Here is a 288358-nt window from a genome sequence, read left to right as displayed (position 1 = left end):
GCCATTCCAAAACGCCGCGCGGGATTATCCGCGTGGGTTAAGGCGCTGAAGTCATGAACTGTGCGGCTGGTCCCGGCGGAGGTTCGAGTCCTCCTTCGGGCATGGGTGTGTGTGTTTGTCCTTAGGATAATTTAGTTTATGTAGTGTGTAAGGTTAGGGACAGATGACCTTAGCAATTAAGTCCCATAAGATTTCACACACATTTGAACATTCCAAAAGGACTACACTACAATATGACCGTAACATTGTTCGACTAACTTTGATAGAAAGATGACAACAGCTGAAATGCAGGTAATGTTTACAGGCAGAGGGACACCACGAACTGGCAAAACAGATTACTAGATGCTGCGTTGCTATGCGTTTTTTACCTCTCGCACCATACCCCACCCCACAGAGACTTGCACGCTGTAGAGTCCAGAACTAAGCTGAACATTCACTGGCATTCTCTGGTATTTAGCGGTGAGTATTGCTTCTGTTTGTGGTGGTCAGGTGAAAGGCAACGACATTCCAAGCTCATTTCTGTTGTGTACTACTTCGTACACTATGATAAGGAGAGGTGGGGGTACAGAATGGTGATGCAGCTGCCGTCGTAGGAAAGCCGAACAGGAACAGAAATGATTAGTAAGTACGTAAATACTGTAAACTGTAGCTTTACTTGACTTGTAGCTCTCTCTAACTCTACGAAGACCCTTTACAAATGGACGTGTTGCAATGAAGTCCATCTAATACAACAGAAACAAGAGCATCATTGGGTGAGGCTCTCTTAAATAATGCATGAGTGACAGTGACTGGGCGGCAACTAGGCTGTGTCTCGGTGGCGACTAAGTTGCGACTGGGCTGCACGTAGATGCAAATGGGTTGTGTGGCCGCTACCGACCATCCTATATCGAGGCGTCAAAGGACGCTTGTTGTATGGAGTCGCTAGAGGCGTGACTCAGCGGGCATGATCTATTGGGTCCGCCGGATCCTGCACGCCCGCTGTGGGCGTCTAACTGAAACTTGCATTGCCGTTAAAAGCTGTGGAACGGCAATTGGTGGTATCTACCTATGGTAGCACAGTTCCTCTCAGACTCTTGGAATCTTGCTATATGCAGTTATTTAATGCAATAACAGGGCTGATTTGGTCAGAATATTAACAATGTTGGCATACTCTTCGTGACCTGATACTGAATGGCATATTCCAGCGGGACAATGGCATGCAAATTCCACCACAATTTCCCCACCACCGACAATCTGGCCTGCTGTTTTGTCACCCACTGAGCACGTCTTGGATGCGACGGGAAGACGTATAATTTCATATCAGCCTGCAGCCACTAATGTTCTTAACTGCCACATTATACGTATCTGGCGTGGCAAGAAAGTGACATTCAGAGGCTGTTAGCTTCCACACACCAAGGAACACGAGAGTTTATCCATGTTCGTCGCAGCCATACCCCTTGCTGATGCTGATGGATGTCACTTCGGAATGGAATCATAGTTTAATCATTTAATACATATTACGTTATCCTCTCCACAAAGCTTAACAAAAATCCGAAAGTTGCAACATGCTTCACACCCTCCATTTCCATTCTCTATTTATGATTTTTCTGTTTAGTATTTTAGTTCTTGATATTACGAGATGCGACAATAAAGTAATGAGACTGATTTTCTTTGCAAGATGTGGCAACCCTGCAGGCTTGCGTAGGCACAATACCTTTGACATTGGTCTATAAGGTGCTTCTAGTCCAAGCGGCACATCGATGGAACTGTTCAACCGTGAGTAATAAGTTAACACGTGTTTTTGTCTCTCGTCACTGAAATGGAACGGCATAATATTGCGCAACGGTACGCCATTTCTTTTTGTGTTAAATTGGGTGAAAACACGACGACAACTTACGGTAGGCTTCAAAAGGATTTTGGAGAAGAGGCTACGTCAAGAGCTCAAGTTTTTCGTTGGCAAAAAATGTTTAGTGAAGGCAGAACGAATGTTGAAGATGAAGACCTCACGGACGGATGTCAACTTGGCCAGGGTGCGTGAACTCGTACGATATGATCGAAGATTATCCGTGAAAATGATTGCAGAAGACCTTCACACCAATCGAGAAACGGTTCGTCTAATAACAACATTGCTGATAATTGGATTCTGCATCACTGTAATGCGACATTCCACACTGCTCTCTCAGTACAGCAATTTTTAACCTCAAAACAAATTTCAGTACTAACACAGCCACCTTATTCACCAGATATCGCTACGTGCGACTTTTTTCTATTTCCAAGAGTCAAAACGTCGGTCATGAGACACCATTTTCAAACAACACAAGATGTCCAAAAAGCTGTGACGAGGGTCTTGGAGGATATTACAGAAGATGAGTTCCAGAAATGTTACCATCAATGACAGAAGCGCTGGAAAAAGTGTGTGCAATCAGAAGGGGCTACTTCTGTGAAGGAGACAACACTAAATTTGACTAAAACGGTGAGCAACATTTTCTTTCTTTCACATCAGTCTCATTAATTTATTGTCGCACCTCGTATACTTAGTGTTTTCTAGCTTGAGCTTCGTCATCTTAAACATGGTGGCATTTTTACACTTCGATAGCTGTTATTGGTGACCCAGAAGGTTGTTGATTATAACGAGTGTCGCACAAGTGTTGCGCCAAACTTTGAGTGGTTCTGGAGGGTGTTTTGAGGAACAAACCGAGGATAGGAACCCGTGCTCGGACACTACAGAGAGTCGAATTTACAGACGACGTTGCCTAACAGTATGCCACCTTTTCGGCAGCAAACGTGAATTTTTACGCCGACGAACCGCAGGTGGAACGTCTCGCAATGTTGTTCGTTACTCAGTGATGGCGACTGATTGCCTCAATCGCCAGAGGAGAATATGGAGATAGCTGCGGTGTAGGAAGGTCTTATCTCTTATGAATACGATGCTCTATTTTCTTGGTGGATGAATATTTCGGACAGAGGTTTCCATTTGCAGTTTCGAGGTATTTGACGGTTCCAGGAGAGCAACAAACTGTGTGCAAAACCGTCTGTCACCAAGCTAACAGAGCATTGCATTCACAGGAGACAAGGCCTTTTTACATAGCAGCTATCTCCATCTTCTACACTGGCGATCATGGTGATCAGTCGCGGTCAGTGAATACCAACATTGCGAGACGTTCCATTTACGGTCGTCTGTGTTCAAAGTCACGTTTGGTGGCGAAAGGGTGCCCCAGTGGCCGGAACTGGCCCCTGTAACTTCGACGCTCTGTAACGTCGTTGTGTGACGTTTTTGGGTACGGGTTCCTATCATCGATTTGTTCCTGAAGGCACCCTCACAATCCTTACACGTTTGTCGCAACCTTTATGGGACACCCTGACTACAAGGTGCTTCACATAAGCTATCAGGTCAAATATTTCAAGAACCGTTTAAGATATCGTAAATCTGTTTTCACTCAGATTAATTGAAAGGGTGACCTCATTAAACGACGTTAATTCTCTTTTCATGTTAATTATAGAGATATCGGGTTCAACATCATGGAACTGTGGTAATTTCTGTTGTTAGTATCGTAGTTAGAAAAGAGACGAAATCAACGGCAGTCATTCTTCCAAACGCAGTTATTAGTTTTAGAGTAATTACAGTATTTAGAACTAAGGTTTCATCTGTTTTGAATACGAAACACGTTGGTGAGGTATGCGGAAGTTCGTGATTTCGTGTCGTTTGCTGCTTTACAAAACTAAAAATCTTATGTTAGATTTTTCGTTTAAACATAAGTAAATGCCTGTGGCAATGTGAGGAATTAAATTCTGAAGCATTCCTTAGAAAATTGTGAACTCGTGAGAGTTTTAGTTTTGAAATTCAGTGCTTACGAACTCTATTGGAACTCCATTAAGAGGAACATGCCATTATTGCAGCTAGGTTCAGCGATCGAAGTTTCAACTCAGTCAGAAAATGGCCTGTGTTTAGTATCTCTCAGTTTCCTAGTGCTCTATGTAATCCTTAGTATAACATACATTTTGCGTTGTTGTTGCAGTGCGGTATGGTTACTGAGTATAGCAATTGTAAGCGTATGTAAATTATGTGTAGGATGGCGTACCAATTCGGAAACTCCGTAGACCCTCTCGTATTTCTTGAGCTAATGACAGCTGACATTCGCAAATCAGGAGACATTATACCCCTCGTCAACGGGAGCTGTTCATGTGCGTTGACCCGCTTGTGTCACATATTATCTGCATGTCGGTATGCCGCATCCTGTCAATATATCGTGTGGCCCCTATTCAGCCGTAATGGCACACAGCAACCAGCAAATTCTGTCGTAGATTTGAGGTATACATATCGAATTGCGGAAATTAGATGAAAAAAGATTAGATGAAAAACCTTTACCTAGGAAGATAATTTATATTCATTAATTCCAGTGCCTCTATCAACGAACCGTAAACATCTTAGTATATGGTTCAAATGGCTCTGAGCACTATGCGACTTAACTTCTGAGGTCATCAGTCGCATAGAACTTAGACGTAATTAAACCTAACTAACCTAAGGACATCACACATATCCATGCCCGAGGTAGGATTCGAACCTGTGACCGTAGCGGTCGCTCGGTTCCAGACTGTAGCGCCTAGAACCGCACGGGCACTCCGGCCGGCTCTTAGTATACCACATACTTTTGGAAGAAGTGTTCAGTAGTTATCTTTATGAAGTTATTGGAACTTGAATAAGCATTACTATTCTATAAAAGTAAAAATTCCAGTTACAGCTGTTGCGTCTATTTGGCTATTGCATATGTGTAAATTTATGTTAATGTTTACAAGTGAAAGGTGGGTTTCGTGTGGAAAAACAGGATTCCGTCACACTAATGGAAGGACCGGAGCCCCACATACTTGCTACAGGATTCACTCCCCCTTAAATATAGTTTCCTTTATTGAATTATTGACAGTTTTCAACAGCTGCCACAATTTTAAAATTAATAGACGTAAGTAAGCAGACACTCCATATAACCCTTCACTGAAAAGGAGTTTAATTAGAAAAATATTCTAAGGGATGCCACGAGTTTAGATTACCAATAAAGAGTCATTATTCAAACAGCCCCAAATGACTTCTCAGTATACCTCAGCTTAAGAAAAATATTCTAACAGCTGTCATAACTTTTTTTTAAAACCAGTAAAAAAATTCAAGCAGATAGCCCATACGACTTCTTAGTATTCAAAAGTTTTCACAAGTTTAAGAGATCTATAATAACAGCTATCGAATTTCCAGAATGAGATTTTCACTCTGAAGCGGAGTGTGTGCTGATATGAGACTTCCCGGCAGATTAAAACTGTTTGCCGGACCGAGAATCGAACTCGGGACCTTTGCCTTACGCGGGCAGGTGTTCTACCATCTGAGCTACCCAAGCACAACTCACAGCTTCACTTCGGCCAGTACCTCGTCTCCTACCTTCCAAACTTTACAGAAGCTCTCCTGCGAACCTTGCAGAACTAGCACTCCTGAAAGAAAGGATATTGCGGAGACATGACACACAGTTTTAATCTGCCAGGAAGTTTCAGCTATAGCATTTTCTTTTGGTACAACAGTTATTAAATAGACAGCTCATTTGACTTCTTATTATTCACCAGTTTGAGAAAAAATATTCTAAAAGCTGTCACATTGTTTGAAATAGGGAAACAGTTATAAACTGGGGAGCTCAAACACTAAGTTTCTGTGTACCAGCTCATGCTATAATTGCGTTTCAAGAACGCCCGTATACTTGTGTACCAACCGTTTAAATCCAAAGAAAGGAAAAATCATAAACCGAGAAACACGTGAGAAATTACTTAACTTAAGAGGCAAGGACACTTCCTTTACTTCCATAGGGGCAAATCAGTTCCAGATCGCCTTTGCAATCACAACTCAATACAATGTACGGTACCCCTACTGACATATGCCTGGAGAACAGGCGATCGTAGTCCATGCATAGCAGGTTCATTGTCCACTCAAGACTCCAGTATCTCAACCCACCAGCTCACACTGTGGAGAGACACGTCAACCTTCGTCATCACCTCCGAAGGCAGCGTTTCATATTTACGCCAGAACACGCCGATCACTCCGTTCCAACTCCCTTCCCTCTTCCCACGAGCGAGCACCGATGGCGCCACCAGATGCTCTCCACACTGTCGAGGCAACGATGCCGAACCAGAGCAGAAAATCAATGAGATGGAGCCGCCACGGCTCAACAGCAAACTCCATGATTGGAGACTGGACGATGTCGTTCGAAACTAGTCAACATAAATAAAATTTTCGTACGCAACTGTGACAGAAATTGAAAAAGTGAAATTTAAAAACTAAAATCTATTACTTATGTCTGCGGTTGGTTGACTTCCTGTAGCACTGAACTAAACTTAAGTGCACTGTTTTGGCCGTAACATCCTCACCCGCGATTGATTTTGCCGGGGGATAAAACGCATTGTCGTGGGAAGCAATTTTACAGACATGCGATTTACTAGACGAATGTCTTACTAATGGAACGAGAACGATGTAATTGACGACCAGTGTTGCAAAAATGTGTAAGTAATCTAGTTTCGATCTCGTTGTTTGTGTGATTGTAGCCGGCTAGTTAAGGTGCTGGTTTCATGTGTATACTCGTTAAAAACATTTAGAATTATGATATTTCCTGTGATCTCCTCCTATGCGCGTTGATTTAGACATGCAGTAGCTATTTCCAACAGGCGATCGCTTACGACTAGACCCTGAACCTTCTTTGCAGCAGCGCTCTTTATGACTACTGTAATTATTATGCGGTCTGCATAAGTGTACACTACAAGATTTTCTTCCGGAGAAGAGATGGTGTTCGTGGTGCGAAATGGCGGTGTCACAGCTCACATTCGGGTCAGTGATGGTCCAGTCGTCGGCTGCCCCATCCAGATGTAGGGTTACCGTGGGTTTAAGGCGATCTCCGTGATGGGTCATTGGCAAGCGACACCACAGATTTCTTGCTCCATCGCTTTTGAAATGTCAAAGTGCTTGTCTTCGTTTTTATTGTGTAACGTAATGTTTGGAGGAGGAAGAGGAGGAGGAAGAGGAAAGTAATTCTTAACATCCCGTCGACAACGGCGTCATTGGAGACGGAACACAAGCTCGGATTAGGGAAATATGAAGAAAAAAATCGACCGTGCCTTTTCTAAGGAACCGTCCCGGCATTTGCCTGAAACGATTTAGGGAAATAACGGAAAACCTAAATCAGGATTGCCAGACGCCGGTTGCCGGTTTGATCCGTCGTCCTCCCGAATGCAAGTGTATTGTGCTAACCACTACGTCACCTCGCTCGGTCGTAGCGGTAACGTTTGAACTGAGCAAGTGAGTAGTATCATTAACAAAGCGAATCGTTTTATCCAGCATTTTTACTTAGGACTGCGCATGGATTCCAAATTCTACGCCGTAGAACAGTGAGCAAGTTCTACAGTAACTTTCTTCAGATATTTAAGCTATCTATGTACGCCTTCAGGACAAGTTTTCATTCCTTCCGTAGAGTAGTCTCTGTGGTTGCACCGAAACTCCAGGCATGTTACAAGCGTAATACTAGACCAGGTCTTGCTGACCATCGAGGAACGAGTCAGAACTCAGAGCTATACTACCCAAACGTCACAAATGCTCCTATGCTTAACTTACTAGATTATTACTCTAGGAATAAAGGATGCGACCTAGCCATAGCCTAGGAGCATTGTTTCTAGACTAAATCTTTCACGTACTGCTGGCTGCAAGTGTAAGGCCCACGAAAGGCAATGAAAATTCCGGGTCCGATTCCCTACCTGGCACACAGTTGTAATTGCAGAGGGAGCTATCGCCATTTTGGCGATTTCTTGTTGATCAACACCATTATTGGAAGGCACAGAAAAGTAAAATTAATTTTTAGGGTTCCGTGACTCAATCTGTAAAAAGAAAACCTTTATAGGTTGGCATTTCAGATTAAAACTTATGTCACATATTGAGCAGTATGGTCCCTTGGCGGAGTAAAAAATTTAAGCTCCTAAGTCAATGCAGTCAAAAGATATGGGCGTTTATTTCACATATTCGACACTCCCAAATACCCGCTGGTCAAGATCTGTAGAGTACTTCCCGTTGACGTAGAATCATGAAATTGGGCAGAAAGCGACGTCTCAAATTACGAGTAAGGGGAAAATTCCGAAACTTGTTAATCTATAATCGTTCTTGTTGTTGTGATCTTCAGGCCAAAGACTGGTTTTCTGTAGCTCTCTAAGCTACTCTAACCCTGTGCAAGCCTCTTCATCTCCGAGTAACTACTCCAACCTACATCCTTCTGAATCTGCTTAGTGTACTCATCTCTTGGCCTGCCTCTACGATTTTTACCCTTCACTCTTAACTCTAATACTAAATTGATGGTCTCTTGATGCTTCAATGTGTCCTACCAACCGATCCCTTCTTCTAGTCAAGTAGTGCCATAAGTTCCTCTTCTCTTCAATTCTACCGAGCGAGGTGGCGCAGTGGTTAGACACTGGACTCGCATTCGGGAGGACGACGGTTCAATCCCGCGTCCGTCCATCCTGATTTAGGTTTTCCGTGATTTCCCTAAATCGCTCCAGGCAAATGCCGGGATGGTTCCTTTCAAAGGGCACGGCTGACTTCCTTCCCCGTCCTTCCCTAACCCGATAAGACCGATGACCTCGCTGTCTGGTCTCCTTCCCCGACACAACCAACCAACCATCTTCAGTTCTATTCAGCACCTTCTCATTACTTACGTCATCTACCCATGTAATCTTCAGCATTCTTCTGTAGCACCCCGTTTCATAAGCTTCTATTCTCTTTTTGTCTAATCTGTTTATCGTCTGTATTTCACTTCCATACATGGTTACACTCCATACAAATACTTTAAGGAAGGACTTCCTGACACTTAAATCTATAACTGTGTGTTAACAAATTTCTCTTCTTCAGAAAAGCTTTCCTTGCCATTACCAGCTGCATTTTGTGTCCTCCCTACTGCGACCATCATCAGTTATTTTGCTACCCAAATAGCAAAACACATCTACTACTCTAAATGTCTCATTTTTAATCTAATTCCCTCAGCATCACCTCATTTAATTAGACTTCAATACAATATTCCTGTTTTGCTTTTGTTTATGTTCATCTTATAACCCCCTTTCAAGACACTCTCCATTCCGTTCATCTGTTCTTCCATTTCCATGTTCTTTGCAGTCTCTGATTGAATTACAATGTCACCGGTATTCCAGTCAACATTGTCAAAAGCCTTCTATAAGTCTACAAATGCTGTAAATGTAAGTTTACCTTACCTTAACCTACCTTCTAAGATAAGTCGTAGGTTGAGTATTGCCTCGCTTGTTCCTATATTTCTACAGACTCCAAACTGATCTTCCCCGAGGTCAGCTTCTACCAGTTTGTTCATTCGTCTGTAAAGAATTCATGGTAATAATTTGGAACCGTGACTTATGAAACTGATAGTTCGGTAATTTTCACACCTGTTAGCACCTGCTTTCTTTGGAATTGTAATTATTATATTCTTCTTGAAGTCTGAGGGTATTTCACCTATCTCATACATCTTGCTTACCAGATAGAAGAATTTTGTCATGGCTGGTTCTCCCAAGGCTATTATTTGTTCTAACGGAATTTTGTCTACAGCCGGGGCCTTGTCTTGATTTAAGCCTTTCAGTGCTCTGTCGAATTCTTCGCGAAGTATCGTATCTCTCATCTCATCTTCATCTACGACCTCTTCCATTTTTATAAACTGCGCTCAAGTACGTCGCCATTGTATAGACACTCTATATACTCCTTCCACCCTTCTGCTTTTCTTTCGTTGCTTAGGACTGGTTTCCATATAGTGGCTCTCTTTGTTCCAAAGGTCTCTTTAATTTTCCTGTAAGCGGAATCTATCTTACCCCTAGTGATAATGCTTCTGTATCCTTACATTTGTCCTTTGACCATTTCCGCTTAGCCATTTCTTGTCGACCTCATTTTTGAGTTGTTTGCATTCCTTTTCGCTAGCTTCATTAACTGCATTTTTATACTTTCTCCTTTATCAGTTAATTTCAATATCTCTTGTGTTACCCGGTGATTTCTACTAGCCCTCATAATTTTACCTACTTGATGCTCTACTGCCTTCACTATTTCATCTCTCAAAGCTACTCATTCTTCTTCTACTGTATTCCTTTCCCATATTCTTGTCAACCGTTCCCTAATGCTCCCTCTGAAACTCTCTGCAAGCCTACAGCCACTGGTTCTTTCAATATATCCCGGTCCCATCCCCTTAAATTCCTACATTTTGCAGTTTCTCCAGATTTAATCTACAGTTCATAAACAATAAATTTTGGTCAGAGTCCGCATCTGCCGCTGGAAATGTCTTACAATTTAAAAATTGGTTCCTAAATCTCTTTCTCTTCGTTGTATAATCAGTCTGAAGCCTTCCGGGATTTCTTGGTCTCTTCCACGTATACAACCCTATTTCGTGATTCTTAAACGAAGTGTTAGCGATGCTTAAGTTATGCTCTGTAAAAAATTAAACCAGGCGGCTTCCTCCTTCATTTCTAACCTCCAGTCCATTTTCACCTACTGCTTTTCCTTCTCTTCCTTTCTCTGCTACCGAATTCCAGTTCCCAATGACTGTTAAATTTTCATCTACAGAATGAAACAGACGGAAAAATAACAAAAAACATTTTTCGCGTAAGATAATTACAAAGTAATGATTTTCGAAAGTTTTCCGTCACCTGTTTTTTGAATCCTTGTTTCTTGGCAAATTTCATGATCCCAGGTCAACGGAAAGAACCGTGATGGTTTTGATGAATGGGTTTCCAGGTTTAAAAATATGTGATATAAATGGCCATATCATTTGAATGAATTGACTTTGAAGCTTAAATGTTTTATGCCACCAACGGTCCACGGATATTACTACGTGACACAAATTTGAACTTGTTACGCAAATCCCTTCAAGAGAAAATAAGGTCGTAACTGGCGCACAGACAAACAGACAGACGGATGAAAAATGACAGTTTTTTCGTGTTAGATAATTACAAGCAATTAGATTAGGAAATGGGACACTTAAGGTAATAAACGAGGTTTGCTATTTTGGCAGAAAAATAACTGATGATGGTCGAAGTAGGGTGGACTCAAAATGCAGCTAGTAATGGCAAGGAAAGCTTTTCTGAAGAACAGAAATTTGTTAACGTACAGTTACAGATGTAAGTGTCAGAAGCCCTTCCTTAAAGTGTTTGTATGGAGTGTAGCCATGTATGGAAGAGAAATACAGATGATAAACAGATTAGACAAGAAGAGAATAGAGGCTTATGACACGTGGTGCTACAGAAGAATGCCAAAGATTAGAATGGTAGATCACGTAACTAATGAGAAGGAACTGAAAAGAATTGGGGAGAAGAGGAACTGAAGGCACAACTTGACTAGAAGAAGGAATCGGTTGGTAGGACACATTGAGGCATCAAGGGATCATCAATTTAGTATTGGAGTTAAGAGTGAAGGGTAAAAAATCGTAGAGGGAGGCCAAGAGATGAATACACTAAGCAGATTCAGACGGATGTTGGTTGGAGTAGTTACTCGGAGATGAAGAGGCTTGCACAGGATAGAGTAAACTGGAGCGCTACAGCAAACGAGTCTTTGGTCTGAAGGTCACAACAACAACAGTTACATATTAACAAGTTTCGGAATTTTTCCCTTACTTGTTATTTCAGACGTCGTTTCTTGCCCAGTTTCATTATTCTACGTCAACGGGAAGTACTTTACAGATTTTGATCAGCGGGTATTTGCGAGTTTCGAATATTTGAAATAAATGCCCATATCTTTTGATTGCTTTGACTTACAAGTTTAAAATTTTTACACCGCCAAGGGACCATACTGCTCAATATGTGACATAAGTTTTAATCTGATATGCCAACCTATAAGGGTTTTCTTTTTACAGATTGAGTCACGGAACCCTAAAAATAAATTTGAATTTCTCTGTGCCTTCCAATAATCGCGTTGATCAACAAGAAACTGCCCAGATAACAATATCTGCATATCTTTTTAAAAAATCATATCATTAATAGCCCAAATTATTTAATATTTTTTAATATCTCCCAGTCCGGTCACCCAGGTGGTACTGTATTATGAAGAGTGGTTTCGATACGGTACGATGAGGAGATGTTTGTGGAGAGCGGATGGGGTATGTGATGATAGCATATTCTATATTTCGTTAGTATCTAAAAGATTTTTTCAGCACACAGCTCAAATCGTCCGAGTCGACCAAAATACACACATCAAAACAAGTTTTGCATCACTCCGGTTCCCAGAACTCCTGGAGATAGACGTTGACTGTGAATATTGTATCACAGACACAGTCCCTTTGACTGTTCAGAGATGTCACTAAACACGCCCAAAGATGTAAACAACCACGCATGCTTCAAATTGCTCTAAGCACTACGCGACTTAACATTAGAGGTCATCAGTGCCCTAGACTTAGAACTACTTAAACCTATCTAAGCTAAGGACATCACACACATCCATGCCCGAGGCAGGATTCGAATCTGCGACCGTAACATCTGCGCGATTCCGGATTGAAGCCCCTAGAACCGGTCGGCCACAGTGGCCGGTCAGCCACGCATGAGCAGTGCCAATTACACGGAGGGGGTCCGACAGCCTATCAGTTCCAGTCATTCCACCAGTAACGTGGTACACGGTTCATGTTGTCTGTAGTTCAACCATACCTAGACGGTCAATACCGCGGTTCGATCGTGTCCGCATTGTTACTTTGAGTCAGGAAGGGCTCTAAACAAGGGAAGTGTCCAGGCGTCTCGGAGTGAACCAAAGCAATGTTGTTCGGACATGGAGGAGGTACAGAGAGATAGGAACTGTCGATGACATGCCTCGCTCAGGCCGCCAAAGGGCTACTACTGCAGTGGATGACCGCTACCTACGGATATGGCTCGGAAGAACCCTAACTGCAACGCCACCTGTTCAATGATGCTTTTCGTGCAGCCACAGTACGTCGTGTTACGACTCAAACTGTGAGCAATAGGCTGCATGTTGCGCAACTTCGCTCCCATGTTACAGATGGGGCCAACAACATGCCGAATGGACAGCTCAGGATTGGCATCACGTTCTCTTCACCGATGAGTGTCGTATATGGCCAGAAAGTTCTCCAGGCATGAACCCTATCGAACATGCCTGGGATAGATTGAAAAGGGCTGTTTATGGACGACGTGACCCACCACTGATCTACGCCGAATCCCCATTCAGGAGTGGGACAGTCCGGACCAACAGTGCCCTGATGAACTTGTGGATAGTGTGCCACGACGAATACAGGCATGCATCAATGCAAGAGGACGTGCTACTGGGTATTAGAGGTACTGGTGTGTACAGGAATCTGGACCACCACCTGTGAAGGTCTCGCTGTATGGCGGTACGACATGCAATGTGTGGTTTTCGTGAGCAATAAAAAGGACGGAAATGATGATTATGTTGATCTCTATTCCAGTTTTCTGTACAGGTTCCGGAAGGCATTTACGCTCATGTAATTCTACGTGAGTTGCCCAGAAAGTAACTCACCGCATTTTTTTTTCTTCTACAGTTCCTTATTGAAGATAGTGACCTTTGCACACACAAAAGAATAGTGTTTTATCTACAAACCTATTTTTTCACGTAATCTCCATCCTGTTCCATGGTCTTCCTCCAGCACGAAACAAGGGCGTATGTGCCCTGTCGATACTAATCTTTATCATGGCATCTTTAAATGGGGGCTAGCTCGGGACTGTAGGGTGGATGGGGTAACCTGTCCAAAGCTGTTTTGTCATGTGTTCAGCAGTTCTATGACTTGTGTGGGGCAGAGCGTTATCGTGTAGCAGCAAAACATCTCCTGGGGTGCTGAGGCGCCAAGGTCCACGGAAGCTTGTCTTGAGTTTTGTTAATATTTTGACTTATGCTACTGAATCAATGGTACCGTCTCTAGGCATCACATCAATGTGAATCACACTTTCACAGCCTCAGAACACGGTTATTATGATTCCCAAATACCAAAACTCATTTACTACTTTAAGTGTCTCATTTTCTAATCTAATTCCCTTTAATTATATAACACACAAAAAATTGTCATTTTTCGTCCGTCTGACTGTTTTCTTTGTCTCCAGAATGAGATATTCACTCTGCAGCGGAGTGTGCGCTGATATGAAACTTCCTAGCAGATTAAAACTGTGCACCGGACCGAGACTCGAACTCGGGACCTTTGCCTTTCGCGGGCAAGCGCTCTACCAACTTTTTTTTTTTTTTTTGCATTTTTGTTTGTTGTTGATCGTTTTATGTGTTTGGTCGTTGCGGACGTCACATGACATCCGTTTAAGTTATTTGTTGATCCTTCCACTCAGTTTTTTTTTTTTTTATTACAGAGGCGAACCAGCTCTCTGACCGAACACGCTGAGATACCGTGCCGGCTATTTTATAATAAGGGGAACCAGCCCGCATTCGCCGAGGCAGATGGAAAACCGCCTAAAAACCATCCACAGAGTGGCCGGTCCACCGGACCTCGACACAAATCGGCCGGGTGGGTTCGTGCCGCGGACCGGCGCCCCTTCCCGCCCGGAAAGCCGTGCGGTAGACCGCACGGCCAACCGGGCGGGCCCAGCTAACTGAGCTACCCAAGCACGACTCGCGCCTCGTCCTCACAGCTTTACTTCTGCCAGTATCTCGTCTCCTACCTTCCAAACTTTACAGAAGCTCTCCTGCGAACCTTGCAGAACTAGCACTCCTGAAAGAATGGATATTGCGGAGACATGGCTTAGCCACAGCCTGGGGGATGTTTCCAGTTTTTTCTTTGTGCCTGTTACGACGCTATTTTCTCATGAACGGATCCGTGTATCAAGTTCAAATTTATGTCGCGTACTAATATCCGTGGCCGGTTGGTGCTGTAAGACATTTAAGCTTCGAAGTGAATTCAGTTAATAGATCTGGACATTTATATCACATATTTCGAAACTCGCAAACCCATTCACAAAATCTTCAGGGTACTCCCCGTTGACCTGGAATCACGAAATTTGCCAAGAAACAAGGTTTCACGGTCTAGGTAAAGGAAAACTTTCGAAACTCGTTAATTTGTAACTATCTAACGCTACAAATATTTTTTGTTATTTTTTCGTCTGTTTGCTTCTGTAGATGAAAATTTAATAATCATTGGGAAATGGAATTCGAACAGACAAAGGAAGAGACTGAAAAGTAGTAGGTAAATATGGACTGGGGGTAAGGAATGAAAGAGAAAGCCACGTGGTACAATTTTGTACAGAGTGTAACTTAATCATCGCTAACACTTCGTTTTGTACAGTCGGTGGGAAAGACAGAAGGTGATGGGGAGTAGTGGTTTCTTGTTGGTAGGGCAGTGGTTGCAAGAGAAAAAGGATGGGGATGGTTCAAATGGCTCTGAGCACTATGGGACTCAACTGCTGAGGTCATAAGTCCCCTAGAACTTAGAACTACTTAAACCTAACTAACCTAAGGACAACACACACATCCATGCCCGAAGCAGGATTCGAACCTGCGACCGTAGCGGTCGCGCGGTTCCAGACTGTAGCGCCAGAACCGCTCGGCCACCAGCGGCCGGCAATGGGGATGGATGGAGATGGAAAGGAGGGGGGTTGTAATGTGGACTGGGATGAGTTAAACTTCGTAGGAGGGATAAATACCGCGTCACATCTAATTATCTGGAAGAGGGAGTTGGTTGAAGTTGCATTGGGATAGGATATGGAGTATTTTAAGTACAGGTATCGGGGTGTGTGTTCGTGAAGGTGCGAAATCACACCACGTTTGGTGATCAGAGGGACGACAATGGTGTGATTGGAAACTGGCTTGTGAACAGTGTAGGATGTGCAGAAGATGGGGGTTTTGTTTTTTATTTGCAACATGCTCCATTATGACTTTGTGTGATTCTATATTTATAAACCGTGTGTGTGTGTGTGTGTGTGTGTGTGTGTGTGTGTGTGTGTGTGTGTGCGTGTGTGTGTGTGTGTGTGTTTAAGGAGTGTAGTATAATGTTTATGTTGTATTATGATGATGTAAGAAGGGTGAGGGTGAAACCAGTGACAGCACATAGCCTACTCCTTGCAAATAGCACCACACTTATCATCCACATCCGATGCATGGATCACCATCAGTAGTGTCACATGCCCTCACTTCATGAGACACTGTGGAGGGGTTTGGTATTCAAACCAGGACACGGCGCAAAGTCTGGTGATCAGGCGTTATATGCTATCACTTCTCATCCTCTTCCCGGCCAAATACCTAACAGTGAAAATTTTTTCCACCACAGGGATTCGAACTGGCTTTCTCCCAGACTGAGCGCCACCGCACAGAGTGCGTTCTGTTCGATGTGGGTGAATACGGGGTGACAATTTGTTGAGACAGTAGAGGACCCAGATGAGAAGGTAAACGGATGTGGAAAGCGAGATGGAGTGTATGGCCATACATGTCCTACTTGTTGGCTAAATTTTATTAATACTGCAGTACTGTTTACCTACCATCTACAATAAGCATTATAGTACTGAATATGATTTGAGTGACCCCAAGTACCTGTTCAGTAACTTTAGTTTTGATTATATTTCTACTTTAATTAGAATCTAATTCAATCCTTCCTAACAACTACAGGTTAACCAGTGCCATATTACCATTGTCTGTAACTTAAAATACTAGCGTCTTCCGTTGTGCTTCTGTCTTATCAGTGCAGCTATAAATGGTCATTAACCGGTTAGTGAATCTATTGGCACTGCCGATTAGTCGGCCCAGCTGTTTGGCATCCATGCCAATATGGTGTATGCATGATGCTACGCTGGCTCTATTACGTGTTATACCAGTTCTAAGGTATTCGTAATACTTTGTTGGTTATCTTTATAAGTCTGTCAGATCTCGTTTCCACTGTGGCTGTGAGCTGATTTCCGAAATTTTTACGTCTAGGTTCCCACAGTTCCATTTAGTTATTCTGACAACCAGATTTTTATCCCGGCGGTGTGTATGTGGTTGACATAGAGCTTTGGTAACTGGCGCCATGAATTTTGTTGGCAATCTTACGCAAGTATTGATTACGGTTTGAATTAAATTTTTGGCGCAGCTTAGAACCATGCCCTATAATGTTTATAGCAAGGGTGTCCAACCCAAAATGTTTATAGTGGGGGTGTCCAACCCATCATCAGATATTTTGCTCCCCAAGTAGCAAAACTCGTTTACTACTTTAAGCGTCTCATTTCGTAATCTAATTCCCTCAGCATCACCTGATGTAATTCTACTACATTTCATTATGGTTTTGTTGATGTTCATCTTATATCCTCCTTTCAAGACACTGTCCATTCCGTTTAGCTGCTCTTCCAGGTCCTTTGTTGTCACTGACAGAATTACAATGTCATCGGAGAACCTCAAAGTTTTTATTTCTTCTCCATGGATTTTAATTCCAACCCCGAATTTTTCTTTTGTTTCCTTTACTGCTTGCTCAATATACAGATTGAATAACATCGGGGATAGGCTACAACCCTGTCTTACTCGCTTCCCAACCACTGTTTCCCTTACATGCCCCTGGACTCTTATAACTGCCATCTGGATACCTTATCATGGCGAAAAGCGTTATTTTTAAATAAAAGTAAGTTTCCAGCTGTGACTGCTTTGTTTTCAGTATAACTCTAGTGTAGATGTAGATGTAGAAATCCCTCTTGTTGCATATTAAACTAGGAAGTAGGTATGAAGCTCATCCCTTCCTCTCAAGTATGAAAAGTGGTGTTCTTGAGCACATGAAATCTGACATTAAAGTCACTGCGTGGAGTAAATGGAGGAGAGAAAGTGTTGATCGAGAGAGACTTCAATAGAAACAAGAAACCAGGAGGTACCTCAGCATGAAGGTAAGAAACAGTGCCGCATTTGAAGCAGAGCTGATGTGGAGGCACAGAGACAAGTACTGTAAACAACACAATCGGCAACAAGAGTGGTTGTTGAGTTGTCGGCTAAATCGGCATTGTTCTATTCCTGCGGTTGCCTTTCACAAACGGAGGCCCTATCCAGCTAACGATGTAATCGGCGGCAGCATTGTGCCGTGCGGAACGCTTGACTCGAGGGACCGCGAGGCCCCTGCGCGAGTCGGCGTTAATGGATTTCTGTGGAGGGCGTCTGGAGAGCAGCATACTCGTCAAACCGCCAGGGAGGCGAGCTCACACACACACACACACACACACACACACACACACACACACACACCACAGACCACCCGCATGCTGATGGGAAACCCGCTGCAGTCCAATTCCCGGCGAGATTGTACTGCTGGAGTTCACGCTCGCAGCCATTCACACCATATCTTTCCTCACCCACTTCTCCCAACACACACACACACGCACACACACACACACACACGTACGCGCGTTCACTCCTCAGGAGGTTCTGCTTCGCTGATTACTCCAGTTGCGAACATATTTGATTAGCAAAGTTTGAAATGCTACACATGTTTGCTAGCTGCGAAATGGCACTGCTAACTGAATTGCCAAATTTGTACGCACGAAATATATTTACGAGTAAAGGCTGTGTACCCAGTTTAATAAAAATTTTACAGTACCATCACTATCCCCGACAGTGCTGCACAGTAAGTGAATGGTAACTTATAACATAGCGAAACGAAGACTATATGGTCGTTGGAGAGGGAGCTCAAGGTCAGAATGGACAAGGATAGTGCCGAGTCGTCTACGAAGATTAAAGTTCCACTTTCGACATATTTTTCGATTTAGGAAAACCACTGGATTAGCCATGGCTCCAAAATGCGAGTTTATCGACTTCAATGTTTTGCCAGCTCACTATTTTGAGGATGAACAGTGTCATTTATTTTCACTAGGATGGAATGTTCTCTGCGCCAGTGACAGTACTAACTACGAAGCGATTTGCTAAAGCGATGCAGCTCATGTTGACTATTTCTTCAGCAGCTAATTTGATGGCGATTTGTACTCCCGGTCAACGAGATCTGCGACAGGTGTAATACGATGATAAGTTTGAGACAGAGTGAACCCGATATACAGTCGCAGGGTAGTTTACTTGTAACTACATCTGGAAAACATTCAGTGCTATGGGGTTTCCTGCGGAACTGGTGTCTCACATGTGGTCGGTGTATTGTTTCGTTCGACCCTTCTTCCAGAATAATGAAATTCTTCCTCATTATTCTATCCTTGTGCGTAACATACGCTTAATAACTCTTTACCTTAGAGAAATTTTAGTCGTGATACTTCTCTCACAATAATAATGAGGCACGATAAGTTCATGGGCTACGTCGTCAATGATGCCATAAATTAAAATTTAAAAAAATTAAAACAAAGGAAAATAAGGTACTATATCTATGACTGTATTCACCATAAATATTCCTTTCACGACAGTACTTACTGTACCGTAAATATTCCTCTGACGAAAGTGTCATGAAATTCATGTAGTTCGTCACTTTGTGGTTGGTACCGTGTCAGTTACATCTGCGTTTGAATGACATCACTTTTTTTTCATTAAGATCTGAGAATTTGAGTCGTTTCATTATCTATTAATTTCATCATCATTCGATATCTGTGAGACTTGTATGGAGTCATTGTAAGCGCAGTTTTAGAATCTTTCATCCATCAAAGATATTGCCTTCATTTTCCTCCACACCAATGATGACATAAACTTTCAACTCTCGGCGAGTGATGTACCCTGTTATCTTCTTATTTTTTCTTTTACTGAAGAACCTTTAGAAGCCTTTAATTCTCCAACTTTTATTAATTAATAATTTTTCTTACCCATTTCCCGAACTATAATTTCATATGGCGAACTTATTTAAGCTGTAATCATTTCATAGGAACATAATACTTTGTGTATTGCTTGTGTTAAACATGGAACCTAGAAACGATGGAGAGGCTCCGTCTCGCCATAGCCCTCAGTGGTTCACAACCCCACAACAAGCCACAGCAATACACCCACCCCACCGCCGCCCCAAGCCGAATCCAGGGTTACTATGCGGTTGGGCCAAGGTGGACATGCCGCCTTCCCCTCCCCTCCCCCCCTCCCCCCATCCCCATGGAACGTCTCATACCAGACGAGTGTAAGCCAAATGTTTGCGTGGTAGAGTAAATATGGTGTACGCGCACATGGTGACAGTGTTTGCGCAGCAATCGCCGACATAGCGCAACTGAGGCGGAACAAGGAGAACCAGCCGGCATTCGCCGCGGTAGATGGAAAACCGCCTTAAGAACCATCCACAGGCTGACCGGCACACCGGGTCTCGACACTAATCCGTCGGGCGTATTCGTGCCGGGAACGGGCACGCATTCCCGCTCGGGAAGCAGCGCGTTAGATCGCGCGGCTAGCCAAGCGGGCAACATAGTAGGTTACTGTTCTTTATAATCGACCACCATTTGTTAGTTTTGTTGTCAGTATTGCTGCTGATGCCATAGGAGGTGCCCTCTCGAATATTCCTATTTTGTTTCAAATAGGAATCATTAATGTCGATTATTAAACTAATGGGCAAGCAGCTCATCCTCTGAATTCTTTGAGGGTAATTTTTAGAAATTAAATTATTCCTATGTTCTCTTTTATATCCACTTCCATACTGATAATATTTTTCTGCTATGTCCGTGGTTTAAGTTTGTCATTGTGGCAAGCTCATGACATATTAACGCTAAAATTCGTGTTAACTTTACACATTCTTCCAAATTTCAAGTCGCCGAAGTGTCGTCAACTCGAAAGACTTGCACCAGGCGAACGATCTACCCGATGGGAGGACCTAGCCACACGGCATTTCCATTTATTTTTAGTTGTGAAGTGGCAACGTGTTTCATTTCGAATGAAGAAGGCCTTACACTCAATGGGAATTTAAAAACAACTAAGACAAGGTTGTTGTACACTTTCTCGCACTTACAAAAAATATGACTTGCTGACTCACGCTGCTTTATCAGAAATATGTAAACAATATATTTTAAAATTTTATATTGAAACTAACGTTAGAGGACAAAGAAAGGGACAGGCTAAGTGTAAAATAGTACATATGTAGGAAGTATTTAAACGCTGTTTCTCTCATTTTTTGTTGATAATTACTATGTCATAGTCCTTGTTTCTTAACGTTCGTTCCCTTGAAGTGGATTACGAAATCGAAGCACAGTAGCAGACGTAGAAAAACATAACTAAGCCATAGGCAATGCTGGGGCCATCGGTACCGGCCGACTGCCGTATATCCTCTGCTAATGGCGTCCTTGGATGCGGTATGGAGGTGTGTGGGATCAGCACATCACTGACTCTGCCCTCGTCAATTTTCCTGACTTGCAGCCGCTATTACTCGGCCAAGTAGATCCTCAATTGACATCAGATGCTGACTACACCCTTTCCAGGCCTCACACCAAGGAAAAATCCCTGTCAGTACCGGCAATCGAACTTGAATGGCAGTCGACCATGCTCACTACTCGACTACGGAGGCTGACAAGATATACAATCTAGTGCATCAAAATTGCAACACGACGAAGGCATACTCCTGATTTCTCACGGTAACTGCTCCTTTCATGTCTCCTATTTCGTCTCCGGTAAAATCCCTAACGAACTTTTACTTTTCCTCTCCTTCAAGTACTCAACACAGTGGATCACGCTACACATAAGATTTTGCGTAAGATTTCGGCTGCGTCATTTCTTTTAATTGGTGATCTTAAGATCACCTTTTTGGAAGCGTATTTAAGCGCCTCGAAAATTACTGTTAATTCTACTATCATAATCTGGCTTTGTTCTTCAAAACTACATGAAATGATACGTTTCGTGAATTAAGTCGATTCTATTTTTTAAATTTGCTACTATTATCTAGGGCTTATACGCTAGTTAAATAATGAACTTTTGTTTTCTTATGACTAATGCCACATACAGAATCTTAGGCAACGTTTCCATAAGTAACAGTACGGCGTACTGCAGCAGAATGACGCCCTACTTAAAGAGGTTTGGAGGGAGTCACGTTCTTTTCCCTGCCTCGCTCACTTCTAGCGACTTAGATAAGATCCTCTCAGGGAGCTAGTCTGGCTACAGTCCAGATGGTACTCAGAGCGTGTCCAAGTTCTGCAGTTTCCAGAAACAGCAGTTCGCAACTCATTACCAACTGGCAACCACTTAAAGGTGCAGGAGCCCAGATTACAACCTATTATGCCACCGCAGACGGAGTTAACAACTCGTGCAAGACTCAGAGCTAGCAGTCATAAACCCAACTACCACTAGATACTGCAATTTATGTTTCTGTACTGCTATTTATAGGATGCGTGATTCTAAGTTCTGCAGCCCTGCCAAGTAGCTTCCACTATACGAGTTATGGCTATAAAATAAAGGGATTATTGCTGCAAATCGTTTTGTTTCAAAAATTCATTTAGTTATTGCCATCCTCAATATACTCACCACCTCTACCCCTACAACACTCCATGTGAATTTTCCATTGATGGAGAATGGTGTAAGTCCTCCTTTTTGTGGTCCTCCATGACGCGTCCCGCTTTTTCTTTCACTGCTTCGGTGGACTACAATCTTGTTCCTTTTAATGGAAATTTGACCTTGGGAAATAGATAAATGTCGCATGGCACTAGGTCAGGCGAATAAGGTGGGTGATCTAACACTGGGATGCTGATCTTTGCTATGAATCTCATAACAGCCAATGCGATACGAAGCCGTGCATTGTCTTGATGGAGAACCCATGACTTCATATACAATTCGAGTGATTTATTGTTTATTTTCTCACCGAACGTTGACTAATAGTTTGACTTTCAGGAACTCTGTGAATATACAAAATTACATAAATTAAAAAAAAAACAACCGTCGTCGCCTTGAATCTTAATTTGTGCTTTCGAGCTTTTTTCGCTCTCGGTGAAGTTGGGGCCCCTTCTGTACATGGATAAAGGCTTAGTTTCTGCATCATAAGTGAAAGTCCGAGATTTGTCACATCTTACCACTCTTTCCAATAAATTAGGATCATTTTAAATGGTATCCAAAGTGTTGTGAGGAACAGTTTAAGGAGCTTGTTTCTGTTCGATGGTGAGAAATTTTTTCATGACTAGTTTCGCACACACTTCTCTCAAGTTAAATCGGCTCCCCCCGTCGTAGGTTCGAGTACTCCCTCGGGCATGGACGTGTGTGTTGTCCTTAACGTAAGTTAGTTTAAGCCAGATTAAGTAGTCAGTAAGCTTAGGGACCGATGACCTCATCAGTTTGGTCCCATAACACCTTACCACAAATTTCCATTTCAAGTTAGATTGGTTATGAAAAATTTGCCTTAGGCGCTACTTATCAATTCCCGCAGTTTCAGCAATCGATCGAATACTCAACCAAGCGTCAGATCGAATCGTATTACATACTTTCCCGATATGTTCAACCTTTTTTTTATGTTCGAGGGCGTCTCAGACGTGAGTCACCTTCTTCTTCTCGAGATCTTGGAAGCTCTTGAACCACTCAAAAACCCGCCTGCGTGATAAACAATCTTCCCCATACACTTCTTTCATTAAAAGACAGATTTCAGCAGCAATTTTTACAACTTTAATGTGAAACTTCACGACAGGTCATTATTCTCTTTTAAACTTATCGTTCTTCCGGCAAAAAAATCTCTTTCACAAACGAAGTTCACGGCCACATTGATTTGACCACGGACATAAGAAATGCCACATTCGACTGAGAGATCTTCACGCTTCACAGCTATTGATCGTTCATCTTTGCCGCATGTGTACTTACTCTGTGACTGTATCAGTGCTGATATTTTATAGCCATACCTCGTATCTACAGATTCGAAGTATTTGCTTGTAGTATTTGCTAAAATTAATTATGTAGAATACGAATCTTTCTAGTAATTACAGTACATTAATGACATAATCCAAAATGAGCTTCGCAAGACTGATAGACGATGTTTTCTCTGGCGGTTGAAAATAGTACACTGAGATGACGAAAGTCATGGGACAGTGATATTCGCCTTGAAACGCGTACGTCTCATATGTACCAGCGATGGCGAGGCATGACAGAATCTCTGACCAGAGAGTTGTTTATTGTTGCTAGTCTGCGCTTGACCGCGCGAGAGTTCAGTTGCGTGCAGGGAGTCGCGAGTTGTAGTGGCGTGATGGACTCAGTTGCGAGTCGGAGTCATGTGTGAGGAGTCGGCGGGCGTCGACATGGGTCTCTGGTCACGATTCAGGACGAGGTATATTGTTATCAAAGGTAATGAAGCAGCATTGCGCACATCTGATAATGTAATGTATGTTAATTGTAATTAATGTGTTCAAGAAATGCCCCAATAATAATTTTGTTTTCAAAGCAATCTTTTTTAAGAAAAGAATCATTCCAATTGAAACAATATTTCCTATGCTTTTCATCCCAGAATCAATTTATCAGATTAGTTATTGCACAGGGCCTAAGGTCAGCGATGCTGCCCTATTGTTGTGGGTTTAATGATTAATGTTCATTTCTCAATTTTTGTGTCGAGTTTACATTGGGCGATTATTTTTCAATATTTTTGTAGCGAAGTTACAGTCACTTTTATTTCAGTTTAACGATGTTTTGTGGGAGCTCAACAACATTTGCCTCTATTCCCATTAACATGTAATTATTGTCATTTCAAATATTTTGCGGGGAGTTTACAACCTATACAGAAGGTGGCAGTATCGTGTACCTAAGTTATAAAAGAGCAGTGCACTGTCGGAGGTCACTTGGGCTCAGGTGCTTCATGTGGAAAGGTTTCTGACGTGATTATAGTCGCATGACGGGATTAACAGACTGAATGTGGAATGTAGTTGGAGCTGGACACATATTATATTTCATTTTGGAATCTTTAGGGAACTCAGTATTCCAATATCCACAAAGTCAAGAGTGTGCTGAGAACACCACATGTCAGGCATTACCTTTCGCTAAGGACAACACACTGGCCTAAGGCTTCACTTGACGACCGAGAGCAGTGGCGTTTGATTAGAGTTGTGGGTATCAATAAAGAAGCAACACTGCGCGGGGGACCGGAGATATTAATGTGGGGCGTGCGACAACGTATCCAATAGGTCAGAATGGCGAGATTTGGCGTTAATGGGCTATAGCAGCAGACGACCGAGGAAGTCAGTTCTCTAACCATGACATCGCCTGCAGAGCCATATCAGGGCTGCTGAACATATCAGCTGGACGATAGACGATTGGAAACCAGTGGACTGGTCAGATGTGTCCCCATTTCAGTTGGCAAGAGCTGATGGTAGGGTTCAAGTATGGCGCAGACCCCACGAAGCTCTGGAATCAGGTTGACAACAAGGAACTGTGCAAGCTAGAGGTGGGGCTATAATGGCGTGTGCTGTGTTTACATGGAGTGGGCTGGGTCCTCTCATCTAGCTGAACCGATCATTGAGTGGAAATGGCTATGTGCGGCTACTTGCAGACGGTTTGCAGCCATTCATGGACTTCATGTTCGTCAATAACTATGGAGTTTTTATGGATGACAGTGCGCCATCTTACCGGACCACCATTGCTCACAATTGTTTTGAAGAACATTCTGGAGAATTCGAGCGATTGATTTGGACACCCTGATCGCCCGACACGACTTCCATCGAAATATTATGAGACATAATCGAGAGGTGAATTCGTGCACAAAATCCTGTACTGGCAATAGTTTCAAAATTATGGACGGACTTTGAAGCACCTTGGCTCAGTATATCGCGGGCGACTTCCAATGACTTGCTGAGTCAACGCAAAGTCGAGTTGCTGCAGTAAGCCGCGCCAAAGGAGGTCAGACACAATATTAGGAGGTACCTCTACGACTTTTGTCACATCTATGTATACCGCTGGCCAATACAGTTGCAACACACCAGAAAAGAAAGCCCATAGCGAAATTTTTCTTTATTGTACATAGTCGCTATAGCAGTATCAAAGTATGAATAACATTATGAGTGATTTGGGGATATTCAAGGTGCAAAATGTAGTACACAGAGCCGCCAATGACTGTAACGTGGCTGGACATCGAGTCATACTGTGGTTGGATGACGAATATGGATAATTCCACGGTGCTACAACTCAGTGTCAAAGTTCATTAATCATACTGGCTGGCGAATTTCTGTGAGGCAGTCTCTTAGAAACCCATCACCAAATATTTTTAGCATCTGAGGGACGTGGAGAACATGCTGCCCAGGGACACAGTTGAGTACCCACTGCATCGAGTCAGATCAGGACAGGACGCGCAACATGCGGTCTTGCCTTACTTGTTGAAAGAAGTCCGTTAGCTCTCAACGGACACTCTGGGTGAGGTGAGTTCTGGTTTTGCCTCTTGTACGAAACTGTTTTCTCATGCCCAGGATAATACTGAATATTGAGAACGAGTGGTAGCTTCATGCTCACATAATTTCGGGATCAAGTGCACTGGTAACATTTTTTGGTACGATTACGGATCTGTTATTATTTGAAAAGGAATCCGGTCGTTCACAATTTCTACAAAGTCTAGCAGATTTCTATCCCTTGCAACAACATGTGATCTTTTAAGCTGCCAGGCTTATGGCAGTTCGGAAAGCTTACAGAACGATCAAGGGCTTAATGAGCAATCAACTTCTGATTAGGTTGAGATCTGACAAGGTTTTAATAAATTGGCGAATGCTTTGTTGCCGATATTAAGTGAGCACGAGTCATTGTCAATCGATATCGGTACTTCCATAAGAACCTTTCTTGCGGTTGACGGTGAGTTGGAGGAACAAGCTTCAGTAATGCAGTTATTACAGTCATTTATACTGCAAGCAATTTTGTCACTTATGAAAGGTCAATTGAACACGCTACTGGTCGACGCTGTTCGGAAATGGAATACCCTTTTAGATATTTATGAATTAATTCTTAAAGAAAGACTCGGAGTCCGCTAGTAAGAAAGTTTGGTTAATGAATGCTGTTTTAGGGTGCAAGGAGTACACGAGGATTATAGCCTGTACGTTGAAAATACTGGCATTTCCTGTGCTGTCTTAGATTTAGACTTACCTGAAGGCAGTGTGGTCCATTTGATTTTAAAAGAAATACGACAACAAGATTGCAGTGAAATCAGGTTCTTTCGCCGAATTACGTTTTGTGATTTCGACAACATGGAATTTTAGTCTTCTGAGTATGCGTGAAAATTTTTTGAGTTCTGACAGGCTAACTGCAAATAAATTTCCAATAGTCCAACAGTATGATGTGAAGTGGCAGTGCGAGAGGACATTGTTTCGTTGTCATCAAACCGGGCAACTAGACAGCGGCTGTGGACGGTCACACGAAAAACCATGACACCTGGGCCGGCAGGGCGTAGGAAACATAAGTGCTTTGTAATACATTAGCCTTTCAAATACACCAATCACCTTTTATTTGCGTAAGAATCAACTATGAACAGACGTGTGCCTCACTGCATTAAGGCTGTTCCATGTCCTTAACAGATAGTCGATACTACCATCTCTACCATAATGTGGGAGGCTTTGGCCCGATTACTCACGACAATAGTAACTGCACCGCCACAAATGGCAGTTCCTTTCCGGATCTTGAACAGTGTTTCATCAAAACTAAAAGTTGGACAGTTTTTTCGGCCATTAGATTGCTTGGTGGTTTGGAGCCTTACTGCCTTGATAATATTCGGCTGTTATATATTTAATAAAATCGAGTGCATTATTGATTTCGTAGAAAGAATGTGTTCTTTAACTTTAGACATGGCTCTTAAGTTCCCTTTTGTTATCATCAAGTTCGAAGTACGACTTATGCAGTTAGTGGGGGAAGAGGAAACTGTGGATTTCAACCATTGAAGTTCTTCCCACAGACAGCTGGTGTTTCAGGTGTTGTAGTAATTTCCTGAGATGCTGACATACCGGTTAAGCGTTACTAACCACAGCACTATCAGTGTGGACACTTATCTTACTGTAAAAAAGCAATACTCGTGACTCAACATACATTATTGACTGTACGACCCTCTACAGCGGAACAAACAGTTTGTATTATGAAACGTCCCCTTTGAACAATTATACATGACTGTGTTTAAACTGACACACAGTATTTTTAGCCCAACGCAATCTGACTTTCAAAAATCCCTACAAAAGAATGGCCCTGACTAACATTAACCTATACCTTTCACTAATCACTTACCTCACCAAAAATCTTCGTTACTCGAACTACTGCAATACAGCGAGCGCCACTACTGCCAGCTAAATAAAAGATTCAAACTACTCAAGGCACTAACTACTAATAGGCACAGTTAGCAAATGAAAGATTTTGATAGAGAACAAACAATGTATTTACCTCAATAGTGTTCAAAAGTCATAATGTATGTAGCAGTTCATGACATCCAGTCTTACAAATTTCAAAACTCCGCCATTTCTCTCCCCACATCCACCACTGCTGGCGGCTCACCTCCACCTGCGCAACGCTACGCGCTGTTCACATCCAGCTGCCGAACACTACAATGGCGGACAACAATGCAAACTAGCTACACACTGCACACAGCACAGCCAGTGATTTTCATACAGAGCGCTACGAGGCGTTACCAATAAGAAAACATAAACAGCCTACTAGCACAGCCAGTGATTTTCATACAGAGCGCTACGTAACGTTGCCAATAAGAAAACATAAACAGCCTACTTACATAGCCCCCATGCTCCCCACAAAAAAATTTACAAATTGTTTTGGGCAGTGGCCAATAATAGTTTGATAAAATTTTTCATAATTACTATAACAAAGATATGAAATTCACACACTTATTGATACAATGTTGGTCAAAAGCTAAAATTTTCTCACAGTCCATAAACACAGTCCTGATCATTCATCACAGTAAAATTGCAGTGTTTTTCCGAAAGTCTGAGCAGTAAAAGAAAATGCACACGAAAGTAGTGGATTTCCATGCAGTCTTGAAGAAGTAGTGTTGTCCTTCCAACGGAAAGACAGTGCTGACTCTCTACATGCAGACAAGTAATGGGTCACAACAGAGTAAACCCACATCAGAGTCATTCGAAGTTTTGAAGAAAATTGGTAGGTAGGTCATCACAGAGTAGACCCACTGTAGTCCTGGTAGAGATTACGGTATTGGTGGGCCACCAGAGGTGCAGACCCACTGTAGTCCTCGTAGAGATGGCCAGCAGCCATCTGTTGTGACTGTGCAGGTGCACAATCACCATTGAAGAGTCTTGTGGATAATATAGCCAGTCTATAACCACCACTTGTGCACTCACAAAGTGTTTGGAATTGTCCGTAGAACCAGCAATGCTGTTATCCAGTCCCTTGCTGAATAATTAACACACGTGCAAACACTAACAGTCCCCACTTCTCACATATTGTCCATACACTATGACCAACAGAAACATGTAAAGTGAAATCGAACTCACAAGTTAATAATATGATGAACTGGTGTCAATTACAATTTTATAACATAAGAATACAATTACAAAGGTACAAAATACATCATTAAAGAACATAACAATACAGATAACATTTGTAGTACAGGCTTTACAAAAGAATCGAAATAACATATACATCAGTGTTACAGGAATTATGACTTGAGTACATACATAAAAGATCAGAATAACTTTCGAAACATCAACTTCACACATGAGCATTAAAACAGAACAGAATAAATAATGTCTAAACATCTTTACAAAGAAAATAACATATTATCAGAAAAATTCTACAACATAACTCTTATTAGCTAAACACATTAAGACAGGAAAAACACAAATTCACATGGTGTAATAACACAAAAATACAGGACAGGGTTTGTTTTCAGTGTAACATTTGTTACTGCAGTCCAACCCAAAACTTCATTCCATAGATCTTTCGTCTTATTTCAACATTTGTTTCCACCAAAAAAATCCTATCCAAGCATGCTTTCTGTATTTATATGTTCACATATTTCTTACCTCATTATTTGTTTTCCATTATCTTACCTCATCATTTATTTCCAAGAAAATCCTACCTCAGCTTGTTGTCCCTAAACCCTACTTTTTTGTTCATGTCCTCTTTCAAAATACTTTTTTGGCCAAACCATTTTCTTATAGCTTCTCAATGCATTTCTTTCCATTCATTACAACTCGTTCTCTTATATAGCCTACCCCATCTTAAGCTAACTTAAATCCACTGAGCTCAGATGCTAAACTAAGGGATGAGGTAATGCAGTAGTGCAAAACAATTAACACAAACAGCAATGATAAAAAATGCAAATTCCCAAAGCTAGCAGCATAAATTAGCAAAGTAAATGTAATATTACAACTAATATAGGGCAATGTGCAGCAAACAAGAAAAATAAATCCGTAGTAAAACTGGCTTAACACAGTAATACAAAGTCAAATTCAGTAACATTATGCCTGGCAAACAGCAGCAGCAAATGCAATAACTTATATCTAAACATGACAATGCTCAAGCAGAAAAAATATTACAGTAAAAATGGCCATGTTTAATACCTATGTCACATCTTAACACTAGAGTGATTCATCACAAAAACTTACTCTGCAAGAAAGTTACCAAGTCATTAAAAAAATTATTTATGCAATTCCTGTGAAGGGAAATGTCTTTTTATTTTTTTGTGCTCTCTTTTCTAGGAAAGTACATCATAAACGTATTCTTTTACTGGGTCTGTAGACAGAAAATAGTGATATCAGTACATCTATTAAATTTTATAATAACCAATGCTGCAGTGCAGCTAGAAACTAGATATTAAAGAAAATGAGCAAATATGTACAAAGGAAGGCATGAAACATCATTCATTAGCCATATAGCATTTCATAAGGTAGTAAAAAAAATCTCTGAACTAGAAAGACAGTAGTCATAATCAGGTGTATAGACATAAAAATATTTCTCATCATTTCATTAGGCATTTCAGTAAATATCATAAATTATGAGCTCCACAGTGTTATCATATGTTTTCAAGTTTGAGCGTGTCGTATTTGCGATGCTTTCTACAAAGGAATGTCAACAGCAAGGTTAATGGCCCCCCCTTTTTTTTCACCTGTGCCTCTGAAAGGCACAAACTAATGGCTTTTTTGCAGGCAACTGTCACGCAGCTGGGTGCCCATGACGCATTACGTGCAGGTGGTCACTTAACTTTCTTACCGAAATATTTACGACACCAGTTTGCACTACAGTGACAGTCTCATATAAAAAGTTTCACAGGTTAAGAAACAAAATCCTATAAATATAACAGTGTCCAAAAAATTTTCGTCGGCATTGTAATACATTCACGCATTTACATACATTTCATAACTCTTAAAGTACGATTCTTGGTATCTTACAACCTTTTTCACAAACCAGAGTCCCTAACCACTACTCATTATTCCTTACCTTATTACACATATACATATTCGTCGCCACTTCTTCAATATTTCATCATAACAAATACATAGCATAATCAAATTCCTCATATAGCATGAGCTTATTGATCATAAACATACCTCAGCAGCATAATACACATCGTCGTCCTAAAAATAACATCATCACACCTCAGTCAAATCTCAAAAACGTCGTAGCTTTCTGCAATAATTTAAAAACCTACAAAAAAATTCTCTGCTCATTTCAATAGTGTCATCTACCTCAAACGTACTTTAAAAATCATGAACCCATACCAAATGCATAATTCAAATCCCTCATAGTATCACAATGGTTCCAAAAAAAATATGAACAGTTCACAAAGTAGAGACAAAATACAATTTCATAAGTGTGAAGTTATCCAACTGTGTAATTGCGTAAACATGTGTCACTGACGTAGTAAAATGAATGTTTGTTTCTCTGTCAAATAATCAGATAGCTGTGTAATTCTGTGTTAGAGAAATATGGTACTGATGTGTAAAGTTGTATAAGCAAATACCATATTAGCTAGGGCTCGTTGTGCTTGCCAAACACATGGTACACAAAGTAAGCGTGTACCCCCCCTGAGGATTAATGTAATTATACCTTCAGGTGTTACAGATTATTGCAATGGAATGAAATGTATCACGGAAAAACTTTGTATCACTGTACTTCAAATATCTTTAAAAATAAATGTTTTAAGTACAAAATTAATCACTCAAATGCGTGTCCTGTAGCGCTAAACTGTTCGTCTTGTTGTAAGATAATCTCTGTGGAAGTGTCGTAGTTATCGTCCTCCGAAAGCTAAGTTCTGCAGAAGTCAATGTACTTACCTCATGATAAACAAAAGTGAAATGCTTTGCGTATAGATATCTTAGTTATTACGCTTATTGCCGTGATGAAGAAAGTACTGTGCTGTGACGTATTGTTGTGCTACGGAAAAGGCTGTCTCCTTGTAGCTATACCACAAAAGTTACTACTAAAACATGTTTTACTTTCCAGAAGAATTCAGAAAAACTGTGCAGATATAAAACAGATACACCGCAAAAGCAACATTGTAAATTGTCACTCATTAGTAGCGTTGTGATAAAATCGTGTAGCTGTCACATAAACTAACCACTGTGTCATCTGGTATCTCACAGAATGTACTTTAAATCCTGAATGTATTTTCAAGTAAACCAAAATGTTGCATTAAAATTTCATTAGCAGTACTGGTAAATGTTCTAAGTATGTGAGCCTTATAGTTGTTACGTAATCGTGCAACTAACAAGCAAGAATGTACACACACAATAACACTGTGTCATCTGTTCACAATAACAATGCATTCGTAATTTCTGTTTAAATAAGTTATCTTGGTTCTTGACTGGATATTTAACTTCAAACATAGTTGCAAATTAACAGATTCTAAGTCTGACAAAGCATACTAGTAATGTAAAGTGAAAAGTTATAAGGCAAAGACAAAGTTAAAAAGCAGATTGTCTCTCAATAAACGGTTTTACATGTGATATGTGGTGCAATCTTTTACCCTTTCAACTTGAACGCAATTATCACGCGGTATACGTCGGTAAGGAATACTGGAATTTTTCTCAAGGTTAGCGACTATGTTATTTTCCTCAAGCCGAGCCGGCACACGTGGCTGCCTGCGCTGCGAGTCATAGTCTGTTTCTTTGTTGGCGCGCGTCGTTATTGGGATTTGGAGATCTAACTTCTACAAATTCACCTTGTCGAGAGGGCCTGCCCTGTCTGAAACCCGCCAGTTCTGATGAAATTCCGGTCTGTCGTTATGATTATACCGTCTGTCGTCATGTCGGTAGTTCCTGTAGTTTCTTTCTTGTCCGTTGAGTGGTGGAGAATTTCTCCCTGAATTATCACTGCACGGTGGACTGTTGCATCTAAAGTTATTCTGTCTCCTGCAATAATAATAGTTCTGGTTGTCATATTGTCCGTTTCTATGATTGTCTCTGTCATATTCATTACTACGGAAATACGATCTTTCTCTGTAACTATTACTCTGCCAGTGGTTGTCATACGGGGTGGTGTCTGTTTTGGTCACGATTTGTGTTGTGAGAATAGCTTTGTCATGTCCAGTTATTATTACTTTCATCACGGAATTGCGACGAATGTGACGTGTAATTGTTGTGTTCCTGTTTTCGCGTTCTGCGATTGTCAGTGTCAATTTCTAATTCTTGTAAGAGTCCCTGAAAAGCTTCAATGTCGTCTTTGCAACGTGCTGCCAAAATAATATGTCGTAAATATTCAGGTAATTTGATTAAACAAATGCAGATGAGTTCTGAGGGGCTGTATGGGTTTGAAAGATACTGATTCTTATGTAACATGTCTTCGAAATATTTGACAAGACTAGAAAATTCCGATTGTTCGAAATGTTTCATCATTATGATGCTATGTTTTACTCGGTCTTGTGTAGCTTGAGACCAATATGCTGAGAGGAAGGCATAATAAAATTATCCTTCACTGTGACAATCGTGAATGACCGATTGCATTCTCACAGCTTGTTCATTCTCTAAGTAGCCACACATAAATTCTAATCTGTGCTCTAATGACCAGTTGGGAGGAAAACAATGAGAGAATTGGTGGAGCCACGCTTGTGGATGAATGTCGTTGCCAGAATTCTTAAATGTTTTAAATTTACGTGTAGCAATGAACAACTTATAGTCAAAATCATCATGTCGGCGAGTCGCATATCGGTCATTGTTACGTCGTTTCGGCTGTTCCATTTCAAAATTCGGTGCACCTTGCCAATTTCTTTCATAATTTCCGAAATGCGCTGTGTTATCATTTAGTGGTTGTTCCGTATTTCTATGCCCCTGTCCCGTATTGGGCCGCGAGTGTCCTCTGAAATACGTAATTCTTGTATTACCTGTGTCAGCTGATCTTGTACTTCCCGGATTTCTCTTTTGTATTGCGTATAAATTTGATTCTGATTTTGTTTTAATTTCTTAATTTGTTCATACTCTTCTGTGTCAGTGATGGCTACAGGTCTTGTGTCACTCAGATCATCATCTACCTTTGCAGATAAGTTAGTGAACTGATCCGAAAGTTCGGCTACTTTCTCCGATAGTGTTCTTATTTCCTCAGTGTGTTTTTCTGAACCAAGTTTCAGAGTGTCCATTTGTGTTGAAGTCGTATCTACAGTGTCCATTAAGTTTTCATGAGTTTTTGCAAGTTGCGTAACCAAATCGGTAGATGCACCTGAGTCAATTTTAGCTTGTAACGTGTTGTGATTTTCATGAACAATAGTTTGCAGTTCTTTTATGGCTGATCGTGATTCTGTAATGCATTTCCATGACGCGAAAAAATAGGTTGGAAATGCTCACAAAATTGTGGTTTTACGTCATTACAGACTTCTTGACATTTCGATTCAATTTTATGTAACTCAGTAGTTAAATCTTCACGTGTTTGTTCAAGTGTGGTGTCTAACTTTTGAAGCTTTTGTCCCATTTGTTTCTGATTTTGTTCAAGCGTTGTGTCTAACTTTCGTAGCCTTTGTCCCATTTGTTGCATTAACTGTAATAACAATGCACTGGTGTCTGAAACATGTTCCTCAGTGCTTTTCGGCAGTGAAGTTGCACCGGCAACATTCGCATTTTGACAAGCAGAAAATATGTCTTGACTTATGTGAGAAAACGGTGAGGACCCAAAACCTGAATCTGCAGTATTTGCAAGATTGTGACCTGTCATTTCGGAATCCTGAGGCGAGCTGTTGCCGACCGATCCATCGATAATGCTTCCCTGTTCACTAATTGCTTCACTGTCTACACCATTATTTGACGCCCGCTCCATTTCCCTATGCACAGTTACCGAATTACTACTTTTAATGTCTGTTAATTCATTACACAGTGGTGCTAGTAAGCTACGCTCGTCGGCACTATTATTTCTGAGTTAACTTTGGTGCCTAGTGTTACGTTTTTCACACGCCATTATTGTCACAATATTTCACACGATAACACAGAAAAGCACAATTTGAAGAGCAAAAATAAGAGAACACATTAACATAGCACTGAAAATACTATCTAGTTAATTGCACGCGCAGCTGCGAAATACATGGTGCAAATCTACATGCATGCCACAACTGTTTTACTGTACAACAGTGAAAGATTGCAACTACAAAGGAGATTCACTCTACAATTACGCGCTAGCAATAAGCAAAAGCTACACTAATTACACAAACGACAAGGAAAATATCAGAAAATTCCAGTGAGGTATCCTCGGCTAAGGGTCGACATATGAAACGTCCCCTTAGAAATCATGACTGTGTTTAAACTGACACACAGTATTTTTAGCGCAACGCAATATGACTTTCAAAAATCCCTACAAAAGAATGGCCCTGATTAACATTAACCTATACCTTTCACTAATCACTTACCTCACCAAAAATCTTCGTTACTCGAACTACTGCAATACAGCGAGCGCCACTACTGACAGCTAAATAAAAGATTCAAACTACTGAAGGCACTAACTACTAATAGGCATAGTTAGCAAATGAAAGATTTTGATAGGGAACAAACAATGTATTTACCTCAATAGTCTTCAAAAGTCATAATGTATATAGCAGTTCATGACATACAGTCTTACAAATTTCAAAACTCCGCCATTTCTCTCCCCACATCCACCAATGCTGGCGGCTCACCTCCAACTGCGCAATGGTACGCGCTGTTCCCATCCAGCTGCCCAACACTACAATGGCGGACAACAATGCAAACTTGCCACACACTGCACACAGCACAGCCAGCGATTTTCATACAGAGTGCTACGTAACGTTGCCAATAAGAAAACATAAACAGCCTACTTACAGTATGTCTCCTCGGGCGCTAATCGAGTGCGACTGCAGAAATCCTGTTTGCCGTTGAGTGGTCCTTCAGAAACTGTCATTTTCATATCCACACGACAGTCGTGGGATCCTATCAGACTCGTGCATAAATATCGCAGAACAATAAACTGCAGACTTCAAAGGCCACGATCCTGCCGCTGACTAATTTCTTACGTGTGCTGGGAGGCGTTTATCGTTCTTTATGGAGGATAAGGCGATATTCTCACAAACAGCCACATTAAAATGTTGTTTATGAATGAGAAGCCAACGACATAATTTTTCCTTATATAGACACTGTACATAGCAAATTACACCGACGGAAAAATATAACAACTACAGGAAGAGTTGTGCTACGTAAACGATAGTTTGTAAGCGTGTTTCTACTCTACATCTGTAAGATGATGTCTATTCAAATTTCACGCCAGTTCCTTAAGAGTGGCGCTAGTAGCGCCGCTATGACGATGTAAACCAGGTTTCCTTTAAATACAGGGTGTACATTAAGTCTGGGAACACTTTCAATTATTTATTGCACAAGAACTAAACATTGTACTGACGTCATACATATTGCATTTTGAAGAGAATGTCTGAAAGTTATTTCTGCAAACATTCGGTATGCGAACCATGAGTGACCCGGCAGACGTCAGTACGATAATCGAATTCTTGTCATACCCATCCCAGGATGGCATCGTCGACTGTGGCAGTCGCTTCCCGTATTCTCTTCCGGAGCCAGTGGTAAACGACCTTCCTTGTTGGTGGAGTCTTACCGTACTTGGTTCTAATCATCCGTTGAACAGCTGTAGCACATTTGTTTTTGTCGAACTGTAACACACAGAAAGCTCGCTCCGCACCTGAACTCGCCAAGTTGACGACTAGCGCTGACTGTAGGCAAATTACCAAACTGCGCTGTAGTGGTATACATGAAAAAAACTTCCAGGGTTTCTGTTCAAAATGACATATGCATGGTATCTGTACAATGTTACGTTCTTGTGCAATAAATAATTGAAAGCGTTCCTGGACTTCATGTACACCTTGTACACGCTCTCACGATCGTGAGTGTTAGTTACCTTTGCGACTGGAAGTGGTAACACTTATTTTGTAAAGAACACCACCTTTTCTTGTTGAAGTTTAATTTATTTTTCGCAGAGGCGTTTCGTCTTTTTTAAGGCATCTTCAGTGGGATCTAGAACGATACAGTTCTGTAATTTTTAGACTGTCGAACAGATCACGTCACGTTTTTTAATGTAAATAAGTAATTACTTAGAGTTTTTTGGCATCTGTGTTTACTTTCAGTTTGTTGGCATCTGTGTTTCCTCTCATCTGGTCCGGAGGTCGCACTACCACTTTCTTTCCGAAACATAAACACAATTTTATACTCCAAACTTATTCTTTCAGACTGTTCACCATGTTTCTCCTACTTCTCTGTGGTGTACTGTTTGACAATCTAACAATAACAAAACTGTATCGTTTTAGATCTCACTGAAGATACCTTAGAGTAATAAAAAGGCGAAACGCATCTGGAAAAAATAAATTAGGTTTCACCAAAAACGGCGTTTTTATTTACAAAGCAAGTATTCTTGTGCATGTTGCGGAGGATGGCCGCACATACAAATTTGAAGTGTTAAGTTGCTATTAGTCAAGAATTCCTCTAATTGACCAAGACTCCAATGTCGGCATCTCACATAGTCTGAACGAAGTCGTGTGACAGGGTACGCGAAGACGGATGTTCCTTCAGTAATACTGCAGAAAATCTTGGTAGGAATGTACCCGTTGTACGTCACTGCTGGCAGTGGTGACAAGAATGTACAGTCGCAACAATACCTTGCTGCGGATGGTCACGTTGCACTACCGAGAGGGAAGACTAGTGTGTTCGGTGTATGATTCTGGCCCATCTTACTGGATCTGCAGTTGCACTTGGCACCAAAGTGACACAACGAACTGCTGCAAATCGGTTGCTTCAAGGACAGCCCTAATCCAGGTGCCCTGTAGCGTGCGTTCCACTAACCTAAAATCACCGCCATTTGCGAATTCAGTGGTGTCAAGCGAGAGCTCATTGGACGGAACGATGGAGGTCTCTTGTGTTTTCTGGTGAAAGCTGGATTTACCTCACTGCTAATGATGGCCGTGTGTTGGTTATTAGGAGGTCAGTTGATAGCCTGCAACCAACCTCTCTCCAAGCTAGACACACTGGACCTACACCTCGTATGATGGACTGGGGTGCGACTTCGTATGACAGCAGAAGCACTCTTGGGGTTATCCCACGCACCATGACTGCCAAATTGTCAGTCTGGTGATTCAACTTGTTGTGCTGCCATCCATAAATAGCATTAAATATGGTATTTTCGACAGGATAACGATCGCCCACATACCGCTGTTGTAACCCAACATGCTCTACAAAGTATCAATATGTTGCCTTCACCTGCTCTGAGGTCAGATCTGTATCCAATCGAACACACATCGGGCATCATTGGATGACAACTCCAATGTCATCCACAAACAGCACTAACCGTCGCTGTATCGACAGACCAAGTGCAACAGGCATGGAACTCCATCTCTCAAACTGACATCCGGAATCTACATAACACAATGCATGCGCATTTGCTTGTTTGCATTCATGTTTCTGGCGTTCACACCTTTTATTAAAGTACCAGCATTTCACATTTGCAATGGATTATATCGCGCTTTCATTAACCTGTGACCTTGCAATGTTAATCAGTTAAATATGTTATCTAGAGAAATGTATCATCAAAATTTCATTACTCTATATTAATTATTTTTTTGATTTTGCGGTTATTTTTAGTAAACGTACTTTGAATAGTTGTGCTGAAATGTTGCTCATTCGCGTATCCAAAAGCATGTTGTACGCTTCATGACAGTTTTATATTTGTTGCATTCCATCTTCATGGTGTAACAAGTTTAACAGAGAAGTACGTATATTGTACTTCGACCTGTTTACAGTATTCTAATAGTACATGTGACAAAGTGTCTGTAATCATTTCCCAAGCTTCTTTTAAATTTTTTTAAAGTGCGAAGACTTCTTGTAAACTACATAGTCGACTGCTAACAACATCTAGCGATCATTGTGTCAAGCAACTTAAAGAACTTCGTGGTCGCCAGTCTCCTCTTCACGTCGTTGCTGGCTGCATGTTTATACAATGTGTATTTCAAATGTTGCTTTTCTTGATCGTTGAAATGGTCGTCACCTGCAACACTACTCTCATATCCCACGTTATAGTAATGTGCTCATGATAATTGCGCTATAATACAAATACTGATTAAACTGTGTCGGTTACTAAGTTCTAACAGCGTAACGCCTTAGGTAAGACGATTCTTTTTACATATATATTCGATATATTCATTCTAGTGAATAGTCCTAACTTATTTAAGGATGTTCTCTCATTTCCACTGCCCCATCCTTACTTTAATGTACATTTTTCAGTTTTATGACCATGCTTCTACGTGACTGATTACGAACGAGGTGAAGTTATTTTACCAATACGTCCTGTATGGATCGGGTAATATTAAAAATGATTTTTAAGGATGTGTTGAGCCGTTATGGCAGTAACACAAATCAAGAACGTATCTTATAATTGTTTCTTCTTACATGCTTTTGATCTTCGCTATAATTTTATGGGCATTTTATATTTTGGACGTGTATGTTGATTCCTGTAAGCCATTGTGCGTCGCTGTATTCTGGTGTGCAATTTTACATCTCCTACTTGAAGACAGCTCATGTGTAGCGAAACTAGGAATCAGAATCAAAAGTTTATTTGCGATCTTGACTTCAAGGATTTTCATTTCTTGACACAAAAATTGTGAGTAATCGCTTGTCTCCAATGTAGACAATGTCAACAAATGTGAATCTTCAGGCTTTCCCGGCGGATATGTTGTAAACAGTCATCACGGGTTTGCCGCCGAACGACGTTTTGCAAATTCCACAATATTTACTCGGAGCAGATGCCCGACATCTTCAGGTGGTTAAACCTTACTGATGGCTAGGTGGCTAGGTATGGCTGACGGTATCCGCACGTCGACGCTCCTGTATATAGAATACGAGCGCAAAGAACGAGCAGGTGTCCGAAATCACGCATGCGCAATGATTTTCACATAAATAGCGCCTTACTCAACCGTCCTCTGCCGAAACTCGCAGAGCGGCCCTTCTGCTACTGCGCTGTATTCTGTATTTACTAACAGTGCTGCTTGACGTTACTCACTAAGAACGATACTAGACCAATGTTACGGCGGGTCTGTTGAGAGTTGGCACTACTCTCTTACGATTTAAAGGTTGGCTGCAACACGCATACACAAGCTCTGAAATCTAGGATATTGTTGTCGCACTTCGTAGCGCACGGATTTATTAGTGGCAGTTTGGAAGCCAGTGTAGGAGCCCGCCTCCTGTGGTGCGCACGTGTGTTGGGCGAGGGGTCGTCGCTGAGCTGCCGTACTGCCGTGTCCGCCAGCAGCGACACAGGATTTGGTATTGAGTTGATATTTTTTTATAATTTGTAGCGCGCTTATTAATTTAAAGAAAAGGGTTTGTGTATGTGCGTAGCAGCAGACGGTAATTTTGATAATGCCGACCGCTGTGGCAGTGCGGTTCTAGGCGCTGCAGTCCGGAACCACAGGACTGCTACAGTCGCAGGTTCAATCCTGCCTCGGGCATGGATGTGTGTGATGTCCTTAGGTTAGTTAGGTTTAAGTAGTTCTAAGTTCTAGGGGACTGATGACCTAAGATGTTGAGTCCCAAAGTGCTCAGAGCCATTTTTTTTTTTTTTTTTTTTTTTGGATAATGATAGGAGTTGAACTCTTAAGGGAAACCATTGTTAGGTGAATAGATCAAGTATTGATTTTTGTCATTGATTTCCTTTGTAATTGTCAGGGATTTGTTTAACTATGTACACTCCTGGAAATGGAAAAAAGAACACATTGACACCGGTGTGTCAGACCCACCATACTTGCTCCGGACACTGCGAGAGGGCTGTACAAGCAATGATCACACGCACGGCACAGCGGACACACCAGGAACCGCGGTGTTGGCCGTCGAATGGCGCTAGCTGCGCAGCATTTGTGCACCGCCGCCGTCAGTGTCAGCCAGTTTGCCGTGGCATACGGAGCTCCATCGCAGTCTTTAACAATGGTAGCATGCCGCGACAGCGTGGACGTGAACCGTATGTGCAGTTGACGGACTTTGAGCGAGGGCGTATAGTGGGCATGCGGGAGGCCGGGTGGACGTACCGCCGAATTGCTCAACACGTGGGGCGTGAGGTCTCCACAGTACATCGATGTTGTCGCCAGTGGTCGGCGGAAGGTGCACGTGCCCGTCGACCTGGGACCGGACCGCAGCGACCCACGGATGCACGCCAAGATCGTAGGATCCTACGTAGTGCCGTAGGGGACCGCACCGCCACTTCCCAGCAAATTAGGGACACTGTTGCTCCTGGGGTATCGGCGAGGACCATTCGCAACCGTCTCCATGAAGCTGGGCTACGGTCCCGCACACCGTTAGGCCATCTTCCGCTCACGCCCCGACATCGTGCAGCCCGCCTCCAGTGGTGTCGCGACAGGCGTGAATGGAGGGACGAATGGAGACGTGTCGTCTTCAGCGATGAGAGTCGCTTCTGCCTTGGTGCCAATGATGGTCGTATGCGTGTTTGGCGCCGTGCAGGTGAGCGCCACAATCAGGACTGCATACGACCGAGGCACACAGGGCCAACACCCGGCATCATGGTGTGGGGAGCGATCTCCTACACTGGCCGTACACCACCGGTGATCGTCGAGGGGACACTGAATAGTGCACGGTACATCCAAACCGTCATCGAACCCATCGTTCTACCATTCCTAGACCGGCAAGGGAACTTGCTGTTCCAACAGGACAATGCACGTCCGCATGTATCCCGTGCCACCCAACGTGCTCTAGAAGGTGTAAGTCAACTACCCTGGCCAGCAAGATCTCCGGATCTGTCCCCCATTGAGCATGTTTGGGACTGGATGAAGCGTCGTCTCACGCGGTCTGCACGTCCAGCACGAACGCTGGTCCAACTGAGGCGCCAGGTGGAAATGGCATGGCAAGCCGTTCCACAGGACTACATCCAGCATCTCTACGATCGTCTCCATGGGAGAATAGCAGCCTGCATTGCTGCGAAAGGTGGATATACACTGTACTAGTGCCGACATTGTGCATGCTCTGTTGCCTATGTGCCTGCGGTTCTGTCAGTGTGATCATGTGATGTATCTGACCCCAGGAATGTGTCAATAAAGTTTCCCCTTCCTGGGACAATGAATTCACGGTGTTCTTATTTCAATTTCCAGGAGTGTATTTAATTGACAAGTATTTCAGTCTGTCTCAAGAGTTTGAGTAATTTGTAATATTGCTTTAACGCCATTGGAGGCAGATTTACGTACGAAGCAATTGTTCAAAGAGCTTCTAGCGTTTTGTTAATTGAATGCGAAAGAATCGCTTTCAGAATATAGTTTTTGAAAAAAGGAATCACTTGTTTGGGTAATCATTTATTGAGTTTAGATTTGACCAAACTCTTTCTCTTGAATTATATGTAGTTGTAGTACGAGGTGCATTCAAGTTCTAAGGCCTCCGGTTTTTTTTCTCCGGACTGGAAAGAGATAGAAACATACGCATTGTTTTAAAATGAGGCCGCGTTCATTGTCAATACATCCCAGAGATGGCAGCACCGTACGGCAGATGGAATTTTACTGCCAGCGGCGAGAATGAGAACTGTTTTAAATACTTAAAATGGCGACGTTTTCCTTACTTGAACAGCGTGCAATCATTCGTTTTCTGAATTTGCGTGGTGTGAAACCAATTGAAATTCATCGACAGTTGAAGGAGGCATGTGATGATGGAGTTATGGATGTGTCGAAAGTGCATTCGTGGGTGCGACAGTTTAATGAAGGCAGAACATCGTGTGACAACAAACCGAAACAACCTCGGGCTCGCACAAGCCGGTCTGACGACATGGTCGAGAAAGTGGAGAGAATTGTTTTGGGGAATCGCCTAATGACTGTTGAAAGATCGCTTCCAGAGTTGGCATTTCTGTGGGTTCTGTGCACACAATCCTGCATGACTACCTGAAAATGCGAAAAGTTTCATCCAGGTGGGTGCCACGAATGCTGACGGACGACCACATGGCTGCCTGTGTGGCATGTTGCCAAGCAATGTTGACGCGCAACGACAGCATGAATGGGACTTTCTTTTCGTCGGTTGTGACACTGGATGAGACGTGGATGCTATTTTTCAATCCAGAAACAAAGCGCCAGTCAGCTCAATGGAAGCACACAGATTCACCGCCACCAAAAAAATTTCGGGTAACCGCCAGTGCTGAAAAAATGATGGTGTCCATGTTCTGGGACAGCGAGGGCGTAATCCTTACCCATTGCGTTCCAAAGGGCACTACGGTAACAGGTGCATCCTATGAAAATGTTTTGAAGAACAAATTCCTTCCTGCACTGCAACAAAAACGTCCGGGAAGGGCTGCGCATGTGCTGTTTCACCAAGACAACGCACCCGCACATCGAGCTAACGTTACGCAACAGTTTCTTCGTGATAACAACTTTGAAGTCATTCCTTATGCTCCCTACTCACCTGACCTGGCTCCTGGTGACTTTTGGCTTTTTCCAACAATGAAAGACACTCTCCGTGGCCGCACATTCACCAGCCGTGCTGCTATTGCCTCAGCGATTTTCCAGTGGTCAAAACAGACTCCTAAAGAAGCCTTCGCCGCTGCCATGGAATCATGGCGTCAGCGTTATGAAAAATGTGCACGTCTGCAGGGCGATTACGTCGAGCAGTAACGCCAGTTTCATCGATTTCGGGTGAGTAGTTAATTAGAAAAAAAATCTGAGGCCTTAGATCTTGAATGCACCTCGTAAGCAGCAGCAGCCGCAGCAACAGCAAGAGTCGCCATACAGAACGTGCATTGCACTCAGCATGAATAATAGTTTTTTTAATGTTTTTGTTAAATAATGGAATGCAGCAGATCAAGCAGTGGCAGCAGAAAGGCCAAGTAAGTTATTTGTTGCACACAAGACCAAATAAAATAAAATAAAGTTTAGGCGATCTCTGAATTAGTTCAAATGGTTCAAATGGCTCTGAGCACTATGGGACTCAACTGCTGTGGTCATCAGTCCCCTAGAACTTAGAACTACTTAAACCTAACGAACCTAAGGACATCACACACACCCATGCCCGAGGCACGATTCGAACCTGCGACCGTAGCAGCAGCGCGGCTCCGGACTGGAGCACCTAGAACCGCACGACCACCGCGGCCGGTTTCTGAATTAGTAAAGTTAACAAGAGTACAGGCACGAGATTTTCAGTAGAAAACACGAGATAAGAAGATGGAGCTCCCAACATTCACTGTTATCGAAAAATCTTGACTTTCTCCTCGTGATTTAATAGGAGCCATCGCAGGGTTTCAGGCTGTGCTCGGTTGAAATCACGCATCCCTATCAGCTGTGCGGATATTTATTGCTTTCTTATTAACACAATCCCAGAAAGATGATCCAAGGTATAAAACTTCCGTCGTTTCATAAATCATGCAATGTCCTGTATTCGGACAGTGTTCTGCAATTACCGACTTCTCTGGTTGTCATAGGCGTGTATGACGCTGATGTTTATCGCTGCGTTTTTGTACTGTGCGGGATGTCTGGACCATACACGCCGCCCCACAATGACAAGGAATCTTACTCACACTACATCTTCATCCTCAGCGCCGGCCGTGGCGGTGGTGTAACTCGCGCAAGTGGCGCCTGTGGTGCAGAAAATAATTTGTGATACTAAATCCTCTTCTTCTGCTTCTTTAGTTGACCATCCTCGATGGTGACCTTCTCACGAAGTGTAACGTGAAGTCATTTAAGAGTTCTGTTATCCCGTTAGTTAGAGCACTTGACCCTTACCACAGACAAATATTGTTAAACGTTGTTGGTAAGATTGTATGCAGAATTTGATTTGCAGGGGGTGGGGGAAAGTCCTAGCAATTTTGGGAAGAAGGAAAAACGTTTGGTGGGGAGGGGGTGGGGGGGAAGGGGGTAGGGCGGGATAAATATGGAACACAATTTCTTACAAAATAAATCTCAAAACTATATTTATGTGGCAGCATATATATGAATGCTACAGCTTGATAATAGGTACCATATAGCTCAATGAGAGAGGATAATTCATATGATATCTACAGATATTATTTTAGTATAAAGCACGGGAGAGATAGCAAATGTATGGAGCATGGGTAAGGACGTCCCAGCTTGGCAATATGTGGGCGGGCCATGCGGTCGCGATCCCTCCCCTTGCGATTTGGAACCTTCATGAAAGACATTAGTGGCCAACGATTTTGTTCGGTTAAAGAGGTGCACGTGAGGTACAATAACGATTCCATATCCAACTGCCGACATTTCTCCATGCAGGCATTGTCCTGTTGGGTCACAGTGGGGTAAATGTATCAACAGCTATGGAGATTACTTTTGAAACTGTAAACAGTTTAGTTGCTTCTTTCTTCTGTCCTTTTTTATTTGACTGCCACTTATATATAGTGTTAGGCTTTTGATTCAATATATTTTTCTAGCATTGTTAGCGAGCATTTTATCAGTTGACTAAGATACTAAAAGCATGTCTACAGCTTCATACACCACTACAAGACAGTCTTGATCTGCATGAATTAAGTACTCATACTCAGAGGAAAGAGAGAGTAGAAACGCAAGAAAGAGGATAAAAGAAGCAAGAGACAATAAAGGAAATAAGAAGTGCAATGAGGCGTGAAGGGAAAGTGAAGGATGGCATCAGACGATGAAATGAGGCGTTCCTTCCTCTTACTTTCCCTGATAACTATTACGGTAGTATTATAATTGGCAATTTCTAAATAAATGTCGATAATGTCTGGCATTGTACTACACTGATGGAAGTCAAAACCCTAAACGCCTTTGCGGATCGCTACCGAACGGATACTCCAGTATTTCGGTGTTTGTGGGAGCTGATGCTGAAAATTTCGTCCTCATTCGAGCTCGAGAAGAGCCATTCCTACAGATGAAGAATAGTGTGAGTACATGATGGCCAATGGGTGTTTCTAATAATACGGCACACCCAGAAGATACGGACAGGCACCTTCTCGCCACATGTCGGAATCTGTAAAAGGGCGAGTCATTGGCGTTAGGGACGCGTCGCACAGACAGTTGGCGGTAGCACAGTGACTGCAGTACCAGCGGTGACAAGATAGATTGAGGACAATACTTTGGCAAGAAGAGAAGGGACTGATTCTTCCGGAAGCAACTGACCATGAGAATATCGTAGTAGCATTCGACAGGCTCGACAGAATAAACGGGTGGGCAGCAGTTATATGCGGGCAGACGTTACTGACACAGCGCCACCACGATCCATCGGGAGTAAATTACTGGAAGCTAGGTTATCTCGAGTTGTAAAGCTCCGACAGCATACCACAGCCAACTGAGACTTGGATGCGACTTTGAATCGCATTCTGCAGTGTTCAGCGATAAAGGTCTCAGGAGGATGCGACTCTCGAGGAGCGCTCCTCGCCTTCTACTGGAAGCAAGGTGTGGGGAACCAATGAATATGAAAAGAACTGAGACGCCCTGCTAAACCCGCAGGACAGGACAGGTAGTTTAAGTTGTGGAAAGGGGCCAAAATAAGCGGTTGTCAGTTACACTCGAACATACAACATTTTATTTGATCAAACATTACAAGGGCCAAGAATTTAAAAAAAAATCACAGCTTTAGTTTTGGAACTTAACTAACCGCTGAATGCGCCGCACATTTTGATGCCTTAAGGGCAGGAACACTTTAATTTAAAAACGGCTGAAAGTCACTAACTTAAATCTGAACCAAAATCAGAAATTTAAAAGGCAAAACCTTATCTTAAAACAGTTCCTTAATTAGGCTGAAGGCGCAAAGAATCTGACGCTTTAAGAGCAAACAACTTAAATTCAAAATCGGCTGAAGGCCCAACACTTAAGACTCAACAACAATTTTAAAAATTCCAAAGGCTTTACACAAAACAGTTCAGAAATTAGCCTGAAGGCCCAAACCATCTGACGCCTTAAGGGAAAAACAACCTTAATCTAAAAATCGGCTAGAAACCATACAAGTATAAACAACAAGAACAAACAAGAAAAGGCAGTGCACCCAAGGGCGCTTAGAAGTTCCGAGGGTCGGCCTGGAATTCAAACACTAACGCTCTCTTAGGTGAGACAGGCAGTCGGCTCAACCATTGTCGATCCGACGACAATCCAACCGCCAGACAGTCAACGGACCCACCGACAAGCTAACCTCCACTCCACCTAACCAGCACACAACAGGGAGTTCAATTGAACAAGGTAGAATGTATTAGCACCTACAACTAATTATACATTGAACTGTCAAACTACACGCCATGCTGGACAGCGACAACACGATGAGGAAAATACACTGAATGAATTTCCGTCAATGGCCAGGGCAGGTAACTGGAACGTTAATGGCCACAAGGCAGAAGATTCCGCTGGTGCAATTCAATTGAAATAACCAAATACAGTTAAATTCCACCGGAGGGTGGCTAAAATTTTCCAACGTGAAAACACGGGTTGTTGCTCACGGGAATATCCCAACAGCCGACAACGAACTCCAAACGACACAATGTGAATAGTGGTGACTTGCTGGTAGATTAAGTCAAAACTCAGCTTTCATGTCCAGGACTGGTGAGCCATTAACCTCGTAACAATGGGAACAGCCACACACTGCGACACCGCATAGAGGCCGCCAGTAGGCCTGGCCAAACCACACGCCACAGAAATTTCATCGCTGCTCTACGCCAACCGACCAACCGCCCGCACACGGCCCAGCCGGAAACTATAAGCGCCAGGCCAAAGATTGTCCAAGGTGCGGATATCGATACACACCACTGTTGCCACCCGCGAAAAGACAGGATAACAGCATAATCGCGATAACAGCGGGAGACTAAACACAGAATAGCAACTAAGGCTTAATCCAACGGTTAGCATGAGCCGGCCGCGGATCAAGAACAATGGTTTCATAATTGTTGAATGGCAGCTGATCGATCGTCAGGATATAGAAATAACGGTAAATTCTGTGGACGTATTCTTCATGAGCAGGGTACCAAATGGTATATTACAGCAATGTAATGCAAGACTCGATATTGCAGTCCAGGTCACGAAATGCTACTTGTCCATTCCCCTGATATGTGGCCAGTTGAACCTGTCTGGGATGCGACGCAAGGACGTATCGTTCATATTAGCATCCAGCACGTCTTCATGATTCTTGAAAACATTATTGTAGGTATCAGCGATCAAAACATAATCTTGGCTATTAAATATAACTGTCTGAGTAGCAAGGGACTTTTATTAAAAGGCGACCAGTTTCGGTCATCACATGATCAGCTTCAGAGCTACAGCTGTAATACAAAACAGGATATAAATTAGAAGGATATGTTAAAGGAACTTAAAATTAGCTGTAAAATTACAAAACATAATATACCCACATTGACGGACAATGGCTGTCCATCAATATGGGTATATCTACGTTTTGTAATTTTATAGCTAATTTTAATTTATTTCAAGTTATAGTTCTAACTTATATCCTGTATTGTATTACAGCTTTGAAGCTGAACATGTGACGATCGAAACCGGTCGCCTTTTAATAATCGTGCCTTGCGATCTAGACTCTTGTAAATGATTTCAAAAACTGACACACATGTGTTTAAAGCACGGCAAGAAATTCCCCTAGATGTGGAATGACAAGAAGTTGCTCTCGATGACATTCGGAGACTACTTGATCCACACCCGGCACGAGTACAAGTGTGCACTCGTGTCTGTGGGGAGTGACACCTCAAACCGATATTAATAATACACATCAGACCACAGTGCGGTTGAAGTTCAATCATTATGAAGTACTCTGCAAAACCCGTTAATTATCGGGTTGCTTCTTCATATGTGAGTTGTTCGAAGCTTTCTTAAGGAATAGAATAAAGTACGTCTACCTCGAAGGGAGTGTTCATCAGAAACACGGGTATCGCCAGGAGTGCCCCTCCCGCCCCCCCCCCCCTCCCCCCTCTCTGCCAGCTGCTGTGAACGAGAGATCTTAGGCGCTTCAGTCCGGAATCGCGCAACTGCTACGGTGACACGTTGAATCCTGCCTCGGGCATGGATGTGTGTGATGTCCTTAGGTTAGTTAGGTTTAAGTAGTTCTAAGCCTAGGGCACCGATGACTTCAGATGTTAAGTCGCATTGTGCTTAGAACCATTTGAACCATTTCTTTCTTTCTTTTTTTTTTAGGAGTGCCCCAAGGAAATGTGACAGGGTCGCTCTTACTCTCTATACAGATAAGCCATCGGAAGGACAAGGTGAGCAGAAATCTGCGGCTGTTTCGTACTATGATGCACGGGAATGTGTCATTGTTGAGTAACTGTAGGAGGATACAACACGACTTAGAAATAATTTGCAGTTAGTGTGATGAGTGACAGCTTCTTCTAAATAGAAAAAGAAAAACGTACGTACCAGTAGGACAAAACGACCCCGTAACATCCTAATACAGCATTATTAGTGTGTTGCTTGACACACTCGAGTCGATTAATTATCTAGCTGTAACGTGGCAGAGCGTTATGGAACTAAACGAGCGCGAAAGCACGGTAGCAGAGAAGGCGAATGGTCGACTTCAGTTTATTGGGATAATTTCAGGGAACTGTGGATCTGTAAAGGAGACCGCATGTAGATCACTAGTGCGAGACATTTGAGGACTGCTCGCGTTGGGGATCCTCATCAGGTCTGATCAAAAGAAGACATTGATCTAATTCAAAGACGAGCTGACACGTAACTATTACTTCCTTTGCAAACTCAAACGGGAATCCCTGGAGAGAGGCTCGGTACGGAAGGATACTGCTGTCGCCAGCGCACTTTTCCAGTAAGGATGACGAAGATGGAAGCATATAGACGGTCCTTTCCTCTCGCCCCATAGACGGGTGGAACAGGAAAGGGAGTGACAGTTATGGTACAAGATACCCGCCATCATGCTCCATACGGTGACTTGCGGAGCATTCCTGTAGTTGCCTAAAACTTTCATTTTCGACCCTGTGTGTATTCCACAATACCGATTTTACTTATAGGAAGTAACAAAATACTGCTTGTCGGTTGGCTGCTCGCATAATTCCTTCTTTTTATTAGTATTCATCTGTCTTTCTCGATGAAGATATAAGAAAAGCTTTTCAAAGAACTTTGTCGTTTCCAAATTCACTCCGCGTGGGCGACTGTTATGCTAAGAAGCCTGCCCCGTTATGCCTGTATTCACATTTTCCGTAAGTGGACACACGCTTCGCGGGCCTGTACCCAGCAACTCAAGTCCCTTCTGTGTCTTTCAAAAGTCTTTATGTTCAACCAACCGTAGCGACCACTCCTACAGAATATGCAATAGAAAGAAAAAAAAATATTCCTACTCACGAACTGCGCCGCCCTTCTTCCAGTCAAGAACTTCTTAACAGCTGAGTGGCTGCGAATCGATACGGCTTCGTACGTCTTCTTGCAACGACCTACATCTCTGAGGCTGGAAGCCACCAGACCTCATATCCGCTACTGTCTACTCACCAGCTCTGCAACAAATCTCTTTCATTCGTTGCAACAGAATTCCTTAAGACTGCACTTATTTCAATGCGAAGATTTTAGTTCGTAACTCCTATAGCAACTGTCATTATGCATATTTATCGTAATGTCAGGGTAAAAAATTAATAACGTATGTTGCCACAGGCAATCAAATTAGAAGTTTATATACTTTTTATTTCCACAGAGACCGTCACAGTTTCGAACAATTACGCACTTTGTTCGTCTTTAAATCAACAATGTGAGCCTGGTTTACTATATCTGTGATTACTCAGTAAATGTCCCTCGCATTGCTAGATGCATTACCAAGCAACAGCTGCAGTGTTTTGGAACATTTACACTTCTTTTCCATTGTTATTGTCTCCTGCGAATCATTTCACCATCTGTATAGTACCATGAAGATTTAACCTTGTGCTGAAAGCCATTTTCATTTTCCCTCTAAGCTGTTACACGAAAACTGCAGTTACAGTATAGTACTACGTGATCTACGAGAAATCAACTCACTTCAGAAAATGTAACACAACAAACTGAACGACTGAAATGAAGCCCAATCTAGACGAAGACAGTTTACATCTCACGAGGTTCGTCGTGATCCTAAGATTTATCGGAAAACAAGAAGTAACGATAGTGAGGAACGGAGAGGAATTTAACATATTCACTTCCGCTATCCAGGACAACAGCTTTACTGAGAGTTGATTTGTGCTATCATCGAATTCGGATATCTAGCCAAAAATTTATTCACGATTAATGAATCCTAAAATGAAATACTACAGTTTTTGAAGATGATTAACAGTTCAATGCGTGTCCAACCACCTGAGTCATGTCTTTTATAATTTCTAAAACGGTCGCCGACGTTATTAAAAAAGTTGGTTTCTTCTCGTAGTTTCCGACTGCGTTTAGTATTCATCCATGAGTGTCCGCAGATACACTCCTGGAAATGGAAAAAAGAACACATTGACACCGGTGTGTCAGACCCACCATACTTGCTCCGGACACTGCGAGAGGGCTGTACAAGCAATGATCACACGCACGGCACAGCGGACACACCAGGAACCGCGGTGTTGGCCGTCGAATGGCGCTAGCTGCGCAGCATTTGTGCACCGCCGCCGTCAGTGTCAGAGAGTTTGCCGTGGCATACGGAGCTCCATCGCAGTCTTTAACACTGGTAGCATGCCGCGACAGCGTGGACGTGAACCGTATGTGCAGTTGACGGACTTTGAGCGAAGGCGTATAGTGGGCATGCGGGAGGCCGGGTGGACGTACCGCCGAATTGCTCAACACGTGGGGCGTGAGGTCTCCACAGTACTTCGATGTTGTCGCCAGTGGTCGGCGGAAGGTGCACGTGCCCGTCGACCTGGGACCGGACCGCAGCGACGCACGGATGCACACCGTTAGGCCGTCTTCCGCTCACGCCCCAACATCGTGCAGCCCGCCTTCAGTGGTGTCGCGACAGGCGTGAATGGAGAGACGAATGGAGACGTGTCGTCTTCAGCGATGAGAGTCGCTTCTGCCTTGGTGCCAATGATGGTCGTATGCGTGTTTGGCGCCGTGCAGGTGAGCGCCACAATCAGGACTGCATACGACCGAGGCACACAGGGCCAACACCCGGCATCATTGTGTGGGGAGCGATCTCCTACACTGGCCGTACACCACTGGTGATCGTCGAGGGGACACTGAATAGTGCACGGTACATCCAAACCGTCATCGAACCCATCGTTCTACCATTCCTAGACCGGCAAGGGAACTTGCTGTTCCAACAGGACATGCACGTCCGCATGTATCCCGTGCCACCCAACGTGCTCTAGAAGGTGTAAGTCAACTACCCTGGCCAGCAAGATCTCCGGATCTGTCCCCCATTGAGCATGTTTGGGACTGGATGAAGCGTCGTCTCACGCGGTCTGCACGTCCAGCACGAACGCTGGTCCAACTAAGGCGCCAGGTGGAAATGGCATGGCAAGCCGTTCCACAGGACTACATCCAGCATCTCTACGATCGTCTCCATGGGAGAATAGCAGCCTGCATTGCTGCGAAAGGTGGATATACACTGTACTAGTGCCGATATTGTGCATGCTCTGTTGCCTGTGTCTATGTGCCTGTGGTTCTGTCAGTGTGATCATGTGATGTATCTGACCCCAGGAATGTGTCAATAAAGTTTCCCCTTCCTGGGACAATGAATTCACGGTGTTCTTATTTCAATTTCCAGGAGTGTATGTTTCCAAGGGAGGGCAAGGTTCTAAATTACCATTTTCGATATACCTAACGCTGAGACGTTGAACATGTATCCTGCCTAAACAACTAAATTTGACAAGAAATATACAATGCGTAATGTACCGCAAAATATTGATAGATATCTTCTTCGTACTTTTAAAATAGACGGCTTTGGTACCACAACGGGAGCGTATGTCGTAGTATATGCAAAGTACTCTATGTCTTGATCGAGATCTTCTTCGTATTTTTAAAATAGACTGCTTTGGTATCACAATGGGAGCATATGTCGTAGTATATGCAAAGTACTTCTTTATATGTCTAATTAATATCAATATGGATGGAACCTGTTTGGTTGACCGATGTGAAATTAAACTGTCAATGAATAAATCCATTGCATTCAACGAGTTATCAAATAAAGCTAGAAAATAATTACAGAATTTGTTTAATCATACTCCCATTATTCTAGACTGAAAGTTAAATTAAAAATCAGAAAATTAGAAAAGTGAAACTGATTTTTAAAAAAATCCGGATGGGTATCATCAACAACGCCACGTTAACATTTCTTGGAATAGAGAAACAGGAAGTAGTGTTATTGATGGCATCTACGAGGGCACGCTGGAAAGTAGTGTCTCCAAATTTTTTAGGTGAAAACTCGTAAAGCTTTTTCAGCAAAACAAATATTAACATTCTATATTTTCATTCTTCAATTCTGCCGCTAGAGGTCACCGAAATGTAGCGTTTAACATGGCGGTAAGTAACGTAATGTCTATGCGTGAAATGCAGAATGCTGTAATGGAGTTTCAAAAATCGAAGAATTCGTCCACACTTTGAGCACCATCTCCATCAGCATGAGAATGGCAGACCAAACACGAGAGCTGCGACTTTTTCAACATTCTGACGACTTAGGGTCATCGATCATCCTTCATACAGTCCCGACTTGACCCCATGCGATTTTGATCTGTTTCCAAAACTCGAAGACCACCTTCGAGGACTTCACTTTGATAGTCATGAAGAGGTGCTAGCAAAGGTGAGGTTGTGGATCCGTCAACAAAGTCACTCTACTGTGACGAGATCAACGAACTGTTCTCTCTCTGGGAGAATTATATTCATCGCCAGGGTGTTTACGTTGAGGAATAAATATGTAGACAAGAAGAATAAAAATGTATAATGTTAATCACTAATCTTTTATTTAAAGAGTTTTAAATTTTTCTCATGGCATTACTTTTCTGCACGCCCTTTGTTTGCTTATAAATTTTCATATCTGTTCACATTAATGGATTTAATACAATACTTTCGTGAATTCTTTTTGTCTGCGTCGACTGATGTAATTAAGTGGAACGTGTAATAGTGTGCATAGTATACGTAAAAGTATAATGTTACAGATTTGAAGATGACAGTCAAAACCGGTCAATATAAAATACAGTGTGTTTATAAATGAATATCGGGGTTTTAACGCTTCATAATATTTATTATATTAAACTTACAGTTATAAATGATATGTCAAATGAAAGAGCAACTCAAACAGTTTTATGAAGAACCTTATAAATGTTCAATGTGAGCACCATTTGTCACACGGCACGCATCAGGTATATGGCCGAGTTCATTCCAAACGTTGATAAGTGTGTCTTCAGTGATTGTAGCAACAGCTATTCAAACCGGTTTCTTAATTCAGGGAGGTCTGCTGTAACGGAGACATGTACACACGTTCCTTGAAGAAGCTCCAAAGAAAAAAATCACATGGTGTTATGTCGGGTGAACGTGGAGGCCATGCAAAGCAAGCCCTGTCATTGGGCCCTTTGCGGCCTATCCAGCGCTCGGCTATAGACTTGATGTGTGCCGTGTGACAAATGGTGCTCACAGTGAACATTTATAAGGTTTTTGGTAAAACTGTTTGTGCTGCTCTTTCATTTGACATATCAGTTATAACTGTAAGTTTAATGTAATAAATATTATAAAGGGTTATAACCCCGATATTCATTTATAAACACCCTGTAGTTCTCAACGCGGTCATAGCTACAAAAAATTCTTTCAAGTACATACAAATCACTCCTTCTCAGTTATAACAATGAGGAATTTCAATCAAAACTAGTTTTGAAAGCTAGAATTTTTTAGGATGGTTAGGTAAAATATAGCCTAGGACGAACATGGGAAACCTCTCGGAGCCTCCGTGAAATTGGTCTGGAGAATTAGCTTTTACGACATCACCAAGGTAATCCTTGTCTCTCCAGTCTGTCACATTATCGTGTAGCAGGATAACTGGAACAAATAATGCGTAGCTCTCTCACACAATGTGATGTTGTGTTGCACTCACACTATTTGAGAAGGTCCCAAACCTGAAAAGTAGTTTTTTAGACCTGAATTTTTACACCCTTTGCCCTCTCTGCTAGCACAGAAAATGGTATTTCGTTTTTTCGACTGACGCATTTGGATCTTCAGATTAAGTATAGATGAACAAGCCTACAAAACAGGGTTGCTGTGTTCTTCGGATTGAACCACAATAATTAGGATGTCTTGTGAAAGTGATACAGAATCAGCAAGCCAACATACGAGTAGGTTTTCCTTATCCACAAGTAGTAAATTCCTGATATAATCCCACTGTGCAACAAGTGTGCCTTATGAGAATCGGGGATGGATGACTGGTACGTCTGTGGCTGCCATATTTACAACCACACCTGTTATACAGTGAAAAGCTTCGAAAGCGCTCTCAATATATTACACCTGAGATCAAAGACATACCGTAAGTGGCAATGTGTACAATTTACAGTCTTTAGGTACAAATATAGGTGAGAGCGAATAGGTGGAATTAATACACTGAAAGCCTCTAAGAGGGGGAGAAACTGAATGGTGACCCTACAAAAGAAGAAATGGGTCATTTGAAACACAAGAGGGGTCGTATATTAATTTCATGATTTGACAGAACACTGGAAACTTGCAATGAACCAAGGCAGACAGAATGAAAAAATTCTTTCGCAATTTATAAAATAGTTGGAGAAAGCGGTAACCCAATGATTATTCAATTTAATGTGTACATTCTACGAGACAGGAGACATACCATGTAAACCTCTGAAGAACATCCTCCACACAATCTCGAACTTATCGAAACATGATAAATTTCCGAGACCTGTCGCGCAATCAGCCTTTCAGCTATGCGCCGAAGTTACTGTCATAAGCAATATGACAAAAAGGGAAAAGGAAATTCAAGGTTTCTGATGACAATCATTGTGGCTTTCGAAAGATGAAGGCACTAGAGAGGCAGTTCTTCCAATGCGCTTCATAATGGAGGCAAGACACCATCATAGAAGCTGTCAGTATATGAAAATAGTTCAACAGTGCAAAATGTTGAAATTCTTAAGGAGATAGGCGTGAGCTATAAAGAAAGGCAGTTAATATACAATATTTAAGAACCAGGAAGGAACAATTAGATTGCGGGATCAACAGAAAAGTGCTTCTCTTATAAAGGGTATAAGAGAGGATGAGGTCAATCTCCCCTTATATTGAACCGTACATCGAAGAAGCAATGAACAGGAAAAAATAAAAGTTTTAGGAATGGGATTAACTTCGGGGTGATAGGATATCAATGACAAAGTTCATTGACGACTTTGCTGTCTTCTGCGAATGGCGTTACCTGCCATATGACATGATCAGTATAGTGAGCACAGAATATGTAAAGCGAAAAACAAAAGAAAGACGAAAGGAGTGAGGAATGGCAAGAAAGAAACAAGCATTTTTTGAGTCATCAGTCTCACTGGTTTGATGCGGCCCGCCACGAATTTCTCTCCTGTGCCAACCTCTTCACCTCAGAGTAGTACTTACAACCTACATCCTCAATTATTTGCTAGATATATTCCAGTCTCTGTCTTCCTCTACAGTGTGTACACTCTACATCTCCCACTAGAACCATGGTGGTTATTCCATGATGTCTTAACAAATGTCCTACCATTCTGTCCCGTCTTCTTGGCAGTGTTTTTGGTATATTTCTTTCCTAGATGATTCTGCGGTGGATCTCCTCATTCCTTATCTTATCAGTCCACCTAATTTTCAAAATTCTTCGGCAGCACCACATCTCCAATGCTTCGATTCTATTCTTTTCCGGTTTTCCCGCAGTCCATGTTTCACTAGCACTCAATGCTGTGATCCAAACGTATATTCTCAGAGGTTTCTTCCTCAAATTAAGGCTTGTGATACTAACTGCTTGCGAGAATTGGACGTTTGGACGTTGCGTGTTACGGACGCATCTCTCTGGAATAAGTAAGCAAAGATGTATATTGGAGGACTCTGTGTGAAGCGATTACGCTATTAAGCTCCAATGTGAATGTTTAGTAAGTCGATGGAACAATAAACAAATTCAAGATAATAATACGCATTCAAGGTGTGTATTTATCAATTTATAAAAGATTTGACATTTTTCAGATATCACTTGACGTATAACGATCGGTGGTGCAATGTGGAATGATAGTGCGAGCCTGCATCTTTTCACGGTCAATATTCTTCGAGAGAATATCAAAAAATTCAAATGGCTCTGAGCACTATGGGACTTAACGTCTGAGGTCATCAGTCCCCTAGACGTAGAACTACTTAAACCTAACTAACCTAAAGACATCACACACATTCATGCCCGAGGCAGGATTCGAACCTGCGACCGTAGCAGCAGCGCGGTTCCTGACTGAAGCTCTTAGACCCGCTCGGCCACAACGGCCGGTGAAAGAATATTTCAGAAGCAATAAACTTTTCGTTGATAAAAAAGTTAGTCACATCAATCCATACGCATCATACAACATAGCACCTAGTTGTGTCGAAAGATCTTCGTAGCGAGATAAACATTTTAGAGATGTGAGGAGGATCTGTTCCGAAGAGGAGTATCAGTGAGATCGACGCTACGGGACATATCTAGCTCTCCTGTGGTATTTAAAACCAAGACATATTCTTTGGCTTTTAAAAGACTGAATTTAAAACCTTAATAAAACCACTGGAAATCATAACTAAAAATACCAAAAATAAATAAGAATCAGAATTTTCTGAAACAAATTTTTTAAATTAATTAATTAATTAAAACAGTATAAAACATCAGGGATTATTTTACCGCCTAGGTGATCCCAAGTTCTGATGTATAGCGCATCGCTGTTCTCCTTTCTACTGCTTCTCATTACTTTCGTCTTTCTTCGATTTACTTTCAGTCCAAATTCTGTACTCATCAGACTGTTCATTCCATTCAGCAGATCCTATAGTTCTTTATTTTCCTTGAGGATAGCAATCTCATCAGCGAATCTTATCATTGGTATCATTCCACCTTGAATTTAAATTCCACTCCTGAACCTTCTTATTTCTGCAATTGCTTCTTCGATTTGAAGATTGAACAGTAGCAGCGAAAGACTACATCCTTGCCTTACACCTTTTAAGCCGAGCACCTCGTTCTTCATCTCCCACACTTATTGTTCCCCCTTAGTTGTTGTACATACTGTACATTACCCATCTTTACCTACATCTTACCCCAATTTTTACAGAATGTCTAACATCTTGCAGCATTTTACTTTTTTTATTGCCGGCCGCGGTGGCCGTGCGGTTCTAGGCGCTGCAGTCCGGAACCGCGGGACTGATACGGTCGCAGGTTCGAATCCTGCCTCGGGTATGGATGCGTGTGATGTCCTTAGGTTAGTTAGGTTTAAGTAGTTCTAAGTTCTAGGGGACTGATGACCTAAGATGTTAAGTCCCATAGTGCTCAGAGCCATTTGAACTTTTTTATTGTGGAACTCTTTTTCCCAGGTCGACAAAGCCTATGAACGAGTATTGGTTCTTCTTCAGTCATGCTTCCATTATTAACCGCAACGTCAGAATTGTTTCTCTGGTGGCTTGACCTTTCCTAAAGCCAAACTGATCTTCATTGAGCACCTCATTTTCTTTTCGATTATTCTTTGTATACTTCTTGATAGCAGCTTGGATGCATGGGTAGAAATTCATTCTGTTAACAAAAAAATTACGGGCTGATTGGAGACTAAATGAAGAAATTATGTTTGCCTTGGAAGCAAAATTACCCTTCGCAGGCGGCCTAGGTAACGGAAATTTATTTGCAGACGTAAAAGACAAGAGTAGAGGAGTTTGAGATGAGGTGCTGCAGAAGAATGTTGAATACTAAGTGAACACAGTAATACTTCGCCCATGTCGTACGTTAGTATGCCAGGTTAACCACTTTCACAAATAATACCGTAAAGATAGAAGACTGCTAACGACCGTACGATGTATCACGTGCCAATGTGTGTGAAAATACGTTGGAGAAAAGAATTATTGCAACACGAGGCAGTATCTGGAAGCACTTGGGGATGTAAGCGCTGTAACGGATATAAGCACAGATTTTTTATGTTGGTACCCTAATATGTTTCTCCTGATAAAGAAAACCAAAACGAGGATAATGGAATGTAGTCGAATTAAATCAGGCGATGCTGAGGGCATTAGATTAGGAAATGAGACACAAAGTAATAAATGAGTTTTGCCATTTGGGGGGCAAAATAAGAGTGATGGTCGGAGTAGAGAGGATATAAAATGTAGACTGGCTATAGCAAGGAAAGCATATCGGAAGAGAAATTTGTTAACATAGAAAGTAGATTTAAGTGTCAGGAAGTGTTTACGTGGAGTGTAGCCACGTATGGACGTGACACGTGGACGAAAAACAGTTTGGACCAGAAGAGAAAAGAAACTTTCGAAATGTGGAGCTGCAGAAGGATGCTGAAGATTATATGGGTAGATCACGTAACTAATGAGGAGATACTGAATAGATTTGGGGAGAAGAGGAATTGGGGGCACAACTTGACTAGAAGAATGGATCGGTTGGTAGGACATGTTCTAAGGCATCAAGTGCTGGAGGGAAGTGTGGTGCGTTATAATCGTAGACAGAGACCAAGAGATGAATATGATAAGCAGATTCAGAATGATGTAGGTTATTCGGAGGTGAAGGGGCTTCCACAGGATAGAGTAGCATGGAGAGTTGCATCAAACCAATCTCTGAATTGACTAAATGGTTCAAATGGCTCTGAGCACCGTGGGACTTAACATCTCAGGTCATCAGTGCCCTAGAACTTAGAACTACTTAAACCTAACTAACCTAAGGACATCACACACAGCCATGCCCGTGGCAGGATTCGAACCTGCGACCGCAGCGGTCGCGCGGTTCCAGACTGAAGCGCCTAGAACCGCTCGTCCACCAACGGCCGGCTCTCTGAACTGAAGACCGCAACAACAACAACCCTATTAAGCATACACGTCGTGTGTTGATTGTATTTTTGCTACATCGAACAGTCTTACCACAAATGTGTCACAATCTTCTCGACCTGAAGTTTTCTGCACAATTGTACTCTACCACTAAGTGGACTTAGCCTGTCACTACAGACTAAGAGTTTTGCGCCCATGCGTCCATATTTAAACACCTGACCAGCTGTCTAAGCGAAAATAGGCATTAATGGCTTGCTCTTGTCGTATATACTTGAATCTGCTTACCAACCTAAGAACATGCGACTTGTATTGGCTATAATTATTAGTGCGCAAACGACGTAAAAAATGGTTCAAATGGCTCTGAGCACAATGGGACTTAACATCTGAGGTCATCAGACCCCTAGAACTTAGAACTACTTAAACCTAACTAACTTAAGAGCGATACACACATCCATGACCGAGGCAGGATTCGAACCTGCGACCGTAGCGGTCGCGCTGTTCCAGACTGTAGCGCCTAGAACCGCTCGGTCACATCAGCCAGCCAAACGACGTAAATACTGATTGAATGTTGTTCAGTACATCGTCTGAATCACCAACAGATATTTTTGCCCTTATACCTGTCACACCCTGTGTAGTAGCTGGCCAAGTCTGCATGTGCATTGAGAGCAGGTGTACAATACTCTGGCCGCCGTGGAGCAACGAGACACCAAAAATGCTGTTAAGAAATTTTTGAAAAAAGATCTACCAGTAAGTCAGTGTTCTGTGTAACTGCATGGTTGGCGTAGTGTCAAATTTAGCACCACTCCAAGTGTATATTACGCTAAAATAGATGACTGTTGAAATATTTAAAGATAGACTATGTAGAACAGTTTTATTTGGTCGACCCATTTATCCCATGAAGAAACCATAATCTTCGAGAAAAGTTGAACTTAAGATTTGCGTATCGGAGAAGTGATTCTAACGCAGGCAGATGCAAACCTGGAGCTCAAGTATTAATGCCTCAAATTAGTACTACTTTGCGCATATCATTCGCCTGTGCCAAAAAGTTTAACAATTTCCTGAGTGCTCAGAATTGGCAGTGTTAGCAGAGAGGCAGTTCCAAATATCCCTACCAATCACGAATAATCTTTCAGCTTGCAGCGAAGTGTGCGCTGATATGGAATTTCTTGGCAGATAAATATCCCACCTCGATAGGCAGTGCGTGGATCTGCTCCTGTGAACTGCTTCTGTAAAATAGGCCGAGAGTGAATGACGAGCGTAGAAGCAGGAAGAGGTGAACTACTTCAGTACTGCAAATAAAGTTGTAGCACCTTTACTGGTGTACAAACAAATACAAACACATCACTTAACTTTTGGTACAGACGAGCACGTAGGTGCGAAACCGTCATGTATCGAAGCTGAGAGTTACTAGATGTTACAAAGGCAAATCTATAATGCCTAGCCGTCCCTACAAGTAGAAGCTAAGTTGCTAGGTCGTCTGCTCTTGATCTAATGGGCTGAATGTGGAGTGGTGCTCGTCCAGCTCCACAGCATCGGCTAGAGGGATCTGGGGTCGGCTTTGTTCATCCACTCTCGTAGTGCCAACCCACGAGAGCGCACCTACATTGTGGTATCTTAGCTACTGATACAACATCCCTCCCCTCTGAAACGGTGCACCGTCCTTGAGTAGGGCTTCCGACGGCGGGTGAAGAAACCCAGGGGCAGTGCAACTGAGAGGGCGGACAGCGCAACTGCTGGGGCGCGCTGCCCACCTGTGTCCCCGAATTTCTCGCGAGGGGGCGAGGAAAAAGCACCGTTGAAAACCATCCCACTGGGGCGCCGCCACTGGGTGTGCTCTCGGAGCAACGACCTCCATGGGCGACGACGGCGGCGGCGTGACGGCAGCCTCAGCGTCCATCGGTTCCGGCATCGTGGAGGAACACGGCGTCGGCGACGACGACGGCGGCGGTGGCGGCCGGAGGTGGGGCCGTGGCGGCGGCGAGAGACGCCAGCCCTGTGCAGGGGACAGGATCGGCAGCGGCGGCGGCGGCAGAAGCACCCGCGGACGAGGCGCGAGAGCCCCAGGCTCCGTCGACGGAGTCGTGGGCTGAGGCGGTGGAAGCTGCGATGCATCCAGTTCGGCCGGAAAAAAGCTAGCGGCGGAAGTCCGAGGGCTTCACAAATGGATCTGGTTCCGGTATCGCTTGAAAGTGCCGGAGGGACCAGAAATTAAAAATAAAGCACGGCCAAGCTGGCGAAGAATGCGCACCTGCTCCTAGCGCTGCCTGTAAGAAAAAAACGCGATAGAACACCAAATCATGCGGCGCCGAGCCAGAACGAGGCGAAGCAGCGGGAGCGCGCAGCAGCGGGTGCAATAACTGCAGGAGCGACCGATGGGCGCGGCCATGTAGCAATTCCGCTGGGGAATGGGTGCCTCGCGGCTGGGAGCGATAGGGAGCAAGGGAAGTCCATAGCGTGCGGCTCACGAGAGTGCGTGGCATGTAACTTGCTCATCTGCGACTTAAATGTATGCACAAAACTTTCAGCCTCACCGTTCGACTGGGGATGGAACGGGGCTGAGTTCAGATGGCGAAAGCCATTAGCAGCACATAACGCTTCGAACTCAGGGGACACAAATTGGGGGCAGTGTCGGAGACAACTTCAGGAAGGCCGTCAATATGTACTAGAAGACATAGGCACAACAAAAGGGAAGTTGCTGTATGCATCAATAGCTATCAACCAGCGGGTGCCCCAGAAAGGACCCACAAAATCAATATGAAAGCACTGCCAAGGCACAGTAGGAGTCGGCCACGAAAACAAGCGCTGGCGGGGAACACTTGATGTTCCGCGCAAGAGCGACAATTAGCAAGCTAATTCGCAATTTGTTCATCAATGCCGACCCACGTGCAGTGACGATGCGCTAATTGCTTCATCCGCACAATACCCCAATGACCAGCTTGCACTAATCGGAGGATTTTCGACGGAAACGAATGAGGTACAACCACACACGACTAATGATTATCAGTTCGTAACAATATAACACTGTGGTGTACAGACAAGTTGTGACTTTGCGCAAAGTAACGCCGAACAAGGGGATCACTAATCTGGGTAGCAGACGGAGGCCATTGACTACGAATATAACGCAAAACAATCTGCAAAGAAGCATCGGCGGCTGTCGCGGAAGCAATGCGACGAAAATCCACCGGCAAACAGTCAGCTAATTCCTTATCTTGCGAATCAATAAACATGCATGACATTTCAGAAGAATCAAACTCGTCGTCAGGACCGATAGGTCGACAAGACAAAGCCTCAGCATTGCCATGCTGGGCCATAGGCCGAAACAAAATTTCCTAACTGTAGTTAGACAAAAACAAAGACCAACGCTGCAACTTTTGTGCAGTACGGGCTGGAACTGGCTTTGACGGGTGAAACAACGACGTCAAAGGCTTATGGTCGGTGGCCAAATAGAACTTGCTACCATACAAAAACCATGAAACTTTGTCACTCCATATACAATAGCTAAAGCTTCTTTCTCGATTTGAGAATAGTTTTGGTGGGCAGAACTGAGAAACTTAGACGGAAAAGCGATCAGGCGATCGACAGAATTAATGCGGTGCGAGAGAACCGCTCCAATGCCGTGGGAAGATGCATCGACAACCAAAACAACTGGTTTGGAGGGATCGAAGTGAATCAAACAGCTTATCATTCAATAAAGCAGACTTGAGCTTGTGGAAAGCAGCGTCACATTCCGAAGACCAAACAAAAGGAACGTTCTTACGCCGAAGACGATGAAAAGGCGCTGCAATCTGCGCAGGATTTGGTATAAACCGAACATAATATGTAATTTTTCCCAACACAGACTGAAGTTCCTTCAAGATCCTGGGTGCTGGCAAGTCTCTAATCGCACGGAGATGTGACGGTGAGGGGTGGATACCCTGTCCGTTAATCATGTCCGAAATACTGAATCTCAGTTTGAAAATATTTGCACTTGTCTCTGTTACACTTCAGTCCTGCCCGCAAAAGTACAGTAAATGAGGCACGCCTATTCTGCAAATGTTCGTCAGGGGTTCGACCCGACACATCTATTTCGTCCAGATAATTTGAGTAACGAGGGACAGTGGCACACAACTGCTCCAAGTAAGAATGAAAAATAGCAGGAGCCGAAGCACAACCGAATAGAAGGCGGCGAAACTTGAACAAGCCAAGGTGGGTGTTGATCACAAAATAGCGCTGCGACTGTCCGTCAAGCGGAATTTGAAAGAATGCGTCCCGCATGTCAATCATGGAAAAGAATTTTGCCTCACCAAACTTATCAAAAATGTCTTCAGGACGCTATAAGGGAAACGTAGCGATCACTGTCTGGGGATGTACTGTAAACTTAAAGTCAACACACATACGTAGACGACCGTTTGGTTTTTTTCACACACACTACAGGCGAAGCCCATGGCGAAGCAGAGACAGGTTCAATGACACCACTGTCTTGCAAATGCCGAAGATCAGCAGCTACGGTGTCTAACAGTGCGTGCGGTACCGGGCGTGCGCGCCGGAAAATAGGCATCGCATTGTCTTTAACTACAACATGCGCTGCAAAGTCTGTGACACAACCAAGGCCATCAGAAAAGAGTTCAGCAAAATCATCGCATAGTGCGGCAACACTGTCTGCATGGTCACTAGCGTTGATGCAAAGTACATTGTCCTGAATTGCGAGGCCAAAATGTTCAAATGCGTTCATGCCAAAAATGTTCAGAGCATTACTAACGTGGAGCACATGAAAAGACACAGTTTTCGTCGTTGCACTATACGTGGCTTGCAAACTACACACGCCGAGCACTGCTATCTACTGTCCAGTAGATGCAGTCAGCGTGAAATGCGAACGACGAAGCGGGACCGAACCAAGCAAGTCATACGCCGGTCTGTTCGGTAAAGAAACAGACGCAACAGTATCCAGCTGCATGCGAACAGAACGTCAACAAATGTTCAAAGTCACAAAAAGTTTCCTCGCATTACGCTGAATGCGAAAGGAAGTGTCTGGCAAAACTTGATTCACATGATGAGCTGTAGAAGTACGTGAAGCAGAAGGCTGTGAATAAATGGCATTAACGTCCATAGGCTGATGTGAATCATGATCACGGCGGTTTCCGTTGCAGTGACAACCACGCCAGTCACGCGAACGGGAAACAGGCTGCAGATTAGAGCTTCTCTTACTGCACACAGCTTACACATGTCGTTTCTTATTACAAAAATAACACTTTGCTTGACGGGATGTGCAACTGTCCCATGGGTGGCCACGACAGCAGTTCGGACATGATTTCAGTTTCTGAGTAGGTGCCTGGTGGGAAACTTGTTTACTTGAGCGCGAGCGGCGCGGTACGGCTCGCTGTGCCGGCACAGAGCGGGAGGGCACGTGTTATGCCTCGCTAACAATACACACACCCGAGGTCACGTCGAACGCGCAAGTAGCCATATCTAACGTATTTTGTCTGTCCAGCAAGTCCACTACCTCCTGCAAAGACGGGTTTTTAAGCCTGAGGATTTGCTCGCGGATGCGGTGATCCGCCACATTCTGCGCAATAGCGTCTCTCATCATTATTTCCGCATATGAGCGTCCACAGGAGCAATTAAAGTCACAATCAGATGTTAGTTCTTGAAGGTCCGCTAACCAAGATTTATTGGACTGAGTAGGGCCACGCCGGAGACGAAAGAATTTGTAGAGTGCATCTACCACATTTACACTGTCACACAAGAGGGAATTCAAAGCGTCAGTCACTTCGTCGCAAGTATTAGTTTCTGGGCGGGTGGTGGGAAACAATTTCACGAGCAAAGGGGTAACACAACACCAGCGTTGGCAATGAAAAAGGCAAGCCGTTCTGCACCTGGTAAGTTGTATACTGCGAAGTATGCCTCGAGCTGGTTGATGTATTCTGGTCAGCGTTCAACATCCGGATTGAAGGCACGAAATGGCGGCGCCGTGGGCGTTGGCAGTGGTACAGGCGGCGGCATCGGAGGCGCCGTAGTAGCTGCGGTTTGTAGAGTGACCAGTCGATTTACAGCAGCAAGCAGCTGCATCATTTGCTGAGCCTGAAACCGTACAAGATCGGACAGTGAAGCCTGTGTCTCTGGCGAAGCCATGGTTTACACAAAATGTCATAGCGAAGGGTGGAAGCACTCATACACACAGTGACACGGAGCTATCACACAAAAATGAAGCAGTACCGAGCAAAAAAACCTAAGAGGAGAAAAAGAACGATCCTCGTCGCCACTTTTTTCTATCCCGCCTGGATAGGCGGCGCGTGGATCTGCTCCTGTGAACTGCTTCTGCAAAACAGGCCGAGAGTGAAGAACGCGAGTAGGAGCAGGGACAGGTGAAGTACTTCGGTACTGCAAGTAAAGTTCAAGCACCTGTACTGGTGTCTAAAGAGATACAAACACATTACGTTAACTTTTGGTACAGATGAGCACGTAGGTGCGAAGCCGTTCATGTATCGAAGCCAACAGTTAACTAGAAGTTGCAATGGCAAAGTCTGTAATGGCGTAGTGCCAACCCACGAGAGCGCACCTGCGTTGTGGCATCGTAGCTTTCGAAAAATGGCTCTGAGCACTATGGGAGTTAACAGCTATGGTCATCAGTCGCCTAGAACTGGGAACTACTTAAACCTAACTAACCGAAGGACATTACACAACACCAAGTCATCACGAGGCAGAGAAAATTCCTGACCCCGCCGGGAATCGAACCCGGGAACCCGGGCGCGGGAAGCGAGAACGCAACCGCACGACCACTACCTGCGGACTCGTAGCTTTCGATACCACACCTATGATCTTCGGCTTTCGCGAACAAATGGTCTACTAACATTATTTTTTAACATATCAGGTTGATTTATTTGTCACCACAGAGTACAAAATAGTGCCACCTACTTCAAAACTTTCAATAGTGCAAAACATACATACAAACTGTGTCGTGGCCAGAAAATAACTGATTACAGTATTAGTATTCAGTCATTCATACAGTATGCGTTTTGTCTTTGTGAATAATCACAATCGTCTCATGGCCCGTCAAGGCTTCGGGCTCCTCCTTGCGATAATGACCGTCGCCCAGGTGAAGATTCAATGCGGTGAAGGAGAATTCCCGTGCCGCGCGAAGAACAACTGTCAGCTTCTTTGCCAGTTGTCCTTCTGAGCTACAAATATAAAAATGTTTCCTCCGGGACGGATTCGAATCGCCAATCTTTGGATTTCTGCTTACAGAATCTCTACAGTTCACCTAAATTCTTCGAATGTTATTGTTCGAGTTTTAATTCCTTTCTACTTTGTCACTTTCGTTCGTAATTACTTTCAGTGTCACATGACCAGCGTGAGAGGGATGAAGTTTCAGGGTTCTTCTGAGGTTCAAATGGCTCTAAGCCCTATGGGGCTAACAGCTGAGGTCATCAGTCCCCTAGAACTTAGAACTACTTAAACCTAACTAACCTAAGGACAACACACACATCCATGCCCGAGACAGGATTCGAACCTGCGACCGTAGCGGTAGCACGGTTCCATACTGAAGCGCCTAGAACCGCTCGGCCACACAGGCCGGCTTCACGGCTACTGTAGCAGCTTCGGCGCCCACGAAGTCCCCACCGTACTTCTCCCTCAGCAGCTGTCCCCTACTTGTTACCATCACCCCTACACGTTCCACAACAATAACCTGAGCAGCTACTCGTTTCTTATTCTACACCCGACTTTTGGAAATGGATGTTTAGCATATGTCCAAGTTGTACTTTGTGATCTTTTAATGCGAGTGTAACAGTGTGCGAAAATAGTGTTTTTCGATATACGTTTGGAATTCGAGTAAATAGTCAACTCTTTTCTTGTTAATAATATAACTGACATAATTGCCGAAAATCCACATTCTGGCGTTGTTTTTCATGTAGGGATAAGCTACCTGATCTGGAACCAACAAGTCGGAGATTTCTGCATAATTACTATGACTTCGTTTCAGCAAAGCTGAGCTACCCGAGGACGAGTTACTGCGATTCCTCACAGCTTTACCCCCACCAGTGCCTCATCTTTTACCTGCCAAACATTACAGAACTTCTCCTGCATAACATGAAGTGCTAGCACTCCTTGAAGACAGGCGAAGGCCCTGGGTCCTAGTGCCGGACCGGCACGAGGTTGTTATTTGCCTGGAAGCTCCCTTTCTACGCTCACTTTTCAATATGAGCAACGCCACAACAATGAACATAAGAAATTAGGAAGTTGTGCGCAGAATCGACAAGGATAGGAATACCTGTCAAATACCGTCCAGAAGAGGGTACAGGTTGACAGAAAGTGTGTTAGGACACCACGGAATAACTCTCATGGTATTAGCAGCAATGGCAGAGGACGAAGGTTCTACGAGGAATTTACCAAACAATTAAATGAAACATTTCAAAGAAGACCATGTAGCAATCCAAATACTTCTGAGCGAACTGCATGCTATACAAATCTCAAATCATAATATCGACTAGAGAATTAACTACTTGTAGACATCTGCAGTAAGAAAGTGGTTTCTAGAAAATGTAGCTGAACATTCTGATACATAAGGTACGCTTATTTATCGATTTTCATTGGTTCCTTGATTTCACATAAGCAGCATTACGGTGTCGCTTAGGTCTTTCGGAGTTAATGTGAAATGATTTGGTGAACGAGCCTGCTCGCGAGCACAACTATCACAAGAGTCCAATTAACCTCTTGTCTTGAATTATAGAAATTTATAAGACTACCAATCATTTGCTGCTTCGACACAAAGCCCTCCACCAGATTCTCCAGCACGTAGAACATCGACTGGAACTACAGTCAAGCCATTATTCGTACTAACCTTTCCATTCAAGTAAACCTTGACAAGATACTCTTAATTCTGCGAAATAATTGTTTCCAGTTATCAGTTTCCTTAAATATGTGCAAAGAATTTATTAAGATTTAATTGATCAATTACAGAATAGTTAATCTGCAGCTAAATCGAAGGAGTAAAATGTCAAGAGATTTAAACTTAATTCAAAATAGTAAACAGATTCTCTTCATGATAGTATGAAATTAAATGACCTATCTGAGAGAACCATTTAATATAGTGTACTAACCAATGTTTAAAAATTTATTCCGTCACTTGATGGAGTCTGGGCATCCGCAGCATTGAAGTACCAGTACGTCGTACGTGATTCTAACTGTCCAGAGCTTCGCACAGGCAAGCACATCTCACAGCTACAGTCTTTACGCACCTGTGCCAGTTGATAGTTTCTTTCTGAAATATATGTAGTAGTTGTAATATTTAATTTTTTCCATTTTTAGCACTATATTCCGTTGTAGATTACAAACACTCCTGTCATTTAGCATTTTTTTCAGGAATTACACTTGCAGAAAATGAAGAGATTATATTAATCATGTACATATTAAGAATTTTGTCACAGTTCAGGACGTTGTTAATTATTGTTGGGATATTTCTATGTTATGGTCAAGACTACAACACAGTACAGAATGTTAAAAGAACAACAGTCAAACGTTCAACACATTAGTGAATCGGCTGAAGTGGAAGAGGCAACGGTTTCTACCCAGCGGATAGTTGGTCTCTTGTTGGGAAATTTGAAGTCAGTAGGGTTTTTAACATCTCAGCAGTCTAAAATATTTACTAAACTAGAGGAAATATCGACTAAGGTAGAGAATATTGCATCGGAGAAACTGAAATGTCGAAACCTCAGTGTTGTTGTTGTTGTGGTCTTCAGTCCTGAGACTGGTTTGATGCAGCTCTCCATGCTACTCTATCCTGTGCAAGCTTCTTCATCTCCCAGTACTTACTGCACCCTACATCCTTCGGAATCTGCTTATTGTATTCATCTCTTGGTCTCCCTCAGTCTGAGTATCTAATTAAGTCTCCACAACAGCTACAAAACACTTAGATGTCTCTGATAAGCTTACACAATTCCGGAAAACATAGTAATTGTTTTCCTCTCAATTAAAGCAGATAGACCAAGATATTCAAGACATTAGCAAGGGCCAGGAAAGTACAGAGATTACTGTGAACGAGCTTAGCGAAGTAGTTTCTAACCTGTCATCAAGTTGAAAAGAATAGTAAGAAGTTCGATGAACATGAAGCACAGTCTTCTAGGAAGACAGAAGGCTGCTTCATAAAGAAGGAACAACGTGTCATTTATCGTGTAGAGGAAGGAATAAAGGAAGCTACAACCAGTTTAGCATCAGATAAATTACCCTCCACCGAACAAGTCCATCTAGAAGTTACTGACATAAACGATCATTTAGGTGCTGATTTATCTCAGTGGATTACGAAGATGGCTCAAGTCAGTTGAGAAATTTTCGCTTGACGTAGAGGAAGTATGGGGAGCCATAAACAACGGTCCGACTGCAGCGCATGGGACGGATATACCTCAGACCTCGACCACCGGACCAGCCTATGGCAATACACAAGCATCCAATGCGTTTTGCGAAAGCAATCCAGAGTCGACCCAAGATGTCTTGTAACACAACAACTTACATACCACAACGTTAATGGAGGAAAAACTTCCTTAAACACATGCGATTATAACCGTTTTCTCCTCATAAAAATTCAGTTAATACAGTGCTTATAAGAGGTTTGCTGAGGGTCTGTACATACTCACGAAAGGTAAGTTATGTCTCAGGATAAATTCGACGAACTGGAGCTGTTTGCGCTACCGATATTATGGATTCCTGTTCGCAGTAAGATGAATTTGAAAGAGCGTTCCTGACTAAATATTGGTCTACAGGGGTTCGGGAAAGAAGTTTGTAACCCAGAGCCCTTTTCATTCAAGAGTGGTAACCTAAGAAGTTATTCTTAATAGTATATTAATAAAGCGAAATATTTGGATCAGCCCATAACTCACATGGACATGTTTGAAAGCAAAGTAGCACATTGAGACCAGAGATAAACTGATTCATGCATGTGAGGAAAGTCTTCATGTCCGTGTTAGACTCAACAGGCTCGGCACAAGTGAATGTCAAATCGCAAGTGGGAGAATACCACTTTAATGTGCATGGGTCTGACTCGTACAATGGTGGTGCACACAAAAATTATACACGCGATGTAAGTACTAATTATTCAATGCAGCAAGAACATAATCTAGGCTCTAATAACAATTATCGACAAAATGGTGATGGAAATGGTTTCCACCCAAACCATAATAAGGGAAAAGTATCAGAAAGAAGATGTAATCCAGTGCAAAATCCTAATCACAATACCCAGCTATGGCAATATGGGAATCAAAACCGCAGTTTGTTGAGAACCGTAACCATCTTGTAGTAACTGGCAACCGATTATTAGAGATGTGTCGGATGATGTAGTTCGCCATTGTGAACCACATTTGGGAAACTTAGATTGGCTATATCACACCTCGCAGAAACTTGGATTGACTATATCATACCTCGCAGAGATAGTCGAGAAAATGAATAAGGGTTATTGCCAGGAGGAAACTGTTTTCAGATGCAACGATGGTATGGATATTAAAGTGAAACCTTGAGCAGTTGTCAGCCCCTACATCAACAATCAGAATTGTGGTTGAAGATATCCTTCTCATAATGAATTTGGACTCAGGAGCATCTGTAAACACCATCTCAAATAATTTCTTCCAGCTGGTATTGCAAAGAAGTGACTTGACGACCCTCCTGGTACAGAATTGTAAAATACTAGGAGCATATGTACTCGATCTCGTTTTGTACTCACATAGACTCAATTAGAAAGGAAACTAGGAATTGGGGCTCTGAAACGCACACTATTATTGGTAAGTCTGTGCCTAGATAGTATCCTAGAGAAGGACAAAAATATCGACTTTTCAAAAGGAAAGCTGAATTTCAAGACTGATGGAGCAATAGTAATATTTGATTTAAGTCGGAAGGATGCAGGACATGGATAAAACTGCCATGGATCGAATATTCACATGATTATGAAAGGAGGCCACTCATCTCAGACGTATCACGCTGAGGGGAAAGATTCCTTAGGATTACTACACTTGTAACCTCCCCAGAGAAATTTGAAAGACAATATTTAAATGTTAACGAAAATTGAACCTAGTGTAACCTCCCAGCAAATAAAATAATTTATTGACAATGACAATTAAATGAGAACTAGCAATCTCAGCCATGTGTAAGCTCCCCACAAAAATGAGAGTCAATTCAATAAAAATGAAATCTCAGTGACAATGAAAACGCAAATTGACCGAAATGTCGATCTTAGGCCCTGTTCTCACCTCAGTAAAATTGCATCTGCTCTTATTTTTCGCCATAGCTTGGAGGAAATGCATCAAAAAAATTCTTTGAACTTAAGTAAATTTTTTCTTTGAGGAAATGCATGGGAAATTTTCTTTCAATAAAATGTTTGTTTTGTTAAAATGCTTGGTTTGAAAACAAAATTATTATTGGGGCGATTCTTGAACAAATTAATTACACTTAAGATGCATTACATTATCAGATGAGCGCAATGCTGCTTCATTACCTTATTTAAAAAATATACCTCGTCCTGAATCTTGAACAGAGCCCCATGTCGACGCCCGCCGACTCCTCACACACAACTGCGACTGTCTCTCGCGCGCTACTACACTGCCGACTCCCTACATGCAACTGAACTCTCTCACAACTGGACTGCAACTGCACCTCCCGACTCCCTACATGCAACTGAACTCTCGCGCGGTCAAGCGCAGACTAGCAACGATAAATAACTCTCTGGTCAGAGATTCTGTCATGCCTCGCCATCGCTGTACTAAATACATATGTGTTTCATAACCCTTCACTGGGATGGCAAAAATTTGGCAGCGATGGTGAGTCATTTGGACTTGCCATGAGCAACAAATTTTTTCTCAATTAATTAACTTTTACAATTTACAGAATATTCAGATGTAGTACATGAATTAAATGTGGTGCACATGCACCGAGTACAAAACATTTCAGACAATGACAGTGAGTACAGAACATATGACATAAGTGCATAGTTACTGACGTTCAGCACAAAACATATTAACACATGACATAAGTGTACATGCACTGAAAAACTTTTAGCATTTTCATAACAAATAAACGCAATGGTAAAAAATCATGTTGACAAGTGACATAAGTGCACATGCACTGCAGTTGAGAATATATCAGCAAATCACAAAATGTATTAATAAATGGCAAAAGTGCACACCTACTGTAGTAAAGAACATATCAGAAAACCACAAAATATATACGTAATGAGTACAAATGGCATAAAGTGCACACGCACTGAAAAACTCTCTAATATTTTTACGACAAACAAACCTAATGAGTACAAATCATATTGACAAATGACAAAAGTGCACACGCACTGTAGTACGCTCTAGTATTTTTCTGCAACAAGCAAACAAATCAAGGAGTGTAATAAAGTGCACATGCACTATAGAAATCTTTAGTAATTTCAGGATAACTGATCTTATTAACAAATGAAAGGAAGTGCACACGCACTGTATATGACTTTTTCATTTTACAAGAATTAGGGAAGGAATAGGAAGGATTGCATCATGGTTGTAGCACTTAGGTTGCACGCAGCTGCACTGAAAGTCCATATCTTTCCACAGAAATACAACACCAAGTGAGACAATTTGCAGTTCTTTTCCCAGAAGTATTTATCAGCGTATCCAAGACACTGAAATGTCGTAGTAATATCCCTGTCATCATTTTGGCAGTACATCAGGTACACCAAACAGTGGGACCATGTTAACGTCTTCATCGCTCACGGTGGTGGACAGCATGTCGTGTCAACACCACGCTCTTACAAGGCACACCAACGTAGAATTAGTGCAAAAACCAAATATAGTGCTCCATGATCGTGAGGATGGACAGGACAAATGGATATTGCAGTAATTCAGGGTAGTTAGCTCAGAAGGTGAAGGACATTAAGTCACATAGTAGTCTTCATTGAGAATAACAGTAGTAGTTTGCGGCATTCATAGCCCAGTTATCGAACATTTCTGTACCATGTATTTAGTATTACAGAATAATGTTCATAAAATTAACTGATTATAGCAATTATTGGCATTATGGGTAATCATATTACTATAAACAGTGGCAGTCCTTGGCCAGTTACAAAGCATATTTAGTATGGCAGAATAATGTTCATAAAATTAACTGATTATAGTGAACATTGGCATTATGGGTAATCATATTACTATAAACAGTGGCAGTCCTTGGCCAGTTACAAAGCATATTTAGTATGACAGAATAATGTTCATAAAATTAACTGATTATAGTGAACATTGGCAGTTATTGGCCAATTATAAACCATCAGAAGTCATCATTGAAAAGGAGAGTCAATTATTGGCATAGCATTAACATAATTCATTTAGTTAAACTAATTATTGGCATTCATTGGCCAGCTACAAAACATCAAAAGTCATCATTGAAAACAGGAGCTAATGAATGGCATAGTATTAACATAATTCATTTAGTTACACTAATTATTGGCACTCAGTGGCCAGTTACAATACATCAAAAGTCATCAATGAAAACAGGAGCTAATGAATGGTATAGTATTAACATAATTCATTTAGTTACACTAATTATTGGCACTCAGTGGCCTGCAAGTATTGAATAGTACAAAACATTGTTCGTCATTCAATATTATTCAGAACTCTCTTAAATGGGTAGCATTATTTGGAACTGGTGATACATACCCCTTTTTTTGTTAGCAATGCATTGCTTTGGGTAATTATAAGGGAAAGCAAGAAGAGAAAAAGAAAAAAAAATGCTTCTAGGTTGTTCCTGTAAATGAAAAATGTGTAACGTCATTCGTCATGAGTCAGCTGTAGCAAGGTTGTGACACAACTGGGTAAAAAGAAATGCAAGTACTAGTATAGGTTTAATAAGTAACAAGTTTAGTAAGTATCATGAAAGGTTTCTCCTGGAAAAAATACAAAAAGGAGTATTGAGCTGAAAGAAGAAACGCATACCATGCTGAAAAGTAGTGAACTTCGAATTAACAGGCAGTGAAATGTGTATAAAAAATATGTTCCATAGCTGTCCTTTCCAAAACCTTCAGTCATCATACCATACGATATAAAACATACTGTCAAAACAAACTGCAACAAATACTTAAATAACTACATAGCATCTATACATAAACTTCAACATCATCCTCATCTGTAAAGAAAAAACTTCATTATCCATCACTTCATTATCCATCACTTCATTATCCATATTATCATAACTTCATTATTATCATCACCTGTAAAGAAAAACTTCATTATCCATAGTAGCATATTCTTCATCATTACTCTTCATCAGCATTCATTATTATCTGCAAAAAATCACTTCATTACTCATTAAACAACTATTCCTTATCTCTAGCATATTTCATCACTAAAACTAAGATGTGTAGTTCTGTCTGACAGCCTTCATCAATCGCCTTGTATTCTGAAAGAAAAAATTAGTTAAGACTGCTATTCTACGATGTGTATAGTATATTCTTGTTAATGCTTGTTAATTCTGATCCATTTACTCTTCCTCATAAGGTTTTTGTATCTTCTTTCGTCTATTTCGTAGTTGAAATTCCCATTTCTGTTTAATTTATTTCCTTTACGCATCATTTCTTTCTGAAATTGATGAACAAAGATTAATGTCTTGCACTTAAATCATATACCCATTAAATAATGACTGGTTTATGGTGACATAATTAAGCATACAGCATAACATGACAGAAAAACGTAATATGTCAAAAGCATAGACAGTGTTCAAAGGCAAAAATGTACAGAGAATATCACAATGCAGCAGCAAAAAAAGAAAAATGTAAAACAGTCACGATGTTGAGATATCATAGGGCAAAAAAAATGTCAAAGTCAACTGGTGTGTGTTATACCTTAACTATTTCACAGTGCATACAACCAAAACATGAAAAACAATCGTACATACATAAGAAAGACAAAATGTGACGTTCGTTGTGTTCAACTTGTAAGTAGTGTAGTTAATAGAGGCGAGAATTAAAGACTTTAATGGAGAGAGAATTTGATAAAATTAATACGTCACTACATAGAATTACATAATTATTCATAAAATACGTAAGTTTGTCTGGAAAAATAAGCACGGTCTGATGTGTAACGACAAGAAGAGCGACCTGCTAACCTTACCTTGCCGGGCACTTGCCAAGAAAAGATACGATAGTCATCAATAATTACTCACATAAATATAATTGCATAAGTGGTCATAAAATGTGTAAGTTCATCTGGAAAATATGCACGGTCTGATGTGTAACGACAAGAAGAGCGACCTGCTAACCTTACCCTGCCGGGCACTTGCGAAGAAAAAATACGATAATCATCAGTAATTGTTCATGTGAATATAATTGCAGAAATGATCATAAAAATTAGTAAATAGTATTACAGTGTGATAAATCATAAAGTTTTCTGGGTCTCAGAGTTTCGACGTGTACAACATTGGGGTGAGGAATGCTGCGAATCCGATATGGACCTGCGTATAGAAGTTCAAATTTACTGCACTAACCTTTTATTTTGCTGGATAAATAGTGTGTACGTACTAATATCTTCTGTCCCACGTGAAAGTCTCGGCGTGTACAAACCTGTTTTTGCTGTCTTCTCCGGCGCTCTGCGGCACGTTTGATGTTGTTCAGCGCAATGTCAATTATTTCGTGGTGTCGTAATCGACGAGATGTAGGAAATGTTACTAATTCTTTAATTTTGTTAGGTGGTTCAGTATTTTTCAGTATAACAGATGGAGATAGCATAGTGGATTCATTTGGTATGGAATTAATTACATCTTGGAATGAGAATATGTGTGTGCCCCAATCAATATGTCTTTTGTGGCAGTATATTCTACACAGTTTACCAATTTCTTTCATTAATCGTTCACAAGGGTTCGAAGAAGCATGGTACCTAGATATATAGGTCGGAGAAATGTTTCTAGCTCGTAACATGCGTGTCCATATAGCAGAACGAAATTGTGATCCATTATCGGAAATTACTCACATCACATGCCCTACATGAAATAGAAAATGTTTTACAAATGCTTTCGAAACAGTTTTAGCAGTAGCTTTGCGTAACGGAGTGAAAGTAACAAATTTTGAAGTGAGTTCAACAGCGACAAAGATGTAGCAAAAACCTCTGTTAGTTCTCGGAATTGGACCAAAAATGTCTACTGCGGTCATATGTCTTAATTTAACAGGTACAATGGGATATAATGGAGGAATATGTGAAGTGGTGTCTGACTTAGCTTTCTTGCAAATGTTACATGACGCTAAAACTCGTCGTATACGTTTTTCCATGTTGGTAAAATAACAGTTCTGTCTCAGTATAAGAAAACATTTTCTGGCTCCGTAATGTGCATAACTTAAATGAGTATACCATATTAATTTGTTAACCAGTTCGTCAGGAATGCATAATAACAAATTGTTGCTGTCAGGATGAGAGCGGCGAAACAGAATGTCATTGCGTACAGTGTAATGGTTTCTAATCGTAACATTATTCTTATCTTGCCAAAGGTGTTTAATTTCTTTCCACACATTGTCTTTACTTTGCTCTTTTGCAATGTCCTGTAATGACGACGAAATAAAATTTTCAAATGCAACTTGCTGAAAGTACATAACGCTGAAATTTGCTTTGCAGAAGTTGGTTGCGATGTCATGCTGATTGTTGCTGAGAGAACGAGAAAGTGCGTCTGCTATAACATTTTGCGTGCCGGGAATGTGAACTATTGTAAAATTAAATTCCTGCAAATAAAGTTTCCATCTGCTTAATCTGTCGTGAGTGAATTTAGCCGAAAGTAAAAATTGTATCGCTCTGTGATCTGTGTAGACGGTGGTATGTCTGCCATAAAGAAAGTGCCTAAATCTCGTAAAAGCCCATACAACACATAATGTTTCCAGTTCTGTAACGGAATAATTTCGTTCAGCAGGTTATAGAATGCGACTTGCAAATGCTATGTTTTTAATTACTGTTGAGCCAACTTCTTCAATTTCCTGGAAAATATGTACGCCTAAAGCGGTGTTAGAACTGTCGGTGGCAATGGAAAAATTTCTAGTAAGATCTGGGTGCGATAAAAGTGGAGCATTCAACAAGGCTTCTTTCAGGTTCATGAATTCAGAATGTGATTGCTTATCCCATGACCAAATAGTGTTTTTACCTGTCAATTGGCATAATTTAGGTGTGTCTAAAGCAGAGTGATGAATAAATTTACGAAAAAAGTTAATTAAGCCCAAAAAGCTGCGTAATTGCTTCTTCGTTGTAGGAACAGTAATGTCACGTAGAGCTTGAAGTTTTTACGGATCAGGCGCAATGCCTTCTGCTGAAATTACGTGTCCAAGAAATTTTATGGAAGTTTTGCCAAAATACGATTTACTGAGATTAACTGTGAGTCCTTGTGCATGAAAAGTTTGTAACAGTCGTTCTAGAATCAGATTGTGTTCAGTCCAATTAGCTTCTGCTTATAAGAATGTCATCTACGTACGTCGTGATTCTGTCCTTAAGTTCTGTCGGAAGTATTGTGTTCAAACCGCGAATAAAAGCTGCAGAAGAAATAGTTAAGCCGAATGGTAATTTACAAAATTGATAACAGTCACCAAAACAAAGAAATGCTGTGTACTTTCCGCAGTTCGGATGAAGTTTAATTTGCCAAAATCCCGATTTCAAATCTAGTGTGGAATAAATAGCCGTACCATGAAATTTCTGTAGTAGTTCTTCTAGTGTCTGTGGTCGATCAGTTTCATTAATAATAATGTCATTAATGTGACGTGAATCAAGTACGAGGCGAAGTGAGCCATCTTTTTTCTTAACAATATGTAGCGGATTTATGGACGGACTAACTGCTGGTTCTATAATTCCTTGGTCAAGCATATCCTGCAATTCTTTCTTAACTTGTTCTCTATGGATATACGGAATGGGATAATGTTTAGCTTTAAATGTATCGTGCTGTTTGACTTGAAATTCATGCATAAATCCGGACATAGTACCAGGAATGTTGTCAAAAACTGGAGCTTGCTGTAAAAGAATTTTGTGTAATTGCGTTCGTTCTTCGTCTGTATTTGCACTGCTTTGTTTAACTTTATCAGAAATCATCTGTATTATGTCGTAGTCAGCTTCGTCTGGAGTGTTATAGTTATGTACGTACGTATCCGCGAACAATGTGGAATTACAGTCTATGTTACGTGTTGCGGAAATGACCTCTGTGCGGTTAATTGTTTGTTCTTCCGCAGATAATGAATGCTGAAACTCTAAAGCCAATTGCACATTTTCATCCTTCAACATTAAATAAGAATTTTGAAAATCAACCACTGCGTCGTGTTGTACGAGAAAATTAGTACCTAAAATAACGTCTGTTGTCAATAAAGGAACAATCCAAAGATTTGAGTGAAAAGTATGACCTGCAATACAAAATGATAAATGCGTCTTAATTTAACGTCTACTCCTTTACTCGATACTACTCCTTTTACTTTCGTTTTGCCTAAAGGTAATGTAGGATATGTATTCTCTTTGTTACACTCGTTAAAAGTTTCTTCATTTATTACTGACACAGGTGATCCGGAATCGATTACTGCTGAAAATTTCGATGAACCAATTTTAATTTCGATGACAGGATGTGAAATGGTTTTCTGAATAGCTGGTCTTTCCTGTAAAAGAGTGTCTCTGATATCGTCAAAAGTAATTACATTTTCGTGAACAATATTCTGCGTGTCGAAGGTAGTGCCTGTGTTACCGGAAGATGCGACCTGTACAGTATCTAGTCAGATTCTATCTGACGTGTTATTATTATCAGGAGGATGCTGTGGCATTTCTACTATTTGAACAGTTCTATTACTTCTTCCAGACGTGTTACGCTCTGGATGGTACCTACTGTCGGGTTCATTCACAAGAATATGTTGTTGTTGATGATTTTGCTGTTGGTAAGACCAACTGTTATTATATGTACGTTGATAATTGTGCTCATCGTTTTTACGTCTGTCATGATAGTCATTCCTATACGGTGCATTGCGATAGGAATTGAAGTACTGCGTTTTCTGTACGTAGTTGTTCCTTTGCTGCTGTGCGTTACTATTTGTTGTACCTGGGACTATACGTGCACGCGGCGAAACATTAAAGCCTGGTTGACCTTGTGCATTCCATTGTTGGTTAGGTATGCTAACCGGATGACTTTCATGCTGTTGCGGTGGAAAACGTCTATTGTTACTAAAATGTGGTTCCTGTTGCTGAAAATTTTGACGATATTGATAATTAGAATTTTGCTTGTTATTAAAGTTCTGTTGGTTGTCATTCCTAAAGCGTCTATTACTTTTACTATTGAAATTACGTGACTGATCGTAATTACTGTAAGTTTGTTGACCTTGGTTTTTATATGAAAAATTTTTGTTTACGAAGGAATAATCCGATTGCTGCACTTCTAAAAGCTGTAACAGATCTCTGAATGCCGAAATATTTTCCTTTTGTTGACCCGTTAGACGTGACACTCTTAATGATCATGGTAATTTAGAAATGCATGATTGTATAAGTGCAGATTCACTGTACGGTTCACTTAGGTACTGGTTTTGTTGGACCATATGCTCAAAAAATTGCGTAACACTGGAAAAATTTTAGTTCTCATAATTTGGTAAACTAATTAACTGATCTTTAATTCCGCACTGTGTCGTCTTCGACCAATACGCTGACAGAAAAGCATTCTGAAACTCTTCTACCGAATAACATTGCCTCGCGATCGGTCTCATACGAGTTGCCGGTTTGCCTTCCAAAAAACTGCAAATAAATTCAATTTTATGTGTAACGGGCCAAGTCGGTGGAAAAGCAAAGCTAAATTGTTGTGTCCAATCTAGCGGATGAATCTGTGTTCTGTCATTTTCAAACACTTTAAATTTTCTCACCGACAGAAAATGTTTGTAATCAAAATTATCGTCTCTGTGTGATGCAACAGGTTCATGGTTGTAAGAGAATCTATTGAACTGTGGTTGTTCGGAATCTAAATCCCGTACTCTCTGTAGATTACCCATATTATACGCGCTGCGTGAGTCTGACAAATGTTCACAAAGTGGCGTCTGTTGTGATATGTTATTAACTGAAATATTTTTCATCTCTGTTACTTCTTGTTGTAAACTTGACAATTTTCTACGCAACGTGTTATTAGATGAATCGATCTCATTAATTGTCTGCTGTAAATTTTGAAATTCAAGTGTTTGGTTAAATGAAACCGGTGCAGTATTGTCTGATTTATTGTCATTAGTACTTTCGATAAGATCAATACGACTGGCCAATTCATCATATTTTTCAGTCAGTATTTTTACCTGATCATCGGTTTTCGTGTCTGAGGCATTAATCTGTTTTTGCAATTTACGTGTAGTTTCGTTCAATTTTTTAACATCAGCTTTGACGACATCGGAATCCTGTGCTAGTTCTAATTGTTCGAGTCTGTCGGTCACTGTTTGAAAATCTGTTGTGTATGTGTCTGTTTTTAATTTAAGATCGGAAATTTCGTCACGTAATTCTGTGTTCGACTGTTTGATGGAATTAATTTCGTCGGACACTGTAGCAATATTGTTGTCTACGTATGTTTTTGCCTTCGCAAACAATTTACGTTTGTCTTCCTGTCTCTGTGCAGTGATTGTTTCCATTACCTGACGTTTTACTTTATTTTGATCCTGAATAAATTTGCGGAAACGCGTATCACTGTTTTGTATGTGGTGATTAAAACGCTCGTCAATCTGAGTGTTCTGTTGCTCGAATTTTGCGTCAATCTTTTCATCCATTGTGCGCGAAAGTTCTGCTGTCATTGCTTTAAACTCGTCACGTAATTGTGCAGCTTTTTCAGAGCATTGTTTAGCGACTGTACTAATTTCCGCTCTAAGTGTTTCTGTTGTGGCTGTTTGCATTTCCCTTAATTCTTGAGCAACAGATCTAATTTCTTCGCTATTTTTCTTTGAACAAGCCTCAATTTCCTCGTGTAACTGTTCCTTAGTGTCATGACACTGCGCTGCAACGGCTCTAATTTGTTCACTAAGCTGCCTAGAATTGTTGTCTAATTTTTCATTTAACTGTCTGGAATTGTTGTCTAATTTTTCACTCTGTTGTCTGACCTGTTCACTAAGTTGTCTGAAATTTTCTTTAAATTGTTTGTTATCTTCACTATTTTGTTTGTTTGATTCAAGAATTTGTAGCAATAATGCTATCGTTGGGTCAAGCCAAAACTAGCATTCCTATTCTCAGTGCTGTTTAATGCTGGATCTGGAATTGTCTCGCTTTCTATAACCATTTGGTTATTTTGAGATTTACAAAAAGGTTTGTCAGTCGAATGTACACTATCGGTCACTATTTCGGAATTAAATGGATCCGTCGTACTTTCAGTACCCTGTCCATTTTCATTAGAAAAATTTGTCTGTACGTTATTTGAATTTTCCAAACCAGGTGTGTTAAGCTGGGCAGCGCTCATTCCAACAGAACGCCCCGCGTCATCAATTGTCGTCAAATTAACAGAGGAGACAATTGAGTTCGTTTGTTCATGAGTAAGATAATAATCATCATTAGAGGTTGGAACGCACTGATTGTCGGTGAACGGAGGATTGTCATCATTACACTGCGTGTCACAATTACTATCGGTCACGTTGTTTAAGTCGGTAATTTCGTTCATAATACTTCGCGATACACTATTCACAGTCTTTCGCGGCATTTTTACAATAGTCAAAATTATTCACAAAACAAATAAGCACAATGCAAAAAGCAACACACAAATACAACAGAGCAACGAATTGCCGATGATCTGAGGAAAGAAAGTCATAAAATTAGTAAAAGCGTTGCGCCAAATGCTAATTATATTTAAGCAAATAAGAGCAGATATCTGACTGTTTCTTAGAAGATTCCCAAAGAAATACGATCCTGGCCGGATGTCACCAAGTGTAACCTCCCCAGAGAAATTTGAAAGACAATATTTTAATGTTAACGAGAATTGAACCTAGTGTAACCTCCCAGCAAATAAAATAATTTATTGACAATGACAATTAAATGAGAACTAGCAATCTCAGCCATGTGTAAGCCCCCCACAAAAATGAAAGTCAATTCAATAAAAATGAAATCTCAGTGACAATGAAAACGCAAATTGACCGAAATGTCGATCTTAGGCCCTGTTCTCACCTCAGTAAAATTGCATCTGCTCTTATTTTTCGCCATAGCTCGGAGAAAATGCATCGCAAAAATTCTTTGAACTTAAGTAAATTTTTTCTTTGAGGAAATGCATGGGAAATTTTCTTTCAATAAAATGTTTGTTTTGTTAAAATGCTTGGTTTGAAAACAAAATTATTATTGGGGCGATTCTTGAACAAATTAATTACACTTAAGATGCATTACATTATCAGATGAGCGCAATGCTGCTTCATTACCTTATTTAAAAAATATACCTCGTCCTGAATCTTGAACAGAGCCCCATGTCGACGCCCGCCGACTCCTCACACACAACTGCGACTGTCTCTCGCGCGCTACTACACTGCCGACTCCCTACATGCAACTGAACTCTCTCACAACTGGACTGCAACTGCACCTCCCGACTCCCTACATGCAACTGAACTCTCGCGCGGTCAAGCGCAGACTAGCAACGATAAATAACTCTCTGGTCAGAGATTCTGTCATGCCTCGCCATCGCTGTACTAAATACATACGCGTTTCACACTAACACAGCAAAAGTTGCAAGAATCAGAGCTTCTTACAGAGGAAAAAAAGGAGCAGAAAGAAGCGATTATCAACCGCTGTCAATATTGCCATAGTTTTCATTTTAAACCCCCTGGATAATGAAGCAGGCATTGGAGGAGGAGATAAAACAAATGATTAAATGGGACCTAATAGAACCATCAAGAAGCCCATACTGTAATCTGCTCCGTAAAGTTGCTAAACATGAATGAAAGGTCCGACTCTTCTTAGATCAAATGGCTCTGAACACTATGGGACTTAACATCTGAGGTCATGAGTCGCCTGGAACTTAGAACTACGTAAACCTAACTAACCTAAGGACATCACAAACATCCATGCCCGAGGCAGCATTCGAACCTGCGACCGTAGCAGTCGCGCGGTTCCAGACTGAAGCGCCTAGAACCGCTCGGCCACTGCGGTCGGCTTTCTTAGATCCACTAGACAGTACACACCCTGAGAATATAGACGAAATCATCCAGATTCCTGGGATTCAGGTATTTTATGAGCATTGATATGCGAGCTTTGTACTGGCGGGTCAAGATCAAGGAATATTCCAGGAAATACACAGCATCAATCTGTGTAGGACGAAGCTAAGCTTTCAAGGTTCTTCCATTCCGTCTTAACATTAACTCAGGTGTATATATTTCAGCACTGCATGTTGTAATTTGGTCTAAGCTAACGAATCTACTTAGGCCAACTGCCTTGCCGCGGTGTAACACCGGTTCCCGTCAGATCACCGAAGTTAAGCGCTGCCGGGCTGGGATAGCACTTGGATGGGTGACCATCCGGTCTGCTGAGCGCCGTTGGCATGCGGGGTTCACTCAGGCCTTGTGAGGCAAACTGAGGAGCTACTTGATTGAGAAGTAGCGGCTCCGGTCTCGGAAACTGACATACGGCCGGGAGAGCGGTGTGCTGACCACATGCCCCTCCATATCCGTATCCAGTGACGCCTGTGGGATGAGGTCGGTTCCGTTGGGCCTTCATGGCCTGTTCGGTAGGAGTTAAGGAATCAGCTTATCTTATTTGTCGATGATTTACTGACTGCGACAGACATACTGGAGGAACATATAATCATTATTTCACCGGTGCTCGGAAGGTCTAAGGCTGTTGGATTAAAAGCTAACTTTCAAAAATCGCACTTTGTGATAGAAACGACCGAGTTCTTTGGTCATCTTGTAAGCTCAAAGGGATTCCTGCCAGACGCAAATAAGGTCACCATAATTAAAAATTTTCATGTACCCAGGAATTAAAGCAACTCAAAGGTTTCTTGGCATTAGCATCGTTTTCCTGGAGACTTATTGAAGATAAGTCGATGCATTCGAAATCACTGTAGAGTTTGTTGCCGATAAACGAGCTGTGCCGATGGACGGATGACCAGCAAATCGCGTTCAGTGATATGAAGCGCCCTCATGTTCAGGCAAAGATATTATATCATCCGGATATGTCGCTTGAGTTTGGGTTATTGACTAATACGTAATCTGTCTGTTTAGGAGCACGTCTTTTCCACAAAAGTGTCATTAATGGTAAGGATACATTTTGTCAAAATTCGTTCGCTACCAGGGCAATACTCAGTTGCGAGACATCATATACTACCACAAAACTAGAAGCATTAGTGTAGATTTTGGCTTTTCGAAAATTTAATTACCATTTATCTGGCGCGAGAAAGAAAGCTTATAATACTCATCAATCCCTCAGCTTCATGGAAATTTGTAAATTAGTACATGCGATACTAGCCCACTGGGCTCTGATTTCGCAAGAATATGATATCCGAATTATATACTGCGCGTTAGTGGTAAGGAGAATATCATCACAGATGCTTTGTCCCACTTGAGAAAAAGTTTACGTCAGGAGAATGCTTCTGGAGGACATTCCAAAGCGTTTTAAATTCGGTTGCTGAAAGACCAGGTTCACCGGAAATATTACTAGGAGCTGATAAGATCTGTGTCTCAATTACAAGAGCTGGATTAACTATGGTCTTTGATATCACAAACGTTACTCCAGCAAAAACCATTTAACACCTGGAAACCTATCACAAACTTCTGAATCGTACGCTATTTCACAGACGAAATGCACAAACTCAGAACGGGTGCGATTGCGTACCCTCTTCATATGAAGAAAAATTAGTTTAGTGCACCTACTACGTGTGGGGCCATTTCGGCATTCTAAATTGTACCAATAAAATAGGAGCATACTGTTTTTACCCAAACCATCAGCGGGATGTGCAGCAGGTGCTGAAGGCGTGCGGTATTTCTCAGAAAACTAAGCCAAGTAATAGAGGTAGCAAGGCGTTCCTTCACTCAATAATACCTGACAAACCACTAGGCATAGCATCTGTCAAAAACTGCGACCCGTTGCCGAGCTCAAGCGAAAGTTGCAAGTACGTTGTGGAGTTTTTAAATATTTTTACAAAGTACGTTTAACTTTATTCCATCAAAGCAGCCACTAGTCCACCGATTATTAAACGTTCGCTCGATGATTACATACCTAGAGTGAGCAAACATCGAGCTAATCTATCTGACAATGCGTCGAATTTTACTTGTTTTAATCGGAAGAAAGATAAAAGAAAAACCAATATCAAATTGATATTAATGCCCCGGTACCATCCCAAAGGAAATCCCGTGGTTTGTGTTTTCTGGGAACTAAACAGGTACCCTGCACGCCAACTCACTCCAGCCAAACTGATTTTACCAGCAGCCAGAAAGAAGTGAATGGGTAAACTGGATTCCAAAACTACCTGTAGAAGAAAACTCGTGAGAGGAATGAGTGAGAACCGCCCTGTTTAACCTCAATGGAAGTGCTATAGTAGGGAGATATGAAAGGAAAAGAATGAGGATGCAACAGTTCCGAGTAGGACAAGAAGTCTTACTGAGAACGCACCCTGCTAATGAGAAAGAACAAAAAATGCCAATTACTGTATGTAGCACCTTTCGAGATTCGGACAATGTCCCAGCCGGGGTCATATCTCTACGGATCGAGAAAACGGGCTTTACCCACATCAAGGCCTGTAGAAATATTACTCCTAAGAAGAAACACATGAAGAATGAGATAAAGATGATGGATGACCTATTATCCCAAATGTGCGTACTTATATACGTACGTGTATATATTTGTGAAAAGAAATTGACTAGTTTCAGTGGATAATTACTGTGTTTCAAAACTATTAACATAATAATTTTTTGCTTTCTGTGTGTATCTCTATGTAAAAACTTTAGCTTTTTGTGTTGTTTGTATTTATGTGTAGTAGTCAAATTATTCAAGGAGGTGGATACTGCCTGTAGTTAGTCATGCTACAATACGTATATGGTGATTATCATTCACTTCTCGCTAGTAGCTATTCTAATAGGTTAAGGATTGTTTACTAAGTTCCAGTCTTATTTCCAATTTTTCCGATTTGCGTCATACAGCAATATCAAGGGAATTGATTAATTCATAATAAATGTTTTTAAACTTTCTTTAGTTAATTGTTAATTGAATTATTCGGGCAAATTTTCGTCACTAACTGGATTTGTAAATTTTTGCTAGTAATGTGGTTGTCCAAATGTAAATAAAGCATGGAGATTAAGTTGTGATGATGCAAATCCTGGTAGAGGTTGGTTAGGCTTCGTGGTTGTTAAATACGCTCTACAGCAAGGATAAATGGCCCGTTTGCCAGAATCAATTCTGAGTTCTAAACTAACTGGCACTTGGTGTGAAGCATTCAATATTTATAGAAATTTTGGCCTGAATTCTTTAAGATTCTGAAGTATTTTATTCCTTAATGTTTCAATAACTGTGTATATAAATTACAGACCATGAACTTCACAAGTTTCACTGCATGAAGGAATGTAATGCGACGCCTGAATGGTAATCAGCAGTGAACTTCCTGAGAAGCTGTTATGTCATAACCAAATATGAAAGTGACATTTTAAACACGTAAATTTACCGTCTATTAAATGTCTTTAGCGAATCCGCACGAACAGTGAGATAATCCAGTCGTTTGTGTGATACATGATCATCTTCGGCTCGTACAATAAATTTTTATTGCAGCCGAAAAGTGGACAAACTGTGACAACGAAAGTGTGGACTTTAAGGTGATGAAGTGATGATACTCAGGACAACCCAGAATAGTTCACGAGATCATCCCACGTTTTACTGCAGGATGAATAAAACTCTTTACGAAGATTTAATTCAATTCAACCTAAATTACTGAACGCTCATGTTCTCTCTGACTTACGTGAGTTTCGATACCTTATATGTTCACACGCGCGCCATTACTGAGAAGTTGGCAACTTGCGGGATTAATCCACCCAAACTATCTGTCCAATAATCATCCCCTGACCATCCACACCACTTCCACCCTAGAAGACATTTCAATCTGTGTTTCACAGTTGTTTTTATTGTTAAAATAATTAGTCAATTAAATACCCACGTTGTGGTAGTACCAATAAAGTCACCAGATCGCAGACCAATGAAAAGGTCGAACAGAACGCGAGTTATTCCGGACTGTGACGTAACTAATAGTTTCAAAATACCAGTTTCCTTAGACATATGCAAATAATTTATTAAGCTTTCATTAATCAGAGACAGACCACTTAATTTGCAGTCAACTCAAACCAACAATTAATTAGGATATTTATACTTAATTCGTAACACTAAATAGATTCTCTTTGTGATAATATATTGACTTCAGACTATACATTGACTAGTGTCTTTAATTTGTGCGTGATGAAGGCTATGTACCGAAACGTGCAATGTAGCTGCAACAAAATAAATTAAAAATATCATCTGGAAGAAAATCGGCTAAAGAATATACACTGACAGCAAAACAAGTCGTAACACCAAAAAATAATTACTCTAGAGTAATGAACTTTTGAGAATACATTTACCTATATAGCATATTTAAGTGATTAACATTGCTAGATCACAGGTTCATGTATGTGCGAGTTACGCCACATGCAGATGTGAATTGCTAGTATTTCAATAACTGGTGTAACCACCATAATGTTGAATACAAGTATGCAACTTTCGTGCATTGTATTCTACAGGTGCCCGATGTCAGTTTATGAGACGGAGTCTTTTGCACTTGGTCGGTCGGTACAGAACCGGTTAGTGCTGTTTGTGGACGACCCTGGAGTTGTCGTCCGATGATATCCCATATGCTCAATTGAAGATAGATATGCTGGTTGAGATGGGAAAGGCAACATGTCGACACTCTGTAGAGCATGTTGGGTTTCAAAAGAGGTATTTGGGCGAATGTTATCCTGTTGGAAAACACATCTTGAAATGCTGTTCATGAATGGCAGGACAACAATTTGAATCACCGGACTGACGTACAGTTTTGCAGTTGGGGTGCGTGGGATAATCATGCGAATGCTCCTGCTGTCAAATGAAATCGCAACCCAGACCGGAACTCTAGGTGTAGATCCATTGTGTCTAGCACGCAGACAGGTTGGTTGCAGGCACTCAAATGGCTTCCTCCTAAGCAACACATGGCCATCACTGGCACCGAGGCGGAAAAACAGCTTTCATCAGAAAACACAATAGACACCCACCTCGCACTCCAATGAGCTCTCGCTTGGCACCACTGAAGCCGCGGTGGTTTGGGGTTAGTGGAATGCACCCTACGGGGCTTGTGGCTCAGAACTGTCCTTGAAGTAACCGATTTGTAAGAGTTCGTTGTGTCACTGTGGTGCCAAATGCTGCTCAAATCGCTGCTGCAGATGCAGTACGATGCGCCAGAGCCGTACGCTGAACACGCTGGCCTTCCCTCTCGGTAGTGTCTTCTGGCAGCCGTACATTCTCGCGACCACCGCTGCCAGCAGTCCTGTACAGTGGCTACATTCCTGCTAAGACTGTCTGCAACATCGCACAGGGAACATTCGCACTATTACACGACCTCGTTCAGACTCAGTAAGTTATTGATAATGAAGGCTTTGTCGCCTTAAAGGCTATCCTGACTAACATCAAAGCAACACATCCAGCCTCAAACGTATCTAATACTCATGGCCGTCACAGTGTTTATTTCAAGCAAACATGATTTGCATCCTCATAGTGGCGCTACTAGTATCACTCTTATTCAAACGGAGCGAAATCTGAATAGTTACCATCTTTCAGATGTAGAAACGCGCTTTCGTTAATGTCGGACAATTCCTTCCGGGGTTTTCGTCAATGCATATGTGATTGCGGACTCATGCATGTACTTTATTTTCCTTCATTGGTAAGAGTCGTAGAAGTCCAAATTGCATCGTTACATTGGTGGTATTCCATGGTGTCTAGCACAATTCTGCGCCATAATCCCTTGGAAGAAATTATAAATCAAACGGTTGGACGAGCACACTAATCACTGAAAACTGTGTAATACTCCTACCACATTGTATGTAACCCTCGCCTTTGATGTAAGTCATGGCAGACAAACGACGTTTATGTCGCAGCGTCTGTATGGGATGAAAGAGGTCTGTTTGGAGACATGCCAGAATGACGAAAAGTGATTTATACAGGGCAAGTTACGTAGTTTATAGTCTCTGCGGATACAATCGAAACATCATACAAGATGAAATCTACTCTTAAGTTACAGTCATGGGTCAACCAAATTTTTTAAAAGATAATTACATTTCAATAACACCAGTAATAAATTCCTCCTCGCCACAATAATTATTTTGTAAGGCATTTACAAGAATAAAAGTATTTTTATATCATACTTTGTGTTCTTGTATTTTATTTGAGTGGAAATATGGGGAAACAGTGAGTCCTTTCGCACTACAAGCCCAGAAATAGACCCTCCAGCTAATGGCGATTCGGACGTGTTTCCTCAACACTTTCCGGATGTTATCTAGGTCGCCATGGTTATCGGCTCGCTCATAATTTTTGGGCTATTTGTACGAGTAAAACTATTATTATTCAGTCGAATCATTTTCCGTTGCTCTGGAAGATTTCGAGCCAGCTCAAGCCTCACGGTCGATGGAAATGGACGTATTAAATCGCAATGTAGAATATCCACTAGGCACCACTCAATTGTAAGCAACAAACTGTTGCTATCAGTTTATGGTAACACAAAATTCTCTTCTAAGCAGCAACAAAAATCTGTAAATATGGTTTTCCACTAAAATGTGATCAATCGTCTCATCAGATAAACGGTATTTATACCACAAATTGCATCAAACGTATTGTACTACTTCACTTGCTATACAACTAATGATAGTATTTCCGACTGCTGGATATCAGTTAAAAATGACGTGATCGTCTGAAACCGCTCATGGTAGCAGAATGATGCGATAGGAAAGGTATATCGTAGAAAGTGTGCTGTATGCCGTTGCAGAAAGAATGCCGGTGGGAAAGATTTGTAGAAAGGAAGCTAAAATCTCAACGTGGGCTTGCTTATGGAGCCCTGCTTCAAATTTTACTACATTCATGAAAAGTTTTAATGAGTTTCCCCTTTGCTTATAAGGTCGAAATCGATTTTGGCGTTTCCCCTATTACGTAAGTTAATTGCCATTGTAAACTCATTTCTAAATTTAGTCTTTTGTTTTCATGTTACATTCATTTAGTACGTTCCTTACAACTATTCTAATTATCGAATAAAAATTCTTCTTGTTATGTAAGGGAAAATCGGAAAATCGCCCGCAGTGTGAGGATTAAGTCTACTGACGCAGGAACGAGAGGACTGAAACTGAATGGCATACAGCCAGTTTCCTAGCGATATGGGGCAGATATATCGCAAAAGACCTAGGTAACATCTGCACGTGAAGCTGCAATTTTTTGATTAGACAAAGTAAACAGAAACTGGATTGTAGGTGACTGAAGGCGAGTAGTGGGGTACGGCGTCTCGATTTTGCCTCCTTTTAAGAGATATCATGAGTACACCGACGTCCCAATGCGGCATTGTGTGGAGGCAGCAGTTCAGGCTGGAGAGGGTGCTGTGATGTGGTGGGGCGTTTCTCGCGCAATGACGTGGGTCCACTCATCCAGGTCATCATCAACTGTATGGTTCAAATGGCTCTGAGCACTTTGGGACTTAACATCTAAGGTCATCAGTCCCCTAGAACGTAGAACTACTTAAACCAAACTAACCTAAGGACATCACACACATCCATGCCCGAGTCAGGATTCGAACTTGCGACCATAGCAGTCGCGCGGTTCCGGACTGAAAAGCCTAGAACCGCTCGGCCACCGCGGCCGGCATGAACTGTATGTTTATTTCAAAAATCTCAGTGACTGTGTTGTCGCCATTTCTGCTACACCTTCATGATGATTATGCTGTGGGGTGCTCCTCCTTCCAAGATGACAACAGCCGTGTTCACAAGGCTGCACGCGTATCTTCCTTGTTCGGTGGTTGTTGTTGTTGTTGTTGGTTGACTTGGGGGAGGGGACCAAACAGCGAGGTCATCGGTCCCACCGCATAAGAGAAGGTTGGGGAAGGAAATCGGCCGTGGCCTTTCAGGGGAACCATCCCAGCATTTGGCTGAAGCGATTTAGGGAAATCACGCGAAAACCTAAATCAGGATGACCGAACGCGTGTTTGAACAGTCGTCCCCTCTAATGCGAGTCCAGCGTGCTAACCACTGTGCCATCTCGCTCGGTCTTCTTGATCGAGGAACAATCTGGCACACTATCGTAACTCTAATTGCCTACTATGTTACCCTATTTCCTTCCTACAAAAAAAGTGTCTGCGACATTTGGCACAGTTGGTGAAACGTTTCTGCCAACATCCCTCTAATAACACGCCCACCTTTATGTAATACATAGTCCAATGACCGTAAAGTGATCACCAGCTACGTTCAACGTCCAAGTTCAATAACCACTAACACACCCAAGATGGCAGCACTAGCACTGGAGAATATATAAAGCGCGTCATGGGACACGGAAAACAAGGCAGTCGTTATAGTAATGCAGATACACAGTGATTTACCTGACGTCCAAAAGAGCATGATTTTGTCTTTCGGGTCAAAGGTGGAAGCATATAGAAACGGCTAAGTTCGTAAACTGTTCGCGTGCCACCGCAGTTGACGTAAACCAAGCGCGGTAAAATGGCACAATCCAAATACGGCACCGAAGCAACTTTAGTGCACCATGGGCAAGAGATGACAAGGGTGAACAACGGATGCAGAGATTTGTACAGGTGAACAGACGTGTAATTGTTGAACAGCTGAGAGCCCAATGACCGTTGCTCCTTATGGTCCTCCGCTGCAGGCTCCATCAGCATCATGAACCTGGTTCATGCACCCATTGTGACTGCTATTCAGCAATGACGAAGGCTAGAATTTGCACCCCAGTACCACAAATGGACGTCCACTGAGTGCGACGGTCGCCTTTTAAGACGAAGCACTGTTTATGCTTTATTCGATAGAAGCCGTTGGAGTGTACGGTGTCAAACGTCTAAAAACAAACACGCTGCAGCGATCTTCAGGAAGGCGAGGATAGGGTAGCATTCCTTTGAGAACCGTGAATGAAATGTCGAGTGACCAACACACCGCAACAATCCCGTAAGCACTGAGTAAAATTTAACGAATACCTGGCTGATGGGATATGGTCCCTTGCTATTCTGTAAGATGAATAATCGTCGACTGAGTTGCGTATAGAAAAATATAGGCAATACACGTGATATAGCTTCTCTTGCAAGGAGAGATACCTACATCGAACAACAAACTGTTCATTTCCAATAGACATCGCACTAATACCGCGTAACGACACCTTTAGGTATGAAAATGGGCTCCATGCGGTGGCGAAGAGAGTCCACATGCGCCGAGAAACCTTGTGCAGCTGGTCATGGCACTGAGTCGGCATGGCTTACATCCCTGTCGGTATCTTCCAGACTCCCACTGACTCTCTTTCTGCACGTCTCGCGACGATCCGTGTTGCAAAAGGTGGTTACTCAGGCTTTTGATAGGTGGCGACATTAATGTGACTGGACAGTGTATAAGCATTAATAGGTGGTATCAGCTGGATGGGACAGACCTTAGTTTTCTTGTTCGATGTGCGTATTCCTCTTTGCGAGAGAAGCTATATATAGAGTCACTTGTATGGCCTATGTTTTTCTACACGCAACTGAGTCGACGATTATTCATCTTACAGAATAGCAATGGACCATATCCCATCAGCCAGGTATTCGTTAAGTTTTATTCAGTGCTTACAGACTTGTTACGGTATGTAGGTAACACGACATTTCATTTACGGTTTTCAATGAAGACGACTTATTGCCGTAGAGCAGGGGCGGCCAGGGAGTGCCAGATTACACGCGTGATTGGGTGTGCAAATTGTGTGCAGCCAAGACCCGGCCTGTCCTAGCTTTACTCGTTCCTTCTCCGAAATACCCGGAACAAGGTGACATTTCTTTAGCATCAGGGTGTCGCATTTATCGGCCAGCAGGACTGTATTCAGTTCGGCACACTCATGATGTCAGCGCTGTTTCATCTTTCCTAATCCGCAGCTCGTGGTCGTGCGGTAGCGTTCTCGCTTCCCGCGCCGGGTTCCCGGGTTCGATTCCCGGGGGATCAGGGATTTTCTCTGCCTCGTCATGACTGGGTGTTGTGTGATGTCCTTAGGTTGGTTAGGTTTAAGTAGTTCTAAGTTCTAGGGAACTGATGACCATAGATGTTAAGTCCCATAGTGCTCAGAGCCATTTGAACCAATCATCTTTCCTATTTGTTTCTGGCGTGAAAGAGGTTGACATGTCCAGTGGCCGTTTGCACAGAAATACGCACTCTGGTGTCATATTGTAAGCAGCCTTTAAAACGATTGGGAATGACAGAACCGAGAACGAGAATTCTCAATATCTCTTTTTTTTGCGATATACAGTCGCATGATCAACGGTTACTGCAAATTTGCTGTGGAATGACACTGCAACACGATGCCGAAAGAATTTAAAGATTTTGTTGACGATGATAGAGCAAAAAATTACAACTATCGACTGACGGGATTCATTGTTCTGTACATCTAGAAAAACTTTGTGCTAAATTTTCTGCCATAGAGTGCGTTAATAATAAACGTTTTGAAGTGTGCACATTATTCTACTGTCAGCGGCAACGCTTTTCGATGCAACTGAACAACGAGCACGAAAACTTTATGTATTACTACGAAGTCCGTTGTTTAAATCAAGCGGCATGAATGAAACGATTTAAAACACGCAATTTTTGAATCTACAAAGGAAAAAGCAGTGCAGAAACGAAAATTAGATTGAATTGCATACCTTTCATTTTAAGGGGATTTTAAATGTACTCTGCTAGCGGTAAGACATTATGAGTAAGAAACAATTTTTTTTTTAATTTGATAGGGATTCATTGAAAGATAAAATCGCATTGTGTAAAGGGAAACTTCTGACAAAAACCACCGTACATTTCAGTATGCTCACTAGCGTTAAAGAATACATGGGGCTTTAAGAATTCATTGTAGGTGTGAAAGAATCACAACTTTCTAAACGTTTTGAGGACACAGCTAACCTTTCGTCTGTTTTAAATCTGTGTTCGAGACGGTTTGTCGTGTCACTTGAAAGCGTCCCTGGCCATGTGCAGATGAAATCGGTTGATCTACAGTACGATACCCGTTTAAAAGGCAAATTCTCTTACATCAAAACTACTCCGGCGGTCTACCTAGTTTTCTTCAGGAACGGTCACCACGAACCCGTAATGAGATTGCAAAGCTAATGACATATGAGTGTGAAAGGCTTTTTTCGATTATGAAACTAAATAAATCACGATTACGTGGAAACCTGAGTGCGAAAACCTGTGAATGTCAGAATACTCAGAGTTTGTACCAAATAAAAAGAATGTAATGTATTTAGCAGTCCGAAAATAATTTAATAATAGTGAAATTTAGTTTTCTTTGTCATCTCTTCTTGTTGCTAAATGTGAGATATGAAATCAAGCCGTATGTGACTGGAATGCCATTTAAATGTGGCGCGTTCGCTGTTTCCCCCTCTTCTCCCTCCTCGCTCTCATACTGTGTGCCGTGGCGGTGGGTGTAGTTACAGCCAGGCGAGGTGACTATGGCCCTCGTCCACGAGCACAGCTCGCATGTTGAATTCTTGGCCGTCACTGGGTGAGTGCCTGCCTTGTATCTAATGTTTCATATGATGTACCATTCGATGCCAATTACTGATGTTGCATATAAGATAAGTGTTATGCTGTGCACTCTTTCAGTACCCACACTGAGCGGGGTGGCGCAGTGGTTTGCACACTGGAGTCGCATTCGGGATGGCAAGGATTCGAAAGAGTGTCCAATCATCCACATTTAGGTTTTCTGTGATTTCGCTAAATCCATCCAGGCAAATGCCGGGATGGTTCCTTTAAAAGGACAGCATCGATTTCCTCCCCCCATCATTAAAACAACCAGAGCTTGTGCACCTATGACCGCATTGTCTATTAAACGTAAAAAATCCTAATCTTCTTTCTTTAAAAAAAACCACGAACTTAACATGTTGTAATGCAGATTTACTGTTCATGTAACATTTCTAGACTCACAGATCGATACGAGGACCATTCGGGAAGTAAGGTCCAAACGATCACGAAATGGAAACAACAGTGAAAATCCGATGCAACTTTGCACAGATGTGTTGGGCAGTGTCTCTAGTATGCCCGTCGATAACGTCATGGCGCTCTCTTCAGTTCTGAGCTGACAGTGAATACCTAGACGTACTAAGAAAAAAATTTCTCCATCGAAGTGAGAGATTTCGCCTGAAGCTATGCAGCCTACATTAACATTACTGTCACACGTTTCCTTCTTCATGACAATTCTTGCTCGCACTCTGCAGAGGCAATGAAAATGCTCCGGCAGCGTTTTCGATGGGATAATTTTTATTACAGGCCGTAATTGGATCCCACTGAGTTTAATTCCTGCTCACATGAATCGCTGGATAGCAAGACAACATTTCGGCACAGAGGACGAGCTGTAGACCAGCGCAGGGATTTGGCGGAAAGCACAGGCGGCTGCCTTCTATGACAACAGCACTAGAAAGCTGGTACAACGCTGCGATAAATGTATAACTCGAAGCGGCGACTATGTAGAGAAATAGCTGTAAGGTATATCTTGCTGTTTTTGATTTTCACAGTGGTTTCCTTATCGCGACCGATTGTTCCTTACTTTCCGTATAGCCCTCATACATCTTCACTAAATGAATTATTGGTTCTTAAAATTTATTTCTGAACGGTGAAATTACGGGTGTAATTTAATTAATTTGACTTGGTTTAATCGCAGATCATTAAAATTTACTAACATGTCCTTTTTGTGCCTCAGAAAGTGCAGAAACATTTAATATTAAACTTTGAACTCTGATGAGATTTACTTCATAGCGCAACAACCATTTTAATCTCTGATGAGACTCAGTTCATCGTGCAACAAACATTTTAATTCTTTTTGAGGACAGTGGAAAGTCTTGTCTTACCGAAACAATGACAATCAAAACCACATTGTTGAATCAAACTGAAGTGAGGACTACACCAGTCCGTTACTTTAAGATCGGTTCTAGTGTTCTGCTTTATTTTTTTCTTTTTTATGAATACTGTGTAATCCAGTGGATCGAGAGAGGGAGCAATGAAATCACAGTAGTAACGACGTGGCGCCACCGATTGGTTCCAGCTTCCAAGAAGTACACGTCGTAAAGCCTGAGAAAAAAATTCATCACTTTCTTTTTCATTGCTAGGAAATGTTCTTTAGTCGTGGAGATTGCGCGGAGTTTAAGGGTTTTCTGGCAATCGTCGTTTTGAAGAGAATTGAATCACAGCGATGCCTTTGCCGACGCAGACCGTGCGAAATTTACTGCCTGACCCGCTAGGAAAATAGCGAAAGCTCGCGACCGTATTTCAGAACTGTTGCTGGAGCTCATAAATATGTCTTATATAGCAGCGCCTGTGAATTGCTGTCTGAGATTGTGAAGGAGGCGGCTGGCTGTGTGAAAGCCACGGATGGGAACACTGCGAGAGCGCAGAATATTTTATTGGGAGGCCGACGTGGTGGAGAGCGAGAGGGAGAGAGAGAGAGAGAGAGAGAGAGAGAGAGAGAAAGGAGGGAAGGAAGAGAAGACAGTGCAGCGTGGTGTGGTGGGCGCCCTTTTGGATGATTTACGCGACGTCTCCCGGGGACTCCTGCAGAAGGTTGTGTTCTGCAATTCTTATACAGCCGCTGTGTCTTCTTGCCCTACTTGGTTCCTCAGCTTCCTCGTCTTCAAATGTTTTTAAATGCGCCCTAATAGGGAGAAGCAAATGAGGAACAAGTGATTCCTTTTTACATTGCGTGACACTTCTAAATTACTGTTGCCGACACAACTTCGTAGCTGCAAGCCCAAATCCATTGCGAATGCAGCATAATACGTCACTTATCGAGCAAGGTATCAACTTAACTCAACATGCACATAAGGAATTATACATTCAGTACATAGGCTTCATACTTATTACTACGGGAAAGCCGTCCACGAATTAAACACAGTGCCCATCCCCCTTTGGTTGGAAGTCCTACTGTCGAAAATGGGTATGACCTTCCAGATCCTCCCAGCTAGGATTCCCTCTATCCCACAACCTGTTTGCCCAGTATTTGGTTGAAAAGTCGCTGATCATACAGTGGGTAATTGTTCGAAAAACGTGCCCAACCCCTAAACTTAGGGAAATTAATCTAAAAAAGATCGCCACTAGCAAGTAGAATTCGTGTTCTGACGTTTCAGTTCGAGTTTTATTATCTATATAGAAAGTTCACCCATCCTGGGAATAGAGAATCTCGACAATTTTTGCCTGTTATCGCTACTGAAACTGGAAAGATATCTGCGTCGCGGATTTCAAGACTTTCGACAATTTGAAATTTGAAATTGGATAAAAAATGAAAGAAGAAATTTTTTCTGTGATATAATTGCTGTTAAAGAATTACAGGGCTCTTTTCTTTACTTGTACCGGAAATTTTGCTTCTTGCCAGATTTCATGATTCTAGATCAACAGGAAGTACCCTATACGTTTTAATAAGGGAGTTTGCTTGTATCAAAATAGATGATATAAATGATCGTCTTTCGATTACACTGACTGAGCAGATTTGCTTTTTTAAACGACCAAGAGACCATAGACCACAACATTTGACATAAATTTCAACTCGACACGTCTACTCGCTTCTGAGAAAAAAGGAGTCTTAACAAGCGGACTAACGGAGAGCCAGTAGAATGCAAAAACATCAATTTTTTAGTGTGAAATAATTAAAAATTAACAAGGTCGTATTTTCATCTCGCCTAGTTCCACGATTTTAGCTCAATGGGAAGTGCTCCACATGTTTTAATGACTAAGTTTGAATCAAAACTGCGCTGACTTAAAAGCTTACATCTGTTACGGCGCCAAGGGCCTATAGACCTCAGATTGTGACATAAATTTCACCTTGATATGTGTGCCAGTTCCTGAGGAAAATGGGTCTTGATATATTGACAGGCTGACAGACAGCCGGCCAACAAATGGAAGGAAAGAATCATGTGATAAAATTAGAAAAGCCCACTTTTCTCATTTTTACCTTTGGTTGTACTGCGAAACCGTGCTTCCTTCTAAAGGTCATGATTTTTTGTCAACGGGAAGTACCTTATACGTTTTGGGGACAGCAATCACTTGACAAAACTTCACTCGTGTTGATTGGTTGGTTAGTTTTGCTCGAACGAGCCAAATAGCAATGTCATCGGCCCCATTGATTGGGGAAGGAAGTCGGTCGTGCCCTTTCAAGGGAACCATCCCGGCATTTGCCTGCAGCGGTATAGGGAAACCGCGGAAAACCTAAGTCAGGACGTGGGTTTGAACTGCCGTCCTCCCGAATACGAGTCCAGCGTGCTAACCACTGCGCCCTCGCTCGGTTTCATTCGTGTAATTTTTCTGTGTTTTGTTCTGAAGCACCCGTTTATTGTTGAACGTGTGCTTCTGAATTTTTCTACTTTCTTGGCTCAACTTTTATCATAGTCATAAATGATATCACATTCCAAATATAATGACTAACTTGTTCTGCTAACGAGTTCTTAATCACTGTTTTTGTTCTTTCGGAGTCTTTTCCTATTAATCGTAGTTTCTAAGTGTCTTTGTGGATCAATCATGTTGTAGCCTTCGATTATTTTTCTTAAAAGGTAAACTCCTTCCTACATCTACATTTACATAGATACTCCACAGGCCATAGTACGGTGCGTGGTGGAGAGTATCCTCTACCACATCTAATCATTTCCTTTTCTCTTCCACTCGCAGATAGGGCGAGGGAAAAACGACTCTCTACATGCCTCTGTATGAGCCCTAATTCCTCGAATCTTATCTTTGTGGTCCTTACGTGCCATGTACGTTGGCAGCACTACAAGTGTTCGGCAATCAGCTTCAAATGCCGATTCTATCAATTTTCTCAATAGTGTTTCTCTAAAAGTACGTCACCTTCCCTCCAGGGTTTCACGTTTGGATTCCCGAAGCATCTCTGTAACGCTGACGGGTTGTTCGAACTAACCGGTAACAAATCTAGCAGCCCTTCTCTGAATTGCTTCTCCTTTACAGGCGAACCACGCTTTCCCAAAATCCTCCCAACAAACCGAAATCGACCGTTCGCCTTCCCTACCACAGTTCTAAATGTTCGTTCCAATTCATATCGCTTTGCACCGTTACGTCCAGATATTTAAAAGACTTGATTCTTTGAGGCAGGACACTAGTAATACTGTAACCGAACGTTACAGGTTTGCTTTTTCTAGTGATCTGCAGTAACGTACATTAGTCCACATTTAGAGCTTTTTGTAATGCATTGTCTCGGTTCATGGATTCCCCGTTAACATTGTGCCTCCGTAGAAAAATAAAACAAGCGTAGGTGAAATGCTACAGCCTTGACGGACCCTCTGTTTCGTTTGTGATGCAATATTGCAAATGTGAAAAGAATGTTATCTTGTTTCTCATTCACTTCCGTGGACAGTGTCACTAATTGTGATGGGTAAAAAAATAATTTTACATCACTTAATACTAGTCAGACTATAGTATCATCTCCTAAATGAAATTTCGTGGGAGGCCACGTCGGCCGACTGCAACCTCATAAACATTAACCTGAAAAAAAGCCCTGACCGTCATGAACGAAGGTAGACTTTACGTCGACACAGTTTTTTTTATGTCATCAACGTAGCGTTGTGGTGACACAGAAATTCAGAAAAGATATCCTTAATTTTCTGGACCCACCTTAGCTACGTGATATAAGCTAATTCGCAGTACATACATCTGAATACAGCGCCAGTGGAGTACTGAGAATAAAAAATCGTAGTTTTACAAGACCATTGTTTAACTGCTTCGACTTGCCGTATTTATCCCAGGTGAAAGACACATGACATTGTTTACGCTAAAAAGAGTTGGAAATGTAAAAGTACAACTACGTGAGCAAGATTTTTTTCAACGTCGCTCTACTCTCATCCTGGAGGAATGGCCGCGCGGAGAGGCCGCGTGGTTTGAGGCGCCATGCCACGGATTCCGCGGCCCCTCCCGCCGGAGGTTCGAGTCCTCCCTCGGGCATGGGTGTGTGTGTTATTGTTAGTTTAAGTTCGTTTAAGTAGTGTGTAAGTCTAGGGACCGATGATCTGAGATGTTTGATCCCTTAGGAATTCATACATTTGGACGAATGTATTCTCAGAATCGGCAAATCCCTTTTGCAGAAAACGTGCATTTATGTCACAGTACTATTGAATATCTGTGTTGATGGCATACAGAACTATTTCTTTGAAGTAGTCATTCAAAATATCTTTGACAACGTAAGACGTGTATATTTCTATTGTCTATTGTCAAACCACAATTTATGAATGATGTTTATATTTTATTAGTAGGATTAAGTAGGAATAATTATTATTTGTCATGTTGGAAATAATTTTGGTAGTAGGGAATGTCTGCACCAAATTTTTGTTGGCAGGAAAGAGCGCACATTGATATAATTTTCAAAAAGGACGGGAGAGACCGCGTATGGATACATTTTAAGAAAAGAGCGGGAAAGACCGCGTATTGATACATTTTGTAATAGTAGCAGGGACTGTATGCACCAGAAAGCATTGTTGGCAGGAGAGACCGCACTTTAGTGTTCGTAGGAAATCAGTAGTAAGCGAGATGTGAAGCGAGTCTGCAGCAGGTCTGAAGCGAGAGGTTGAGAGGAGCGGTGTGCCTGCCAGCCACTAGCTATGATTTAAAAGAGATTATAAACGGGTGTACAGAGACATCAGCTAACTATTATCATTAGAGGAGCTAATATTATTGAATTAATTTTTTGAGAAAGTCAAGACTACTGAAGGTATGTTCGCGCATTGCTAGTTGTAAGATTATTGTAAAAAGTAAGTCCCACTTGAACGTTTGTAAAATCATTTCATACAGATTATAATTAATTTTTGCCAGCAATATTGCATTACTGATTATAATCCATCTTAAAAACCATTAACGTAAAACTTCGCAAAATTTTATTGTTGTCAAGAAAAGGATTAACTATGAATTACGTAACTTCAGTCAAATTAATTAAAGAATAACGTCAGCTTTGCTATTAAAGAATAACGTCAGCTTGGTAATAAATACAGCCACTTATTATGACAGCCCACCAGCAGCTAATAGAGTATAGGAAAATGGAGTAGGAATATCCATGTCGCAGTTAGATGTAGCAGTCACATGGCGATCCAGTAACAGTAAAAAAGGTAAGGAACAGTTTTGGGTTATTGCAGGTAACGACTGAGGGCCACGACGACAACACATTCTATGTTTCGTCGAAATAATCAGAAAATAACATTTAATAAGCAGCATTTAAATTTATATGCGAAGATTGAGAAAGAGAATTAATTTCAAAGGGATGATTTCATTTGTTATTATTAAGCAAGAGGTAGAAATCCTAAGGGAAGGTTTCATAGGTTATTGTAGACGGGAAGGTTTAGAAACAAAAGAGATGTAGAGGAGACGGTTATTGCGTAACAAAAGAGATATAGAACAGACGGGAAGGTTTCACTTGAAGAGATATAGGGGAGACGGGAAGGTTTCAACAACCATACGTAGCTCTATACACGTACTGTCGAACACCCTCTACAACTTCTTTTAGATTGGCGTACATTGTTATCGGCAGTCGGAACCCTATGAATCACGTCAATGCGATTGTCGATTTGATTGTCGTCATTATAACCTAGAAGGAGCCTCTCAGCGTCCTACCTGATTACGAAGCTGACTGTTGAAGAGGAATGACCCGTGCGAGGCTTCCGTGTCCACATTGCACATCAAGGTGGTCCCAACTAAAAAAGAAGCGAATCAGAGCGTTCAGAAGTGATGTTACTGTAGGATGCAGAAAAATGAGTGGTCTCAGGACGACAAATCAATCAAGTCAAAGACGAATTTTTGGAATACATTGACTAGTAGAAGACTAGTGATAGTTGAACATATCAGAGAACAATTACTACGGTAGTAGATGGAGCTGTAGTGGATAGAAGCAGTAGTGGAAAACGGAGAATAGAACATGTGTTTGGGTGCTACTCCGAGCTGAAGCCGTTGACAGCGGAGAGGATGATGTGTTGGGCGTCTGAAACCTGTAAAAATCTACTGTCAGCCCACGTCCGTAGCACATCTCCATAATTGGAATGGCAGGTATAGCGGGAAGGTGTGTTGGAGATATTGCGAAAGCAACGGCAAAAGCATGCCAAATTTAAAAATATCCAAAATGTCCAATATTGGAGATGTTTTACTGAACCTCGACATGTAGAGCAGACTTCAATGTGAGCTCCTTTCAACAATTTCCACAGTGAAAGTCTGTCTCGAAATCTCGTAGAAAAGCTAAAGAGATTCTGGTCGCACCTAAAGCGTACCAGCGGCGAAACACAATCAGTACCTTAGCTGCACGATAGCAAACGTAACGTTACCGCTGACAGAGCCACTGATGTAGAATTAACAAACACGGTTTATAGAAATTTCTTCACAAAAGACGACGAAATAATTATTCCAGAATATGAATCAAGAACAGCTGCCAACATGTGTCACTTAAAAGTATATATCCTCGATAGAACAAAGTGAGGTAAATCACTAAATAAAGTCACGTCCTCCGGTTCAGATTGTGTAGCTGTCAGATTCCTTCCAGAGTATGCTGATACAATAGCTCCATATTTAGCAACGTATACAGCCGCTCGCTCGACGAGAGAGTCTTATCTAAGGACTAGAGAGTTGCACAAGTCACAGCAATACCAGAGAAAGGAAATAGGCGTAATTCGTTGAATTACAGACCCATATCGCTAACGGCTTTTGACAACGTTAACTGGAATACTCTCTTTCAAATTCTGAAGGTGGCAGGGGTAAAATACAGTGAGCGAAAGGCTATTTACAATTTGTACAGAAACCAGATGGCAGTTATAAGAGTCGAGGAGCATGAAGGGGAAGCAGTGTTTGGGAAAGGAGTGAGACAGGGTTGTAGCCTCTCCCCGATGTTATTCAATCTGTATATTGAGCAAGCAGTAAAGGAAACAAAAGAAAAATTCGGAGTAGGTATTAAAATCCATGGAGAAGAAATAAAAACTTTGAGGTTCGCCGATGACATTGTAATTCTGTCAGAGACAGCAAAGGACTTGGAAGAGCAGTTTAACGGAATGGACAGTGTCTTGAAAGGAGGATATAAGATGAACATCAACAAAAGCAAAACGAGGATAATGGAATGTAGTCAAATTAAATCAGGTGATGCTGAGGGGATTAGATTAGGAAATGAGACACTTAAAGTAGTAAAGGAGTTTTGCTATTTAGGGAGTAAAATAACTGATGATGGTCGAAGTAGAGAGGATATAAAATGTAGACTGGCAATGGCAAGGAAATCGTTTCTGAAGAAGAGAAATTTGTTAACATCGGGTATAGATTTAAGTGTCAGGAAGTCGTTTCTGAAAGTATTTGTATGGAGTGTAGCCATGTATGGAAGTGAAACATGGACGATAACCAGTTTGGACAAGAAGAGAATAGAAGCTTTAGAAATGTGGTGCTACAGAAGAATGGGTAGATCACGTAACTAATGAGGAGGTATTGAATAGGATTGGGGAGAAGGGAAGTTTGTGGCACAACTTGACTAGAAGAAGGGATCGGTTGGTAGGACATGTTTTGAGGCATCAAGGGATCACAAATTTAGCATTGGAGGGCAGCGTGGAGGGTAAAAAACGTAGAGGGAGACCAAGAGATCAATACACTAAGCAGATTCAGAAGGATGTAGGTTGCAGTAGGTACTGGGAGATGAAGAAGCTTGCACAGGATAGAGTAGCATGGAGAGCTGCATCAAACCAGTCTCAGGACTGAAGACCACAACAACATCGCTAACGGCGATTTGCAGCAGGGTTTTGGAACATATACTGTGTCCAAACATTACGAATTCCCTCAAAGAAAATGATTTATTGGCAGTCAGCACGGATTCAGAAAATATCGTTCTTGTGAAACCCTACTAGCTCTTTAGTCACATGGAGCAATGAATGCAGAGGATCTTGTAACACCACAGCTCTTATGCTGTATGGATTCATTTCTTTATTTAATGTTACATTGTTGATCTTTTGTAAATGTGTTTGAATCGATAACATAAAACTGTGTACTCTTTTCTTTGTCAAACTTTGATGTTATGATTTGATTGTATGCTGTGTAACATATCTCTCGTTTAAATGCTTTGACCCATTTGGAGGGAACAATACTTACTGTATATGATTGTAATTTTGTGTGAATAATTTTTGTAGAAGTGTCAATATGTGAAAATGTTCTGTTTTATTTAATACATTTGGTTGCTATTATGTAAACTGCTGATCCTCACTTAGGGCTCTTAGTTATTCTGTATGTAAGAGGTAGTGTGGTTCCCCTTGGGAACGGAACTGTGTAGCGCGCGCCAATTGTGGTTGGCCAAGGTGGAAAAGGTGGAACTGATAGTCAGTCGGGGACGAGCAGTCAGTCGGAGACGAGCCACTAGTCGGGAAGGAGCTACCAGTCTGTGCAATGTCAATGTAAAGGTGCATATCATGCTGATTCAGAGAGAGGCTTTTACTGCTTCTTTCCAATGCCTCGGATGGGTGGATAAATAGCTGGATCTATTCTGGAATTTGTATGAATCATCGCCATGAAGATACGATAAAGTCCGGCAATTCTACCTGTAATTCCACCTACCAACATGCAGTTGCCACCACATTGCGCAATCACTGTAACGTAATACTATATTGATGTACAGTGAAGGATCAGCCTAATGGATGTGTTAGTGTGCTGAAATATAAGGTAAATCATATCGGAATTTATTTACTTACCTTGATTTTACTCCTCATCATAACACCTCTCAGGGTCCTCTCCGTTTGAAGTAAAGTGATTACCGAGTGTCCTTACTGAAAGTACGTTGAAGCCTAGAGCTTTGTTAAATAATGCCTCTTGAACTTATTAGAAAGATAGTTAAAGCTAATGTGGTAACAGAGTGAGTTAAAGCAAATGTTATTTGTCCAATAATAATTTTCCTATTGAAACTGTTATTTAAAGTGCTGTTACCAACTTCAAACTTTAGGCTGAGTCTTATAAAGTAAATGATCACGTTGTTGTCTGTAGTAAATTCTAAAAAGGAGAGTCAGTTCCTTGCAATTTTGTCAACATTGTGTTTCGTTGTAGTAAAAGTGAGAAAGCTGCAGTTGTGAAACGTTACATTCTCATGTATGCGAAGTGTTTGTCTCTCTTGTGTGCATATTAACAGTATAAAGACCACTCAGTTTGTGTAAACCCTGAAAGTGATAGTGTTTTTCTGTACCTGTTATAATTTTGAAAATAGTTCCTGCTGCTCTAACTGTTAGTTTCAATCTTAAAACATATGGGAGTTAGAGTTCATTGCACTCGCGTGTGCTAAGTCTAGGTTGTGTCTGTTGTGTTGTCCATTATAGTTACTTATACCTACTTTCATAAACGAGAATGTTAATCTTTCTCTTGCCTAATTAGGCTGGCGACCGTTTCCCTTATTCTATAAACAGTATAGCTAGGCAAAATTTTGTTTGTCACTATTCCAATATTAACGTAATTCTGACTCTCATTTCCGATAAGCCACTTCCATTAGGAACAATACGGTCAACTTAACAAAATTCCTCTCAGAGGGTAACACTGCTCTGTTGCTTTGTGCCATAGTTACTTTTACAAAATTGTTTTATGTTACAACCTGCTTCTGGCATTGAGGTTATGGTACAATAGTTAGCAGAGAGGGAGTGTTATAATCTGTGGCTCATTCAATTTCCAGAAGACTTTTAACGCGGTTCCTCACAAACGACTTGTAATTAAATTGCGTACTTACGGAAAATCGTCTCAGTTGTCCTACTGAATGTGTTATTTCCCGTCACGAAAGTCATCGCGTCTAACGGAAGTGATGTCAGGGGTTCCCCACGGAAGTGTTGTAGACCCTTTGCTGTTCCTAATCTGTAGGAACGGCTTAGGGTACAACCTGAGCTGCCCTCTTCGACTGTTTCCACATGATGTCATTTACCGCCTCGTAAAGAGATTTAAAGCAATTGAAAAATGATTCAGACAAGATATATGTATGGTGTGTACAGAGTCAACTGACTGAATAATGAAAAGTGTGAGATCATCCAGATGAGTACTAAAGGAAATCCGCTAAATATCGGTTACACAATAAATGATACAAAGCTTAATGCTGTGCATGCAACTAAATACTGAGGGATTACCATTAGGAATAACTTAAGCTAGAACGATCACGTAGATAATGTTGTGGGGAAGCTAAACAAAGACCAATTTATTGGCAGAAGACTTAGAAGATGCAACAGGCCCTTCAAAGAGGCTGCTACACTACACTTGTCCGTCCTCTTCTGCAGTATTTCTGTGCGATGTGGTAACCGCATCAGATAGGTTTGTCGAAGGACATCGAAAAACTTCAAAGATAGGCAGCTTGATTTGTATTAGCGTCAAATATGGGAAAAATGCCACGAACATTATACGCGAGTTGGAGTGTCAACATTTAAAAAAGGCGTTTTTAGTTACAGCAGGATCTTTTCACCAAATTTCAGTCACCAAGTTTCTCCGCCGAATGCAATATGATTTTCTTGGCACTCATCTTTACCGCTAGAACTATCATTGTAATAACGTAAGAAAAATCACAGCTCGCGCAAAAATGTTTAAGTGTGGCTTTCCCCGCTCGCTGTTCGAGAGTGGAACGGTAGAGAAATAGCTTGAAAATGGTTCGATGAACCGTCTGCCAGGCTCTTAATTGCAAATTGCAGAGCAGTAATGTAGATGTAGACCAAGTTAATAATTTTACTATCCAGTTTACCACATTCATGTCCTTACCGTCTAGTGTCTTCTAGTTGGTGCAGTTACTGCACGACACTCGGTGTCACACATTGGACAACGGTGGTGGAAGCAAGTGGACTTCTGTAACGAACGCATGTTGGTATTAGCCGATAGTAATGCAGGTAAAGTAAATCTAACATGGATGGTCAAATAGACATCCAAATCAACATCTGCCGAATTAGAGATTTGTAGCTGAGGAGACATGCCATCTCGCTCCGTAGAAACTGAATTTATATCGGTATCCGGAAAGTTTGTATGACCATTGACCTCAGCAGTGATACAGTTGGGAGGTTTTGCTCTGCAGTTTATCAGGGAGTAAACATATTTTTCTCCTAAGCACGTTGGGTGGTACTGGCCTACAGAACTGCCAGCCATTAAAACCGGACACAGTGTTTCCAAAGTTTGTTTTCCCGTAGCAGTATCAGTATCAGTTGATGAAAAGTGAGACCGCGTCCTGAGAGGCGCGTTTCCGAAACAGTCAGACTGGCAGTGGAGGGTGTAATTAGTGCGGCCAGGCAGCGAGCAGCGAGTAGCGATTGGCAGTTATCGTTCCTTCTGCAAAGCCCAAACAAACGTAAACAAACCCACGCCTCTGAAAGAGCACCGCATTCACCCACAGCCGTCGGCGGAAAACAGTCGCGTGTCGGCAAACTGTGCGTTATTTCAGTGTTACTGCTGCGGTCTGGCTGTGAGCAGAGAGCGCAGGATTATTAACAGTATCCGATGTCGGGGCCTGGCAACCCCATTAGCGGGTTACTTTGTGTAAACTCCGCACCGGCCTGCGGAGCGCTCAAATCACTACAAGTGCAGTACTGCCACACGCTCCGTTACGAGTTTGGCACGACCGCATACAGAGAAGTGCAGCGTTAACTAACGATGCCAATTAATAACAGACACTCGCGTGGTCACCGGACGGGAAACGGATATTCAAATGACGCAACGAATTTGCCGTGTAGAGAAATCGGAATTTTCGTAGGAGTAACGTGGGACAAAAACTGAGCATGGAGTGCAATATGTGTGACATAATAGTTTACACGAAAAGAAAGGTAATGAAATGTAGTCGAATTAAAATAACTTGATCCTTGGGGAATTAGATTAGGGAATGAGGCAATAAGAGTAGTCGATGAGTTCTGGAATTTAATTATTTGTTAAATTTAGGAGTTAGGAAGTCGTTTCTGAAGGTATTTCTATGTAGTGTAGCCTTGTGTGGAACTGAAACGTGAACGAAAATCTGTGTAGACCAGAGAGGGAGTAGAGGATTTTGAAATGTGGTATTGCAGGATAATTATGAAAATAGCATGGGTAAACGGGATAACTAAAGAATGAAATGACTGAACATAAAAGAAATCTATGTTGCAACTTGACTAAAAGAGGTGGCTGGTTATTTGGCAACATCGCGAGCCATCAGAGAATGGTTATTTTGGTTATGGAAGGAAGAGTGTGTGCTTGTCAGGTGCGGAGGGGAGCGGGGGGTTTGAGAAGGAATCTGTAAAGGTCAGTAATCAGTAGCTATGCAGGGATGAAGAGTTTTGCTTTTCATAGACTAGCGTGAAGAGCTTCATCAACCCAGTCTTCGAACTTTGCGGTCTTTCCACATACAGAAATACTCTACGTATACAAAAGGTTACATTAAAAAGTTATATGTACATTTGCTTGAGCTGGCCGTGGTGGCCGAGCGGTTCTAGGCGCTACAATCCGGAACCGCGCGACTGCTACGGTCGCAGGTTCGAATCCTGCGACGGCATGGGTGTGTGTGATGTCCCTAGGTTAGTTAGGTTTAAGCAGTTCTAAGTTCTAGTAAGTTCTAGGGGACTGATGACCTCAGATGTTAAGTCCCATAGTCCTCAGAGTCATTTGAACCATTTGAACACTTGCTTAACTGCACATACCGACATACGCCATTCAGAATAATCTGTTACATGCACACTAACTAAAAGAAGAAATCCTCTGAGTTTAAAGTGTACAGTGTTTTTACATTTTTCACTATGTGAGCAGTTATGATAGATATTTATTGATCTCCAACATATGCAAACGAACTAAATTATGCAAATTTGCATGGAGAAGTGCACATGTCACTTGACACCAGATAAATTGAAGATAGGGACAACATTTTGTCCTGGCGATTGTGACTTTGATACCGTCAATCAAAATCGAGTATGTGGACTCACACCAGATACAAACGAGGTACTGGTCTCACGCTATAACCTACAACTCAAATTCTAATTTACAATTACAATCTTTAGTTCACATATTTCACACACAGGTACATAAAGACACACACAGAATTTTTAATTTTTCATCTTCCTGGTATTTACCATAAAATTAGTCTTCATCATTTCTCAGGCGGTAATGACCCCACACCAATGTATTTACCTTATGTGGAAGAATAAAATGTTATCAACCTGAGCAGGTAAATCTATTTTTTTTATTTTTTGTTCAATAGTTGAATCAACATGGCGCTCTGATTATATACTGCACGACTGTCTTAACTATGCAATCTCACACACAATGCCTATAATTACTAATGGAAGACTTTGTCTCACGAGCATATGTGTTAGCTCGTAGACTGACAAAATCTGTAAAAGATTCATCCTTCGAATCGTCTTTCATTAAGGCAACTTCGTTTCATTAGTGGACTGTTGTTTAAGGGGAAACTAGAAGTATCAAACCTTGTATCGATATTACACCTGCTACCCTCATAAGGATTTGTAATTTTAATGTGCTAATTTAAGCAATCAGTGTCTCTCTAGCACAGTGTTACATACTTTGCTAGAGTACTGTGAAATAAATATTCATAATAGAAGTCAATTAAGAATTCCTACTCTATAGGTTTTAACAAAAACTATATGAGCATTACACCAGGCCATTTCAGTGACAATAAAATTATCGTTGAAAATGACACATCTTTAGAATTTGGTTTGGCAGTTATGTAGCTGCTGTGTATCTCCGTTCTACATCTACATCTATATAGATATTCGGCAAGCCACCTTCCGGTGCGAGGCGGAGGGTAACCTCTACCACTTATAACACTCCCGTCTGCTGCTGCTACACCATAACCTCGAAGCTGGGAACAGGTTGTAAAATAAAACTATTTTGTTAAAGCAATTATGGTATAAAGCAACAGGGCAGTGTTGCCCTCTGAGAGGAATTTTGTTATGTTGACCGTGTTATACCTAACGGAGGTGGCTTATCGGAAATGAAAGTCAGAATTACGTAAATATTTGAACAGTAACAAACGAAATTTTGCCTATCTGCACTGTTTAATGGATAAAGAAAACGGTCGCCAGCCTAACTAGGCAAGAGAATGATTAACATTCTCGTTTAAGAAAATAGTTATTAGTAATTTTAACGAATAAACACAACCTATACTTTGTCACACGCGAGTGCAATGAACTCTGACGCATACATATGTTAACGTTAAGGTTGGAACAAACAGCTAGAGCAGCACAAACTATTTGTAAAATTATAATAGATGACGAAACACACTATTACTTTCAGGGCTTGTTCAAACTGAACGGTCTTTATGACATTACTATTAACATTCACTGCAGAATCATTAAGTGGATATAGGTTAAGTCTCTCTCTCAGTTAAATACTTTACTATTTAAAATGAAAGTTAATTGGAATCCACTAACAAGTTGCTTCTCACTATCATTTGAATAAAGAAATTATGGTTTTCATAATTAGTGGTCTTCCCATTACTTGATACCTAGCATTAACACAATAGACAAACTGTGGATCCAGTTATACGACTGATATGCACCTCCAATACACAAGAGAGACAACCATTTAGCAATCATGAACATATAACTTCCTACTATTGCAGTTTTCCACTTTTACTACAGCGAAACACAATGTTGACAAAATTGCAAGAAATTGACTCACCTTTCTGAATTTACTACAGATATCAAGGTTATCATTTGCTAAGCAAAACTTTATAAGCCTCAGTCTTAAGAACTTTTAATTTTGCAGTAGGCAACAACCCATTAATAAGCAGTTTTACTAGGAAAATTATTTTCAGCAAGCGTCATTAACTTTAACCCACTCTCTTGGCACATTAACTTTAACTTTCGTTTTACTAAGTTCAAGAGGCATCAATTAGCAAACTCTAGGCTTTAATTTCTTTCAGTAAGGACACTCGGAAATCGCTTTAGTTCAAACGGAGAGGAACCTGAGAGGTTTTATGATGAGGAAAAAATTAAGGTAGGTACATAAATTCGGGTATAAATTACCTTATATTTGTGCACACTAAAACATCCAGTAAGCTGATCCTTCACTGTACATTATTATAGTATTACGTTACAGTGATTAAGCAACGTGGTGGCAACTGCTTGTTGGTAGGTGGATTCGCAGACAGAATTGCTGGACTCTGTCAATTCTTGGTGGCGACGACAGATACAAATTCCAGAATAGTTCCAGCTATTTATCCATCCATCTGAGGCATTGGAAAGCGGCAGGAAAAGCCTCTCTCGGAACCAGCACGATATGCAACATTTACATGACAGTGCACAGTTTGGTAGCTCGTCCCCGGCTCGTAGCTCGTCCCCGACTGGTAGCTCGTCCCCGACTGGTAGCTCGTCCTGGACTGGTAGCTCGTCCCCGACTGACTATCTGTTCCACCTTTTCTACGGAGGCCAACCACAATTTGCGCGCGCTACACAGTTCCGTTCCCGAGGGGAACCACAACAACTTTTACATACACACTCACTAAGAACCCTAAGTGAGGATCAGCATTTTACATAACAGCAACCAAACACATTAAATAAAACAGAACATTTTCACATATTGACACTTCTACCAAAAGTTATTCACACGAAATTACAATCACATACAGTAAGTTTTGTTCCCTCCAAATGGGACAAAGCATTTAAATGACAGATACACTATTTTGCATTGAACCAAACCATGACATCAAAGTTTGTACAAAGAAAGGAGTATACAATTCTGTGTTATCTATTCAATGAAACACATTTACAGAAGCTCAATTATGTATCATTGAATAAAACAAAAGCCAAAATAAATCAGTAGAGTATTTGAGCTATGGTGTTACACATGCCCCATGTTTCGTTGAAGTTTTCTGTAAGGGATACTTCAAGGAAACATTTATAACACCTAAGTGGTGCTGGCTGCAAAAAAAAAAAAAAAATGTATCATCCAACTTCAGTTGGGAGAAAAAAAATACATATTACAAACATACAGTATATACACTAAGAAATTTCATACATTTCTTCCAAAACATTTTCAAAATAAGACATCTAAAGTAATTTTCATGCCCACACTATTTTAAGGATACTAATTTTCATCATTACACAACATATTTTTAAGCATGTTCATTTGATACACATACACTTCAAATAACAGACAACCAGTACACAAATATTCTGCATATTAGTAGAATAGGTATAGCCTTCAAACAAAAAAATAATTCACATATACAACAGCACAGAACATTCTAACTCAACAAAACAGAAATCTGTCTTTCAATATTTTCAAAGAATGTAAATATTCACCGTACATTTTGCAAGGTTCAGCAATTAATGAAATATTGAAAATTTCAGTTTGCATCCACATATGGACAAATACACTCCTGGAAATTGAAATAAGAACACCGTGAATTCATTGTCCCAGGAAGGGGAAACTTTATTGACACATTCCTGGGGTCAGATACATCACATGATCACACTGACAGAACCACAGGCACATAGACACAGGCAACAGAGCATGCACAATGTCGGCACTAGTACAGTGTATATCCACCTTTCGCACCAATGCAGGCTGCTATTCTCCCATGGAGACGATCGTAGAGATGCTGGATGTAGTCCTGTGGAACGGCTTGCCATGCCATTTCCACCTGGCGCCTCAGTTGGACCAGCGTTCGTGCTGGACGTGCAGACCGCGTGAGACGACGCTTCATCCAGTTCCAAACATACTCAATGGGGGACAGATCCGGAGATCTTGCTGGCCAGGGTAGTTGACTTACACCTTCTAGAGCACGTTGGGTGGCACGGGATACATGCGGACGTGTATTGTCCTGTTGGAACAGCAAGTTCCCTTGCCGGTCTAGGAATGGTAGAACGATGGGTTCGATGACGGTTTGGATGTACTGTGCACTATTCAGTGTCCCCTCGACGATCACCAGTGTTGTACGGCCAGTGTAGGAGATCGCTCCCCACACCATGATGCCGGGTGTTGGCCCTGTGTGCCTCGGTCGTATGCAGTCCTGATTGTGGTTCTCACCTGCACGGCTCCAAACACGCATACGACCATCATTGGCACCAAGGCAGAAGCGACTCTCATCGCTGAAGACGACACGTCTCCATTCGTCCCTCCATTCACGCCTGTCGCGACACCACTGGAGGCGGGCTGCACGATGTTGGGGCGTGAGCGGAAGACGGCCTAACGGTGTGCGAGACCGTAGCCCAGCTTCATGGAGACGGTTCCGAATGGTCCTCGCCGATACCCCAGGAGCAACAGTGTCCCTAATTTGCTGGGAAGTGGCGGTGCGGTCCCCTACGGCACTGCGTAGGATCCTACGGTCTTGGCGTGCATCCGTGCGTCGCTGCGGTCCGGTCCCAGGTCGACGGGCACGTGCACCTTCCGCCGACCACTGGCGACAACATCGATGTACTGTGGAGACCTCACGCCCCACGTGTTGAGCAATTCGGCGGTACGTCCACCCGGCCTCCCGCATGCCCACTATACGCCCTCGCTCAAAGTCCGTCAAATGCACATACGGTTCACGTCCACGCTGTCGCGGCATGCTGCCAGTGTTAAAGACTGCGATGGAGCTCCGTAGGCCACGGCAAACTGGCTGACACTGACGGCGGCGGTGCACAAATGCTGCGCAGCTAGCGCCATTCGACGGCCAACACCGCGGTTCCTGGTGTGTCCGCTGTGCCGTGCGTGTGATCATTGCTTGTACAGCCCTCTCGCAGTGTCCGGAGCAAGTATGGTGGGTCTGACACACCGGTGTCAATGTGTTCTTTTTTCCATTTCCAGGAGTGTATTTGCACAAACAGTTATGATGACCTTTCCCAACTGATTCTATAAATGCAAAGTAACTTTTCAAGGTTTTTTCAAAATAATTAACTTTAAAGCTGCTCTTCATTAAAAGCAGTCCAAAATATTTCTTTGCACATAAACACACTAACCTATTCAGAACCCGTCTTTAATCATCACTGCTGTATTTTTAAAGCAAGACAGTCCAAAACTTTAAGTTACATAGGAAAAACCACTCTCAAAACATCTATAACTATTTGAACAAGATTCTATATATATTTGATAATAACTTTTCACTGACTTCAGTAAGAATAGTCAATTCATAACACATTGACCAATAAACCTAACTTACTTCACTGCTTGCCTCAGCACTAGCAGTCCATGTTACACATTCTGCCCATTATTGGTTTGGCAGTCTTTATCTATAACATTTAGACACAAAAACACAATTTAGGTTAAGACCACTAAAATACACATTTTTAAATTAATGCACTGCCTCATCCTCTAGGTCTGACAGGTCGTGACCACTTACCAACCTCTTGCCCCATAATGGCAAGTCCTTTGGCTACTGTTCACTCAGCCATTTGGTAGCCCCCAACTTCAGGACCACAGTATTTTTATTCTTTTGTCTTGCTTTGCTGCCCAACAACATATTTTTTGAGCAGTTTATTGTCGTCATCTCCAGGTTTTTTCATCTTTATATCACATCTTTGGTAAAATTGCATTAATGGTAAAAAAACATGAAACCTGCAACTTTGAAACAGTAATTAGACACTGGTAATATTAAATTTTTCTTTACACCATGACAAAATCATTCAATATACACACCATTAATCAAGTAAATTTTAAATGACATTTTTGGTATAATGACAATGTTCAGGAGTTATTTGAGAGACCCAGATTCTCCCCATTTTCTTACTCAGTATCTAGTTTAATTATTTTTCCACACATTTAGGTCATCAGATATGTCAAGCTCAGAACAATAATTTTACGTCCTACTGCAAGTGATTTCTGCCAACTTTTTGTGGCACTAAACACATACATCTCACATCTACTTTCCAGACATTAGTCAGGTTTATCTCCTCAATTTTAAACACACACAAAGTTTTTCAACATCATAATTATCCCTATTTTCTAAAAAACATTTACATTCAGTCATATTATAGTATTCATTTGCCTTGTTTTCAGTATTCTTACCTTTTCTCATCCATATTTCTCTTTCCAATTACTTTGCCATTGCATTTTTCCTTTACAATACCCACTTTACTTTCATTATTCTCGGTCATTTTCTAGTGTACCCAATTTTAATTATTCATTTACTTGTCCACAAACAATGCACAGTATCTTACATCTACATCTACACTTTTTTGTTTACTCTGATAGAGAAGAAGGAAAGAAGATAGTAAAAGTTCTGAATGATGAAGAGGAAGGTTGGCAGCACGAAAAGAAATGGAAGTAGTGCTGACAATGACTCGGGTTCCTGGTGCTCGTCAGGCACCTGACAATGCAAAGAGTTCATGTTCCTTGCGGCTAAAAAACCCTCATCTGAGGACATGTACCTTTAAGTAAACAACATAGTGCAAACGTCAGCCCTTTCTGGTCTTTAAGTATATTAGAAATAAATTATTATCCGGTGGAGTTCTTTGCACTTTCAGTAAGTTACCATAAGCATCATTATTCATAAAGTTTTCAGGTTTGTCACACTATACGTCCCTATTTCATAATTAGGCTGGCAACAATAAGTATTCAATTGAAAATAAACAGCTCCTAAGCAAAGTCAAACAGCACACTACAATAAATAAACAACCTGCCCCAGGCCTCAAGGTCAACAAAACAATAATTAACTTTCAGGTAACACTCAGATACAATAATAATAAAGTCATGCATTATATTAAAATATATATACATACATCCTGCCCCCAGTCTCTTTATTAACAAGGCAGTCTTTTAGGGTTCATAAAACAGTCACTTAAGTCTGGTGGCTTTTTAGGCCTCCTCTCTTCTACATCTTTCACTATGCTATTCAGATCTTGCCAATGTTTTGTTCCATCAGGTGGCTTTTTAGTTTTTGGAATTTCAAAGTCTTTAGCAAGATACAACATCTCCTGTCCTGCTATTATTTTATCAGGTGGTTCTTTTTGTTCCTGTAATTCACACTCTTTCAAAACATTTGTTAAGGCTTGCCCCAGTATAGTATCATCTGGAGGTTCCTGTAAATTATGCCCCCGTATTACACTACTGAATAATTCATTCGGTTTTGGCCCAGTTCTACTTTCTGTATCTTGCTTTGGAAAAATGTCACTAATTTTTTCGTACTCTCTGTTAGTAAAAGTATATTCACTTTCGTTTACACCTGAAAATTCATCTTCACTGGAGTCATCACTACTCTCTTCCTCACCATCAAATTCACTTAAGTGCTCGACTTTTGGACAATAGGTGTAGTTAGTATATTCATTCTTATCTGTATCCATATGCCTTTCATCATCTGAACTGTCACTGATTTTATTTTCGTCATCAGATTCGAGCAGGAAAGCAACCTTTAAACAGTGGAGCAGTTCAACATTCGATGTTTCAGCAACTTCGTTTTTCGAATTATTTTCTACACAATGCATATCGTTTGGACACTCAGGCACTTCAGCTGTATCATTTTGAACGATTTCAGCCTTAACTTCATACTTAGCATAATCGTCATATATTTCGATAACCTTCATTTCATTTTCCCCTTTGTTATCATTCTCAGGTAATCGTGCGATATTCCTACTAGGCCCTTCTGCATTAGAAACACAAAACACCTTTCTATCAACAATAACTTCACCTGCACTGCTTATAATGTCATGTTTACTAACGTCCTCCCTTACATCACTTTCACCTATTATTAATTGTGCACACGTTTTTTGCGTGGCGTATTCTACCTCCCTTTCCTCTTTATTCATCATAACCTCCCCCACATCTACTTCTTTTACCTCATACACATCATTAACAGTACAAATATTCCCCTTTTCACTCGCCTTTTCTGTCTCCCTTTCATTCTTTAATAAAGTCTTTTCGCACGATTCCGATACTGGGTTATCCTTATCATATGACATATTAACTTTATTTCCATTTTTACATTCATCTACTACTGAAACCGGCCAACGGAAGTGTCCGATCCCGCCTCTTCTGTTTCTCTCTACGACAACCATCTTGTTCTGACGTCTGCCATTTGTGTGTGCTGCCAAGTGCAATGTACGGTGCTCCAGACAGCGCTGCCCCGAGCACAAACGGTCACGTGACTTCGCACTGGGCTCGCCACTACGCATCATTCCGCGCACGTCTTCTATAGGCGCGTCCTTAACCTTCCTGCCCTGTAGTTTACATCTTTCCTTCTCGAATCTATTATTTGACATCTTTTCTTTGGGCCCAAAACCGGTCTCCGCGTGAATCCGGCCCTTAACACACGCGGTTTTCAGTTTTCCATTTCGTCTCTATTTTGGAAATTCCGCCCCATGTATCCTCTGCCGGGCGTCGTATAATTTCCTCTACCTCTCGCACGACCTCTTTGAATCGTGTTTACACGAAATCTATCGTTTTCATGTCGTTCAGCTTGGTCATTACTTTCTCGCGAATAATTGTTGTTATTATGGGGACGGGACTCGCGATTTCTTCGCCAGTGATCTTCATCCTCTACCCTTTCCAGAAACACAGAAAAACTTCTATGGGTACTCTCAACATACCGTTTAGAATCTTCAGGCAGTTTCTGTCAAAGAATCCAAACTATCTCGGCTTCAGTCCTTCTTGCTTTCAAATGTATCAACTTCCTGTACCATGATTCACAAAACTCTTTCATGGTTTGCCTACCTCTGATATCATACAACCTGGCCATTAGAAACTCACGCCACAACTGGTCTTGTTTTTGTTCTGACCAGTATTCGTCAATAAATTTTTGTTTAAAGCTTTCAAAAAGACATCTGGTTTGTACCCAGATTCAACCCCCACCTCTTTGCTTCTCCCGTTAATGCGCTGATTACAACATTAATTTTTTCCTGGTCAGATAAATATTCAGGAAAGTTCCTTTCGCAGTTCTTTACAAAATCAAGGGGGTGCCATCCATTATGTCTCTCTGCAGGGTCGAATTTTTTCTCGCCCTCTAATATTTTACTGAAAGCAATCCTTTCTGTAAATTGTGTAGGTCCTGTTTGTATTTTTCTTTCCAAGTCATACATTTTGCCTTGGATTTGTGAAGTGTTATGGTCACACTTCTTTTCGCAATTAACAATCTGTTTGGTTCGCTCCCTACTTTTTTCTGTTACAGATTGTTTAATCTGTGCAAATTCCGCGTTACATTCTGTTTGTATTTCGGATTTAATACCGAATACATTTTAATCCACTTTAGTACAGACTAAGGGTTCTATTTGATCTTGAATTTTAATTACTTCAGTGTCAAATCTTTCGTTAATGTCATCAATCTGTCCTTGTATGTTGGCAATATTGCCATTGATGACAGTAATTTCGCTTTTAAGGTTTTTAATTTCATTACTCACAATGTCTACTTTTACATCAACCTTCTCAATCTGTTTTCGCATTCGGGAGGACGACGGTTTAATCCCGCGTCCGGCCATCCTGATTTAGGTTTTCCGTGATTTCCCTAAATCACTCCAGGCAAATGCCGGGATGGTTCCTCTGAAAGGGCACGGCCGACTTCCTTCCCAATCCTTCCCTAATCCGATGAGACCGATGACCACGCTGTCTGGTCTCTTTCCCCAAACCAACCAACCAACCAACCAATCTGTTTACTAATATCACTACCCTGTGTTGCAATTAGCTGTCTTTGTTCTACATTTTGTTGCCCCAGTGCTGTAATTTGTGCAGACAACATTTTTAACAATTCTATCATATCTGAGTTCTTTTACTTTTAGGTTCTGCTACATTTTCGTGTTCAAGTTCTACTGTCCTTTCAGTTTTTGGTGATTCAAACATATCCCGCGATTCATTAACATAACCACTGTCTTCCACAACATCATTCATGCTGTCTTGCTTAGTACGCGCGACACTCATAGATTCGATCTGTTTATTGACGTCTACGTGATAACGTACGTAATTTAACTCGCGCGTAATGCCATCTGTTGGTGTGCTGCCTGAACTGCTCTCGATTGCATTCTGTTCTCGCGTGTTTAGATTTATTTCTAGTTTCCTGTCCATTTTAGCTATAATTAAGTACTGATACCTTTAATTTTCAATTTAAACTGAACTTTCACTATCCGTTCTGTCAAATAATGTACAGGTTCGTGCCGCTGGACGTTTTATGTTCACTCTGCTTGTAAAATTATAACTACTTATAATTTTTTCTTGAACTGAACAACGTCCTGTCACGCGGCGCCACGTATAACACTCCCGTCTGCTACTGCTACACTATAACCTCGAAGCTGGGAACAGGTTGTAAAATAAAACTATTTTGTTAAAGCAATTATGGTATAAAGCAACAGGGCAGTGTTACCCTCTGACAGGAATTTTGTTATGTTGACCGTGTTATACCTAACGGAGGTGGCTTATCGGAAATGAAAGTCAGAATTACGTAAATATTTGAACAGTAACAAACGAAATTTTGCCTATCTGCACTGTTTAATGGATAAAGAAAACGGTCGCCAGCCTAACTAGGCAAGAGAATGATTAACATTCTCGTTTAAGAAAATAGTTATTAGTTATTTTAACGAATAAACACAACCTATCAAACGAAATTTTGCCTATCTGCACTGTTTAATGGATAAAGAAAACGGTCGCCAGCCTAACTAGGCAAGAGAATGATTAACATTCTCGTTTAAGAAAATAGTTATTAGTAATTTTAACGAATAAACACAACCTATACTTTGTCACACGCGAGTGCAATGAACTCTGACGCATACATATGTTAACGTTAAGGTTGGAACAAACAGCTAGAGCAGCACAAACTATTTGTAAAGTTATAATAGATGATGAAACACACTATTACTTTCAGGGCTTGTTCACACTGAATGGTCTTTATAACATTACTATTAACATTCACTGCAGAAACATTAAGTGGATATAGGTTAAGTCTCTCTCTCAGTTAAATACTTTACTATTTAAAATGAAAGTTAATTGGAATCCAATAACAGGTTGCTTCTCACAATCATTTGAATAAAGAAATTATGGTTTTCATAATTAGTGGTCTTCCCATTACTTGTTACCTAGCATTAACACAATAGACAAAGTGTGGATCCAGTTATACGACTGATATGCACCTCCAATACACAAGAGAGACAACCATTTAGCAATCATGAACATATAATTTCCTATTATTGCAGTTTTCCACTTTTACTAAAGCGAAACACAATGTTGACAAAATTGCAAAAAACTGACTCACCTTTCTGAATTTACTACAGATATCAAGGTGATCATTTGCTAAGCAAAACTTTATAAGCCTCAGTCTTAAGAACTTTTAATTTTGCAGTAGGCAACAACATATTAAAAGGCAGTTTTACTAGGAAAATTATTTTCAGCAAGCATCATTAACTTTAATAACCCACTCTCTTGCCACATTAACTTTAACTTTCTTTTTACTAAGTTCAAGAGGCATCAATTAGCAAACTCTAGGCTTTAATTTCTTTTAGTAAGGACACTCGGAAATCGCTTTAGTTCAAACGGAGAGGAACCTGAGAGGTTTTATGATGAGGAAAAAATTAAGGTAGGTACATAAATTCGGGTATAAATTACCTTATATTTGTGCACACTAAAACATCCAGTAAGCTGATCCTTCACTGTACATCATTATAGTATTACGTTACAGTGATTGCGCAACGTGGTGGCAACTGCTTGTTGGTAGATGGATTCGCAGACAGAATTGCTGGACTCTGTCATTTCTTGGTGGCGACGACAGATACAAATTCCAGAATAGTTCCAGCTATTTATCCACCCATCCGAGGCATTGGAAAGCGGCAGCAAAAGCCTCTTTCGGAACCAGCACGATATGCAACATTTACATGACAGTGCACAGTTTGGTAGCTCGTCCTGGACTGGTAGCTCGTCCCCGACTGACTATTAGTTCCACCTTTTCTACGTAGGCCAACCACAATTTGCGCGCGCTACACAGTTCCGTTCCCGAGGGGAACCACAACAACTTTTACATACACACTCACTAAGAACCCTAAGTGAGGATCAGCATTTTACATAACAGCAACCAAACACATTAAATAAAACAGAACATTTTCACATATTGACACTTCTACCAAAAGTTATTCACACGAAATTACAATCACATACAGTAAGTTTTGTTCCCTCCAAATGGGACAAAGCATTTAAATGACAGATACACTACTTTGCATTGAACCAAACCATGGCATCAAAGTTTGTACAAAGAAAGGAGTATACAATTCTGTGTTATCTATTCAATGAAACACATTTACAGAAGCTCAATTATGTAACATTGAATAAAACAAAAGCCAAAATAAATCAGTAGAGTATTAGAGCTATGGTGTTACACACTGTTTCTCATTTCCCCTCCTGTTCTATTACCAAATAGAGCGGGGGAAAAACGACTGTCTGTACACCTCCGCATGAGCCCTAATTTCTCGTATCTTGTCTTAGTGGCCCTTACGTGCGATGTATGTTTGTGGCAGCAGAATCGTTCAGCAATCAGCACCAAACGCCACTTCTGTAAATTTTCTCACTAGTGTTTCTCGAAAAGAACGTCGCCTTCGCTCCAGGGATTCACATTTGAGTTCCCGAAGTAGGTCTGTAACACTTACGTGTTGTTCGAACCAGTCAGTATCAAATCTAGCCGCCCACCTCTTAATTGCTTCGATGTCTTCCTTCAATCCGACCTGGTACGGATCCCAAACACTCCAGCAGTAGTCAAGAATAGGTCACACCATCGTCCTATGTGCGATCTCCTTTACAAGTGAACCACTCTTTCCTAAAAATTCTCCCAATAAACCGAAGTCGACCATTTGCCTTGTCTTACACAGTTTTTAACATACTCATTTCACCTCATATCGCTTTGCAGCGTTACGTCCCGATATTTAAACGAATTGACTTTGACAAGCAGGACATTAATAATACTGTACGGGTTTGTTCTTCCTACTGATCCAGATTCATTTACATTTTTTCACATTTAGGGCTACCTGTCACTCATCACACCAACAGGAAATTTTGTCTAAGACATCTTGTATCTTCCTGCAATCACTGAACTTCGACATCTTACCGTATACCACAGCATCATCCGCAAATAACCGCAGGTTGCTGCGCACCCTCTCCGCCAAGTCATTTCTGCATGTGGAGAACAACAGCACTCCTGTCACACTTCACTGGGGCACTCCTGTCGATACCCCTGTCTTTGATGAACACTCGTCGTCGAGAACAACATATCCGATTCTTTTATTTAAGAAGTGTTCGAGCCACTAACAAGTATTTGAACTTAATCATTATTCTCATACCTTCGTTAACAGCCTGCGATGGAGCACCGTGTGAAATGCTTTCCGGAAATGTGGAAATATGGAATCTGCCTGTTGCCCATCATCCATAAGTCTCAGTATATCATGTGAGAAAAGGGCAAGCTGAGTTTCGCACGAACGATGCTTCCTAAAACCCTGCTGAGTCATGGACATTAGCTTCTTAGTCTCCAGAAAGTTTATTATCTACGAACTGAGAACATGTTCAAGGATTCTGCAGCAGACGGGAGTTAATGGTCTGTAATTTTACGGGTCCATTCTTTTAACTTTCTTATACACTGGAGTGATCTGTCCTTTTTCCAGACGCTTGGGACTTTATGCTCGGCGAGAGATCCACAATAAATGCAAGCTAGGTAAGCCGTAGAATACTCTTTGTGAAATCGAATTGGGATTCCATCCGGACCTGGTGATTTATCTGTTTTCAAATCTTTCAGTTGTTTCTCTAGGACAGGTTTGCTTATTTCTGCGTCGTACATACGGGAGGCTGCCCAATGACATAATAATGGCCTGTTCTTACGGTTCTCCTGCGTAAACGATTCCTTGAAAATAAAATTAAAATTTCGGCTTTCGTTTTGCTATCTCCAGCTGCCATACCAGACTGTTTAACAAGGGACTAAATGGATGACTTAGGCCCGCTTAACGATATTACAGACGACCAGAATTTTCTCTTATTCTCTGCCAGACCTTTTGATAAGGTGTGACGCCGGTGTTGCAGTATGCTCCGCGCACAGATCTTTTCACAGGTGCACGGATCTCTACCAACCCTCGCTTGTCGTCATTTGTGCGTCCCCTTTGAACCTAGAGTATAACAACTTCTGCTTTCTTGGCATCCTCCGAATATCATTATTAAACCATGGTGGGTCTTTTCCAACCTTTATCCACTTACTAGGCACATAACTCTCCAGACCACGATTTACAGCCACGTGGGGTAGCCGCGTGGTCTAGGTGTCTTGCCACGATTCGCGTGGCTCCCCTCGTCGGAGATTCGAGTCCTCCCTTGGCCATGAGTGTGTGTGTTGTCCTTAGCGTAAGTTAGTTTAAGTTAGGTTACGTAGTGTGTAAGCCTAGGGACGGAAAACCTCAGCAGTTTGGTCCCATAGGAACTCATCATTAGCACGATTTAAAATGTGTTTAAAGTTTGTCCATAATTTCTCTCCATCCATCATACTGGAAATATGTAATGCCAATTCACTGTGTACGTGAAATGTTAATAACTGCTTATCTGTTCTATCTCGCAGAAAGACTCTCCTAGCCTTTTGGACTGATTTAATAACTTTCGTGATCATAGTTGCTAAAATGATGTCATGATCACTAATCCCGTTTCTATACTGACATTGTCGATAAGACTCGTTTTATTTGTGGCTACAAGGTCTAAGAGCTGCCGAGCTAGCTGCTCAAGACAGTGTTCAGGAAACATGTTCAAAATTACATCGCATGGCTGTCTGTCTGTACCGCCCCCCACCCCCTCCCTTTGAATCCATAGACATTCCATTCTACACTCGTCAGGTTAAAGTCGTCTCCAACCAGTACTGCATGATCTGGGTAAAGAGGCGCTATTGACTGTAGACTTACTTTGACCGACTCTTCATCTGTCACAGCGGAATCAGGTGGTCGGCAAAAAATTGCAGCAATTAACTTAGTGTCACCTACAATCATATTTTGCACATTTTACATTGTTTTCTTAAACATACTATTATTCATCTTTTTTAAACGCTTTTTGTCAAAATCATTGCCTGCAGAAATAGGTTTTGGGTATTAATCTAAAGGGACAGTTTAACCCATGGAGCTAGTCTAAGCGATACAATTCTATGAATGTTTTTAATTCCGGTTTACTTTCTTAACATTGTTTCCGATTTCTGTAGTGAATAATACGATTTTTTATCGCGAAAGGTCAAATTAACATCTCAAATTTTTTATTATCAGATAGTGGTGACTTTCGTTACGGACGTCAGTGCAAATCTGCAGAAAAATCGCGAATACTCAGGGTATTAGAGATACACTTCCAAAATGTATCCTACTTTGGAATATTTTGGTACATATCCTAATCATAAATTTTCGGGAGAGAACAATACCAAGTTGGAAACCAGAAGATACTGCAGCACTGCATAGCTGTAAAGTCTATTCACTGCGAAATGTACAAGATTCTCTAACTTGGTCTTCATAAATAGTCATTAATGTGTAGCTGACTATGGCATGACTGCAAAAACAAAGGACAGTATCACCTCTAACGCCTCTTTCAAACACTGGAGTTGTTCATTATTGGTATAAGCTACAGTTCTGCTGTAGTAAATAACAGAAGAGCATCCCATGCTAAGCAAGGTGACGTAATATAATGCACAATAAAAAATTCATATGTCTTAAGGAAGAGACTGCAAAAATTTTCGAACACATCAGCAACGAGTAGCATGTCAACTTTCAAATATAATTCGAAATGCTTTCCAAGTATTTCACACTTTGTTACATTCTATACATTGGAAGCTTTGAGGGACCTGGCTTCAGTTAATATTTTGCATGTTAATAGAGTTCTAACCATTGTATCGACGGTAAGTGACCTTCTAGTAAAAACAATTCATTGATTGCACACTCATGTGGAAAAGTTCCATTCTCGTTAACTAGAATTTGAGTTCCCTGATTTAAGATATGACTCACTGTGTTTCAATAAGCTTGTAAAGTTTTCTAACGAGTTAATAGATCAGGAATTTGTTTTGGAGTGCAGGTCTTGATGCAACGCTGCAATACGTTTCATAAAATATCAACATAATATTTATATTAGATGGCAGATTTTGAGTTCATTTCATTTAAGGTATGATGCACAGTTTTTGAATAGGCATGTTAAGTTATTTAAATCAGGAATTTATGTCCAAGTGCAAGTGTTGGTGCAACAATGCAATTCTTCATTTTCTTGCTAAACTCGGTAAATTTTGTGTACTCATTCTTGCCAAAGGGTAAGAGGGGTTTAAATGGCATGTAATCAACTAAATGTGGAGCTAATTTTTGTTTGTAATGAAAATCGCACAGAATCCTCACATACTACAAATGAATGGTGATGATCAGTAATGCCACTAAGTACTATACCTGAAGGGTATTTATGAAGTACAATTGGCATTTGTAGGTATTAACATCCTGTACCACTCATAGATTTACATGACTCTTGTGCTTTGTGATACGTATCAGTATACCCGAAAATTCTTTCTAATTTCCTTTGTCTTAACACCAGTCCATTCATAATCCTAATACAGGACACCATAGAGGTTTACATACACGTTTTCATTCTGCTTTTCCCAAAATTTGAAATTGCTTCAGCTCGATGGGAAACGGTATGTTGGGAAAGTTTAATTTGTTTCACATGGAAAATATTTAGACACACATTCTTCATGCCTGTTTACAGGATATAAAACTTTTAAAACTAACCACTAAGAACATGCATTGTCATACAGCTGAACGTTTATTAGTGTGGTTTCATTTGCTACTACTTTGGGAAGTTTTGTATATAATCCTTATTTTCATTTACATTAACACAGTCGAACCATTTCTTTAAATGTTCACCTGGAACCTCTTTCTTAAAAATCGTCAAGTTTCTCTAACAGTTTATAAATTACATCACTACTAATTTCGGATGGTATTAAACTTTCGTTCTTTCTACTGACATATATTTGTTTTTGTTTATCTGGCTTGGGAATAGCGAAAATCTGATTTTAAGAGGTTGGTTAATTACACGAAATCTGTTCTGAAAAACGTGAAAAATGGAACCCAAAAAACGTTTAGATTCTGTAAACCAAACTTGGTCACGTCTCTACACATTCGACTTCGTAATGCAGACTAAAAGCAACCCACTCAACATCATTGGTTGCTTCTAATTTAATGTATTTGGTTCTGGTTCACCCTTTATTACTAACTTCACACTACCTCAATGAAATCATGAGGTTAGCCTCAAAGCTGGCGTGGAGGCTGTCCCTTACGTTCAGCCTAACAAGAGACTTCTATGTTTGTGATTTTCTTCTTTGGTCAGGTGACAACCTCTGCAATCTCCCGATCACTACTTAATCGGAAGGGCACTAGATGACATCTGCTTGCAGACTCTCCCCTGCTCTGTCAGGTTACTGCATGACAGCTGTCTGCAGATTCTGTAGTGCTGAATAAAATGTATGTCTGAGTTATAGCAAAGGAGTTATTTTGGTTGCTTACATTGATGTGACAATGAATGGAACTCTGAAACGTGTATAACAAGTACCTGAGCAATGGACTGTCACCAACATGCCTAAGTAGAAACGTTTCTTGCGTGTAAGAAACGAGGATTACTACTGTAATCAACTACCCACTTTCAGCTACTTTCCAGGGGCTCACAACTACGGTACCAACTTAAAACAAACTCCTTAACATCACTATCCAAAGGCACAGGTATATTACGGTAAATAAGGGCCTCTTTGGATTTTCTGCAATGCAACGTTTAAGATTAAAAACGTGCAGTTGGGTCACACTGAAAGTAACTGAAAGTACGTTTTTGAAAGAATAGTGATCCTCGTTCCCTTCGTACATGGGAAATAATTGAAACTAGGTAGCTGAAATTACAGCAACCATAGTTTCTTATCTACATGAAACGATGTCTAAGGTAAAGTAAGTAGATGGATTTGGTTATATGTGTAGATATGACAAGGAATTCAGCTCAGAAACACATATAACAAAAGCTTCACCTGCAAACTGTGAATAATCTGCATAAGCAGAAATGTTTCAGGAAGAAGAAGAATCAGTAGCTTAAAGATGTCAGAAGTAGTGAAGGGAGTTCAACACCACTTTGTTTGTGTGTTCAATAAATTAAGGAGCAACATACATTCAGGGGCAAAATAGCCTCCTCCTCCCTATCCCCTCAACCTATTGTTATGCTAATTGTTTTATGACTCCCTAGGGATACCAATTGTTATGCTAATTATTTTATGACACCTTGAGGATAACCTGTCCTTCAGAGAAACCCCCATCCCTCCACCACTTCTGCTCCCAACACCTCTGGGAAAAGGGACACTTTTTTGTCACCTCCTCCACAGTCCACTGCATCTTTTCCCCATCCTAGGAAATCCTCCAGCTCTCTTCTCCCATCTTCCATTTCCCCCTCCCCTCTCCATCTGGAAAATTGTGGGAAAAAGACTCACTCTGTACCAATCTGATGATGTACATGAGGTACAGTCTTTAATTATCTATTTATTTTGCCAGGAAATGTGTTCTTGGTGGTGTTACCCTGATGTTAGATGGTCATAGTTACTCCCACCCACCCCCACACTTTTCGCCACCCCTCCCTCCAACCTCAAATTCTCCAATTGCACTTGTGTATATCTGCCTCCTAGTTCGAAGACCAATTGTTATAGTTCACAGTACCGCATCCAAACTGTGCTACAGCTACCCCCACCTATGCACCCACTGGCCCCTGACCCCACTTGTTAATTTGTGGGAAAAATGCTTGATTGGAAGGTACTGTCTTTATTTGTCCAATTGACGAGATAAGGGTATTGGATAGAGAGGCTACTGTCTTTATTTTTGGCAAGAAATATTTCCAATTGATGAGATGTTGGTGTTGGATTGAGAGGAGTTTAATAAATGTACTACCTGTAAGCATACAGCTGAGGACTGCGTCCATAGCTTCCCTTATGAGGAATGGAAGGTGGCGATGTTGTATGGGCATCGTGGGAATACTTTTCATCAAGTTGTATTAGACAGAAAGGAGTTTAATAAGTGTACTACCTGTTAGCATACAGCTGAGGACTGTCCATAGCCTACTACATCAGGAATGGAAAGAGCTGATATTGGATCAGTTCAGGGGGAATAATTTACAGCAAATAATAGTGATTGTGCTGCAACTGTTCATGTTTTTTGAAATGGTTGGTCAATCCACAGTGCAGGAGACAATGTCGCCCTGTTCTACTAACCCCAACTGAAGTAAACATATGTGCTCGCCTCAACTGAGGATGCTTGAAATGGGTTTTGCTCCCCTCTCCAGTAGAGTGTGTATATCTGTTCACCATGCTATGTACTCTAGTCCACACTACAACTCGAAATTAGCAGGAAACCTTCCTGCAGCTTCTCCCAGAAGAATTGACTCCTACTGATCTACAAGTGTATTGCTGCTAAGGATATTGTACACACACATGTAATACTTACATGGTAAAAAGGGACAGGACATCAAATTATCACTGAATCATAGAAAGACTAATACACTTTAGCACATGTGATCAAAATTGATGTTACACTGCTCTAATTACACATCGAAACTCTCATGAAAAAAAACATCTTTCATAAACAATGGGTCTTAATGTAACATACACCTACTGGTATTTAAGAAAAATCGGTGTAATAAAACAACTGCTGCAAAAATAGACCACAAAAGATCTCACCAGTTGAGAGTGGCGGCAGCTGCGTGTGTGTTCACCTTGATGTGCGGATGCAGACTAACGAGCAAATAACCAGACTTACCACCCCTCTTACCTCACTTCCTCCCCCTCTCTCTTCCTCCTGTAGGTAGGGAAACGGGTTTCACAGACCTATTCTAGGCTTTCACTGATGGTACACAAAGAGATCCATATGCTGGCAGTGATATACTGTTTCTGATCTGCAGCAGTCAGTCACAGATGGGCAAAACGTCAAGAACAGGATGCTTTCCACAAGTTGTTAAATATATTTCTTAGAAAAACTGACGCAATGGAACAACAGTGAAATACTTGACTATTTGTCATGACTGAAGTACCGAACAATCAACAGTCTACTGCTTTCAAACATCCTGTAGGTGCCAATACTGCCTGAAAGTCGTCCTCAGCTAAGAAAAAAATCATTCTCATATAGGAAACGTTCAGAAATAATACATCTCTAGTAAATGAGATACAAACGTATATTTATACTAATCGGCTCACAGTGCACAGATCAGCCTCCGACAAGTGACGTGAGTTTTTCGCACTCGCAAGCCTCCATCACTGCGTGTGTTTATAACCCATTGTTGCCCGTATTTATTCCATTTCTTCAGGTAAACTGTGTGAAGGTTGTCTGGCACAGGTTTCAGACGCTCCACTGTACAGAATAAAAGCTGTCCATGAAGGTGCATGTGTGCGTTTGTGTGTGTGTGTGTGTGTGTGTGTATGTGTGTGTGTGTGTGTGTGTGTGTGTGTGTGTGTGTGTTCATGTATACTATGGAAGGATGCGATTCCTGCTGTACAGATTGTGGAGAAACAGACGGTGGGCAGCTTCACACAGATCACTTGATCCTCATGGAGTAACCCACTGTGTGTCTGCCTACCGTGTTGCCATTCTTAGCAGGTTAACTACTGTAATGTCAGCTCATTTATTTAAGAAAAGTTACTGAATAAACACGAACATTCATTTGCTTTATGAAATATGAACATCATTTATTCTCCAGATCTGACTTCTATGTCTGCTGCAACAAAATATTATACTGACAGACCTCACCTCGCATTGAGCAAGGCATATAGTCTCACTCTTTTAAAACGAATAGTGTGACTGTGCAAATTGTGAATATAGCCCTAAAATCAATGAAATCTCCAGCTAAAAACGTATAGACGCACGCTCCATATGTGATTCTTATGCTTGCTGCCTCGAAATATTGTAATGACAGGCCTCACCTCATGTCATGTGAAGTGTGTAAACATACATTTTTTAAATGAATATTGAGATGGGATAACTACATATAGCGGATAAAGTATTAACATCAATGAACTCTCCAGCTAAACAAGTGTACGCTCATACTTGTGGTATGAACTTAGACTTGCTTCAATGCTTGTTGAAACAAGAGCATTGAATCTTTCAGTGAATATACTACAAAAAAGCATTTAACATAATCCAGCAGTCCTTAGACATACATTTAGCTAACAATTTACATACGATATGATGAGTAGAAGACTTCACCAATAACTTAATGCTGACAGAAGCAAATAACAACGTGATTATCAACACTGAGTGAACATTCCAGGACCAATAGATGTGTTTTTCCCATGAGTGATACCAATGTGTCCTATGAGGAGAGAGACGTAATCCTCTCCTAAGCAAGAAACTATTAAAAAAGAGCATCGAATATGTTACCCCTACATCCCACCCTCGGTTATACAGCAAGACAAAACACTGTAATAAAATCACACAACTATCAGAAAACAAAGAACCTTCTGCCAGAGCAAACCATGTGTCTTAACCTCAAAGTATGGATATGGACTAACCAGCTTATAACCAGTCTTACCTTCACCCCCCCCCCATACCTCCCCTCCCCCAATAGGTAGGGATACAGGTTTATAGGCCTGTTCTAGCTTGTCGCTGAGGGTACACAAACAGATCCATCCACTGCAGGTGCTCTGCGTTGGTCGGTGTTGCGCTGACAATGATTTACTGTTTCCAGTCTACAGCTCGACACTGCTGTAGGCAGTGATTCTGCTTTGCCAGGCGTGTTTTATCCGCCCGCTGGTGGTACACAGGGAGATCCATATGCTGGTGGTGCTCTACATTGGTCGGTGTTGACAATGATATACTGCAGAAATCAAACGTATTTCTACGAAATGCCAACAACTAGAACAACAGCGAATTACGTTACTGTTTTTTACGGAACGGCCTACAGCAAGCTACGGCCCTCGGCTATGTCTGACTGAGGGAAGAGGCAGCTCTCGCCAGAGGGGCGGTCGCTGTGACCAGTTGGGTGCAGTGACTGGACAGCCATTTAGACCGCCGTGAGCGGTCGCTGTTCAATACACTGGCCCCAAACCACCTCGCTGCCGCTGCGCGCTTCCAGCAGGCTCTCGTAGTCTGAGTTCGCAAGGTTAGTGTCTGTGAAAATCGTGTGAGGAAATTATCATGCATATGAGTAGTACATTCTTTTCAGACGCATAAATATCAATACAGAACAGCGGCTATCGCACTAATTATTCACAGAGTGGGGGAAAAACGCAATACTTTTTACATCCTCCAGCAAACTACACTTCGCAACCCACCCTCCTCATTATTTCGTAACGTCCAACTGAGTGAAACTAAGAACTCGATCTACGATACAGTTCTTGATGACATATGGACAAACGGCCGAGGTCGGAGTTCTATAACAATACTTTTTATGCAATTTTTCTCAATTTTATGTACTTTCCAGCACAAGAAATGCGTACAGTGTCGGTGGATTGCTGCAGAGAGGGCATGGAGGCCTTGCCTGGGAACACAGCACATAAAATAGCGTAATTGTGTTGTGTAACGACAGCCCTCTAACACCAAACGGTCAGAGTTGGATGGTACAAAGAGAAATAGTAGACCACTACCAGTAAGCGTCCGTAGCTCGCGGTCGTGCGGTAGCGTTCTCGCTTCCCACGCCCGGGTTCCCGGGTTCGATTCCCGGCGGGGTCAGGGATTTTCTCTGCCTCGTGATGACTGGGTGTTGTGTGATGTCCTTAGATTAGTTAGGTTTAAGTAGTTCTAAGTTCTGGGGGACTGATGAACATAGATGTTAAGTCCCATAGTGCTCAGAGCCATTTCAAACATTTGAACAGAATTGTTTCCTGACTCTGCTTCTGCACACACGCTCTCTGATGCAACTGTGTAGAACATTGAATTGTTTCCATACTTCGAGTTTCCACTACTTCCTTTCCATGCAGCAATCACTGTTTCTCATATAGCTACGAAACGACCGATACTATACTTTCAACTATATACAGCTACTGGCCATTAAAATTGCTACACCAAGAAGTAATGCAAATAATAAACGGGTATTCATTTGACAAATATATTATACTAGATCTGACATGTGATTACATTTTCACGCAATTTGGGTGTATAGATACTGAGAAATCAGTACCCAGAACAACCACCTCTGGCTGTAATAACAGCCTTGATACGCCAGGGCATTGAGTCAAACAGAGCTTGGATGGAGTGTACAGGTAAAGCTGCCGATGCAGCTTCAACACGATACCACAGTTCATCAAGAGTAGTGACTAGCGTATTGTGACGAGCCAGTTGCTCGGCCACCATTAACCAGACGTTTTCAATTGGTGAGAGATCTGGAGAATGTGCTGGCCACTGCAGCAGTTGAACATTTTCTTTATCCAGAAAGGCCCGTGCAGGACCTGCAACATACGGTCGTGCATTATCCTGCTGAAATGTAGGGTTTCGCAGGGATCGAATGAGGGGTAGAGCCACGGGTCGTAACACATCTGAAATGTAACGTCCACTGTTCGAAGTACCGCCAATGCGAACAGGAGGAGACCGAGACGTGTAACCAATGGCACCCCATACCATCACGCCGGGTGATACGCCAGTATGGCGATGACGAATACACGCTTCCAATGTGCGTTCACCGCGATGTCGCCAAACATGGATGCGACCATCATGATGCTGTAAATAGAATCTGGATTCATCCGAAAAAATGACGTTTTGCCATTCGTGCACCCAGGTTCGTCGTTGAGTACACCATCGCAGGCGCTCCTGTCTGTGATGCAGCGTCAAGGGTAACCGCAGCCATGGTCTCCGAGCTGATAGTCCATGCTGCTGAAAACGTCGTCGAACTGTTCGTGCAGATGGTTGTTGTCTTGCAAACGTCCCCATCTGTTGACTCAGGAATCGAGACGTGGCTGCACGATCCGCTACAGCAATGCGGATAAGATGACTGTCATCTCGGCTGCTAGTGATACGAGACCGTTGGGATCCAGCACGGCGTTCCGTATTACCTTCCTGAACCCAACGATTCCATATTCTGCTAACAGTCACTGGGTCTCCACCAACGCGAGTAGCAGTGTCGCGATACGATAAACCGCAATCGCGATAGCCTACAATCCGACCTTTATCAAAGTCAGAAACCTGATGGTACGCATTTCTCCTCCTTACACGAGGCATCACAAGAACGTTTCACCAGGCATTGCCGGTCAACTGCTGTTTGTGTATGAGAAATCGGCTGGAAACTTTCCTCATGTCGACACGTTATAGGTGTCGCCACTGGCTCCAACCTTGTGTGAATGCTCTGAAAAGCAAACCATTTGCATATGACAGCATCTTCTTCCGGTCTATTAAATTTCACGTTTGTAGCACGTCGTCTTCGTGGTGTAGCAATTTTAATGGCCAGTAGTGTAGTTCGATTACTGTCGTGCCTGTCTCATCCGAAATGCATGTAGACCATTGGAAAGGGAGAAATTCCCAGCATTTTCAGACGGTTTACGAATATTACCCCAGTGTAAAATTAAGCCATACCTGGTTATGTTAGCAAAATGAGTATATACACATCAAAAAGTATGGAAAAAATGACGTAAAATCTGCAAAATTTCAGGAACTGACACAAAATATGTATAAATTGAGGAGAAATACGACAAAATGCAGGAAAATTCAGGGCGAGTGTTAGAGCACTTATATGTTTGCTTTGTGCAGGAAAATTCTTGTAATGGAAACGATTGTATGAAAGCAAGAGGAATACGAGAAAAATCCGTATAGAAGCACTGAGAACTGGGGAAACAGTAATAAAGCGACTGGAATACTGTTTAACGTGTATAACCACCACGAGTAGAGTGATTAATTTATATACATCGTATTATAAGCCTTGGTGTGACCCCAGAGTTTTATAAAGTATCTGAACACGTGGCTAAGATATATTTTACGTCCTCCTTCCTTAGCTATAGAGCACTGTAATGCCAGATTCGGGAAGACAATACACAACTAAGAACGGATCGTGTGTTTGACCCTGTGCAAGACAGTTGAAGTGTTTTAAACTTTAACAAACACTGTTTACAATGTGTATCTCCGTACACACTACAAATTACAATCATGCTATGTCATACAACAAATACCCCGCAAAACAGTTGCCTGATGGTTTTTAAAGACACTCTGCAGTATGTCTACTGAGGTAATAAGGAGTACATGTAAATTGACTGCTGTCTCGAATGCTTTCCTAGAAAAGAGAAACACCTGCCTCTAAATTGAGATGAATCTACGCCAAAGGACGATAGGAAGTAGATGGAGTAATTAGTTGAGAAGGGCTGTAACGAGGTAGACTGATGATGCATTCTCGAGAGTGAGAGAGAGAGAGAGATGTTGCGGCAGGTCATTTATCGCACATTTAACCTTTTTTTCCGGTTTTCCGTCAGGATGTATCAGTTGTGAGGTACAACATGGGTCCTGTAAGTGACTTACAGCGCTATCTATCTGCCGTCGCTGACAGCAAATCTGCCACGGCGACAAATAGCAGAGGGTTTCCAATACATGAATGATGACGCGCGTCCACCAAACACATGGAAAACAATTTCCGTATCCTGCTCTAGACGAACGAAGATGCATGTGAAGTAAACCATTTCCCGTCTACATAAGTAATTACATTTCTCTTCTTTGGTGTAGAAGGCAGTAGTTTTATCATTTTAAAGTGTGTCCAATTGTGAGTGGAATAGAAAACTTGCAGGATGAATATATGTCAAGTGTTGGCTTGCACGACTAATATATCGGAAACTACACTGCTTTAACATTATTGCATGTATAAGTGCAGAACTGTGCAGCCTTAGGAGTGCATATACATGTTCAACAATCATCTCTCTTTCCAATGCCTTCTTGGTATGGACTACAAACACTTAAACAATACTCCAAAATTGATAGCACAAGCAATTTAAGTAAAATGTTTCAAACACCTTCCGTTTGCAGCTCCATCATGCACAAATCAAGTGTTTCTTGTTCTTCTTGACCGACTGTTATATCCTCACAACACTCTCAGATGTATCAGGCTTGTATCTAGAGTCTTCGCAGAACTGCAGTTACGGCATTAGAATGAGAATACCAGTCTATATCACTACTGTCGGTCGATTGTAGAAGCTTGGAACATGTGTTATGCTCTTTCTAAAAGCAAAATATTGAAGAGCATTATTTAAGTGGTACTCAGATCGTTCTGTTCCTTCATGAGACATCAAATGTAGCGAGTATAGTGCCCTCATCCTTCCGGTTAGTGTTGCAGGGAGGGTTGGTTAAAGACAGAGGAAGAGATGCGCGATGCAGAGAGAGAGAGAGGGGGGAGGGGTTGAGGGGAGGGAGAGACCATCTAGAATTTTGCTTAGGATTGTTAACAGGTAAGTTCAACGAAGAGGCTGCTCGTTTTGAAATAGGGGGCAGAGTGTTGCTGTTGATACAATTCGTTTATTGGGGTGTTAATCATCAAAGGTGATGGTGAGATCTTTCAATCTCCGACTTTATCCTAGAAATGCGAGAATACTTTGTGATGCCCACCCACACAGGGAGAGAAGGCTGATCATAATACAAACTCGCCAAGTGTTCCGGCTAGAGAATGCAGTTTTTGCAACTCCTCTCAGCTGCTGACTATATCCCACACTATACAACAGTAATTATGTCAGGTGGTGTAGCCATTGTGAGCAGTGGCGGCTCCAATCTTGGCGGTATGGCATTCCACTGGCGCCAGTAGCAGCTTAGTTTGCCGATATCGATTCGATCGTGTGTCGCGAGCTAACGTCTGTGGTCGAGGTGTGTCTGTTACCGGTTTTGCGATACTTGTAGAGTTAGTTGGCTGGAGAGCAAGTTGTGGCTTTTGGGAGACTGCTGCACTCTGGCGCGGGTCTTCAGAAGCCGCGTAAGGTCAAAGCAGTCGGCGGCACGCCTGGCCGGCTTGCTTACTTGGTCGGCAAGTTCCCGACTTACTCTGCAAACTTAAAGCTTACGGCACCTCGACGATCGCCTGTATGGATTGGGGGCCATAACTCCCTGGCTGGAATCTTGCAAATCACGACTCCTTCACACCTGAGTGGAGTTAACAGTTGTGTTCATATTTGAGTACTTGATATTGTAAGGTCATGTCTGTTTTATATGGAATAGGACCTGTTATATTAACGCTCCTACGTGTGACTGAGTGCATGACCATACGTCAGTGTTACTAATTGCAATTTGTGTTTATGCCCGCACACCCACCGTCGTGTCGCGACTGCACAGATATAGCTTCGCCCCCCCCCCCCCCACCCCTCCTTCCACGCTCGGCAGTGGCGCTGATCTCAAACGTTTGTGTATATATTGTCCCGCCTAGGTAAGAACCATTCCCCGCCGTGTGGGTAGGGCATAAAATATCTCTGAATCACGTTGTGAATCTAATCGTGTGAACTAGCAGTTGTAAATTGATCGCGTTTTTCCAGAGACATTTCATACATTTTCAACCACGACGGATCCAAAGACAGTTTTTTTTATTACCCTACTACCCTGGAGTAAGATATCAATTGAGTTCCACCCTATTTTCACTAATTTTTTTCCTTGAGTAATTTGATTTAGTTTCTTAAGCAGTCTGTATGAATTCGTTGAATCCTATTAAATCTGTTTGTAAAATGTTTTATCGGCTTCCTTCAATAACCCTTGTATTTTCACAGATATTATTGTCTATGTACTAGCTGATTATGGAATTTAGTAAACACTGTGAATGTCTGGTATATTTCTGTTTTATTGACACAATTAAGTTCTTGAATTAATGAGAGGGCACCGGGGGATCAATGAAAGGCGTGAGCCTAGTGTGTACTGTTTCGGTATGATAACAGTCAGTCAGTACTACATTCCTTCGTGTACCTATCACCAAATATATGCTTTTCCATGAAACTGTCCTTTGCCATTAATGTCCGATAAATTATAAATATGTCTCTGGGCCTTAAAATGTCTAAGCTTCTCAATTCTCACGACATGATATTAATTACGGGTTCGAATCCTTTCAATGTCTGTTCAGCACAAGTTCAACCTTTTAACGGGCACTATTTTTCACTTCTCGTTTATTACTGGAATCACCTTGACAACGAGACGCAATAATACTATTTGATAAATTCCAAACTATTTTCGGTCTCAATAATCTTTAATAAATCGCATACAGCGAATGAAGTCCTGATCCAATATAAAAGTTCCCGTATTGTCAGTAAATCTCTTCACAATCGTAATTATACGATCGTAGCGTTTCGTTTAACACGTACATTCACCAATCACTTGAATATCAATGTTCATACACCCAATTACCTCTAATTGACTCCGCTCTGAATTTATCCCAAAATGATCTACTCTCCACCACTCCAATGTCTAATCAAGTTCAGAGAATGCAATTTAACTAGGCTTCTAATCCTAAAATTCAGACTACCACGGAAGAACTGCGAACACACACGCCACCGCTGAAAACAAAAACTCAAGAGACCTAACAATGCTGCGCATTGGTTTATACACTCCTGGAAATGGAAAAAAGAACACATTGACACCGGTGTGTCAGACCCACCATACTTGCTCCGGACACTGCGAGAGGGCTGTACAAGCAATGATCACACGCACGGCACAGCGGACACACCAGGAACCGCGGTGTTGGCCGTCGAATGGCGCTAGCTGCGCAGCATTTGTGCACCGCCGCCGTCAGTGTCAGCCAGTTTGCCGTGGCATACGGAGCTCCATCGCAGTCTTTAACACTGGTAGCATGCCGCGACAGCGTGGACGTGAACCGTATGTGCAGTTGACGGACTTTGAGCGAGGGCGTATAGTGGGCATGCGGGAGGCCGGGTGGACGTACCGCCGAATTGCTCAACACGTGGGGCGTGAGGTCTCCACAGTACATCGATGTTATCGCCAGTGGTCGGCGGAAGGTGCACGTGCCCGTCGACCTGGGACCGGACCGCAGCGACCACGGATGCACGCCAAGACCGTAGGATCCTACGCAGTGCCGTAGGGGACCGCACCGCCACTTCCCAGCAAATTAGGGACACTGTTGCTCCTGGGGTATCGGCGAGGACCATTCGGAACCGTCTCCATGAAGCTGGGCTACGGTCCCGCACACCGTTAGGCCGTCTCCCGCTCACGCCTTAACATCGTGCAGCCCGCCTCCAGTGGTGTCGCGACAGGCGTGAATGGAGGGACGAATGGAGACGTGTCGTCTTCTGCGATGAGAGTCGCTTCTGCCTTGGTGCCAATGATGGTCGTATGCGTGTTTGGCGCCGTGCAGGTGAGCGCCACAATCAGGACTGCATACGACCGAGGCACCCAGGGCCAACACCCGGCATCATGGTGTGGGGAGCGATCTCCTACACTGGCCGTACACCACTGGTGATCGTCGAAGGGACACTGAATAGTGCACGGTACATCCAAACCGTCATCGAACCCATCGTTCTACCATTCCTAGACCGGCAAGGGAACTTGCTGTTCCAACAGGACAATGCACGTCCGCATGTATCCCGTGCCACCCAACGTGCTCTAGAAGGTGTTAGTCAACTACCCTGGCCAGCAAGATCTCCGGATCTGTCCACCATTGAGCATGTTTGGGACTGGATGAAGCGTCGTCTCACGCGGTCTGCACGTCCAGCACGAACGCTGGTCCAACGGAGGCGCCAGGTGGAAATGGCATGGCAAGCCGTTCCACAGGACTACATCCAGCATCTCTACGATCGTGTCCATGGGAGAATAGCAGCCTGCATTGCTGCGAAAGGTGGATATACACTGTACTAGTGCCGACATTGTGCATGCTCTGTTGCCTGTGTCTATGTGCCTGTGGTTCTGTCAGTGTGATCATGTGATGTATCTGACCCCAGGAATGTGTCAATAAAGTTTCCCCTTCCTGGGACAATGAATTCACGGTGTTCTTATTTCAATTTTCAGGAGTGTATATTACCTTCAAAACAAAACGCAGCTTTGTTATGTCTTCCTTGGATTCCCTTTGTACTACTCTGCGTTACTCTATTTCGAATATCTACTCTTTGTAAAATTTTAACTAATTATTACTTCGAAATACTACTACCGTTTTTTGGCTCTTAGGTCATTTCGTATTACAGACTTCTGTATAACCACTCTCTTAAGAGCGGTTACATGTTTCACGCCATATGTCGTGTAAGTGTAACAGTATTCCCCGTTACAAGCCCCGTGAAGGGAATCAATGGTAACATGATCTGTGTCAGAGGCAAGGCAATCTTGGTACATCTGTATGCTTGAGTTATTGCATCAGCAGGAACTGATATTTTCGCTTCTAAATAATAGTAATTTTAAGGAATGTTAAACTGAACCTGTATCGGTACCTGCTTTGGCCATTAGTTCATATTTCTTTACTGCTTGGCCATTCTTATGTGAAGCCTTATTTGCGCAAATTACTGTTGCCTTTTTATGTAAGTTGGCATCGTATCTTGGGCGCTAAACGACGCGTTCTTTGTTCCTGGGCCAAGGGCAGAGGCGTGTTTGCTTCTTGGCGCGGTGGCACTTCCGTCGTCGCAAGGCGTCTGTGTTGACCGGGGGTGGCTCAAGTTAAGTAAAGCTGATCGTTTGATACGTGCCACGGCGGAGTGTCGCCATTTAAGCAGGAACTAGTAGTTGGGTGAATTTAAAGAGCTCAGGAGGTTAAGGCCTGTTTGCCATGCAGAGGTTCTTCCTCATTATACCTCTGTAACTATTCGTTTAAACCTTGTACTCTTACTACTACTTCGCAGCGCATTGCGTTTAAGACCTTTTACTTGTCGATATAAAGTGCCGAACCTTATCTTGATCCGGTCATTAACTACTACACTTGTGAAATTTGACTGCTCATTCCTTGTTGGCTATGATAGGCGTCTGCTATAGCACTCGGCTTACTTTGAATTTTCGGCAGGTATATAATTATACATTGAATTTTTGGCAGTTATATATTTATTAAAACTTGTGTCAACGTTTCCGCTCGTGTGTACCATTTCAGTTGCATGTACTTCCAACTTATCAGGAAGTTTCTGCAGTTATATATTTATTAATGGTTGCTGTTAATGTCTGATTGGAATATACCGGTGGTCATTTATATTCAAATATTATACCTTCCTAGTTTGTCTGTTTTGAGTAACTATGTGTTTCATTGCTTAAAGGGCTTTATATTAAGGGCTATTCTAAGCCAGCATTCTAAGGACATTTCTAAGTGGTCTTCAAAAAGCTACAATTAGTGGCGTGTCTTGTGATCGTTTCTGTACTGTAATGGATGTTGTCCAATTGTGTAACGGTTACCTAAGCCTGCAAATCGTTAGTACATTTGATGGCTGTTATTGTAATTCATTTGGTTAATAAAATTGTTTGTTGACCCTGATTGCAGCCACGCCCATTTGGTGTTACTTTTCCTGTTTTTCTGAACTGTGTACATTAGATTTTCATGTCATTAATGGTACAGTTTTTAAAGTTGGTTTTTAATGAACCGATCCTGTTCAAGTTTTGGTGAGAATTCTGATACTTTTAATAAGTTTTAAATTGTAGCACAATGTTGTTAATAATAATTCCTAGTATATGAAACAACAAATGACGAACTAAGGGGGTCCAACTTCCATGTGTTTTCCTTATAGCTATCCCGATCCTAGTTGTGAGGTGTCACATTGTAACAGGTTCACTATATGTCCAGATGTATACACCGCTCTCAAAACAATGGAATGGATGGTTTAACAATGATACAGAAATTGAGAATTTTGGTTCAATGTCATTGGTTGGTAGCACCACGAGATCGACGCGATGAGACTTACTGATGGCGTGAGTGGCCGTCGAGAGTAATGTTTTTGAACTTAATTAATTGGGTAGTATGCGCTAAAATTTCGAAAAATCTGGTAAAATTATGAAATTGATGGTAAATACGGAAAATTTAGGAGAAATATGACAAAAATTATTGTTATAGTATTACGACCTCCACAGTTTGCTCATATCGTCATCGATAACAGTATCGTAGGCAGAGAACGTATTTCTATTCAGCTGGGCTTTACGAAATAATAAGAAGGGACGGATGCGAACTGTGGGTTGCTTTTTTCGCCGTATGTGAATAGTTAATGTGGAAGACGCTGTTCTGTATTGATATTTATGAGTCTGATATGTATGTTATTCAACCTGTATATTGAGCAAGGAGTAAAGAAAACAAAACAAAAATTCCGATTAGGTATTAAAATCCATGGAGAAGAAATAAAAGCTTTGAGGTTCGCCGATGAGATTGTAATTCTGTCAGAGACAGCAAAGGACCTGGAAGAGCGGTTGAACGGAATGGACAGTGTCTTGAAAGGGATATATAAGATTAACATCAACAAAATCAAAACGAGGATGATGGAATGTAGTCGAATTAAATCGGATGTTCCTTCCGGAATTAGATTAGGAAATGAGACACTTAAAGTAGTAAAGCAGTTTTGCTACTTGGAGAGAAAAATAACTGATGATGGTCGAAGTAGAGAGGATATAAAATATAGACTAGCAATGGCGAGGAAAGCGTTTCTGAAGAAGAGAAATTTGTTAACATCTAGTATATGTTTAAGTGTCAGAAAGTCGTTTCTGAAAGTATGTGTATGGAGTGTAGCCATGTCCGGAAGTGAAACGTGGACGATAAATAGTTTAGACAAGAAGAGAATAGAAGTTTTCGAAATGTGGTGCTACAGAAGAATGCTGAAGATTAGATGCGTAGATCACGTAACTAATGAGTAGGTATTGAATAGAATTGCAGAGAAGAGAAATCTGTGGCACATCTTGACTAGAAGAAGGGATCGGTTGTTAGGACAGATTCTGAGGCATCAAGGGATCACCAATTTAGTATCGGAGGGCAGGGTGGAGGGTAAAAATCATAGCGGGAGACCAAGAGATGAATACGCTAAGCAGATACAGAAGGATGTAGGTTGCAGTAGGTACTGGAAATGAAGAAGCTTGCACAGGATAGAGGAGCATGGAGAGCTGCATCAAACGAGTCACTGGACTCAAGACCACGACAACGACATGTATGTATTCCTCACATGCATGACTATTTCTTTGTATGATTTACACAGACTATAATTTTGAGTGCTCGGAATATGAGCGGCTGCTGCATGCGGACGGCAGCTGCGGTGTGGTGCCGCTTCCAACCGCAAGATGTAGCCAAGGGCCGTAGCATACTGTTGGCTGCTCCGAGACGAATAGCAAAATATTTCACTGTTGCAGAAATACGTTGATTTTTGCAGTATATCATTGTCACCCCGACAGCGACCAAAGCAGAGAATCGCAAGGAGATGGATCTCTTTGTGTATCATCAGCGAGAGGATAGGACATTCCTGGGCAAGCAGAATCATTACTTAAACGAGGGCCTAGTAGAAGACCAGAAACAATAAATCATTGTCAACCCAACACTGACCAACGCACAGGACCTACAGCGGACGGAGGTCTTTATGTACTATCAGCGACAGGTCAAAACGGGCCTGGAAAACCGGTATACCAACAAACTGGTTCTCGTTGGTCTCTGTCCAACACATCGAGGTGTAGATACATGCACTGTTCTGCTGGAATGTAATTTTTTCCGATATTTGTCCGATGTTGTAACAGCGTTTCTTCTTCCTGCAGAACCAAGGGCGGGATGCACTCGTGGCGTAACAAAGTCGTTACTGTTGTGTTTTTTAAATAGTTGCTTACTTGTAAGATAATTACGTTTCCCTTCTCGTAAGACACATCGGTACCATTCACAGAAAAGACACAGTTGTCTTTCCCGTGAGTTTCAGCGATGATTATCTTATTGTTCGTTGGTCCTGCCATCATTATGTTATTGCTGAGGTCTTCTACTCATCATAGTGTGTGGAACTTGCTAGCTAAAAGTATGTATAAGGACTGTTGAATGGTGTTAAGTGCATATTTTGTAGTATATTCAAAGCAAGATTTAATGTTATCGGTTCACCGATCGTTGTAGGAAGCGTGAGTTCATACCAAAGCTGATGTACTATATACGTTATTTTCATTGTTGATATCATGCTCTTTTTAAAAGCTGTAGGACTATATCATTTACTCTGTTAGGTGAAGGTTATCGGTACAATATTTCGTTGTAGCATCATGAGGATCACACCTGGAGAGTGAGTTTACACTTATTGAGCTGTAGAGTTCATCTAGACCTATATCCACTATTTTCACTGTCACAGTGTTCGTTTCAAAAGCGTAAGACAACATCCTTCACACAATGTGAGGTGATGTCTGTTGATACAATATTTCAGTGTAGCAAGCATAAGAATTACACCTGGAGAATACATGATTGTAATATTTCATGCAGCAAATGAGTGTTAGTGCTTATTCAGTAACATTTCTGAATAAATGAGTTGACATTACAGCAGTTGAGTTGCTAAGAATAGCAACACTCCAGGCAGACACACAGTGTGTGACTCTAGAAAGAGCAACTAATCTGTTTCAAATTCATCCACACTCTGTTCTTTCACAATCTGTACAGCAGGAATCTCATCCTTATACACACATACACACACACACACACAGCTGTTATTCGGTACAGCGAAGCATCTGGAACACCTACCGTACAGCCTTCGGACAGTTCACCTGAAGAATTAGAATAAACACGGGCGATGAAGAGCTATAACCGCATGCAGCGGCAGAGGCTAAAGAGTGCGGACACTGCTCTCCACTGATTGGGGGCAGAGAAAATGGATTTGTGCACTATGGCATGACTTGCATAAAGTTCCATGTGTATCTCATTGCCGTGGCATGTGTCATTGTCCGATGGACTATTTTCCACCCATTGCCACAGCAGCTATGTATCCTCCCCACAAAATATAATAAATAATGTGAGTATGATGATTCTGATTTAGTGTAACCTCCCCACAAAATTCTTTCTCATTTGTAACCTCCCTACAAAATTCTTCCTCATTTAATCTAAGCTCAAAATTCATTCGCATTTAGCGTAACCTCAAAACAGAAAAATTCCTAAACCTCTCAACAGTAAAAATTATAATTATGTCGTTCACATTCAATGTAACATCCCAATAAAGAAATAAATTCAGTAACCTGGTAATAAAACAATGTAACTAACCTCTCAATTAAATTGTCGCTCACTTATGACTTTTCAATAATTCACTGTGAATTTAACCTGGTAAATTTTGGACGACAGCAGTGCTGCGTCATGGCCCTGAAAGATCATTCTGAATAAAAAAAGGAAAAATTCTTACCTCAATGAAGTCGCCGGATATATCTGCTCTTACAATAAATTTTTCCGGCACAGCTCTGTGCAATGCTGGCCGGCCTATCTGTCATTTATGAAAGGAAGCAACTGGTTTTTCTATTGCAATAACCGGGATTATCAAGGATGGGAGAAATTAGTAAATTCTTTAAATTGAAATGAATGATTGTTAAAAGTTACTTTTTATGAGGAAGGTTATTATTACGAGAGTTTTAAAACATTTTTATGCGACTTGAGATAACATTAATACATATGCGCGAGGCTGCTTTTTACCTTATACAATAATACTCAGGCTCCGGCATCGCTGCACCGCGACCGGGCCGGCCAACACGATACACCATACCAGACCAGAGCAGACTCCAGACTAGCAACAACTTACTGCTACAGCTACACAGTTCCTACTGCAGTCAACACTGCTCTCTGGTCAGAGACCTTGCATATCACAGGCAGCGCATGAGCAATAAATCGAAATTACATCTGCTCTGACCTCTTACAGCTATTACCTCGATTTCTGACTGGTGTGCCGCCGCAGCATTAGGCAACTATGCAGGAGTGCATTCTAAACAAGATTTCGCGGGGCTAATGTCGGAACGTGCGTCTTTTTTTCTTTTCTTTTCTGCCAAGCTTTTGAAGCTTGTTGGCTCACAGTGCAGCATGACTGTGACTGCATAAGGGTGTGGGACACCAGGATTTCCAAGATGGGCGACATGGAAGCGTTTACGAAATTGGTGGGTCGCTACTGCGACAGTCATGGACATCAAGTGCCGTGTCTTGTTGTCGGTTATGGTGAGCTTCTAGCAACGCTTCTTTCGATAAATTTTTAACGCGTTTAAGCCATGTAAATTGGTACATTGATGTGTTATTATTTGTTTTCTGAATCTGTGTTCCTAGATCACCTGCTAATACGGGACGAGAATTTATTTTACGAGGAGACATCTCTTAAAGACAGAATTTCAACCGAATCCCATTATTAATATGAGTGTTAATGAAATATATAAATATTACACAACAAGTTCTGTACAGAAAACTTATTATGCTGTTCAAGAGCTTTCTCTGTGATAATACTTTTCATTTATTGTGTTTGAAATTAAACAAGGAATTTTACACGGTTTCCAACTGTTCCATACTTTTTCATAATTTTCGTAATGGCGATGAATATATTGAACGGCATTCCAACTGATAATCAATTTGATGATGCTCCTACCTGTTGATTAGCAGCTTATAACAGGAAAATGTATCGAAAAGCTTCACATTGAAGTAAATAAGTCAAACTGAAGCTAAATACGAAACGGAAATATCGACAGTTAAAACAGAAGTGATGGCATTTCAAGAACTGGAATCCATTCGAGACAAGACTCTTAAAATCAACAAATAATTGAATAACTAAAATAATTTAAGCACACTCTAACACAAAAAAAGATGCAGCACTAAGGAATTATACGAATGTGATTGAAATCTGTAGATGTGATGTACATGTACAGACAAAAAAGTTATTTCAATTTTTAAATAAAATTAATGATTTATTGAAGAGAAAGAGTTTCACAAACTGAACAAGTCAGTCACATGTTGTTCCACATCAGTAGTAGGGCAAACTATCTATGGCCCCACCCTCCACTGTTGCCGAATGTATTCAAGATGGTGGACCCAAGATGGCGAAAATAGATATGGCAACGACGCAATGACGTCATGGCGTGAGGTTGAATTTTTGGTGGGAAGGTAGGTCAATTGGTCTACCTACATTAGCCTAACCTCTTCCCCTCTTCCCTCCCCTCCCCCAGAAAATGGCAGGAGCTTAAAATTTTGATGGGGGAAACAGGTCACTTACGCTGCCTCCTCTAACCTAAGTCATCCAACCACCAGCTCTTCCTAGGTATTGACTGGGATAGGACTTAGCCTGTGACTGATAGGATGGACATAAGTCTTTATTTTCAGTCTTTATTCAAACAATTTGAGGCAGTAGCTCCATCCAGGGGTTACAACAATCTTATACCCCACTGCAACTGAGGGGAAGAATCTGTAAATATCATTAATCAGATTGATGTTGAGATATGACTTCGTTGCAATGGTTCAAAATGGTTCAAATGGCTCTGAGCACTATGGGACTTAACATCTGAGGTCATCAGTCCCCTAGAACTTAGATCTACTTAAACCTGACTAACCTAAGGGCATCACACACATCCATGCCCGAGGCAGGATTCGAACATGTGACCGTAGCAGTTTCATGGTTCCGGACTTCAGTGCCTGCATCTGCTCAACCTACACTCAGGCTTCGTTGCAATGTTACACTCGACTCGGATTATGCTGACGGGAAGTATGTCCACAGTCTCATCTGACTTGTCAAATTTACTTGGATCCTTCTTCAAAACCTGCCCTTTTGTGAAGCCCAGTTGGCGCCCTATTGAACCTTCCTCGTTAAAGTCAATCGTTGCATTTACTGTCCTTATTTCAGATTTAAGTGTACTGATGTTTGCACATAGCTCAATACCTTTTCTAGATTGTTTTAAGACTTCATTTAAATCATGAATATCTTATGCACCTGGTTCTATTACCACAATGTCTTTTTCACCATTAATATCCAGATGCAGTTTGTTGTTAGTGGCCAGCTGGGGTGGCCGAGCGGTTCTAGGCGCTACAGTAAAGAACCGCGCGACCGCTACGGTCGCAGGTTCGAATCCTGCCTCGGGCATGGATGTGTGTGATGTCTTTAGGGTAGTTAGGTTTAAGTAGTTCTAAGTTCAGCCGGCCGGAGTGACCGAGCGGTTCTAGGCGCTTCAGTCTTGAACCGCACGACCGCTATGGTCGCAGGTTCGAATCGTGCCTGGGGCATGGATGTGTGTGATGTCCTTAGGTTAGTTAGGTTTAAGTAGTTCTAAGTTCTAGGGAACTGATGACCTCCGATGTTAAGTCCAATAGTGCTCAGAGCCATTTGAACCATTTGTTGTTGTTTTGGTTGGCAGGAGAGCCAACACCGTGTTACTAGAGGAAGCCGAAAGGCACGCGTTTTAGCTCACGCAGGCTGGCGTGAGGTCTGGAACAGGACAAGGAAATTAGAATTTAGAAAAACGGACGTAGATGGTGGAATACTTAACTTTAATCCATTAATGGTGAACATCGCTCTTGACGGTACATTATTCACAGTATCAACAGTAACTGGTAATGGCGCAATGTTAGGTCGTAGCAAATGACGTAGCTGAAGGCTATGCTAACTATCGTCTCGGCAAATGAGAGCGTATTTTGTCAGTGAACCATCGCTAGCAAAGTCGGTTGTACAACTGGGGCGAGTGCTAGGAAGTCTCTCTAGACCTGGCGTGTGGCGGCGCTCGGTCTGCACTCACTGATAGTGGCGACACGCGGGTCCGACGTATACTAACGGACCGCGGCCGATTTAAAGGCTACCACCTCGCAAGTGTGGTGTCTGGTGGTGACACCACATTTCTCCCCCGAAAATCGGCGTGCGGTTGTGGCATAAGGCTTCCGCCCACCGTGGGGAGGACCCCATGTTGACGTATGCGACGAGGTCGGGAGCCGAACAACAGGCGAGGCTGTGCCACCCGCACCCTGCCATTCGGACCGCCTGAAAACCTGCTCCAGGGTGCACGCCAACATGCGGTGTATGCGCCCGTAGAGAGACAGGAGGGGCCGAAGGGTCGGCCTCCATCGGGTCGGGGCACCCGACGGGCGAAGACGACATATGGTCCGGAGCGGGCAAGTGTTCCACGTCGGAGGACATCCGGTCACGGAAAGCGATCGGCGGCGCGTGACCCAGGGAGGCGCCCGGCGGTTGCAGCGACGCGTCCACTGCGGGCGTCGCTGGCGGGAGAACAGGCGGCGGCGGCGGTGGCGGCGGCGCGTCGCCATGGGGCAAAATGGAAGGCAGCGTCGGTAACACCTGGGGCTGAGGCGAGCCAGTAGATGGATCCCCAGGGCGCTGACCAGACGGCACCGTCGCTGAAAGCAGACGGCGAGCGGCAGATCCCATGCGACGACAGAGGTGCAGCTGGTTGAGATGCCGGCGCACCTCACCAGAGGCCCCCAAAACCAGATACATAGCGCGTCCGAGACAGCGAAGAATGCGCCCTTCGAGCCAACGCCCTGATCCTCGGTAGTGACGATAGTACACAACGTCGCCTGAAGCAAAAGCAGGTGTCTGCCGCTGCACAGGAACCTGATGCGGTGGATGTAGCAAAGACATCAAGGTTAGATGATGACGACCGTGGAGCAACTCAGCCGGCAAGCGACCATCTCGGGGCTGAGAGCGATACGAGGACAAAAAGAGCAAAAACGCGTCCTCCCGAGAGCGCGACTCTTTCAACTTCAACATCTGGGACTTGAAAGTCCAGACCAATCGTTCAGCGGCACCGTTTGACTGTGGCAAAAACGACGCAGACGTCAGATGTTGAATACCATTGGCCTTGCAGAATGACTGAAATTCTGCGGACATGAATTGTGGGCCATTGTCGGAAACAATAGTCCGTGGAAGACCTTCAATGCAAAAGATAGCAGATAACGCTTGGATGGTGGCAGATGACGTCGTGGAAGACATCCGGACTACAAAAGGAAAATTACTGAACGAATCTACCACAACCAACCATCGAGCATTCCAGAATGGACCAGCAAAACCGATGTGTAAGCGTTGCCAAGGGGAAGTGGCTTTTGGCCATGCAAAGAATTTCCGCGGTGGAGCTGATTGTTGTTCTGCACACACCATGCAAGAAGAGCACATATTCGTAATCGCGGCATCGATTCCGAACCAAGTATAGAGCTGACGAACAAGTTGTTTCGTTCTCACTATACCCCAGTGTCCTTGGTGGAGAAGCTGTAAGACAGAGGACAGTAACGAAAGTGGGACCACGACCCTGGACTGATCACTATCAGAACGCAACAGCAAAACACCACGTCGAACAAAAAGTCTCTCCAGGTGAGTAAATAATCGGCGAACCAACGGGTCCCCGATCCGTGACTTTGACAAGGGCCATTGCGTAGCAACAAAACCCAGAACGGTAGCAAGGACAGGGTCGGCAGCTGTGGCAGTAGCTACACGACGAAAATCAATCGGAAACGATTCGACTACGTCATCGGTTGCCGAATCAATGAACATGCAAGCAAATTTGGAGGAATCGAATGCTTTATCCTCAGCAACAGGCAAACGGGACAACTTATCGGCGTTTCCGTGCTTATCAGTGGACCGATACAAGATATCGTAGCGGTACTGCGAGAGGAAAATAGACCAGCGAATGAATTTCTGCGCTGTACGTGGAGGTACAGGCTTGTTCGGATGAAAAAGCAATGTCAAAGGTTTGTGGTCTGTGATGATGGTAAAGTGACGACCGTGCAAGAAATCATGAAACTTTATAACACCAAATACGAGAGCCAATGCTTCTTTCTCGATCTGTGAATAATTTCTTTGCGCAGACGAGAGCAATTTGGACGCAAAGGCAACAGGGCGATCGTGCGATCCATCTTTGTGCGCAAGCACAGCACCGATCCCGAAATCCGATGCATCCACCATCAACAAAAGGAGCTTCTGGGGATCGAATGGCGTAAGGCAAGTATTGGAAAGCAACGCCGATTTCAATTGGCGAAAAGCGCGTTCGCATTCCGTCGTCCAGACGAACGGAACACCTTTTCGGCGTAAGCGATGAAGCGGAGCTGAAATGGAAGAGGCGTGTGGGATGTAACAGTGATAATAATTAATTTTTCCCTGCACACTCTGTAGCTGCTTCAAATTCTGCGGCGAAGGCAAGTCTTGTATGGCACGGAGGTGCTCGGGACTGGGATGTATGCCTTGGGCATTGAGTACATGTCCCAGGTAGGGCAAGTCACGAGCAAAAAACACACATTTGTCCTACCGCAAGCGAAGACCATTTTGTCGCAAGACCGGAAATAATGTTCTGAGATTGGCTAAATGTTCTTCTTCCGTCTTTCCGGAGATCACAAAATCGTCCAGATAGTTTGCTGCAGTAGGGACCGACGCACAAACAGTTTGTAGATATTGCTGAAACAATGCAGGGGCGGATGCACACCCGAATGGCAGTCGTTTGAATCGATACAAACCAAGATGCGTGTTAACCACCAAAACGCGCTGGGGTTCTTCGTCCACCGGTATTTGCAAGTACGCATCTGCTAGGTACAACTTCGAAAAATATTTACCCGGGCACAGTTTGTTAAAAAGATCTTCCGGGCGGGGTAAAGGAAAATTTGCAATCACTAGTTGTGGATTCACAGTTGCCTTGAAGTCCACACAAAGTCTCAATTTTCCGGAAGGTTTTGGCAAATTTACTAAGGGTGATGCCCAGAGAGAAGCCTGCACACGTTCAATTACACCTTGTGATTCCAAATCGTGTAATGTTTTTGCGACCTCATCATGCAATGCGTGGGGAACATTGCGCGCTCCGAAAAATTTCGGTTGCGCGGTTACTTTCAGTTCCAAATGTGCTTTATAGTTCTTAGCGCAACCAAGCCCCGGTGCAAAAATGTCTGCAAGTTCTTCACATAGACGAGAAACACTGTCTGAAGGCACAGTCTGGTTCACTGATAGGACCTGATTTACTGTAGACAAGTTAAACAACTGAAATAAATCGAAACCCAACAAGTTCACTGCAGAAGAAGAACAAAGGACGTAAAATGACACAAGTTTTGTTTTTCCTTTGTATGTTGCAAGAATGATGCACTGTCTTAATACAGGGATATCTTGACCGGAATAACTAGTTAACTAACATTTGCGGCACGCAACGGAGGTGTGCCCAGCTGTTTGTACGTGTCTTGATTGATCAGTGAAACTGCAGCTCCGGTATCGAACTGGAATGGTATCACGTTGCCGTTAATGTCCAAGTCTACAAAACGTTTATTGTCCTGCTGACGACAAGAGCAACTGTCTCGTGCAACATGAACTGACAGTGGTACATAATCACTTGCGACTTGACGGGATTTCCGGCGATGTCGACGCACACTATCTGTGGGACGAACACAGTCACTGTTAGAGAGAGTGGCACTGGGCGGAGTGGAATGAACTACATGAATTTCCATGGGCGAAGTTTCACGAGCCTGAGTATCCTTAGTTCAAATTCGTCGCGAAGCAAAGGGCCTGGAATGGTTGTGAGATTCCGATCTGAGCTTTTTCTGGCAAACACTCTGAACATGTCCTTTTTTATTACAGAAAAAGCAAATAGCCTGCCGTGACGGGCAATTCTCACGCGAATGTCTAGTAGCACACCGCGGGCATGATTTTACCACTGCAGTTGCCTGCCTGCGTGGCACACATGGCTGAGAGTCTAGAGGCAGCTGCACGGCCGGGCGCGAGGGCTGTTTACTGCTCCGTGCAGCTCGCCTGGCGGGCCGGTTAACCTGACACACGGCTGGTGAAGTTTCAAATGATTCCTGAGCAAAGCCAAGTGTGTCCCGCCGATCCAATATGTCCATCACTTGTTGATGGGAGGGATTGACTAGTTTCAAAATCTGTTCCCATATATGAACATCAGAAAGGTTCTGTGGAATTGCATCACGTACCATAGTATCTGAATAAGGGAGTCCACATTGACACTCAAAAGCACAATCCCTAGTAAGAGCTTGCAAGGTTGCAACCCACTCCCAATTAGTCTGACCTGCCGAGTCTGACCTGCCGTACATTTTGTATGAAAGAAGGTATACCTTTTCGCAACTACATTGACTGATTCCTTGAAATATGCATCTAATACAGGCAAAATTTCGTCGTAGGACAGATTTGCTACGTCGCGTCGGGGAAATAATTTGACTATCACACGGTATGTCTGGACGCTGACCGAAGACAACAAAAATGGCTGCCGCTCGTTACCTTGAATTCTGTAGGCGGTGAGATGGAATCCAAATTAGCGTGACCACTCCGTCCAGCTTTCCAGTGCAGCATCAAAAGGTCGAAAAGTTAGTGCAACAGCGTGTTGTGGCTGCGTTAGCGGTGGAGCGGCGGCTGCCGCATCGTTTTGCATTGCCCGTTGACCCTGGACAAGCTGTCCAAGGGCATCCAGTAAGGCCTGCGTCTGCTGATTCTGTAAGTGATAAAATTCGGACAGTACATCTGGAGATTGTGGTGAAGCCATTACACAAGTAAATCAGGGCAATATCGATAAGAACGCGGTTGTGCCTCGTCGCCAATGTTTTGGTTGGCAGGAGAGCCAACACCGTGTTACTAGAGGAAGCCGAAAAGCAGGCGCTTCAGCTCACGCAGGCTGGCGTGAAGTCTGGAACAGGACAAGGAAATTAGAATTTAGAAAAACGGACGTAGCTGGTGGAATACTTAACTTTAATCCATTAATGGTGAACATCGCTCTTGATGGTACATTATTCACAGTACCAACAGTAACTGGTAATGGTGCATTGTTAGGTCGTAGCAACTGACGTAGCTGAAGGCTATGCTAAACTATTGTCTCGGCAAATGAGAGCGTATTTTGTCAGTGAACCATCGCTAGCAAAGTCGGTTGTACAACTGGGGCGAGTGCTAGGAAGTCTCTCTAGACCTGCTGTGTGCCAGCACTTGGTCTGCACTCACTGATAGTGGCGACACGTGGGTCCGACGTATACTAACGGACCACGGCCAATTTAAAGGCTACCACCTAGCAAGTGTGGTGTCTGGCGGTGACACCACAGTTGTTAGTCTCAGATATATTTGGGGTGCTGTTGTATGTCTCCAGTCCAATCAGTGCAATACTCCATTCACAAATGCTCAAATCAATCGGCGGGAAGTAATTTGGAAGCAATATTGATGAACGTTCTTTCGACATCAAAATGTATGACATTGCATCTGAACCACAACCGATGAAGGAATGTTTAAACCTCCTTCTTATATAGCATGCTTCTTCTTCTTTGTAAACGTCAAGAGAAACATGATGCATACATGTCTCCAGAGGTATGTATTAAAGTCCTGATTGCGGCCATAATTGTAGAACACACGTCTTCTGTGAGTGAAGTATCGCTGTAATTCTTCCGGCGGTTGCAGGTCACCAAATGAGTCCATATTTTTCATAACATATGATATCAAGTGCGTGCCGGGGTCTCCAGCAACATCTAAATTCATAATGCCATATTCACCAGTTTTCCACATAGTCTTCGGTAATGTATCCCGCATAAATACACCATGGAATCTTCGAATGTTGAATTTCTTTCTAACAAACTTAAGAGGTTCAGTATTTGTGAGTGGCTGGTAAGACAGTTAATGGTTTTTTTTAAAATTTATGAATAGATCAAGCCCTTTCCTGTACGATTTCAGGTATAGTCCTTTTCTGATGGTTGCGGCTTCCATCATGCGGTTATGTCTTCTTGCCTCTTCTAACAGCGCTTGGGACTTTTGCGCGTTTTTGACCGTTCGAGTAATAGCTGCAGCACGACCAGCGAGGGACCCTACCGCCGAGAGCGTGGAGAGGGCTGGAATGAGAAATGGAAGAAAACCACCAAATGTCTTGGGTATTGGTAGAGCTCGAAGTTCTTTAACTGATCCTCATCTTCTTCTTCCCGCACCTTTCTGCTTCAGTGCGTTTTTAGCTGCATACGTCGCTGTTAGGATCAATTTTTTAAACAATTCTGCTTCCCGCCCTTGTCCTTCTTCTTGTTTAGTGCACAACGTGCAGCATCCATAATTCACTTGAAATTCATCACTCCTAATCCCAACTTAATTTCTCCTCGCATGGTCTTATCAACTGCAAATGCTGCGATGTGTTGACCTATTCCAACATCCTTTCTTCACCGTATCGCTTTAGCCTTATCAGCTAAAATCCTATCTGCAATGTGACGACTTTAGAGTTCTTTATTAGCATTGTTTGCAATGTCGTGTTGTATATACGCTTCGTCGAGCAGATGAAATCCCTCATCATCTTGTGCCAAGCGTTTCTGAAGCTTTGTCCCTGGTCCACAGTAGTTATATCCAGGGATGTGTAATTCCACTGACATTTTGTCTAGAATATCACCACCTCCTCTAATGCATCTCCTAGCATGCATGTTATGCTACTGTGGTGGTTGTGGACTGTGCGCATCAATCCTACTGTTTTGTGCTGCAGGAAAACCAAGCCATTTGACTAGTCTTCTATTTCCCCGACGTCTTATGACGCTCTCCAAGTGAAATACATCCTGTTCTGAGCTTTTATGCAATGCCTCAGTGTAGAAGCAGCCTGCAATTTCGTCACCTTTACTATCCTTCAGTATATAAGTTCTAGGATTCGTTCTTTGCGCCTTTGAAACTGTAAATATCTCTGTTGACCAGTTTGGTAGGTATGATTTCTCAAATGCTGTCTTGTGTCTTGAAATACGTACCAAATCACCTACATTAAATTTCTGTCTGCGTGGATCCAGCATTTTAATGCGATAGTACACCGTATCCATGAGTCCATTATCAAGTACATCGATTGGTCTCATTTTTATTGTAGTATGTTTGGTTCGACTATAGTGAGCAATTATTTCTGGGATGTTATCTGTTCATCTGTATGAGCCGCGAAGGTTAAAAGGCTTCCACATTCGACCTTCTATTATTCTGCTGAGACGCTCCACGATACTTGCCTTCAGGTGAGTGAATGTTGAGTAGTGATGTGTTCCGTACCGCTGCATCACGGTCTTGAAATACCTATTGTAAAATTCCCCGCCGTGATCGGTTTGGAGGTTGTCTGAGCATCGATTCATCCCTGTCTGTAGCAAACGCTCAAAAAAATCTGCGACATTTCCACCCGTTTACGTTTTAACAGGTAATGCCCAGTCAAATTTTGAGTATGTATCAATAACCATTAAAACATGTTTGAATCCATTATTCCCATGTGAATATTCTCTCATATCTACAAGATCAGTTTGCCATAACTCATCCAAACCTTTAATCATAACGTGCCTGTGAGGGTATATTTTTCCTGCTGGTTTGTGCAGTTCTCGAACTACTGTCTCCATGCTTATTCGACAATACCTCTCTCTCTAAGCTCAGAGATAATTGAAACAGCCTCTTTCGAATGTATTACCTGCAGCAGCTGATGCCATTGGCAGCCGTAATCGATCTATTAGGTCGGTGGGATCGTCATAATATATACGCTGCGGGATTCGATTGTTCACTGCTTTATGCTCAATGTCAGTACCATCACCGCTGCTGCCGCTGTTGTTGTTGTCTTCACCATCAAGTGTTGGTTATATGATGGTTTTACATTTCTTGTTGTTCAGAATTTTCGTGGTTTTATGTACATCAGTCATGTGCAGTATTTCACGGTACGTTTCCCTATTTTTAACTGAATAATTTATAGGTTTTACGGTAGGTCTTAGGAAAATAAGATTCAGTAAGCCAGGTGTTCTCTCAAACCGCCTGTCACCAATCTGTATTGTGTCATCAGTTACAGTTATAGGATGCATGCCCAACATGTACGGTCTTCCCCTGTTAACGCCGAATGTTCTACCTATCTGACCAGGGGCGTGACGGATAATGAATTCGTCATGGAAACACCATCGTTATCGCGTGTTTTTGCTGTGAGCTGTCAGAAATTCAGTAACCGGCTTAAAGATCTCTCTTAGTGTTTGCTGCCGATCCATATGCCCTAACCTCAGCAACCGCAATTTCTCTCCAACTGCTTTCCGCGCTTGAATGACTTTCTGCTTCGTTGACATCTCGGTGTACACTAATCAGACATCTCCGCAGCGTGAGGCTTTATATATACGCTCTTTTTCTTCCTCTTACTATGTGCCTTCACCCTCTTCTCAACAGCTAGTGATTCTATATCTAATTTCCTCTCAATAGCCTCGACCTTTACAGTTAAGTCGGTTACTTTCTTACCGACTTCATTAACTAACTCATTTAACGCATTCACCATTTTCAGAAGAGTCTTGTAACCTCCCCACGATAATCTAACATATTATTAATAGTATTCACGTTTAGTGTAACCACTCAAAGAATAAATTGCGTAACCTATCAATAACAAAATGTGACTAATCTCTTAGTAAAATTACGGCTCACTTATAACCTTTCAATAATGACTGTGAATTTAACCTGGTAAATTTTGGACGTCAGTAGTGCTGCGTTATGGCCCTGAAAGATCATACTGAATAAATTGAAAATTCTTACCTCAATAAGGTCGCCGAATAACGCATGTGTATATCTGCTCCTATTAGAAAATATTCTTGCACAGCCCTGTGCAATGCTGGCCGATAAATTTGTCATTTATAAAAGGAAACAACTGATTTTTCTTTTCAATAATCGGGATGACCAAGGATTGGAGAAATTAGTAAATTCTTTAAATTGAAATGAATGATCGTCAAAAGTTACTTTTTATGAGAAAGATTATTATTAAGAGATTTTTTAAAAACATTTAAATGGGACTTGAGATAAGAATACTACATATGCGCGAGGCTGCTTTTACCTTATATTACAACGCTGAGACTCCGCCATCGCTACACACGACCGGCCCAGCCAACACGATACATCAGACTGCTCGCTAGCAACTACTTACTGCTACTGTTACACAGTTCCTACTGCAGTCAACACTGCTCTTTGGTCTGAGATTCTCTTATACCTTACATATCGCAGGCAGCGCGTGAGCAATACATCGAAATTACATCTGCTCGAGTGCGCTAGCAACAAATTTCTTAATCATGGACCTCTTACAGTCTGGTAATATGTCTCGATGTCCCTGCGCATACCTCCAACTTAATACACAATAACCTGAATTTTCGCATCCATGTACAGGCGAATGTTCTATATGTGCACACCCATTATCTCGGTTTGAGACTTAGACATGCGCTCCAGTTTGCCCATGTGCAGCGTGTACTGATGTACTAACCTCTCTAACCGTGCTATATACGCAGAAACTCTTGAAAGTTTCGCCTGTACCTACCATCACTCAGTTTTCTTGTTTTATCAATAACGAGAAACGCATACTTTGAATGATTCCAGCTATCAGCACATATCTTATCAAAATCGTTGAACGACATGTCAGTTCCTACAAGTGCTTGGTAAATGTTTTAAATTCAGATTGTCTTGTTTGAAGGCTATAATGAGGTTTGCTTTATCCCTAACCAACTATTTCGGGATTTTGGAATATGTTTGGCTTAAATAAAATACATCAGCACCCATATGACGACCGAAAGAGAAATATTTTCGAATTTGGTCTTGGTTTTACACAGCAACATCGTCAAATATGAAGACAGTGCTTGGCTTTGCTTTTCAGGTGAGGGGTCATCACCTCTTTCACTCAATGTCGTGCATGTAACACCATCTACACCGCACAGTATCTCCTGTTATAGCTGATACTTGGGTTGAAACAGTGTTTTTGAGAATACGAAAACACATTCAAACCGGACTCCATCTACACGTGTCAGCAGCGTCATGAGGACATTAGTCTTGCCACAATTGGATGGACCAACAATAATTGCACTTATATTATCACGAAGGTGAATTCCGTTCTTCTTCTTCCTCAGGTCTTCCTTTGCATCTTCACAGGACCAGTCACCGACAACAAAGTCCTTGTGATGAAGATGTTTCACCCACCCTGTCATGATACTAACTACACCAGTTACTGACAAGTAGTTAGTATATGTAGAATGTATAGCCATCATAGCTCCGTCACTTAACCGACTGAGCTATATTGGCTACACAGAGAAATCACCTATATATATATATATATATATATATATATATATATATATATATATATATATATATATATATATTACCCATGAATAGTAACTTTATCACCTATTTTGTGAATAACTGGTGTAGCATTGATAAATAATGATATTTATAAGCGTAATACTTTGACTATAATGAGAGAGAGAGAGAGAGAGAGAGAGAGAGAGAGAGAGAGAGAGAGAGAGATGAAATAAAACAAACATGGTTTGAGATTATATATATGTATATTATTTATTTAAATATCATACATAGGACGCAGTATTTCAAGAAAATCCTCAATCTCTTTCTGTATATTCTTCTTCTTCTTCACACCTGTACAGTATTTCCCAAACAAAGCGTTTTGACATGCAATAAATTCAGCGCATATCTCCCTCGAGCCAGTGGATGCCTCACAGTACCCAGGTTTTTCACAACTACATTTAACCTGTTTCTCTTTTGGTTCAGCGTTCATGAGCAAACAAAAGTACTGCTTCAAATCATCAGCATGTACACTATGCACATGTAGGAAGTTTATAACATCATTGTATGCAGGTTAGAGTCCTCCCTCGGGTATGGGTGTGTATGTTTCGAGTCCTCCCTCAGGCATGGGTGTGTGTGTTTGTCCTTAGGATAATTTAGGTTAAGTAGTGTGTAAGCTTAGGGACTGATGACCCGCCACGGTCGCAGGTTCGAATCCTGCCTCGGGCATGGTTGTGTGTGATGTCCTTAGGTTAGTTAAGTTTAAGTAGTTCTAAGTTCTAGGGGACTGATGACCTCTGAAGTTAAGTCCCATAGTGCTTAGAACCATTTGAACCATTTGAACTGATGACCTTAGCAGTCATGTCCCATAAGATTTCAAACACATTTGAACATTTTTGAACATTGTATGCAGAGTCTATTCTCGGCAACCAAAGATTCACTCTCTCCAATGCAAGATGTAGCACAGTAACAAGATCGTATAAGTTCAGAACTGAAGCATGCCTTAGGTAAACAAAGTTGTCACCTGATTTCACACATGGTGCACAGTCATTATATACTGTTGTAATAGATAGTGTCACACCAGTAAGGGGAATGTCTGGGGGAGAACGAGTTGGATAATACTCTGTAGTCATCTGCTGATTGATGTAGCGTTCTGCACGACTTATTTCGTCCCAGTCGCACTCAGAAATTGGCACTATACCATCCTTCGATGCATTTTCAATTTATATTTTCCCATGCAATCCCCAAACATGATGTGCTTCTATACCAACGTTTACACATTTCATTCCACTGTATGTAGAACTGAAAAGCATGGGTACACTCGATGCCTGCTTATGCACAGCATTGCAATCTGTGCCTGCACTAGCACAGGGATGTTCTGCTGGGATGGGTCATATGTTGGAGACCAGTACTGTCCTCCATCTTCCTGTTGTTTAGGACCACCAGCAGCGTTCGATGTGTTGGGAGCGTATCATGTGTCCTCATTACACAAATCAATGAGTGGGACAGACAACAACAGCTCCTTCTCCTGCTCCAGCAATTGGGCTATGTGCACTACAGCATCCCACGTGGCAACTACAGGTTCAGACATGCTGGAGGTTGTTGCTGCCACAGGTGGAGAGGTCGGTGCAGGTCTCTACAAGATTGCAGCCAAGGTTGCTACAGGTCCAGATGCTGTAGAGATTGGCACGTTGGCACTCGACCTGCAGGCTTGGACGCACCAAGGGCTACTGCTGAACAAAGACGAGGAAGCGTTACACATGGACCAAGACTTGAAAACAACCAATAATAATAATGATAATAATGTTAACCAGAGAGAAATATGTGATATGGGATACTTACTTTTCCATTTCTTTCTGCTCGGCAGGGCTGTGTTGGATTGCTGTTGATGCTTCTTCTTCTGCTGCTGCTGGCTGACTGAGCAAGACTGAAGTCCCAGAGCTGGTGAGCCTGCCATATATCGCCTCCATTGATGTCACCAGACAGCGCCATCCTACTGGCTGAAGTCTAACACGTGACTGGAGTAAGGGTTTCTATTGGTTCCCACGATCCCTCCCCCCCAGACTGCCATCTTCAATTACGTCACAGAAGGGTCGACAGTGCCCTCTGGTGGCAGTACTGTGTACTAGGTCAGTTGGTTTCAGGACCTCATAGTGGACACACTGAATGGAGCTACTTCCTCATATTGTTTAAATAAAGACTGAAGAGGTGTCGGTTGGATGACTTACATTAGTGGATGTAGCGAAGTGACCTTTCTTCCCCACCAAAATTTGAACTTCCTGCCATTTTCTGGCAAAGGGGCGGTGAGGGGGGGAGGGGGTTAGGTTAGTGGAGGTAGCCCAATTGACCTATCTTCCCATCAAAATTTGAACTTCCCACCATGACATCATTGCAATGTTGCCATATCTGTTGTCACCATCTTGGATCCGCCATATTGAATAAATCTGGCAACAATGGAGAGTGGGGCCATGCATAGTTTGCCCTACTACTCGCCTCTGGTCCTTATGCAAGCAGTTATTTGAGTTGGCATTCCTTCGTAGAGTTGTTGAATGTCCTGAGGGATATCGTGCTAAAGTATGTCCAACTGGCTCTTCAGATTGTCAAAATCTCGGGTTGGTTGGAGAGCTCTGCCCACAATGCTCCAAACGTTCCTAGTTGGGGAGAGATTGGAGACCTCTCTGCCCAAGGCAGGATTTGGCAAGCACGAAAACAAGCAGTAGAAACTCTTGCTGTGTGCGGGAGGGAATTAACCTGCTGTAATTTAAGGCCAGGATGGCTTTCCCTGAAGGACAACAAAACGGGGCATAGAATATCATCGACGCACCGTTGGGGTTTAAAAGTGCCGTGGTAGACAAGAAAAGGGGAGACCTGCTACGAAAAGGTATGGCACACCAGGCCATCATCAGACCATCATTCCATGTTGTCGGGCCGTATCGTTGGCCACAGTCGGGTTGTTATACCAATGCTGTTTGAGTAGTTTTTTTTCCGATTCAGATAATGTAAAGCTAAAATTGGATGGATGCAGACATTTCTGTGGAAGGACCATCAAACCTCTTTAAAACACAATATGCGGGACGAAAAGTTAATCAATTTTTACAAAGTAATACCCTTGCCTAAGACGCTGTATAGTAGTGAATTTTAAATCAATTACGCCACATAGCATCATCAGAAATAGAATTTCTCCACTTTATGGTGGATATTCATTACTGGACAATAAAAGGAATACCGATGTTTGACTACAGCTAAATGTAGAACGTAACTGAACTAGAAATATCACTCCACAGTTAATGTCTAATAACAGGATAGCCAGTGCCCGAATCCTATGTAAGCGCATACGAAACAGAAACATTGAACTTCCCTTAAAGAGACTACTTGAACAGTTCTGAGTCGGAACAGAACAAAAGGCCTAACATTTGAAAACAACGATGATTATCATTGAAGTATATCTTATTCAGAAGATAAGTGCCTGCAAAGCCGATTTTATGCTGTGCAGAGATTTTTAGTAAATATAGCACAGAAACTGAGTTAAGAGCTTTCTCAAAATATTTCAGTTCCAGATAAAGTGGTAATTTATACTGATTGGCCCTTCTTTATGTTCACGGATTTAATAACTTCGAATGTAATAATATCTATTAATTATTCTTCATGCTGTTGTTTGAAAACAACTGCAAACACAAAAATAATAGCAGAGCACTGAAACACTGCACACCAAGCGAGAAACAGAAAACATTACAGCGTTAAATACTAATACGTAAAATTAGCCTTATATTTAAAATAACGTAGCAGATCTTTGTTTTACAATTACAGTAATTTTTAATGCCTTTTATTTTACGCCACAGACGACTGTGTGCCGGACTATTGTAACATGATGATCATGAAACATTCATATCACGCGACAGAGATTAGGCCTACAACTATGGCTGATTATGAAGCAGACGTCGCCGTCAAAAGTTTGCTGCACTGAGGTCGCTAAGTGTGACTACAGCACAGTAGTAACACGACAGCATAACATTACTATTTAAATATTTTATTCCTTTCCACGAATATGCTTTATTTCTTCATCATGTATAATCAGCGTCAATATGGTGTAAACGTCGTAAATGAAACATCTGAAATGGATTTGTTACAAAAGGAATATTATCTGAAACGACGAAAAACAGTTTGATAACAATTATACAACAGACACAGCGTATTCTCATGTACTTTATATTATATCGAGTCATTGAAAATGTTTGAGTGCTCAAAAGAAACGCTCTGGAGTGCGAATGACCTCCAGCAGCAGTTAGCGGGCTGTAACAAGATGCGGTATAGCTGCGAGAAAGGAAGAACTGAAGTGTTAGAATTGTGGCGGAGTGAACATGTGTGCTCCACTCAGTGGCGGATACGGAAAAGCCCCAAGGATGGGGTCTTGAGCTATGTTTACGTTTACCGTAACAAAAAAGTCACTATTACCAGAGATACACGCATCAATAGTTTCCCATACCTAACTCGTAATGTGAGTTAAGTATGGGAAACTATTGTTACGTTAATAGTAAAAATATTGTTACGAGTTTCGTAACTACACTCCTGGAAATTGAAATAAGAACACCGTGAATTCATTGTCCCAGGAAGGGGAAACTTTATTGACACATTCCTGGGGTCAGATACATCACATGATCACACTGACTGAACCACAGGCACATAGACACAGGCAACAGAGCATGCACAATGTCGGCACTAGTACAGTGTATATCCACCTTTCGCAGCAATGCAGGCTGCTATTCTCCCATGGACACGATCGTAGAGATGCTGGATGTAGTCCTGTGGAACGGCTTTCCATGCCATTTCCACCTGGCGCCTCAGTTGGACCAGCGTTCGTGCTGGACGTGCAGACCGCGTGAGACGACGCTTCATCCAGTCCCAAACATGCTCAATGGGGGACAGATCCGGAGATCTTGCTGGCCAGGGTAGTTGACTTACACCTTCTAGAGCACGTTGGGTGGCACGGGATACATGCGGACGTGCATTGTCCTGTTGGAACAGCAAGTTCCCTTGCCGGTCTAGGAATGGTAGAACGATGGGTTCGATGACGGTTTGGATGTACCGTGCACTATTCAGTGTCCCCTCGACGATCACCAGTGGTGTACGGCCAGTGTAGGAGATCGCTCCCCACACCATGATGCTGGGTGTTGGCCCTGGGTGCCTCGGTCGTATGCAGTCCTGATTGTGGCGCTCACCTGCACGGCGCCAAACACGCATACGACCATCATTGGCACCAAGGCAGAAGCGACTCTCATCGCTGAAGACGACACATCTCCATTCGTCCCTCCATTCACGCCTGTCGCGACACCACTGGAGGCAGGCTGCATGATGTTGGGGCGTGAGCCGAAGACGGCCTAACGGTGTGCGGGACCGTAGCCCAGCTTCATGGAGACGGTTGCGAATGGTCCTCGCCGATACCCCAGGAGCAACAGTGTCCCTAATTTGCTGGGAAGTGGCGGTGCGGTCCCCTACGGCACTGCGTAGGATCCTACGGTCTTGGCGTGCATCCGTGCGTTGCTGCGGTCCGGTCCCAGGTCGACGGGCACGTGCACCTTCCGCCGACCACTGGCGACAACATCGATGTACTGTGGAGACCTCACGCCCCACGTGTTGAGCAATTCGGCGGTACGTCCACCCGGCCTCCCGCATGCCCACTATACGCCCTCGCTCAAAGTCCGTCAACTGCACATACGGTTCACGTCCACGCTGTCGCGGCATGCTACCAGTGTTAAAGACTGCGATGGAGCTCCGTATGCCACGGAAACTGGCTGACACTGACGGCGGCGGTGCACAAATGCTGCGCAGCTAGCGCCATTCGACGGCCAACACCGCGGTTCCTGGTGTGTCCGCTGTGCCGTGCGTGTGATCATTGCTTGTACAGCCCTCTCGCAGTGTCCGGAGCAAGTATGGTGGGTCTGACACACCGGTGTCAATGTGTTCTTTTTTCCATTTCCAGGAGTGTATATTTTTACTGAGAGATTACTATGAATTAGTATTATTAATGCCCCACAATCAAATGATCATCCTCACTTCTGACTAAACTTCACACTAGCACTTGCTACAACTAGGACTTTTTACTTATTCATTCATTAGTCTTCATATTTCTGCTCCTGAATGTAAACTAGCTTCCTATCCGGCGAATAGACCGTATTTATAACGCTACGTATCGAAGGTTCTCTGTACAAGAAAACAGCAAAATATTCGTGACTTCTCTCGAACATATGTCAGACAGAATAACGTATCGAAATCACTAGAACGGCCGCGACTTTTCTCGTAGGTATGTGTTAGCTATCCATGTGGCAGGCAGAAACGTATAAAATACGATGACGTGGACGCGTACAACTACTCGATAACTCGATTCAGTCGAGTCGACTGACGAATGAAACGAACGAATAGCGTGCAGGCTGACTGGCGGGGGCGGCGAGGGTGGCAATGCGGGCGGCCCCACAAGGGTAGTTGGGGAAGGGGGGGGGGGAGGGGAGACGACGAGGCGCTCTCCCCGAGCGTCCCCCAGATGTATCCACCACTTCACTTTTTTGTGGTTCTGTAAGTTCCAGGGACCACAGTGCATAATAGTATCGTTTAGTGTTGCTTCAAGAAGACAGATCGAAAAGTACTGTTTGTCCACAGCTAACGTAAATAGACTAAACTCAATAATTGTAATTGTTACAACTGACTTAGAGATTTTTGCCTGCTGCATCAAAAAATGTAAATTCGAACCACTTCGGACTTCCAGCTTCGTTAAAATCTAGCATTGTTCTGATTGTCTTGAAAAATATAATTTTCGTGTAAAATTTAATTTCGTAGTTATTATTAACCCAAGTCATTGTCACCTGGATCGGGATACGTATCCTACTGTCCTACATTCCATACGTCACAATGTGAAATTCATGTGAGAGCTAACTGACTATGGAAATTAACGTACTTTTAACAGCGAGTCCATAGACTGATTTTTGCAACTGACTCTTACGCAACAGTTGAAATGACTGAATCTGCTAAAAGCATAGTATATTTTACGAGTACTTGTCATATAACTACATAAATTATTTTCCCTGATTTTGGTAACTTTTTGTATGCGTGTATTGGCCACGGTATTACGACGTTGCAACATTGTACTACTGTTCTACATTGAGAGTAAATTTTAAGTATTTGGAAACGTTTGTCAGTCAAAATTCGTAACAGTTTTAATTTGGCCTGTCCTTATTTTAACGAATTCTAAAGTCTTCAGAAGGATCATCAATTTAACTAAATATTTTGTGATCTTTTGGAAAGAAATATTTACTCCTGTATGTGTAATAATAATCGACCAACGCCATCAAAATATGTGTTACGCATTGTTACATGAACTGATAATAAACAACTGGTTACAAAAATAAATTTTCCGGTTTAAGGTAGTGGCGACCGAAGTATTTCAGTTCATGATTGGAATTTTACTGATATACAAATTTAGTTAATGATAAATTCGACTAACTAATCTAAACAGACGTCTACAAATACTTTTTCTTTTTTTGCGTTCAGTCATTATTAAGAGTGTGTTCTGTTGCCATATTACTGACTGGCAGCAAATATTCCCACTTTATTTTTGTAAAGTTTCTTCGTAATCAATGCTTTCCGGCAAATTAGTTACACGTATTTAAGGTCAATCATATTGTATCCAAGACGAAGTGGGGCGGTTACAGATATGTGAAAATTCGTAAAAAGCCACTAAACCAATATCGCGAATACGCAGTGCCCCGCCCCGTGCTTCACCATCTGGAGTTAATCGGATGAATTAGTCCGTGATGCGTTAGTTGGTATTGCAAACTTCGTGCTCCCTGGAAAAAAAACTGCCAACCATCGCCTTGGACAGCAGTGAGCCTGGACGTGTGTGACGCCACGGCTCTTGTATTAATTATTAAATAGCAACCTATCAGTTACTACTTCGTTTATTGTCAAAAATGTTTAGTCAACAAGTTAGGCTATAATTAACATGATTCTAAATTATATTCTTTGTTCCCGAGACTGGAGTGAGACAGAAATTACATAGCATCATTCCCTTTGTTCGCAAGTAATTTTGGACCTCGTTAATTTTTAATGCAACGCGTGAGAAATTGTAATTGGCTGTTACCAACATGCTGGTGACCGTTAGACGAGCTTCTCGGTTTAAAAAAAGACCCCAGGAGTACAGGGCTACTTTCATGGGAGGGGTTTTGGCGATTCGGACCAACCAGGTAATGGCGACGTAACATATCTGCAGAGTTCCGTCAGAACTCGCATGTAATACAGACAAATATTTTCAACAACTGTAGTTTATGGTAGCAACAGAAAAACTCTGTAGTTTCCTTGCTGGAACCGGCATCATCTTCTTCGGTTTCCATTTGTTAGAGGAACTGATAAGCAGGTAGCGAGTACCACCACATAATGAGCGTAGTTTTAGACCAATTCGTATAGTGCTTAACGTTGAAGAAATGAACAGAGGTCGGTACAAAATCGTGTCAGTAATATTGTATGCCTCACGAAGTATGAATTTAGGCAACGCAAAATTGTTTTAAGTCAAGCAAACTGGTGATTATTGTGCCCGTTGTTCTTGCTCGACGTTCCTGTTGCTGACTGCTGTTGTTGTTCTAAATGTTGTTGAACATGACACTTCACTGCTCTTGCTGTTTTCTTCGCACCGTTCCAAAAACTTTGTATATGTGAGTAACCTGTTCGTAGTGCATTCGACCCTGATACTTTGTCGCACTTTACTATTTCGCACGACACAAATAAAAAAATCGTTCGATACACATGTAAATTTTTATTTCCATAACGTAATGACGAATACTAACTCTCTGATTCGACGTACCACAATCTGAGGCAACGTTCAAAGGTTGTGCAAGATCGGATTGGGGGGGGGGGGGGGGGCGAGCTACTCCACACTCGGAAATTGCAAGGCAAACTGCTCGGGACTTTAGCTACCGTTAAACGAATCTACGTACTGCAAATCGTAATCGAAGTAAATTCTGCTTCTACGTCTATATCTACAACAGTACTCCACAAGCCACCTGACGTTGTGTGACGAAGGGTACTTCGTATACCACTAACTCCCCCCCCCCCCTTACATTTTCATTCGCGAATGGCGCGCGGGAGAACGACTGTCGGGGTGAGCCTCTGTATTAGCTCTAACATCTCGAATTTTCTCGTTTCGCGAGATGTATGTGAGACGAAGTAATACCTTGTCCGACTCTTCTCCGAAAACACACTCTCCGTGATGCATAACGCCTCTCTTGTAGCATCTGCTACTGGAGATCATTAAGCATCTCTGTAATGCTCTCGCGAGCACTAAACGACCCCGCTACGAAACGAGCCGCTCTTCATTGGATCTCCTATTCTATCAGTCCTACCTGGGAAGGCTCCCAGACTGATGAACTGTGCCCTACAGTCCGTCGAACAAGCGCCTTGTAAGCCATTTCTTTAGTGGGTGTATTTCGTAATTTTCTTCCTATGAAGCTCAGTCTGCTGTCTCCTTTTCCTGCTATTTATGCCGGCCAGAGTGGCGGAGCGGTTCTAGGCGCTGCAGGCTGGAGCCGCGCGACCACTACGATCACAGGTTCGAATCCTGCCTCGGGCATGGATGTGTGTGATATCCTTAGGTTAGTTGGGTTTAAGTGGAACTGATGACCTCAGAGGTTAGGACCCATAATGCTCAGAGCCATTTTTGAACCTACTATTTGAATAATGTAGCCATTCCTCTTCAGGGCACCCTGGGCAGGTATTTCTACATATCTGATGTCAACTACCGTTTCCAGAAACTTGTCATGTAGTCATATAGGCTACACTTCAGCAATACAATATCCTAAACTCCATTTCAAGAAATTTGTGAATGTGGCTGTTTTATGATGAGGAGATTCATTTGTGCACGCGAGTGCCTGATATATTAATAATTTATTGATGTTGACATTGAGTATACTATTACTGCAATGCAGTTTTTCGTCTCTATGCCCTTTTGAGTTTATTCAGCTAACATGTCACCAATGGTAGGGTTCTATCTTCTGTTTCCTAAACTCTTTATATGATATCTTTGTGAACGTTTCCCCAAAGTTTTTCCCTTTCTAGTTAGTGCAGTACCCAAAACCTGAATGAAATTTGGGCATCATAAAATATGAGCTACAAAACACAACAAAGCTGACAGTGAAGTCTACTTGTACGGCAACGGGTCTCGGATGGGCAATAACACAGACAACGGGCAAAAGGACCGTTCCCCTCTCTCCATCTCACCCCTTTGTCTTCGGCAATATTCAGTTGAAAGTACGTTAAGCGTACAATATTAAAAAGAATATACATAAGGAAGGTAATAAGTGGCATAATAATTCTATTGTAAATTATGAAACTATTGAAATCATAATTACTTAGTAACTAAAAATAAGTTATTAATAAATTTCCAAGCCGGCCGGAGTGGCCGAGAGATTCTAGGCGCTACAGTCTGGAACAGCGCGACCACTACGGTCGCACGTTCGAATCCCGCTTCGGGCATGGATGTGTGTGATGTCCTTTGGTTAGTTAGGTTTAAGTAGTTCTAAGTTCTAGGAGACTGATGACCTCAGAAGTTAAATCCCATAGTGCTCAGAGCCATTTGAACCATTAAATTTCCGATATCTGTCCGCGGTCAGCATTTTTATTTTTTCAATAAAAGCGTCAAGATAGCTAAATAAAATATCTTTATTTATTACGTCGCTTCGGCATCTGTCATCATAGAACATCAACTAACTTTGAACATGTGGAACAAAGTGCAGTGTCAGTACTAAAATTCATACCTACTAGAGGCGTTGACCATATCTATATCCGGTACGGGAACCATTCCCTCCTCCAACCCCACCATCATGAACGTGTCAAAGGTGTATGCAGTCATGCTCATAAATTAAGGATAATTTCAGAATGTGGTGCCGCGTAACGTGGCACTACACAAAACGGGCGCCAATAGCATAGGCACATAGTGAACACACACGACATACGCTCCTGGAAATTGAAATAAGAACACCGTGAATTCATTGTCCCAGGAAGGGGAAACTTTATTGACACATTCCTGGGGTCAGATACATCACATGATCACACTGACAGAACCACAGGCACATAGACACAGGCAACAGAGCATGCACAATGTCGGCACTAGTACAGTGTATATCCACCTTTCGCAGCAAAGCAGGCTGCTATTCTCCCATGGAGACGATCGTAAAGATGCTGGATGTAGTCCTGTGGAACGGCTTGCCATGCCTTTTCCACCTGGCGCCTCAGTTGGACCAGCGTTCGTGCTGGACGTGCAGACCGCGTGAGACGACGCTTCATCCAGTCCCAAACATGCTCAATGGGGGACAGATCCGGAGATCTTGCTGGCCAGGATAGTTGACTTACACCTTCTAGAGCACGTTGGGTGGCACGGGATACATGCGGACGTGCATTGTCCTGTTGGAACAGCAAGTTCCCTTGCCGGTCTAGGAATGGTAGAACGATGGGTTCGATGACGGTTTGGATGTACCGTGCACTATTCAGTGTCCCCTCGACGATCACCAGTGGTGTACGGCCAGTCTAGGAGATCGCTCCCCACACCATGATGCCGGGTGTTGGCCCTGTGTGCCTCGGTCGTATGCAGTCCTGATTGTGGCGCTCACCTGCACGGCGCCAAACACGCATACGACCATCATTGGCACCAAGGCAGAAGCGACTCTCATCGCTGAAGACGACACGTCTCCATTCGTCCCTCCATTCACGCCTGTCGCGACACCACTGGAGGCGGGCTGCACGATGTAAGGGCGTGAGAGGAAGACGGCCTAACGGTGTGCGGGACCGTAGCCCAGCTTCATGGAGACGGTTGCGAATGGTCCTCGCCGATACCCCAGGAGCAACAGTGTCCCTAATTTGCTGGGAAGTGGCGGTGCGGTCCCCTACGGCACTGCGTAGGATCCTACGGTCTTGGCGTGCATCCGTGCGTCGCTGCGGTCCGGTCCCAGGTCGACGGGCACGTGCACCTTCCGCCGACCACTGGCGACAACATCGATGTACTGTGGAGACCTCACGCCCCACGTGTTGAGTAATTCGGCGGTACGTCCACCCGGCCTCCCGCATGCCCACTATACGCCCTCGCTCAAAGTCCGTCAGCTGCACATACGGTTCACGTCCACGCTGTCGCGGCGTGCTACCAGTGTTAAAGACTGCGATGGAGCTCCGTATGCCACGGCAAACTGGCTGACACTGACGGCGGCGGTGCACAAATGCTGCGCAGCTAGCACCATTCGACGGCCAACACCGCGGATCCTGGTGTGTCCGCTGTGCCGTGCGTGTGATCATTGCTTGTACAGCCCTCTCGCAGTGTCCGGAAAAGTATGGTGGGTCTGACACACCGGTGTCAATGTGTTCTTTTTTCCATTTCCAGGAGTGTATATTTCAAAATATGAGTTATTAGACATGCATTAAATTTTACCAAAAGTACTCTTAAAACCATAAACGTTACGTTGATGCTGAACTGTCAGTAAATGCATACCTAAGTAGCAGTAATTATCCGTCTGTCCGCCATTTCACTTGTAGTAGCTGTATTCTAAATACAATCCAGGCACCGGCTGAAACCGTAAAATTTATAGTCAAAGAGTGCAACGCTATGCAGGAAATCGCTTGTCATTCTTTTACTGAGAAGGCACCCATACTGTAACTTTACGAATGTGCATTTAGATGATATTGTTGGGAAATGTCACTTGGACCACTTGTACTGTCAGCCCCTCAATTGACATACATCAAAGCGCAAAAGAAATTGGTGTAGGCATGGGTATTCAAATACAAAGATACGTAAACAGACAGAATACAGCGCTGCGGTCGGTAACGCGTATATAAGACAACAAGTGTCTGGCGCAGTTGTTAGGTCGGTTACTGCTGCTACAATGGCCGGTTATCATGATTTAAATGAATTGGAACGCGGTGTTATAGTCGGCGCGCGAGCGATGGGACACAGCATCTCGAGGTAGCGATGAAGTGGCGGATTTCCAGTACGACCATGTCACGAGTGTACCGTGAATGTCAGGAATCCGGTAAAACATCAAATCTCCGATATCGCAGCGGCCTTAAAAAGATCCTGCAAGAACGGGACCAACGACGATCGAAGAGAATCGTTGAACGTAACAGAAGTAGCAACCCTTCCTCAAATTGCTGCAGATTTCAATGCTGGGCCATCAACAAGTGTCAGCGTGCGAACTGTTCAACAAAACATCATCGATATGGGCTTTCGGAGTCGAAGGCTCACTCTTGTACCCTTGATGACTGCACGACACAAAGCTTTACGCCTCGCCTGCGCCCGTCAATACCGACACTGGACTGTTGATGACTGGAAACATGTTGCCTGGTGGGACGAGTCTCGTTTCAAATTGTATCGAGCGGATGGACGTGTACGGGTATGGGGACAACCTCATGAATCCATGGACCCTGCATGTCAGTAGGGGAGTGGAGGCTCTGTAATGGTGTGGGGCGTACGCAGTAGGATCGATATGGGTGCCGTGATACGTCTAGATACGACTCTGACAGGTAACATGTATGTAAAGAACGGGACGAAGAAGACTGAAAAATGCACAACACAATTGCAGAGCATCAGGATTATAAAAAGTGACTGTGGATAATCTCTCGTTTGTGTCGGAACCACACCAATATATATTCGTTTCTGTGTTCTAATTTTATTTGTATTTCCCTATGGTTTTTCAGCTTGTTACATTAATTTTGCTTTAATTACTCACACATTCTCGTTTTGTAATAAACTTGTATTGTACTACTTCTATCAAGTGTGTTGTACCAAAAAATTTTAAAGTAAAGTGCAGTAAGAGAAATCTTTTTGTGCTTGTACCTCTACACTCTAAATAGTTTCGAGTAGCAAGGAATATAAGTATTTTTAATATTTTACAAAAAATAATGCAGGGACACTACATTCCGAAACAGTATCTACAACTATACGGAAATTACCCGACCATTAGAGAAAAACGATGTTTCGATGTAATTCACATTGTTTATAAATAGTCATTTAACCTCGTCAGTCATTTACTCAGTTTATTTCAGAAAGCACTTGTTCAACTCGCACTTCAGCCCTTCAGTGCATAGCGTGATGTATCCATACACGTGGGATTTCCAACAGTTTCCTGAATAGCATACTTTCGAGTAACTTTAAGAGTACAACACAGTTTGTTTCTGGCCTCAAAAATGGGCCTGGTTCGACATCCGCCAGCGCACAGCGACTATGTCTAGTAGTGTACGCGAGGAAGAGACGCTGTATGTGTGTCTCTGGCAGATTTTTCGAGAATAATGGGAGGCCACACTTGTCGGGCTCGTTTATTGCGTAGAATATTCTAATACCATTGTATCACTTCTAGGGCTGTAAGTATTCTAACATGGTCTTTAAGGAAATTAATAACTACTGATGTTTAGTGAGAATGTGACAACCGTCGATGAACGTAGTCTTTCTTCCGTTTCTCACAACTTTTTATTAACTTGTGACTGTCACAGATCTGCTGTCAATTAACATTTCTCAGATCACTCCCTACGCGGAACGCACACAGAAGGAATATTAGATTTTTATCCAACAAGAGGTTAAGGGGAGGGAACGCACCGCCTTGTACATGTGTCTGCTCGTCTTATTTCACAATACAGGCAGGGGTTGGACGAAAATATGAAAACACCGCAAAAAAAGCATTCTTGAACATAAAAGCCAAGCCTACAAGTCGCGCTATAGTGTTTCACAATGAACTGCAGCTCTGCAATGTCCTAAGAACGTTGCAAGAGTCAATCTTGGTCAGACGTATGCTGGAGTTTAGTGAATTATGACGTGGGAAAATTGTTCACACTCAAATGTTGGGCGTTTCGGTAACCAACGTAGCTGAAGTGTTTGGTTTTCCAAAGTCACCATATCAAATATTTATGTCGCATAGAGGGAAAGCGGGAAACATTGCCCGCTAAGTCACAACACGGATGAAAGTGTGTGCTTGGTGTTGGTGAAGGATGTTCGTTGTACAGGCTTGTGACGAGAACTAACAACTGCAAAAGCCAATGCGCAACTAAGTCGCTCTTGAATTCTGTCAGTACCAAAACAACACGAAGGGAGCTCCATAAGAAGAGAATTGTATGGCGAGCTAGAATTCTAGAATTACTCGTCAGTGATGCAAGTGCTCGTAACAGGAAACGGGGTGCCGAAATCATTAAACCTGGACTAAGAAGCGATGGGAGAGACTAATTTGGTTGGATCAGTCTTGATTCAAGCTGTTTCCAACTTTTTACTGAGTTTACGTCACCGTTTATACTCCGCGAGGTCGCATCACTACCAAGATTTATGTAACCATTTCAGCTGGTGAGTCCCATCCAAAGATACAATGTTTGTTCCGTAATAGTGTCGTTGTATTCCAAGACTACAGGACCCCACAGCTTGTGTCGACCAGGACTGCCCACCACAGCCACCATATCTCAATTCTGTTGAGCCATTGTCGTCTACTACAGAAAGAAGAGCGCGTCATTGCTGTCCACCTGCATCATCGTTCCCTGAACTTGTCGCCATTTTGCATTAAGAATAGTATACGATTCCCTTGAAAGCCATGTAGGGTCATTATCTGCCTAGATTCAGCGAGCTTTCCGCGTATACCTAATGCCCCTAGAGGACTGGTCAATTTCCTGGGATATGACAGGAACGATCGTCCGCAGCTCGTGGTCGTGCGGTAGCGTTCTCGCTTCCTGCGCCCGGGTTCCCGGGTTCGATTCCCGGCGGGGTCAGGGATTTTCTCTGCCTCGTGATGACTGGGTGTTGTGTGATGTCCTTAGGTTAGTTAGGTATAAGTAGTTCTAAGTTCTAGGGGACTGATGACCATACATGTTAAGTCCCATAGTGCTCAGAGCCATTTGAACAGGAACGACCATTTGAAGCAAACTAGCTTAGTAAACATCGGCTCTAAAATGCACTCTTTAAGAGATATGAGCGCTTCTTCATCGTCAGTACAGTGACACAAATCTCTTTTACTTCAACTCTTCGCTTCCATATATTGAGTGGTAGTAGTATGGGCCAAAACACAAAGCTCTGAAGTGTGTACCTTAACAGCTATGAGCACTTGTTCATCGATACTATGACTCATATCTGTTCTACTGAACAAGTCCTCTTTGCTCTTGAAATACCCCTTTCAGAGGACATTTTTATTAAAATTTTTGGCTTCGAGTGATGTCCCTGTCATATGCCTGAATATTGACCATTCCTCGTGAGACACTCTGTACATGTAAGCAGTCGCAGAACCCAGAGAGCAGTAACCTAGGTCATATTCAAAATAACGTGCAAGATGTTGAGTACCCGTCCTTGGCCCAGTTACATTTTTTCCACTACCGCTCTAACAACAACACGACGATCTTCCAGCAACAAAGTGTTCTCTTCCTTTTATTTATATTTTTTTATTGGTCTTAGAATTTATTCATCAATCTTTTCATTATTTAGCAGATCGTTACATTCTTCAGATTCCACATCTCTTTCAATATGACCTTGAAAATGTAATATAAAACATCTGTAGATTACTGAACATTTATGATCATCCGTATACGGCACTAATGCCAAATGATTCTACGTGGCATGGGACCACTCCAGCCATCGTATCAAACATTTGGTTCCTACACCTGAATCATCAAGAAAATAACACTCCAGATTGCTTCCCCGCACTATTAATTTTAATTTTTTCATCAAACGCATTGAATGATATATATGTCTTCCATTGCTAATGACTTTGTCTTGACACTTTTTAATAAATAAAAGACCGCTACAAAACACTTGCAACCAATTCTGAAAATAAAGATCCCAAACCTTACATATATGTATTAAAATTGTTGTGTATGAGGCGGAACTATGGGCCTCATGGAAAAAGGGTGACCCGGCTGAGTCACGCAATTTGATGTTCACAATGTTTCAAATGGCTCTGAGCACTATGGGACTTTACTTCTGAGGTCATCAGTCCCCTAGAACGTAGAACTACTTAAACCTAACTAACCTAAGGACATCACACACATCCATGCCCGAGGCACGATTCGAACCTGCGACTGTAGCGGTCGCGCGGTTCCAGACTGTAGCGCCTAGAACCGCTCGGCCACACCGGCCGGCCACACAGTTTGACTCTTGATCTTATCACAAGGGGTGGCCATTAATTTCACACGTTGATCACGTAGGCTGACGTGAGAATCAATGAACTATACTTGACGGGATGTATGTGGAACATCTTTGGTGATCAGAAGTTAGTAGATAGGAACATAATTAAATACATAGCTTTAATTCAGCATTAGCGATGTACGTCGATCTTTACTTTATACAGCAATATTTACAAGTGCAGTTATAGACTGAACTGCGAATACTGCTTTACAATTTTGATTGCTTCACACATATTGATCAATTGGCAATTCATAAACTGTATGTGGCGCCTGGCTAGGTCGAAGCTACTGTCTTAGCTGAAGGCTATGCTAACTAGCGTCTCTCCAATTGAGATTTCTGAAGCTATAAGGAGTGAACCATTCCCATCAAAGTCGGCTGTAGAACTGGGCAGCGCGCTAGCTTGTCTCGTAAGACCAGCCGAATGGCGGCGCTCGGTCTGCTAGCGTCGACAGTGGCGACTCGCGGGTCCGATATGTACTGACGGACCGCGGCCGATTTGAAGCCTACAACCTAGCAAGTGTGGTGTCTTGTGGTGACACCACAAAAATTAATAAAAAGATTTCAGAAACCAATCCTACAATTGCAATAATTAATTTTTCTTCAGTCCACAAAATAATTTTGACATTACTGTAAGGTAATTCACCCAGGTGAACATAAATTAATTCTATAATACCCAAACGACCATTTTCTACTCACAGCACGCTGACTTCCTCCGTATTTTAAAACCAACACAAAACCTTCACTCGAATTTTAAGAAAAAATTTTAATCGCATCCAACGTCACCAATTTCTGTTAATTCCCTGTACTCTGTCTCTTTACTTGTAACTACCACATCAGTAAATTTTCACAAACTGCCGGAATTCTCTTTTCAGAACAAACAGAAAAGACAAATTTTCCTCAATGAACTACACCAGTAGAATATATCCAATCTCATTGCGTGCGCCCCAACATACAGATACTGCTGTGGCTTCTTGTGAAGTTGTGTGCCAAACTTGAATGTGAGTGTAGATGTTGCAATTAAACATAAAAAATGTGTTCAGAAGCGATAGAATCCACATAAAAGAGAAGCTGTGTAAAGCAGTCCTAAACCGTAACAGAAAAGCATTAAGTAAACAAATTATAGATTAAAGTTATCAGAACGATCCTGTTCCTATATCAAGGCGAGACAGGGTCGAAGCTGGATTGAGAGTGCCCTCTGCTCCGTATAACCCGGCAGTGGTCGCACTGATCAATCCCTTCTCGGGAAAGGCAACGGCGGACGTGATAATTTTTGTTAAGGATGTTAGGGAAGCTGCGGAAGCACATGGTTCAAATGAAGTAACCCTTCACGTTGCTATTATGCGTTTGGCGGGGGACGCCAAAGCATATGTTGTCTACCACGAGACATTGAGTAAAGAACATACGTTCCAGGATTGGGTCGCTAGACTTTGCCAGTGGTACCAAAAGCAGAACAGTGCACGATATTTTCTGTAGAAATTAATTACTTTGTCGATACTGTACAACGAATCTGTGGAAGCTTTCTCGGGTAGAAAGATACATGCATTGACATATGTACAGACCCAGACTGAGAGAGGTAACAGGGTAGTGCCACAGGTGGCAAAAAATAGAGCGGTGGACATTTTTTGCGTGATATACCCGCTGAAACGTCACGGAGGCTAGGGATCGAGAACCCAGGACTTGGACAGTCCGATCTTCGGATCGCAACACTTACAGACCAAGTGGATATTCCCACAAAGCGGAGACTAGACCACCGCGTGTTAGTTCTGAACATAAGTGTTATCAATATGGTCTGGAGGGGCATGTGAGGAAGCAGTGAATGCAACCAGAGCGCTGTGCGTATGGGCAACCGGCCACTTTGATGTACAGGTAGGAAGGTTTGAAAGCAAGGGAAGCAGTCGTCTAAGACAAACTGGATTGGTATAGGTTACGTGGGGTTGGCGATAACAGGGTGGAATCATTGGATCTGACTGTACTGCAGTTTTCAGTGGGGAAAAGTAAGTTCAGCGAGCGCATGGAGATGTTGCCACACGCAGGCGAAGGCTATTCAGTGATTCTAGGGCTAGACTGTCTCCACAGACAGCACGCTAAGATTGATCTTTACCAGTGCACAGTGGAACTCAGTGGGAGTTTGTTTCAGCTGAGGGTAACAGTTGCAACTGAGACAATGGCGCAAGGTTCACATATCACGACGGCGAGACCAGCGAAACTACGTACGTTTTCAGTAAAGATCGATCAGCAGCACAAAATACTAGCAGATACAGGAAAGGTAGTGTGAATTTCAATAGATACCGATTTGCCGAGGGAAACATTACACGTGGATGAACCACTCCTAAGGAATGAAGAGCTGAATGGTTCGCATTGTTACATTCGCAAAAGTTTAGCGCATGTGAGTGACATTACGGGAGAACAGGAGAAGAAATGATTCCGGTTGGTGTGGATGTCTTTGGCGGAGATGACTCTGTCAAAGGGTGCAATAATAGCTACTGTGGATGTCTTGGAAGATGAGGACTTCGATAAGTCGAGCCTACATGAAAGCCACAAGAAAACCGTCGGTAAGAAAGTGTTATGACGGAAAGTGGATCATTTGAAAGGCAATGATACAGTGGCTATGGAGAACTTGTTGTTGAGGTTTAGTGATTTATTTTATGCCAACGGAAGATTACGAGCAACCTCGCTAATGCAACATCACATACCGATAGGGGATAGAACACCTGTTTATAGGAAGCCATGCCATATAGCAAAGCAGCCGCAACTATTGGCAGAAGAATTTATTGAACAACTGCTACAAGATGGGATTACAGATTGCGTGATAATCCCTGGAGTGCAAATATTGCCATCGCGCAAAAAAAAGTCCTCTGACAGGACACGGAAACACGGATTTTGCTGTAACTACAGGTATCGAAATTCGCAAACCATTTCCAGTCCCAAACATCACAGAAACTTAGGATAATATGGGTGAATGTCAGTTCTTTACAACTACGAACCTCAGGAGCGTATACCACCAATTAGAGGTGCTACCAGAAATTAGGCCGAAAACAGCGTTCACCGTTCCAGAAGGATATTTTACGGCAGGACATTTCGACCAAAGAACGCACCAGCAACTTTTATGTGATTGTTAGACGGACACTGAGAGAATTAAAGCTAAAAACTTGTTTGGTCCTCTCAGTGACATAATTGTCTACTAAAAGGAATTGCCAAAGCATGTGGACGTTTGGAGGATGTCTTTAGGAGTCTACGATCTGCTCGATTGAAGTTAAGTGTGGATAAGTGCCATTTTGCGCAAACTCAAGTAGACTACCTGGTGCATGCGATTAGTGAGCGTGGCGTACAGACCAGCACGAGTTCAAAATTGTCCGATACCACAAACAACTATGAAAGTACAGTCGTTCATTGGCCTCTGTAATTATTATAGACAGTACATGAAGCACTTTGCGAAAACAGGCAGACCCTTGCATAAGCCACTCAAGAAGAGGACGGAATTCCACTGTCCATAGGAATGTTAGGAGGCATTTGAAGAATTAAAAGAAATATTAGTTTCAGATCTAGTATTGGCTTTTCCAGATTTTGAGAAAGAGTTTTTTCTTTCATGTGATGCTTCAAATGAGGCAGATTTTTAGGACAGATGCTAGATGGTCACAAACATCGGACAACTCACACTTCAAGGCAATTAAACAAGGCAGAGCGTAACTACTGAACAACGGAGAAAGATATGTTGGCTGTACATATGGTACTGCGTACTTTCGATGTTATATTTATGGTAGGAAGTAAGTCGTGACAGACCATGCCTCATTCAAGTGGGTGCTAGGTTTGAAAGATCCATCTAATAGATTAACTCGGTAGGCACTTAAATTTAGTGAATTCAATTATGAGTTAATCCATACGTCAGGGAGATCACACGCAAAAGCAGATTCGCTAAGCCGCAGGGTAGCGACGTTAAGTACGCTAGGGAAGAGTGTTGAAGAGTGGTAGCAGGCACAGCCAAGGGATAAAGAGTGCCAGACATTTAATTCATAGCCACATTTCGTTACACACGAGGATGTATTGTGCAGAAAGACGAGGTGTGGACCACGTGCGGTGGATACAGCAGGTTTTCGGAAGGACGTTTTGCAGCAACCTCACGACCATATGTTCTCAGTTTATGGTGCGCGACATGCGACGGACAGACGAGTAGCAGAGCAGTTTTGGTGGAGGTAAGAGCAGCGTGATGTGGAGCAAGGATGGTCTTGCTATTGCTGTACACCTGCATGAATGAGGCACGGCAGGTATCGGTTCTTCAGCCTCTAGAATCGGATGTGATGTTCTCGAGACAACTGGATGTGTAGCTTACTAGTCATAAATGGACGCTAGAAACAACAGTGGAGATATGGAAGTTTAGGAATGACGTGTGTAGTTTGGAGGATGCATTTGCGAAATTGTATGAGGAGGCACAGGGGAATAATTTATTCTGGGAGATAAAGGGAGAGTACCAAGAGTTGCACTTAACAGTAAATTAAGGTTGGAATTGTCACATTTGGTGGACGAGGTTCCTCGAGCTAGGAATCGGCGGAACAGGGGCTGGGTAAATGCTGGAGAAAAATTGTTAAAGACTGTATTCGGAACAGCAGAAGAAGAGGAAGTGCAGGTGTTAAATAGCACAGTTATTCAGGTTCAGCAGATGCTAGTTCTATGAAGGATGTCGTGGGGTGTCAAACAATATGGTTCTTGAACTTAGAATAACGGGTGTTGAATAACACGAGACTACCACGAGACTCAGCAGCAGAGCTAATCCGGCGTGCTAGCGAAACGAGGGTTGTGATGAGTACAGATTTTGAAGCAATTGAGTGTTTTGGACAACGAATTGAATGTAACGAGGTTGCTGCGTCTGCTAGCAGCCCAGATTGGGGATGGTAGGAATGAAATGGTGATACTATAGGAGGCGACGTTTCATACGGGGAATGGACAACTTAGTCTCGTAGTTGTTACACTCGGGGAATTCATGATGGGATTGCTGTGGGCAGAAAGTCAGTTTCCCATGGAGTTACAGCATATAGACAAAGTGTTCAGGAGAACCTGGCTGTGTTCTCCCATATAGCTAGGTTGGGGATAGTAACGTAGCAAGTTACTACGAAATAACATTCGATGCAGTAAGGCACGCAGCCGTGTAGCACGGTGCCTTCAGGATATCTACATTTTTTCTTCTCTCTGACTCCCAGCGCTGCTGATGTTACCAGCCGTGAGAACGGTCTCAAGTAACATTCAGTCGGTTCACAAATCCATACCCCCTACGATTCTAAATAAACTATAGTAATTATGATCCGGTTTTGTTAAAACGTGGTACACAACTCTTTGTTGTTAAGGAAGGGATCCTGTCAAAATTTCAGATTTTTATCTATTATTGTTACAGAGATTGAGAAAATTATTTAAATGTGCTAAATCCGACACCCATGTTTCATAACTCATTTAGGAACAGTAATCAAATGTCTTTTCTTATTATCTCATAAAAAAGTTCACCATATGTAAAATCACTTAACTGGAATTTTCTTTTCAAAACTTTAATTACTCTACATTATGTAGTATAAAAATCATTCGAAATTATTATTTGCTTATTATTTTTTGTGTGAATACATGGGTATGAATGAGAGAGTGTATGCCGGACATACGTTAATACTTAATGCCATTTTATGTAAAACCTTATAAAATTGGACCACGAGAAAATTGTGTTACAACCACGATGCTGACAACGTAGGTTCATGTGTGCTTACTTTTACGAGAGAGCAGCCAGAATAAAAGTCTGAAGCGGAAAAAGTTTCTACATTAATTTAAAGAATATTTTGCATTTCGTTATACTTTATTAAACAATATATTAGAAATTGAATTTGTAATTACGTAAATGACTGTCTGATTGCCTGTCAAAAGGAATGTCAGGGGCAATGACTGCATTCAAGAGGAGGAAAACTAATGGCAGTCTGTATTGATGCTAGCGTTTGCAGACTGAAGCAGCATAACTTAAATCCGCTAGCAAAACCTGTTGTAAGAAAAACATCAGTTTTGAGGGGGGGGGGGGGGGCATGTGGAAGATTATAATAATTATAGAGGAAGAGGACACAGTAAGAAATTGTGTTTTTCGGGGAAATACAGTCGAATTTTGTGAAAGAAAAGATCAAAACAGCTATTCAAGGAACCAGGTTAATGAGGTACAGTTAGTAGAAAGTAACTATTCAGAACAGGATGTGAAGGTAAATGAGCACTGCAATGCAGATGAGGGGCTTACTATAAACTGTGGAATTAGCACAAAAATAGAGAAATGGTACTGGAGGTAGCACAGGAAGAGTATAATAGGCCAGAGGAAGTTTTGCATAGATTAAATGGAGTAGTTTTGGATAGTGAGGAAGAAGAAACAGAAGAGCAGGAAGCAGGGGGTAATTTTGAAAATTCTGACAACACCATGGGAAGTGTTGCAGAATCTGGTGATATTATAAAGAAGGGCAGAATTTAAAGATTTATCAATAGGACATACTAATGAAAGCTGCCACAGCTAAAGAGAAGAAGAAACCCCAGTGAGCATGTGCGTAATTTCCACAGGAGGTGTAGGTTTCAATAGCCGTGATGTGGTACAGGATTTGTTAGAAACAACTGATTCTGAATTCAGAGAAAAAACTACAGGACAACCTATAATTGAAGTGACGATTTTTAATGAAAAAGTTCCTTGTTTATTGGATAGTGGTTCCGCTGTATGTGCAGTGTCACATAGTTTTGTAAATGCTCTCACTGCGAGTAAGGAGGTTTTTATAATGCCAGTGAGTGGATAAATATTATTGTAGCCACATGAAAAAGTAAAAAAGTAGTCAAACATGACATTATGTTACCTGTCAGGATCGGTGAGGTAGAACTGGGAGAGAACATTTTAAGAATAAATGGATTAATTGTTGAAATGCTGGTGGGTGCAGATTTCTTACAAACGTACCAAGGAAAAGTTGATTTTGGAGATAATGAAGTAGTCAGTGTAGTACATGGAAGAACAATAGTTACTCCTTTCTCTGGAAAAAGACAATATGTATCCAATGAGCAAAACGACATTCCCATATGGTATTGTAGAATGAAAGAAGGAAGTAAATCCTTCTGAGGTATAAAATATCAGGATGACAACTGATGAAAAAGTACAAGGACTGTCAAATTTGACTGAAATACAAAAGAACGATGGGGACAGTAGCAATTAACTAGCCTCAGGAGATGCACATTCTCTGCATTGTCAGGTGTTGTTGGCAATATTATTTCCTTTTCGTTTCGTATTGTTCGTATTGTCAACCTAAGACTTCATCATTCATCTTCTTTCTTTCTTTCCTATCGTAGTGAACAATGGAGATAAAATGTAGATAAAGAGAATAGGGGCATCAGAAAATAAGAGAGTGAGTAAAAGATAGTTTAAGTAGATGACTCTAAAACTAACCTGTGTGGATGTGGAGTGAAAGTAACGAAAAAAAAGGAACAATAAAAGTAATAAAGTAATGTGACTATGTAATAAGTGACTTTCAACAAATTTTGAAACAAGTAGAAACGTTGATGTAAGATGTTTCTAGTAAAGGTATAAGGAATGAGCTTATTAGACATAAGTAAATAAATTATATACATGATGTGTGTTTGAGATCCACAGAAATAAGTATTGATTTCAGCAGGAAGTTGCTTAAATAATATATCACTAAGAAAGGCCCAAAATGATTTGTTGAAAAAAGAGTAAAGTAGCATTCCCAATTTGGGTACTGTTGGTGTTTTTGAATAATGGTTATTTCATTTTTACTGAAAGTAATTAGTACTATAAGAGACTATGGTATGCAAGCTGTTGGACTGCAATGAATATGAAGTTGTCTTGGGAAAAAGTATTGTGAAAATAAGAGGTAAATATTGGAGTACACTAAAATTTTCGAAGGTTCCTCGTAAAGTTTTGGCTTTGAATTTGAGAATGAAAATCACGGACTATGATAAATATATATGTGTGAAGTTAGGATGCAGACTGCAGACATTAACTATGGAGACTTAGACATACTGTATTTTGCAGGTAAAAAAAATTGAAAAAAAAACTCGATACAAGACTATAAAAAAACGATCTAGGACAGAGCGCTAGACGCTGGCTCTCAGTAATGTGCCTTTAATGCAACCCAAGTGTAAGTGTGAAAAAGAAATTTGGTAGCCCCTATATGTTTCAACAAAAAAAATGGCTTTGAGTACTATTGGACTTAACTTCTGAGGTCATCAGTCCCCTAGAACTTAGAACCACTTAAACCTAACTAACCTAAGGACACCACACACATCCATGCCCGAGGCAGGATTCGTACCTGCGACCGTAGCGATCGCGCGGTTCCAGACTGTAGCGCCTAGAACCACTCGGCCACTCCGGCCGGCTCAACAAAAAAAATAACATTTATTTATACATATAAATGACGCTCCCCGAAGCGATTAAAATAGTTTATTATGTTTCATGAACTCTTACCAAGCGACTCGAAAGTGTTTATATAAAAAGAACGCTTACCACCGTGTTTAAAATAATAATATTAGATTTCATGAACACTAACATAGCGACTGTAAAATGTTTATATAAAAAGGACGCTCCCCACAGCGACTAAAATAATATTTAAGGTTTTATAAAACTAACATAGCGACTTGTAAAATGTTTGATTCTGTTCAAAACAGTATACATATGTGTAAAATAATTCTTCATAGGAAAATTTAATTTCAAGAAAAATTTGAATATTTGCTGATGTAAACAGTTTGATAAATTTTGTATGTTAAAAGAAGGAATTTTTTACGAAAGACATTAATTCTGAAGAAAAAAAAGGAAATTTTGTAAGTTAAGTTTGTTACTCGCTATCAAGTCCAAGCCTTTGAAATTTAATGTCACACTGTGAAAAAAAACTATAATGTAGTTTTTGATGTTTTGTTTACTTGAAAAATTTATTTTTTGTAAGTAGGAACAACTTTCATTAGAAGCCCCCTAGTTAAATGTGACGGTGTAATTAAAAACTTCAGTAATAACACGGCCGTTGTAAGAACCTCTAATGCACTCAAGAGTAATTTTAGGTTCTTAGGGGGGGTGTAACGTAGCAAGTTATTACGAAATAACATTCGATGCAGTAAGGCATGCAGCCATGTAGCATGGTGGTTTCAGGATGGCTACGTTTTCTCTTCCCTCTGACACCCAGAACAGTTTACATTACCAGCCGTGAGAACGGTCTCAAGTAACATTCAGTTGGTACACTAGTTCATATCCCCTACGAACCTAAATAAACTATAGTAATTATTACGCGATTTTGTACAAACTTGGTACACAACCTTTTGTTGTTGAGGAAGGAATCCTGTCAAAATTTCAGATTTTTATCTATTATAGTGACAGAGATTGAGAAAATTACTTAAATATGCTAAAACTGACACTTATGTTTTAAACTCAGTTAGGAACAATAACGAAATGTCTTTTATTGTCATCTGAAATGGTAACAAAGCTCACAGTATGTAAAATCACTTAACTGGAATTTTCTTTTCAAAACTTTAACTACTCTATGCTAGGTAGTATAAAAATCATTCAAAATTATTATTTGCTTATTATTTTTTGTGTGAATACATAGGAATGAACAAGAGAGTGTCCGCGGGACATACATTGTAACTCAATGTCATTTTATGAAAAACCTTATCAAATTGGACGTTGGGAAAATTGTGTTGCAACCACGATGCTGATGACGTAAGTCGATGTGTGCTTGCTTTTGTAAGGCAGCAGCCAGAATAAAAGTCTGAAGTGGAAAAAGTTTCTATATTAATTTAAATAATATTTTGCATTTCGTTCTGATTTCTTAAACAATACATTAGAAATGAAAATTGTAATGACGTAAATGACTATCTGATTGGTGGTTGGCTAAGGCAAGTTTTGACTCGAGAATGATCTGGACGGATCATTCTGATTGGTCATTCAGATCAATAGCCAATCAGAATTAAGCGGTTCCCGCGTGCAGATAGATAGGCAGAGAGGAGAGGAGCATCGAGAGAGTCGCTCGCTAACCTGCTTCCAGGTAACACCATGCTAGATGTCTCCATGGAAATAGTATGTAAAATGAAGAACTAATGACTTCATTGTGTTTAGAAAGTGTCGTGACTAAAGCGGTTTAAGTTACATACATTTTGAGGAAAGTGTGATTTTTCGGAATTAACAGTTGAGGTTTTATAAGCGTGAGCAGAGTGAAGGGACGTCGGAAGGAAGAAATATAGAGGTAGGTGAGCTGCTCGATGAAAATGACTGAGAGAGAGTAAGGAGACGAAAGAACGACAGACCATCCCGCCCCGCCGCAGAGTGGAAACAGATTTGAGCCACGGTGCACATAACGATCCACGTACCTGTTGTGGGGAGAAACTCGGAGTTACACTGCTGCGGCATTCACCTGTATCCAGTGAAATGGGGGTGTTGGGCAAATGGGTGCAGGTGAGAACACGAGAAGTATTGCTTCTCTCAAAGGACAGGCAGGCTCACTTGATAATGCCATGGGTAGGGTTGGAAAGGTGCCTACAAGGAAAGGTTGTGATCTGTCCAGCTGGCCAAGTACGAAGTGACATGTAAACATGTGAAGCGAGTTTTTTTGCTGGGAGAAGTAGTCCGCCGCTCGTGGTCGTGCGGTAGCGTTCTCGCTTCCCACGCCCGGGTTCCCGGGTTCGATTCCCGTCGGGGTTAGGGATTTTTCTCTGCCTCGTGATGACTGGGTGCTGTGTGTTTTGTCCTTAGATGAGTTAGGTTTAAGTAGTTGTAAGTTCTAGGGGACTGATGACCATAGATGTTAAGTCCCATAGTGCTCACAGCCCTTTGAACCATTTTTTTCTGGGGGAAGTAAATTGGACGAGGTTTGTAAAGGAGCTTCTGCCTTTCCAAATGTGCTTCCAGAGGACGGGTATGCATTGGACATATTCCGTATTCAAGCCAGAAACTGTATGATGGAAGTGCCATGAGGGGAAGACTGGTAGGGTTCAGAAAACTACAACTTTGGGAAACCAGAATGATCATTAATAGCAAGACTTGTGTGGTAGTTGGGACGGATTTTCGTCTTTCAGTTACGCTTACAGACTCAACTGTTATAACATTGTCGCCGAATACGTGGTATTGGCCAGGAGGATCTATGAGGGTATTAACTTTTGCAGTCCTTGGAAAGAATAATAAAGTACCACCAAGAGTGAATTGCGATAGAACAAATGCGGCAGCATGTACACCATTTCCGGGAAGAGCAGGTGGATGAAGTATTAGCGGTGAGCGTATCGGCCACCAGTTGTGGTGTGTTTTTAGCAGGATAATCGATTTGTATTTCTGGGTAAGAGCCAAGAGGGCACAGTCTGTGGATGAGCCAACACACTAATTATCAGTAGAATGATTGACCGTTACTGATCGGGGAAGCAATTACTGTTAAGATCTTAATTATTGTATAAGGCTATGATGAGGGCCACGTAGTAGTAGTGTAAAGTGTGAGCGGAAGTGCTTTATAATGCATCGGGGAGACTGTCCTGAATTTGTAAATTATTAGAGTTAAGGTAGTTGAGTGGGAGTATGATGTTAAAGATTGCGGACGAAACTTGGAAACTCGCATTATGGCAGGAAGGCAGTAGTTAAAGGAGCGATTGTAATATGAAATGGCGGGGCGTGCAATTTGATATTAAACGAACGATTCTGCGAGGCAGGTTTACGACACTGCTCGCAGGCGAGAAGGCACGGCCTGGCGGGCACTGTATACAAATGTGAAGTAATCAGGGAAGCACCGAGCAATGAGTTGCTGTGAAGAACCTATACGTTGCAGTTACAACAGCGCCTCGTGACCTGTGTGCAGGAGTCGAAGCTGGCTGAGGAAAGCTGACGTTGTAATTATTGAAGTGCACTTCTCTTGTCCCCTCCAGAGGAACTAAATCAGTGGCGTAGGGAAAAGACGTATAATAAGCGACCGCAGAGGCTCAAATGGAGGCAGTCGTCTCACCACTCTCTGTGTGCCTAGAACCGAACAAAATGACGATTGTTTAATTGGCAGGCCAACCATGACGACCTCTAGTGATGGGTATCGGCAGCCAAACAGCACGCTGCAGCTACCACCAACCTCTGCTCCATGGACACGCCATAGCTGTGGCGTGGCAGCTTGGCGCTGTAGCGGTTCGTGGATAGAGAGGGCTGTTAGCCTCCACTCTCTGGGTAACATCGTCCGGCGGACTGCAAGCTGTCTTCCGCAAGGGCGGGGCCACAGCGCGAAGTCACGGCCTTCCGGATGCAGAGCTGTCTACGGGCACTGACCAAGATGCCCTGGACGGACGGTCGGAGCTGCTAAGCCCTGTTTGTTCCCCTTCGGTGGGAAACATGGGCTCCACGAGCTGCGATTGAAGGAATAGTCAGCCGTTCCCCGGACTAACGACTCAACCAAAACACGAGGCAGTCACTTAGCCGTGCCGTGAGTAGGAGAGCTACGACCGTACGGCTGGGCGAGCGGACCCAAACGCAGCAGATCACGACACTGGGATCAGCGAAAGGCCAGCTGTGTACCTTCGATGCAAGAAAGTCATAGACACACTTGGCGGTGTTTCTCTGCAGCCTTCGGCGTGTGCCACCCTTTTCTCCCAGGCCATACCTCTCGGTCGTTCTGACATGTTACAACCCATGATCTCGGGGGCTGTAAGACAATGCTGCCGTCAGTGAAAGTGAAGAACAATTACAGGATCTGCTAAGTGGAGTGAACAATCTAATGTGTACATAATATTTACTGAGAGTAATTTGAAGAAATATGAAAGTAATGAGAAGTTGCAGAAATGAGAGCGGCGAGAAACTTGATATCAGAATTTGGGATCACGAAGCAGATTAAGTTAAGGATTTCTGCTACCTATGCGGCAAAATGACCCGTGATGGACGGAGCAAGGAGGACTTAGAAAGCAGGCACTGTCAAAAAGCGTATTCCTTGCAAACAGAAGTCTGCTAGTATCAACCATAGGTCTTAATTGGAGGAAGAAATTTCTGAGAATGCGCGTTTGGAGAGCAGAATTATATGGTAAAACTTGGTGAGTGGGAATACTGGAACTGAAAAGGATGGAAGCATTTGAGATGCGTCCAAAATTAGATGGACTGATACCATGAGGAATGAAGAGGTTCTCCGCTAAATCAGCGAGGAAAGAAATATATGGAGAAAACTGACAATGATAAGGTTGACAGGTTGACAGAAAACTTGTTAAAATGTCGGGGAATAACTTTCTTGGTACTAGAGGGACCTGTAGAGAGTAAAAACTGTAACGAAAGACAGAAACTGGAATTCATCTAGCAAATCAATAAGGACGTAGGTTGCAAGTACTACTCTGAGATGAAGAGGTTGGCACCGGAGAGGAATTTTTGGCGGGAAACGTCAAATCAGTCAGCAGACTGCTGACGCCAAGAAAGGAAACGGTATAAAAGGGCAGTGCAATGGCGGAGCTGTGATTTGTATTCAGGTGATTCACAGCAAAAGGTTTGCGGTGTGACTATGGCCGCATGACAGGTATTAACCACCTTTGAACTCGGAATGTTAGGTGGAGGTAGATTCATGAGACATTCAATTTCTGTAATAGTTGAGGAATTCAATATCCCGAGATAAATAGAGTCAAGAATGAGCCGAGAATACCACATTTTGCATTACTTCTTACCACATACAACGCAGTGTCTGAGAACTTTGGCCACGCGGTGTAGCCGCGTGGTCTAGGGCGCCTTGCCACGGTTCTCGCGGCCCCCCCGTCGGAGGTTCGAGTCCTCCCTCGGGCATGCATGTGTGTGTTGTCCTTAGCGTAAGTTAGCACAAGTAATATTAAGTAGTGTGTAAGTCTAGGAACCGACGACCTCAGCGGTTTGGTCTCACAGGAACTTAGCATACATTTCCAAAAAATTCAGAAATCAGTGTGTGACATACGACCAACGTATCCGTTAGGACAGTGCTAAGAAATTTGACGGAAGTGGCCTAGGGCAGCAGACGACCGACGCGAGTGCCTTTGCTAACAGCAGGACATGGCCAGCAGCTCCTCTCCTGGGCTCGTGATCATATCGGCTGGACAAAAGACGACTGGAAAACCGTGGACTGATCTGATGAGTGCCGATTTTGGTTGGTAAGAGCTGATGGTACGGTTCGAGTGTGGCGCTGACCTGACGAAGCCTGGACCCAAGTTGTCAACAAGAGTGTGCAAGCTGAGGGTGGTTCCTTAATGGTGTGGGCAGTGTTTACATGGAATGGACTGATCACTGACTGTAAATGGTTATGTTGGGCTACTTGTTGAGCATTTTCATTCGTCCATGCAACGATGAAATTTTTATAGATGAAAATGCCTCATGACACAGGGCCACATTTGATCACGATTGGTTTGAAAAAAAATCTGGAAAATTTTAGCGAATGATTTGACCACCCAGGTCGTCCATCATGAAGCCCATCGAACATTTATGGGACATAATCTACAGGTCAGGTGGTGCATAGATGCCAGCATTGCAATACTTTCGCAAATTATGAACAGTTATAGAGGAAGTATTGCTCAGTATTTCTGCAGGGGGCTTCCAGCTACTTGTTGAGTCCTTGCCACGTCGAGTTTGGACTACACCGGGCAGAAGGAGGTGTGAGACGGTGTTACGAGGTATCCCATGACCTCTGTCATCTCAGTGTATACTTACATTGTTATTCTGTGATCTTGCTTATTTACTAGATACGTAACTAAACACCTTATACTCGTTGCTCTGTCGTGAGCGCAGGTCAACAAGTCTGACAACCTAACACGCAAGTACGAAATACTTCTGAGCACTACGGTAACTTGAAATTAAGAGGTTGGCACAGGAGAGGAATTAGTGGCATTCATAAGCCAAATGCCACAAAAAAAGAAAGTACTTAAGATGTTTAGATCTTAACCCCATCTACCAAAGGAGACAGAGAAAATAGTGAACATTATATTGTCGTCCACATACTTTTCCTCCGTATATCACAAGTCCTTGAAGTCTACAGAAGGCAAAGAATATTTTTGCTGCTTATGCTACGCACGAGTTGCGCATTTAATCTTTGAGCGCACGACGTCGTTAAAGTGAAGAGCCCATATTTTATAACTAGGACGTTCCGTTTACATCACGTCTCCCCCGACCCTTCAAGCTTCGCCCCCCCCTCCCCCACCCACCTCAACCCACCCACACACATACACTTTCACGCACCCTCAGAAAAAACGGAGTGTTTTTGGCCAGAATGGAGGCGAAATGGAGGGCACATTTTCGCGGAAAGAGTTCATTACCCCTCCAGGGCACGCCAGCTTCGGGGACGGACTCATCACGTGCTTGCCTGCGCGGGGTGGGGAGTGGTTTAGGCGGGTGGCGGGGGTGGCACAGTCGTGCGCGTGCCGTGTGTGGCCGCCGGCCGCCACAATCCCCGGCGCTGCCCTGCCCTGCCACCCACCAGCCAGCCAGCCAGCCAGCCAGCCAGTTTAATTATCCACACAACGCAATTTCGGAGCCGGCCGTGGCCGCCGCCTGCATATTTCATACGTCGCACCCCAGCCGCACGTAATACCCTCAGAGGTGGCACCGCCCTGAATTTTTCAGCGTTGCTGTTGCGCGCCGTGGGTGGACTGACGAGGCGCGGCGTCCAGCTGCCTTTGACGCACAATTTTTTTTCTCTTTTTTCCACTCTGTGCGAAGTTAACGTTTTGTCTTCCAGAGACTTTTCATCTGCGAATACCCCGCTTTTTTCTTTTTTTGAGATAAACATGCAAATGAACGCGGGAAGTAATCGTCAATTTTTTTACTACAGGCGAAGGAAGAAAGTACCTGACAAGTACCGATTTATATTTTGAGTATTTATTATGTCATCGTGAAAACTTCGAAATTACATTACTGGCCATTAAAATTGCTACATCAAGAAGAAATTCAGATGATAAACGGGTATTATTGGACAAATATATTACACTAGAACTGACATGTGATTACATTTTCACGCAATTTGGGTCCAGAGATCCTGCGCAGTACCCAGAACACCCATCTCTGGCCGTAATAACGGCCTTCATACGCCTGGGCATTGAGTCAAACAGAGCTTGGATGGAGTGTACAGGTACAGCTGTCCATGCAGCTTCAACACGATACCACAGTTCATCAAGAGTAGCGACTGGCTTATTGTGACGAGCCAGATGCTCGACCACCATTGACCAGATGTTTTCAATTGGTGACGGATCTGGAGAATGTGCTGGCCAGGGCAGCGGTCGAACATTTTCTGTACCCAGAAAGGCCCGTACAGGACCTGCAACATGCGGTCGTGCATTATCCTGCTGAAATGTAGGGTTTCGCAGGGATCAAATGAGGGTAGAGCCACGGGTAATAACACATCTGAAATGTAACGTCCACTGTTCAAAGTGCCGCCAATGCGAAGAAGAGGTGACCGAAACGTGTAACCAATGGCACCCCATACCATTACGCCGGGTGATACGCCAGTATGGGGATGACGAACACACGCTTCCAATGTGCGTTCACCGCGATCTCGCCAAACACGGGTGCGACCATCATAATGCTGTAAACAGAACCTGGATTCATCCGAAAAAATGACGTTTTGCCATTCGTGCACCCAGGTTCGTCGTTGAGTACACCATCGCAGGCGCTCCTTTCTGTGATGCTGCGTCAAGGGTAACCGCAGCCATGGTCTCCGAGCTGATAGTCCATGCTGCTGCAAACGTCGTCGAACTGTTCGTGCAGATGGCTGTTGTCTTGCAAACGTCCCCATCTGTTGACTCAGAGATCGAGACGTGGCTGCACGATCCGTTACAGCCATGCGGATAAGACACCTGTCATCTCGACTGCTAGTGATACGAGGCCGTTGGGATCCAACACGGCGTTCCGTATTACCCTCCTGAACCCACCGATTCCATATTCTGCTAACATTCATTGAATCTCGACCAACGGTAGCAGCAATGTCGCGATACGATAAACCGCAGTCGCGATAACCTACATTCCGACCTTTATCAAAGTCGGAAACGTGATGGTACGCATTTCTCCTCCTTACACGAGGCTTCACAACAACGTTTCACCAGGCAACGCCGGTCAACTGCTGTTTGTGTATGGGAAATCGGTTGGAAACTTTCCTCATGTCAGCACGTTGTAGGTGTCGCCACCGGTGCCAACCTTGAGTGAATGCTCTGAAAAGCTAGTCATTTGTATATCACAGCGTCTTCTTCCCGTCGGTTAAATTTCGCGTGTGTAGCACGTCATCTTCGTGGTGTGGCAATTTTAATGGCCAGTAGTGTATTCATGCGTTTGCTTTATACGAGGGGCAGAGTCACTTAGTACTGCAACAACTTTCTTTTCTTAAATCAAGTTGGTTTCATTCAGGATTTCATATGACATATAATTTCCCACTCTTTTCGATACAAAACTGTATTTTTCAACAAAATCTCCGTTCACTCCGACGGCATTACACTACCTTATTGGGAGAGTCTGTATGCCTGTTTGGCACTACCCTTCAAGAAACCTCAACACCAACCATATGCTGCATCCCTCAGAGTGTATCCCTGAATGGGCCAAATAGTTTGGAAGGTGTGAGATCCGGGCTGTAGGGTGGATGAGCAAAAATAGGCTAAGATGTTTTGTGAGGGTAAGTTCGTTTGCGTCGATCGACTACTTCGAATGATAGTGTCCGCTGTCCGCACGTTCCAACACTCCAGGAGTCACAGCTGCGTGCCGCAGGCCAGCACGCGGAAGATCGCGGAGGTTTGCATGAGCTTGTCGCGACGATGACAACTATCTGCTTGGACGGCACCTCCATTACAGACGCCATTTGGAAGGCTATACCCAGCGACGACACCTATCGTAACTTCATGAAGCTGTAGGGGCTGAAGCGGGAATATTACACGTTTTCACACAGAAAATTCAGCATTTTTCAGCCGAAGTGGGCGAGGGAAAAAATGTGTTACATTACTTAGTGAACGCCCCTCGTACTTCCATTTGTTGTACAGCTAAAATGCATGCGTTTATCCATTTCTTGTATACTCTTAAACGCATATGTAGTGGAGCGGAAGGGGAATGGTAGAACGATTTGATTACGTTCACTACGTTTCACAATATTTGTTTAACACAGTGTTTCTTACAAGGGTACCGCGCCAGTTCCGTTGAAATATGGCATATGAAGGGATTGGCCAGAAGCAAGGGCAGTAATGTGACAGTTTGTTGGGGCTGGGGGGCTATACTTGGGGGTATGGAGTATTTTTAACATTTGAAAGACGAATGCCGACTTGTAAACAGCCACAAAAATGTTCCAGTCCCGATCCTGTTAAAAAACTTTGCAATACCGCATTTTAAAACAACATTTTTTGACAGAAGTGACAGAACTGAGAGCTACCAACGGCCAAGCTTGTAGTCGTGGGTCGGGCGAGGCATCAGCCATTTATATTAGCATAGATCATAGATTGTACGCAGTGGTTGGCGTACTGCAAGACACTTTTTTTTTTTTTTTTTTTTTTTTTTTTGGAGTCACCCGTCTTCTGATTGGTTTGATGCGGCCCGGAACGAATTCCTCTCCTGTGCCAACCAATTCACCTCATAGTACCACGCAAGTTATTCCCTGCTGTATTAACATATGTCCTGTCATCCTGTCCTTTCTCCTTCTCAGTGTTTTCCGCGTATTCCATTCCTCTCCGATCCTGCGCAGAACCTCCTCTTTCCTTAACTTATCAGTCCACATAATTATCAAAATTTGTCTGTAGCACCACATTTCGGATGCTTCGATTCTCTTCTAGTCCGGTTTTCCCACAGTTTACGTTTCACTATCATACAGTGCTGTGCTCCAAACGTATATTCTCAAAAATTTCTTAATAAAATTAATGGCTACGTATGACATTAGTAAACTTCTCTTTTTGCCATAGCGAGTCTGCTTTTGATGTCCTTCTTGCTCCGTCTGTCATTGGTTATTTTGCTGCCTAGATAGCAGAATTCCTTAACTTCTTCTACTTCGTGACCATCAATCCTAATCTTAAGTTCCTCGCTGTTCTCATTTCTGCTACTTGTCATAACTTTCGTCTTTCTTCGATTTACTCTCAGTCCATATTCTGTACTTATTAGACTACTCACTCCATTCAGCAGATCACGTAAGTCTTCCTCACATTCACTCAGGGTAGCACTGTCGTCAGCGAACCGTTATCATTGGTACCCTGTCACATTGAATTTTAATTCTACTCCTCAAACTTTTCTTTATTTCCATCATTGCTTCTTCGATGTAGACATTGAACTGTAGGGGCGAATTTCTACATCCCTGTCTTACACCCTTTTAAACACGAGCACTTCGTTCTTGGTCGTCCACTCTTATTATTCCCTCTTGATTCTTGTACATATTGTATATTACAGTCTCTCTCTGTAGGTTACCGCTATTTTTCTCAGGATTTCGAACATCTTGTATAATTGTGCATTTGTCTAACGCTTTTTCCAGGACGTCAAATCCTATGATCGTGTCTTGATTTTTCTTTAGTCTTGCTTCCATTATCAACCGCAATGTCAGAATTCCCTCTCTAGTGCTTCTACCTTTCCTAAAGCCAAACTGATGATCATCTAACACGTACTCAATTTTCTTTTCCTTTATTCAGACACTAGTCTTGTAAGAGTCTTGGATGCATGAGATGTTAAGTTAATTTTGCGATATTCTCGCACTTGTCAGCTCTCGCGGTCTTCGGGACCAAGTGGACGACATTTTTGCGTATGTCGCCAGACTCATGCATTCTACATTCTAACGTGGATAGTCGTTTTGTTGCCACTTTCCTCAATGATTTTAGACATTCTGATGGAATGATATCCACCCCTTCTGCCTTATTAGATCCTAAGTCCTCCAAAGCCCTCTTAAATTCTGATTCTTATACTGGATCCCCTGTCTCTTCTAAATCGACTCCTGTTTCTTCTTCTATCACGTAAGAAAAATCCTCCCCCTCACAGAGGCTTTCAATGTACAGTGTGTTTCAAAAAAGAATATAAGTATTACAAAGTATTATTTTGTCCCAACTATCGAATGCTGCCCCTCGGCTCGGGTTTTGGAGAAACTAATACATAGTCTAGTTTATTTTAATAGCCGCTAGATGTCAGTTGTCTTCTGTTTTGCTTGGTAACCGTCGTGGGTTTAAATTGACTACTCCGCAGCAGAAATCATTTTGTGTTCTCAGTGAAGTGCAATTCCGCGATTACAAGTGCAAAGATGTTTCAGGTTGGGGTACCAAATTGATCCCCCGAACGGGTGAAACATTCGCAGATGATGTAGACATTTTCTAGATACAGGATGTGTATGTAAAGGAAAGAGTCCCGGTCGCCCTCGCATTCCTAAAGACAATGTTGCAAGAATTCAAACTGCTTTCCAACGTAGTCCTTTAAAATCAACTCGTAGTGCCGGTCGGGAGTAACAACTGCCTGCAACAACAATTTGGTGTGTTTTGAGACGTCGGTTGGCTATGAAGCCGTACAAGTTACAGCTGTTACAAGCTCTGCGTTCTGATGACAAAAGTAAACGTGAGGCATTTTGTAACGAGATTCTTGATGCTATTGACAATGATAACACTTTCCCACAACGCATCGCGTTCAGTGATGAAGGCAGACAAACACAATGTTCGAATTTGGGGCCTATAGAACCCAAATGCAGCCACTGAACATGTACGAGATTTGCCCAAAGTCAATGTGTTTTATGCGATATCCCGATCTGTTTTCTGCTCATTCTTCTTTGATGGAAACACGTTAACGGTTAGCAGTATCTCGTTATGTTACAAAACTGGTGGTTTCCGAGGGTGCACGAAAGTAACTTCAATCTTCAACAAGACGGGACACTCCCTCACTGGAGTCACCAAGTGCGTGAAAATCTGAATGAAACTCTTCCGAACCGTTGGATTGGTCGTCAAGGAGACGGTGTCCTAGCATGACTCAGCTGGGCTCGACAGTCACCGAATTTGATACATAATGACTTCTTCCTGTGAGGTTTCGTTAAAGACAACGTTTATGTGCCACCACTCCCACAGAACCTGGAAGAGGTGAAGAACCGGTTCCGTACTGCCATAACATCAGTGACGAAGGACATGCTTGCCCGACGGTCGTAGGTTCGAATCCTGCCTCGGGCATGGATGTGTGTGATGTCCTTAGGTTAGTTAGGTTTAAGTAGTTCTAAGTTCTAGGGGACTGATGACCTCAGATGTTAAGTCCCATAGTGCTTAGAGCCATTTGAACCACTTGAACCATACTTGCCCAAGTATGGGAGGAATTTGAGTATCGATGTGATATTGTTCGTTCCACTGATGGAGGACATATTGAACGTCAGTAATCTTAACTTGAGAGGTTCGTAAATTTATGTGTAAAATTTCATATCCGTATGTCATAACGTTTAATAAATCTATGCATTCGAAATACGTATATTCTTTTTGAAACACCCTGTACTCTTTCCACCTATCCGCTCTCTCCTCTAGACTTAACAGTGAAATTCCCGTAGCACTCTTAATGTTATTGCCCTTGCTTTTACTCGTAATTTCACCGAAGGTTGTTTTGACTTTCCTATATACTGAGTCAGACCTTTTTATTTCTTCACATTTCTCATGCAGCCATTTCGTCTTAACGCCCCTAAAGTCCCTACTTATTTCATTCCTTATCATCTAGCAGGAGGGAGTATTCTGGAATCTTTTACCAGTGGAAAAGTTATGACACTTTTCAGTCACAGGCCATATGTCCTGTGGATACATTTTATGTGTCTTTACTGCAGTGGTTTCCATTGCTTTCTGCATCCCCATGACGTTGATCACTGCTGATTCTTCCGCTTTAAAGGACACACTTCCAACTACAACGTAAAGGCAATGCCCTGAACCTCTGTCCACTACTCCACCATCTTTGACAAGGTTGTTGGCAGAATTAGGGCGACTCTTTACGCCGGAAGTCTTCGGCTGTCCATACTGACTATTACCAAAACTTTAAGTAGTGGCGGATATTGAACCCTGGACCTAGCGCGTAACCAAGCAAGTGATTTGTATATCTCATAGACTCCTTACTACTACAAGTGACATATTACCTATGATTCGTGAAATAAAAACTCTGTTGGTAGAAAGTGAAAATTACTTACTTCTGATTTAGAATTGCATAGAGTAGCAGCGCAGCGGAATTGTAGTTATTGGCACTGTTGTAAGCTGCCATTTTGAATATGTAATGTATTGTTATGAATTACGATAAAGTTTCATCTCATACCAGGGTATGACGTGTACTGAAATGTAGCACGGAAAATCGTTTTTGAAAAAATACTATTCCAAGAATGGGAAAGGTACATTCAATTCCCTCATTATTTTATCTTCTCCCATGTTTGTGGCTTGTAACAATATCTGATGTGTCGTAACTCGTAGGGAACATTGTATCCTGGGAAATCAGTATGGCCTTCACCACGATCGTTTATGCTCTATTTTAGGAGATTCAACTGGACTTTATCGAAACTGATACACAACTTGGACTCTGATTTCCACGCTGCAGAGTTAGTGCGTCATAGTACTAAAGACGACTTTCCCATGGCGTACGATTATGCCTCTGATTATTTTCAGAATTTTCAGAGACGACGATCGACGGAATTCTGCAGAGGTTTTGTTCCAGATTGAGTGATTAATTTTGTACCTGGAAGAGTGGGAGATAATTGTGTAAAAAATATTTGGGAAGCAACTTCACTCGCCCAAAAGTTTCTATTGAATTAACTAGATATTATTCAGTCATGGTAATTTAACTTTAACTTTCGCGGGGAAAAGGAAGTTAAATTGGCGGCCGTTAATAGTCCAGGACTCTGTATATAATATTTATATGTACCTGTTTCATGCCACAACTGAACGAATACTGCTGCGAAGACAATGGGTGCAGACTACGGAGGTTCATCAGATGCGAATTTCTGACCAGAAACTCGACCGAAGACGACATATAAAGGCAGGACCCCTAACCAGTTATGTTTCTGTATGTTTCATGCCACCAACTTTGTTCTTGTACTGAGTGAGAGTGGCAAGGAATCTGCTCCTTTTCTATGTAAAGAATAGTTTTTCAATCGGTAGACAAATTTCTGTAGCGCTAGTTTGTGAAATGCTACGAGATTTTAATTGCGTGTGAAATAGGACTCAATTTATTGTGTGAATTAATCAAAACAGTAGAACTTATGGAACTCTAGGTATCATTTCATCTACATTTACGTGATTACTCTGCTATTCAGAATAAAGTGCCTGGCAGAGGATTCAATGAACCATCTTCAAGCTGTCTCTCTACCGTTCCACTCTCGAACGGCACGCGGGAAAAACGATCACTTAAATTTTTCTGCGCGAGCCCTGATTTCTCTTATTTTATCGTGATGATGGTTTTAACTCGCGCGCAGCTTAAGATGGAAGTGGAACAAGAAAGCGATATGCAGCCATCTAACCCAACGTACGCTGTAGACGACCCCACGGCTGCGGCGCAGAATCTAGATAGATCCCCTGCGCCCGCAATTGACCCCGTCACCGCAATTATGCAAAATCTTAGCTTGCTATCTGATAACGTGGCTCATATCGTGCAAGAGCAGTCAATCATGGCAACAAGCACAGTCAACCATGGCACAAGCACAGTCTAAAATGCAAACACAGGTTAACTTAACTCCGTTGATCATGTAAAATCAAAGCGACATACAAGAGACAATAACTGATCTTATCAGCAAGCAAGAGCCAGGCTCAAGACAGATTTCCGATAAGGATCGAAAAGACAGCGGATAATGTCAATGAAATCATGAATCGACAGAATTAGGTAGGAGAAACTGTTTGCTCGCCTCAGCAATACAGTGCAAGATATTCCCTCAGGACAAGAAGATAAACTCAAAGAAAATTTTAAGGCACATAAGCGTTACTTTTCGGAGGAGATCAATAACTGGGCGAAGGAACAGCAGCTGAATTAGGCGATAGCAGATGGTGTAAAATCTGCTATTTCATCCAGGGATGAATTGCCAGAAGAGTATTTCCTTAAGAAACGGTTAGAATAGGTTAAGACTCAGCAGCTTTCTGATTTTGTGAAACGGCAGGAACAGATCGAGGACTCTCTTAATGTGACGAAAGGAAAGCTATAAGAGTTTCGAGGGTGGTGAACAGTAGTAGCAAGGTATATCAAGCTCCATAGCCTGTGAATCAGGTTATATTCAAGGAAAAGGTGCACTATGAGCAACCGACGCATGCGAATCTTATCGGACTTACGGTGAATTTGAACAGGAGTTCTTAGCAAGATACTGGTAGCTCGGAATTCAGCAAACGATTATTTTATCCCGAGCAATTATCATTCAAGCAAGGGACGTTAAGAAATACCTTCGAAAAATATCTGAATAGACGTCGATATTGTGACGAGCCGTTACAACACACATACTGAAAATACTAAAAGCTACATTATCGGCCAGTGTCAGAAATCAGCTAGTTAATGTGTCAGACGGAAACTTGGAGGAATTTTTATCTGTGTTAGATTCGATCGACCTGATTCAAGAAGACCTGAAGTCCACGTCAGGATCGAATAATGGGTATAACAATGCGAACATTGGTGTCTATCACTCACCAAGTGGTCGTGTAAATGGTAGTAATGCACAAAGAAACAACTAAATGGGTAACTAAAATCCAAGCAATGTGCCAAAGGGTAATCCAGACAATATCTGAAGGAAAAACAGTGGAATGGGAAATAGCAGTGGTTTCCCACCGCCCACAAACAAATGTAATAGAGGCGATCGGAGATACAATCCAGTCCAATTTAACAACCATCAACAGTCAAATAACCAGTTTTGGAACAATAACTTTCCTCAAGAGCAACAACAGAATCAGCCGCAGTCTATGCTAGGAGATTATCACACGCAGCCACCACTAATTACGGTGGTAACAGACGACGCCAATAGTGGCAATGACGTGTGTCCAACAAAATAATCGTCACCACCTCGAGCCCCAGAGACGCGGTCAGGGAATCTTATAGGGCCTACGACCAGAAATTGCATATGCTACGACGTAACGATGGAAAGGAATTATCGGAGGAATTGTGTGAGGATATTTAACAATGTGACAAGGTTTACCTTCTCCTGCCAGTGTTGGAAATCCTCGCTACAGCAAAAGTAACTCCAGTCACTGTAACATTAGACAGAGCAGCTTCAGCTAATGTGATATCAAGCGCTTTGTTCCAAAAGCTATTAAGAAAAGCAAAACTACCAGTTTTGCCAGTGGACAACTTTACAATTATAGGAGCGCTAAGGACAGGATCTACAAGTATCAGGATGCAGATACAACTGAAATTTGAATTTGGGAAACGCAGCAATTAATGCGTATTCCTAATCGTTGAAAAATTTATAGTGGATTGTACCCTGAGCATTTGTAACATACGAGAGAGGGACGGAAGCATCGACTTCTCAGCGGGGAAAGCGAAATTCTGGATCGACGGTGCTTTAGTGGAGGTTGACTTAATACGGAAAGAAGTAAATGAGCGGTACTGCCGTGCGGCCAGCGTAAACTTGATCATCACAAATAATAAATGCCGAACAGTGTTTTCCTTGAACACAATGGAAGTATCTATATTGTCAGATCAAATTATCGAGAAATTAAGGGAACCTATGCTCCTCACTGATGAACAGAAGCATCGATTATCAAGACTCCTATTACTTCATTCGGTTGTTTTTGTAGAAAAACCCAGAATCATCAAGGATATATGAGTCATTTTAATGTTATGCCACATAGGAGATACGGTCGTAACTTCTATTCGGTTCCCTGGTGTCTTAAGAAATGTGTAGAGGAACGTCCTTCTCGTATCAACCAAATCCATGCCTGTTCAACCGATGTTTAGAAGAAAGAAAAAAATGAATAGATAGATACAATTCCAAAAGCAGAAGATACTAACATACCTTGGGAAGACAAAATTAGACAAGTTCTAATTAATCAAACCGAAAGGCCAAAATCAGAAAAAGGGATTATAACAGCAAGTTCAGTCGGTTGCAGATATTCAAGATCAGCATAATCGCAATCCTCATTACTTTCCAAAAAGAATAAAAAGTGGCAATTATTATTCACTGGTCCACTCGCAATTGCGAAAATTTCAAACTCTGGTCCATATTTATTGGCCTATCTAGAAAGTTTACGAATCTAAGGACTCTATCCCCAAGATATTAAGGATTATCCTGCGAAGTGACTAACAGTGTGAAACGGACTATGATAATTAAATTAATAGTGATCAAGAATTGCATAGTAAGGAGTGATGGATTATGATTAAATTTGTAGTAACTGTGTTTTGTGTTGGACCATGATGCACTCATAGATCACAGTTACTAATAAGAGACTGGTGAGTACTTTAGAGAAGTAATGATAGTGTTTATGCAGTAAGTAACTAATTAATTCTTTTCGTTGACGATCAAGTCAATTCTTTATTTTTAAGAAGAATATATATGTATTTGTATGGCTGTTTGATCTTCAATTTCAATTATTTAAGTTATGATTTACAATGTGTCTACGTGTTTTATCCACTTAGTTTCATGCATCAAAAGATACTCTTCTGCATGAGAGGAAATGTACCACTACTGACCGAACTTACCAGAAGGAGTTACTCTGATTTATAATTACGGTGACATTTTACGGATTTGCAGGAATCTTCTATAATGAACAGTTGAATTTTGCTTCATTCTTGCCATTTAGTGTAGTTGCAAGTTGGTTGGTTTGATGGTTCTTGCCCCTAATCAGTTTTACTTTCAGGAAGATGAAATCCTTTTTGCAGCGGAGTGAAAATCCCATTCTAAAAATGAATTCCTAAGCACTTGGCTTAGCGCAATAATAACCTTATCTATGCTTGGTTCCTTTAATTCAAGGGCTACTTGCCTGGGCATTCACCTCACGTATACAGCCATTTAATCTGATTGCTGAATCTAAATAGCTACTGATTAGATGTTTTGTAACTTTTAATATACTTGTCCACAAGTACGTACGTAGATTATAGAGAAGTGGAGAGTAACATTTTCCTCGTGACCTCTGGCTCATAACACTATCTATCCAAATTTCAGAAGTATATCTTGTTTCGTTCATTATCTCGTAATCTTCCGTCTTTTAATAATCTGCTCGTGATACCCTTTTGCATGTGTATTTCAGCACACGGGTAAGTTTTAGCTTGGAGAGCCTGGATGGTTCAAATTGCTCTGAGCACTATCGGACTTAACATCTGAGGTCATGAGTCCCCTAGAACTTAGAACTACTTAATTCTAACTAACCTAAGGACATCACACACATCCATGCGAGAGGCAGGATTCGAACCTGCGACCTTAGCAGTCGCGCGGTTCCGGACTGAAGCGCCTATAACCGCTCGGCCACCGCGGCCGGCCGGAGAGCCTGCAGTTGCAGAGCTGAGATATAGTTGAAACCACTGTGCGAAAAAATTTTGAGTCTAAGCTAACGAGTCAGTTACATTTTTGTCTCAATTGAAACTGGTATTGACCTCGCCAGCAGTCTCGATGATATGCCATTCTATAACACAATTGACTTTGAGGGAACAAGTACCCGATTTAGTAGCACATGGTCAGTTGTTTAACAAAAAACACACCAGTAGATAGCTTTCAAACTATCTCTCTTACACATCCTTCAAACTTCCTTCTCAAAGAATCACTAAATCATGCATACCCACCCAAAATGCGCTTCGGTTTCGTTACACTGATGGAGCACATGCTGTCGTGACGAATAAGCATTGTCGGTGGGTGTGGAATGCACATATACTAACGGAAAAAATAGCAAAGCCAAGAATGAGCTGTGCGACATAAACAAAAGTTGGTAGGATTGTTCCTACATCTAAACATTCGTGTCAGTCGCATAAATTGGCTTTAATAGGGCCACTATAAGGATGCAAATGATGTTTGCCATAATACACGTTGTAATGGTCGTGTGCGTCAGCTACCTTTGAGACTAGACATGGTGAGTTGATAGTCACGAATGCCTTTAAAATGACAAAGATGCTATTATCAGTTCAAGTGGTTCAAATGGCTATGAGCACTATGGGACTTAACATCTATGGTCATCAGTCCCTTAGAAGTTAGAACTACTTAAACCTAACTAACCTAAGGACAGCACACAACACCCTGCTATTATCAGTACCTCACTGAGTTTGAACGAGGTAGTATAACGTGGCTACGATAACGTGAATGTTCCTTCTACGACACTGCTAAAGACTAGGCTGGAATGTAGCAGATGATCGGTGCCGACGGAAATTTATGGTCGCATGAAGACCTGGCTCCAAACGGCCACGTGGCTCTGTCGAGAGGAAAGACAATCGAGGTTGGCATATGGCTCTAGCGCATCGTAATGCATCTGCAGCAGCAGTTTGAGCAGCAGTTGGCACAATAGTGTCATAATTAACCGTTACAAGTCGATTACTTCAAGGACAGCTCCGAGCTAAATGCTCTGCAGTGTACCATTCCACTGACCCCACACCATCGCCATTTTCGACTTCAGCGGTGCCAAGCGAGAGCTCATTGGAGGCAGGATGGAGGCCTTTTGTGTTTTCTGACGAAATTTGGTTCTGTTTCGATACCAACGATGGCCTTGTGTTGGTCAGTAGGAGACCTGCAAGAAACATTCGACCTACACCTGGAGTTATGGTCTGCCGTGCGATTTCGTATGACAGCAGGAGCACTCTAGTGGTTATCCCACGCACTCTAACTGCAAAGCTGTACATCAGTCTAGTGCTTCTACCTGTTGTGCATCCTTTCATGAACGGGGGTGTTTTCCAACAGGATAACGCTCGCCCACACATAGCTCTTGTAATCCAGTATGCTGTACAGAGTGCTGATTTGTTGTCTTGGGCTACTTGATGACCAGATATGGCTCCAGTCGAGTACATATGGGGAATCATCGGACGACTACTGCAGCATCATCCAAAAATCATCGACCAACCAAGTTTAACAGGCATTGAACTCTACCACACAAACTGATATCCAGCACCTGTATGACACATTCATCCTCTTTTGCATGCTTGCATTTAACACTCTGGCGGTTACACTAATTATTAATGTACCTGAATTTCACATTTGCAATGGCTTTTCTCGTGCTTACATTAACCTGTGGTCTTCCAACGTTAATCACTTACATGTGTTACATACATAAATGAATTCCTGGAAGTTCATCATGTTACATTAATAATTTTTTGTTGCGTTGCTAAAATACTGAGCCATGCCCCTCTATAGCCGTCCATAATTGCGGAAGTGTTGCCGGTGTAGGATTTTGTACACGAACTGACCTCTCGATTATGTCCCATAAATCAATGGGTTCATGTCGGGCGATGAGAGGCGAAACCACTCGCTCGAATTGTCCAGAATGTTCTTCAAACGAATCGTGAATATCTGTGGCCCACCATCGTTGTTTGGGAACATGAAATCCGTGAATGGCTGCGAATGGTTCTCAGGTCATAACCATTTCCCGTCAATTATCGGTTCATTTCCTCCAGAGGACCCAGATCATTCCATGTAAACATAGCCTACATCATTATGGAGCCGCCACCAGCTTGCACAGGGCCTTATTGACAACTTCGGCCCACGGCTTCGGGGTTCAGCGCCACACTCAACGCCACCGTCAGTGTTCAAAAATGTTTCAAATGGTTCTGAGCGCTATGGGACTTAACATCGGAGGTCATCAGTCACCTAGAACGTAGAACTACTTAAACCTAACTAACCTAAGGACGTCACACACATCCATGCCCGAGGAAGGATTCTAACCTGCGACCGTAGCGGTAGCGCGGTTCCTGACTGAAACACCTAGAACCACTCGGCCACACCGGCCGGAGTTTAGTGTTCAACCGATATGGTCACGACCCCATGAGAGGCGCTGCAGACGATGTCGTCGTGTTAGCAAAAGCACTCGCGTTTGTCGTCTGCTGCCGTAGCCCATTAACGCCAAATTTCGCCGCACTGTCCGATCGTATAGGTTCGCCTATGTTAACGCGTTAGATTCTGACCCAACACAATGAAATTCGAATACTTATGAAAATGCGTGTGTTCTGATTAGTACTTCTTTTTATGATTAGCACCGCTTTTAAATTATTGGAAATTACTCAATGCAAATAAGATTTTGTTTTTTAATAGCGCATGTCTGCAGTCCGGTACACTTTGCAGTCCTCATGCCACAGTACCGTAGCACGCTGCTAGCGGAGAGAAAACAAAATGGCTCTGCGGATTGATCAAAAAGAGAATCGTGGATTAATTTGTTTCCTACAGTTGAAGGTGAACAAGGCTGAATCATCCGCGCTGCGATGGTGAAAGTGAACGGCAGCAACGCCTCCTCATACGATACAGTGGTTTGGTGGGATACTCCGTTATAATCAAACAAATATGAATGAGAAGAAGATGCGATAGACCTTCTGTGAAGCCGGCCGGAGTGGCCGTGCGGTTCTAGGCGCTACAGTCCGGAGCCGAGCGAGTGCTACGGTAGCAGGTTCGAATCCTGCCTCGGGCATGGATGTGTGTGCTGTCCTTAGGTTAGTTAGTTTTAATTAGTTCTAAGTTCTAGGCGACTGATGACCTCAGAAGTTAAGTCGCATAATGCTCAGAGCCATTTTTTGAACCTTCTGTGAAGAATCGGGAATCGTAAGAGAAGTGGGGCATACGAAAGGGTATACTGTGATCCCTTAGAGGCACTGAAGTGCTTCGTGTACATTAGGGTAGTTGTTATTCGACTCCTTTCTTATAATTTTTCCTGAGATACTCCTCGTCAAAATATGATTCCTCTCCGTGTAAAACCCAGTTATGCGAAGAGGAATGTGTGCCCCTGGAACTTAAGGTGTTCTAAAATTGGTAAAAAGTAGACCATAAGTTTAGCAAATTACTACTTCTGCGTCACAAATTCATTCTTTATAAATGTACGCAGTATGCTTACATCAGTCTCCTTAACTGAAGGCTTTCTCATGCGACAGATAGCATTGCTTGGGTGACGTGTCGGTTCGGTGCCCCCACAACACATAGAAAGAGGGCGGAATAAGCTGAGCTGTTTTCTATTACGACCCAACCACGAGTAAACCAGTCGGTTTCACTTTCAAGGAAAGATAACAGCCTTAGCAAGGACAGTGTCTTCGTCTCCAGTTCATGGATGAAAATTTATTTACTTGTGTATTATTCCCATGAAATAATGGAAGATGAACTACCATATGTTAGACAGACCTTTATGTACTCCTTATGGGCGTATAAATCAGCTGTGCTGTGCGGAAAGCGATAATTTATTCAGGAAAAGCACGAATTTCACTTTTGCCTTGCCGGAATTGTGACATTCAGTTCAAGTAGTACTGAATCAGAGTTACTTGATTTCTAGGAATTTCAGTTACATTGAGTGAGATTATTGACTCAAAAATTGCGATAGTCACAACTAATGAAGAGAAGAGGACACAAGCAGTAATTTTAGCAAGCTTATTGTTGTCTTTGATAAATGTAGGTTCACTAATGTTGAAGCAGTTCGCAAGCTGATAGAAGCCATGGGAAACGCTAGGTCAACATTTCAAAAGTTTTGAGCCGACAGGAATTTTGTTCCCAGACAGAAACACTGCAATTAAATGCTATTGAAACCAAGAAACAGTTTAAGGAGAAAATGTTGCAGGTTGCTACCATCCACTACAATGGTAAATTACAGCCGGTAACAACATATAGTATAACGGTAGAAAGGCTTCTTCTGGTTGTTTCAGATTCTAGTATGGAGCAACTTTTTGCAGTGAACGCATTGACATCTGAACCAGACCCTAGCTGTGTATTACGATCTCACTGAATAGTATCTTCTACTCTGTGTTAAAGCATTCGGTTTTCACACAGCAGAATAAGTATGGCAGCCTTTAGATGTGCGTGTGTTTTGGTTGAAAACTTTTTACTTTAGGGAAAGACCTCTTCTGTTCATCCTGTAGGCATCACTTATACGGAGTCATCCTCCAAAATGCTTTTCAGTACAGTGTGGCTGTAGAAGCAAGGGTACAGCTATAACTGTCTATAAAATGTTCCGGGATGATTCGTACGAAGTGGATAAAGTCCAAATCTAAAGTGTGTGTACTTTGTAATAGTAGTATTTTTCTTGGTAGAGGGCATGCCGAATCGTGGTTCTCTGTCACTTCTACAGGCAAAGTAGCGTGCATGGATTCCAGAATTCTTTGAGAGCTTAAGAAGTAGAATGTTGTCAATTGAGATAACTCGAGAGAGATTTTTAGAAAAATTAAAAGCCTTTAACGGCACACGATTACGGCATCTGTCGCACTTGAATTCTGTGATCTCAATTTGTCTTCTGATTGAAAAATGAAAGTGATCAATGCAATGAACGATGAGGCGGAATCTTCAGGTGATAATTTTAAAAGGTTCAAATAGAATCCGATCATATGCCAGAAAATATAAATAGTGGGATCGAGCGGTTTGTTTACAATAAAAAAAGGTTCTTTTTTACTAGCTTTGATTTGAGTATGAAGCTACTGAAGACAGATCCATCACAGCGGCATTAAAATGAAAATTTCATCAACGCTCTACCCTTAGCCAACAAATTTAAAGTTGTAATAATCCGGCAGAGAGAGTTGTCAAGCACGTGGAAGACTATTATTAATTATTTACAAAAACAACGAGAAACAGAAGTTTCAAGTTCAGTCTGAGTATAGCCATAAGTTTGTAGAGCGTACAAAACAGACTATATTAAAGGATTTTCTCATCAAATTACACTCACGAACATTCTACCTAACAGTGAATTATTACGGTTAATAGAATAATAGAAAGTAATTAGTTCATCTGCAACTTTAGTGTGAAATTCTTTGAGATAAAAAGTATATTAGATTTATATATGCTTTTCGTTTTTCCCACTATAGTCAAATACAGGGACTCAGTTCCATGGCTTCTTCCTTTTTTATGGAGTTCAAAGTACATACACTGGGCTTTTTTCTGCATTCGGACGAATTTAGGGAGCAGCACAAAGAAAAATTTAATTCTAGAGATAAGATTTAACCTAGTATGTTACATCTACTACAGTCCAACGCCAAGAGGAGCCCATTAGTAATGAGTGTAGCGTGTAATGTCCATGAAGAAATGGGAATGGACTTAGTATGCTATTAGGTGCTGTCTTACACCTAGTTTTGACTAACAAGGGCAGGCCACTACGTTGGGATCGTAGATTTACTTCAAACTTTGTACGTCTTTAATAGGCCATTAACACAACATAATGTGCAAGTAGTAAGGTTAACTATTCTGGTAATTCCACGAAAATCGCAAGAGAATCCTTACACGTATATTATGTAGCTTATGTATCTGTGCATAGGGGCTGGACGTTAGAGTTAATGGTGATCAAGTAATCAGCGTACGAGCTCCGTAAGACGAACGTAAATGAGGCGAGGGTCCGACTCCCGCTAATACATAGTTATTAATCTATCTTTTCCATCACGAGTCATATTATTTAATTTATACGACATTTGAGAGGTAATATAAAGAAAAAAACACGTGTATTTGCATGAAGTTTCAATATGTGTTTTCCATGTCTGCATGTCAAATACCGTCCTGCAACGTGTGATGTCGAGAGCACATCCGACGAGTAATTGTACATTACTCTTGTCGTCTGGTATATTGTAGCATAGTGGCTTACTACACTCATGCTCACAAATTAAGGATAATTACATAATGTGGTGCCACAAAACGTGGCACTACAAAAAACTGGCGCTGATAGCATAGGCACATAAGAAACACACACGACACAGACCTGTAAGTCCACAGTATTGGTGATAAGTTGAGAAAACCGTCCCGAAACACATGTGCTACAAAACGCCACTGTTTCCTGCGCATGTACCCCGACATCAGTGTGGGATATGATCACCATGCACACGGACACAGGCCGCACAACGGGTTGGCATACTCTGGATTAGGTGTCGAGCAGCTGCTGGGGTATAGCCTCCCATTGTTGTACCAGTGCCTGTCGGAGCTCCAGAGTGTCCTAGCGGTTTGAAGACGTGCAGCGATACGTCGACCGAGAGCATCCCAGGGGTGCTCGATGGGGTTTAGGTCTGGAGAACAGGCAGACCACTCCATTCGCCTGACGTCTTCTTTTTCAAGCTACTCCTCCACGATGGCAGCTCGGTGGCGCCGTGCGTTATCATCCATCAGGAGGAAGGTGGGACCCACTGCACCCCTGGAAAGGCGGACATACAGGTGCAAAATGACGTCGCGATGCACCTGAATTGTTACAGTTCCTCCGTCAGAGACATGCAAGAGTGTACGTTCTAACAACCCTACCACAACAAAGGTCAAAAATTAATTATGATTGTAGTGTTGCTCACGCTACTAAATATTGCATTTTCGGGCAGCAACAACGTTATATTATGTGGCAGCTGTCATTAGAGCACAGTTAATAAAGTCATTTCATGAAATAATGGATAAATTCATCTTTTCGTGTTTCCCACGCTGGTCTCGTTGTGAACTCGTGGCTCAATCGTCGAAAATCTAGGTGGTGATGATTCCAAGCTCGGATGCAAAGAGGCCTTGGTGTTATTCTGCGATATTCAAAAGTTTTATAGATGTGTTTCATAAACCATTCTTGAACATTAAACTTTTGCAAGTTAGCACAATGGTGATGTAGAAAAGTTATCAGCACTCCGAATTTAAGTTACACTTCTTTTTTATTACGTTTGTTGCAATATCACGAAACTCACAAAACATCACCACAATGTAAAACATACTTGAAAATATCTTCCTCACTGTTAAAGTTCACATTTTATAAACTGACTACAATTTGCGTCTTTTCAACATGACGACCAAGACTTGATTCTCTAATAACCGCTTACGCGCCCAAAAATCAGAGTTACAAGTACGTCAAATATCATAGTAACAAAAGAAAGAATTCCTGTAAGAATAATATCACTGCAATATAAACATATCGATGTATCAAAGTACTTCTACACTAATGAAATCAAATCTGAATGTTTTCTCAGAAATATGTTAACTACTTTACAAAAACACAGTAGAATATTGCTGGTATCGAGAGGTTGGGGTGAGGTGCCGTAATGGTTACGTAATTCAAGTACCATTAGAACGTGCACCAATCATAATCCCACCCCACAACATCAGACCACGACCTCCATACAGATCCCTTTCAAGGACATTAAGGGGTTGGTATCTGGCTCCTGGTTCACGCCATATGAAAACCCGGCGAGAATCACTGTTCAGACTACACCAAGACTCGTCCGTGATCATAACCTGGGACCACTGTTCCAATGACCATGTACTGTGTTCTTGACACCAAGCTTTACAGGCTCTCCTGTGACCAGGGGTCAGTGGAATGCACCTTGCAGGTCTCCGGGCGAATACACCATGTCTTTTCAGTCGTCTGTAGACTGTGTCTGGAGACAGCTGTTCCAGTGACTGCGGTAAGGTCCCGAGCAAGGCTACCTGCAGTACTCCGTGGCCGTCTGCGGGCACTGATTGTGAGTATTCGGTCTTCTTGTGGTGTTATACACTGTGGAGTTCCCGTACTGTAGCGCCTGGATACGTTTCCTGGCTGCTGAAGTCGCTGCCATAATCTTGAGATCACGCTTTGTGGCACACGGGGGGCCCGTGCTACGACCTGCTGTGTTTGACCAGCCTTCAGTCGCCCTAGTATTCTATCCCTCATATCGTCATCAATACGTGTTCTTTGAGCCATTTTCAACACACAGTCACCATTAATACGTCTGAAAACGTCTGCACACTTTCTCACTGCACAGTAGCTTGACATGCACCAACACACCTCTGCGTACGTTAACTGCTGCCAGAGCCAATGTGAGGACGACCGCAGGTCAAATGCACCGCATGGTAATACCCCGAAGTGATTTAAACCCGCATGCCGTCCGCCAGAGTGTTGTTTCACCATGTATCATCATTAAACTTAATTTATGAGCATAAGTGTATATTACTGATTGTGAATAACATCATTCGCATTATTATTTATCGAGGTTTGACTTCGGCTTTCAAAGCCCGTCCCTTGTCCAAAAAAATTTAATTACTTGTATTAAATAGTCAAATAACAAATGAAATTCACTAAAATTTCATGAAAACGCACGTGTTTTTTTTCATTATATTACCTCAAATGTCATATACGCTAAATAATGTGACCGGTGATGAAACAAATGTAGACTAAAGAGTAAGAGTTAGCGGTATTCGACCCGTCGCCTCATTCGCAACCCTGCTGTATAGCGCGAACGCTACTCACTTGATTAAAATGACTTCCAGCATCTGGCACCATCGCACAGTTACATAGCAGACGTGTAAAACTTCTCTTCCGATTTTCTCCGAATTGTTACAGTAGAGCAAGTTAATACTTGCACATTATGTCGTTTTAATTGAGTACTAAAGGTGTACAAAGTTTAAAGTAAATGCGTGATCCCAACGTCGTGGCATCTCCTTGTAAAGGGCCGTGGTCCTAATAGGACAATATCAGCTACATGTCGTACTTGACAAACGTACCGTAATCAAGGAGCTCTTCGTTAGATCAGTACATGGTCGTAGGATGCCATTTGCAGATTTCTGGGTAAATTTAGTACAGAGAACTGCTGCTCTGATATCAACAAGGACCCGAACGCGGCTGAACATGAAGTGAAACTGTGGGTAGGTGACAGATATGAGAACTACATTCCATGTTGCTTCATCTCTTCGCCAGAGCAGAAATCGTAGTGGCTGGTAAGTGTGGGTGTGCCAGTCTCGGAAATGGTCACTGAATGTTTTTAACTGGTAAGGCATCTGAAGAACGTGCTGGGCATGCCAACAGTCGAACATCCCAGGACCATAGTAGATCGTAACAGCAAGGGCTGCGTGAGGTCTTGGGTTATCTGGTCGAAAGACACCGTCAAATTGACGCCGAAGATAGAGCAGTGATCGAAAATAATGAGTCAGATACGCAATACCTCCTGCCAAAATAATCAACTTTGAAAAACCATGCACGGCTGTGCACGGCAATTGATCTGTATTATCAACTGCTTGTAGCATGGTGGTGTGGATTTTGTCTATTACGGTCCTCCTGAACACATTGATTTCACATTTCCATGACTATCAGAATATCTCGCCAGTCGTGAGCAGCGCTATCGCAGCCAAATAAGCCACAGTATTGCCACTGTCGAATTCCGACAGATGATTCGAGACGTTTTTCCTTTTTTCACGAGGTACAACGTTATCTGCTATGTCCTTGGCGGTTGCCTCCACTACAGCCACCGTCTACACCAAGAGATGGCTTCGGCATTTCCTTCCGAAGGGAAGAGGAATGCGGTGTACTAGTGGTGCCTGACGTTCCGGCGCACCCGCCCCGCAGCAATGCTCTGCGGGTTGCCGTCGCGCCAGACCCCTGCAGCCAACATTGTTCGACTTCACTGCACCATTCGCTACACTATAGAGGGCGCCACAATCACTGGACACAGCCGGCACTATTTCGCATCCGCAAAGGCACATGACGCCAGCCATTTCCTAGCATCCCTATGGCGAGTGGCCTATATAAGACTGCCGCCTGCAGCCCTCCAGGGGATTCTGTCCATGAAGACAACGGCAGTGCACTACCGATTGTGACCACAACCGATTGCGACCTTGAAGAGTAATCAATGGTGACAGACTGTGTGCTTTCGCTTTCATCTTCGTAGAACTGCATTCATATAGTGACAGTTATTCTTATCAGATGAGGATGATTTCTTGTGTTCTTCGTAGAGTTTCAATTTCTATTGTTCAAATGTGTGTGAAATCTGATGGGACTTAACTGCTGTGTTCATCAGTCCCTAAACTTACACACTACCTAACCTAAATTATCCTAAGGAAAACACACACAATCATGCCCGAGGGAGGACTCGAACCTTCGCCGGGACCAGCCGCACAGTACATGACTGCAGCGCCCTAGACCGCTCGACTAATCCCGCGCGGCTTCTATTGTTCATGTTTTCATGTTGCTTCCTTGGAGAAATAAATTCTGTAGTTCAAGGCTATCTGGGAACTGTCTTCTTTGTGCGTGCATCATCCCACAACAGGACACTTCACTAACTGCTCACCCACAAACAACATTTCAGTGCATTTTTGTAGATGCGAAATGCTAATTCATAGCACTACATAAAGACTTGTTGCTGATTGACATTTTTACCCAAACTCTTCTAAAGTACATGACCGATTTACTTCAAATTTTCTCACGATACACTAATCACCATTCGGACGATCATACGTAATGTATTTTTTTGAATGTGTAAATATACACCGATGTGACAAAATTCATGGGATGCATTTTAATATCATGCCGGAATTCAGTTTGCCCAGCGTAATGCAGAAACTAGTCATGGAATGGACTGAGCCAGTCGTTGGAAGTCTCCTGGAGAATTATTGTCCTACACTGCCTCTACAGCAGTCCATAACAGCGGAAGTATTGCTAGTGCAGGCTTTTGTACACGAGCTGACATCTATTATATCCCATAAATGTCCGATGGGATGCCTGTCAGGCTATTTGGCTGGCTAAGTCATTCGCTCGAATTGTCCAGAATGTACTTCAAATCAATCACGAACAACTGTGGCCTGCTGAGATGACGCATTGTCATCCATAAAAATTCCATCGCTGTTTTGGCACGCGAAGTCGAGGAATGGCTGCAAGTAGCCGAATATAACCATTTACCGCCAATGATCGGTTCAGTTAGAACAGACGACTCAGTCCATTTGATGTAAACACAGCCTACACATTTATGGAGCTACCGCCAGCTTGCACAGTGCCTTATTGACGACTTGGGTCGCCAGCCGGTGTGGCCGTGCGGTTCTAGGCGCTTGCTGGAACCGCGTGACCGCTACGGTCGCAGGTTCCAATCCTGCCTCGGGCATGGATGTGTGTGATGTCCTTAGGTTAGTTAGGTTTAAGTAGTTCTAAGTTCTAGGGGACTGATGACCACAGATGTTAAGTCCCATAGTGCTAAGAGCCATTTGAATCATTTGAACGACTTGGGTCCATGGTATCTTGAGATCTGCGCCACACGCCAATCCTTCCACCAGCTCTTACCAACTGAAATCAGGACTCATCAAACCATGAGTGAAGACAATTTACTCTCTCACCTACTTGTCACACACAGAAAATTGTTAAAGGTTTCATTACAACCTGACGCACCTTGAGCGAGACTCTACAAAGGTAATGGTCTGAGCAGATGTTGATGAAACCTGGTAGGGCACTAAAAGAGTGATGTATTTTTATGATTCTTACCTCATAGAAACGGCATGTTGAAAGTTGAAAGCAACTGGCGGCGAGCCCATCCGTTAGTAAATCTTGCACGACAGGCCCACAGTCTTACAGGGCTGACACTTCCCCCAGCTGCCTTGGTCGTATAAGAAACAGCTGGCGTCTGAAAACTGGTTGGAGATAGAATCTTTATTACACCTCATAGACAGGACTAACAAGCTCCAAGGCACAGGTGATTTAGATTAAGATCTTTGAGATTGTATCTGTTCACTAGCTGCCATGGGAAGAGACACGACTTCAAAAAGAAAAACATTGTCCCCTCCGCTAAAACTTAAAAAAGCCAATAATTGGCGGTTTCCTTTTTTCTTAACTCTTCCCCTGGTTTGTGATGTCGTGTGAGAGGGGAGATTTAGCGCCTCTAGAGCCCTGTGATTGGCTCAAGACGGGGTGAAGCGATGTCGTTCGTGCACTTGGTGGGAAAAAGGATTTTTTTTTCTGGAGAGGTGCAAAGCACTCGAGCGTGGGATTCTGGTCTGGTAAGCACTTCTGGTCGAATCTCTGGCATGTGTGGTTGGTACCTAGGACCTGTCCTGAAACTGACTTCACTTGCAAGTAGTTTATACTGGGGAGCCTGTGGTGAGGTTCTTACTGTACCAACAGTGAGACTTCAAACGTCTCGGACTACTCGTTTGCTGAGGGCACTCTTATTTGTTTTTGGTTTAGCATTCTTGATGTTGGGTACCCATGTGAGCTCTGTCGTGTAAGTGAACCCAATTAGTCCTTGGTAAGACCAGTGAACGGATGTGTCACACACTGAAATCTACCATGATTTCAGGGCTCTGGTAGAGAGTAAATTGCAATCCGTCTGCCTGACCTCAAGACCATGAGATTTTTGCATTTCTTTCGTGGGCGCGATCGATTCACAGGTGCCGCCTCCACATCTCACCTCCGTCACGCACATCCCGCCAGCTGAAAGTTACATCGCCGCACAAACAAAACAGGGTAACATACTTCCGCTCCGGCACTCTCATGGCGTACAGATCTCAATCGCAACTTGCCCTCCGCTGCACCTATGTAGAGAAACTTCAGTAGATTTGATCAATCAAAGTCTGCTCAGCGTCAGATCAATGCAGATCGTGTTATCCACATTTTTAGAGCCAGAGTATTTGACTCATTCCATTAGTCAAACTATCTCTGCCACCCAAGATCCTTGTCCAGTGTAGTCTTAAATCACCTGTTAGTTGTTTACGGTATCCTATCAATAACTTGTTTAGCATAATTTATGTCTGTTATGGGAAAATAAATGTTGTTAGAACACTAAAATTATTCCAACATTCTCAGTCATTTACACAGTCCCACTAGCAATGCTTTTCAACCAGTCACGGTTTTCCAGTCCTCTAGAGTCCAACCGATATGGCCACGATACCAGGAGAGTACTTTAGGCGATGTCGTGCTGTTAGCAAAAGGCGTTAGTCGTCTGCTGCCATAGCCATTAACGCCAAATTTCTTACACTTTCCTAACGGGCTCGTTTGTAGTACATCAGACATTGATTTGTGATGTTATTTAACGCTGTTTTACTTGTATGTTACCACTGACAACTGCACGCAAACGCCGCTGCTCTCGGCCGTTAAATAAGAGTCGTCAATCACTGTGTGGTCCGTGGTGAGAAGCAATGCCTGAAGTAAGGTATTCTCGGGACACTCTTCATATTATGGATCTCGGAATGCAAAATTACCCAAAGATTTCAGAAATGGGGTGTCCCCCAGCGTCTAGCTCCAACTACTTTTCCGCGTTGAGAGTCTGCTAATTTACGTCGTGCAACCATAATGATGTCGGAATAATGTTCACATGAATCACCTGAGGTATCATTTTTATGATACCTCCGCCAGTGCACTGCCCTATTATACGTTCTGTACGCGATACTACCGCTATCTGAATTTGTGCACATCGCTATGCCATGACTATTGTCACCTAAGTGTATATGCATTATACACTGAAAAGCCAAAGAAACTTGTATCTATCGATTAGAAAATAGTATCTTGTAGGGCCCCCCGACCACGCAGAAGTGCCGCAACACGACGTGACGTGGACTCGACTAATCTCCGAAGTAGCGCTGGGAGTAACTGACACTAAGAATTCTGCAGGGCTGAACCATATATCCAAAAGAGCACGAGATGGTGGAGATCTCTTCTGAATAGCACGTTGCCAGGCATCTCAGATATGCTCAATAATGTTTATGTCTGGGGAGTTTGGTGGACAGCGGAAGTGTTTAAATTCAGAAGAGTGTTGCTGAAGTCACCCTGTTGCAGTTCTGTATATGTTTGGTGTCACACTGTCCTGCTGGAATTGCCCAAGTCCGTTGTAATGCACAATAGACATGAATGGATGCAGATGATTAGACAGGATGGTTACGTAAGCCTCACCTGTCATGTGTCCATTATCATTCCAACTGCACACGCCCCACACTATTATAGAGCCTCCACCAACATGAACAGCCCCTTCTGACATACACGGTCAATGGATTCATGAGGTTGTCTTCATACCCATACATGTCCATCCGCTGGATACAATTTGAAACTACACTCGTCTGACCAGGCAACATGTACGATATTCTTTGGCCGTCATGGTTCCCTGCACGAGCTCCACTGTACCCATGGATTCCCACGTGAATTTTCCCCAGAGCATAATGGAGCCACCGTCAAATTTTTTCCATCCTGCAGTACAGGTGTCAAGGAGCTGTTTCCCTGGAAGACAACGGATTCGTGCCCTCCAGTAGGTAAGATGAAGAAGATATTAGAATTCATCTTAGCATGCAACGCTCTGCCACTGCGTCGACGTCCAGTGCCGACGTGTCTCACATCCATTTCAGCCATGGTTGCCGATTTTGTGAAGTTAACATTGGCAAATGCATGACTCGTCGGCTGCGGAGGCCCATAGTTAGGGGTGTACGGTATACTGTGTGTTCAAACACACTCGTAATCTGTCCAGCATTTAAGACTGATGTTTGTCCTGCTAAAGTTCGCTGCCTCCGCTGTTCCAGTAGTCTGTCCTACGATGTCCGATATCTATAATGAATGGTGGCCGTCCGGCGCCTCGACGTCTGGAAGTGGTTATGCCTTGACTTTGTCAAGTGTTGAAGACACTGACCACAGCATTCCTCGAACTCCCGACAATGCGGTCAGCTTCCGAAATGCTCGTGCCGAGCGTGCGTGCCATCACAGTATGTCCTGTCAAATTCATATAGATGGCGCGCCTTCCCCATTCTACACATGGACAGCACGCTCACTGGTGCTACATGCACCGCTCGTGTGTCTGACTAGCAGTCACTGGTAGTCATTCCTCGCCAGGCGACGCTACTATCGCCTGGATGGGTTTGTATAGATAGTAGGTCTGACGTCATAATGTTCTGGCTGACAAGTGTATGTTCTTTCTACTTATATTATACAACAATATGCTGCTTCAAAAAAATGGCTCTGAGCACTATGCGACTTAACTTCTGAGGTCATCAGTCGCCTAGAACTTAGAACTAATTAAACCTAACTAACCTAAGGACATCACACACATCCATACCTGAGGCAGGATTCGAACCTGCGACCCCAGCGGTCGCTCGGTTCCAGACTGTAGCGTCTAGAACCGCACGGCCACTCCGGCCGGCTATGCTGTTTTGTTTTCTTCCTTGCCGTCGGATTTATAGTAAACAAGAAAGTTATTCTTATGGCTTGTCAGCTATTGATTAAAATACTACTACGGAATCTGAATCGTCTTAAGCTTCTTAATCCCATCCATTCGCAGATAAAAACTACGCAAAATTCTGTCATTGATGCTACTAGTCTCACATACCTAGCAGCTGGAGAGGTCTTTCTCACACTCCGTGTACCAATGACCTCAATCGATTTCCCCATTCATTTTAGGCGACTTCGGTATCAATAAAGGTTTCATTTCAATAAGAATAAACTAGTCCCAAGATTACAGAGAGAGTTAAGAGGACAGAGAGGGAGCGGGAGCAAGGAAATGGATACTAGAAAGGGGGAGGAGATAGACAGGCAGAAATACTAGGACGACGTGGGCAGAGAGAGGAGGGGGTGGGAGAAGGAAGGGGTTTATCATGAGTATCCAACTCCCGTGTATATTTAGCAATTGTGAAGCTTTCCCGGGTCCTCTAGACCTCTAGAAATTCGAGTAAGGAGTTCACTTCATAATTTCACGTTTGTTGCATTCTCCCATGATAATGGTGTGATTTTAATGTCCAGCACCGTAACTGATTATTCAAATTTTAAAAGAAATTGTACAATGAACTTTTACTGCCTAGATCACAATTTACATTAGACAATTAAATTGCGGTGCAGGTAACAAAAGTTCTTTATATATTTTTTTTTCAATTTGAATAACTGTCGTTAAGGCCGCTGTCTCCTTCTTTCACTATATCAGGCCTAACTGTAAGTCACGAACGAAGAGAAACCTTTAGGGAACATATGTAACTGGGCAGGGGGGGGGGAAGGGTACCTTAATTTGACGTATGAGACGCTTCTGTAGTACATAAGGCAATCCTATTCCGAATTGATACATAAAAGGGAGCTACTTTAATATTGTCATTCGATACTGCTGATAATAACTTAAGCCCAAGCAGTTGTCGCAACATGCAAAGAGTTTTATCCTAGTTGTATCATATTCTTTCAATAATCTTTCTTAAAATAAATCCTGAGCATGGTGTTCTCCGAAACTGGGGAAATTCTGTTTAGGTAACAGCTATGAAAGATATCACTCGCTGTAGTTCTAATCATTCCATTGCACGTGCAAAGGTCGTACGGGTTCCTGGCTTGTCAAAAGAAACAATTCTAGCTCTACACTTTCTGACTGTACTGAAATGACAATCTCAAATCAAACGAACGAAACGAATACGTAAAGGTCAGGCATGAAAATGCAACGATAAATCCGTTTACTTGCATTCAGTGTCCATTTTGTTTGGCAGATCACTGACATCATACAAATGAACTCTAAAGGAAAGGAAAGTGGAATAATCTAGAAAGTCTGCTTATATATTACAAAACTTAAACTCAGATTGAATATTTGCAAAACATAAACAATCTTATATTTTAGTTAAAATTTCTTGGTTGTTAGTCCGTGCAACTCTGTCTATCCCCAGTTACATAACACTAGCAGGAAAAGTGCTACTTTGGAGCACATTCAGTTCTCTCGAAATAGAAAGTCGCTTCGGAAATTAAAGTATGCCAGAAGCCGTTCACCACCCAGAATCAATCACCTAGAGGACTGAATTGCCCACTTACTCTGGACAGGTCTGCCTTCTTCCAAAACTCAAACTATCCCCTTCAAGATCCAACCGAAAAGCGTCCCCAGTAGTTAATATCTCATAGCGGCTGTTCACCGTCCAAAATCTATCGCCTGTAAATCCGAAACATACATGTTCCCACAGGCAGATCAGTCAAACGTGAAGAGTCTAGAATCGTTCCTCAGCTGTTCACTCGTAAATCTTAGGTCACCACTTGACTGTTGTAGTGTTCCACAACTGTCTACTTTTCCACTGGTTGAAGAACATTATCACCAAAAATACGTTACTCTTACGTGCTACAAACAAGATTTGACTCACCTGGACCACTTCCTAGACTAAACTAATATGATGCAACGTAATTTAAATAAAGAAATGTTACAAATATTCGGCTTGACAATCATTATAAATAAAGGACTGTTGGTAAATAAATAAGCTACTGTTCTTGCTCAAGTGTGCTCACATTAAAGACAACGATTTGTCGTTAAATATTATTTACACAATTATTTATGCCCTCTTGACCAGAGTGTCTTGAGCGTCTTTTAAGTCTGTTTTTAACCGTGTTGTCCTCTACCACATGCAACTGATCTCCTTTTAATCAGCACAGTTTTTAATAGCACTTGCAATCAATATTTAAATAAAGCTCCTGGCAAAATAGTAAACTGTTCATTAAATAACTAAACAAGTATAACAATGTGGAGGTATTCGTACTTTACTCACTTGCTGTGTAAGTGTAGAGAATATGACGTTCCCACAATCACTCGCTTAATAAAAGGGATATAAATGACGTAATAACTCAAGAAATGAAATAGATGCAGATACGTAGCTTTCAGAGATAATACCTATAATGCAATGGTATCATCTGAGATATCATACATTGAAATCGCACGAAGAGTTTAAAAACTGTTTATTGAGAGATTCATTGTGGAAATGTTTATTCACTATGAAACATTTACTTTTGTGGTGTTATAATGTTGAAATACTGTTGTGTCATAGGACGAACGTCAGTTTTCTGAGATGGCAGATGTAATCATATTTTCATTAATATATAGTCGACTTATTGTCGAATCTCAAAGAGATATGAAAAGCCATCTTTCAGCTTGTCTGACGCTCCGTGATTTCTTGGAGCGCTGTCTCCTGCACGAAGGTTATTTGAGCGAAAGTCATCCAAATTCCCAGTTTTTGAGATTAAGCCATATCCGTTGATGCTATTTGTCCCTGTACCTGGCTGGCCTGAAACGGTCAAATAGCTAGGTATCCGCAGCGCACCCTGATTCCTAGACCCACTATCGTTCAGCTTTGGAACAAATTCATCTTATCTTGGTTAAACACTGGACGGTCGATTAACTCACCTAAACGTGCAGAAAATTCCCACAAGTTATCTAACCCGCTTTTTCAACATTGTAAAACATCAATAAACTGTCAGTTGAAACAAGTTATGAAATTACAGACATTTTGTCGTTAGCAAAATCAGGCTGAGGTTCTTCAAAATGACCAGTCAATGATATTTCAATTTATTTATCCATTAACTTATGACAGATTAAGCAGAAATATTGCTGCAGCCCTTGCCAAACGTGATTAGTTAGCTAACTAAGATAAAAAATTTTCTTTATAAAAATTCATCAAATGGAGTGAAAAATGAGTTGGCCAATCAACATTTATAACATTGTCAAAATCACGATTCACTTCTCGAATGTATACAGAATATTTAGATGGCCGTTAGGTTTTGGCCTTAGATTACTGAAAAGATGATTAACGGCTTATCTTAGAATGCATGTGTCAGGGAGGCCGTTCTTGTAGATTCCTCACTAAAAAATCGGATACTTTTGCCAAATTAGATAAGGTGGTGACAGGTACAGAGAACTTCCGGTTTAATCACAAGTGCGACACTCGTGAATTCAAGTCTGGGACCTTTTCTGGGTAAAACCACATAATGTGATAACGAAGGAAAACAGTTTGCCACCGATAGTACAGCTTTTTCCGCTGCAGTCGGTTAGGTCACTAAGTGGGAGATTGTCTGGTACTAAGACGTGTCAGCAGTTCATGGTAGAAATCATGGTGGGCCACCAGGAAGCTGTACGAAGATAATCGCTATTGCGAGGTCAGCCTTAAAACGTAAACTGGAGTGTGCCTTGCTGGACTAGGCAGAAATATTTCCCTGCTTGATTAACAGTGGCATTGCAAGCATGTCAGCATTTGTAAATTTCCTCCTTTGCAGCTTTATTGTCAATGGGTAGTTTCTGCCTGTGTCAGGGGGAGACTGTGTCAATTTAGATGTTCATGAGTTGTCATGGCCAATAAGTTTTACTCTTGTCAAGGGGTTGTCCAGTTATGTGTCGCTTGGCAACCATTTCATAAAAAAAAAAAAAAATGGTAATCAGAAATCTCCTTTGAACGTCTCAAGTGAACTCCTTAAATTGTCATGAAGATATGTGTGCTGTCGCCCTTTAAACAGAAAGTGAACTTTTTTTAAAAAAAAATTCACTGTTTTATATTTATTCTGCCACTGTGTTTCGTTGCTTGATGAGGTAAAATCATTTGTTGAATCCGATTATTGCTATAAGCAACTAATTATCCTTACCCTGTCGCTCATAACTATTTATATTTATTTATTCACGACAAGTGATGCTGTTATTCGTGGTTCGCCCTTCCATGTTTTCTGTGTCCTGCTCCATGTTGTCTTTAGGGATTTCACTTAAGTATAGATGAGTCTTCAATTATCTACATGATGTTGATCATCTTTTTCAGGTGCTGTGTAATTTACGGGAAGCCAGGTTAATTGTAAAACTTTCTAAGTTTGATTTAGCCTGGTGGAAAACCATCCTGTTAGCACGCATTGAACTGTGTTTACTCAGTATTGATATAAGGCCCCAACGACCTATCGTTTTAGATCAAGACTGACGTAAACTCTTAAGTATGGGATGAGAATGCTAACTGTTGACGTCCCAGTACACCTAAGGATAACTCTCTTGACGGTCGTATGACGTAAGAGGTTTGTTTCTTACTGACAGTGATGAAGGGCATTGGGGGGATTACTAGGAAGCCCAGCATGGGAGGAAGCAGAGGACAGTTGCCGCGATGACGCCTTCTCCCCTAAGCTATCAGCGGACGGCAGCGGTGCGTGGCGAGGCGTGGCTTGCTGCGGTGGGGTGAGGGGGTGGGATTTGGCGCGGCGCAAACCTCTCAGCCGCTTACCGGCAGCTCAGCCGCACCGTGGCTAGGACCAGGCCCGAGCGACAATCCCCGCAACCGCAAAGTGTCGGGCGGCAGGACACTCGGGGATTTATGCCCACAGGCCCTTATCGCCTGTGTGCCCCGTGGCCGCCACAAAAGTGACCGCGCGCGACTTTCCCCGACGTCGCCCTCGACGCCTCCGATCGCACAGGCCGTACTCGGCGTCTGCCAGTACGGCGCTTGTGGGACTCACGATAAGTCCCCTTTATAGAGAGATAAGGCCAGCGGATCTAAGAGGACTTGTTGAGCTAACAAGAAACGCAATAGCGCTTCCCGCAAGAGGATTTCAACTACCTTCCGTCAAGACTCGACTTTAGAGAGCTACTGTAGTAACACCGCACGTAGTTAATGATGATAAATGTAAGATAATTACGCGTGGTGGCCCACAGGTCCACTTTGCGCCGTACACCGACTAACGTTCCCACACCCTCGGCAGGGAGTCACCGCTGTGGAACCAAGGTTTCTTAGAAATTTTTCGAGCCTACTTCTGAGTTCACGTGGATTAAGACCACATGCGTCCGATGATTGTGCATACTCAGAGATGCCTGTTCATTTGCAACTTTCACTTCTTCCCATTACATCTACATCTACATCTACATTTATACTCCGCAAGCCACCCAAAAGTGTGTGGCGGAGGGCACTTTACGTGCCACTGTCATTACCTCCCTTTCCTGTTCCAGTCGCGTATGGTTCGCGGGAAGAACGACTGCCGGAAAGCCTCCTCGCACGCTCGAATCTCTCTAATTTTACATTCGTGATCTCCTCGGGAGGTATAAGTAGGGGGAAGCAATATATTCGATACCTCATCCAGAAACGCACCCTCTCGAATCCTGGACAGCAAGCTACACCGCGATGCAGAGCGCCTCTCTTGCAGAGTCTGTCACTTGAGTTTGCTAAACATCTCTGTAACGCTATCACGCTTACCAAAGAACTCTGTGACGAAACGCGCCTCTCTTCTTTGGATCTTGTCTATCTCCTCCGTCAACCCGATCTGGTACGGATACCATACTGATGAGCAATACTCAAGTATAGGTCGAACGAGCGTTTTGTAAGCCACCTCCTTTGTTGATGGACTACATTTTCTAAGGACTCTCCCAATGAATCTCAACCTCTTACCCGTCTTACCAACAATTAATTTTATATGATCATTCCACTTCAAATCGTTCCGCACGCATACTCCCAGATATTTTACAGAAGTAACTGCTACCAGTGTTTGTTCCGCTTTCATATAATCATACAATAAAGGATCCTTCTTTCTTTTGCTTTAGCAGATTGCGATAACTGTAATTGTTCAGTTTTAAGAGAGTCTGCTACAATAAGATTCCATTAATCGACATAAGCGCTGCAGCGACATGCTTACAAACTGTTGCGATTTTAAGTCTCCGGGGAGACAGTTTTGTTCTCGGCCAGTAGGATTTGTTCGTGGTTATCAGACCAAGTGAAACAGATTTCCCCATTCTAGTCCGGGCTTAATTCTAGCCTGTGCTGTGTTTTGAAGCTGACGATTCTGCTGTGTTCTAGTGTTGAGAGGAATATTGCCCTTGTCTGGTCCAAGCTGTCGTGCAGATACAAAGACGCAGATGAACAAACAATTAGGTGTGGTATTTTAATTTATTTAATCGTCGCAACCCCAAGTAAGTACATGGCTTGCAGAATTCATCAACTCCAGCATTAACTGTGGGCATATACCCAGCGATTGGTTATCTAGTGCGAGAGGCGTTTGAAAAGTCCTTGCAAAGTGCGAAAGATGTCACCACCGGTGCGTATCGAGGTCACATTTAATTAGTAGCATCTTTGAAAACAACGCACACTTAGTTTCAGCCATATTGGTGTATTTCTTTGTGTTTGGCATTCGTGTGAATCAAGGAAGTCGAGTGATTGCCAAAAAATGGACAAAAAAGGATTTCGTGTGGTGATTAAACATTACTTTATGAAAGTCAAAACGCCTCAGGAGACTAAGGAGAAGCTTGATAATCATTACGGTGACTCTTCACCTTCGATTATAACAGTTTATAAGTGGTTTCAAAATTTACGGGGTGGCCATCGGGGCACAAGTGATGCTGAACGTTCTGGACACCCTGTGGAGGATACGACTCCAGAAATCATTGATAAAATCCATGATATGGTGATGGATGACAGAAGAGTTAAGGAGTGTGAGACTGCTAGTGCTGTGGTCATCTCGAATGAATGGGTACATAATATTTTGCATAAACATTTGGACATGAGAAAGCCATCCGCAAGATGGGTTCTACGATTGCTCACGCTTGACCAAAAACGGAATCGTGTGAATTGTTGCAAAGATGGTTCAGAGCTGTTCAGGAAGAATCTACAGGACTTTAAGTGTAGTTTCGTCACTTTGGATGAAACATGGATAGATTACTACACTCCTGAGACCAAGTAACAATCTAAGCAATGTGTTACCAAGGGAGAATATGCACCAAAAAAGACGAAGACCATTCCTTCCGCCGGAAAAGTTATGGCTATTGTCTTTTGGGATTCGCAAGGGATTATCCTCGTCGACTATCTGGAAAAGTTACTGGACCGTTTCAAAACCGAGATGCATGAAAAACGCCGGCGATTGGACAGCAAAAAGGTCCTTTTCCATCACGACAATGCACTAGCACATACCGCAGTAGTTGTGGTCGCAAAATTAATGGAAATAGGATTCCAACTCGTTTCACATCCCCCCTATTCTCCAGTCTTGGCTCCCTCGGACTTCTATTTGTTCCCCAGTTTGAAGAAATGGTTGGCGGGACAAAGGTTTTATTCAAACGAGGAGGTGATTGCAGCAACTAACAGCTATTTTGCGGACTTGCACAATTCCAACTATTCGGAAGGAATCAACAAATTAGAACAGCGTTGGGCGAAGTGTATAAGTCTAAGAAGAGACTATGTCGAAAAATAAAATAGGTTTACCCCAAACACGTAAGTCGTTTTCACTTTTGCACGGACTTTTCAAACGCCCCTCGTAACATAGTATCTATTTTTAAGGGCAAGGATGACGCTGCCGAATATAACAGCTACCGCCAATCCGGTTCCTCTCCAAAATTACGGAGTTGGTGGAATATATCTCGATGACAGGCTGTGGAAGATAATCCAGCTCTCAGTAAATCAATGTGGTACGACAGACGCAGTTTTTGCTGCACGCCAGCTGACTGAGAAATTCCGCGAGAAAAGAAAGTCAGTACATCTTGCATTTGTTGACCCTGAGAAGGCACTTGATCGAGTACTACATCAGATGATTTTGTATTCTCTTCACGGTCATCAGGTTCATAAAACGCGCATCAACTGAGTAAAACTACAAAATCCCCAGCAGCTAGAAGCGATGTTATGCAGAACTGACTGACAGCTTGTTTGTGACTGTTGGCGTCCATCATGCCTCTCAGCTCTGTCTCCGCTGCTATATGGATTCAATAACGCACGACTTACAGAAATGTGTACCGAGGTCAATGTTAAACGCTGGTACCGTCATGCTTGTGGAGGACACCAGGGAGGATACTGAAACTCAACTCCAGACGTGATATGATCGTCTACGAAGACTTGGCCTCCATTTAATCGACTACGGGACTGAGTGTCTCGAAACGATTCTATCTCCTGGAACAATAAAAATTGGAAATGGAAATACCATGTGGCTAGGGCCTCCCGTCGGGTAACTGATCGCCTGGTGCAAGTCATTCGAGTTGACGCCACTTCGGCGACTTGCGTGTTGATGGGGATGAAATGATGACGATAAGGACAACACAACACCCAGTCCCTGACCGGAGAAAATCTCCGACTCAGTCGGGAATCGAACCTGGGCAGTTGGGAATAACATTCAGTCGCGCTGACCACTCAGCTATCAGGCGCGGACAATACAAGTTAACGGAGTATCTCTAACCAAGGTGGGCACAATGCGATGTCTAGGTCCTCAACTATAGAGTGGCCGCTGTGTGAATGAGGATGTGCGAGCAAGAATCAAACCGACCTTGATGTGACTGAGGAACACAGGTATTCTTTATGACAATAATATACCTAATATATCCTAAAATCCAAGATGTATATTACGATAGTGAGGCCAGTTCCTTTATAGAGGATGTCTCTCCTGTAGGTCGTCAGGAACGTTTTCTGTGTTGTTTCGGTAGATGTCTCCTATTTGGTTTTTACAAATCAGCTAAGACAAATACTGCTCATCACATCTTTCATGCAACGTCCAGCGCCGGCAAAAGGAGTCACTTTGTTTCCCGTTACGAGCAAAATGATTTTTAAAGTGGAATTTTACATGCCCATTCGATTGAGCAGTCGGAAATTAATCTAATGTGATATTCATTCTTATCGATACGTTTTAATAGGGACAGTGAAACACTTAGGGACAGCAACGGCAGGGCACCCTGGCATGCGCTGACTGCCTCTGCCATGCAGCAGCGCCACCCAGACGCTGCTGGATTACTGAATATATCCTTTGTGTTTTGCTATCCATGTTAGTACATATTGATAAAGCAAATATAGCGCTAGACTAATTTGGGACCTCTCAGTCTAATGGGCACGTAAAATTCCGCTTTAAAAATCTTTTTGCTCGTAACGGGAAACAAAGCGACTCCTTTTGCCAGCGCTGGACGTCGCATGAAAGATGTGACGAGCAGTATTTGTCTCAGCTTACTCCAGTCCCGCATTGCAGAAACGAAACTGCCAACATCAGTCGAGACGCCAGAGGAAATGGGCCTGACGACTCTTTAGGAGGTGCACCCTGTATAGTACCGAGTGTTGGCCCACACCGAGAAGTCCTGAGCACTCACTAAGTATTATGGAAATAAAGATACTGAGAAGATCATTAGGCTTTTCTCTGCCCGAGCACATCAACAATACAACTAGTTGGATCCGACAGCTAGCTGGAGCGACTGCAGTCAATGAAAGGATGCAAGAATGGAAAAGTCGCCCGGCCATTTCACTCTCGAAGGCCAGAATCGACGTGGAAGCCCTAAATTACGATGGCTAGACACTTTAATTGCTGACCTAAGATCAAATAACCTAAATCCACAATAACCGCCAGACTGTAGGAAAAAACAGACCACCCTGCAACGAGACGTCGGTAAGTGGAAGAAGTATTTCAGTTTATTTACTGTGGTGAAAACGATTACCGATGTAATATAACTGGAATCTTCCAGTATCTCCCGGCCTTCCATGTATACCTCCCATTCTTGTGATTACTGAGCAGAGTATTCGCTAATACTAACAGATATATATTGCAGAATTCAATAAGTGTTTCTCCTCTCTCGTTCCCACTAACAAGCCCATATTGCCGTAAACCTTTCTTCCGCTCCCTCTCCTGCCACCACATTCCAATCCCCCGAGACTATTAGATTTTCATCTCCTTGTACGTACTGAATTACGCGTTCACTATCCTTATACACTTTCTCTATCTCTCCTTGCAACCTGCCGGCCGCGGTGGTCTAGTGGTTCTAGGCGCGCAGTCCGGAACCGCGGGACTGCTACGGTCGCAGGTTCGAATCCTGCCTCGGGCATGGATGTGTGTGATGTCCTTAGGTTAGTTAGGTTTAAGTAGTTTTAAGTTCTAGGGGACTGATGACCACAGAAGTTAAGTCCCATAGTGCTCAGAGCCATTTCTCCTTGCAACCAGCGGAGGAGGTATACTTTGAATAGCCGGGAGATACTGAAAGATTGCACTTACATTACATCATGGTCAGGCAGTCCGCTCTGATAGCTGAGAGGTCAGAGTGACTGATTGCCGTCCTATGGGCCCGGGTTCGATTCCCTACTGGGTCGGAGATTTTCTCAGCTCAGGGACTGGGTATTGTGTTGTCTTCTTCATCATTCCATCCCCATCCGGCGCGCAGGGCGCCCAAAGTGGCGTCGAATGTAATAAGACCTGCACCAGGGCGGCCGCACCTGCCCCGCAAGGGGCCTCCCGACCAATGACGCCAAACGCTCATTTCCATTTCCATGGTCAGGCAGAGATTACGAAATCAGATATTGGGTTTTAAGATTACCCAGGAGTAGATATAGATTCAGATCACAGTGTAGTAATAATGGATGGAAACCTAAGTTTAAGAGACTAGCCAGGAGAAAACAGTGTTCAATGAAGTGGTACACGGAAGTACTAAGGAATAGAGTGAAATTCTCTGAGGGTGTAGATAGTGCAGAAATGAATAGCTCAGTAGGTAGTTCAACTGAAAAGAGGAGTGGACATCTCCAAACCGGGCAGTCACAGAACTTGGAAAGCAAAACTTAGCTACAAGGAAGGCAACTGCGAAGAAACAATGGGTAACAGAAGAAATAATTCAGCTGATCGACGAAGGAAGGAAGAACAAAAATGTTCAGGGACAGTCCGGAACACAGAAATATTAGTCACTTCAGAACGGAATACACAGGACGTGCGCTCCGTGTGCATACCGGGGGGGAGTCATTCCGGATGTGGAAAGGGTGCTTCAAGATGCCATGAAGAGTACAACTGCAGCACCTGCAACTGCAGGTGGGGCCCATGTCGGCATCAGCGGTGTGCGTCGCTTTGGACTGAGGATATTCTCTCTGGCTTCGGGCGGCTAGAAGAAGTGGTAAGGACTGCCAGTATTTCTTGCGAGATTAAGATGGAGCTCACCATCTGCACCATCGTCGATTGAACCGACTGTGGTCCTTTGGTGCAGAGCCGAGTGATGGGTCTGAATCAAGGTTTCAGGCGGTTCTGTGACCGTGTAGGTTGCAGATTCCTTGACTTGCGCCATCGGATGGTGGTTTTCCGGATTCCGCTTAATAGGTCAGGAGTCCATCACACACAGGAAGCGGCTACATGGGTAGCGGGGGCTGTGTGGAACGGACTGGGTGGTGTTTCAGGTTAGAGGGCCTCAAGGAACCACAGAAAGGGGGTCCGTCTAAAACGGGACAGGTAAAACACAGTAAGTTAGTTCTACAAACGAACGGTATTGTAGTTGTAAATTGTTCTAGCTGTGTTGGGAAAGAACCAGAGCTCCAAGCCCTAATAGAAAGCACTGAAGCTCAAATAGTTATAGACACAGAATGCCGGCTAAAGCCGGAAATAGGTTCAGCAGAAATTTTTTCAAACGATCTTACAGTGTTCAGAAGGGATATATTAAATACAGTTAGTGGTGGAGTACTTACTGCTGTCAGAAGTAGTTTGCCTTGTAGTGAAAAAATGGTTCAAATGGCTCTGAGCACTATGCGACTTAACTTCTGAGGTCATCAGTCGCCTAGAACTTAGAACTAATTAAACCTAACTAACCTAAGGACATCACACACATCCATGCCCGAGGCAGGATTCGAACCTGCGACCGTAGCGGTCACGCGGTTCCAGACTGAAGCGCCTTTAACCGCACGGCCACACCGGCCGGCCCTTGTAGTGAAATTGAAGTAGATAGTTCCTGCGAAATAGTATGGGTAGAGGCTATACTTGTCAATCGGACTGAACTATTAATTGCATCGTTTTACTGACACCCGCACTCAAAAGATATAGTTGCTGAACAGTTAAAAGAAAACTTGAGTCTCATATCAAATAGATACCCCACTCACACAATTACAGTCGGTGGTCACTTCAATATACCCTCGATATGCTGGAAAAAATATACGTTTGAAGCCGGCGGCAGGCATAAAACGTCATCCGAAATTGTACCGAATGCTTTCTCAGAAAATTATTTTGAACAATTAGTTCATGAGCCCACTCGAAGCGTAAATGGTTGTCAAAGCATACTTGACCTCTTAGCAACACATGATTTTCGTCAAATAGTGAGTATCGTGACGAATACAGACCGCTACGGTCGCAGATTCGAATCCTGCCTCGGGCATGGATGTGTGTGATGTCCTTAGGTTGGTTAGGTTTAATTAGTTCTAAGTTCTAGGCGACTGATGACCTCAGAAGTTAAGTCGGATAGTGCTCAGAGCCATTTTTTTGACGAATACAGTGATTAGCGACCGTAAGGCAGTTGCTGCTAGGCTGAATGCCGTAACACCTACTACCATCAAAAAAAAAAAACGCTAAGTATACCTATTTAAAAAAGCTCTTAACGTTGTTTTAAGAGACAGTCTTCACTCCTTCCGATCTGGTCACGTATGCGTAGAAAAGTTGTACAATGATTTCAAAGAGAGAGTATCGACAGCAATTGAGAGACACATAACACATAAATTAATAAGTGATGGTACTGATACCCCAAGGTACACAAAACGGCTCAGATTGCCGTTGCAGAAGCAGCGAAAAAAGCATGCCAAATTCAATAGAACGCAAACTCCCCAAGACCGGCGAAGTTTTACAGAAGTTTGAAATACAGCGCATACTTAAATGCGAATTGGTTTTAATAATTTCCGTAACGGAACTCTGTCTCGAAAGCTGGCAGAAAACCCAAAGACATTTTGGTCATAGATAACGCACACCAGTGGCAAGAAGCAATCAATTCCTTCACTGCGCGCTAACAATGGTGAAGCCACTGATGACAGTGCCACTAAATCAGAGCTATTAAAAACGGTTTTCCGAAACTCCTTCACCAAAGAAGACGAAGTAAACATTCCTGAATTCCAATCAAGAACAAGTGCCAAGATGAGAAACATAGAAGTAGATATCCTCGGTGTCGCAAAGCAGCTTAAATCACTTAATAAAGGCAAAGGCTTCTGGTCGAGATTGTGTACCAGTAAGATTCCTCTCAGAGTATGCTGATGCAATAGCTCCGCATTTAGCAATTATATACAACCTCTCGCTCACAGAAAGATCCGTATCTAAAGACTGGAAATTTGCTCAAGTCACACCAATACCCAAAAAGAGAAGTAGGAGTAATCCGTTGAATTGCAGGCGCATATCACTAACGTAGATCTGCAGTAGGGCTTTGTAACATATACTGCATTCGAACAGCCGGTCGGGGTGGCCGAGCGGTCCTGGGCGCTACAGTCTGGAACCGCGCGACCACTACGGTCGCAGGTTCGAATCCTGCCTCGGGCATGAATGTGTGTGATGTCCTTACGTTAGTTAGGTTTAAGTAGTTCTAAGTTCTAGGGGACTGATGACCTCAGAAGTTAAGTCCCATAGTGCTCAGAGCCATTTGAACCAATTTTTTTGTATTCGAACATTATGAAGTACCTCGAAGAAAACGATTTATTGAGACAGTCAGCACGGGTTCAGAATATATCGTTCTTGCGAAACACAACTAGCTCTTCATACTCACGAAACAATGAGTGCTATTGACAGGGGATGTCAAATTGATTCCATATTTTTAGATTTCCAGAAGGCTTTCGACGCCGTTCCTCATAAGCGTCTTCTAACCAAACTGCGTGCCTACGGAGTATCGCCTCAGTTGTGCGACTGGATTCGTGATTTCCTGTCAGAAAGGTCACAGTTCGTAGTAATAGGCAAAAAGTCAACGAGTAAAACAGAAGTAATATCCGGCGTTCCCCAAGGTAGTCTTATAGGCCCTCTATTGTTCCTGATCTACATTAACGATATAGGAGACAATCTTAGTAGCCGTCTTAGGTTGTTTGCAGATGATGATGTCATTTACAGTCTTGTAAAGTCATCAGATAAACAAACTGAATTGTGAAATGATTTAGATAAGATATCTGTATGGTGCCAAAAGTGGCAATTGATCCTGAATAACGAAAACTCTGAAGTTATTCACATGAGTACTAAAAGAAACCCGCTAAATGTCGATTACGCCATAAGTTACACAAATCGAAAGGCTGTAAATTCAACTACATACTTAGGGATTACAATTACAAATAACCTAAATTGTAACGATCACACAGATAATTTTGTGGGTAGAGCAAACCAAAGACTGCGATCCATTGGTAGAACACTTAGAAGGTGCAAAAGGTCTGCTAAAGAGACTGCTTACACAACGCTTGTCAGCCCTATTCTGGAGTATTGCTGTGCGATGTGGGATCCGCATCAGGTGGGACTGACGGATGACATCGAAAAGTACAAAATAGGGAGGCTCGTTTTTCATTACCGCGAAATAGGAGAAATAGTGGCACAGACATGATACGTGAATTGGAGTAGCAATCATTAAAACAAAGGCGTTTTTCGTTGCGACGGGATCTTCTCAAGAAATTTCAATCACCAATCCTCTCCTCCGATTGCGAAAACATTCTGTTAGCAACCACCTACATAGGGAGATGTGATCATCATGATAAAATAAGAGAAGTCAGGTCACGGACAGAAAAATTTAAGTGTTCGCTTTTCCCGCGTGCCGTTCGAGAGTGGAACGGTAGAGAGACAGCTTGAGGGTGGTTCATTGAACCCTCTGCCAGGCACTTTATTGTGAATAGCAGAGTAATCACGTAAATTTAGTTGTAGATGTGGATGTAGATACAGATGTACAGGGATACTAAGGCAAAATGGCTGCCTGAAAAATGTGTGGAGATAGAAAAAGAAGTTATTGTCGGAAGGACGGACACAGCATGTAGAAAAGTCCAGCCAACGTTCAAAGAAATTAAAAACAAGGGCGGTTACATTAAGACTGCAGTAGGAATCCACTTTTAAGTGCAGAGGAGAGGGCGGGTAAGTGGAAAGAGTACATTGAAGGCTTCTACGATGGGGCGAAGATTTGTCTCATGAGGTGATGAAGAAGAATCAAGGATCGACAGAGAGGAGATGGGGAATCAAGTATTAGACTTAGTATTTAAAAGAGCTTCGAATGAGTTAATATCAAATAAAGGAGAAGGGATAGATAATATTACATTGGAATTTCTAAAATCATTGGAGGTAATGGCAACAAAACGACCATACACATCGGTGTGTAGAATGTATGAGACTGGCGACATACCATCTGACTTTAGGAAAAATATCATCGACAAAGTTCCTTAGATAGCAGCAGCCGACAAGTTCGAGAACTATCGCACAATCAGCTTCACAGCACATGTATCCAACCTGCTGAGAAGAGTGATATACAAAAGAATGGAAAAGAAAATTAACGGTTATATGACGATCAGTTTGGCTTTAGCAAAAGTAAAGGCACCTGAGAGGAAGTTCTGACGTCGTGGTTGAAATGTAAGGAAGGCTAAAGAAAAAACAAGTTTATAGGATTTTTCGATTTGGAAAAAGCGATCGGCAATGTAAAATGGTGCAAAATGTGCGAAATTCTGAATAAAATAGGAATAAACTATAGAGAAAAAAGGATAACATACAATATGTACAAGATCCAAGAGGGAACAGTAAGAGTGGAAGACAAGAACGAAGTGCTCGGATGAAAAAGGGTGTAGTCTTTCGCCCCTACCTTTCAATCTATACATCGAAGAGGCAATGAGGGAAATAAAAGAAAGTTTCAAGAGGTGGAATTAAAATTCAGAGTGAAGGGTATCAACGACAAGATTCACTGGTGACATTGCTATCCTCAGTGAAAGTGAAAAATAAGTACAGGATGTGTTGAATAGAATGAACACTCTAATGAGTTCAGAATGCGATTAAATAGAAGAAAGACAAAAGTAATGGGAAGTAGCAGAAATGAGAACAGTGAGGAACTTGGCATCATAATTGGTGATCACGAAGTAGACGAAACTAAGAAATGCGGCCCCTATGTTGCAAAATAACCCGTGATGGAGATTCTGAAATGTGTTGTTGTAGAAGAATGCTGAAGATGGGTAAATAGAATAACTAATGCGAAGCTTCTGAATTGAATTGGGGTGAAAAGAAATTTGTGGTAGAATTTTACTGAAAGAAGGGACTGGTCGATAGGGCACAACCTGAGAGTTCAATCAGTAGAGAATAATGGAAGGATGTGTAGGAGCATTAAAACTGTACAGAATACCTAGCACTTAAAATTGGTGTGGGTTGCAGCAGCTTCGCAGAGATGATGAGGTTTGCACGGGATAGACTAGTGTGGAGAAGATCGTCAAACCCGTCTTCAGACTGAAGCCCACAGCAACAACTCAACGTATTTTAATTAATAAATAACACAAATAGCTATGGTAGGGGCAAGTAGTATCATATTAGCTGTAGTATTACATACACTTTCGTTATTTGCTTATATGTAGGAAATAAAATTAACTGCTGATGGAAGTATTGTGAGTAGGTCTGCAAAGAGCTTATACGTACCAGGCTACAATGTAAGAAATAACTCAGTCTGGACATTTAATGCGTTATGGATTATAGATTATGTTTACTTGTATTACCCCCACGGCAGTACGCGGAACATCGCTATGTATATTACTGAACTCCTGTTCACATTTAGAATATAATAACTAAAGATTTTATCTGTCTTCAGCTCTTAGTGGTATTTAGTACAAATTTCCTTCCCTCTAATGGTCGGCTACTTCATTAACCTTTCTTTACTTGACTCTCTATTCTGTTCCTCTCCAGCTCTTCCAGGTGTTTTGATGCACCCATAAAAAGAACGTCTAGTGTAAATTTTTCGTCTTCATTTGAGTGTACGTTTATTTCGTCATGATGAACAGATGTTATGCACGAGTATTCATATTTATAATTGTGTATCTTTAACTTTATTGTTCATTCTTCCAATATTTCTTTGTATCCAAGTGAAATACTTGGTGATGTTTATTGATAACAGGCTAGCGGAGGAATTCGGTCATAGTAACAAATATGTTTATACGACTCATCCACTGAGTGCTCAAAGGATTAGTAACAGTCGCGGACACCCAACGCCAAATACGATTAAAAGAGAGGGCAAAATGAATAAAATACGTAAATGAAAGTATCAAGTCTATCTACACAGCTAAACCTTGGTGTAAGAGTTCTGTAGTTCCACTTCCGTTGTTAGTAGAGTAACGAAAACCTTTAGAGTCAGCTAGATGAGGACACTGGTTATAATTACTTAGCTTTAGGTTTTCTTTGCGTGTTTTGGGTGGTTTATATAAAATTGTTGAATGTGCAACAGAGATGAATACGTATTTCTGGTCACCCTACTTATTTCAACAACAGTTTGTTCGGAGAGGATCGCTACTAAGTCAAGACTATACCAAACAGCGATTCAGGATTTCCTGTTACGAAGTTACACGATTCAGTGTGAGGAGTCGGAAAAAGGAGGGAGTTGATAACGTCTTCATATGAATGAAGTGATGAGTTTCACTCATTCATTGCCGTATAGGTTTAACATCAGTCCCATACTCTTCATTTTACAATAAACATATAAAAAGGAAGTAGTATGAAAATGGTTCATGTCCAGCATAAATGTGCTCACGTTCTGATTAGAAAGTAGATTTCATGAGATGTAAAGAACGGTGCAAAATAAGGGCTATGCATTAATCAGAGGTAGATGGATGGTGACTCCAGACTTAATTTCGCGAGTGTGGAAACAATAAACGATTACGGAGAAGTCCTCTTTCCGCACTGGTGTTGAAGAATATCATTGAGAATTTCAAATTATCTGGTAAATTAGAAAATGTTCCTGGGAGATGCCCAAGGCCAATTGTGTTACTAATTGTTGAAACAGTTACTGTTGCCATGGCTGGCAATGCTGGACGCAATGTACGACCTTCAAGCAGTGCGCAAGCTGTGCCACGATAGCTGGACTTTCTATTGTCCACCGTTACAAAGTCGGGCAGCAGTAGAATAATTTCTAGTGTGGTTCCAGGCTGTTGTGGATTCAGGTGGTCGCACATAGATCAACGTTTGTAGCCTGGAACGTAAACATGATACGCAACTAACAAATATTTCCCTGTCATGTAGAAATTAAAATGTGTTTCTTTCAGCGGTTTATTCGTTATTTCTCGTCCGAACGTCCATACAAATGCTTCCACAAAGTTTCATCGTCCTATGATCACTCACTTTTCATGGGGACCGTGTCAATTAGTGGTAGTTTAATTATAACCACCCATTATTTCGTAAGACTGGTCGTCACTACATTTTTCTACTATTAACAATTTTATTTTGGCGGCGAGTAAGGTATGGTAGTGTTATTCAGGAGAGTTCCATCTGAAAGTCCTTTTAATGTCCGAGCGATGCGTTGATACGGAATGGTTCTGAGAGCCAATCTGCATACCTGCCTGTCGCTGGGGCTGTAGATAGGGTGTGAGTGGAGTGGCGGGACATGGGGTAGGGAGCATGTAGGGGGCGGCGGCTGTGGGGTGGGTGAGGTGGTAATCACGACATCTAAATTCAAATCCCGACGCTTCTATCTCACCCACCTCTCCGAACAAAGAGCTTTCGCAGGTAGATTGAGTACTTTAGTAGCCACACCGACGTGCTCTGAATATCAAAACGATCGGCAGGCTAGCGACTAGTAACATGCTGATTACGTTACTTGCGAATCATTTAGGTAACCATGTATCTTAGTGCACAAATTTCTTTTTAAGAGGACCCAATATTATACAAACGATTCAGTGGCATGCAACAGAGTGTTGCTCTTACTATTGGAGCCCCAACATATGATAGGTCAAATACCAGTGTCGCTTCTAGGGATCTGTTTATATAAATGACAGTGTGACATTCGGAAGGAAGTCGATTTTTATATTGCTAAACAGTTTAATGGTGTTCCAAGACTGGACTGCTAAATACTTTTAACTCAATAGAAAAATTTCAGTATACCTACGACATCAGTTTAGGTTTGGTGCCACATTTACATCTCTTGTTTTATTCATTGGGTACTTGGAACAGTTGTTGACACAGACAGGTCCGTTCTGTAACAATTGTACAGGCTAGCTATACACGCACTGCAACGTGTTCGGGCGATGTTTCAAGTTTGTCATAAGATCAAAGGGAGAAGATCCAGAATGCACGTTTTCACCGACTTAATACCCACTGTCTTAATATAGGATTTACAATCCGACTTGGGACATTTGATTTGGACACTCTGTACTTGGAAGACTTCAGTCATATAATAACGCTCAGGGTATGCTATCTCAGTTATTTTTAGGTTTCTTTACATATGCCTGTAACGAATTTTAACCTATGTATAGTCGTTTTACGTACCCGTAATCTTATGGATATCTCGTGGATACACGCATAAACAATGAATTTCAAAATATATATTTCGACAGTCGATGTATGATATGCTACACCGCCACATTTCTGAGAAACGTCATAAACATTATATAGAGTGACACAAAGCTCTGTTAACATTCGAAAATGCAGTCTTTCATGGAATAACGTAGGTAAAGAGGTATAACTTGACACATGCCTAAATGACATGAGGTTTTATTGAAAACAAAAAACTAGTGTCAAATCTACCCCCATCCCCTACCACCACACCAATTGATGCACAGAAGTGATGGATTCAGGTCACAAGAATATATCTGCTGTTAAATTCGCAATACTGTGTGTTAATGCTTTGTCACTGTGCACAATTTCAGCAAAATTATATATCTTGGATACGTAGTCATATCCTGCATTACGAAATCTGGTCTATAAGACAACAAATATGTTCTTTCGTCGATGATACGTCACCGGCAGCTTAGACACGTTTTAACTTTTCAACTCAACATACACTTGAGAATGGCTAAAAGGCCGAAATCATGATTCAATAAAATTAATGAACAACGCATTTTAACTTTTCAACTCAACATGCACTCGAGAATGGCATAAAACCAAAATCATGATTGTATAAAATTAATGAACAGTTAACCGTCAAATGACGGAAATTTCTTTTAAGAAATTCTATATGACTGTGGTCCCCCACGAGGAAAGTTCGTTAGCTTACGGAACGGTGGGAAGGAGTTGTAAACAACAACGGAAAATACGTTATTGATTGGTTTGTTGTTCAATTTTTGTGGAAACTTAAACTTTAAGAAAATGCAAAATTTATGGACCAAACTAATACTTCGGTTGTTGGTTGTACGGGAATCAGGTTCACGGCTTACAGCTTTGCTTGAGGTGTTTTTGCTGAATAAGGTACAAAAAAATACTTTGTGTAATATTTGCTTACTTGGTTTCTACACTTATAAAATTATGCGATTGAGATTCATTGAACTCTCTCGCTGCAACTGTATTGGCACCTTCACACGAGGCAAAAACAATACGGCGTCATCTTGAAAATATAGACACCTGTAGCCGTCACACCGTCTGCTTGTCACACCTGTCGATAACGCACGAAGACTCAACACAACTGCCCACCTTCGGTTGAAGCTGTTTCTTTTATACTGGTGGCTTGAGACGCCATTCCTGCGCGTCCTACACGCCCTATACCACAATTACGACGGGTCTTATGAATGAATATAATTTTAAGTTACGCTGGTAGCCAATAATATAAATAATTAAGTGCATAAAAATGACATCCGGAGGCCCTCATAAATTACATGCAAATCGTATTTGCAATATACAGGGTGCGTCACTATTAATGACATAAAATCTGACGTGTTGGGACACTTTGTGTCAAAATTTTGTGAAAACGTAATGAAAATATTTTTAAACTCCTAATACCTACCACCCAACATTAAAACTTCAACGCCCACCAGTGTACGGTGGTGGCCAAGTTGTTTGCCACTATCCTGCAGTGGCGGTATCAAAAACCTGATCATTCGTTGGGAGAAAGGTATTTGTCGCTTGTCTCTGTGTTCAAAAATATGTAGACACGAAGGATAAAAGTAGAATGTTAACAACGTTTCATTGATTTAGAAAAGCTTTAGGAATTTTCACATCAGAAATTCGGAGGGATTACTTTTCAGCTCGTCCTTGTATGTCACTTCCAGATGGTCGCTTGACCTAAGCTGGTTCTCGATAAATGGATACGTAATACAATAGCTATTAGTGATTAGTTTCAGAAACGATGTGCTTTTGCCAGAATGTAAACTCCTTTTGTCCAGCAGCTGTATAATGTAGAGCTTTCAATTTCGCCTGTTCCCTTCCCTGATTTTCACCACGGCTGAAATATTCTCAGAGCAACATTTTTAAAAAAAAATGATTATGAACTCTTTATGTTGCCAACAGCTAAGCCATGTGAACGTGGATTTGTACTTAGCAGCATAAAATATGTATCACAAAGAAATAATAGTTACATAAGTTGACGAGGAGTGTTTCCACGTCACTGTGTAATTTCGTTCACGACACAAACGGCTCAAAATGGAAGCGTTACGTGCACACCTACGTTTCATTAAGTCATTGTCACGAAATGAACAATTACGTCACTTCAAAGCAATTTTTCTGCGTAACAGCACCCCTCTCGTTACTGATAGTATGATGCTTGCACGTAGCATACTCCTTCCGATATTAACAAAGTTTCTCTGATTGCTGTACCGTGAACAATTGTCTATAGTGAACTGACAGTCACGCTCTCGCCTCTCGTATTTTCCGAACAACTGGAAAAATTACCTGCAGTGTTTCTTTTTTTGTTTCGTTGCTGTCGGGTTCCACAAAGGCTCGTAGATTCGCATAGGGGAATTCAGTTTAGGTCACCGTTTAATGTGCCGCTCGTTCCACTCTCACGCGGGGCCACCATATAATTATTATTGGCGACGAAGCGTGTTCAGTCAGAGCTGGTCCACCAGTCGCGAATTCAGGAAAAAAGAAGGAAATTAATTTTGGCCCTCAGTCGATCGTTGGCAGAGTTAATAACGCGTTCCGAGAACACATGTAATTATCGTTCTCGCTATTGTCGCGGCAGCAGTTGTGAAAATTGTCACGTCCAGCACGTGTAGTATTCAGGATCAAAAGTATCCGGACACCCGTACTGATTTCGGGATGGACCTCCAGATGTCACGCGAGGCGGACCCGTCAGAATAGTAGGAGACAGTAAGTACTGTGTTGTCAGTACAGGAGCAGTATCAGCAGAATGGGTCATTAAGGAGAGCTTGCGGCGGCGCTTTTCGTTGCAAAGTCGCGCTCAACTTGTGATAAATCTCTTCTCACACCCACGTCTCCTTGAAGTTACTGAAATGCAGTTCCCAGCTATAGCGGCTGCTCTGTAAGAGCACAAGAGCGCGTCAACACCCCGACTTTTGACACCTTGCCGATTTATTGGTTCATTTTCTTTGAATGCTGTTAAACGTTGTGTAGATGCCATACTCTGATTTTTTTTCTTTATTGTTATTTTAACACCTTACATAAGAAGGTGGGCCGGCAGCGGCATAATTACGCCGCTCTTCGGCCACATACAGTACAAATAGAATCAAGGAAGACAGAAAAACGAAAAACATAACGGTGGACAAAAACAGTAGAAACATGAGTAAAAAACACGAAGCCGTTCACAGGCGTTGAAAAATAAAAAAAACGGTCAGAGCTGTACACGAACACTGATGATTGAGATGACACATGTGAACGATGGAGCGTGGGCGGTGAAAACATTGAAGCTCGAACACGACGACACACACACACAGAACTGATGGGGATGATCTCTGGCGCGCGAAAGTTAACTTGACGTGTGCGAGTCCAGGCACCTGCCAAAAGGGGAAAGGTGGGGGAGGAGGGAGAGGGGAGAGTTTCGATGCCAGTGGCAGAGGCGATGGGGGGGGGGAGGAAAGAAGGTACGGGGAGGTAGGGGAAGCCTGGGGGGAGGAGGGAGGAAGGGAGGAGGGAGAGAAGGGAGAGAGGGTGCCCTAAGCAAAAAACACAGGATGTGGAAGAGGAGGATCAAAGTTGGTAGGAGGGGTAGATGGAGGGGATGAGGGCATCATCAGGGAGGGGGAGGTGGCGGAAGCCATCATGGACGAGGGTGTGGAGAGTGGCGAGATGGACAGCAGGTGGGCCTTGGGAATACATGCACGGCAGCAGACGGCAGTGAGAGAGGATGGGAGAGACAAGCGGGTGAAGGGGATCAAGTTTACAGGAGTTGTAGAGGATCCATATCTGTTCGAGGAAAAGGAGGAGGTGCGGGAATGGAATAAGGTCATACAGGATCCGCATGGGGGAGGGGAGACAGATGTGATAGGTGAGGCAGAGAGCATGGCATTCTAGGATTTGAAGGGATTTGTAAAAGGTAGGAGGGGCGGGGATCCAGGTAGGGTGGTCGTGGCAGAGGATAGGGTGGATGAGGGATTTATAGGTATGGAGGATGGTGGAGGGGTCCAGACCCCGTGTGCGGCCAGAAAGAAGCTTGAGGAGATGGAGTCGGGAGCGTGCCTTGGCTTGGATTGTCCAGAGATGGGGGGTCCAGGAGAGGCGACGGTTGAGGGTGACGCCAAGGTACGTGAGGTTTGGGGTGAGGTCGATAGGACGGCCATAAATTGTGATATAGAAATCAAGGAGACGGAAGGAAGGGGTTGTTTTGCCTACAATGATCGCCTGGGTCTTAGCCATACTCTGAAGTACATGACACCAATAAATCTATCGCGCTATGCTACATTTTGCTCCCCTAGACTCAGTGAATCTTGGCATCAGGGTCGTGAGCTCACCATCGCTTCTGCGCATTTTAAGGAGCTTCTGTGCATCCGCAATTGGCGTGACCTAATTGTCTTATGGGCGAAATACATACGGATTTGATAAACAATGTGCACCGTTCATTACATGCACTGCACTTACAGTCAACTAATAGTTTACATTAATGCCACCAGATGGCAGCACACTGCAGCAGACTTTTATCTATGTTCGCCATAAATCCCGCTACATGGTAGCACACTCGCCAGATATGCGAATTCACACACTATATACTAAAATTAGATCAGATATTACTATATGTTATAGTTATTCTGAGAGAAAAACGTATGTTTTGGGATAGTGAATTAAATATGGTACATAAGGTTTTGGATTTTATAAAATTTGAGGCACCGAGAACCGTAAAGCACATCTTCGTCGATTGTGAGGCTGTATCATTTACTCGTGCTCCTGACATTTGCGTATCTTATGGTTTATCTGTCCTGTAGGCCCACATTGTACATATATGTTTGAACATTCAGGAAAAACTACCTCATTGGTTTCTCTGATTTTTCACTTAAATAGGGCGTGTCAAAGACGGTGTGCTTTTGGCCCTTATGGCTCTCAGCGCCTCAATTGTATTGTAGACAAATGACCTTCCTGATAGGTCATTTCCGCAAACGGCAGTTTGTGTTTGGAGTTGGTTGTCTAGTGTGCAGGAATCGGCTTTTCTCTCCACTGTCAACATGAACTCTGGAGAACGCATTAAGCGGCGAACAGAAAAGAAAATTACGAGGAAAAGTTAGCCTCAGAGAAATTAGGGCATTCCAGACCAGTTTCGTGGCCTCAGAATGCGACGGAATCAAATAAGCGTGACCACAAGCGAAACATTTCTTCCTTTTATTATTATTGTTATTATTATTATTGACAGCGGCTGAAGTTGCATTAATATGTTGATGAGCGTATCTGTTATACAGCGGAACCTATTAATTTCGCACTCTCATATTTATCTGAATTTAAAAATCTGTGAACACCCTGAATGTATAGCTACGAACCGCCACTGGTTCTCTCCCGGAAAAGGATATAGAGAAAACAGCTATACGTTTCGTAACCACAAATGGCACTAAAATTGTTTTGTCAGAGGACATAATAGTTAAACGAAAATATTTATGTGCGTAAAATTTCACTCTGTTACAGTAAGCTTGCATACACCAGTTACTACCAAGCCTTATTCTAAGCTAAACACAGTCTGAAAAGTCCACACTCACACATCATTCATAACCGTAGCAAATTTATGGTCATCAATAATTATCTTTCACCGTAAATGTACAGACGGATGGTTTCTTTCAGAATAGCTCGCTCCAATGTGGCTATAATCAACCTCACGTAACAAAAAATTCACGGTCGCGAGTAAGCAACACGCCATACGGAATTTAATTATTTGAAACGTCAACAAAAGTTCTGAATTTCATACTGTGCTTATCAAATCGAAATCTCTTCCACACTTTACGGTACTTCTAAAACATTTTAGTACCAAAGTATCACAATATTGATAATTTTATCGGAGCACATATTAGTAGGTCTGATCACTAACAGATCCAAGCCCCGACTTTAAAGCCTAGTTTATAGGACGACAATGGGTTGCGCCACTTGTTGGTTGGAATGAGCTGCACGCAAATGGTTTCATATTTGACTGTAGACACAGCGAAACCAGTATACACTTCAGTTTCGTCATTTTGTGCGTTCCTGAGTCGTGTCTGAAATGAAAGTTTTGGCTGCTGCAAATCGCATGAGTTGTGAAGGAGTTAAAGCTTGTTCCGTGGAATCCCTGCATAAGAAAGAGAAAAAGACTGGATGAAGAAAAGACGTCAGCTCGGTTCCTCAGCATCCTTGCTGAAATAACTGATAATGCAGTACCCAAGAAGTTCTTTTAATTATCTTAGAATGTCACCGAAACTGTTCACGTTTCTTCTAAATACAGTTAATTGTGCGATAAGGAATAAAGATACTGTAATGCATGAATCACTGCCGCCAGAACTGAAATTACACACCACATTGCGTGCAATACAATCGAGAACACTCGGCATGCTATAAGATGCGGTGATAGTTGCTGATGACGTATTATCATTAACACCAATACTTATTAACATTAACAGTAACAGTTATTAACATTGACAGTAGTAATTATTCGAAGCAGGCCGCATTAAGAAGATACTGGTTTGCAAACTACGCTCTTGAAGATAGATATGTTCAGTAGCAATATTTCAAAATTCAAACATATGTCAATTGGGAGCACTACTGCACCTTCTTGATTTCTGTAGCCTTCCCTCCTGTCAACAATATCCCTTAAAAAAAAAAAAAGAGTTGGCCAACTCGAACGATGGGATTTTACGAGAGACGTTTGAGAAGTCAGTGCAAAGCCAGAGAGATGGCGCCACCAGCGCGTATCGAGTTCATGTTTAGTTAGTAGCATCATTGGAGACAGCGCACACCAAGTTTCAGCCGTATTGGTCTATTTTTTGTGTTTGGCATTCGTGTGAATCAAGGAAGTCAAGTGATTGTCAAAAAATGGACGAAAAAGAATTTCGTGTCGTGATTAAACGTTACTTTATGAAAGACAAAACGCCTGATGAGACTAACGAGAAGCTTGATAAACATTTACGGTTACTCTGTATCTTCGATTAGAACAGTTTATAAGTAGTTTCAAAATTTACGGAGTGGCCATATGGGAACAAGTGAGGATGAATGTTCTAGACGCCCTGTGGAGGTTACGACTCCAGAAATCATTGATAAAATCCACGTCACGGTGATGGATGACAGAAGAGTTAAGGTGCGTAAGAGTGCTAGTGCTGTAGGCATCTCGAATGAACGGGTACATAATATTTTGCATAAACATTTTGACAAGAGAAAGCTACCCGCAAGATGGGTTCCGCGATTGCTCACGCTTGACCAATAACGGAATCGTGTGAAGTGTTGCAAGGATGGTTTGCGGCTGTTCAGGAAGAATCCGCAGGACTTTAAATGTCGTTTCGTCACTGTCGATGAAGCATGGATACATTACTATACTCCTGAGACCAGACAACAATCTAAACAGTGGGTTACTAAGGGAGGTCTGCACCAAAAAAAGCGAAGACCATTCCTTCGGCCGGAAAGGTTATGGCGACTGTCTTTTGGGATTCGGTAGGGATAATCGTCATCGACTATCTGGAGCCGGGCGGGGTGGCCGAGCAGTTCTACGCGCTTCAGTCTGGAACCGCAAGACCGCTACGGTCGCAGGTTCGAATCCTGCCTCTGGCATGGATGTCTGTGTTGTACTTAGGTTAGTTAGGTTTAAGCAGCTCTAAGTTCTAGGGGATTGATGATCTCAGCTGTTCAGTCCCATAGTGCTCAGAGCCATTTGAACCATTTGACAATCTGGAAAGAGGTAAAACTATTACAGGTGCATGTTATTCATCGTTATTGGACCGTTTGAAAACCGAGCTGCAAGAAAAGCGCCTGCGATTGGACCACAAAATAGTCCTTTTACATCACGACAATGCACCAGCACACACCTCAGCTAATGTCTGATTGGCGGAGAAACATCACAGCCAATCGGAAAGCAGCATCAAACCCGCTCAGTCCCGCGCATACATACAGAACCAATGGAAATTTGTCACTGAATCTGAGCGATACATTAACATTAATAAATATTTAAAACCCACAAATATATAATCAATTCTCTCTAAACAGAACTACTTTACCTAAATCATAATCTCATTAAATGATGACTAACTGAAAACCTCAGCTGCCGACAGGTGCTGTTGATATACCTCGATGTGGACAGCTGAAAATGTGTGCCCCGACCGGGACTCGAACCCGAAGCGTGCAAGGGATAAGTCCCTGTAGTCGCGCTATTCATCTGTGTCCTCGGTGGCTCAGTCTGCTTTCGGCTGCGGTGGGGCGAGGACGTCCGCTGCGCCCCGCCGTGCGCGACCGTGAGCGATTGCTTGTGTTTACCTTCTCGCGACGCGAGTTGTATTTGTTCCAAGTTCAGTGGGACTACGGCACACACATGGCGCCACGATACGATCAAAATTACTTTCCAACTAGATCACGCGCGTCCTCGAGCCTATGAAATAGAACAGTTCATACGTGACGATCTACGTTTATATCCGGCGACTGTCGTCGGAATACATTTTTCTATAACGGCGAGCGTGGTTTATGTTAAAATGACCAGTGCAGACGTCTGCGCGACTGTGGTATCTAAATACTCGAACTCACTCAGATTCAAACATTCTGACGGGCATATCGGTGCAGTGACGGTGGATCATGCAGGCATGGGCATAAGGACTGTAAGGGTTTTTGAGCTCCCCTTCGAGGTCCCAGAGGAAGTTGTCAAGGACGCCTTCCGACCATATGGCAATGTCATCAGTCACGCTGCAGAAAAGTGGCAAACTTTCTCCACGTATAAGGTCTACAATGGTGTGCGCCAAATTAAACTTGAGCTCAAGAAACATGTGCCGTCCTATTTGAACATCGGTGGCTGTCGTGCAGTCATAATGTACGACGGACAACCGCGTACCTTGTAACATTATGTGATTGCCTTATCATTTTAAATCATTGACTAATCGAGCAGTCGCTCAGCAACAGCTACAGTTAGCAAATAATGTTACTAAAATGTAAAAGGTGAACGACCTGTGACGTAACTGTGAGTTATTGACTTTGAAAACCGCGGCGCGAAGAACGGACAGAAGAAGAACACTTTTACACATTTTTTTTTTTTAATGGAAAAGATATTCTCGATGAGCAGTTACTCATTTTTCTCTTGTCTCTTGTAACTTGTGTTGGACGCGTATGTCTTGCCGCCGTATTATTATCGTTAAAAATAATATTATTTTAGTGTAAAGTAAAAGTGCAATACTGCATAGCAGTAAATTTATTGTGCGACGTGTATGTGAAAACGTCAAAGGAATTATTTTCATTACGAGAAGAGAAGTGCCAGTCAAAACGGCATCCATGTAAATCCTTCATTGCAGTGTAAGTTCATCTATTAATTGCCATAAATTCAGAGTTAAATGGAACTGGTGCATGGACTATTTATTTAATATAAAATCTATGCCTCACACCTTCATGAATTTATTTAATTTTCTTTGTTTCTGCCAAATAGAGAGTTCACAGTCACGAATTCTTTCGTCGAAATCGGATGGAATTTGTATGCGGCGAAATATTTTCTCCATGCCATATTCTACTGGTATATGCATGATAAACTACGGTCCCTTAGGAAATTCATGTTGAGCTATCCAAAAATAATTATATTTTGAAAGGCATTTACTCTCCTCTGCAATGCAACTTCCGACTGATCAGACGATCCAACAAGAAACAGCCGCACATGGTCGGCGTTCGCAAATATATTTCCACCGCTGATTATAGCTATATGTTACAGCAGAAAAGTAAACATATTGTTATAATTAGCGACTACGAACGGGGACATTTATAACTGTATGTTTATGTGTACACATTACGTAAACATATCGTTATAACCTGTTCCGGATGTGGGCAGGAAGGCCATGTTCGATCGACCTGCTTACAGCCTAGAATTACGCAGATACCAGTGGGAGACTCCGTTTCCCCGACGGGGACGACAATCCTGCCCCTCACGTACGCTCAGACGACGATGCGCACCATAGATGAGGACGACACTGGCGTTCGGGCACATCCACCGACGTCAGAAGGACCAAGGGAGAAAGAGGAAGAACCCCAGATGCCAACCCATATGTCGCCTCCCCCGCAGCAACAACAGCAGCAAGTCCCACGGAATCCAGACGCAACATAACAATCAGCGGAAGGTGATACGACGCTGGATTGCCTCCCACATTCGGATACGGATGTCCACGTTCGAAAGCAACGTTCGCCTCGACGACGCAAGTGACGTCGGCGGACCCCTTCTGATGATTGTCTCCTACACACGGCCGGTCAAGAAGGTGACATCTCGTCAGACGGCATGGATGCTGTGCCTGCTGAGGATCTAAGTAGTGTAGACGGTTCACTTGCCCATACTACGAGTGCCCAGTTACTTCTTGCACCACAGATGCAGCAGGTTGCGTCGATGGATGGCGCTCCTTCTACCTCCACCAAAGACGACGTGCGTGAGAGAGATTTAGGTGCCGATCAGTTACACAGCATCGTGTTGCACCCACTGTGGTTGGACGATGTTGAGGAACTTCCTGGAGAGGGCACGGGTGACAGGGGAGGGGGTGGCATTAGGGATGCCACTCCTAGCGTGAAAGACTCATAATTTGTAACGGGTTCGGTGGGTCCGGCATCTCTTGCGGTTATCTTCGATTGCCATGGCGTCTACCCTAGGTGAAGAGGCTAGGCAACACACCTTTCGCCTTGCCGCAATCAGTATCAACGCGGTAAGGGCACCACACAAACTGACAATGCTACAACGCATGCTCGATGCGGCGGACATCGATGTGGCCCTCTTGCAGGAAGTATGTGTCGCTAGTTTCTCTGACTTCTACTGATATACCGCCCACATCTCCCACGCCTCTTCTACCGATTGCGGTGTGGCTGTCCTGCTACGGGACGGCTTGGCGGCTACGGACGTACTCTACTTACCGAGTGCAAGAGCCATGGCAGTAACTGTCAACGGTGTACGACTCATCAATGTATATGCCCCTTCACGATCAGGCAGACGGAGAGATCGGGCCCGCTTTTTTTAGGAAGATATTACCCCTCTATTTATGGGCCGCATAGACGATATGGTGATCGGAGGAGATTTTAACTGTACATTATATCCGTCTGATCAGCAGCCACATCAAGTCCCGTGTGCGGAATTGGATATGCTAGTGCGTGATCTCCACCTGATCGACACGTGGCGCCACATCCATAGCCCAGCTCCTGGTTACACCCATTATACAAGTCATTCATCAAGTCGGTTAGACAGGATTTATGTCACAAGCACCCTTTCGACGGCGACGAGAGGAGCAGAGCTCTGGCCCACTGCATTCACCGACCGCACAGCCTATATTTGCACCATTTCCCTCCAACCTGCACGTGTGTGGCGCAGTAGGCTCCCCTGGAAACTGAACGTTGCCCATCTGGACGAGCCGGCATGTAAAGGTGCTATCGAAGAGTCGTGGAACGCGTCCTTACAGCGTCGTGGTCGTTACCGATTGACCCTCATTTGGTGAACTGAATGTGTGAAGCCTGCTCTTACGCGCACCTTCATGGCTTACGGCCGGGAAGCAGCGGCATGGAGGAGGAGCACGTAAAACTTTTATTACACCGTCCTACGGGAATGTCTTGCTATGGAGTCCTCACCTGACAGGCAGATCATAGTCAATCGCGCGAATGCGCAGCTCGTCTCCTTAGCACGCCGTCATTTACAGGGCGCTGTTATACGGTCGCATGCTCCAGACATGATACAATCAGAAAGGCCATCTATGCGCCACGTGCTCCTAGAACGCAGGAGGCGCCTTAGGGCACTGGTAACCGACATGATAACGGACGATGGTCGACAAGTTCAAAAATGGCTCTGAGCACTATGGGACTTAACATCTATGGTCATCAGTCCCCTAGAACTTAGAACTACTTAACCCTAACTAACCTAAGGACAGCACACAACACCCAGCCATCACGAGGCAGAGAAAATCCCTGACTCCGCCGGGAATCGAACCCGGGAACCCGGGCGTGGGATGGTCGACAAGTGATAGAACAAGTAGATATAGCAGAAGCCTTCTATGGGCATTACGTTCAACTTTATTCAGCAGTGCTCCCTGATATGGCGACGGTAGACACCGTTTCAGCACATCTCCACGGTACAGTTCCACCAGACATGGTACCCGACTTTACTGGGAGAAGTAACAGAAGAGGAAGTGCTCGACGCCATTGGTAAAGGTGCTCCCCATATATCACCAGGAATCGATGATTACCATTAGAGTTCTATCGAGCCTTTAAACAACTGTTGGTACCGTGTTTGATTGAAATTTGTCAGGAATTGATGTCCCCGAGTATAACATTGTCTGCATCGTTCTTGGAAGGTCTGATTGTCCCCATCCATAAGCCGAAAGGACGGAATCATGTCCTCGATTATCGCCTCTTAACGTTATCGAACAGTGATTTCAAGTTCTTTTCGAGGCTGCTATCAGAACGTATTCGCGAAACACTATTGCACGTCCTGTCCAGCGATCAGACGTCCTTGGGGGGACTCAACAACATCATAACTGCGTTATGTCGTTAGAGGGATCTCATCTCCCTTGCACGGGTGAGACGTTTGCCGGCAGCCCTGGAGTCTATCGACTTTATCCAGGCTTTTGACCGTGTGGGTCACACTTTCCTCACTGCCGTTCTACGGCGCATTGAATACCCCGACCCCTTTATCACTGTGTTGACACGCCTTCTGCATGGTGCTACTTCTCGAGTTCTTGTTAATGGAAGACTGACGGCACCCATGCCGATCAGCCGATCAGTACGACAGGGATGTCCATTATCAACATTGTTATTTGCATTGGCCGTAGAACCTTTGTTGTGAGGTCTCCGAGACAGGATAACTGGGATACAGTTCGGCGGCTCCATCTATCGCTGCACCGCAAATGCGGATGATTTGATGATCGTCATACGTGGAGCTGACGACATGGCCGCGGCTTTGGACTGGATTGCAACCTACGGTACAGCTTCTGGTAGCCAAATCAACGTTGCCAAGTCCGTCGCCTTGAGCATCGTGATCGGGCTACCGCAGGAACACATTGCCCCCTTACGCTTCAGTGATACTGTACGCTGCTTGGCCTTAGATTTCGTGAACGACATGCGACGCGCGACGACGCTCAGTTATCGACGCCTTTTTAACCAAATTAGGGCTGGAATTACATATCAGCGCTTGCGATCCCTCAACATCGTTCAGCGGGCATATTATGCCAATGTATACCATGCGTCCCACATACCGCATGTCGCCCAAACGCTACCCATTCCTAAACCCTTGGCTCGCAGCATTATGGCAGCGCTGGGATACTTCGTCACCGCTGGTATGATACTGAAGATCCGATACGTATCTTTTACCCTCCCCAAGGAAAAAGGTGGTCTCGGCCTAGTTAACGTCCATGGTAGGGCCATTGCCCTCTATGTTAGCTCACATTTATGTCTGCTGCGCCGTTGCCCTACGAGCCTCACGAGTCTGCTTCTGACGGCGCTACCACCTGCTTCACTAAGAGCGCCCGTGCCATTACAGGACAGCCCAGCGCCCCTCTTTTATATAGGACGTTTCTATTTAGAACAAAGTTATTGCAATGTAACGCTCACGACACCGCGAATGGCCACAACTCGACGCCTATATCACGACATGCTGCAACGCCGTCCGATAAATGTGGTCGAACGAAAATATCCTGACGTACGATGGCGCGTGGTGTGGAAGACCGTACACGATGCCATGCTTGATTCCGATGTTGTTTCCCAATGGTACGTAGTCGTTAATGGGAAGCTGGTGACGCAAGAACGTCTCTACAATATCCACATGGCAGAATCTCCCAATAGTGTGGGTTGTAATACAGTAGATTCTGACGAGCACCGCCTCAGCTGTGGAGAGGCGAAACCGGTTTGGCACCTTGTGCGGCAGATGCTGACTTATCTCTTCCGAGTTAGGCCGGAGCATATATCTGCACGCACGTTATTGTTTCCGGATGAGACATTTTACCCCACGACTCGATCCAACTCTGTCACCTGGATACGTCTCTGTCTTGACGGACACAAGAATTTACTTGACTTCTGGATTTATTTGCAAGAAATACATCATGCTATTTCCGGGCATACCAGATATCGACAATGCTTCGCAAACTACCTCTGGAGTGCTTTTCACAGCCCGCTGTGTAGCTGGAATGTTCCAGGCAGTGGTAGATGAGGTCTGAACGAACTGCAAACGATCATATATTGAACAACCTTTATCAGTGGGCGCAGTCGCTGGGAAGCCTAACTACGAAGTGGTGGCTTTATTTTCTTGTTATTTATGTTTACTATCTTCGATGGTGTCTTCATTCTGTTTTAGTTTTCCAGGCTTGATTAACCATGACTGTTCGCACATTGATATCTATATAAATAAAAAAAATGAAAAATAAATAAATAAATACAAATTTAAAAAAAAAATACGTTCCGCACCCTACTAGAAATACCCTTCCCCCATTCCTTTTATCGTGTTTTTGTGGGTTGATGCACACACGTTAGTCCCGTATAGTGTAGTTGCTTCACATTTTCGATGAGGGGTGGTTGCGTATAGCTAGGAAGGCAACGCCTGAAAAGATAAGAGTTCATTTTTGTTTGGCAGGGACACAAGTGGCGGTGCCCCGTAGGGATGGCTATGATTTTGTTTTATTTCTTTTGTTAAGAAAAAATTTAAAAAAGGGGTGTAGTGGTAGAAAATAATTAAAAAACAAAAAAAATATAAAAAATAATAAACAAAAATCACAAAAAAGATGGATAGAGCGTCTGCCATGTAAGCAGGAGATCCCGGGTTCGAGTCCCGGTCGGGGCACACATTTTCAGCTGTCCACATCGAGGTATATCAACAACACCTGTCGGCAGCTGAGGTTTTCAGTTAGTCACCATTTATTCGAGCGATAAGCTGCACGGTCATCAACAGTAACTGTTCTTTCGAGAACAAGTTACTGTCTTCGTATACATAATCTCATTTATCCGGTTCCATAAACTGACGAAATAGTTTATAACACATTACGTGCTGCGAATGACTGACACACATGTCATTCTCGAACATTCCTCACTGGACCGGTTACTTCAATTTAAAGTATAAAAAATTTGCAAGAAACATTATTTCACATTCACACGTTCATTCAGGCTCATAACTAAGCACAATTATAGTAGCAATTTATAAACGATTAAAAAATTAAAGAAACAGAACTACAAATAAAAATGACAGTATTTTGACTGCAGCTGAAACAGTGTGTCAGCTAGTGACCTCTGCCATGTCGTATAGCAACTACATGCACACCGGCATCTGACGCCACCTGTCCTGCGCGTGACTCGTACTGTACGTCTGTTCACTGCTGCTACGATTTCAATAGCATGGTGCAAGGGGCTACACCTGAAGCTCAGTGACTCAGAACGTGGACTGGTCACTGGACGTCAACTGAGTAACGTATCCGTCCAGGAACATCCCCGCTCCTCTAAAGTTTCCCATATTGACTGTTTGTGAAGCGGTTTTGAAGTGTACATGTGAAGGAAAACCACAGTTAAAACAAGACCAGGCAAACTTAATGCACTGGCGGACAGGAATGGTCTAGCGTTGCGGAAGATGGCTATAAAAAATCGCATAAAATCAGCGGTAGGAATCACTCGCGAGTTCCAAAGTTCTACCAGGAGTTCAGTTAGTACAATGACTGGGCGTAGGGAGCAATAAAGAAAATGCAGCCGGCCGCGATGGCTGAGCGGTTCTAGGCGCTTCAGTCCGGTACCGCGCGACCGCTACGGTCGCAGGTTAGAATCCTGCCTCGGGCATGGATATGTGTGATGTCCTTAGATTAGTTAGGCTTAAGTAGTTCTAAGGGACTAATGACCTCAGAGCCATTTCAACCATTTACAGCATTATGAACATAAGAAGAACCGTCGCAAGACGATTATTGTTTGTGTGAGCATGACAATCTACACTGTCATAAAGAAGTATCTGTGAGACAATGGTGTTCTGGTAATAACATTCCTGAAATGGCCGACCTGAACCCAATCACAAGCCTTTGGCATTAGATAGAACGGCGACTTCGCTCGAGGCTCTTGTGTCCTGTATCACTACCTCATGTTGTTTTGGCTCTTGAGAACAAATGGACTGCCATTCAGCCACCTCACTGAAAATGTCCTTAGCACAACTGAAGCCATAACGAAGTTGAAGGATCGACACCCATAATACTGATGTCCACTAATAGGTGTACAGATATTTTTGATGAGATAGTGTGTATCCTAAGAGTAGAGAGGCATAAGAGGGAAGTAGTGCTTGGCAAGGGAGTGAGAGAGGTTTGTAGCCTATCCCCGATGTTATTCGATCTGTATATTGAGCAAGCAGTAAAGAAAACAAAAGAAAAATTTGGCGTAGGAATTAAAATCCATGGAAAAGAAATGAAAAATTTGAGGTTTGCCAATGACATTGTAATTCTGTCGGAGACAGCAAAGGACCTGGAAGAGCAATTGAACGAAATGGACAGTGTCTTGAAAGGAGGATATAAGATGAACATCAACAAAAGCAAAACAAGGACAATGGCATGTAGTCGAATTAAGTCGGTAGATGCTGAGGGAATTAGATCAGGAAATGAGACACTCAAAGTAGTAGACGAGTTTTGCTATTTGGGGAGCAAAATAACTGATGACGGTTAAGTAGAGAAGATATAAAATGTAGACTGACAATTACAAGGAAAGCGTTTCTGATAAAGAGAAATTTGTTAACATCGAGTATAGATTTACGTGTCAGTAAGTCGTTTGTGAGAGTATTTGTTTGGAGTGTAGCCACGTATGAAAATGAAACATGGACAAGGGATCGCCAATTTAGTATTGGAGGGCAGTGTGGGGGGTAAAAACTATAGAGGGAGACCAAGAGGTGAACAAACGAAGCAGATTCAGAAGGATGTAGGTTTCATCAGGTACTGGGAGATGAAGAAGCTTGCACAGGATAGTGTAGCATGCAGAGTAGCATCAAACCATTCTCTGGACTGAAGACCACAACAACAACACAATGTGTGTTCGGTATTAGGCGAACATTTGCTTTATCGGCGATCGTAGGATATATGGTCGCACGTGCCATAATAGTGGCCTCATTGGACGTCGCCTCGGTATGATTCTTGTGACGTCACTGTGGTGATGGTCTCTGGTGTCGAATTCATAGGGAGATACGACAAGTAATCCAATCGAGCAGGAGTAAGCACAGCAGCAGCACAATTTCATAAGCTGCTTGAATGTTTAGTGAAGGTAGAAGATCTTAAACTGATTATTTTAAGGGTTGAAACCAATGATCCGAAATGAATACACTATGTGATCAAAAGTATCCGGACACCCCCAAAACATATGTTTTTCAAATTAGATGCATTGTGCTGCCACCTACTGCTAGGTACTCCATATCAGCGACCTGAGTAGTCATTAACTTCGTGAGAGAGCAGAATGGGGCGCTCCACAGATGTCACGGACTTCGAACGTGGTCGGTTGACTGGGTGTCACTTGTGCCATACGTCTGTATGCGAGATTTCCGCACTCCTAAACATCCCTAGGTCCACTGTTTCCGATGTAATAGTGAAGCGGAAACGTGAAGGGACACATACAGCACAAAAGCGTACAGACCGACCTCGTCTGTTGACTGACAGAGACCACCGAAAGTTGAACAGGGATGTAATGTGTCATAGGCAGACGTCTACCCAGACCATCACACAGGAATTCCGAACTGCATCAGGATCCACTGTAAGTACTGTGACAGTTAAGCGGGAGGTGAGAAAACTTGGATTTCGTAGTTGAGTGGCTGCTCATGAGCCACACATCACACCGATAAATGCCAAACGACGCCTTGCTTGATGTAAGGAGCGTAGACACTGGACGCTTTAACAGTGGAAAAACGTTGTGCGGAATGACGAATCACGGTACACAATGTGGCGATCCGATGGCAGGGTGTGGGCATGGTGAATGCCCGTTGAACGTCATCTGCCAGCGTGAGTAGTGCCAACAGTAAAAGGGTTGGGTTGTTTTGGGGAAGGAGACCAGACAGCGAGGTCATCGGTCTCATCGGATTAGGGAAGGATGGGGAAGGAAGTCGGCCGTGCCCTTTCAAAGGAACCATCCCGGTAATTGCCTGGAGCGATTTAGGGCAATCGCGGAAAACCTAAATCAGGATGGCCGGACGCGGCATTGAAGCGTCGTCCTCCCGAATGCGAGTCCAGTGTCTAACCACTGCGCCACCTCGCTCGGTGCCAACAGTGAAATTCGGAGACAGGGGTGTTACGGTCCGATCGTGTTTTTCATGGTGGGGACTTGCATCCCTTGTTGTTTTGCGTGGTACTGTCACAGCACAAACCTATACCGATGTTTTAAATAACTTCTTGGTTCCCACTGTTGATGAACAATTCGGGGATGGCGATAGCATCTTTCAACACGCCTGTGGCGGAGTCGTTACGCGACAATACATCCCTGTAATGGACTGAACTGCACAGAAACCTCACAAGAATACTATAGAACAACTCTGAGATGTTTTGGAACGCCGACTTCGTGCCTGGCCTCACCGACTGACATCGATACCTCTCTTCAGTGCAGCACTCAGCGAAGAATAGGCTGCCATTCCGCAAGAAACCTTCCAGCGCCTGATTGAACGTATACCTGCGGGAGTGGAAGCTGTCATCAAGGTTAAGGGTTGGCCAACACCATATTGAATCCAGCATTACCGATGGAGGGGGCCACGAACATGTAAGTCAATTTTCAGCCAGGTGTCCGGATACTTTTGATCACATAGTGTATTTATGGTCAGTGAATGAGATTTTTTTTGTGTAAGGCAAACGTTTTTAAGTTGCTATGACAGACAACAGATTGCCGCATCACTGTCTGTAGAAGGGGCGTACGTACCTGTTGAAAGGCCAAATGACCAGAGGAGCCACCTAGCCGTCCACCCCCCCCCCCCCCCCTCTCCCAACCCCCACCCCCGCCGCTCCCGGCTCAACCAACATCCTCCACTACTAGAAAACAAGATAGTAATGCTCACAAAAAATTCACATCCTGTCCAACCACAAGGACACATAAATTTCTTGTGTATCAGTTTGAGCAAAACCAAAGCTATCACATGCAATGGACATTGACTAGTAGCAAGTGCTCACAGAGCTTTCTGTTGTGAAATCTCAACCCTGTTTCACAGTTCGCCAATATCCGAGCTACAAATGAAAACTGGAGATGGGTCTGGAATGTAGATGCTTCCAGTATAGCTTAACCAGTTGGTGATTTTTCTCTCTTGAAACTCTACGAAAAATGGGAATATAGAATTTATTCTTATGTTTCTGAATGTTCCCTATCCGACAGTATAATAATATATACATATCTCATATATTATCGCCAGTACATAGCTTTTACAAACTTGGACAATTAATAAGCTAGGCGATTAATAAACGCAATTTTTCAGCATTGCTGATTACCATTTCATAGTAAACTGTGCTTAGTTTCATTATAAATGTCCGCGATGAAGGTTACAATGGTTTGCGGAGCACAATTGATACTCCAAGATGAAACACTAACCAATAGAAGGCGTCATCGTAAGCAGAAGAAACTTATGGCCACATAAAAAAAGTATGAATGGAAGACCGAGAACGAAGAGCTAGAATTATATGATATTAGACAGGAATGTACTCTTTCGCCCCCTACGGTTCAGTCTATGTATCCAAGAAGCAACGAGGGAAATGAAAGAAAGGTTCCAGAGTGGAATTAAAACTTAGGGTGAAAGGGTATCACATTCGCTGATGACCTTGCAATCCCATGTGAAAGTGACAAAGAACTACATGGCCTATTCAGTGGAATGAACAGTCCGACGACCACACAGAACGTGACGAGAGGAAAGCGAACAACCTAAAGCGGTAAAAAGAAGCAGAAATTATACACGCGAGAACCTTATCATCAAAATTGGTGACCATGAAGAGGAAGATGTGAAGAAATACTGTTACCATGAAAGCAAAATAGCGAATTATGGGTGACGCAAGGACGACATGAAAAGCAGACTGGCACGGGCTGACAGGTTGTCGCTGGTCAAAAGAAGTCTACTGGTATCAAACATTGCCATAATTTGATGAATAAGTTAGGGAAAATATATTTCTAGAGCACAGAATTATGTAGAATTGAATCTTGGACTGTGGGGAACTCGGGGAATAACACAATCACAACATTTGCGATGTGATTCTATAGAACGATGTTAAAGATTAGTTGGCCTGATAAGGTAAGAAATGAAGACGTTCTCCGCAGAATCGGCGAGGAGAGGAACTAGTTGAGTTGTTAGCGTTCCTAACCATGCGGCTGCTCGGCGGTGGGCAGAAGATTGGATTTTAAAATCTCCAAACCTGTCGTGTTTTGAACAAATAATTAATGCAACTGAAGCGGATCTGACTAATTATTAAGCCTCTCAGTTTCGGGTGTCCTACGTTTCAAATCTTGCGAATGAGCTAATAGATGGAGTCGTTAGTCTTTTAATAAACCAAAAAACCAGTAGCTGTCGCGGTTACTTTTTCTGGCTCACAAGGGGAAAGACGGCCGTTGTGGCCGAGTGGTTCTAGGCGATTCAGTCCGGAACCCCGCTGCTGCTACAGTCTCAGGTTCGAATCCTGCCTCGGGCATGGATGTGTGTGATGTACTTAGGTTAGTTAGGTTTAAGTAGTTCTAAGTATAGGGGACTGATGACCTCAGATGTTAAGTCCCATAACTCTTAGAGCCATTTGAACCATCACAAGGGGACCATAATACCTGCTAATCAGGATTATTCTGAAGCAAGGATTCAAGGAAGGAACGAAATTAGATTGGGTTTAATTTACCGTCGACATCGAGGTCATTAGAGACGGAGCACTAGCTCCGAGTGTGTCAAGGACAGTGTAGAAAATCGGCCGTGCTCCTTCAAAGGAACCATCCCGCCATTTTAAATGGAGCGATTTAGAGAAATCATGGAAAAGTTAAATGTGGATGGCTGTACGTCCGTTTGAACCGTCGTCCTCCCGAGAATTTTGCTGAGTCTTAAGTCTGTTGTCGAAGGACCTGTCCTGAGTACCTGGCTAGCGGCTTTTCCTGCGATGGTCCCTAGTGTAGAAGAAAATCGAAATTAAAATTTTTATGCATGAATCTTATACCTGTAAATTTAGTCATGTATCGACCAAGTGAGCATAGCGTAGCAGCTACAGTTCACTGCTGCCACAGTGGCAGTGCAGGTTCTAATCCTACTTGTGTCCTTTTCTTTACATTACTGATTCGTTGGGAGGACAGACTGATCAGATACTTTAAGATGAAATCTTTGTAGGTGAACGAAAGCTTGCACCTGTACCCTCAGCATTATCCCAAGTAAATGCATTCTCTGACGCCCGTGTGATGTTCACACTTACAGTGAGGTTAAAATTTTCAAGAAAAGTATACAAAATGCTCCAGACTTGCGAAACAGAAAAATTGCTTCAATTGAAGATTCAATAAAAATACGTTATTTAATTCTGCATCAATTTAGTGTACCAGCTTTCACAGGAATTGTCTAAGGCACGTGGTCAGCATAGAAACTGACCGAAGTAAGAACAATCGTTTCGAATCTAAACGAAGTACGATTTCTGTTATTGCTTCTGAATAATTCGTGTGCCTGTTAGGCAACAGCTTTAATTAAATGTGTATGGTGTTCAACGAATTTGTGTTCCGCTTCCTTTTATGACAAACACCGTCTGGAATTCTGTTCTAGCACAAAAAGCGCTGCAATGAATAGTGAGCAATAGGCTTACGCAATCTATTATTTAATAAACGGAATACTCATTTGAACAAAGTTTGCTGTAATAAATGATTTGTTAAAGAAGTTATTGCGGCGAAAACTATATCTGAATAATTTTGCATGACGTGCACCACTGAATAATATTTTGCATAATTTAATTAAAAGGAAGAAAAAAAAGTAGACAGGCAGAATTTGAACCCGTACCGCCAGCGTGGTGGGTGTGAACATTAGCTGCTGCGCTACGTTCGCTTGGTTGAAACATGATTAACGTTATGGGTACAGAGTTTACACATAAAATTTCAACATCGGTTTTCTCCTAAACCAGGCGCGTCCACACGAAAAGGCTCTGGCCAGTAACACAGGACAGATCCCTCTACAACATACCTACGACGCATCAAAATTCGTGAGTAACAGGCCTGATGGTCCCCCTGCCAGTAACAAATTTCCGGAAGTCTACATCAGTGACACAGTTAAGCGCCGTAATGTTATCTTTACGAACACAAAATAAAAGTGATTTTACTTGGATAGGATATACGGATTTAGTGATTTCGCTTTCTGTATTAAAAACTCAACGACATTGCTTTGCTTCTTTCGATAGGTTTTATTTTTATTCGTTGCTAGAGAAAACGAATTTATGATGTTTGCTTTGTGATTTGGATATACACTCATTAGATTTTGATTTCTACTTTTTTATGAATAACATTGCCTGGCCGGCCGAGGTGGCCGTGCGGTTAAAGGCGCTGCAGTCTGGAACCGCAAGACCGCTACGGTCGCAGGTTCGAATCCTGCCTCGGGCATGGATGTTTGTGATGTCCTTAGGTTAGTTAGGTTTAACTAGTTCTAAGTTCTAGGGGACTAATGACCTCAGCAGTTGAGTCCCATAGTGCTCAGAGCCATTTGAACCATTTTTTAACATTGCCTAGTCAACGGTCAAGTCTTTCTGAATATGTCAGAACGGGTATAAGACTGAGAACTATGTGGTTTCAAGAATCCAATGACGATCACGGGGGTCTTAAAAAGCCGGCCACGGTGACCGAGCGGTTCTATGCGCTCAGTCCGGAACCGCGCGACTGCTACGGTCGCAGGTTCTAATCCTGCCTCGGGCATGGATGTGTGTGCTGTCCTTAGGGTACTTAGGTTTAAGTAGTTCTAAGTTCTAGGGGACTGATGACCACAGATGTTAAGTCCCATAGTGCTCAGAGCCATTTGAACCATTTTTGGGACTTAAAGGAACGGGGGGGCACACAGCAGTCAATCGCAATTCCATTAGCTTTTATTATTCTTGAAAGTCTCAATTTCTGCCATAAATCGCTATCTTCAGTGCATTATCTTTATATTTCAACAGAATCGCACCATTTGTTCCTACAGGAAACAACCGCTTCAGTGTCCTTCTGCCTGTACACTTGTAAGAACACATGGTGATACGAACTGTCACGAGTCTGTTGAAATATAACGAAAATGCAGTGAAAATAGTTTTTTTATAGCCGAAATCTAGATTTGCAAGAATAATAAAAGCTAATGGGATTGGGACTGACTGCTCTATGTCTCTCCTTCCTCATAGCCTACGGTAGCTGTGCACAACGGTTCCTGATGGAATCAAAGTTGGTTCATGGGCACTTGCTGTGGCTCGAAATCATGCTTGAACTTTCTCTTTGTAATGTCATTCCCAAAGCGAGATGCGACGTAAATCTGACCGAGAGCGTGAAGCATTATCTCATTCCTCAGAAACCTTCACTCCCAGACGCTTAAAGTTACTTCTCTCCAGCGGAACATCACAGAAACGGAAATTTTGATCGGATATGGCGAAGACACGTGAAAGCAAGAGAGATTTTACACACCAAATGAGGGACATTCTTGGTAAGGTTACGTTATACTACGACCTGAAACAAAGCACAAGCCAGCATGTTGCGGACGTAGGACTTAGGGTTAGTTGCTTTTGGCACTACGATCAACTCTAAGTAGCTCCCTTAACAAACAGGCTGCTGCTCATTCTTGTCTCCGATCTTAGTACTTCAAACGTTGTGTACAAGAAGAACAAAAAATTCCACATGTACCAAGTATCAGGCACAGCTATAAATAAATAACCGGGTATCACCGGATTCTCAGTTGGTATAGAGAATAATAGCGATCCTATGACACTTCCCTGGGCATTCTTGACGATACCCTTGTCTCTGAAAAACCAGCTTTCGAGGGCAACGTACTTAGTTCTGCTGCTTAAGATGACACATATCTGAGAAAGTATTCCATACGCTCTTATCTTCTTTAAGTCTGCAGTGGAGCACCATGTCAAATGCTTCCCACAAATGCAGGAATATGGAAACTGCCCGTTGCACTCCATTCATGGTAAGCAGAATATTGTGTGAGAAATAGACAAGGTAAGTTCCTAGCAAGCTTTCTAAATCCATTCTGATTGTTGGACAGAAGCTCCTCTGTCCCAAAACTTTTTGTATCTGAACTGACAATACGTTTGAGATATCCGTAGCAAACTCGTGTTGAGAATGTGAGTCTGGGGCTTCTCTCTTACCCTAAGTACAAACGGATTCACATCAGCTTTTTTCCAGTCGCTTGAGGTTCTACGCTACGCAAAGTATAGGGCCAATGCAAATGAAGCAGTCCCTGTGAAACAGAATTGTGATTCCATGCGGACCTGGCGACTTATTTGTTTTTATCTTTAAGTTGCTTCCCTATGCCACGGACGCGTATTATCATGTGTACGACATTCAGACGTCAGTGTGTTTGTAGAATCCTACTGCGCGCATAGTTTAATGTGAAATTTAAAACATCGACTTCCCTTACGCTGTATGCCACATCAGGCCGGTCCACAAGTCACTGGATAAAAGTCTTCAGCCCTCTTGCAGATTTTCTGTGGGATCAGAATTAGCTCGGTTTTGCGGCAAGATCTTTTTCCCTGATGTGACAGTGGTAGTTCCCTCTGTCTCCAGTAATAGTCACAGTTCTACCAGAACTGTTATATCAACGATGTGCTACTTGCGAAGTTCAAGTTTTATAGTGATACTGTTAACATCTAAAAGTTTTAAATATAGAAACTATGGCTGATATCTCTGCAATTGGGATTACTACATGCCCTAAAGGATACCCAAAATTACATCAATTCTGTTAATTCTGAGTCTTCACCATAGTCACACCAGATTAGTAGATGGCCACTGAAGCCTTCCTTTGTGCCTTGATTAGCTTTAATTTAGTTATGAAATTCAAAATTATTACCGAAAGAAACAGTTGAAAAATTCTATGGAACATACTATCTTTGTTTAAGAGAATAGCGCAATTACTTAAATATAGGATTTTACTTTCCATATTTCCTGTTCAGTTGTTCTCCTTTGTTAAATTCAGTAATGCACAGAATCATATGAACACTTGTAACTACAATCAGAATATATGAAATCCTAATATATGTCAACTCCCACCACCTAATATGAATTTGGGCAATCAGAAAACTTCAGCTGTAACCTGGTATGACTCAGTCAAACTGTCTTAATGAGAATCAAGCAGTAAGAGTAACTGAAGTAGTTGCGGATGGGCAACCGACAGTATCGGTTTCGGAAAACTACATGCAACTCCATTTCGCCTCAAATGTTGGTCGTGGGATGAGGAAAGCGTAACAGAAAAGAAACCCTTCACCTGTGGTGATACAACGAATGTACGGATTTAAAAGGGAGTTATGTATCAGTACACACATGTGAGGAGCAACGTGTTAGTGCACTTGTAATCAAGCCATTAATAGTAAATACTGGAACTTTGGCCAATTTAATTTCCATGGACTTATTCACGACAATTAATGAGATCTTCAAGGTACCTACCTTGCCTGTCCAAACTTGTAGGATTGTGGGTGCCATTAGTACTAAGACACAAAGCGTACAGATGCAAGCACGAGTAACTATAAATTTGATAAATGGAGCCATGAGTTGTACGTTGCCAGTAATAAAAAATTTAACTGTGAATTACCTTCAATGGAATGAGATTTTGCGAGAGAGATCTTTAGAGTGGCAAGTGCTACTTGTGTACTAATGCGAAGGAAACTGTATTGGAACTGATACGAAAAAAAGCCAAGTATGGCAAGTTCTATCAGAATGTCAAGGTCAAAGATATTGGAACTAAAGAACTGCAAATCAGCAGCTAGTCTGTGGCGAAATAAGCGCTGTATCATTTCAGGGATACAGAGGAGAGCGAGTGTGCCGGGACGTACCCCAGTTCACTGCTAGTAGCGCCATGTCATCACAACGCGTCAGTGCGTAGCATACAAGTATTGCACCATAATTTGAAAATGAAGTTAAAAGTTGAAGTTGCTTTTCCAAACTTTATCAGCATGTGCTTTAGTATATTAATGCTTAAACTGACAAATCTCAGATTGATCAGATGAATATTTTTCCCTAAATACATCGTTTTAAGAAAAAATAAGTGGAACTAAATAATAAAGCTAGGAACCCAAAAACTGTTCATAATGTGCAGATGTATGTCAAAATTAACTGGTACAAGTCTCAACGTGATTAAAGAACTATTTTGGCCAGAATCCAAGTTTTTTAAATAACTGAGGGTGCTAAATATTAGACTTAGAAATATGAAAATTTGTATGAAGCTTCAAGGATAGTACAAAAACATTAATTATGTAACCAAACTGAGCTACCTCTAATAGTTTTCGAGTAATTTGCTGAAAACTAAGTTTGGAACAAAAACGTCCTTATTTGTATAAGATCAAGTATCTGTTATATTAATGCTAGAAAGGTTTGGGTACAGCACATGATGAAACCTATTAAATAATAGATCTATAACAAGTTTCAAGGCCTGGATGTAAATAACAAATACAAGGTCTCTCAAAGTTGTAGTTCAGAGGTCATGTTCTAGTGTCAGTTCTGTTCTGAAAATTTTAAACGTCAAAGTTTAAAGGCAGGCGAGCTAAAACGTGTTATGTGATTTTATCCAACTTAACTACATTCATACAAAAATTAAGAAAATTCAAAATTAATACACAACGATGTTATAAAATATTATAGGTCTGAGAAAGCGGCCATTTAGAGGCTGCTACTGTAGGCATAGAGCGGATAACAGCAGATGTTCTCTTGGCCATCCGCTGCGCCCGTGTATAAATGTAGCCGGAAAGGCAAGAATAGTCTTCACTTCGCACCCAGCCACCGTAAGATCCGCATCAGTCAAACGCCGGAATACGCACTGCCTCAGATGACATCAGACTCAGACCGCAGCTAAACTCTTATTTTCGGTACAAATGGGAAGTGAAATCGCGAGGACTGTACACCATCCTGGATCGCTTATATTTTGCAGAAGCAACTGTTAGTGTTCCGCCTGAAATGTTAACAAATCTGCGTGGCAAATGGTGACAATTATTTCCCAATTCCACCGAGCGAGGTGGCGCAGTGGTTAGCACACTGGACTCGCATTCGGGAGGACGACGGTTCAATCCCGTCTCCAGCCATCCTGATTTAGGTTTTCCGTGATTTCCCTAAATCGCTTCAGGCAAATGCCGGGATGATTCCTTTGAAAGGGCACGGCCGATTTCCTTCCCAATCCTTCCCTAACCCGAGCATGAGCTCCGTCTCTAATGACCTCGTTGTCGACGGGACGTTAAACACTAACCAACACCACCATTTCCCACTTCTGTGGCGAGCAATTATTTTGATTATGAGGAGTCAGGGGGAAAAACGATAGGAACTACAGTAGAGGTCACCTCTGAACTGGTCATAGTGCTGTTTAGGATAGAGATAGTTATTATTAGTATTAATATAGTGAATATTAGTCTGTTGTGCCTGAGAAACTTTAAGAAATATATCTACCAATTAGAACTCAAAATCTTCATTTATAATTATAGTCCTGATTTCGCTGAGCAAATAGAACAGACTGGGAACTATGGTCAGTATGTTCTCCATCGCTTTCTGGTTGGCCACAGAAATGGTTTCAAGGCTCTAGTAAAAGACGGCCAACAGAATTCTAATATTTGCTCCTATTACGTATGGCTGACATTAATTAATTACTACTAACCTGCCGCCCCACAAGTCATCTGATTCAGCAGAAACACATCAACTGCTGCATTACGGTGAAATGCAACCAAATGAAGCTCATACGTAAGAAGAGGTTTCTGAACCTGTGTCAAAAGTTGCCCACAGAAAGTAGAATTACCTCCTTTGTTAACCTTGTTGATGCATCATTCCTTTCGACACATCGAAATTAAACACATAACCAGTTTGTAGTTGTCGAACACTTCTTTATTACAAACACCTGCTGTTAATGAAACCAAGAGTAACACGGTTATAATAAAAGGCACCTGGCCTACAGAACCAGCAGCAGTACTCAGACTGGAACATTAATGCATTTAAATGTGACAGATTCAGATCTTTCAAAATGTACTCAAGCAATTTTCACTAATTAAAACAATGTTCATAAAACCCAATTAATAAAATTTAACTGACATAACTGAATGCTTCATGACTTACATAGGGATTGGCTTTCATATCAAATCCTAAAACTACTTCCATGGACTAATTTTAACCAATTGTAACATATTAAATGTATTATCAGGTTAATGCACACGACTAAGCTCCTCTTTAGTATTACTCACAGGTACGAGGTTCACATATATTTCATGGCCAGAATATAATAATAGGATATTAAATAGTCTTAACATGCAGCCGTTACAATTTTTGCGTTGAAAATTAGCGATGGACGCGAGCAGACCGGAAGATTCTACCAGATAGAGGAGATTCACGGACGAGAAGGTAAAATGGAACTATACTCAACTTCGGGCTACAATTAAGCTTCCAGAAAACTACAATGCTCCACCAGAAAGATGGAACTGCAGGACACTAACAACGTAACCACAGACCCGATCCAGGACCTTAAATTTCCCTCTTCCACCGTGACACCCCGATCGGAGTTTGCTCGCGTCGGCCACTGCCAATTATCTGAAACATAAACACATCAGCGGTAGACAACATTCTGGCGCATCAGATAGGCAAACATAACTGCCCAACTGGTTATAAATAAACCTTTAATTATACACCCAAACAGGACTAACCTGGGTGACCACTTGCCCAGTAATGGCTCTTAAAATTTGATTAGCCAGTTTTCTAGAACAAAGAAATAAAATAATAGCATAGGAACAGGAAATAGGAAAATTATTTCGGCCCGCTCTTGAACGCCAGGCACAGAATTACGTACTATTTGGCATGACCTCTAGCTACGCACGGCTTCATGTCTATTTTTTGCGCATAACTAGCACTCCCTTAAATACCATCAACGTATCAGGCGCCAGACCGAGTACAGTGACAAATAACTGAAACACCAAGACAGTTTTCAGTGCACTCGGGTATTCAATTAACATGAGCAGAACCCACCAAGAAACAATTCGACGACTCCACTTCTTTCACTTTTAGTAACATGTAACAGACGGGAAGGAAATCTGTCCTTCAAATCTCCAGGATATCCCAATAACCATCGGCAGCCGTTCTGCATTCAAATGGCGAAACACGAAGCAGCAACTGCCCACGCTCCTCCGTCATAACGACTCAGCCACTTGCCAGCGCCACACGTAAATGTCGCTCACATAGCAGATACTCGAACGCAAACCCTTTTTTTTTACTTTATTGTTATTTTAACACCTGAACAATCAGGTAGGCTGGCAGCGGCATGCTACTCCACTCTTCAGCCATAGAGTTGACAATAACAGTACAATAATGGAGAATTAAAATGAACATAGTGACGGGCAAAAAATAGTCGTCACAGACACACAAAAAACAAGGAGCCGTTCACACTCGACGAGAAAATACGTTGACACGGCGCACATAACACTGATGAATCCGATGGCACAAGTGAACGGAGAAGCGTGACGGCGGACACTAAAAACACAAAACGACGTCACACACACGAGACACAGATGGCGATGATCTCCGGCGCGCGAAAGTCCACGTAGTGTGTGCAAGTCTGGGGACCTGCCAAGAGGGGAAGAAAGGTGAGGGCGGGTGGAGAGGGTGGAGAGGGGAGAACACAGATGCCAATGGCTAAGGAGAGGAGAGAAGGAGTAGAAGGACAGGGGAGGGAAGGCCCGGGGGAGGAGTGGGGAGAAGGGGGGAGAGATGGAGTGTGCCCAAAGGAACAGATACAGGAAGAAGGAGGGAGGATCAAAGTTGGTAGGAGGGGTAGGAGGACATCATCAGGGAGGGGGAGCCGGCGGAAGCCACCTTGGGAGAGGGTAAGGAGGGTGGAGAGATGGAGACCGGGTGGGACGTGCGAATACAGGCGCGGCAGCGGGCGGGGGTGGGAGAGGATCGGGGAGACGAGCGGGTGAGGAGGATCGAGTTTACAGGAGGTGTACAGGATAACGCAAACCCCTGCGCGCCGTAGTTAAATACCCATTCCCCAAAGACGCGAAGAAGGTATGCACGCATCGAAAATCGACTCACAACAATCGGGATGACAGTCTATGGACACTGGCGCCAGCAGCGCACCATCTCACTAGGTACAGAAGCATATTTGCTGAGCAACTTGGCATTACTAAACACTGTGAATACCACATGGACGTGATACCTCATATGTGTACATCTACATCTACGTGGTTACTCTGCAATTCACGTTTAAGTGCCTGGCAGAGAGTTCATCGAACCATTTTCATACTACTTCTCTACCATCCACTCTCGAACGGCGTGTGGGAAAACGGAACACCTATATCTTTCCGTTCGAGCTCTGATTTCTCTTATTTTATTATCATGATCATTTCTCCCTACGTAGGTGGGTGTCAACAAAATATTTCCGCATTTGGAAGAGAAGGTTGGTGATTAAAATTTCGTAAAAAGATCTCGCCGCAATGAAAACCTCCTTTGTTTCAGTGACAGTCACCGTAACTCGCGTATCATATCATTGACACACTCACCCCTACTGCGCGATAACACGAAACGAGCTGCCCTTCTTTGAACTTTTTCGATGTTCTCCGTCAATCCTGCCTGGTAAAGATCCCACACCGCGCAGCAACATTCCAGCAGAGGACGGACAAGTGTAATGTAGGCTATCTCTTTAGTGGGTTTGTCCCACCTTCTAAGTGTTCTGCAAACAAAGCGCAGTCTTTGTTTCGCCTTCCCCACAGTATTATCTATGTGGTCTTTCCAATTTAAGTTGCTCGTAATTGTAATTCCTAGGTATTTAGTCGAATTGACAGCTCTTAGATTTGTGCGATTTATCGTATACCCAAAATTTATCGGATTTCTTTTACTATCCATGTGGATGACCTCACACTTTTCTTGGTTTAGTCCCAATTGCCACTTTTCGCACCGTACAGAAATTCCCTCTAGATCATTTTATAACCGGAATTGATCGTCTGATGATTTTACTAGACGGTAAATTATAGCATCATCGGCAAACAATCTAAGCGGGCTGCTCATATTATAACCTAGATTATTTATGTAAATCAGGAAGAGCAGAGGGCCTATGACACTACCTTGTGGAACGCCAGATATCAATTCTGTTCTACTCGATTATTTACCGTCTATCACTACGAACTGTGACCTCTCTGAGAGGAAATCACGAATACAGTCACACAACTGAGACGATACTCCATATGCACGCAATTTGATAATTAGTCGCTTGTGAGGAACGGTATTAAAAGCCTTCTGGAAATCTAGGAATATGGAATCGATCTGAGATCCCTTGTCGACAGCACTCATTACTTCATGGGAATAAGGAGCTAGCTGCGTTGCACAAGAACGATATTTTCTATATCCGTGTTGGTTATGTACCAATAAGTCATTTTCTTCAAGGTGATTCATAATGTTCGAGTACAGTATATGCTCCAAACTCCTACTGCAAATTGAGGACGGTGATACGGGTCTGTAATTCAATGGGTTACTCCTATTTCCTATCTTGAATATTGGTGTGACCTGTGCTACCTTTCAGTCTTTAAGAACAGACCTTTCGTCAAGTGAGCGGTTGTATATGACTGATAAGAAAGGCACTATTGTGTCTGCATACACTGAAAGGAACATGATTGGTATACCATTTGGACCGGAAGACTTGCCTTTCTTAAGTGATTTGAGTTGTTTCGCAACACCTAAGATATCTACTTTTATGTCACTCATGCTAAGAGCTGTTCTGGTTTCGAATTATGGAATAGTTACTTCGTCTTCTTTCGTGGAGGAATTACGGAAATCTGTATTCAGCAACTCCACTTCAGTGGCACCATCATCGGTAACATTTCCATCACTATCGCGCAGTGACTGTATTAACTGTTTTTTGCGACTGATGTACGTTACATACGACCAGAATATCTTTGGGTTTTCTACCATATTTTGAAACAATGTTTCTTATGGACACTATTAAAAGCATCTCGCATTGACTTCAGCACTAAATTTCGAGCTTCCGTGTAACTTAGCCGGTCTTGGGGATTTTGCGTTCTTCTGAATTTGGCATGCTTTTTTCGTTGCTTCTGCAACAGTGTTCTGACGTGTTTTGCGTACCATGGTGGATCAGTCCCGTCTCTAATTAACTTATGCGGCATGACTCTATCTATTGCTGCCGATACTGTATCTTTGAATATGAGCCATATCTGGCCTACACTTACATAATTAGTTTGGAAGGAATGGAGACTCTCTCTTAGGAAAGCATCAAGCGAATTTTTATCTGCTTTTTGAAATAAATATATTTTGCTTTTATTTTTAGTGGTTTTGGTTGGTATGGTTCTGAGTCTCGCCTCAATGACCTTATGTTCACTAATATCTGTATCCATCATGACGCTGTCTATTAGATCAGGATTATTTGTGCCTAAGAGGTCAAGTGTGTTTTCGGAACCATTTACAATTCGTGTGGGCTCATGAACTAATTGTTCAAAGTAATTCTCAGAGCCGTCCAGGGTGGCCGAGTCGTTCTAGGCGCTAGAGTTTGGAACCGCGTGATCGCTACGGTCGCAGGTTCGAATCCTGCCTCCCACATGGATTTGTGTGATGTCCTTAGGTTATTTGGTTTAAGTAGTTCTAAGTTCTAGGGGACTGATGACCTCAGAAGTTAAGTCCCGTAGTGCTCAGAGCCACTAAATCTCAGAGGAACATTTAGAACAATTTCGGAAGATGTTTTCTGTCTACCACCGGCTATGAACATGTATTTTCTCCAACAAATCGAGGGTAGATTGAAGTCTCCACCTATTATAACTGTATGAATGGGATACTTATTTGTAATGAGATACAAGTTTTCTTTGAACCATTCAGCTATTATATCATCTGACTCGGGGGTCGGTAGAAGGAGCCAATTATTATTTTGATACGGCTGTTGAGTATAACCTCTACCCATAGTAATTAGCAGGAACTATCTATTTCAACTTCACTACAAGACAAACTACTACCAACAGACACAAACACACCACCACCTACTTAGACGTAGAGGAGAAGCATTTAAGAAAGAAATCCGTACAATATTGTTGTGGAATATGATGGAACTGTCCTTATCACCATACAACATCCCACTACCGGCATTAGCCAAGTCAAGTGGCAATTTTCTGAACTTGGCAAGGACAAAATCAAATTTTTAGGTCATATCATATCACCAAAACGATTACTGCCTGACCTGGAGATCACTCCCATAAAGAATTTTCTACACCATGTATAAGAAAAGCATCTGAAAATATTTTTGTGATTGGAATCACTTTTAGATGTTTTCTGCCGGATCAGTTGTTAAATAATGAAGTACGTTTAAAGCTATTAAGAAAGAATAAACCATAATTTTGATTTGAGGAGAGCCTTTGACACCATTAAGTATGTCTCAGTCAGTTCAAAAATTCTCCCTTGTCCTGATGTGAGTAAGGATTCCTGTACTGCATCATGCTCAGGTCTAGGTTCTTGTCTACTTCAAGTTAAAGAGTCAGATGATGAGTCCAGTATTCATGCAATGGAGTTTACTACCCAAATGCTACCAGAATATTAGATGTACTGTGCTACTGTATTACAAGCATCAGTAGTACTATGGGCCTTAACAAAGATTCAGTATTATGTATGTGAACGTCATGTCACAGCGTATTGTGACAATCTGGTGTTAAGCTTTCTCCTCAGCTGTAAGCTACCAAATACATGCCTTGCCCAGTGGCCTTCGGCACTGTGGTAGTAGACTTTGAGGTAATACATGTTAACGGAAAAGACAACATTGTGGCAGATGATTTAACTCGACATCATCAGGGGTTACCGGAATTTTCAGAGAACACACCTAAGACTTTAAAGCTTTGGTGATAAACATTCCCACTCATAGACATGTTATTTAGATATGTTTAAAAATGTGGAAGAGTTACAGAATGCTGATTAGAGGTGGCATCAAGTTCAGCAACTACTGTTAAACAAATAGTATTTCAAAATGCTACTGACAAGCTTGTACAGCATTACATGTGATATAACAAAGCATTGTTTTACAGGTATAATATAAACTCTGACTTATGGTTTGTCTACATAGCCCCTATTTGCTTAGATATTTTAATCTGGAATACTCACGATACATGGGGACACTTTGGTGGCACAAAATATGCAGGGAAGATTGTTCCCTATTGCTGTTTTCCAAGCATTCATCGGCATGTGCCTCCTCAGCTTCTGAGGACCTGTATAATATGTCAGAAAGCCAACCTATAAACAGGTGTTGTCATTGAATTACACTCTACACTACACACAAAACCTTTTTCAATCATGTCCACTGATGGTTGGCCCTCTACCTGAAGCTAGATGTGGAGTTAGGTGTCTGGTTGCACTACGTGACTTGTTTCCTAAATGTCAGGCTATGTGTAACCAAGACACCCTGCCACAAAAGGAGCAGCTAGTGATCATATACCTAGGACTGGAAAAATATGATGCTATTCAGTCAAACAGTGCTTTCAGCTTTACCAGCACTAAAATGAAGTCATTCTTTAAGGAACAGCAACACATTTTAATATCATGCCTTCGCTCAGAACTGAAGGGAGTTGAAAGAATATTCAGGTAATTTAATACATTAGTTCATATATAGTAAATCAAAATACGAAGTGGGTGGAATGTACTGGACCATTTGAAGAAATAATAAATACCATTACGCACAAACTTCTACCCTATAAGCTCCTGTTGCACTTAGAGCTATAGAATCTAACGAATGGATAAATCCCTTCTTATTCTGCTATGAAACAGAACCTCTTGAGAAGAAACAAAATAAGGAAAACGATACTATCAATAACAGAAACTACTCATCTGAGGAAAATTCAATATCATAAAAAACTAACAGAACCACAACTATTTCAGGTAGAAGGAGAGATACTCTTAAGGACACACCCAAAGACAGCTCTGTTGGAAAAGAAAAATGGCAAATAGTAAGAACTGTATTCTGCCCCCCCTCCCCCCAGGATAATTAAGATACCCAGTACTGGAAGTTAACTACTGGCTCATATAGAATCGAATAAAGTCGAAGGATTGTATGGACATTAGGCTTTGAAAAAGCTCACATGAGCAAATTTGCGGTAATTAAGCTTTTCATACAAGATGTGTAAGTTTTTGTCCAACTCTAGATTTATTCTTTTATTCATATTTGAAATAGCTGGAAAAAAGTTCTGCTACCCAACTTTCATAGGGGAATACCAGTGTGTAGCTAATGTAAAGTAATAAGTTCATGTTAGTACATGTTACGTAATACGTCATTTATATTATCATAATTGAAGCTCGAACCAAGTGCGTACCATAAACCATGCATATCTCTTACCAGTCAAATGATAGTATTTAGTAGTTGTAACCAATATAAGGAAACGGCACTATAAACTTCAAAGTAAGCCACATGAAGCTTAAACTGGATTATATACTACAACAGATTCGGTATCTGAATGATTTGTCATCAAGTGAATGACCTCAGAAATATGAAATATATGTATATATATATATATATATATATATATATATATATATATATATATATATATATATATATATATGCAGTGTCAAAGACCTTGAAATGTCTATCCCTCTATAATTACTTTCCAAACGTGTGTGTGTGTTTGTGTGTGTGTAAATAATTGTTTTTAATTGTAGTTTAAGTGAGTTCTTTGAGGATTGCTACAATCCAGTTAAAATTGCTTGACGGTTGACGTCTGTCACTTGCCGCTGCAGTGTTGTCACATCGGCTGCCTGCTACTGCTCGGTCATAGCTGGCACACTAACACGGCTGGTAGCTTAACAAATACTGTTAATACGTAATGCGGGCAGTGTTGGTAGCGGCCCTCGCAAGGTATGACGAAAATGCGAGATTCTCTGCCGACAGCTGATTTAAAGTGAATGCTGACTAAACTACCACAGACGACGCGTTTTTTAGCTGTGAATTTAAACTCATGTCGTAACCTAACCACAACGTCGTTACGTGCGATGCAGCCGAGAAAACAGCGGTCAGTAATCTCTGGCAGAACTAAAATCACGATCGCTTTTTTCATGGCAATCAAAGCTATCCTCTACGAGAAAAACTCAAGACATAAAAATTTCAATTTCAGCACTAAAAGTAAATTGTAATTCTCCGCTGGCAGTGGTTACCTAAGACTGTCCTCAGACTGGCTACACGAGCTGCTGCGTTTGTAACCGATGACCAGTTCTGTGGACACTTAAGTTGCGGATGATTATTGGCCACACAGACAGTTTCCAAACGAAAAAAAGAAAAATTAACAAAGTAAAATAAGAGCAAGTAAAAAGTCAACACGACTATGAATCTGACGTGGCAAAATATATATGAAATTAAAAGTATATTGAAACCAACTAACTGAAAAAGTCATTTGGTTGGATTTAGAAGTAAAAAAAGAAATTCGCTGCAGTTGATGATATTCGAACCTCCGACCATGTATGTCAGATATATGCGCTCACCAATGCACAGCGCACTACACCTCCTAAGCACGTTCTATTTATGACTCTGGTGACCCATTTGCAACGATGAATTGCAGCCTTCAAAAATTCTGCTTCACAAAATGTAGCTCATCTAATGTAAGCCGATCTGTGATTAAAATAACTGTATACGTGATTCTGAATTACGTCTTGGGCGGAAGGACCCAGTACTGTTTGGTTAGCGCTGTCTATGAAATGGGTATTTGTTAGCATCGTTGTGTGTGTGTGTGTTGTCATTGGTGTGGTTACAATGTGTAATGAAATACGAAGTAAAAGGGTCATACTAACGAATCGGGGAAGACAAGAAATGTGAGCTATATGATCAATATTAAATGGGGACATTTTAGGTTAAGCTTTACTGTGACTGTTACCGACAACAAATGAAACAACAAGTTTACTGTTATCAGTCACTGTTTATTTATCTCCACAACGCGTTTCAAAGACTTAAACCTCCATCAGCAGGTGGATTTGCATTCGTTTGTATGACATGTATACGTATGTTATATCGTTTTTTGGTGGGAACTAATGGGACCGTCGAGTGGAGACAATGGTTTTTGGTTTTTTGACAAAAACTAAACGTATATCTAACAGTAAAAATAAAATAAGTAAAATAGAGTATCTCCAGTGGTCACATGTTCCTTTCACTGTCGTAACACATCAGATGCATATTGTCATATTTTGTACATAAATGTGGCGTCTGGAAACCATTAAGTGCAAGGATCAGTCGATTACAAGTGCTTCATAATTGGAAATCGTCGATCTCTCTTTATAAGTTAGAGCAATGCTTCTTCCATTACACCTGTTTATAATATCTCAGTATTACTCCACAATTATTTCAGTGTCCAATGACCAATGATTCGTTCATACAATCCAGAAAAAAGCAGCACAGTCCTTCATAAATGCCAAAGCCCTAAAAAAGAAATTACGTTCAAATGTGTGTGAAATCTTATGGGACTTAACTGCTAAGGTCATCAGTCCTTAAGCTTACACACTACTTAACCTAAATTATCCTAAGGACAAACACACACACACCCATGCCCGAGGGAGAATTCGAACCTCTGCCAGGGCCAGCCGCACAGTCCGTGACTGCAGCGCCTCTGACTGTCGGCTAATCCTGCGCGGCAGAAATTATGTCTATTGATGCTTGCCTAAAACATAGATAAACTTCAATTGTCATAATTACATCTCTGCCATTTCACACTGAAACCATTCTGGTCCAGTTCTAAGTTTATTTATAAACTCTTTTCTCTGTTCCATGACCTCTTTATCAAGTTCTCACGATTCTCAACACATGGCAGTACTCCAGTCTCACCGAGCCTCTGTCTCCGTCTCTCTCTCCATTGTTTGCGGCACGAAAGAGGAATAAAAGTAATATTAAGCATTGCTCCCTGTTTTCCTATATAGTTTAAAACATTTTCTCCAAATTACATTTCATTGCTACGGAGAAAAGAAATTGTCTGAATTTTGTGCAGACAAGAAGACACAGCTTGTGAACTAAATCTTCGTGAATAATAAATGCGAAAATTTGCTCCCTTACAACGTTGGCCGTTGGTAATTAGCGTTCTGCTCCGAAATTTCCTCTTCAGTTTTTATGAGACGCCAGAGAAAAACGTCAACAACTATATACGTTAATTTTTAGGCTAATGCTTAGTAAAGCTGGAGCTTTAATGCAGTATCAAGTTCGTTACCTCCACTAATTTCACGATTACGTTCAAGTCGAGGCACTCACATTCTTCCGTTCCTACATTAGTCTACTCACTTCGTCGAAAACATAGTGCTCACCATGTAAAATAATCCTCTAAATACCCAAATCTTGCATAGTGTCTCTAACGATGTAGTGTGTTATCCTGTGAGCCGATTATTAGCGTTAGAAAGTAAAATAAATAATACAGCGTTCTGAGGCTACGTTCCTTACCTCGTGTTCTCTTCGCTTCCCTAGAGAGCAACGGCCGGCAAACCGCGGCGCGTGGGTGCCTGCTGCGAGGTTGCCTTTTCCTTGCGACACGCGACCCTTTTATAAACAAAGGCCTTATTAGCAGGAATTATTTTAATTTCACGCCAAAACTGAAATGCGAGTAACAATGACGACCGAACGAAAAGTTGGAAACGACGACAATTGCCGGCTGTACGCCAGCAGTGCTGGCCGATCGAGCGAAATGAATTATTGTGCATACACGACGCTGTTAGGATGACAATTATGTTGTCTTGAACTTCGGTAAGTATCAGAGTTTTCAGGATCAAGCACTTCAGTTAGGAAAAGCGGAACCCATATGGGATCACATTCTTATTAGTCTGTCTCTTAGTCTGTGTGTCCTACTCTTCAAAACCCTTTTTCTAAGAAATGGGTTGAATTATGGATTTGAAATTTGTCACATATTATGGTGAAAGATACCTTGGTAATGTAGAAAATCTAAACTTGTAAGTCAATGTAATCAAATGACACGGCCATATATGTCATATTTTGACACTCGCAAACTCACTCATCAAAACCTGTAGGGTTTTGTTGGTGTAGAGTCAATAAACCTTTCAAGAAGAAATATTTCACAGCGCAAGTGAACGGAAAAATCCGAAATTGTTAATTTGTAATTGCATCATAGAAAAAGAATTTTATCTGACTGTCTGTTTGTTCCTACAGCTGTTAAGAGCTCTTTTCCTCATGAAAATTTAGGCGTATCAAGTTTAGATTTATATCACATACTCAGACCTTTAGTCCTTTGGTGTTGTACTAGATTTAAGCTTCCAGCCAGTGCAGTGAAAATATATGGCCATTTATGTCACATATTTTGATAAACGCAAACTCACTCATTAATACACAAAGACTATTTCCCATTGACGCAGAAAAATGAAATTTGGCAAGAGGAAAGATTTCACAGTACAAGGAAAGGAAAGAAATCAGAAAATTGTTAATTTGTAATTATTTCATACGAAAAATTATTGTTTTGGCGCTTGTTGTCTGACGTATAACTTGAAATTAACACATTTCCGAAAGTATTGGAATCGCTGGGACCGATATATTGCTAGCATCAAAGTCGATAACAAACAAAAATCGCTGAAATCTTCGCTTCCCGGAATGAGTGATCTATATGCTCGTAAGTACGAACGGAACCCTCAGTACGCGGGTTCTACTCACACATGGCCGCTTCTTTCTTTTTTCCTTTTTTTTCCACATTTGGCTTCACAAAGCTAAATTGGTTGTATGCAACTCAATTGTACTTCTAGCATGAATTTTTCACTCTACAGCGGAGTGTGCGCTGATATGAAACTTTCTGGCAGATTAAAACTGTGTGTCTGACCGAGACTCGAACTCGGGACCTTTGCCTTTCGCGGGCAAGTGCTCTACCAACGGAGCTACCCAAGCACGACTCACGTGAATGCGCCACTTCTGTATACCATTCGCTTGTATCTCTGAACAAGCGTTTACACTGGAGCAGTGATCCGCAATCTTTTGGAAGACAAGGGCCAAAATGAAATTAAGTTGGTTCGCCCTAGTTAATAGTCGTGTCTCAAAGTAAAGCAATCATCAACCCTAAGGTTGTTTTGAACAGCACACTGTTTTTCTTGGGCTGTTCTGGTTGGAGGTGGTCTCCCTTTGCGTTCCTCCGGCCAGTTAAATGGCCAGCCAGTTAAATGGGACCTACAGTTTAATGTAATGCTACCCAAGCACGACTCACTTCCCTAAAGGCAAAGGTCCCGAGTTCGAGTCTCGGCCCGGCACACAGTTTTAATCTGCCAGAAAGTTTCATATCAGCGCACACTCCGCTGTAGACTGAAAAATTCATTCTGGAAACATCCCCCAGGCTGTGGCTAAGCCATGTTTCCTCTATATCCTTTCTTCCAGGACTGCTAGTTCTGCAAGGTTCGCAGGAGAGCTTCTGTGAAGTTTGGAAGGTAGCAGACGAGGTACTGGCGGAATTACAGCTTTACAAGCATCCATTACACCTTGTCTTGCTGTTCCAGAGAAATCAATTCATTTTAATCTTTGAACAGAGAATTGGAGAGATGGTGAATTAGAAGTTTTTAGCAGACTGCGAGGGAAACTACCCGTCCCCCTTAGGGCTATGTTTAATTAATGGCTGCCTCGCAATAGTATCCGCAGGAAGTAGACAAATGATGGATAACATTTTAAAAGACGCCAAGTATCCGCAGGAAGTAGACAAATGATGGATAACATTTTAAAAGACGCCAAGACTATCATGGTGGATTCAAGAATGTACACAACGGAGGCACATGTACTGTGAAGTGGGATGTGTAGCAGTCTGTAATGAGACGTGGGTGTTCTATGCTTATATGAGTATTTGGCAACACAGTGTTCATCGAAAGCTGGAAAACGATCTACGCCTTTTCACGCTGCTATTGTTTTAACAGTAATATAGATAGATACGAAATATTCTCTTGGCCTTCTTTGGTTGCTGCGAAAGGGATCGCGAAAAATTTGGAGCACATTGTAAGGTGTGTGTGTCTGTGTGGGTAAAACTGAACTACACCCTTGAGCAGTGAAAGTAAGGCCCTGAATCATGAAGCTATGCAGTAAGTACGAAACGTAACACCCCAGAAAACAATTGGTAACGAAATCTGACAACGATTATTTCATAGAGCTTTAGAGATCGAGATTACCGTCCTTCTCGTGCAGTGTCGTGTTGTGTCGCGTGCTTGTGTTTATTTATATCGCCACCGTCAGAACACTTTTTGCGAGAGTCGCCAGACACGCTCTTTTATTTATATTAGGAATAAACTCATTCTTAGACTTGTTCCCTGTTGTTTTTCAGAGATATGCTCCTGAGTTTCTTGGTGACGCAAAAACTCGGAGTTGTTCTTGTATCTCGAGAGTCGATTCTACAGGTTCGTAAAACTTCTCCTATGCGCCTGTCTCTTAATAAGTTTCCATTTTCTTGCCATGCAATAAAACTTGTTCCCTCTCTGTACGAGTTTCGTGTACCAACCAGGCTAGAGCTCGGCACTCATAACTTAGACGGTCGGGCGGCGGATAAAGAAGCGTCCCGACAGAATGTTCTGTCTCACATGCTTACAATATCAAAGCGCAAAGAAATATGGATTTTGCATAGCTACTGTTGAACATTAAACAATAAAAATTTACGAAGAAACGAACCGAAAATTGAATAATGTGTTTTCTTTCGGGTATGGACTCCAAAGCAGTGCAAATGAGGACTTTCACAGAGATATGTCCTCATGGATTCTGCATTTGAAGCAGTAACTGAACTAACACATTCTTCAACAATTAACAGCATAACACAAGTACAGAATATAATTTCTATATAATATTTATTTAACAAGCTCATGCCTATAATGTATGCCACAAGATCGTTATTCGAAAGGTAAGGTACGATCGGTCGCGAAGTATGAACCACAATGAAAGTCAATGATTTATTTCCAACAGTTGGCTACACCTCCAGCTATTTCTCTACTTGGACTGTCGTAGCATTGCACCGACTTTTCATACGCTCTTCACAGAAGTCAGCCGCCTGTGCTTTTTGCCAATTCTCTACGCTAATTTTCAGTTCGTTGTTTGCGTCCAAATGTCGTCTTGATAGCCAGTGGTTCATATGAGCAGAGATGAAAATCGGAGGGAGCTAAGTCCGGGCTGTATTGTGGTGATCAAACACTTCCCATCGAAAACTCTGCAGGAGCATCTTCATTGTCCCTGCAATGTGTGGTCGAGAATTGTTGTGAAGAAGGAACTGCATGACAGTTATGTTATGCAGGGCTGCATGAAATCAGACGAAGTCTCTCAGCAGGTACCCCTACCTTGCGGGAGACACTATTTTCTAGGCATCTTTAAGCGGGCATACTAGAAACACTGACCACACATTTTCGCAAAGCTTTAACGGATTTTCACTGTGGTTTCCATTTCCTTATTTTCCGAATAACACCCAGACTAATATGCCAGATCGCTTCTCAGCATATTTAGGAAGTATAGCTCATCTGTAACAGCAGTTGAGAACCTACTTTTCGCCATCTGAAACCTAATTGCACGCAAGGAAATAGTAGTTATTGTTAATGGTTTGTAATTACAGATATAAAGCTGTCAAAAAAGTTTCGATGGCGTTGAGCCACACTTATAGAATATTTTTTAAGGGAGAAAACCGCCATTTGACTGTGTATTACTATATTTATCATCTGTACGATCTACTTTTCGGCTTTTATGTCATTATCAAGAAAAAGGCTAAAAGTTGGTCGATCATTATTATGTCGCATTAGTTGCAGTCCAAAGCAGGTATTGGAAATTAGTGCTGTTAATTGTTTCTGATAGACTAAAATGTTTTCTGTACGAGCAAACTACGTTGACACTGGACATTGTGGCTGATGTGTGTGACTGTAAATGGAAAATACATTTACGGTCGCTCCCGCCACCCACCGTGCCAAGTGTCAACATTTTGTATGACGTAGTCGGAGTCAACTAGTCATAGTAATATGGTGTTGTTGCAGCATGCACCCATATTAAATAGAGCACCAATGAAATGAGCTGGTTTGAACGAAAATAATTCAGCCAAGAATATTATTAATAAATGTATATAGTTTACGGGCCACATTGGTTCTCACACTAAGAGATACAAAGATAAAGCTCACAAAATGTTCTCAATACACAACTTTGAACAAGACAATAACTCTGTTATAATTCAAGAGAGGATGATAACTTGGAATCAACGTCCCGAACGACTGAACAGATAATGTTCTACCCTATAATAAGCATCCATTTAACAAAAGATGAGCAATCTATGAGGTTCCATTGCACCACGTGGAGGGACATTACCGCAAGTCTGAATGCAGAGTAAACGCAAATCCAGTGGCCAGAAATTCAGAATTCACTCTCTAAATAAACTATGCACTCGTCTAATACTGACCACTATAAATAACTGAAGAAGCTTCACTCGTTCTCTTCGTCACTGTAGAACTCCAAAGCAGCTTGCACCGATATCAAAGTCAGTACTTTTCGTGGAATGGAAATGAAGTCCCATGCTTCTTTGCAGAGCGTAGGGGAACAATGCGGGAGACCCGCACCGCTTTACTAGGCAAGGTCCTAGTGGAGGTGGTTTGCCATTGCCTTCCTCCGACCGTAATGGGAATGAATGATGATGATGAAGACGACACAACAACACCCAGTCATCTCGAGGCAGGAAAGATTCCTGGCCCCGCCGGGAATCGAACCCGAGACCCCGTGCTCGGGAAGCGAGAACGCTACCGCGAGACCACGAGCAGCGGACACTTTTCGTGAACCATACAGAATTAAACTCGACAAACAACCCACAGGAAAGGGACCAGGAAATAGAATGGCGAATGCTCATACTAACGAGGAAGACCTCGTGGTTTCAAAACAGTGAAGCTCCCCAATGGATGCTGGCCAAACCGATCTCCCAAAGATGCGGAATGTCACAGTGGGCAAGCTATGAGATTGTTCGAAGAGCTTATTTCGATCAACGAAAGTTTTCCACGGCAGAAACACACAAAATAATTAAAAGATTAATGATGTCATTTACAAAAGTCAACCTATTGTGACCAAAAATTTAAATTGCAAATGAACAATTTGCAACACAAGTAACGTCGCTGGACGCGACATTTTCAGAAATGAAAGTTTACCAAAGTGCAAGGCCAAATTGTGGTGCTGAGAGTTAAAGACAAGGACAATGAATCAAAATTGTAGTTTTGGCTCCAAATTCTCTGGATATTGAACATATCAGTCCCATCAAATCATCACCTAGAGACAGAACAGTATTCAGCTGAAGCTATAGATCATGAGATATTAAAAATACTATAAGTTACCATCCACTCTGAGATGATATTTGTTATATTGAGATATGATAACATGATAATGTCTTTTGGACTCTCTGGAGCAGAATAGTAAGATAGTTACGAAAAACCGAGACTGAAATATTACTGTGTAAGGTCAAAGTTTCTGATTTCAAAGAACTTTTTTGTTCTATGGCACTTAATGTTACGACCTTTTGCATATGTTACACTATGCAGGTAGTCCCAAAACGATGAGGCGAATAACACTTTGAATCATATCATTGACAGAAACTATTGTGGTAAAACTGAGATGCAGTTTTAGTAATATTAGTAATCAGTGGAAGAGCCGTGGTCTAGGATGCCGGCACGGTACCTTCCCGTGTTCGGTCAGAGGGCTGCGGGTCGTCTGTAATTCGAGTGTAATTAAAAAACTGAGTTAAATATTCAACAATCAACTTAAAGGGGCATCCTGTGGCGTCCGCCCACATCATACAAGCAGAACAGTAACGAACAAAATGAAGAAACAAAAAGGGTACCGTCATTGACTAATAATTAAAATAGTTCTGAGCCGCAGCTTCAAACCTTGCAACTGCTCAGATTTTGAATAAAAATCATCATTAAGGGCGGCCGGCATAGGAAGTCTTCCTCGTTCTGCCAAAGGCCTTGTCAAAGAGGGCGGAAGAGTGGACAGAGGTTCAAGGCACTCTCTTGACCTTGTGGCGGGAAACTGCCGTTAAATGGCGGAAGAATCAATAATGACCAACAGCATGATGATGCTGACGGCAAAGGTAATGGAACTCACTGTATCAACGACACGTAATGTGTATCTGCTAGACATGTGGCCTGTAATTAAAAAGTGTCATGATGATATCTCCATTGGCAATAAACAAATGAGCAACGAAAGGGAAAGCTTGTACTGGTCGGGACATGGAATACCAGAAGTTTGAACCTGGTAGGGAAGCTAGAACATGAGAGAAATAAACGCTACTGCTCACTCCAGATATAGTGGGAGTCAGTGAAAGAAATGGAACGAAGACAAGGTTTTCTGCTCAGATATATACAGCGTAATATCAACAGCGGAAGCAAATGTTTTAACGGGAACAGGGTTTGTTATGAATAGGACGATAGAGCAGAGAGTGAGTTACTGTGAACACTTCATTCACATGGTTGTTAACATCGAAATTGTCAGCAAACCAACACCGACATGATAGTTCAGCTATATGTGCCAACGTCGCAAGCCGAAGATGAAGAGACAGAGAGTATATGAGGCTGCTGAACGGGTAATTCGGTACCTAAAGGGAAATAAAAGTCTAATAGTCAAGGATTACTCGAATGCGGTTGTAGGGGAACTAGTAGTGGAAAGGGTTATGGGAGAATATGGGCTTAGTGGTAGGAATGGGAGAAGAGAAAGAGTACTTCAGTTGTGCAATAAATTTCAGCTAGCAGAAGCGAAAACATTTTTCAAGAAACACAAGAGGAAGAGGTGTACTTCGACAAGGCCAGGAGTTTCAGGAAGGTTCCAGTTTGGTTACATCATCGTCAGGCAGAGATTCCGAAATAAGATATCGGATTTTAAGGCGAACCAAGAAACACATGCAGACTCAGATCACAAATTAATAATGCTGAGAGATCAGCTGAAGTTCAAGAGGATAGTCAGGAAGAATCAATGCGCAAGGCAGTGGGATAAGGAAGTACTAAGGAATGAAGAGACACCCTTGAAAGTCCTCTGACGCTATAGATACAGCAAAAGAAATAGCTCAGTAGTTAGTTCAGTTGAAGAGGAGCGAACAGCTCTTTAAAGAAACCACAGAAGTTAGAAAGAAAAACCTAAGCACAATGAAGGTAATTGCGAAGAAACTATGGGTAACATAAGAATTAATTCAGTTGATTGACGAAAGAAGGAAGTGCAAAAAATGAGAAGGCAAATTTAAAAATACAGAAATACGGGTCACTTAACAATGAAATGCGTAGGACGCGCAGGTAAACTAAGGCGAAATGGGTAGGAGGAAAATGTGAAGAAATCAGAAAGTGATGTCTGTCGGAAGGACTGGCGCAGCATATAGAAAAGTCAAAAAAAGCTTCGGTAAAATTTAAAGCAAATGTGGTAACATTAAACAGTGGAATGGGAGCTCCACTATTAAATGCAGAGGAAAGACCAGATAGGTGGAAAGAATGCATTGAAGGCCTGAAAGAGGGTAGGACTTGTCTGGTGATGTGGTAGAAGGAGAGACAGGAATTGACAGGATCCATAACACCACCAGAGTTTAAAAGAGCTTCGGACGACTTAAGATCAACTAAGGCTGAAGGGACAGGTAAAATTCCATCAGAAATTCTAAAATCATTTTTGGAACTGATAACAAAACTATTGACGTTGCTGTGTAGAATCCGAGAGTGTCGATATACCACCAGACTCCCCCGAAAAAGTATCATCCACGTAATTCCGAAGACCGCAAGGCTAAACAAGTACTAGAATTATCGTTTAATCAGCTTAAAAGCTCATTCGTCCAACTTGGGACAAGAATAGCATACAGAAGAACGGAAAAGAAAACTGACGATCTGATAGATGTCAATCAGTTTAGGTTTAGGAAAGGTAAACGTAACAGAGAGGCGGTTCTGACGTTGCGACCGTTAATGAAAGTAAGGTTGAAGAAACTTCAAGACACTTTCATAGCATTTATCGACCTGGAAAAAGCGTTCGACAATGTAAAATGGAGCAAGATATTCTAAATTCTGATAAAAATAGGTGAGAGCTATAGGGAAAGACGGGTAATGTATAAGAAGTAAGAGAGAACAATAAGAATGGAAAATCAAGTAAGCAGTGATTAGATTAAAAAGGGTGTACTACTGTTCAATCTATACATTGAAGCAGCAATAACGGAAGTAAAAGAAAGTTTGAAGAGTTCGATTAAAATTCAAAATGGAAGGATACCAATGATAAGATCTGCTGATGACATTGCAGTCCTCTACGAGAACAAAGAATTACCGGATGTGTTGAAAATAATGAACAGTCTAATGAATATAGATTTTGGACTGAGAGTCAATCGAAGAAAGAAGAAAGTAATGAGAAATAGCAGTAATGAGTACAGCGAGAAACTTAACATAAGATCTGAGAATAGACGAAGTTAAGAAATTCTGCTGCCTGGGCAACAAAATAATCAATGCTGGACGGAGCAAGGCGGACATAAAAAGCAGTCTAGCACTGACGAAAGAGCATTCCTGGCCAAGTGAAGTCTACTGGTATCAAACGTAGGCCTTAATTTGTGGAAGAAACTTATGTGAAAGTACGTTTGGAGCACAACATTATATTGCAGTGAAACATGGACTGTAGGAAACACGGAACAGAAGAGCATCGAAGTATCCGAGACGTGGTGTTACAGACGAATATTGAAAATTAGGTGGACTAATAAGGTAAATAATGAAGAGATCCTCCGTAGATTCGTCGAGGACAAGAAGGCGTGGAAAATATTGACGAGAAGAAGGGACAGGACAAGGGCATCAAGGAACAACTTCCGTGATAGTGGAGGGAGCTGTAGAGGATGAAAACTGTAGAGGAAGACAGAGATTGGAATACATCCAGCAGGTGCCTGAGGACATTGGTTGCCAAGCGCTGCTCTGGGACGAAAAACAATTTTCATCCCAGCTGAAATTACAAATTAATAAATGTCTCATTTTATCATTTAGTACCACGACACTGAAGTAAACCTAAGACTTTAATCATTCTGAATGCATTTAGTTTATGCAGCTTGCTGTCAGTGAAGAGTACACACAAAATATAATAGCTACAACGGAAATAATTACAGCGTGAATTATCGTTTAATTTGTTGTTCCAGCTTCATTCATCTAGGTCCTTTTCCACTGTATTGTTTTGTTTTGACATTCACAAATGAGAATTAATGATTGCATATTACACACAACCAATACACAATTTGTCTGTTTCCGGTGCAGTGCACAAGTAATATTTTACAACATTTGAATAACTTCCACGCAGTCATTAAAATCAATTTATTATGAAGTGAATTGTCATACGATTCTGGTGTATTTATCTCCCCAGCTACAACAGACCAGGAAATCTACCAAATAGTTTTTGCACCGCATTGCGATTAATTCAAATGTCACCTGCTTAGCGTGAATTAATACCTCTAAACAAGGGCGCAATTTAGTAGCTTCTTTCCGTTCCTTTCTGACTCTTGCTATATAGCTAGTCACATAAATGACATAACATTAAAATTTAAGATGATATTTTGCGGATGTTATAATTATGAGAGTCATAATTGTTATGTACATATTTAAATTCATCTTCATACAACATTTTGATAAGAAACTGTAGCGTGAAAACCTGTATAGAAAAAAAATTGAACAACGTTTTTTCTAAACAATACTTAATATTTAAAAATCTTTTCCAAGTATTTAAAAATGCATAGTTAAAAACGCGAACCAAAACACAGGTTTTGTACAAACAGGGTATTAACATTTTGAAAATAATGGCAGGTGTGGCGTATAGAGCCAATACAGACGGCATAAAGGAGAAGGCACTTGGAGTTTGTGATTTTCATCAGAATTTCACAAAAGAAGTTCGCACGATGTCTACGCAGTTCACTAGACCGACAAGATGTAGAATAATGTAGACCTGTCAATGTCTCATTTGTAAAACACGAAATATTCTCTAAAAACTAATATACTGCATACAAAAATATCACCGAATTTCAGTTATCTAAAGAAATAGGCTGGTTTTAAAAGCGATCACATTACAGTTGTCCATTTAAGTTTAGCAAGTGATATTACAGAACAGAGCGCTGAGAATAGACTACCACCTTGCCTAGCCCTTGTTTTTATTTCAACAGTATTTTATGGGAGTCTTCTGAGTAACTTGATGTGCCACACCATGAAATTCTCTCCCGTGCCAAACTCTTAAACCTGTTCAATCCTAAGTAATCGGTAACTTAAATTTTCCATTAATCTTAGAAACGAATGAATTGTATCTAGCGGCTGCTTATTGTCTCTTGTACATTTCCAGATATTCTTTCCTACTATATAAAGTATAAGTTTACTTAAAAACAAGCCAACCTACCGACACGCCATTGATGATAATTTGATAAAACTCTAACGTTTCCGAACCGTCGCTGAAAATAAGACTATAAAGAAACATCCACAACTAAAGAAACATTAAAGATGTACAGCTACTTTCAACTAATTTGGAATGTCCGATATCCGCTTCAAAGTTTTTTTTCCATATTCGGCACAAAATCGTCAAAATGATGATTGTAGGATTCACTAATATACATTCTGCCATTATATCGGTTACTGAATATCAAACACGTAACAAACTATTTCGGAGTGCAAAACTCATGAGTTTCTATCTTCTTATTGTATATAAATATATAATTCTTTGTAACATTTGCGTCTGAAATTGTGCAAGCACGTAACTGTTTTAAATTTTATGAAAATCATACTACAAGAAAGAGGTTAATGTGATACATCCAACATGGGATTTTATCTATCATATTTATAGACCATCACACGTGATGTTTCAAATTCCTATTGGGCATGTTGCAATACAAAAACTTCCTTGAAGACCTTCAACAAGTTTTCCACCGCCCAGC

The sequence above is a fragment of the Schistocerca piceifrons genome, chromosome 7, assembly GCF_021461385.2.
Source record: "Schistocerca piceifrons isolate TAMUIC-IGC-003096 chromosome 7, iqSchPice1.1, whole genome shotgun sequence".
Classification (NCBI taxonomy): domain Eukaryota; kingdom Metazoa; phylum Arthropoda; class Insecta; order Orthoptera; family Acrididae; genus Schistocerca; species Schistocerca piceifrons.
Note: the sequence above shows the minus strand (reverse complement) of the source record.